This window comes from Coloeus monedula, assembly GCF_965178545.1.
Source record: "Coloeus monedula genome assembly, chromosome: 20".
In the NCBI taxonomy this organism is placed as follows: Eukaryota; Metazoa; Chordata; class Aves; order Passeriformes; family Corvidae; genus Coloeus; species Coloeus monedula.
In genome coordinates this window covers 3,786,492-4,072,978 of record NC_138800.1, presented here as the reverse complement: position 1 = coordinate 4,072,978, position 286,487 = coordinate 3,786,492, and the positions used below count along the sequence as shown (strand labels likewise).

The 286,487-nt window shown below is 45.7% G+C and overlaps 7 protein-coding genes across 18 annotated transcripts; 2 read left to right on the top strand and 5 right to left on the bottom strand.

The window, feature by feature from the left end:
- Window positions 1–24,932: 24,932 nt before the first annotated feature.
- On the bottom strand, window positions 24,933–36,314 carry P2RX1 (purinergic receptor P2X 1; the record flags this gene model as incomplete). The annotated part of the gene is made up of 13 exons (XM_082294537.1): window positions 24,933–25,247; window positions 25,567–25,614; window positions 26,128–26,220; window positions 26,852–26,917; window positions 27,589–27,679; window positions 28,281–28,411; window positions 29,497–29,638; window positions 30,858–30,938; window positions 31,181–31,277; window positions 31,781–31,850; window positions 32,279–32,350; window positions 32,756–32,903; window positions 36,178–36,314. 12 exons carry the CDS (start codon window positions 36,312–36,314, stop codon window positions 25,570–25,572), a joined length of 1,173 nt encoding a protein of 390 aa, XP_082150663.1. The 3' UTR covers window positions 24,933–25,247; window positions 25,567–25,569.
- Window positions 36,315–41,691: 5,377 nt separating this feature from the next.
- Window positions 41,692–93,934, bottom strand: ATP2A3 (ATPase sarcoplasmic/endoplasmic reticulum Ca2+ transporting 3). Of its 3 annotated transcripts, XM_082294565.1 has the most exons (22): window positions 93,792–93,934; window positions 74,862–74,879; window positions 74,345–74,427; window positions 73,075–73,179; window positions 72,202–72,340; window positions 69,471–69,551; window positions 68,993–69,078; window positions 67,997–68,461; window positions 62,052–62,140; window positions 59,347–59,449; window positions 59,006–59,137; window positions 58,068–58,193; window positions 56,676–56,894; window positions 55,882–56,217; window positions 55,572–55,792; window positions 54,696–54,898; window positions 54,507–54,592; window positions 53,806–53,939; window positions 53,274–53,391; window positions 52,531–52,648; window positions 50,513–50,574; window positions 41,692–46,415 (listed from the first exon to the last, which is right to left on the bottom strand). In XM_082294565.1, exons 1-22 carry the CDS (start codon window positions 93,907–93,909, stop codon window positions 46,392–46,394), a joined length of 3,066 nt encoding a protein of 1,021 aa, XP_082150691.1. In that variant the 5' UTR covers window positions 93,910–93,934; the 3' UTR covers window positions 41,692–46,391. The 3 variants fall into 3 exon arrangements, with proteins under 3 accessions (XP_082150691.1, XP_082150692.1, XP_082150693.1); XM_082294566.1 differs by lacking the exon at window positions 50,513–50,574; XM_082294567.1 differs by lacking the exon at window positions 50,513–50,574 and having other exon boundaries at window positions 41,692–46,412.
- A 26,689-nt stretch (window positions 93,935–120,623) lies between these two features.
- On the bottom strand, window positions 120,624–176,826 carry ZZEF1 (zinc finger ZZ-type and EF-hand domain containing 1). 5 transcript variants are annotated; one of them, XR_014226985.1, is made up of 56 exons: window positions 176,400–176,826; window positions 172,100–172,244; window positions 170,876–171,070; window positions 169,824–169,995; window positions 168,212–168,411; window positions 166,956–167,166; window positions 165,344–165,460; window positions 164,951–165,129; window positions 163,832–163,930; window positions 162,671–162,762; window positions 161,548–161,696; window positions 160,896–161,007; window positions 159,568–159,783; window positions 158,980–159,080; window positions 158,479–158,648; window positions 157,587–157,720; window positions 157,219–157,289; window positions 156,656–156,770; window positions 155,871–156,030; window positions 154,790–154,911; window positions 154,594–154,704; window positions 153,764–153,930; window positions 153,116–153,197; window positions 152,307–152,508; window positions 151,119–151,267; window positions 150,492–150,732; window positions 148,872–148,951; window positions 147,900–147,993; window positions 146,824–147,340; window positions 146,055–146,219; window positions 145,284–145,403; window positions 144,271–144,432; window positions 143,500–143,629; window positions 143,112–143,250; window positions 142,753–142,918; window positions 142,020–142,282; window positions 140,881–141,053; window positions 140,176–140,323; window positions 139,479–139,618; window positions 138,781–139,058; window positions 137,553–137,727; window positions 136,907–137,039; window positions 135,716–135,912; window positions 135,043–135,162; window positions 133,928–134,116; window positions 133,474–133,574; window positions 132,832–132,967; window positions 131,472–131,831; window positions 129,460–129,603; window positions 128,411–128,579; window positions 126,410–126,508; window positions 125,504–125,669; window positions 124,708–124,858; window positions 124,140–124,211; window positions 122,544–123,655; window positions 120,624–121,429 (listed from the first exon to the last, which is right to left on the bottom strand). XR_014226985.1 is itself a non-coding variant. In XM_082294417.1 (55 exons), the coding sequence occupies exons 1-55, from the start codon at window positions 176,733–176,735 to the stop codon at window positions 123,581–123,583; spliced, it is 8,910 nt and encodes a 2,969-aa protein (XP_082150543.1). In that variant the 5' UTR covers window positions 176,736–176,826; the 3' UTR covers window positions 120,624–123,580. The 5 variants fall into 5 exon arrangements, 4 of the variants coding, with proteins under 4 accessions (XP_082150543.1, XP_082150544.1, XP_082150545.1 ...); XM_082294417.1 differs by having other exon boundaries at window positions 120,624–123,655; XM_082294418.1 differs by having other exon boundaries at window positions 120,624–123,655; window positions 139,479–139,615.
- Window positions 176,827–177,014: 188 nt separating this feature from the next.
- On the top strand, window positions 177,015–182,236 carry CYB5D2 (cytochrome b5 domain containing 2). Its single transcript, XM_082294844.1, has 4 exons — window positions 177,015–177,978; window positions 178,352–178,492; window positions 179,127–179,313; window positions 180,947–182,236. The coding sequence occupies exons 1-4, from the start codon at window positions 177,756–177,758 to the stop codon at window positions 181,158–181,160; spliced, it is 765 nt and encodes a 254-aa protein (XP_082150970.1). The 5' UTR covers window positions 177,015–177,755; the 3' UTR covers window positions 181,161–182,236.
- ANKFY1 (ankyrin repeat and FYVE domain containing 1) lies at window positions 181,131–216,234 on the bottom strand. 4 transcript variants are annotated; one of them, XM_082294840.1, is made up of 26 exons: window positions 215,714–215,729; window positions 210,805–210,997; window positions 209,161–209,279; window positions 206,715–206,850; window positions 205,154–205,277; window positions 203,829–203,978; window positions 203,172–203,337; window positions 200,925–201,129; window positions 200,109–200,177; window positions 199,160–199,359; window positions 198,641–198,738; window positions 198,030–198,255; window positions 196,993–197,091; window positions 196,462–196,615; window positions 195,381–195,549; window positions 194,099–194,217; window positions 193,593–193,749; window positions 192,433–192,633; window positions 191,016–191,192; window positions 190,446–190,593; window positions 190,089–190,179; window positions 189,638–189,762; window positions 189,276–189,422; window positions 188,704–188,794; window positions 182,218–187,760; window positions 181,131–181,250 (listed from the first exon to the last, which is right to left on the bottom strand). In XM_082294840.1, exons 1-25 carry the CDS (start codon window positions 215,721–215,723, stop codon window positions 187,628–187,630), a joined length of 3,507 nt encoding a protein of 1,168 aa, XP_082150966.1. In that variant the 5' UTR covers window positions 215,724–215,729; the 3' UTR covers window positions 181,131–181,250; window positions 182,218–187,627. The 4 variants fall into 4 exon arrangements, with proteins under 4 accessions (XP_082150966.1, XP_082150967.1, XP_082150969.1 ...); XM_082294841.1 differs by lacking the exons at window positions 181,131–181,250; window positions 215,714–215,729 and adding an exon at window positions 216,162–216,234 and having other exon boundaries at window positions 183,293–187,760; XM_082294843.1 differs by lacking the exons at window positions 181,131–181,250; window positions 210,805–210,997; window positions 215,714–215,729 and adding an exon at window positions 208,816–208,897 and having other exon boundaries at window positions 183,295–187,760; window positions 209,161–209,206.
- A 2,948-nt stretch (window positions 216,235–219,182) lies between these two features.
- Window positions 219,183–245,643, bottom strand: UBE2G1 (ubiquitin conjugating enzyme E2 G1). 3 transcript variants are annotated; one of them, XR_014226986.1, is made up of 7 exons: window positions 245,326–245,643; window positions 230,475–230,577; window positions 227,035–227,132; window positions 225,792–225,970; window positions 222,486–222,609; window positions 220,485–220,520; window positions 219,183–220,365 (listed from the first exon to the last, which is right to left on the bottom strand). XR_014226986.1 is itself a non-coding variant. In XM_082294499.1 (6 exons), the coding sequence occupies exons 1-5, from the start codon at window positions 245,369–245,371 to the stop codon at window positions 222,523–222,525; spliced, it is 513 nt and encodes a 170-aa protein (XP_082150625.1). In that variant the 5' UTR covers window positions 245,372–245,642; the 3' UTR covers window positions 219,183–220,365; window positions 222,486–222,522. The 3 variants fall into 3 exon arrangements, 1 of the variants encoding a protein (XP_082150625.1); XR_014226987.1 differs by lacking the exon at window positions 245,326–245,643 and having other exon boundaries at window positions 227,035–227,127; XM_082294499.1 differs by lacking the exon at window positions 220,485–220,520 and having other exon boundaries at window positions 245,326–245,642.
- Window positions 245,644–260,359: 14,716 nt separating this feature from the next.
- On the top strand, window positions 260,360–284,296 carry LOC309580446 (protein spinster homolog 3-like; the record flags this gene model as incomplete). Its single annotated transcript, XM_082294416.1, has 11 exons — window positions 260,360–260,567; window positions 263,677–263,742; window positions 264,192–264,328; window positions 264,871–265,022; window positions 265,906–265,972; window positions 266,830–267,020; window positions 268,915–269,067; window positions 272,191–272,380; window positions 274,905–274,970; window positions 281,448–281,546; window positions 284,129–284,296. 11 exons carry the CDS (start codon window positions 260,360–260,362, stop codon window positions 284,294–284,296), a joined length of 1,497 nt encoding a protein of 498 aa, XP_082150542.1.
- Between the last annotated feature and the right edge of the window lie 2,191 nt (window positions 284,297–286,487).

The following is a 286,487-nucleotide window of genomic DNA, read 5'->3' as shown; positions in this document are numbered from 1 at the left end:
ATTTTGATTCCTAACTTGCTGCCTGCTCCACCCTCTTGAGCAATGGCTCAGGTTTTCATTAGTGCCAAGGACAAACACTGAAGCTTTGGGACTGCTTCCTAAACTCTTCAGCAGACCAGAGGGAAATTAATATTTTCCCTCTTGCTCATCGAGAAAGCAGGCTGGGGTGGGTCTGGAAAGACTTACAAAGCCCTGGGCACTCAAGGATAAGAAATTCCACTGTGGTGCTGCCTTCCCTGCTCCCCCAGCTCGCAGGGGGCTCTGCTGGCATCTCGCACCAGCTGCCTGAGCACTCAGTGCCTGCATCGTGCCAACACTGCTCTGCTGCCTGTGCCCTGGAAAGAGCTCTTCTAACAGCAATGTCAAGTGGCTGAACAAAGAAATATCAGAAAACGGGGCTGAAAGGAGAATGTCTGAAGATATCAGTGAGCAGGACATCACTGGGCACTTAGAAGAATGACAAAGGCAATTTTCACAAATGGAAGGGTGAAATAAAGGAGAAATGAGAGTGAAGATTGAAAACAATTTCCTACTGTTTGGCATGCTCTAAAATTAGTGCTGTAATAGATCTCATCAGCCAGCATTTATTTTCCATTCTGAAGACAAGAATTCAAATAAGCTGCAGCAAGAGAAGCGCTTGCTTAGCTGAACAGCCGACCTCAATCACAGGCAGCAACACAAACCAGGCTGTTCCAACCCTGCTGGATCTTGCTTGGGATTTTCAAAAGTGACAACTCAAGTTGGAGACCCACTTTCCTCAGCCACATTCCAACCCCACCAGTACAGAGGTGACAGAGCCTCTGGAGCAGGAAGGGACAGGCTGCCCATGGCAGATCTGCTCCAGAGATTTGCTGCATTCATACAACTGTAGGAGAGAACTGAGGGAATCCCAAAGTTACAAGGCCTGGACAGGACCTGAGGCAACAGGTTACACACCCTGCTTTGGGAAACCCCTGCTGTTAATTCTCCTGATGGCTCTCTCTCCTGCTGCCCCCAAGGAACAAGCCCCACTCACCTGGCTCTGCCTGGGTAGAGAGTCCCCAACAGCTCCAACATTTTGCTGTGACTGCCCAGGGGCACAGGGCCAGCTCTCACCTGGCTGGGCTCAAACTCTGTCCCCAGAACCTGCACATGGGTCACCAGACCCCAGGTGGAAATGCTGGCACACATCCACACCCCTCTTGCTGCTGTTCTGATCTGCATGTCTGGGGGACCAGGCCCACAAAGTCTGGCACAAACAAAAGCTGCGTGGTTTTGAATTCAAAAGGCAAACAGCAAATCTCTACAGGCTTCATCTTGCTGCTCCCGTAGCTACACTCCCTCCTTCAAGAACGCACATTTGTGTAAAGGTATTTTACACACACTGGGGCTGTGCAGTACCAGGGACACACAGCAGTGCCTGGGGAGCTCTGGAAAAGCCCCCAGACTCAGCTGGGAGCCGCAATGGAAGCACTGATGTGATGCACCCACTGCTCTTTCAAAGTTTGAGAACAAATCCCTGATGGTAGAGGAGAACTGGCAGCATCACTCAGCTATGAGGTGTCAGAGATATTTCAGGCAGCCAGATATTCCCATGCAGAAACCCAGAAAAAGTCACCCCCTCACTCCCCCAGCCGCCTCTCTTTGCATTACTGCTAGCATGGATGTGACTCACTAGAGCTGGGTTTATATTAAACTCCTGAAACAGATTGTTTGGCTGTTATGTAAATCCAGTAAATGTTAAAACACCAGAATAAATCAGTCAGGCAGTTACCACTGCCAGCTCTCCAGAGACATCCAAGGGACTGATTTTTTTTAAAAGATAGAGGTGGTAAGAGATGAGGGGGAAACAATAACAACAACAATGATAATAGTGACAGTAATAATAACAGTAATAATAATAGCAATAATAATAACAACAACAATAATATCACCACAGCCTTTCAGCACTTTTCAGGGGGAGCTGTGCCAGTGGCTGCAGAGCCCCCACCAGTACTGCTACCAGTCCATATACAGTCCTGCCCAGCCATATACAGGCAAATCCCCCAACTTCTGCTCTGCACTGGTTATGCAGCATCACCTGCACAAGACACAAACTCCATGGCAGCAGAAGTGCCTCCTTACCACGCCACCTGAAACAGCAATGTGACCTCAGGGGAGCTCAGTATGACAGTACTGATGCTGGGGTTAGGACTTCAGCCATATCATGCTTTAAAATAAAATAAGCCCCAAATGAGGCACGAACATTTTTCTTCCCATCCTGTCACTGGGAAGGAGGTTCTGCTTTAGGAGCTGCCCCATCCCATGGTGCAGAGGGCATTTGCCACTCAGAGAACAGTCTCCCACTCGCAGTGACATCAGCAAGCCAGCACAGGAACAGATTTTAAAATTTGCAAACACAAGTGTTTTTACCCGAAACCTGATTCCAGGTTTATAAACAGTCTATGGGCCAAAGGATTAGTCAGAAAAATTATCTGGCAAATAATCTGCAAGAATAAGCAAAACCAGAGCATATCACCATCTGCTCAGAGATACCTCCTAAGGCAGAAATGAGGAGCCTTCAAATTAAAGCTTTCACTTTGTATGTAATTGTTGATAACCAGGCCATTGCACTCAAAATACTCCCATAGCTACATCAGCAACCAAGAAACGAAGCAAGTAGAAATTGGGACCCCAAATCTTAGTTGTAGTGTAAAGCATGTTGGCTGAGTTGCCACTTGCATGGGCCACATGGCTCAGACCAAGCCCCTGCTCAGCTTCAAAAGCAGCTGGAGCCTGTGGGTCTGTACAGATGTGATTCCCACACCACTGGGCACATCTGGGCAGGTACCTCTGGGAAGGGGACAGTGACCTGCCCAGCCCATGCACTGGCAGAGCACAAGTTCCATTTCCAACTGCCCTGGAGATGAGACTGCAGAGCAACATCATCACAGCACTGAAATTAAGAGATCTCCGAGCTGTGTTTAATTAAACATAGTCTGGGAAAGTCTCTGCTTTTGTTAAACACCGCCTCAAAAGAAAAGGGCTGAGTAATCCACCAATAGGGAAAAATACACTCTTTAGCTACAAGGTGTTATTATTATAGGCTTAATATCAAAATGGCTTGTTCAGCTTATTATGCTGCAGCAAACACTCCCAGCCTTGGCAAGACTGATATTACAGCTCTGTATTTCACACTTACATAAGCACTCAAGGCTTGTATGGAGAGGAGTCTCCTGGCCAGAGAGGGAAGGTATTGATTTGCACCAGGTCTCCGTGGCCCAGTAAAACTGGCCAGACAGACAGCAGAGGAGTTGTGTCTGTACTGGGCACCAGCAGGGACGGGAGCCTGCGCTGCAGCAAGGCCAGTGAAACCAGCGGTGGGAATCGATGTCCCTGACTGGGGCCAGCAGCATCACAGGGGCTGCAGCAACTGCACACACGATGGCACAAGCACAGGCCAGCAGGGAAATGCTCCACAGGTCTCCTGAACACTGAGGACACCGTGACCAGCACCATACGTTTGACACTGACCTCACACCCTGCTTAACTCGGGAGTCCTGGCTTTCTCCTTCTGCAGAACAGAGGTGATCACCAACATGCAGGGAAAAGGTTTTGGAGCAGAGGGTTAAGCAGTGTTATTGCTTCTGAGCCTGCCCTTGGGGACAGCCCACACCAGCAGCCAGGGATTGCTCCGTGGCTCTGCAGCACTGCGGGGTTGGTGATGCATCGCTGCCTCCAGCACCCACTCACCTGCCTGCAGGTGCAGCCAGCCCCAGGCTGACCCCCCATCTCAAACACCCAAGTCATTGAAAATAATAAGTATAACTATCTAAGACTTTCAAGACACCATGACATTTGAGGGTCTTTTTGAGTATTTGGTGCAGTAGAAGGGCTCACTTCTCAAGTTGAAAAACAAACCCTTTCTCTTTTGTTTGTTAATTAAATGTGTTAATTGTATTCAGATCTCATTTTTTGTGCATAATGTTTTGCCCATCTGTTTGATTAAAAAAGAACCCAACCACCCAGCTTCATTAAGCTAATTAGATGCATTCAGCCATTGGTTAATATTCTGAAGTACTTTACAATTATTCTCCCCAGTTATTAAATCTCCTCTGAGGATCTTATTTTCTGTACTAGACTCTTTATTAGCCAGCACTCGAGTCAGACTGCATTTGCCCACTCCTTACCAACATGCAAACATCCCACCAACTGCTTCAATGGTTTGTGATCTAAGACATGGAGATAAATTTATGCCTTCATCTGGCACTCTTTGGTTCACCCTGACCTGAAAACACAGCAGCTTCCTCCCTCTGTGCAAGAGGGTTCAACACTGCAGGAGGATGATGAAGTGTTGAAGAGAGCACTACAAATTCTGTATCCTGTGGGAGCTCCCATGTGAACTTTTAAAGGGAAAAACAGTCTCAGAAAGCCTCAGGACCGCAGTCCCAGATGGGCCATCCTAGAGGATGAAAAGTGACACCAACTAAATTAGTGCAGCCATGGCTTGGCCATGTGGCATCATGTGAGTGAGCCGAGTGAGCCCTGCTGGCAGTGCAGTGAAGGGTTCTAAGCTCTCTTACGGTTCAGGTTTCTGTATAATTTGTGATCAGGCAACCTACCTGTATTCTGGACCTCCCAGGTGTCCCCAAGCTCTCTGCTCCACCACGGAGAGCACGCAGTAGCTCTGAGGCTTGTCTTCACACACCCCACCATCACTGTCCATTGCTTCTCCAAATAACCCAAATTTTGGCCAGCAGCCCAGCCCTGAAGCAGAGCAGTCCCTGCTCAGCCTCAGAAGTGGTCACAGGACAAGGATCCTCCAGGACCAAGCATCAAGGGCAGGAAAAGGGAAAGAATGGCACCAGAATGATGGCAGGAGAGAGCCATCAAGGTGAGAGAAGGTGAAGAGAAGCAGCATAAGCCACCTTGTCCTGGTACGAGCAGAAGTAATGACTGGAGCCCCTCACTTTTCCCTTACCATAACATCTTCCCCCTCTACCTGGACATCTGTTTCCTTGAAAACTTGTAACAAACCCTTGCAGCCCTAACCACAGCAAGGCACTTGAGTACAGGAGGACAAAAGCTCCAGAAGCAGATGGATGGCAGAGTGAGAGATGGAACTAACAGACAGAGATGCACAGCAGGTATCCAGCTTGTCTTTCACACAGGGTCTCATTTCAGAAGGAAAACAGATTAAATAAATTTATTTTTTTTACAGAAAGCTCTGATTTACACGGTTCTAGTCCTACCTGGTCCTGGCTGCCACCAAGACCTTCCATGCCGAGAGGGAGCTGCAAGAGATGAAACTCTCCCCACACGTGCATTATGGAACTGTGACTACTGTTCCTTCCTGAACCAGCCCCAAGTTTGAGATGTAGGTCAAGAGCTTCTAGAAAACAAGCCAGCAGACCATTTATAGGAAAAGCCATACTGAGTCAAGCCATGTATCCACCCTGCCCTGATTTCTGTCTCTAACAGTGGCCAGCAGTGGATGTTGGGAGGAGTGCTGCTGCAGAAACCAAGAGCTTAAAAATAGTTATGATAATGAGGAAAAGTTTAGCATTTGGCCTCCTGACAGCACCTCCTGGCTTCAAGCAGTCACTCAGGGAGCCTTGACAGAACATCTCTGAATTAGTCTACAACCAATTTGAAGCTATTCTTTCAGTCTCCACAACACTGTAGGGAATTGAGCTCCGCAGCATGACAAACCCTGTGCAGAAAGCACTATTTGTGCCACACCTGCCAGGCAAACAGGGGAGTTCAGGCATCCCAGCACCAATTCCACAGGGTGTCAGAGAGGATAAACCACACACACACCCACTGCCCCATGACCACAACCTGGGGTCAGCAGGAGCCAACACAGGCACTCTGCACAGCGCTACAGGGCCAGGGAAGAAACTGCCCTCCTCTATTTGCTTCTGCAGTCCCAGCCCAGCCTCTATTGTTTGTATGTAAAGAAAAGAGCCAGTTTTCATTCTCTTGTTATAAAAGGTGGTTACACTTGCAAGAAATCACTTGGTAGCAGTTTAACTGAAGGAGGAAGAAATTCAGAGTTTGAGGCAGCTGTGATTTGACATGGGCTGACCTGGCACCTGAGGAGAACCTTAATGACATTTCCTTCCAGCCAGCCTGTTCTCCCTGGTTCACACTGTAATTAGCTTTCCCTTTTTGACATCCAGGCGGAAAGCCCAGACCACACTTAAAAATTTGGCCACGTTATTACAACTTTTCAATAGCCTGGCAACAGCATCAATTAATAGAGAGCTCACTGCCCCACTGTGCTTAATGCTGTAAGAAAGGCAAGCTTTGGCTCAAAGAGCTTAGAATCAAAGCAGGCTTTAAAAATAGAGCTTAAAAGTTGTAGTTTAACTTGGCAGGCAGGTAAACACCACACAGCTGCTTGCTCACAGACCCCTCTCCAGGAATGGGGGAGAGAACTGAGGGGAAAGGAACGTAAAATTTGTGAGTTGAGATAAAAACAGTTTAATAGGACAGAAAAATAAGAGAAAATAATTAATAATAATTTAATTAGAATATACAAAACAAGTGATGCACAATGCAAGTGGTCACACCTGCAGACCAGTGGCCAGGCAGCTCTCCCTCCAGCTGATACACTGCAGGAGAGGTGGGATGATCCCCAGCTTTTGTGGAATCTTATCAGTTCGAGTGAACGGGTCTGCAGTCCTTCAGAGAGGGGAGGGGTGTGGGATCAGGCTTCATTCCCGACAAGCTCTGCCTCCCTCCCTAAGCACTGGCCTTCCCCTGGGGACACAGTCAAAATGAAAGAGGGAGCACCAAGAGCTGGGTCTGAGGTCCTGGGAAACATAAAACTAGCTGCTCTTCTGCATCTCCCATCACCAGCAACATTTCTTTACATCAGCCTTAAGGGGAAATTACACTTGCCAAGGACTAACTCAGACTGTTCCCTAAGTGCCACCAAGGAGTAGGTGAGCTCTGCTGCACATGGGCTGAGCTATGCCTAAATCAAGAGATAAGCAGGGCTAAAAAATTCATGTTGTTAGTCAAACTTGAGAGCAGTGCTGGCTTTCAGCCAGGGGTTACTCCAGATGTGCTCCATGTCCTGCATCCCGGGCTTTGACTGCTTACTCCTCACACAGGTCCCCAGCAGGGACAATGACCTTGTCCATCTGTGAAAGGGTCACAGGTCCCAACAGGAAAAACACAAGGCTGCAGATTTCCAAAGGGACAAACCCAGTGCTTCGATTCCCTGAATTCTTTTTTTTCCAGGCTGAATCCACCTCCTGCCACAGACTCCAGTCACACTCCTGAATGCCAGTTCAGAGAAACTGGTCAGTACCCATGGGAGTGGGATGCACCATCCCAGCTGCCCACCTGGGAAGAAGGCATCAGCCTCACAGGGAAAGCTGTCCCCCATTAACCCAAACAATGCAATGGGTGGTGGCTGGTCCCATCTCCCTTCCACCTGATGAACAGTGTGATCCAGGTGATCTGTGCCAAAGCTGGTAACAGCAGTAGCAGCCCCACAGCATTATGTGAACTATGGATTTCCATCCTCCAGTGAAGCCACTAACACCCACAAACCCCAAAATCCCTTCAGTGGTTTCTTCTTGGGATCAGCCAATGTACCAGACAGCCCAGAGCCAGGAGAAGGATGCACTTGCCTATGAGAGACTTGCAGCAGAACACTGCAGATGGGACATCTACCCTGATATTTGCTCCTCTCACTCCCAAGCTTCCTTGTTTTTCTTAAGATGATGTCTGCAGCTAAATGAACACATTACAGCAGAAATTTTTACTCTTAATTTGTCCCTTGGGTGTTTTGCTGACCCTACCAAGAACTATATTTAAATGTGCAATTTCCTGGCTAGACTCATTTGCAGTCCCTTCCCCCTGGCTGCCTGTGCAAGTCTGGCCCAGAATCCAATTAGCTACTACCACCCTTTAAATCAAAGGAATTACACTCAAACAAGAAAAATAAAATTAAGGATTTTAATTACATCATTCTTATTATATGTCTAAATACTTACAATTCCCATGCTCTCTGGGAGGTGGTCTTGAAAGGCTAGAAAATGACAAGTTTCCAAGCAGACAAAATTGTAGCCAGAACAAATTAATTTGACAGGAGACTCTGCCCAGCCCAATCACCAGAGCATGTTTGGTTTAACACACTGCAGAGCTGGATGTAGGACCTGCCTGGCACTATGGAAGGAGCAGCTGCTTCCCAGCACCTGTGAGAGGTATGGGGAACCCAAAGGCTTCCAGCTTCTCACATGAAGCAGCAGCTGCATTCCATCTGGTATTCATGTCAGGAATCTGCTTTCATCAGCATCAGCACCACCCTCCCCAATGCCTAGGAGGTGTTTCCATTGCAGCTTCCAAAGTAAAGTAACTCCTTTGCTTCTGAGAGTTTGCTGATTCACACTTAGTCCTTGACTGGCTTCAGCTGGTCCCAGTGACATCCAACAGTGTTCCCAGCTGTGCACAGGAACAAGGCAAGGAGGATGTGGATTCCCAAGGCCATAGAGCCCAGGGGCACGACAGAGGGTGTTTTGTTCCTTTCTCAGTCACATCCTTTAAGGCTCCACGTTTTGCAGTCAGGTTCCCAACTGTGTGATGCTGTGGCTGTTCAGACTTAACAGTGTCCTTCAGAGCTTCAGAGTCCCTTCTGGACAGGCTTTCCCACCCCCCTCCAGCTCACCGGCCTGTGTTCCAGCTCTTGGCTTCCTGCTAGCCTCCAGGAGCTACTCAGCAGATCCCCACAAATCCTTTGGCTCTGGTGAATCTCCACAGGACTGTCTAGCCAGGGGATGGGGCTGTGCAGGGCAGGAAGAGCCAGGTACTGTTAGGCTGGAAGGCATCAGGAGAGCTAATGTTATTTGGTTCAAACTTTCCAACTACCAGCACTGCTCAGCCTGGGAGATACCAGGGCCACAGAGCAGTTCAGAGGAGGTCAAGGACTTTGGAACAGCCAAGTTGCTGCTGGAAATGGTGTTTCTCAATGGCAGCAAATAAGGAGTGGCTGGGATGACTTTGCTTTAAGGTATCAACTGTCAGGTCCAAATAAGCTTCAGCTCAGTCCATCCCAAATAATGCAGTCAGCTGGACCTGCTCTGGGAAACCACAGGGGCTTCACTCAGGCCCCTGAGGAGCCACACCTGCCACCAATTCAGGTTACTGCAGCAATTCCACATAGGAACTAAACAACTCCTCTGTTGGATAGCTCAGCCTCCTGGGAAGTGGAGAAGGAGGGGGTTCAGTGTGAGGCATGGGCTCCTCGCCAAGAAAGTAGAACAAGAACTGCACAGGACATGACAGTGGAAGGGACAGTTCCAGAGAGGCTCAAGTCAGTACATGTGCATGGTGGGACAGGGATGTGATACAGGAGGGAGCATTGCCAAAATAAATGTACTAAAACACAATGATGCCCTTCCTTTTGAGGGGAACGGGTAGAGATGAGGACATGGATGGGGCTGTCAGACACTTTTAAAGAAAGCCATCAGCTAGGAAAACCAAATTCCCCAGAAGATGAGCAACTCTGAGCCATCTTCCCCTTCTTTTGCAGGCAGCTATGCTGACAACTTGCAAAAATACTCTGCAGAGCTCCCTAACCAGTTTGATGGTGAAGTGTCAGCACATTTCTAGGTTAATAAAAGCTGGGGCATGGGAGGAGAGAGGAAAGGAAGGAGATTGATTGTCTTAGACAAAGAGATTGGAATGGATTTCACAGCAGGAGAAGGTTTCAGGGCAAGGAAAAATTTATTCATACCTAAAGAGCATGGAATATTAAAGACTCTGGGTCTCATTTCCTCCACAAGACCTTAGTGGAATGAGACTCTCAGCACTTTGCAGTAACCACAAAACACCCTCAGTGAATCCAGGTGGTTTTTTCCAGCTCACAGCAAAACCTTGAAAATCCCTTGGCATTGCAGCCATGGCATCAGCAGGAGGTTGGTGCACCCACGGCATGGAGCAAGCAAGGGAGGGCAGTGAGGGCCAGGGATTGCCCTGGGGATGAGGGGAGGGGGCTTCCCCTGGGATACTGGGCAGGCACAGAACCAAAGGCAGCCCAGCAACATGCTGCTTTTGGAGTCAAAAAGAAGACTTCTCTTTAGATAACAAAATGTTCTGAGCATCCCCAGAGCATCTGCCATTTTTTTATTCAGATCTGGAGGCTTATTTTCCATTACTGTGGCACTTCAGACACTGCTATCACCTGGGCCTGATGCTGCACAGAGAAAATGCTGGTCCCTGCTGTGAAGTTTATGCTCTTAACACCATAAACAATGAGGCAAGCAAGCAGATATTTGGATGAGCACAAGGAAAGCTGTATTGGTTTTGCTATTTTATTCCTTTGGGTGGCTGAGAGGATGTGCCACAGAAGAACCAGTTCCCACAGGTGGGACAATCTCATATTGCCCTCTTGCATCTGTGATAATCATTCTGCATGGAAGACAGATCCAGTGGCATTCAGGTGGAGCAGAGACACTTTTCAGCTCCTTGGAAACAGCAAACTCCGAAAATTAACCAAAAATACAGGTTCCATTCTGCATTCAGACTTAAATCAATCTACCCAGCATTAAGGAATGGACTCCAAGCAATTGCTATGAATAAAGCATGCCTTTTCACTATTCGTCAAGGCAAATTACAAGCACTGCTCACATCAAACTGCATGAGAAAGGACAAAGCAGAAGCCTGATCAGAGTGTGGAAGCACCCTGGAAGAGATGCCTGATCTCTCTAACCTGGAAGTGCACATTAATAAAACAGCTAAGAACACCGAAATTCATGCCCACTACCACAGGACAAGCTGAGCCAGAGGACCTTGTTCTCCCTGTTATAACAAATCACACCCTGTTCATGCAGTAACCCCATACCCCAGCCCTGAGAGGACACGTTTCTGTTCCCCCTGCACTCAGCAAGGATTGGCCTAACAATCTACACTTGGACATCTTTCACTTTTCCAGCCCCATCTCTCAGCCTGGGGATGAGGTGCTGACACAGAAGGGCTAAAAGACTCATCTCAGGTCTGTTTTACACCGTGCCTGCTCGCCTCAGACATCACTGAACTTTGTCAGTCAAGCTGCCTGACAGCTACAGAAAGGTCAATCCAGATTTCAGCATCAAAGCACCTCATCAGTGAGAGGTCAGCAGATGAATTTCTGTCCTCATACTGCCACTTGAAGCAGGCACACCATTAGCAAGCAAACCCAAACCCTTGGTTCCAGCACAAATAATATCCCAGAACAGCACTACCCAGACAGCATTTCTAAAACCAGGTGTTAGGAAGTGTCCAAATTAAGACTTGACTAATTTAGGTGGTTGGCTTCCACATGTGTACTGTAATAGTTTGTCATAGGAACACTGCACCAGGTCCTACTGCCTTTCAAGTACCTCGATTTCTTTGGCACAGGGTTACCACCTTCTATATATCACCAGTATCCAAACCCAGTTCTCTCTCCTTCCCTCCCAGTTTCTCCACACTGATCTGTAAGCACTGACAAAAGACAGGGGAGGAAGCTCTGAAGCAGTAGAATACATTTTTCCAAGGCAGCACTCCACTCATGGAGAGGAAAATCCATCCTTTTTCTTTCATGCTACCATCAATCACTTCTCACACGCTGCAGGAAGGAAGCCTCCTTCCCCAATGGAGCTGTGGCTCATCCCCAGATCACATTCATGCCAGGCTCCTAATGAGGAGGCAGCTCACACATCTTCCAGCTTCTTGTCTGCAAACAGTCAAGGCTCCATGGGCTGGGCTGGAATGAGGGAGAGGGAAGATCTGGTTGCAGATACCCAGCATGAAGCAACAGCTACAGACCCTCTTCTAGGCAGGGTCCCTTTGAACATCCCAAATTCTCTCTGAGAATTAGAGCAGCAGAGCAGACTAAGGGCACCAGCTGCATCCAGCACATGAGGAGGTCCAGGGGCAGCAGAAAAGCTCTGGCAATGCCTGCGTGTTGCCAGTACCATGGTGAGGAAGCACAAAGGCAGGAGGTAGTTGAGAGTAACTTTGACAGAGCTAGATGCAACAGCAGGACAGCGTGGGAGCTGTGATAATTAGAGCCAGCCTCAGGTAGGTACACACATGCACACAGTACTCTGCAAAGCTGTGCTGGCTCATTTTTTTTCCTACTGCCACCCAATTCCTTCAGCTTTATCTACTGTGGATGTGACAGCCTCCAACTGTGGGCTTCAGAGGGCTGTGCCCATGTTATTTGTGTACAGCAAATCCATCCTCACCAGCTCTTTTTGGGGGTTTAGGACTCGCTTCTGTTCTATAGAATGGAAATCTGAACTACTGCCCAGAGCGGGAGAGGGGAAGAAGAGACAGACACCCCCGATAAAGTCTCCTATGACAGCAAAATAGTCTTTGAGTTAATAAATACACTCTACCAAAGCAAAGCAAAACCAAGACAAACTACAGAGTGGGTGGTGCGAGCTCTGCTGCACTCACAAGACTGCAAGACAAAATTGTGACCAATCTCTGCAGCAGAGGCACAGCTGAGGAACACCAGGAGGAGAACAGCAGCACCTGACTGGGAGCACTGCTCCAGCACAGCACTGAACTGTCACACACAGGGTACTGCAGTCCAGGTCACCAGGGTAGGATCATCTCATGCCTCTTGCTACCACTGATTTTAACACTCTCACCTCAGTCCCAATCAGTCACAAACACAACACTAACACATCCTCAGAAGGTGTTATTTAGCCTGGGTTTCCTCAGCACTTTATTCCTCCTTTTCACACCATAATGGAGCCCCTAGTTTAACACCCATGCTAAGAACTCAGTTTTTGGGTCTATCTGTGAACTGAAGGTCCAGTTTACCAAGGGAATCTGTAGCCAGAGGAAACAACTGAATGAGTCTTGTCTTAATTTAACATCCTACATATCAAATTTCTTCTCCAGTTGAAAGCCTCATGGGTCTGTAGGACTTGTTTCTATGCTTAGAGTTCAACAGCCATACCAGAATCTCTGTAAAGTGAGAATGCCAGTTAAGACTTTTTTCCTCTGAAGCTGAAGAAAATGTTACCTGCACAGCTGTGCAGACAGTCTTGCTCTGAAGTTTCCTCATGGCAACAGAGACTTAACATACATCCAAAATGTGTCATTAATGCTCTGTCCTCAGAAGGTCACAAAATCACAGTGTCACTTGGCTGAGAAAAACAATCAGCACACCCCTAAAATATTCATGGGATATTGCACAGGAACTGCAGCCTTCAGGGATCTGTTCTCTTCCACCCTGGCACAGAGCTCTGTGCTTAATACAAACCCCTCTGCCCCATCTCTGCTCTGCATACCAGCTCTAAAAAGGATGGGACATAGTCCTCACTTATACTGGTGTGAGTGGAAACTACTGGAGACAGAGAATTGCAGAAGGCAGCAAAAAAAAGGGGCCATGAATTTGGCTCCACTGCCCTCAAGGATGCAGTTGCCACTCAGCACCAGTACCAGCAGAAAGGAAAGCTGGACTTCCATGGCTTTCTTGCTTGTCCAAGGCACACACAGGGCTGCTCTGCAGAGACTACAGCACAGGACAGGGAAAAGGAGGAGCATGTCTGCATCCCAGAAAGACACATATTCAAGTGCTGCTCCAGCACATCACAGCCTTGCTGTTTACACTCGCACCAGAATAATTAGAGCAGTCACTGTTAACTAGCTAACAACTTCACCATCAACTCTCTGAACAATACTGAAGAATTCATCACAACATTTCACAGCCACCACTCTGCAGAAATACTGAAATCACCCCAGACACAAGCAGCCTAAATTAATCCCACACGGACTCTAGCAAAAAGAACTGCAACTATTTCAGTGGTACTCACCCAGAAATAATGCCTGCCCAGGGCAGCAACCCAAAAGAAACAAGTCCTCAACAAACCACACCTTATGCACAAAGCATGACTCAGCTCATGCACTGGGTGCCATCAAGAAATAAAACACAAGGGTTCATACTCAGCCAGGTTCACTCCCTAAACCAGCAGCTTTGTGGGATACCAGCTGCCATGGGACAGCCCTTCCTTTGAGCTGCCCACCGAGTAGCTGTGTCCTCAAAAGGGTTTTGGCTTTCAGGAGAACTTCCCCATCCAGGGACACCAGCACCTGAAAATAACAAACAAAATTTCTCCAGTGTCAGGTACTTGACAGATATGACATTTGTGCTTCTCCCTCTGTTTCTATCCATATCACTTGTGCCAAAAGTATAAAACAAACTGAATATCTAATATATAAAATAGGTATGAATATATAAAATATATAATAAAACTGAAGACTGCAATGGAATGGGAAAATCTTTCTAAAAACTTAAACCAGTAGAAAAAGTGAACAAGAAATGCAGTCTGCAAATTCCTAAGCAAGTTAGAACTGCAAGTTCTGCCATCCTTGACTGCACCTCAGCATTAATGACCAAGTCTATAAAATGTTTTTCTGTGATTAAGGACTCAATCCATAAAGTCACCACCTGTGGCCAAGTACACAAGCCTGAGAAACATCCCTGTTTCTGAAGAGCTGGAACACACGTACTCACACCTCACCCACCACCACAGATCAGCAGCCACCCTCCCACACATGGATGAAAATCACTGTCGTTCCTTCCCACCATCATCTTTCAGATTAGTATCCTTCTCCAATTTATCAGTTATTAGGATCTGTTCTCTTTAGAAGGTTTCAGTCACTTTTCTCCAACCATGCTAAGCTTAAGCACTCAATTAAAACAACATGCTTGACCACATGACATTTTTTGGTACCATTCATTCACTGGCTGTACCTGATACTTTATCCTTCACAGGCATCTCTAACCAATCTTCAAACCTGCCTCAATGACTGCATTATGTCAACAATTGCTTTGCACACTTCAATCATTCCCACAGCCAGCCACACACATTCCTTTTTTAACCACATATTTTTGGTGACTGGGTCACCCTCCTCCATGTTGGATGTTTGCTTCTTAAAGCAAGTGACATCCCACCCCCCCCCCCCCCCAAAAATCCCAAAAACCCAACCAACCAAACAACCCCCCCCCCCCAAAAAAAAACCCCAAAACAACTGAAAATCAGAGGTGAAACCATGAAGACAAACACCTAAGAAGAAGAACTTTCACAAAGTTGTTCTCAGAGGGGTCTGCTTTGCTACAGTTTAAGACACAAGCCAATAACATTTTATCTCATACCAACTTTGTACTTGGCTTTTACACTGATTGCTCAGGCCTTGCTTTCATCCCAAAGATGAAGGGGTACCTTGCTTCCTTGCTCCTTCTCAGCAAACGGATGGCTCAGCTTCCTGAGCCTCCCTCTCCACCTGCCAAGCTGCAGCAGTGGCAGGGCTGAGTAGCAGAAAGCATCTGCCAGAGGCTGTGCAGGAGAAGCTAGATGTAAAAACCCACCCAAAAGCCCTCCTTCCCCATCCTCCTTCCCACTCAGGAGAGCTCCTACTACAGCTGCCCAAAGCTGGGCTCTGCTGCTGAGTTCACACAAACCATTTCCCTCCCACCTTTCACCCACCTGTGTTGCTTAACTCAGCATCCCCACAGGGCCCTGGAGCCAAGGGAGATCTCCCACGTAGGCAGACCCTGCCTCCCCCTACACCCAGCATTTGTCAGGGCTTTGAGCAGCTGAACGGACCCATCGACACTGCACCTGCCCATCATCCACCTGTGCTTTAGGGCACTAAAGGGTATCCTCTCTCCAGGCACCTTCCCAAGGCAGGCTAATTGTACATATTGATTTCAGATCCTACCAAACTGCCTTCCACAGCTTCCACTGACAAAATCCTCACACCGAGCTCTTCACCAACACATCCCTTCTCCACTAGCTTGGTGCGCCTGGATTTATCCTCTCTGCCCCTCAGCCAGGCAGATACCTCCTCTGGAGATCCAAACCACCCTGCTAGAAGCCATGCAGCAACCTCAGCCTTTTCTTGAAGCCTCTTACAAATGAAGTTTCTCATTTCCCTGTCCCTAGGTAGCAATGACCCTATAAAGGCTCTTCTAAGGTCAGCATTGACACTGAACAGAAGACGTGGCTTTCAAACAGAACTGTTGTTTCCACAGTTCATGAGAAAGTGGCACAAATACAGGGTTAGTACATCCTTCAGTAACTTCAGGGGACAAATATCAGCAAAAAGAGATGCTGCACTCCACAAGCAGAGCCTTGGCTGAAGCACAGTGACACAGCACACTGCCACCTCTTCATGCCCAGCCAAGGTCTAAACCACAGAAGTTTGTGTGGTGACCACCACCTAAATAGTGCTTCTTGCTCCAGCAAACAGAGCACTGCAACACCATCCTTACAGACATCCCCTTTGCTGCAGGCTGAGGACATTCCTACTGCAGCCACCCCCATGAGCCCATAAGGGAAGGGAAATCCCACAACCCCTTCCCAGAAAAAGAAAAACTTTTGACCTTGAAAGTCTAGCTAGTGCAAGGACAATTAATTATATCAGGAAAAGACATTTAGGACTTAATGAACACATTCATTAGAGAGCACAGAGCAGCAAGTACAGGCTTTGAAAGCCATGGCAGAAGTACAGCACCTTCTGGCTGTGTGGAGGGATGGGGAAGCTTACTGCTCTTTGGGGCAATGCCTGGACAGGTGAGAGCCCCTTGCAGCTTTGCTCTAGAAGCACCTGGATGAGCAGCTCTGCCCACCTTCTCTGAGCTGTTCTGGGAGCACTCACACATAACCCACTCCAACCCACAAGAACCATCCCAAACCCAAGGAGAAATAGCTGGAGACAGCTTCAGACAGAAGGCACTTCATGCCAGCGGACACAGCTTCCCTCAAGGAAAGAAACCTGTTGGGACCTGGTGGCCTGGCACCTACTGTGACCTAAAGCCCAGATTCAGACCATACAAAACCATGACATGCCTGAACTCCTTGCTGGAACGATAAGAGCCTGGTGCTTATGCTCCTGGTTGCTAAGATCTGACCTTCTCCAGGCAAAAGCCAAGGGAGCAAGCCCAGGAAAGCAAATTTATTGCTCTGCCGGGAGTTTAATCCCATTCACACCAGGCACCCCAGCCCAAGCACAGGGCTCACACAGCCAACCATGCACAGGACATGTTGGAACACAGCCCCAGCACGCTGGCTTTGGTTTTTCTCTTCAAGCAACTGAGATAGCGGCTCTCTGCTTGCCTTATCCAGTTTCAAAAGGAACACTTCAAAGCCATCCCATGTCAAACTTCAGAACAAACTCAAGCTGCCAGAGATGCTTCACAGGGAGGAAGTTAACGAACGAAGGGAAGCTTAATGTGGAATCTCAGACTACTGTAAACAGAAAAGCAACAGTTTCCTATTAAACAAAACCTTTTCCATTAAGTCACAACTACAACAGAATGGTAATTTTACCTTCATCAGAGCAGCTGAAGAAAGTGATATCTCTGCAGGATCAGCAGTTTTTCTTGTTCACAGTACACAGGCCTTTGGGAGCTGCAGGTTATTGTCCCTCAGAGCCAAGGTAAGCAGAGAGGAAGATAAGCCCCCCTGTCACGCCAGCCTGGCTGCCAGGTGCGTGCTCTGACACGGCCAGGGCAGGGCCACGGACAGCTCAGGCCAAGGCACCGACCCACGAGAAAACCCAAACTTTGAGGAGCTCAGGCTGATCCCAAGGGCAGCAAGGAGGGTTAGGAAGCCGTGACAAACCTGCACGGAGCTCACCGCACTTCTTACCTTCTTCTCTAACCCCTAGAGAAAAGGGCGAGAGACGGCTGGCATGATGGTCAAACTGCTCAAAATCCCACCTTTCAGAAGGGTTTTATTTTTTTCTCCCATTTATCTTTAAGCCCGGTAAAACCATCACCTCCGGAGCTGCAGCTGCCGGGCGCACCCCCGGCCGCTCCGCGGCGGCGGCTCCCGCAGCTCGGGGGATGCGACGGCATCCCGGATCCCACCCGCGCCGACCACCCGGATCCCACCCGCGTCCCCTCCACCGCGGCCGGGACGCTGTCCGTGGACCGTCCCCATAGGCTGGTCCCCCCCCGCGCGCCACCTGTCGCTGGCTGCCGAGGGCCTCCCAGCCCCGCGGGGGCTCCGTTCCCGGTGGGGCGGGGGAGGCTCCGTCCCCGGGGGTCGCCCCGTTCCCGGGGGCCGCTCACCTGCGCGCGGCGCCGCCGCCGCTCCCGCCCGCCCCGCGGCGCCGCCGTTCGCGCCGCCCGCCCCGCATTGGCCGCGCCCCTCCCCGCCCCGCCCGCGCACGCGCCGCCCATTGGCTGGAGGCGGCCGCGCCTCCCGGGGCGCGCGCGCCTGTGGCCGTGAGGGGATTGCGGGGGGGGGGGGGGGGGGGGGGGGGCGAGGAGCGGAGAGGCGCCGGGGTTTGGGGCAAAAGGCAAACAAATAATCCCCAAAAACCCCCAACCTTTTTCTGTGGCGTGTGGTGTCCACCCAGAAGCGCGTGTGGGGTGCGGGCTCTTGGGTGAAAACACGGCCCTTTTTTGCTAGTCACAGGATCAGTTAAATTAGAAAAGACCTCTGAGATTGTCGAGTCCAGCCTGTGACAGAAGAGAACACCGAGAGCCGTGTTCAGAGACGGTGACTGCCCCACCTCCCTGGGCAGCTCGATCCAATGCCTAATCTGCTTTTCTGCGAATAAATTCTCTTTAAATATTCCCTGATGTATACGATCAGGAAAGGTGGGACTGACAGGGCAGGAGCGGAGGGCCCGCCGGACCCGGGCTGAGGGACCCAGCGTGAGGGACCCAGGATCCTGGCACACGGGTGTCCCCTCACCCAGGCTCTGCCTCTAGAGTAGTAACACCCAACCCTGACCATATACGCTTTCTGAAGTCTTAGAGCAACAAGAAGAAATGCCACACACCAACTTACCCCACTGCTGTTCTTCAAGGAATTCCTACAAGCAGATGCCCTCTTTGGTTTGACTCATATTTTGACTGTATTTTTCTCTCCTACTCTCTTTTACCTTCTTGACTCGTAGTTGACTGTAACCCTGGGTCGAGGGGTTCCCATTGCACCCAGCAGTGAAGTGTTTGCAGTAGGATTTGTGAAGATGTTGATTTTGTGACAAGTGACTCGTTGGGCTTTGCTGTGACTCCACTCACAGTCAGGGTCCCCCACCAGGAATCCTGGATTTAGCCAGAGAGCAAGAGTTGGATTAAATCCACATCCTGACTCAACTCACTGCAGACTGCTACTCCTTCCTGCTGTGACAACAAGCAGATAGAAATGCCTGTGCTTCCAGTGGGTCTCAAATAATCCTCTGCTTTGGAAACAAATTAATTTCTTACCATGGGTTTTATAACTTGAAATAACACATTAATAACGCATCTTGTGGTTTACTACAACTTTCTCATCTCAAAAAAGCTTCCCCTATTGTCACTGTGTTGAGAGACATATCAAAATGTAATTAAGAGTCACTATTCATTAAAACAGCAAAGTCATTGTAAGCCTAGCAAAGACCATGATTTTTTTCATTTACTCATTCTGTAGGTGTGTTTATTACAGTCAGACACACCCTGCTGCTATTTGCTATGTGCATCCAAGTCTTACTTTTCCTGCAGAAATGTGCTTTGTCACCCTGGCTGGTCACAGGCAGCTGAGCAATTTTCCACAGATGAACCGGTTTATTGAGGGCTAATGCCCTTTCACTTCCATCTAAAATATTCGTACATTCTCTTTGCCAATTTTCAGTCAAAACACTTAGAATTGAAATGTTATGTGGTTCAAAGCTCGACTACTAAAGAGTTGCTACATTCAGTGAGACGACCCCTATTAGAAATATACAAAGGGTTGTGTTTTCAGCTCATCACAGAGAAAATCCAGCAGAGATCTTCCGTGAAAAGGAAGCACTGGGGCAGTGAAGGGCTCTTGGAGCAGCTGAACAGCAGTGTGATAACCATTGAGAGGATGGCAGGGTCTGCTGCATTTTAGGACAACCAAAGCCATGTAGATGTGGCACTTAGGACATGGTTTAGTGGCAGTGTTAGGTTTGTGGCTGGACTTGATGATGTCAGAGGTCTTTTCCAACCAAAATGGTTCTATGATTGTAACAGCACAGCGGAGAGCCCCATGACCGTGAATGTGTGCTTCCAAAGCTGTTGTCTTCCAGCAGCTCTGGATATTAGCTAATGACACTGATTAGATGTCATCCCAAGGCAGCCAGCAGCCTGAGCTCCTGGGCTGTGTGTTTGCCATGCTGGACCCTCAGGAAAAGTAAGACAAGTTCATGAGCAAAAGCAAAGCCTCCTCCCAGCCCTGAGTGAAAGCCCCAGCAACCTCCTTCTCGGATGCCTGGAGTATGTGCCCAGGACCCAGGAACGTGCCTGTGTCTGTGCCTGTGGAGGGACTGGGCTCCTGTGGCTCCAGGACACAAGAGATGCTCTGAAAGACCAAAACATGTGAGCCAAGACACTGACCTGTTTCACAGAGGTTTTCAATTCAATCAAGGAGGGCCTTGCTCATGCAGGGCCAACTCAGCTTCTCTTGAGCAATGAGTGAACCTTCCAGCTTCCTGCTCCTCTTGCCTTAATTATTGCTGAGGAGGTTTTGCAAGGATTTCAGAAGTCTTTTGGACAGATTGAATTGGCTTTGAGATGCTGACGAGATGCTGGCTGTTTGGAAAGTGCTGGTATTTGTCCCCTAAAGATCTGCCTCCTTTAGCACCAGGCAGCTTAAATCACCAGTGATACCTGAAGCACAGTTTAGCACCAGTATCAAGGTTTGAAATGACCGACTCTGGCAAAGACTGCGAGCACTTGACTTAATGAAATAACCTGGTTGGCTCAGCTCAGTCAGAACCTGCTGTTTCTTTCAGAAAACAAAAAAAAAACCCAAAACAAATAATGTGGCTCAGTTTCCCTTTTCATCATACACAGGTGATTACACTGCAGAGCAGTTGTGGCCAGTGGAAAGAGAGTCAAAGACACTGTATCTCTGATGCTTAGACCATGATGGCTATAACAATGTTAAAATAAGACTTCAATACTTCTGTTCAATAATGATTGAGTGTGGTTTGTTGGTAACTGATTTTTCACATGTTTTTTGGGTGCAAGGACTGGGAATAAGTTTATTTAACCGGTTCTTGAGTTACAGTCAGGAGGGGGAGAGCTTACATTTCCCCGGGCATGTCACTAGTATGTTTAGATAAAAAAAGATTTAAAGCCATCATTTTTTTAGGAAATCCCTTTGTGGTGCCATAAAGCTGAGCAGGACCCGTGCTTGGTACTGGTAGGCAGAGCCCTGTTAACTGGAGCGATCCTGATTCACCCCTGCTGAAGAGCCCATCAGATGACCAAGCTGTTGCTATATTCATAACCCATTTGGACACTTTCGAATTTTACGCTTTCTAAAATAAGGCAATAAAGCAATTAGAAATAGATAACAGAAGGAGAGAGCACTTCACCAAAGACAGCCAAAAATTATAGTGTGGCATAATTAATACAGGGCTGGCCGCGGTGAAAATGGGCTGTAACAACCGCGCTGTCTCCAGGAGAGTGGCTGCAGGCTGAGCTGCAGATGTCAAGTGCTCGAATGGCCCAGAAGCTCCTTTTGCCACCCAGCACAGTCTGGCCTGAAAATGCCCAGCTGTGGGACAGAAGGAAATAAAAGCATCCTTCAGAGCTAGGAGGATATGCATGTTCCTGCCAGTCCTTCGCTGTCTGTCAGCCAGAGGATTTATCCAACTGAAAACATGCTCCCACAACAAAAGAGAAAGGGAAATAGTGTAACCAGAAAGGCAGGTGGTGCTTTTTTAGGGAAAAATCCAAGAATGTCCTAAGAGGAGGACTGGGTTAAAAATAACAGGGAGTCTGCTGTGCCAGAGAAAGAATGAGTGGGCTTAAAGATAGGAGAGGTTGCACAGGAAAGGAGTTATCTACTTCTTGAGTGTTACTCATTTTAATTTGCCATGTTACAGTGTCTGGAAGTGCCAGGTGGAAATCAGGGCCTCATTGTGCTGGGAATTGAGCACAAACATAATGATTAAATGTTGCCAGCTCTGCAGAGATTGAAATGTAATTCCTCATCTCTGCAGAATCACTAACCAGCATAATTATTGCCAAATAAGTTTTTCTGTAATTGCTCTTCTGGAATATCTGTGCTACTTGATTTTTTTCAAAATAATCCTGCCTGAGGGAGTGAAAAGATATATCTGTACAAGGTCCAACATAGTAGCCTTTACAGATAACAGAAGCTGGTCAGAAGCAGAAAATTCTCACTACATTTAAATCCATATTCAAAAATTATTTGCTTGTATCTTGGTTTCCATTTCTATAAAATGGGAATAATCACACTGCACTCATTGCTTGCTTTCATCATCTGACATCCATGATCAAGGCAAGAGTCCTCTGTTAGACCCTTGGAGCACTGACACCATCACATACAAGGGCTTGTTACTGCTGATTGCAATGATTAGGGATAAGCTGGATAATACCTATTCCTTCTTGTGTGTTTTCTGGGACAGTGTTTGAATTGCTGAAAGTTCCTTTTCTATTAGTATTTTTCTATTAGTTAATAACTATGCAATTAATCAAGGAGTTAAAAAAACCCACAAACAACCCAACCCTCAATTGATCACATCATGAATGGGAAGCAACACAGCAAACTGTCATTGACGGGGTCTTGACACGATGACCAAATCCCTTTAGGATTCTGTAACTCTTCATCTTGCTGCTCAGAGGCCAGAGAGCAGCAGGACACACTGGCCACATCTTAACAGCTTCAAATGCAGTTGTTTCCTGGCCATAGTGCAAAGAAATGGTTCTGCCTAAGAACAGTAAATTCTCCCCTGACCCTCAGAGCAAGATCAGGTCAAACCAGGAGGACAAGAATATGATCCTGCTGGTCACCCACACTTCCTCACTGGGACTTGGAACACCAGGTGTCTAAACCTGTCAGCATTTCCATTTGTGAGGCTCTAACTTTTAACTGTTGTGTCCTATCCTGAATTCAGTAACTTTGTGTAAGTTTGACAAAACTGGAAGGCACTGGGAGGTGGCTGGGAACTGCAAAGCTGAAGTAGAGCATCTGTGCCAAGGAAAGCTCCTCACGGGGCTGAACAGAGCAGCCCTTCCTCCTTGGTCTCCAATCCCTCAGCACCAGCTCCAGCCCCTCTGGCAAAAGAAGGCATGAAACAAGTGCCATGGGCTTTCCCTGCCTTTTCATACAGCAGAGGGGAACAGTGTATGTAAAAATCTGACACTTGTTCAGTTTCCTCCAGACAGCCATCGATCTGTTTGGCACCCACCTGGGAGCCACAGGGCCTGGGGCCCCTGGCTTTGAGGAGGAGCTTGTCTAGGGGGAAAGAATTAAAATTGCAATATCTCATTCTGCTGGTTGCAGAAATAATGAATGAAAAAAGAGCAAAGAAAAGGATCCCCAAAGACAGTGCATTTTAAAAAAGAAGTTAAAGAGATGAAAAGAAATCCTTCCATGATTTTTAAAGCAGCCTTGGGACTTTTAGGGATCCCAGCTCAGAAGTTTAGAATAGCAACTAGAGAGGATCATTAACATTTTTCCTGATTTTGTATTCTACCTTTTAATTCTTCCTAGGAAAGAATAGGGGCTTTGCATTACAAGCAGCTTGAAAGATTAAGCATGCAGAAACACCCTGCAGCTCTACCTGCAGCCTTGAGTTTGTTACGTTTTGACCGGAGACTGACCCGGTGTAAGTGGGTGCGAAAGGTTACCTGAACACTCTCGCTTCACTGTCTCTGGAAACTGGATTTTCCCCAGGCACGTCTGCGTGAAATGGTCTTGCAGTCCCCTCTGCTGGTGGCAGCTTGCTGGGGAGCTGCACCGCGGCACCACATGGGACCGTGCAGTGCTTGGGTGCTGCAGGAGAGTCCCCGGGGCTGGGGATCCCCCACCCCAGCTGAACAGGCACCAACTCCTCCAGAGACCAGGGAGCTTTCCCTAACCCTCTCTGCATCCTTAGGATAAGCACCTGGCACCTCTGACGCCGGATGGCAGCACAGGAAAGGGTGAAAGAGTTAACCGTGGATAACCTTACACAAACCCTCCCTGCCTGTGAAAGCTGAGGCATCCTGCTGAGAACAAATTATCTACCCCTGCAGAACCTATGGCTTGAAGGTATGGCTTGGAATGTTTGTTGAGCTTATGACCAAATATTATTTGCATCTGTTTATGGCACATTCTTGTGTCCCTTAGAGCCTGGAGCAGTGCTCATGCAGGCTCTGGCAGCATTACAGCCCTACAGCTTCTCCACTGACTTTTCCATGGCAGCTGGGATCCACTTTGAAGAAACCAAAGCAAAATTTTCCCTAGGGAGGTAAAAAAAAGACATTCAGAGAGAGACTATGCAGAAAGTCAGTGTTGATGTGTCCTGGAGAATGGAACAGACAGGGCCAGCAGCACAGGGCAGGGTCTGCTCACAGGGGTGTGGGGTTTGAGCACAGCCTGTGATGTCCAGCTGCACATGATGAGTAGTCCAAATCTTCTAGCAGAGAGGGGAAATTTAGTTCCTGGGTGCAAAGAGCTGGTTTGTGAGGCTGCTGCTCAGAAAGTCCGTTCTGACCAGCTGACTGGTGTGGGCAGTGGAGGCAGAGCTGGCACAGGACAGCAGATTGCCGTGGCCAGCAGTGCGCCAGCACTCCCTGCCAGCCAGCCTGTCAGAGGAGGAAACCCAAGTGACAACTCTGATAACAGCCCCGGCTCGTGGCAGGAGGCCCAGGGGCCCTGCACAGGAGGGCAGTTTCTGAAGGAATCATCACTGATGGGATTACTTTGCATGCATAGGCCCTCCAGAAACCACTGCAAACACCGTGCTCTGGGGCAAGCATAGGCACCACAAAGGGATGTAGTAGAAAAACTAAAGCTTTATTCTTTTTTAATAAAAGACATCCTTACAAAATAACCATTTTTTTCCAAGGCAGAGGGGCTGGGTATGGTTCCTGCCAGCACTCCTTCCCTTCCCTTCCCTTTTGAATTTGGAGCTGTCCAAGGGTGCTTCTGGGGAAGAAATGGCAGCTGTGCTCTCCCCAGGGTCTTCACGTGCAAGTGCCCTGGCACGACCCTGGCACACCAGGCAGGGTGCAGTGGGAGCCCTTCTGAAGGGCCTGCAATGCCAGCAAACCCAATGCCCTGCAGCAGGGCTGGCAGAGGGCCCCAAGATCCCTTAGTTTGACCCATCCACAGCATTGTGGCATGTCCCACCAGAGGCCATGTGCTGGGTCGGCCAGCCCCTGCCCTGGCTGCAGGGCACCACCTTCCCATGGGCTGGTGCTGGACACTGCTCCTGCTGGCCTGGGGCTAGCCCAGGGAAGTGACAGGGGATGGCGACTGAGTTTTATGAGAAGAGGAGGAGGAAAAGCGGTGCAGGTTTGTCAGTCAGTGTGGATTCTGCTGAGAGAGAGGTGCACAGTGATTTCTGGTGTCTTGCCCCCCACTGCCCTTCTTCAAGAGATGCTGCCATCGAAGATGTGATGTCAGCCCTACATCCTGTATCCATTGCTGCCCCATGCAATTGCTTATGCTGGGAAATGCTGACCCCACGTTAGACATTACAGCCCACAGCTCAGATCTCCTCCAAGCCTCCCTGGAGCCCTGCTGCCTTCCCTGAAATCCTCCTGCCTTCCCATGGGCCGTGGGATAGCCCCAAGACCTATAGTCCTCGTGCCTGCCAGATGTATGCTAGCAGGGCTGGGGAAACACCACTCACCTCTCACTGTGTGTTGTCTGTCTCCTTTTCCTTCTTATGCAGCTTCGACTGGGGGTTAAATGAGAGAAAACAAGGATTCTTTTACAGACCTGCTCCTTTCTAATGCCAGGGAAAAATGTGATTGGGGAACAACTCCTAACCCCCAGTGTATAAGCATATTTTCAGGTGAATTTGAGAGGAACTGTTTTTGTGTCCTGTTAAAGGCCATGAAACATTCCATGGTCATGGAGATGTTCTCAAAGAGCAGAAAAAGAAACATTTTCTAGTTTGCTAAAGCACTGATCTTCCGCTGCTTCCCTTAAAGCAATGCAAGTGCTACCAGATACCGGAATATCTGGGGTTAAAGGGAGAGAATAAAGTTATTAACAGTGAGTCACACAAGATTTCAGTAATTTTGGAGAGGAGATTCATGGATCCCAGTCTCCAACAGTCCCAAGGGCTCAGGAAGGCGCCTCGTTGCCCCTCAGCGTGGATGTTTGTGTTACAGCGTCATTACTCATGCACACATCCACACACACCCCCGCAAGAGCCTCTGCAGGGCAGGCACTCGCTGTTACTTACAGGCTCCTGTTCTGCATATTTGAATTTCTTCTGCTTGTAATAGTCTCGTCCATGGAGAAAATGCAGCAGGAGCAGGTCACAGAGGACAGAGGCCTTAAATCAAAGTGCAGTTAGGCTTGGAGCTGCCCTTCGAGCTCACCTGGACTACTGTGTACTTCCAGTTTGTCCCAGTTTGCCCCACAACTGAGGGTCACTTCTGCTTCATCCCACAACATGGTGGTTGCTGAAGTCTCCAAATGTCCATTTAGGACAGAAGTGAAGTGTGCTGTGTTCAATAGTGGGTGATTTAAGTCAACAGAAATGAAGTGTTTCTACTTTAGGTAAGTGCAGAACACAACACCCTTTGAGCCGTGCCCCAGTCTTTAACGATGATAACCAAATAGGATGTTGGGTTCCTGCCCTGCATGAAATACTGCCCATCACCTCCAGACCCCCTTCAATGCCAGCTCTAACTTGAAACTATCAGGATACCAAGACCTGCCAAGAGAGCCAGCCTTCCCTTCATCAGCAGGGCAGAATTCACATCAGCCAGGGACCAGCAGGAATCTATTTTCCTGAGCCAGCAAGGCAGGAGAGCACCTCATTTCCCCCCTTTGCCCATCCTCTGATTCCCTGAGCAGTAGCCAGCATTTCATTGCAGCTCAAGGACACTTCCCACGGATGTCACAGGCAAGAAGAATAATTTGAGAGTCTCCATATAGAGGCTGGAAATATCTGAACTTACCACTCCAAAAATACCAATTCCAGAGCCAATTGTGGTCATGGTCGGGATGATGTCAAATTTGCCTGCCTGGATAAAGTCAGAGAAAATAGGTGATAAGTTACAGTCAGACCAGGGGAAAATAAAAGGGTGCTCTAGCTGTAGGTGGGGCTCGGCAAAAGTGCCTCGCAGCAACCCAAACAGCAACCACAGCACACAGGGAAACAGGAGCTGGGAAAGAACTAGTCAAACAGAAAAATATTATAGGTTGTTTTTAGGCTGAAATAAATTGAAGTTACTTTTCTTCCTGTATTTTTAATATAAGAAACCCAACCAAAACCAAGCAACCAAACAAAAGTATACACTTTGAATATTCCCAGTGGGATCATAATGAGGAAAGCCTTCTCTCCCAGTGGGAAGAAAAAGACAAAATAGAGAAATGCAAATGTTCAGCTTCTGGAAATATCAGTAAAAGGTTTTGAGTTTCCACAGGTCCCCCCCACTCCCATCATGAAGTTTTTTTGACAAAACTATTGACCAAGCTGCAGCTGAAAGATGTGACATATGAAACACGGTTTCCTCCTCTCTTCCCTTCCCTTCCCCAGTACTTCCCAAGGGTTCCTGTGAGCGGGCCAGCACCCGAGGAAAGCACTCATACTAGTTTTCCTGATCCCATAGGATCCTGGTGCTGTGTTACAGAGCTGGTACCTTCCCAAGGACATGGCACTGCTGTCCCAGGGATCCAGGGGATCCACCCTTACCTTGCCATTCACCAAAATGTCGAGCCGGATCCCAAACACCTTGTAGAGTGTCCTCTTTTCCATCCCACCTTCTCTGTAGTATTTGGCATATCTGTGCAATTGGATGGTGAGTGTTAATGGTCTGCCAGAGTGTCTAACAGCCCCTGCAACCCTACAGCATCAGGATCTTGGACACAGATCTGGGAATGTGCTCCTGACCTTCTCCTTAGACCCCCTGAAGGAGCTGGGCTGTTGGCACCTCTCCTCTCTGTGTCTCAGTTTGCCTGCCTGCAGGTTGGATTTCACCTCCTGCTCGTGCTGTTTGATCTGATGTCCCCAAGTCCTGCACGCTGCAGATATTGATGCAGCACTAGTGACAGCGTCACACAGAGGAGAGGATAGAGACTGTGAGAACATGTGAGATGATCCTGCACCATCTCTAGTCTTTCAAGGGGCTTCCCAAAAGCTCAGCCAAGCAGGAGAGCCAGCAAGGGGGAGGAGATGGAAAGGAAATAGGGTAATTTTGAAGCCAAGGGGTGTATTACCACTTTTCTCATGCCATTTTAAAGAGCACTGGTACTGCTGTCTGGCCCTGCAAGGGTAGTGAGTATTTTGAAGAAGTCTCTGACCTTCCACCATCCCTTGAGCGCTGTGGGAACCTGAAAGCTGTCACCTCTGAATTATGCCTGGAGAATTAACCGATGTTTCCTTACCTGAAGTTGAACCCTGGTGAAACGTTACTGTCATCATTGTAAAGGCCATGGAACTGGTAAATGGGTTTGCAGTACCGCAGGGGCCAGTCGAAGTCACAGTTCCAGTCTATGGTGATGCCCACCACTCCGCCCTGCAGCCAAGAGTGGAGTCATGGGGTTGCCCCTCCTTGGACCTGGCCCACACAGAGAAATGTTTTCCCTCCTCATACATGTCCTCTCAATGCCATGAGGTGTCCTGGCTCGGGACTCTACTGCTGCCTCAGCCTTCCTGGGCAGCCTTGGCTTTGTGGCCTGTACATAACCCCTTGCAGAGGCTCTTGTTTCTGCCCTGAGTGCTGGATACACAAATAAATTCATGCCCTCTTGTTCCTGATCCAAATCCTGTGCCCAAGGCATGGTCCTGAGAAACAGTGCTCACCACAGATCCCTTCTGGTCCTCATAGGACAGCCTTCCCTTGCCTGATTTTGCCCAAGAGATTGCTCAGGAAATGCAGGAGTCCCTCCTGAGCTCACTCCAGATTGTAAATAGCTGTGCCCCAGAGGCTTGTATTTTTACACCTTTAACATACAGAATCTTAGAATGGTTTGGGTTGGAAGGGACCATAAAGACCATCCTGTTCCAAACACCTTCCACTTGGCCAGGTTTCTCCAGGTCCTGTCCAACCTGGCCAGGAATGGGGTGGCCACAGCTTCTCTGGGCCATCTGATCCAATCTATGCAATACATGTTCATATATGCAAGCCTCTGATTTTATTCAGTGCCTGGCAAAGCTATCACAAGGTTCTGCAGTGCAGAGGGAGCAGATAATCCCACACACCAGCCTGAGGAGTGTTGGACAAAGCTGCATTTTGGAGCCTGGGGAAAGGCTGCAGTTTGCACTGTGCAATGACCAATATTTTACCATCCAGCTGGGACTTCCAAGCTCAATCAGATGGGATTTGGCCACACAGATCTAGTTATTCATTGCTCAAATTAAAACAAACGGAACCCTGGGATTTACTGCCAGTGGGTGAAATCTTCTCAAGAGTTTCCAAGAAAGATGTAAATATTAGGCCATGTCCAAGGAGATTCATAATCTTTATGAGATAATTCTGACACTTTTGTTTTCTCAAGCATTCTTGAGAAAACAGAAAATCATCTCAACAGCTAGGGATGATTGCACTGCCAGTGTCCCTCTCCCATCAACAGCAAAGAACATCACTTGAAATTGAAGTACCTTAACAGCCAGAAAGGTAAAATTCTGACCCGATTCCTTCACTATGTATCCCAGTTCGAACACAGGACATAAGGAATCGGTGACTTTGTGATAGGTGCATTTCTTCAGGTACTGCTTGGTAATGCTCTCAACTAAGTTGCGCCTGTGAATGAAAAGAGAGTGAGAAAAATTCTCAATAATACAATAATTTGGGTAGGAAAGAACCTCTGGAAGTCCCTTGTCTAATCCATGTCCCTCTCCCATTCACCTGCCAGCTTGTCCATGGGCTCTGCTAGGCAATGCTTGGAGCACCAACAATTCTTATCTGGGACACCTCATGGATAGTGAGTGTATCCCACAGCTTTTACATTTAGCTGGAGCTTGCTATAGCAAGGGTTAAAAGGAAAGGAAAACTTCTTGCCTTCCATCCCACTCTGCTCTTTTGCCTAAAAACATCCTCTCTGTGAAGCCTATGGTTTTGTAAGACCTGTGCCTTGCTCAACCTCATCCCGTCACTGATGCTCAGCAGTTAATTGTCAGCAGTGATCAAAGGCAGGAAGTTTCCCCACAGCCCAGAGGGGTCTGCCACAGCCCCTGCCACAGCAGCCAGCCCCGCCACCCTCACTGCCAGGACCTGCTTCCTCTCCGTGTCCTCTCCAGCCTGCCCTTGCTTAGGGCACCTCTGCTTGCTGCTGGGGGGATCCCCTCTCCCAGCCACCTCTTGGGGTGCAGTGCGAGGTCAGCCCAAGACTTTGCCAAGAATGCCAGCTGCCAGGACATTTAACCTTGGCTGCAGCACGGGGACAAGATCAGCTTAGAGAGAAGAATCCGCTGTCTTCAGCACAAATAGCTTCTGTTAATTTGTTTCAAATCAGATATATAATTGGTGCCATCACAAATCCTCTTATGAGTATGCCTTCAGCCAGCAGCACTTCCCCCAGTGCTGCCAGGAAGGGGCCAACCCCACCCTTTGCTGAAACAGATCGAATCTGTGATGTTAAGAGGGACTCTGGGGCACCAAGCTTATCCTGGCCATGTAGTATTTTAATGTTGTCTTCGGAGAAGAAAAATGAAGAATCAGATAAACTATATTTTCATGTGCAACTTGTGAGGGTAACTCAGGAGAGGTTAATTCCAGAAATCTTTCCAGTAACTACAGCTACCAGGTGAAGTGGGACAGACTTGGGAGGGAAATGTCTCAGTTCCTATGAGGTAATCTGGGGTTCAGTGAAGCGGTTAGAGTAGTCCTGGGATCCCTGATGAGGTATGCAATCCTCTATACCAAGTATCCAGTTACATCCATCCAGCTAAACCCATGGTTTCCTCTGAGGGACACAGCTGGAGGAACTGACCAGGAGCCAACTCCCCGAACCTCTCCTTACCTGGACACCTTGAACTTGGGGAAGGTGATACTGTTCTTGATGAACAAGGTGAACTTCTCTGCTTCTGACAGTAGGGCAGGGCTGAAAAACACAAGTGTAGACATGTGTCCATCACTTGGCTCTCCAGGCTCTAGAGAAAGCCCCATTTGGTAGAAATTCACCCAAACTGGGACAAGCCACAGAAAAATGGTGGTCTCATCCCTTCCCTTTCTGGTCTTTCATGACTCAGGCTGTCCTAGCCACATCCCATAGAGCCCCAGCTTGGTCTGCCCCACACCAAGTGCAGCTGGGGTGGGAAAGAGGGCAACAACATCATTCCTTACCTGGGAACATGGTAATCGACTTCAACAGGACACCAGCCAAAGATCTCACAGGTCTTCACAGTGTTGTTGTAGTGTACACACTTGCCAGTCATGAGCCCTGTGGGAGAGATAGCTGCTTACACCCCTGGATCCTGTGAAATCTCAGCCTCACGCTGGGATGGATGGGATCTGGCTGGGGCTTCTGCTTCAAGGCACAAAATGCTCAAGGCTTTGGCACCTTTCTAAAACAGGAAATTAATTGTGGCCTCTCAGCTCAGGGCAGTGGTTTCTCTTACAATGCTGTACAGGGGAGCAGCTGGGGATTTTTCTTGTTAAAACACACCTAAGAAAATGCTGAGCTGATAAGAGGACAAGAGTTTGGGGGAAATGGCTTAGTCCTGATTAATCTTTTGTTGGCTGAGCTGTTTGCAGCTCAGGTATCCTTCAAAAGAGCAGAGCTGGACCAGCCCAGGTGGAAACTTCAACCAGCATGTCAGAGGCTTTTCCTAAACCCCTGTCCAAAGCATGTCCCCCAGTCAGGTGACACCCCAGCCAGGCAGCTTTTCTGGGTGTGTCTCACCAGAAACACCAAGGCCGGTGCCCCGGGGCCGAGTCCCGTACCTTGTCCCTGACGGCTGTATTTCCCTTTGCTGCAGTCGCTGTCCCGCGTGCACAGCCCGGCATCTGGCAGCTGTTTGGAGAAAGCAGCCACCTCTTAGCATCCCACCCTGCAGCTTCAATCCCTCTGTCCCTCCTGCCTCACCAGGCAGAATTTTCCTAGAGGGATACACTGCTCAGAGCCTTGTCCATACACTGCTTCCCAACCAAGGCTGTCCAGATAAAGCAGGAAAAAAGGGGCAATTTATTCACTCCAGGCAGATGTTTTCATTTAAGCCTCAAGTCTGCTCTGCCTGATCATCTCAAAGGGAAGAAAATTTAAATGGATGCTGCCTGTTTTTCAGCAGAATAAAAGTCTTCACATAGCACACAGGAGTCAGGAACAATAATATGGGGCCAGGCTCAGGCTTTTACTAAACCTCCCAATGTCAGGAAAGTCTTTCCCCACAGTCCCCCTGAATTACAGAAGCTCAGCCCACTGAAGGAAGCCAGTGCGTTTACCTCTGGGCAGGTTCCTTGTTTCTGTCCAGGAGTGACAATGAAGTTGGTCATCACCACGAACGAGTTGTCCCCCTGTGGAGAGACAGCCAACGAGCTCACAGCCAGCACAGGGTCTCCTCTGTGAGGAGCCTGTCCCTGGATGGGGACCTACAGTGCCACCAGCCCCAGGGACAGTGGAGGACCCTGCTCACTGCCTGAGATACTGCTCCGGAGGCACCGGAGGATCCTTGATCCTTTTGGAGGCAGCTTCAAATGGGCCTCCTCAGCCATAGTGGGTCCCAAGTACCAAATGCTCCCCAGGGAGAACCTGGGCAGAGGTTTGTGACGGGAGCAACCTCCTTTCCACCACAGGGACACCCTGTCATGGTTAGCCCCATGGAAAGCCTATGCTGAGGACCCATCTGCACCCCAGCACATGGGGAAAAGCAGCCACAGGGACAAAAGCAAATTCCTAACCCACCCACCCTGACTCCTTACCTGGGGTGGGAAAACATAATCCACCACATCCCAAATGTGAGGACCCAGGACGCTCTCATTGGTCAGCGTCAGCCCTTTCAACTTCACCGAGACCGAGCTTACGATGCTGTCCTGTGACTGGTAGCCCTTCTCGTAGAGGAACACCCACCTGGACAGGGAAAGGTGGCAGGGTGAGCATGGCCACCAGCACTCCTCCACTGGGCCCCAATTCTGAGGGCTCACTGGGGCTTTTTCTACCAAGTCTCACCTGAGGAATAATTTTCCAAGTTTCCTCCTGCTGGACGTGGGACATGTTGCTGAACTTTCCTACCCTTTGCCTGAGGCATGTGGTAGCTGCAGGACCCAATTTTCATGCCAGGATGGTGTGTTTTGGGGACTAGGACACATTTTGTGGCTGAGGGTGTGTGAAGGCAGGTGGAGCACAGTAGCCATCAGTGATTTGGGGTTAAAGCCTACAGTAGGTTTGCAGCTTGCTGGTCTCAGTGACCTACCCAGACACTCCCGATCTCCTGATCCACTGCAGAAGAACTCTCCAAAAATCAATGCCTCCAAGGCCAACACAGGGCTGAGTCTGGACATGGCTCACATCCAGAGCCACTGTTCCCCATCCAGCAAAGGGAATGTGGAGCCATGGCCCCGTGTGCAAGAGGGCTGTAGGAGCAGGGTTAGGGACACTGCTGTGGCCGGAACAGGGCTCTCTCTGCCTTTCTCAGCCCATCACACAGTCATTAGGGCAGGCTCCTGACACTATTTAACCTACAGCATAAACAAGCTGCCGCTGGATTAACTCAGACTCAGGGAGACTATAAACATGGGCGAGCAACCATTTCGGGTAGTGCTCCCGGCGGCGCGGAGCATTCTCGGCACTAAAAAAGGAGCGATCTGGATTTTGTCCCCACTGCCACGGGCATCAGTCCCGCTGGCTGTGACAGAGGCAGCAGGCTACCCGTGGGACGGCCCATGACACCAGCCTGGCGTGTTAACCTCGCCTCTGACACCTGGCTGACGGGCAGAGAAAAAAATGGAGAACCCCAGGTGCTGCCTGGAGGTTTTCCATTTGGTGCTGGACCTTGTGGGGACTTCTCAGGGAGGGAGCTTTTTAGCTTGCAGCCCCATCGGCATCCCAGGACTGAGGGCAAGAGGACCTCTGCCAGGGATGGCATCTGCTCCAGTGCCTGGGGATGGGAACAGAAATTCAGCACTGCTGCCACCCCAGCTGGGACACCCAGCTCCAACATCCTCCTCCAAGGCAGAACACCATAATGGGTTACACTGGTTACAGTGGGCATCTTCCCTGATGCCCTTGGAGCTGCAGGAGGTTGTGAGCTGGGCAGAACATTTTCCTAGATCAGCCTCCAGCACAGACTCTGCTGCTGACCTTATCCCCCTCTGGCAGAGCTGACTACGGGCACACAGGGCTGGGCAACCCCACCTCCCCTGCCACAAAGCCAAGGTCAAGACAAACAAAACACCATTTCCCCATGAGGCTGTAAATGCTGCAGTGAGTCCTGACCAGGTTGTAAAAGTCCCCTTGTGTCACTCCCCAAGCTCTCTTCCCTTACCAGCCTCATCCTGTGGCTCAGCCTGCAGCTCCTTGCATGCAAGGTTTCCGGAAGTGGGACCCAGAAGGCACCCAGCATTGCCTGCACAGCAGCGATACCGCCTTATCAGTTATCAGAGGAAAGAGGTACTGCTTCCCAGGGGTGACATGGGGTCTCGCAGGGGAGCTGGCCCCACTTGTGTGCACTGATGGCACTACCCATGTCCTTCCAGCAGTCATGCATTGGCACACATTTCCACGAGCATCCCATGCCTACTATGAAGGAGGGACAAAAGCTGGGAAAACGGTAAATAAATACACATTTGGCTACCAAATTGGCTTTCAAAGGACAGAAAATCTCAGGCCTTGGGGCTTGATGAGGGCAGCAAACTGGGAGACAGTGTTGTGGGCAGGGAACTGGGAGTAGTGCTGTGGGACGGGAGCTGGGGGCAGTGCTGTCAGCAGTGAGGGGATGCCAGGGGCTGGGGGGGCTGTGGGCAGCTGCAATCATAGGTAGCCTCTTGCTAGAGGAGCCTGATCCCCACAAGCCAGGAAAAACTTCATACCAGATTCCTCCCCTCTGCCACTGTTGCCCCTTGGCTGGTTCTCCTGCTCCCTTCTGGTTGCCTGTCTCAGTTTAGCCAAGTTGTTTAAGCGACCTTTCCTTAGCTGCTCTGCACAACCATCTGTGCCAGTTCCCCATCCACAGGAGTGGCTGGCCCTGGCCACATTTGGGACTGGAGCCCTGGGACTTCACAGGCTCAATCCTTAGGAAAAACAAAGCTGCTCCCAGTAACACAGGTGCAAAACTCTTTGCACCAAAGCATCCTTGAAACTTCAGCTGCAGTTTTGCATGAGGATTACCCTTGGGAGCCAAAGCACTGATGAGCAGGGTGGGACCAATGATCCTCTGGGAAGATTTTCACTCTTTCCAAGGAGTCTGTGCTAAAAGGAGGGATGGGCACCACTTCTCCCCACAGCAACTTGCTTGCACTGAGCCCTGGGAGCCACTGCCTTTCCTTTTCATGAGACACTCTGCACCACAAAAATTCCCAGATTTTCCAATTCATGGCCACATACCCCCTTTCCCTTCAAACCTCTTGCCCTGGGGCCCTTCCCCATGAAAGGGTGCTGGTCTCCTTGTAGGGCTGAGTCCACAGCAGCCATGGGGCTACAGCAAAGGCTTACCAATCATTGCATTGTATAGCATCATCTCACACTGAGGGGACAGGGACCGAGTCACTGTGGCAGGAGCAGCAGCCCCGGGGCACCTGAGGACACACACCCTCACTGGGTTCTGATTCTGCCTGCTCCACTCACTGCCTTTTTTAAGCAGTTGCCCTTGCACCGCGTTTGCTTTTGGAGCTGCCTCCCAGAAGCAAAGCAGACCAGGAATTTTGGAGCCAAGCTGCGTCTCAGCCGCAGCATCAGAGCAGTGAACAGGGAGATTTATGGCCCTGTCTTGAGCTGCTTGGGTCTCACAAATCACTGCAGTGGCCTCAGATGCCTCTTATTTAATACAAATGAAAATAAAAATAACAACAGATTCTTGGGCCACCATCCAGCAGCTGGAGCAGGATTTGGGTTCCCTTCAGTGAGAAGATGGGGCCCCGGTGTGCAGAGCAGGGCTGGGCAGGGATGAGCCTCCAGCCTGCACATACAGTAGCTTCTGGGGAGGATATGGGGACTAACTGCTATCTAAAAGAGCCATGGTGTGACACTGGGCTGCATGGGGGCAGCCACAACCAGAGGGATGTGAAGCCATCAGCAGTAACCCCCCTGCCCTGGGATATAGGGGTTATAGAAGCCTCTCTCTCTCCATTGCTTCTTAACCCGTGGCAGAGCATTAATTTTAGGAAAGGCAGGTGCTGGGGAGCCTTACCCGATGATGTACGCCAGGACGATGAGCTGGATCAGCCGGAAGGTCAGTCCCACCTTCTTGTTCCTCACCAGCACCATCCGAGGGGTGTCATACTCGAAGAGGAAGGAGGACACCTTGTCCATGCACTTCTGCCCCATGGCTGCGCCAGGGCTGTGCCGCAGCCTCCCGGCTCTTCACCGCGCCGTGGGTTGGGCCGTGCCCGCCGCCGCTTCGGCAGCTCCTCTGCTTGCAGAGGAAAAAAAAGAAAATAAGAATGCTATCGGCGTGGCTCTGTGCACATCTGGGCTGTCGGGTTTCCTCCTCTGCGCAGGGATGAGGCTTCCTCTTCCTATAAGCTCTGGGCTGGGAACAGCGGGTGCCCTACATGGTCTGGGGGTGGGACAGGGTGTGGGAGGGTGCAGGGCCACCCTGCTGCCAAGCCCACATGCCACCAGGACGAAGCCATCTGCCCGTGAGAGATGCTCCCTCGGCGTCAGGGTCCTTCCCTGGGGACAGAGGCAGGGCTCGGGATGAGCGGGGCCACGAGGCATCCCTGCGGACAGCAGTGGGATGGAAGGTGGGGGTCCCGGGGGAGATTTTAGGAATTAGGATTGGGGTATCATCTTTCCTGCCACAGCAGCCACCTCAGGCTGTGTGTCTCGAGCCCGTGTCCTGCTCTGTCTCCCAAAAGCTGCCCCAGAAAAAGGGTCGGGAAAGAGACAAGGGGCACAGAAAGCCCAGCTCAGCAATTCGGAGCTGGCCCACGGAGCAGAAAGGCGCCCAGCTTGGCCCCCTCCCGTGGTGAGGCCAGACAGCTGGGGCTTGGCTCGTTCCCAGCACTTGCACTGGGCTGGGCTGGGCGCATTTCGAAGCATTCCCAGCATTTCCTGAAAGGCCCGGCAGTGAGCGGGGCCGGGCGAGCCGGGGTCACGGCGAGGGATGCTCAGCAGGGTACAAATATCACTGAGAAAGGGACTGGATTTGAAAGTGCCAGACTGAAATTTGGGGGCAACAGCCGCAATGGGAGCTTTGAAGGGCGTTGGCTCATTGCTGGGGAAAGCACAGAGGCTGTGGGTGGGGGACCCTGTGCCCTCACTGCATCCCACCAGGCAGCTCCGGGCACAGCCCCTCAGGGGTGAGCTCTGTGCTGGGGAGCACTGGGGCTGAGGGAGGGCACTGGGGCTGTGTTTCTGGGGGAAAGAGAGGATGTTTTCCCTGGAAATTCCAGCGCCCAGCTGCTTCAGCACTCCAGGCAGGGACAGGCTCCATGAGCCCCAGTTCATCTGCTGCCTCCCTTGGCCTCAAAGGAGACACTGGCTCTCTGCAGCCACTGAGCCTGGGATAAAGGCCCTCTCTGCAGGAGGAAACATGGAAAAGCTTAACCTGCTGGGATAAAACTTTCCTTTCAGGAATATTTCTTTTAGCAACACCACCTCTCAAGTTCACTTGCTGATTGCTTACCGTCACATTAACCTTTCGACTCAATATACTACAGACATGACAACTGTGAAATAAATGGAACAAATCAATTATCTTTGCTGGGCAATAGGAAAAACTGGGGGAAAAGCAACTGAACCATTTATCCAAATCTTTTGGGCATGTCATGAAGCCTGGTAATCCAAATCAGATGATCCCACGTTGCAAGTGACGTGATGCGATCCCAATGCCCCAGTCCTCAACAACATGGAAAGCTGTCAGACAGGGAGCCAAAAGCAAATACAAAATGCTGATGTTAACCATACAGATTGAAGGCTGATACTGCTATTGAGCAGAGCAGACAAACCTTATAAGCTTAGATATCTGTCAGGAGAGAAGCAAATAACTTACTGTATGAAATGAGGCCTTTTAGGGAAGGCTGCTCACCCTTGCCAAGGCCATGGGGATAATGAAAATAGGACAGCTAAATTTAACAGCAAAATGACTTGTAAAAAGAGTCACTTCTAACCTCCTCTCTGGTACTTGGAGTCAATAAAATGGTTATAGCATGGATTTAGCGAAAATACTTTCCATTGGGGGATAATATGCATCCGCCATTTTATAATGTCTTGGAGCCATGTTGCAGCTGGTAAGTGGGGCCGGACCCTGTCTGGAGTGATGTGGAGAGCAACAGACCCCAGCCTGGAGCACCAACAGAACCTGAGTCTTCTCCTGGGCAGCACCCAGCATGGGTGAAAAAACCACAGCCTAAACACTTGTGGGCTCACATCTCTCCCGCACCCATGCCATCCCTGGAACTGCCACTCTTCACATTACTTTATCACAAGGAATTTAGTAGGTTTGCCAGGCATTGCTCACCTATGTGGCCCTGCAATGGTGCCATGGTGGTGGCATGGTGGTGCCAGGTGGCTGCCAACACACCTCCCTGCCTCTGCCACGTGGTTATCGAGGGACAGTGCCCTGCTCGGGCTGTTCAGTTGTTAATTGACCTGCCCAGACAGGGCGGTCGCTGGCCAGAGATGCTGGGATCATGGGGCTGTGATGCTTCCAGCTGTGGTGCAGGCACTGGACTGTCCTGACGCCAGGCTGGGATGTCTGTTTGCTGTGATAATAAATGCATTATTGTAACACCCAAATAAAAAATAAAAATACTATTAAGAGAAAGAGGTTTTTATCAGGCTGCTGTGTAGGGTGCAGCCTGGGGCTGTCCCATGACCCTCTGCACCAATACCCACACGTAGCTGGGACCTTGGGGATGGTTTTATCTTGGGTTCCCACAGACAGCAACTGGAATGGTGCTGTCAATGCATTCACAGTCATCTCCTCTGAATAACTTTCGTATCTCTTGGCCACTTCCAAGCAGAGCAGGTAGGAGGCACTGGGGGTGCTCTACCAGGACTGACGAGGTGTGGATGCTGCTGGAGGAGCAGTGGCAGCTTGAGTTCATCTGCAGCAGGTCCTGGGCACTGAGGATGGGTTTGCCCAGGGCACAGAAAGTGCTGAACTAGGCTTGACCTGAGCAGCATGAAAACAAAGGACCAAGTGGGACAGCACAGGGACACAGAGAGTAGAGCTGGAAGTGTTCAAGGCCAGGTTGGACGAGACCTTGAGCAATCTGGTCTAGTGGAAGGTGTCCCTGACCGTGGGAGGGGGTTTGAATGAGATGATCTTTAAGGCCCCTTCCAACCCAAACCATTCTGTGATTCTGTGACTCTAAAACCAGGTAGAGATAAGGAAAATGAGCCCATCTAGCTCCACTGCCCGTGGGAGGGGAAAATGGAAACAGAAACAGCAAACGAGGCTCTAAAGCCCCTATATTTGTGTCTGAGATTGCAAAGACCTAGGGCCAGATTTCCCAAACACTCTTCTGCATCAGCTGGCATTGACTGGTCCCCAGTGCCAGGCTTGGCCTCATCCAGCATCTCCAGCTCCAGCCAGGCCAGATGCCAAGGGCATTGAGGGCTGGTGACCCTCCAAGGGTATCCCTGGCAGTGCTGTGCAGCATTAGCACAGGAGTCCATCTACAGCTGCAAAGGGAACTCCTTCCCCCTGCCCGTTAAATACACTCAGCCTGTGCTTGGGGCTGAGAGAAAAATGCAAAATCTGGTATTTTTAAGGGACACATTTGGAAATGCAAGTGCATCCTTGCTTTGAGCTGGGACAGGAACTGCTGGAGCACAAAGAGGGTTCTAAAAACCTCTGCATGGGGTTCAAGCCCACCCACACCCAGAGAAGCACAACTGTGGAGGGCATAAAAGCTACCAGGTATTGCCAGGCTCTCAGACATTGATGGGGGGAAAGAAAATATAAAAATAATAGATTAAGCTCATTACACAGCCCAGACTCATGCTTGGCAGTGTCCAGCACAGAGCTCTGAACTTCAGCACAAAAATGTGTGGCACGCTGCAGATCTGTGGATGGGGAGGAGTAACACAGAGGCAAGATTTAAAATATGATGGTGGGTGCAGAGGGGCCCTGCTGTGGTCAAGGTTGCCAAGAAGAGCCTCTGAGAGCTGGTGGCTTTTCCCAGTAATTTTGGCTGCCACAGCCCCCTTGCCCTCACCAGTTGCAGGAGGTGCTTACACTGCACCACTGGCAATGGGAAGGGGAAAGTTGAAAAAAATTGGCAGATGAGAGCAAGCAAGGTCCTACAAAACAGCATGTTCAGTTTTCTTTCCAATTTTAACTTGTCCTTGACCTCTCTTCACTCCTTCCCAGCAGGGCTGGCTTGGCTCTGTACTTGTCCCGTGCTGCAACGCCCTGGCACAAGATGTTTTTGGTGGTACTCACCCCTCAGAAGTGGCATTTCCATCCCCAGTTGCTGTGTCAACATATCTCCCTGGAAATACTTCAGCAATAGTTTAGCTGATGCCAAAGCCAACATGAACCCAAGGTGCCGGGGGTGCCAAAATGTGTCAGTGGCCCTGTGGCCATTGTGGCCTCCAGAAATGTGGGTGCACATCCAACGTGGGGGCTGGACCTGTGCCATGGACCAGCCAATCACAGGGACAATGGGATTGTTTTGGTAGGGTAACACCTGTGTTCTGAATCATGCCTTCAAAGACAAGCATAGTCCCAGGTGATGGTCCCCAGGGATCCAGGGACTGACACAACATCAGGTGGGAAATTTGGGGTGTTTTTGCCTTCACCACTGTGTCCTGAGACAGCATTTCTGGTATGGGGGACTGGCTTGAGGTTCCCCTCCAGCCATGGCAGAGGTGCTCCTCTTGCTCTGCCATTAGTCTGCTCCTGCAAAGAGAAGGCCAAGCAATGGCCCTTTCCCAAAACCAGCACTTGCCAGGGTATCCCACGTCCCTCTTTGTAACCCCCTGCGGGTTACAAAGTTTTTGGCTTATCTTGTGCACCACCTTTGTCCTGCTCACAGCATCGGGAAGGAATATATGGGGCCACATCCCAGCAAAAAAGCACCAAGGGTAGATGTTGCCATGAGCACAGGTTTGCTCTAAAACACAACCTGCAGCTAGATCAGGATTTTCTGCTTGAAACATCACCATGGGCAGAGCTCCGGGTGATGCAGAGATGGCCCCAAGCACTATGCCATCCCCCCAGAGGAGGCCAAGTTATTTAATTATTATTTATTTCACAATTATTTCTTGTGGAGGTTATTTCAGGGCTTATTTAAACCTCCCCTCCCAGCTGGGGAAGATAAGGTGATGACTATTCTGGATACAGTCAAAATTAGCACTGTTATTTGTATTCTTGTGCCCTGAGAGTGAATGAAAACATTCCCAATAGTCACATCATGCCACTCCGCTCATTTTGCCTTTGTCATCCCATGCCAGGCACAAGCTCAGCTCCATTTCTAGTTTGGCTCCTCTGAAAACCCACAAGAAATCCTGATCTGGTGAGCACAACTCCTTTTACGGCTGAAGAATGCCCTCAGACACTCCCGTATGGCTCCATGGGCTCCCAAATGTCCCCCAAATCAGCCACAAATGGGACAAGAAAAGAGAAAAAAAAAAAAAAGAAAAGGTAAACCAACAACAAAATAGACCAAAAAACCCCCAGAGTCATCCAGTAAAATTGCTTTTATTTCTGTAATTTTCTAAGTATAAAACAAATCAGCCCAATATTGTGTGAACAGAGTGGATTGTATGGATGTGACCACAAGGAGCCTTCCCACATCTTCCTGGCACACCTGGCTATTTACAGTCAGACAAAGGACACGGTTTAGGAAGCGGTAATTTAGTGGAAAAATATCTCTCATATAATAAAATAGGAAACCTCATTTTTTTCAGTTCTATCCCTCAAATAACACCCTCCCACCCCCCAAGATATAACAATTTACCTTTTGCTATGAAGCACAATCTCAGAGATTTCTACATTTGGCTGTTCAGGCATCTCATATAAAAAAATCAGCATATTTCCAGACCAAAGCCACTGAGGGCACCCGCTGGCAGTTCAGTGGTCGCCCTCCTCTTGGTCCCAACTGCCCATCACTCCAGGTACACACAGATTTTGGCTCATTTAATGCCCCACTCACACCAAAAGCTGAATGGCACCACAAGAACATGTCCAGGGAGCACAGTTTACCCTGCGTCTCCACTGCAGCCCTGCAAATCCTAACCCCAACTGTGCCACACAAGATCTGCATGGGGTAAAGCCCTCTCCTTGGTCAGTACCAAAAACCTGAGTCCCAGGCTGTCTCCCCTGACAGAAAATGCCTCTGCAGAAGTGGGAGGAAAAAGAGCCCAGATGGGACTGAATCTGTCATCAAAGTGATGGCCATGCCAGGTATGGTCCAAAAATCACAGTAAGTCTTAAGAGTTGGTAGCGAGGCCTCAGGTGTGTTTGAGTTTCAGGAGTGACGTAATGCCAAGGTCACTGAACCTCATGAACATCTCCCAGCCAGAGTGCCTGCACAGCTCAAATCATTACTTCATGAGTTTTGGTGGAGCAGGACCCTGACTGGGAAGCAGTATTATCAACCTGATGTACAAAAGAAAGACCAAAAATCAATGCTGAGTTTTCCTATTGCTCCTCCTTCTGCCATGCACACCATGAGCAGAAACTCAAATTCAATCCCAGGTTTGATGCTCTTACAGGAACAAAGTCCCCCAGCCCCTCCATAGAGCCTGTCCCTCCTACTGCCCTCTCCAGTGCCTGGTGGTGCCATCCAGCCTTGGCTGAGCAGAGCATCACCAGAAACACACACACGGAATGTTCACAGTGCCAAAGCCCCAAACACACAAACACAAACCTCATGCAGGCCTGGGCCACATGACACAAATAAAACACAGGATGCAGTACTTTGCTCTTTTTCTTTTTCCAGCATGCCTCCCCATGGGATCACACACCACAGGGGGAAGAGCTCATCCAGCAACTGGCCACAATGACATAACATCCCAAAACAGTACAAAAGACTTGCCACAGCTGCTGCCCAAAGCTGATCCCCCTGGTGCTCGCCCCAGGGACACAGGACCTTCCCCTCCCACCTTGGCTGTACCCCAGCACAGTGCTTGGCCCCTGAGGAAGGAGTATAAAGTGCTCATAGATAATCCTATGCTGCCATCCCAGCACATCCTACACCCTGCATCTTGTGGAGGATCTGTCACAGCAGCCCACCAATGCTAAAGGTCTTGCTGGAAAGACCTGAGTTTTATTTATAGACTTAGAATATGCCAAGCAGCACCATCAAAATAAAACTAAAAAGGAAATAATTCCTAACCTCTGTTGCCAAGAAAAGCAAGGATCCCAGAGGTTTGCCCCTAAGCTACTTTCTTAATAAAGCTTTTGGGCAAAACAGCCACCCAGTGTCCCTCTCCCTTGTATTGCACAGTCAGATGCCTTGGTAAGACACAAGAGCCTATCCCAAAGTGATGGTCTTGGCTCTGGGATCTCCAAGTTTACATAAGAACATGTTCCAGCCTGTAAAAGCCCCCACCATGCTGCTGCTGGCACACATGCAATAAATAACTACTCTGTGATTTATCCTGACCCTTCACTGAAGAATAAAGGAAAAAATAATTACATCTATGGATGTTTTTCTACTTCATTAAGATGTTTGAAGTATAAGCCCCTGTAATCAAAAAGTATGGAGCGAAAACCTGTACTCCAAGTAATTAAAGGATGGGGGGAAAGACAAGAGACGCAGTCAACCATTCAGAAGGGGACATGGAGACGTGTCAAAATGGTCCCTCCCAGCAAAGGGGATGCCTGCTCCAGGCAGCTCTAGTGCAGATTACCTGGGCTACTTTCTAGATAGATCTGAAGGCTCACAACAGAATAAAATGCAATTTGTAGCTGCTGGAAAGAACAAGCTGGGACACAGCTCTGGTTTCCTGCCCACGATGGCTCAGCATTTGGTAACTCACAACTGTGACCCAACGACTGCATGAACAGACTGACACTGCCTGGGCTTTTACACAAGAAACTTCTCCACACCACATGTATTTGGGTTAAATTAATAATACACTACCAGACATTAAGTCCAGGGAAAACAGTGTAACTCAGGTGGTGGATGGACCAAGCAGGTTCCTGTAAGCACAAGGGACCAAGGCCACCACATCCCAGGGAGATGCCATTGGGCAGCTGAAAGCCCTGCTGGACCCTCCAAACAGGGCTGGGATGCTCTGAATCCAGCCCAGCCTCTCCCAGACTGGTTGTCAGCCTCAGAGAAGCTGCTGCTTCCTCTGATGACACCGAGCTGGAACTGGACTAAATTCCCACTGGTTGTTTTTCTGCACAGAGTAATGGAGATGGACTCAATCACCTTGGATGTCTTTCCCAACTTAAACTGTTCTTTAATTCTATGACCTGTACTAAAATAAGGTGAAATCCACCCTTCTGGGGAAGGGCAAATCAAATGTCTACAGCATTAGTCTTACTGAGGCTTTATTTTGAAAGCTTATGCAGTACCTGGGTCATGTCCTGATCCTCTACATCAGGGTGGGTCTCATCCATAGTGAAAACCTTTGAAGAGGAATTGGTTATCCCAGGGGATCAACTGATTAAATCATTTAGACAGAACACATTTGAAAAATAAAACTTCTTCAAGACAAAGTATAATAAGATTTTAAAAAATCAGCAACAATCTTCTACCACAGAGTATCTATAAAGATCTTTTTAAAGAGCTCCATATTAAAATTCCTTGAATACATTATATATTAAATACAGTAACAACATTTCATGCAAGGTTTTCTGTACAATAAATCAGCTCAGTAGTATAACAATTCTGTACATTCCCATTGGTCTGGGGGCTCTGCTCATCTTCAATGCTGGTGATGAAGAAAAGAAAGGAGGGATGATATTTGGCACCTACTGTACAGAAGGAGAGATGCTCTTGCCCAGGTGATACAGAAAAACATTGGAAGCTTTTAAGAGGCAAAAAGTAGAAGAGAAAACCCAACAGCAAAGGAGCAAATGCTACCCCAGACCGTGGCTCTAGTGCTGTTGCTGGAATGTAAGAGAAAGGAAAAATACAGGCTCTGGCTAACTAAATATCATCAGGATGGATCATAGGGGACTGTGAGGAAAACAGAAGGGAGGATCTGGAGAGCTGGAGAAGAAACCACCCACTATCAGCTTCTCAGCTGACACAGCTCAATGGAGAAAGATAAATTTAATGGATCCCAAAATCCACTCCTGATCTACAAACTCTCACTGCAGCCTGTCTCGCTCCTGCTGTGGAAAAATCCCCGAAGGGCAAGATAAAGTTGGTGCCTTACAAAAAGGGATGCCACAACAAACACCACTCACGGAGAAACACCACGTTATGTACAAGCATACATTCATTCCCATCCTGATCCCTTGGCAAGGATGCCCTGTGCAAGTCAGCGATGTTCTCCAAAGCAGAGGACGTGAAGTCATGGATGTGCTCCTGAACACTTAAGCTCTACTCCTGCTAGGGAAATAGTTAAAAATTCACTGAGGAAAGAAAGTGTGACTAGGAAGGAGTGATGGACATGAGGAATGCAAGGTGGGCATCCCCTTGCTTTTCTTTACATGGCTGCCCCTACAAGGAGAAGGACTGCAGCTTATATAGTGCAGATGGGATACAGAAGGATGCCAGATGGAGAAGAACAGACAGGACTTCATCGTGCTTTGGTGCTGGATGAGCCTGAGAAGGTGCTGGGCTTTCCAAAACGCAGGGATCAAACAGGACAGCGTGATAAATAGGGAGAATGTCACCTTCCGCCACATGCACCCGACCTCGACGCATAAACACACATCCATGAGGTCCATGCCAATGTTGGACACACTCTGAAGCTATTTCCAGCTGCTGCAGCCACTGGAGCAGAACACAGCAGCAGCAATGCACCCACCAACACTATGGACATCATCAAGGCTCAGCAACCCCAACATGTGGCCCCCTCTCCTCTCTCCCTGCCCTCACTCACTGCCAAGCCCTTCCTGGCCCCTGAAGCTGCCCTGTGCATCCCATCCCATTGGGGGATGTGGCCTCAAATCCCGACTTCCTGCCTTGATCTCTCATGAAGGCCACCTTGCCCGAGCTCACCCAGTCACGGTGAAAATTGGAAAGAGGGTCTAAAATTTGGCAACAACAAATCCCAAGGAACCACATGACAACGATTCAGATCCACACAGCTCCATCCCCAAAGCCTATGCCAGCTGTCCAGTAATTGCACTCGTATGTACAGGAAAAAGAAAGCTACAGAACAAAACAAAATCAGTATTTTTCTTTTCGACGATTCACCCGCATTTGTCTGATAGTCGGACACATGCATGTCCTGCTGGCTTTAGCGGTGGTCACGCATGCAAGACTTCAGTCCGAGTTACAAGTTAGGGATCCTCTAGGTTGGAGTGTCGCCCTCGTGTCATTCATTTCTTGTCCTCTTCTCCTGAAATGAAGGTCAAAAAAGAGAAGGAAAAGTATTGGTGAGGGTTCAAAAGCAAACCAGATCCATGTTTTTGTTACCAAGAGTGCCTGCTCCTGCGTTGATCCCAGAAGGAACCTGGAATCCTGTCTGCACAGAGCTGGCCTGACTGCAGCTGTGGCAGCTCAGGCTGTGTGAGGAGGAGGAGGATGCCCGTCCCTGGGTGAGGAAGGCCTCTGCAAGAGTTAGGAAAAGGGATGAGGTGGAGCCCTGTGGGAAGGTGAGTAGGCAGGATCCCTCCTTACTGCTCCTAATGAGGCATTACCCAGGGAAAAGCAGTGGCTCAGAGAGGAGGAAGCTCACTGCATCCTCCCACCCACCCCAGAGCCCCAGCCCTGCTGCAGCCAGAGACACGGGCACTGCTCCATGGGCTGACACCACTTACACACACTGCACATGTACTTACATCCATAAATACCTCCAAAACAATGAGCAAGGACCAACCTATTCATCACAGCCACTGTCCCAGGGCTGCCCTCCTCCCTTCACCCTCCCTCCGGATGGATGGGGTTGGACATGGAAGGTAACAGGCAACACATGGCCTGTAGGAAAGTGATGGTATCCAGCTTGAAATCCATGTGAGCAGCCTCAAAATCCCTGCCAGAACATGACTTACAGCAACTAGATCCCCAATTTTCAAGCAGCTGACAGGAGTGTCCCTGACCCCTGAGGCAGCAGCTGCCCAGAACAGATTTTTTTCCTTAAAAAAAACCCACCCAGAAGCAGCACTTGCTAAGGAGAGTTAGAAAAATCCCTTATCGTGAATCTTTTGACTGTATTTCTCTATCTTTCATCACTGCACACATCACCAAACACATCTCACTGGGGACCGCTGTTCCTGTGCTCTTGATAAATAGGGGTCCTGCCCGGGGTTACCCGCGGGGCTCCGTGCCTGCTGCCAACCCTGGTGCCGACAAGCTTTCAGGGGAATTAATAAATAACAGGCAAGAGAGGGAAAAGGCTTTTCTGCAACTTCTGCCAAATTTTTTTTCCAGGGCTGGCTGCAGAGCCCAGCTCTTGTGTCCTGGGATAAAATGGTTTGCTGTGATGGCAGCACCCCTCTGGATGACACTGCGGGCTTTGGTGTAAAGCAAGGATGCTGGCAACTGCACTGTATTAAATCTCATTGCAATAATCAAAATTCACCTCCTCCCCATTGCAGCAGCATCTCTTCTGTCTCCTCCAGCAGCTGAACAGTCCCCACCAGGTGACACACCAGTGGTAATTTGCCAGCCATGGCACTTCCCCTAAACACATCGCTTCATGGTTGTGCAAACAGGGAGGAGGATGCCATGGCATGTGACAGGCAGGGGCAGGAAGGGGACACAGCTGCAGTGTTTAACCACAGTGGATGCTCTTCAAAATGTTGCTCTCAGGCCTCTAAGTAACACAATCCTGGTGTGGAGCGAGTCAGGTGTTTCCATGAGCCCTGCAAACAGCCAAGGTCCAGTTCCAGGTCCCTGCATGCCAGTGTCCATCTGTCCTCCCCTCACGTTGGTGACAGGAGCAGGGGGAATGCAGGACCTGTTTGCAGGGATGATGGGATGGTCACACTCCCTCTGGGTGCTGCCTCACACCAGGGCTGTCGCAGCCCTTCAGCACTTGCAAACCAGCAGCTGAACAATGTGAGCTCAGCTCCTCCAAGGTCTGCTCCCCCCAGGACAGCTGAGGCTTCTGGGGAGGTTTTTCCTTACTGTTTTTGACTTTCCTCAACAGGTCCCTGTAAAAGGTGCTGCTGGAGGGATGCAGGCTCCCACTGCCAGCCCACATCACTTCCTTCACCAAGGAAACGCTGCAGCCCTCATAGCTCTGAAAACTGCGCATCTCCCCCATCACACCAGGGCATCCTGAGCTGCAGCCGAGACCCCAGACCTCAAGAGAAAACCAAAAGGGGAATTGTCCCCCCATCCCTTTGCAATACCAGAGCAGCTTCCCTCTGCTCTTCCATTTCTAAAGCAGGACACATGGACACGTATGAAAAAACAGGAGAGAGGGGGAAATAAAAACAAAAAGCGAGGCAGCAGAGCTGTAAAATCCCGTGTGGAGATTCCAGCACTGGAAGGTGCAGCACCACTCTCCTGCAGAGCATCCCACAGCTCAAGGGAATACTTGGCCCATAGGGACACATTCCTCTGCCAGCACCCAGCCAAGGTAGCTCCATGCACAGATTACCCTACAAGGGCAGGCCACGGCCGCAGGCGCTCGCTCCCGGCTCTGCCGTGCCAGGGAGAGGGATGCCTGCCTCCTCTGCAGGGAGCACAGGCAGCTGCAGCAGCTCCTGTGCTCCTGGGGAGTTTCGGGGGGGGGGGGGGTTCCCTCATACCCAGCTGCAGGCACATGGGGCAAAATGAGGGTGAACAGCTCCTTTTTGCTATATGCTGGAGGGGTTTTTGTGATGGGACATGGAGATTTTGGTCCCTGCAAATTTTGGGCTGTCTCAGATGCAGAGCTCCCTCCGCCCCTGGCAGGGAGTATGATGCTCTTGTCAGTGCACTGCCACCTCTGCCAGCCACTCTCCTCTGGGAGGATGCTGAGCCCTAAAGCTGATGCCAGCTTTGCAGAGAAATGGCCAAAGCTCCCTCAGTGGTGGAGACATTCACCCAAGGGAGCAACCTCACCCCCACATCAGCTGCAGTGGCAGGAGACTGCAGGGCACTGTGCTGCCCATGGGAGAGTGAACAGGATGGCGTGGGCACCGTCTTGAACCCCTGCAAAATGACTCCAGGGGCTGCTGTCCTCACTGGGCACAAGGAGAAACAGCTGCATAAATGCTGATCTGCCAAAAAACACACCAAGTGAATTCCTGTGCATCCAAACTCCTGATTTTCAGTGGCCCTGCTGCTGCCGGGGCAGGTGTGTAGCTGTGTTGCAGAAAACACCTGCTTTGTGATTTGCCCCTGCCTTTACCACAGCACAGGTGAGAAATGGTGATGCTCAGCGCCCAGGGAGGGCCTGCTGCTGAACGTGCTGAGAACAACCACAGCAGCAACTCCGACACCTGCAAGGGGTTTTCTTTGAGATGATGAACATGAGGAGGTCCAGGGACAGTGCAGGAGGAGAGCAGGGTGGCCTCAGCAGTGGGCTGATGGTGCACAGAGGAACATGAGCACTGGGGTTGTCTCAGTGTCCTCCCTAGATTTGGTACGTCTCGAGAACCACTCAGAAAAGACTTCTGCAAGGCTTTGGCACAGATGCCTGGAAACCTTCCTCCTGCATGCCACAGGATTCGGAAAGAACAAACACTTGAATTCATAGAGCACGGAAAATATTAAAGATACTACAGCAAGAGATCCCTGAGGGTGGTGAGCCCTTGTGAGCCTGCCAAGCGTGTGACAGACCCCTGAGAACATCTCCATGTTCCTGACCAGAACATCTGCAGCTCACACCAAGCCAACCTCAGCCTCTCACTCATTCTCTCACTCTCACAATCACATCACCTCCCAAAACTGAGACAGCAGAAACCTCAGAGGGGCCAGGGAGGAATGAAGGCAGTCAGATATGCAAAGCATGTGAGATGAAAGGCTGGACATGAGCAGGGCAATGGAGAGGAATGTAAAGCACTGAGACCACAGTGAGAACTGAAGAGTCTCAGCTTTCTGCCACTTCAAGGACAAGGAAAATCCAGCATAATGGAAACACAACTTATCTAAATCTCACCAAAGGAGAAAGTTTTCCATGCAAAACCTGAGTCAGCAGAACTCGCAGCTATACATTTGCATTCCTCAGCTGAACACCCTTGGCCCTCCCTTGGAAGGTCCCATGCTGGAGACCATCCCCAAGCACTGTCTTGCACAGACTAAGTGGTAGCCTGGCCCCTGGCCAAAACTGCCATCAAAGAGCTACTTTACAGACTTGTTAGGCCTTATTTTGAAGTAAAACACAGAGAGCACTGTGGGAAAGGAGATGCTGTCTGGGTAGAGACCCCCGGCTCTGTTACTGTATCTCTGTTCTAGGTCTAAGCCGTGTTCATGTTCCAAGCAGGTCCCCACCACACACGAGCAAGACTCTGCAGGAAGCACGGGGACACGGCATTCAGGGATGAGACACGTAAGGAAGCCAACCCTTGCTCTGGAGTCTTGCAGGTATTCAACTGGTGTTCCCCGCTCCACTGTCCTGAGAATACCTGGTAAAAAAAATCACAAGACCACATATAAAAGTGGCTTTTGGAGGTTTTTTCCTTTGCTTTTCAAAGCCCAGAGAAATGAGGAAGATGAAGAGTTTCAATTACTTCTTTCAAGTCTGATGATTTAAGAGTGGTGATTTTGCCACACAGCCATGATTGAAGAGCTGCATGGGAAACCCTGGATCCATGAGACAGAGCAACCCGTGAGCACCAGCAGCATCGTGACCGTGGGGATGAGGGAAGCTCAGAGGACCCGAAACATTGGGAGCATGGCATGGGAGGAGAAAACACTCTGAGCTGGTATGATGGCACTTGGGAGGATTGTGTGCCTACCAGAAACCTCGCTGTGCTTGGAGCTGTGCAGGCAGAGCCAAAGAAAAGCCCTTTGTCCAACAGTGCTGAGATTTTATAGAGAAATACGAAGTGTGGGAGAAAGACAGGCTCAGCCCCAGATCACAGATGGTGAAGTGAAGACTGAGGGCATGCATGGGATGCAACATTAACCAGCTCTCCTACACCCCAGCCCGGTGCCGTGCTGTAAAGTTGTTGCTACAGGCTCTTAATTGTGGGATAAAACAGACTTGGGTGTCCGGTGAGAGATGCAACAATTCAATAAAAATAGGCTAGAAACAATTTCTATCTGGTCTGTAAAAACAGGAGTCCCTGCACTTCTGTTTCTCTGAGCAATTGCTGAGTTTCTGCATCAGCTCAACACAGGAAGAAAGGCTGACATGAGCACCAGCTGCACACCAGGACACACTGGTGGGGAGGGAGACCTGTTTGTGACCATTTTCTGCCTGCAATACCTTCCCATCCCATATTTCCAGGTACTCACAAAGCTCTGCTCCACAAGAAACCAAACACAGCTGTTACAATGCCCAAATCCCTGCTCAACGGGGCTCGCCAGACCTGCCTTCAGCCCAGGAAGGCAAGAGTGGCTTTGCACAGATTTTCTGGGTTGTTATTACAGGGTGAAGGGAAAAAGAGGGGTTTACTATGACACAGGTTGCCTGAGGGGTGGAAAAATGGTTTGAGCAAGCTGATGGTGTGGAAGGACATCCAGTCCTCACACTCAGATTGTCCATCTGTCCCCAGAGCTTCCCTGAGCAAGGACAGTGCCTTTCCTGCCCTTCTTCTACCTGCTATCACTGTCAGGGTGAGCACGCCACAAAAAATGAATAAAACCTGTTTGCTGGAGAGGGGCCACCCCTGTGGCAGACACAGCACTGCTCGGCAGCCTGGGGCCCGCAGCCACCGCCAGGAAAACCCGTGGGCTTAAATCAGCACCGAGATATCCCCCAGAGCAACATCTTTTGCAAGAAATGAAAGACAAAAAATGATATCATCTCTTTGGAAGGCTGCCCAAAGATATGCTGTGATTTACATCATGGAGCCCAGAAGCACATGGGAACTGCTGCCCCAGTGTCACAGGAGCTGCTTCTCCTCCGGTTGTGCCAAGGGCTGCATCCTGAGAGGTGCTGGCCAAGGGCAACCCCATTAGAACCAGTTTATATGGTGTTCAGCTCTCAAATGATCTTATCATAGAGGTTGCCAACACAAAATAAGGATGGACAGAGAGGGGTGGAAATCTGAGAGGAAAAAAGAAAAGGTTCCTGTTACAAATCAGTGTTTGATTTGTTTTGCTTTATAAGCAAAGGGATCCAGTTCCTGGAGGTTCAAGAGTTGAATTAATAACCTGTGGCAGATTTATCTAATGCTCCAGCTCCAAAGGGAGCAGTTCAAGCAGATGTAAGTACCAACTGCTCTGCCAGGCATGGCACCAGGAAGGAAGGGAGTAGGAGAAAAAGCCCCTTTGCACAGCAGAGGTGGGTGAACATGCAGGTGCAGACATCACACAAGCAGAGGAGGTGAGCGAGGGGTCCACAAAGCCACCAGGAACCCCAAGCAAAGTGCCACGGAGCCACCCTAACCCAGGGTGGTGCAGACCATGCTCACCATCCAGGTGGTTGCGGGAAAGGTACTTGAGTCCTTCATCCAGCAGGATCACGGGCAGGGAGATCTTCATCACAACCACCCACTGCGGCCAGCTCAGGGGGGTCACCTGGAAGATGAGCTGCAGGGCAGAAAGGATTGGACATGTCAGCAGGGAAGCAGGTGGGATACTTTCTTGTTTTAAGGGTCCCATTGTTGTATGGCAAAGGTTGAGAGAGGGTCATCCCAGGTATAAGGAGGGAGGATCCAGACAGCCCAAACAGGAGGATTTCTTCAAGGTCTGTCATGATCTTGGCCAAGATGAGTAAAAAATTATGTCCTTCATCTCTCCTGCAAATGGGGAAAGTGAGGCACAAGGTAGGACTGTGTGTTTAGGTGCTCACAGGTGCTTAGCAAGTGACAAGGGACAGTGTAACCTCCTAGGTACAGAGACACACTTCATCTTAAGCATCTCTGGGCATCAACCGAGGCATCCCCAACCTTGCAAAGGAAGGAGACAACTCCAGAAAGGGCTGAACCACCTTCTGGAAATTATCTACATCCCTTTGCATTGCTTCTAGGGAGAGCTTCTGACTTCTGGCTCATGGGGCAGAATGACTCCTATATTCCATGCTGGGTTGAGTCATGGGACCTGGTCCTGAGGGCACCTGCTGGGAACAACCATCCCAGAAGTTTCCAGACCCAAAGACTGCTCCAGGGACGTCCTTGTCCACAGGAGGCATAGGGAGGTGACAGAGGGCACTCACAGGCATGGGCTTGACATAGAGGATGAGGAAGTGCAGAGCCATGGACATGATGATGGCCCCCAGCAGCCAGATGTTGAGCCACGGTGGCATCCGCAGCAGCGACTGGTTCTCAGAGACACTGTGAAAGGGAGGGGACAATGTCAGGCCCAGAAACCTCCCCACATCTGCCCACGCTGGGAATTTCATATATCCTTGCTATATCCTTGCTTTTCCAGGGGCTGTTCATCTTCAGGCTTTGCTGAGAACTGGATCTGGATGCCCAACACAACCAGCCATGCATGGATTAGGATCGATCATTAATGACCAGATTGCTAATGAATGCAGATCCAGTCCTTCCTTCCCTGCTCTCAGCCACAGCACACAGCCTTGGAGGAGCTTCTCTATGGAAAACCCAGCGGTCCCCTGTGAGGATGCTCTGAACGGCTCTGCTGAGCCAAAGCAAAGCCCTCAGCCCACCCACAGACGCTCAAAGAGACCCTGCACAAAATCAGTCATGCACAGAGCAAACAAGGCAGCCCTGTGGCCACCACACCTGTTCAGAGCATTGCACATTTCGATTGTCACCAGCACAGACAGAGCCATCGTCGTTGGGTATCGCGACTCGAAGATCTCACAGTCAATTCCTTCAAAGATGGGGTTGTCCTCAGTGCACCTCATGAAGTTCCTCTGTCGGCACAGGAAACCGCTGATAAATACACGGCAGAGCAGCAGGACAGGCAGGAGAGAGGAGGAAGAGTCGACTGGTTGGGGGCACGTGATGAACTGGGTTGCTGTTAAATATCCCACAGTTCAGAGCAACCAGTAAATTGCCTACAGTGACCCAGCTTCTGCTGGGGTTGGGGTAGGGGCTGGACAGTGGCTTTAAGACTCTCAGGTGCATTTAGGAAAGAGTTTGACCACACACGTGTCTCCATCAGAAATCCATCTTGCATGGCACATGCCATTGGGATGTGGTAACACCTGCTTCCCCCCCCACCCTGCCGTTTTCACATTAGCTACAGGAATGTAATGTGAGAACAGATCCCTTCCAATATGGGAGGTACTTTCAGCTTCTCTGAATCAAACTTTCACTACCACACTGGTGGCTAGCTGAAGCAAGGCTGGAAATGTGAGCCTTGGAACTGGGGAATGCTACAACCAACGCAGAGGAAAGGTGGATGAAGGACTCCAACACCTGAATGCACGCCCTCACCCATCTGCTCCAGCTGTCAGCCTGCTCCCCTCCTGACTCACCAGCTGATGGAAGGAGACCTGCGGTCCCTCGGCATCGTACAGGAACCACCAGGTCGCTGCGCCCACCGTGGCCAGGCCCACGTACACTGCAGCCAAGAGAGACACCCTTAGCCCAGCACCCAGAGAGGGCCCCTGCCCCAGAGCACCCTGGGCACATCCTAACTGCCCACCCACACCGACAGCACTCACCTCCCACAGCCAGGTAGCGGAAGAAGAGCCAGCCACTGATGAGGGGCTCCTTGGGGTTGCGGGGCTGCTTGTCCATGATGTCCAGGTCGGGGGGGTTGAAGCCCAGTGCGGTGGCTGGCAGCCCATCTGTCACCAGGTTCACCCACAGCAGCTGCACAGGGATGAGGGCCTCGGGCAAGCCCAGGATGGCTGTCAGGAAGATACTGCAGGGAAAAAACAAGAGATGTGAAATTAGACAAGCTCTGGGCAGGCAGAGAAAAGTTCTGTGTCATGCAAGGGGGAGAGAGCACCTGGATCCAAAGCCCCAAACTGAATATCAACCCAAAGTCCTGAAGATGAACCACAGCCCCTGATCGGGAACCTGAAGCCCAGCACTGAATTTTGCAGCTAAAATTTGTTCCTGTTGCAATTAAAATTTGCTTTGCAGTTGTAACCCAACTACCAACGTCCTCACAGCCACAAAGGTTCCCATTCCCAGCACAAACACCCATGCTGAAATGCAAGGGCAAAGGATGCTCAAGCGATCCCAAGGTTGTGCTGATGTTGCTGAGGACTGGGAGGGAGAGGCAGAGAGAGCTGTGACTGGGTGACAACAGCCTGTGCACAAACATCTGCACCCAGCTCAGGCACTCTCATGGCCTTAAAGAGGCAACACTTTAACAGAATAGGTCCTGTGGACTGGCAGGATCGGAAAACTACAAAAAAAAAATCTCCCTGCCCTTGGGGAATGAGACATGGTGCCTGGGATTACCAGTTTGGGCACTACATGCTGCCAGGGCCAGGAGACATGGACAGGTCTGCAGGTCACCTGTCCCAGGGGATGTGTCCCCACACTGCTGCTCCTGCAACATGGTGCCTGGTGTGGGAGGCTCTCACCAAACGACCTCCCCGACATTGGAGGAGATGAGATAGCGGATGAACTGCTTCATGTTGTTGTAGATGGCTCTGCCCTCCTCGACGGCCGACACGATGGTGGAGAAGTTGTCGTCAGAGAGCACCATCTCAGCAGCTGACTTGGCAACAGCTGTGCCCGACCCCATGGCGATGCCAATCTCTGCCTTCTTCAGGGCTGGAGCGTCATTGACGCCGTCACCTGTCTGCACGAAGCTGTGGTTAAGTGTGCAAGGGATTGGGCAGGGTGGGGAGGAAGGGACAGGAGAGTGGTGGGGTGTGCCTGAGGGCTCACCATGGCCGTGATCTCATTGAAGGACTGGAGGTACTCGACGATGCGGGACTTATGCGCCGGCTCCACGCGGGCGAAGCACCGGGCCTCGCGGCACGCCTGGCGCTGCTCCTCGGGGGACAGCTCATCAAACTCCCGGCCCGTGTAGGCCTTGCCAGACACGTCCTCAGTCTCTGAGAAGATGCTGATCCGGCGGCAGATGGCCACCGCCGTGCCCTTGTTGTCGCCGGTGATCATGATGACGCGGATGCCGGCCTTGCGGCACATCTCGATGGAGGAGGTGACCTCCTTGCGGGGAGGGTCCAGCATCCCCACACAGCCCACAAAGGTCAGGTCGTTCTGGGTGGGAGGAACACACCCCAGACCAACATTAACCCCTTGGGATGTATCCACTTCCCCCCCTGCTGTGACACCACCCTGGGCACAGGGATTTCCCTGGGGAGGAAACTTTCAGGAGGTTTCCTACCAACTGCCCCACGGATGCACTCTACAGCCCCAATCCAACAGGAGGCTCCCATCCCCTCTGCTCCTCCTCACACCTTTTCTCTTTGCTCCCCTCCTCCCCATCCCTCACAATGGTCTCCAAGGCCCTCTCAGCTGTTACCCCACAGGAACACATCCTCAGTGACATGGGGCTTGTTATCCTTCAGATTGGACCCTGAGGTTTGCAGAGGAGATGAGCCATTACACCGCCCACAGAGAAACCAGAGGGAAAATACTGCTGGGACAGCTGGGAGTGTGAGGGGAAACTTTGGGAATAAGGAAGAAAGCTCCTGGCCAAAGCTCCGGTGCCGTACCTCGTAGTGGACGAAGGCGGCGGAGTCGTGCAGCTGCATGGTCTCCCTGCGGACAGGCGAGTCGTGGGTGGCCAGCGCCAGGCAGCGCAGGGTGTCGATGCCCATGCCCCAGTCCCGGATCCTGCCCAGGATCTTATCCCGCACCGGGGCCGTCAGCGGGACCTTGGCAGGGCCCACGCGGACATGTGTGCAGCGCTCGATGACGCTTTCCGGGGCACCCTGCGGAGGAGCGGAGGGCTCAGGGGCTGCACTGAAGCTGCAGGATGGGCATCTCTTGCCAGCACCGCAGGAAGTGCCAGAGGGAGGGAAGGCGCCAAGTTTGGGCAGAGGAGAAGGAAATCTCCCCAAAGTGCAGCGGGCACACGCCGGCCCTGCGGCTCGGGGCACTAGATGGCAGCCTCCGACCGAGCGCACCGGGATCGCGCACCGGGATCGCGCACCGGGATCGCGCCCCGGGATCGCGCCCCGGGATCGCGCACCGGGATCGCGCACCGGGATCGCGCACCGGGATCGCGCCCCGGGATCGCGCCCCGGAGCGCGCACCCGCACCAGGTCACCAAGAGCAGGATCTGCTGGAGAGGAGCTGACTCCTGCCAAACCTACGTATCTGCCCCAGATACTGCCGCCCCACAGATCCCCGCTCCGGCCTGGAGGGGATGAGGGCTGTAAATCTGTGTGAAAAAAAATGTGGGATACTCAGCGGATGTTTGTGATGCCTTCTCAATTCAGGAAAACATGTCCTTCAGCACCCCAGCATCTCACCCCAGCCCTTCTGGCCTAACAAAAGACCCTGACATTGCTCTTTAATATGCAACTTGCAATCCTTCTATTGCATCTCTTAAAAAGCTTGCCCAGGACCACAGATCCAGAGGCTTCAGAGGGTCCCAGCCTGACCTGGAGGGCAGAGTTCACCTACCCAGATCATCTCCCAGTGGGAACAACAACATACAAACCTTCTCAGAGTCAGCAGGGAGAAATTCCACCACATCTCTTCTCTTGGGAAGAAAATGCCCTATGAAACACTACTTTATTTCTGGTTACAGTGGAAAACTGGACATCATCCTTTGGGCATTACTGGCATCTGGAGGGTCCAAGCCTTTAATAAAGGCAAGTGCCCAAATTTTGCACAGGGGCAGCTCTCCCTTGCCCCAGCACCAGCACACTCAGCACCTTTTCCTCCCTTTAAATCATCTCATCCCCATTTTTTCCTAATCCATATGGCGAAGACTCACCTCCTGTCTGACCCCACCAGCCCACCTGCTGGACCCTGGATCCACAGGCAGATAGAGTGGGAGAGGAACTGCAGAGCATCATCACTGCCCTGTGCAGCAAGGGCCAAGCCCTGCTGGGTGTGCAGAGGGGAGGAGGACCCTGCAGGTGCTTTGCCCCTACCTTGACAAACATCTTGCTGCCCGTGGAGTTGTTGCTGGGCCCGGTGGGAGTGCAGTACACGGACATGGACTTGCGGTCCCGGGAGAACTCGAGGGTGCACTCCTTCCTCATCAGCTGCTTGATCACCTGCAGGAGCAGTGCTGGGCTGAGCCTGGACGTGCCAGGGACACTGGTGCTCTGTGCCTTGGCTGATGGCCCTGCTGAGCCCCGGGGATGGGAGGAGAAAGGCAGCCACAGGAGCCAGGAAGGATGGGACAGGGCTAAAAGCTTACAAGCTTTCCATATCAGAAAGGAGTCAGGAGATTTATTACAACCTGCTCAGACCTATCCAGGGAAAAAATGCTGGAACAGAGAGCCCTTTGAGCAAGTAAAGACATTATAAGATCTAAAGCGGAGGAAATCCAGACCCAAATTAAAGTGTATTTCCACCCAGGAGGACAGGGAGACACTGGAGTAGGGGAATAGCCAGCACAAGATATTTTCATGTCAAAAATAGGTATTTCCAAGCAGCAAGTGTCACTGGGGCAGGCAAGGCTCTGGGGAAGAGGGTTTGGTTCATGCTGGAGGGTGGCTGCTCAGTGCAAACTGGGCACCTAAAGATAACTCCAAATTTCCTCATGTGCAGCCAGAATTCGGGCTATCACTGAGAGGGTCTCTCCTGGCTGAGCAGGGACTGGACTGAGCTGGAGCCTCAGGAATCACCTGCTCCAAAGCTCCATGTAGGCTGGTCCTCAAGGTCCTGGGATCAGCCCCTCGGGGCCATTGCACCATCTGTTCCAAAACCAGCTCACCCTGAGAGCCCAGAAATCGCATCCTTGTGCCAGATCAGTCCCTTGGATCATTGCAAGTGTTTATTGCCCAAGTACCAGACGTCCTAAATCCCTCCTCTCCCTCCAGTCCCCCAGTGCTGGAGTTCACAGGAGCTTCTCCCCACTCACCGAATTGCAGGCATTGGCTCTCTCCACCTTGGAGAGTTTGCTGAGGTCCGTGTTGAAGACGTTCATCTTCTCCACCAGGCACGTCAGGGCTGTTTCAGTGGCTTCCCCCACCTTCTCATAAACCTTTTTGGACTAGAGGGCAGGAAAAAAGAGCTTCAGCTTTAGAGCACATCCTCTACGTGCTGCTGCCACCAAGGCTGCTGTCACCCACCACACCAGAGCATCCCCTTGGGATGAGCTGAAGCCAGGGAAGGGGATCCCAAGGGACAAACTCTACTGGCTTTGCCCCGAAGCACAGCAAGAGCCTCCCCCCACCCCACCCGGCCCTGATGCCCCCGCACCTCGTTGTAGTCCAGCGAGGAGTCGTTGCAGAGGGCACAGATGGTGGCCAGCTCCACCAGCCCGTCGTACTGCCCGCACTGCACCGGCTGCTCGTCCTTCAGGCTGTGGGCAGAAAGCAACCCCAACAGCCTTACACCAGCTCACACCTTCAAATGCACTTAGCTCATCCTAAAGATCCCATCTAGGGGGATATATAGTCTGTATATCACTCTTGTAAATGTGGGAGAAAGAGCCCAGTTAAAGCCCCAGTGCTGGCAATAAATCCTTGGGTTCACGTTTTGTACTTTATGAAATGGGGCAGGACTAAATTGCAAATAAAATATCACAGGAGGCAAATGAATTCTGGAAGTGGCCCAGAATAAAGGGGGCTGCAGAGGAGTTCAAAGGAGCAAGCAGGGGCTGCTCACAGGCTGGTGATGAAGATGATGGACCAGAAAAGGGGCAAAGAAATTCACGTTAACATCCACCTCCTCAGGGGTTTCCATTTGCTGGGAATCCAGAGGAGCTGTGGAACCAACAGCAAGTCCCTTCTCCTCCCTGTGATGCTGCTTCATGCTCCATAGGGAGCCCAAGGGAGCCCTTAGGAGCAGCAGAGAACTTTCACAGCTGTACTGCTGTGACTGCTCCAAGCAAGCAGTGAACTGTGATCTTTGCTTCCTAAATAGCAGCTCTTTGCTACAGAAAGGAGCACAAACGTCCTGGAAAGGAGCAGCCCTGAACACTCCAGGCAAGCCAAATGCTTCTCCTTGCCTGGTGGTAGGAATGGCAGCAGTGGTTTTGAAGGGAAATAAAAAATTATCCTGGTTCCAGCAGAGGTAACTGCAGGTTAGAGCTGTATAAACCCAGCCGGTCATCTGCTTGCTGGAAAAATAATTTGTCAGGCATTTACTAGGATCAGCTTATTCCACTGTTGGTTCCCAATGGAAAGAACATTTTGGAGCCCTTGTTACAGCTCGGGAGCGGAAAACAGGGAGCAGCCAAGAAAATCTGAAAAATCTGTTTGCTGAGGGAGATGAAGCTGCACTGGGCTGTGAGTGGGAAGGGAGATCCACTGCTCCTGCCCAGAGATGCTGCCCAGCCCTGGGCTCATGGGAAGGGACACAGGGTGGAGGAGGGAGCTGTGGACACTCTGGATGGGTTTCAGTGTTTGGGAAGGTGGAAATACCAGGCATGGCTTTGCAGCATGTGATCCCCGGGATATTGCTGGGAAGGGATGGGAGGATACGGCCCCATCGTCAGTGGTCCCTGCATGCAGCCAGGTGAGACCCATGTGCTGGGAAAAACACCAGCAAAGGCACTGCTGGCTGGGTGCTGTGTGAGCAAACCCAAGATCCAGCATGAAATATCCCCCTGCCAAGGCCAGGCTAAAGCAAACAAGCATTTCAGTCCCAACCAGCCCTGGGGGAAAGGCGAGTTCTCTCTGTGACACCTCAGTGAGCCCACACATCCCCCTCGAGACACAATACAGGCACAGGGCTAAAGCAAAACTCAAGAGCAACACAAATTGTTGCAGACCAACACAGTGGCCCTGAATGCAGTGCCCAGAGGAAAGGGGACTCTGAGCAGACAACTTCAGCCCCCCAGTCCTCCTCAATTTTAATTGAAAAGCACTGATTGACACCAGCTTATGACCTGGCTCAGTTTTTAATGGAGATTCCCAGCCAAGGATCAAATTGGCTCTATAAATATTCATGAAATTAAGTCTGAGGCTGGGATGAATTACAGCTGCTCCACGGATAAGCAGAAGGGACCATGGTGACGAATGTGTCTGGGATCACAGAACAAAGCAAAGGAGAGCAGAGAGTGCTCCCACCACCAGCTGAGCTTCTCATCTGCCTTCTTCCTAGACTTTGCCACACTGGGGGCCACCATCTCCTTCCAAAGGAACAGGAATAAATAAATACAACAGCAGAAAACCCCATGTGTGTGATAACACTTCAGGGAAAATCCCCCAGCTTCCACTCCCTGCGCTCAGCTGCAGCTCTGCAAAGCCCATGTCTGCCCTGAGACACACCCTGCCATCAGCAGGATCGTGCCCTGGGCACACCAGCATGGGAGCCATCCCTGCCGTGGACACAGAGCTCGGGGAGCACTTTCCTGGTGGGGTTTCAGCCATTTGCAAGTCCTCTTGATCACTGCTGGTGGCTCCTGGACAAGCTGCCAGCCCTGCATTCTGCTCGGGGCAAGGGCAACAGCTGCCAGTCAACACCCAAACTGTGCAGGCTCCAGAAATTTGGAGAGTCATCGTCTACTGCAAAAAGCCTCATTCATCACCATTCCCACATTTGCCATCTTCTCTGGTTCACAGGTGGCCTTGTTTTACTGGGATTGCAAACGAAGGGAGAGCCAAGCTTGTGGGAGCCCCTCTGCTGAGCAGTGGGAAGGCAGAGCCAGGGTGAGCACCACCCAAACCAAGTGGGGCAGGAGCTGGATGTGAGGGACAGTGACACAACTGCCCTGGTCCCCACGACCAGCAGAGTACAGTCAATCACCCAACACTTGCAAGCCCAGCGTGGCCAAAAGACAGTGCACAGCGGGTATCCCCATGGACAGGGTTGCAAACAGCCTCAGAAAACTCCTTTCTCCCCAGCTCATGGGGACCCCCGGCCGTGGCCATGAACCCGACCCTCCCACCTTCCCCCAGCTGTGCTGCCAGCCCAGGGCCACCCTGTGTCTCTGTGAAGGGGGCGGGACCCTCACTCACATCTGTCCCTCGGGGGCGTAGGTGGAGCCGGTGATGCTGAACTCGTGCAGGCTGCACTGGGTGCCCTCCACCTTCTCCATGATGAACATCTGCCAGGGGGAGAGGTGGAAACGAGCATTAGACAGCAAATTTTTGGTACAACCCTCGTGCCCAGCATCTGGTACTGTCCCAGTGATAGCCCTGCTGGCACCAGGCTCAGCCCCCTCCCTGCTCAACCACCACTCCTGGCTGTCCCCAAACCCTTCCAGCTCTCCCCTGCCTTATTCATGTTCACCTCCTCCAGCTCTTTCTTTCCCTAGGGGAGGAGAGACACCGAGCCTGTTCCTAAGAAGGTGCCTGTGTTTTTCTTGGAGCAGAGAAGGAGCTGGGTCAAGGCTTCCACTCCTGCCCTGGCTGCCCTGGAAAGCCTCTGAAGGGCAGGATCAGAGCAGCTGCCTCTGCCACCCCTTCCCAGCCAGCTCAGGCACCAGCCTTGTGCCTTACTGGGATCACAGCTCAGCTCATTAATAAAGCCCCAGTGAGCCATTAAAGTCCCCCACACTCTATTTTTAGCGATTTTTGCCTTTCAAAATCCTTCTAGATTCTCTTTTGCTGCTATAATGAGACGAATCCTTCAAATTCTAAAATAAAATAAAAATTCCCCTCTCCCTAAGCTCTCCCAGCCTCCCCTTGTCCCCTCCCAGCATAGCCCACCTTTGAGGGCAGCATCCCCTAGGAACAAGAGCAGGGCCTGACCCCAGCCAAGGAGACAGTTCAGAGATGCCCATTTCTGCTTACTTGTTATTTATGACCCATACTGAAGGCAAAAAGCAACATAATAAATAAATAAATAAATAAATAAATAAATAATGTTTGTTTGGCAAATGCCTTTTCCTGGCTGCAGGGAGAAGCCAGGATGGAATTTGGCTGCAGGGAAGTGCTGCTCCCCTCAGCTCCATGAACTTGCTGAGTGCCTCCAGAAAGCAGGTGCAGGGAAAACTGTCCCCCTCCAACCTGTCTCAAAATAATTGGTTTTTCTCTATTTATTTTCCTCTGGTTATTTGAGTTGTTCCCCAGGAGAGGGAAGCAACAGATGCTGGAGAAATCAGGAGGCATCACTCAGCACCAGAGATGCAACAGCTCCGGGTACCACCCACTTCTCTGCCTTCCACGTTTCCTCTGGCAACAAACAGAGGTTAATTTGCTGTTGTTATTAATTACTGTTAATAATACAAGGAAACCTCGTCAGTGCAGCCACGTTGGCAGGTGTGAGCCTGCCCCACACAGAAGGTGTCCCAAGGTATGAGCTTAGGGCCAAGCCAGGCAATAAAGGGCACGTTCAGGGGAGCACACTCACGGCATGTCTAGCACCAGGACACCTCGGTGGGTTTTCTCACCTCCCTATTTTACAGGTTTAGGCAAATCAAAGGAGCAGCTTCAAAGCATACACCTCCTATGTGAGTAATTCTGAGCCCAAAACAACCTTGCCATGGCTTCCCAGCTTCCCAGCTATTTGCAGATATCCTGTTTATTGGGCTAATGCCCTCAGCTCCTTTCCCAGGGCCCATCCTGGAGGCCCATCAGCATTCCTGACAGGTTTTGAAGAAAGTAATGAGCCAAAGGGCTGCAGAAGAGATGTCCCAGGTCCTCTGGAGTCACTGGGCTCAGTGGGTGTAAACTCAATAAAGAAACCAAACACATCCTATCTCCTTTGGTGACAACACCCCCAGAGACAGACCCAGAACATGAGGTGAGGCACCCAGTCTGAGACAACATCAAAGGCTAAGCACCCTTCATCTCTTTTTGAGACATCCAATGCCATCGGCCTTGCAGAGAGCCAAATTCTCCCAGCCTCTTCAGAAAATAGACTCCTGAAACACCAACCAGACTCATTTATTAAAAAAGCTGAAAGCACCCACCCCAGCCACTGATGGTTTTGCCTGATATGGGTCTGTTTGTTTTCAAATGCTCATGGCTACAAAACAATTATTACTTTCACAATAGCGTCCGTCTTATTAAAAAAGGGAAAAGGGAAATAAAAAAAAACATTCCAAGCCCTTTATTTTTCCATGCCTTTTAAAAAAAGGTGCTACATAACCCACAGCAACCAGAGGTTATATCAAATTTCCTGCTGCTCCCAGCTTGCGTGACTGGCCGAGCATGGGGGTGGCCGGGGCACTGCAGAGGGGTTTGCAGGGCTTCTGTGTGAACAGAGAATCACTGAATGATTTGGGTTGGAAGGGACCTTAAAGCTCATCTTGTTCCACCCCCTGCCATGGGCAGGGACACCTTGCACTGTCCCAGGCTGCTCCAAGCCCTGACCAGTCTTGGACACTTCCAGGGATGGGGCAGCCACGGCTTCTCTGGGCACCCTGTGCCAGCCCCTCACCACCCTCAGAGGGAAGAATTTCTTCCTCATATCTAATCTAAATCTCTCCTCCTTCAGTGTGAGGCCATGCCCCCTTGTCCTGTTGCTCCAGGCCCCTGTCCAAAGTCCCTCTCCAGTTCTGTTGAAGCCCCTTTAGGCACTGGAAGGGGCTCTAGGGTCTTCCCGGAGCCTTCTCTTCTCCAGGCTGAGCAACCCCAGCTCTCTCAGCCTGTCGATGTCTCGGCAGATTTCCAGGCTGAGAAATGGGCAGGTTTGTGGGCAGTGGAAAGAGTCCAGAGGAAATAGCTGTGTCTTAAGCCGCTAAGAGGAGAGGCAAAGTTTCAATCACAAAAATAACATAAAAAATAACAGGAGCAATAGAAGGAGGTGGGAAAGGTGTGGGTGCAGCTCAGGTGGGGGCTGCTGACAAGTCAGGCTCACAGAGGGGCTGCCCAACCTCTTGTACTGCACAGTGAACAGCAGCTCCAGCACCCAGCCAGGGGAATGCAGCCAGCAGCACCCCAGGGCTGCCCCCTGCCCTGACCCTTTTAAAGCCATGCCAGTGATTTGGGGTTTTAGTGCAACAGAGAGGCTGGAAGAAAATGTTACTACATGCTCATGAAGAGTGCAGCCTTCTCCCAAAGGGTTCCAGCATCACTCCTCCTCCCATGTCCCATTGATCCTGCCTGGCCCTGGTGCTGTATCACGGCTGGATGCTGCTGGTGAGTATTTGTAGGGAGCAAAGGGCACGCGTGGATGCACCATCCCTGGAGCAGCACATGGCAGCAGCTGTGGGCTCGTGGGGAAGACAGGTGTGAAGGATTCATCTCCACTATTCTGTATTTTCTGTAGTGTCTTTAAAGGAACTACTCATCGAGAGGCAGACAAGGCAGGATTGCTGTGTGGAATTGTAAGAGCTGTAATCATCAGTCACTGTTCCATCAATCAACCCATGGATCAGCATCATTTTCCTCCTGCACTGGAAGCAGCTGAGCCAACAGGCACCCACTGGCAACTGGCACAGCCCCTGGGGACCCCCAGCCAGGTCTCCCAGTAATCAGTGACAGGTTTAGACAGACAACAGTGCTGAGGCAAACAGTGTCCTGGAGACTGCAAAGCAAACATTGCCCGCACAACTCCTGGGACCAGGAGTTTGCACGTCCAGGCTTTGCTACAAGCTTTGTAGAAAATAAACCCCTTTCTGCTCCTGTTCCCCAAAACACCAGCAGCCATCTCAAGGACAGCCAAATATCACCAACCTCCTCCTCCCAGACACGGGGTGCCAGCATCTTTTCCCCCCCAAGCCCACATCTCCACTTTGGGTCCTGACTTTCAAATGCCACCTTCCTGGAAAGTGAAGGTAGGATGCATAAAAGGGTGCTGCAAGTTTTAGGAGAGTGATTTAAACATGAGAGCAGAGAGAGCAGTGATGCTTCTATGTCCCTTCTCCTCCTGCCAGGCTCCCGTTGCTCCATGGTTATTTAATGGTTGGGAGAAGGCTGTTCCTGGTTCCTCCATGCCCTGGGCTGGGGGAGATGGTGATCTCAGAGAGCCCCAGCTGACCATAGAGTGACACGAACCACAGGTTTACTCTGATTTACTAAGTGGGTTTGTGGCTTTGTTACTGTAACCTTGAGTGGACTTGAGGTAAGAGCAAAAGCACCAAAGTCTCAGCCATCCTGGGTGGACAAGGTCCCCAGCACAAAGCACCTCATTTTGGGGGGCTTTAGGGGGCACAGCTCCACCCCTGCTGACCACCTGGGGTCGATGTGTGTCCTGCTGTGCTGACCCAGACACCACCCTGGCCACGAGACCCCAGCACTGGGTGGGACCCAGAGACACGGCACAGCCCTTAAAAACCCAGCTGAGGGTTTGAAACCAGACCTGAAGCCCTGCAAGAGCCACTTCACAGCTTGACAGACCCGATACCAGCAGTGAGACAGTGAGCAGGCCCCGCTCAGCAGCACGCCCTGCAGCCGAGCAGCTGCGCTCACCCAATTAATGGGCAAGTTAATGAAATCACACTCAATTAATACTTTTTCCCAGGTTATTGATAGGCTTGTCTGGCTGTTTGCTCCCATGGCTGAGCTGGCTGTTTGGCACAGGAGCATGTCCCAGACACGCCTACGGCTGCCCAGCACAAATATTGACGCACCTGCCGCTCACAGGGCCCCGTCCTGGCCACGTCAGCACGGGAATCCCTGTCCATTAAACATTAACACCCCTGGCTCTGCGTCCTGGGGCCAGCCCTGCTCCCAGTATCGTGCCCTGGGAGCCAGGATCCAGCTAAGTGAATAAACAGATATTGGAATGGGGCTGTGGGGAGATGGGCTGGAGGATACTTTGACTTTTTCACTGAATTTTTTTTTTTTTTTTTTTTTTTGCAAAGTTGCTGAGTTCATTCTGCAAATGACAGCTGATGCCAAAACTCTTGTATGCCACTGCCCCACTGTGTCGCTCTCCCTGCCTCAGTATCACCATCCTGGCTCTCCTGACTGTGCCACACTGCAGGGGATGGTGGCACTTCTTTCCAAGTTCAAGGAACAGACCCTCCAGTAGGAAGTGGTTTGGGAAGGCATGGTCACTCCTCCTTCTTCTCCTGCAATGTGCACAGCTCAGGAGACCCCAAGCACTGGGGTCACCCTGTCCTTGCTTTGCTGCATCACTGGCTCTGAAAATGGGGCTGGTGGGAAGCTCCTCGTCATGCGAGACATGGGCACTTTGGTCCTGCTTTGTTCAGGCCCTGTCTTGTTCTGTATCATTTACAGGGCAGAAATACCAGACATTTCCAGTCATCTGCAGTTTGTGCTGAGCTAACCAGTGGCCAAAGCCTGTGGCCAGTTTGCAGCACTGTCCCAGCTTCCCACCACCCTATCTGTGTGTCAGAGAGGAGGGACGTTGGCCAGGTCCTTTTTTTCCCACAGCAACACATTTTCCAAGGTTCTCCTATAAAACAACACGCCAAAGCCATGTAAAAAGCTTTCCCAACACTCATGGATTAATGGGGAAACTGAGAAGTACTCAGCTGGTCCAGGCTTTCCTAACAAGTCACCTCTCCACATGGTCAGGCTTGTGGGAGCAAAACTCTCTGGTAGATGAGGAACATTCAAACTCTTCACCAAACCACCCCAGGGCTCCCTCCATCAGAAATGCTTTTCACGGGTCCAGGCTTTGTAATTTTGCATGGTCCAGGATTTCTCACTGGTTTGGTTAAAAACAGGGGGGAAAGAGCAAGAGAGCAGAGGAGCCTGATTGCATCAGCATTTCCAGGAGCTCTATATCAATGTCACATCCCAGCAGGAAGAAACATCCCCTGGAAAGTGACCCCTGAAACGAGACTGCAACACAGCACCTCCACAATGGTGTGCTGATAAAATTGAGTTTTCTAATTACCCCCAAGCCAAGAGAAGCCCTGATCCTTATTGACCCTGTCCAGGGGAACCTCGGGGCTTCCTATAACCCCTCTTCCCTGCTCACACCCCCACATTCCTAACATGACACAACTGTGGTGAGGACACACAGACCCCAGCACCACAGGATGGGGTGCTCTTAAGCATCCCCCTTGCACCTCCAGACCCCAAGCCCAGCCGGCTCTCACCCGGCACACGGACATCTGGTTGGTGGTGAGGGTGCCGGTCTTGTCGGAGCAGATGACGGAGGTGCAGCCCAGGGTCTCCACTGAGGGCAGGCTCCGGACAATGGCGTTTTTCTTGGCCATGCGGCGCGTGCCCAGGGCCAGGCAGGTGGTGATGACGGCCGGGAGGCCCTCGGGAATGGCGGCCACCGCCAGCGCCACCGAAATCTTGAAATAGTAAATGGCCCCCCGAAACCAGGAGCCGCCGTGCACGGGGTCGCTGAAGTGGCTGATGTTGATGACCCAGACGGCGATGCACACCAGGAAGATCACTTTGGAGAGCTGCTGGCTGAACTCATCCAGCTTCTGCTGCAAGGGGGTCTTCTCGGGCTCCGTCTCCACCATCTGGTTTCGGATCTTTCCGATCTCGGTGTACACCCCTGTCGCAATAACGATCCCTACGGCCTTCCCAGCTGCAATGTTGGTGCCCTGGGAGGGGAGGAAAGGGGCAGAGTGGACATGTGAGCATGAAACCTCTTGGTTTGAGCAGGGAAATGGATTGCTTGTTGTGAAAGGAGAACATGAGATCTTGGTTAAGAGGAAAATGGGACATCCTGGGTTTTTATATAAACCCACCCTAAGGAGCAGGAGAGCCCTTCCTGAGAGCTGTAGCCCCTTGAGGACTTGACTTCTGCCTGAGAAGAGCATGAGAAAGGAGGAAACCCAAATTTGCAACAGCTCCAGGCTCAACCACAAACTTCTTCCCCATCCATAATGCATTCTACATGATGGAAAAAAAAGTGCTCTGAGATTGCCCAAGGTATTTAAAGGCCTTATGTGCCACAGCCCAAATGAAATCCAAATGAAGCAGGTTCTTATTTTTATGGATTTGGAGCTCTTTTTTATGGATTCAGGTCTTATGCATGCACTCCCTTTCTTTGCTCAGAGATCTCCCACATCCACCAGCCTCTGCACTTTGGAAAACCACAGGAGAGGTGGAGACAGGTGGAAGGGACTTACGGAGAAAAGCATGTTCTTCTTGTCCTGGTTGACAGCCCGGGGATCAGGGATGGGGTCAGCATGTTTGATCACCGACACAGACTCTCCTGCCAAGACAAGAGGGGAGAGATGGACTACCCATGTTCCCTCTCCAGCCTCAGCTTATTACTGTCCCTGCATCACACACCCCACAGTGCTCTAGAGCAGCACTTTGCCACTAAACTATCCAAACCAAACATCCACCATGGAGATGTCAAACCCCACACGTCACACAGGAAAGCCTCAGGCTTGTGTTCTGCAGGAGGGATACCCAAGCACCGGACACATCTCACCTATTCTGTGACTTTGAAGACCCAGGAAGATCCAAGCATCATCTAAATCTTGCTCTCCCACCCATTTCCCACCCCAGCAAAGCACTTATCCTGGCATCAGTTCCAAAATTTGCCTCCATGAAGATGGCAGAAGGAAGCTGCCCCTGCTCCGTGAGGCCCACACGCACCTGTGAGGATGGACTGGTCGACCCGCAGGGTGGTGGAGCGGATTTCGATGATCCGGATGTCTGCTGGCACCTTGTCACCAACTGCAAGGACAAGAGCAGAGCAGCTCTGTCAGGGGGGACTGGCAGTGCCCAACACCCCAAGCTGACACCAACCATGTGCAGATGCACAGCAGCACCCAGCCTGGAGCAATGAGGGGTCCAGCCCCTGGCAAAGAGCCCTGCACTGGGATACCTCATTTCTGCATTTAAAGCTTTGTTAAAGCTTAATTTTGTCTGTCTATAATTTACAAGTCTGCCCCCAGCCAAACCCTGGTGGTGTCCTGCCTGCTGTGCTCATCCCCTTCCCCACCACGTCCCTGTCTCTCCTCTTCCCTGCAAACTCCCTCTGCACCCCCATCTTGCCTCTTTCCTGCAAGAAAAACCAAAACATCCCCACGTTGGAGCAGTCCAAGCTTCCTAATGCCCGTCTTGACCCTGCTTCAGGTTTCTCTGGGCTGACTGGAGGCTGTTGACAGTGGAAAATCTTCTGTGTCCAAGACAAACAACCATCCCTGGCTCTCCTGGTATGGCACAGTGGGCACAGGTGAAAGCTGCCCATCCACTGCCAGCCACTCAACACCACCCTCCAAGGCACTAGGGCTTCTTTAAAACAAACCATTTAAAGCTGCTTTTCCTGCTGGGTTTCTTCCTCCTGGCTCTTCCTCCTGCTCCCTTATCAGCTGGACACAACCACGCTCCGACGCTTCGGAAATATTGAGGCCGAGGGAGCCCTGGCTCCCAGCCCTTCCCAGCCCTTACACAACACTGCTGGCCTGGCTGCTAACGATGCTCTCAAATCCCAGACTGTAACGAGGGCTTCCTCCCAGGGCTCATAAACCCCCCCAGCGCAGCGGGAGGGGGCTGGCGCCGCTCCACCACCCAGCCAGTTATTCCAACTGCAGATCCCAGCACTCCAGGATGCAGCAGCAATATCTGCCATCCAGCCACACCTCCCCTGCTCCCTGTCACACCTGTCTGGGGGACACTGAGCTGGGGGGTGCCAGCACAGACCTCCCCAAAACATCCACTTCATGCACAGACTCTGCATCTGTTCAAGGGGGCTGGAGCATCTTAGAGGGAGCAAAGAGCTCCTCTTCCCCCGGGAAAGGCAGGAGGGCTTGCAAACAAGAGCTAAACCTGCACAGAAAGACTCTTGCAGCAACCAGGGACAGAAAGAGCCCTGGTGCCACAGGGGTGGCACTTGCTCCAGGGTACACAGTGCCTTATTATCCCAGGGCACAGGACAGACCTGGCCCCGCCATTAGCCAGGTACTGAACACGTGCTGATTCCCCCAGCACCAAAGTCTGCCAAGGGAAAGAGAGGAAAACAGGAGGACACTGCCCGAGCACCACAGGGGTCACAGCAACTGCTGGAGCTCCAGAAGAGATGCTCTGCCTGCACTTTTTGGGAAAGGCAAAAGCTGCCTGCACCAGGACTCACCTCCACGACCTTGTCACAAACGGGCAAAACTCAGCTGGGTTTAAGCAGCCTGCCAACTTCCAACCACCCTCCCTCCTTGCCTCAGTGCAACAGGTTTCCTGCTCCCTGCTGCCAAATTTATTGCATTTGCACATGCAAACAGCAGCTAGTCCCTCCTGCCTGTGTTGTCACACTGTCCCCAGGGCATCACCTGGATGTCCACCGCAGGTTCAAAGCTTTTCCTCCTGGTGTGCTTTCCTACCAGGCGCCTGACAGCACCCTCACCACTTTCCATAAGCTCCTAAACCCACAATTTGCTAATAATTTGCAAACCCCTCCAGAGAGCTCAGCTCTTTCCATTCCAGTCACAGCGCTGATTGTGCCATTAAAAAGTAATATCGGGCTGCTGATGGGCAGGCAGTATGCACTCAATTTGGGGAAAGATGGCAGAATTTTATTAATAATTCATTAATTTAATTAAAGGCCAGGTCAGCAGCCGGACTGCATTGTCAGAGCTGGTTTGGGAGCGCCGCCAGCTTGCCCAGCTGAGGATCTGGCTGGCTTGATCCTCCCTGCATTATTTTTATGTTCATCTTCCAGCTGAAGCCCAACTGGAAGACATAAATAACAACGAGCTGGCTGGGCACGGGAGGTATTGCAGCATGTTTCCACCAGCAGGGCCACGAGGAGGAAAGGAGAGGATTAGTTTTGTGGCTCTGGGGGTTTATGGCATCATTTAAGGAGCAAACAAAATGGAATAATTGGAATGCATCCTCCTCAGCTCTGCTGGGGCAGGCAGCAGACCCCCAGGCATGCTCTGCTGAATGCACAGCCCCAACAGAAGGGCTGGGGGGTAAAACTCACCCAGAAGCAAAAGCACCCTGCAGCTGGTCCCCTCTGGCTCTCACCCTCCCTGGATAACCAGCCGCAATTCCCAGGGAAGCCTTCCCACACAGGCTGCCTGCAGCAGCACCCAGCACCAGCCCTTCACCCACGCCTCATCCAGGGATGCACGTGGGAGAGCCACTTCCAGAGAGAGGGAATCTTGGTGAAAGTTAAAAGTTCTTCTAGTTCTTCCAGAAAAAGGGGAAACCCTCCTGAGACACAGAACCTGCCTCAGAAATGGATACTTTTTTCTCTTTTCTGCTGTTGCCCTCTACTGCCTGATGCTCACGTGAAGCCTTGGCAGGGTGAAGAGCCTCAGCTTTGGGGCACCCCCAGCCAGTTCCACCTCCCCATCCGACCCCATGCCCTGGGGTGATGGCACCCTACCTGCCACCTCCACGATGTCCCCCGGGACGATGTCGCGGGCGCGGATGCGCTGCACCCCGCTGCGGTCGGCGCGAATCACCTTCCCCATCTCGGGCTCGTACTCCTTCAAGGCCTCGATGGCACTCTCAGCATTTCTCTCCTGCAAGCAGACAGGAGCAGAGCTGCTGGTGCTGGAGCTGCTGGTGCCAGCAGGCTCCTTCCCCACCCACTGCAAAGACGGGAAAACCCAAACCCCAGCCCTGGCTTTGGAATCCATTGACACCATGGATGGAACAAGCAGCACGTCTTCTTCAGCGTCTGCAAAATGATTCCTGCTGGTTTAAACCACGCCAGATCGTGGACATTGCCTGGACCTTTGGGGTTGATCATCTCATTCTTGGTATGGGAAGCAGCATATCCCAACCAGCTGTATTTTTCCCCATCCAGCAACCCCACCTGAAGCTGCAGATAAATAAATGGCCTGATAATGAATAGATACAAAAGAGGAGCATCACTGGCTGAGGTGTTTACTCATCCCCCAGGAGGGACAGAGTGAGGAGAGGGACAGCAGCCACTGTGGCTGTCTGGTGGACAGGGCAAAGAGCTTCCCTTGGAAAATGCATTTGGCCCTGGCCAGGAGACAAGCAGTTTTTGCCTGTATAACTACAAAATAAGCTCCAACCTGCAAAAATTGCCAAAGAAGGACTGAAGGAACGAGCCAAGAGGCAGCCAGCGACTGAACATCTGTGCAGGGGCATGAGGAAGCACAGCCAACGTGAAAATTGAACCTTTGGGAAATGAGTTACCAAGGGCATGAAGCAACCAGGCCTTAAGGTGAAGGATCTCAGCCACATGGAGCAGAGAGCCCAGGGGCAGGCGGGGGCTGTGCCTTACCTGCCACACACCCACCACAGCGTTGGCAATCAGGATCATGATAATGACAATGGGCTCCACAAACGCCGTCGTGGTCTCCTCTCCTTCTTCAAACCAGGCCAGGATCTGGTGGGAAGAGAAAAGAAGGAGCACAGTGTGGTTCAAACAAGAGCAACAACATTTTAAAAAGAATGATGGGAACAAGAGCCAAACAACAGGTGGTGTTTGCTGGAGAGAAAACAACCTGGAGGTGGCCAGAGCCACATGGCTTGGTCCAAGAGTGGAACTGCCATACCCCACTGCTGGAGCCTCCACTCCTCTGCTGGGATAACCTAATGCATTGAACAGGTGGGGCTGGAGCAAACAGCCATTAAATGCCTGGATGAGTGTTTGCACCAGGAAAGCCTCTCTATTTGTGTTTAGTGCACCTGTGGGGAGACCATGGCCATGAACTGATGAGTGGGGAGACCAGGCAGCACTGCAGCCCCAGGCAGCAGGCCAGTGATGCACCACGAGTAATCAGTGTAGTAAGAGCAGCTCTGCAGAGCAGGGACTGACCTTGTGGCTTCTACCACCCTGAGCCCCCTCTCCATCCCACAAAGGCCTCATACCATAGTATGAATGAAGCAAACACACAGATATTTCCACTCCATTTAACTGCTCATCGACCTGTGCTGTGTCAACACAGCAACACCCCTCTGCTCTGTCACAGAGGCACAAGGACCTCTGGCACAGGGCTTCACACCTGCTTTACCTGCATTCACTTCATTGCATGTTGTTTTGGGAATGTACTAAACCCCACAAGGGACCAGCTTTCCCCCTTATCTACCCATGAATCACATCCAAAAGGAAGAGACAGGAGTCTCAGCTTTGCCATCCCTGCCAAACACACTGACTACACTCTAAAAAATCAATCATTCTCCAGCAGCTTGATGGGAAACCTCCTCACGCAGAGTTGCTCCCAAGGCAGACTGTGGGCAAAGCAGAACTGACAGTTCAGCACTGGGGCACTGCAAACCAAGCTCAAATCATCAGCCTGGAACAGCCCCCTGTAAACAGAAAGCAGCCCAGGGAGTTGCTTGATATCACTTTTGGATGGATCAACATTACTGGAAAATCCTCCAATCCCATCTTTAAGCAGATGCAATGATATTGCCATTGTGCCCTAGAAACCACTGCTCTGCTGCTGCATCTCCTTCGTCCCACAGGCACCTGCCCACCCTTCCTCTTTGGATGTCACCTGAGGCCATATGTGCCCCAGAAGGTGCCACCCCAAGCTCCAGGTACTTACAAAGGACAGAAAAGCTGCCATCAAAAGGATGCGGACGAGTAGGTCTTCAAACTGCTCCAGTACCAACTCCCAGAGGGACTTCCCTGGTGGGAAAACATGAAGCCAAGCACAGTCAGTGCTCAAAAAAATCCCAGAGGACAGGTAATTTAGACCACTGAGGCCCTAAGACCCACAGAACCCCATCCCTGCTTGCTTCAGGCCTGCTCCAGTGCCCCTTGGCCATGGGCACTGGTGAGGACATGCAGCATTGCCATGGGGGGTTCTCTCTAAAATGAAATGCTTTCATTTGTGGCACTTCCCTGCTTTTACTGGCTCTGTTTTTAACTACTGGAATCAAATCCTCTGTGTTTCTATTCACAGAGGTAGCCTCCCCATCACAGGGAAGCTCTGCTGTCAGCCCAGCTTTCTCTGGGATTAAAACCAAGATTAAAAGACCCCAAAGATTCGCTCTTCCTTGTCCCCAGCACACTCCACCCAGACTCAAGGCATGTACTGCCACCTCCAGCCCACGACTTACCTTCTTCTGCTGGGAGCTCTGTGGGTTTTCATCAGCAGCCCAGGGAGTGCAATACAGCAAAAAATGATAAAAATAAAAAGATAATTAGTGATTTGGACCCAAACTAGCAATCCCTTCCTTTATGCCCAGCAGTTCACTTAGTACCCCAAAATGCAAATTTTTCTGCACATATTCCCACATCAAGGCAGCTTGTCCTCAAACTTCTCAGTCTAACACCAAGTAAGCAGCCCTGGAAACATCACTTCCCTGCTGCAAGTGGCTCCGGCAGCATTTATTCCTACACTCAGCCTGCCTAAAAAAATACTCCTCAGGAGCTGCCCTCTCCAAATCCAAGACACAGAAGTCCAACCATCCCATAAAATGCCCTGCCAGAAACCCAGTACAGCCCTACTGGGGACTGTAACTTTCAGACCACGTTTCCTGTTAATCTGTTGTACTTTACAGCCTGCAACACTCTAGGAAACAAATCCAAAGCCAACGCTCAGCTGCTCCAAGCTGTCCTCCTGAACCCACCCCAGTGGGAGCAGAGCCTCCATCCACAGTGCTCCCAGCCAAACCCAAGCCCAGTCACCTGCAGAACCTGAGAGAAGCCCAAGGGCTCCCAAACATCCATCACAGCTTCCCCAGGATTCCCACATCCCCAGGAGGTGACCGCTACCTTCGCATGCACCGACGGGTCCTGCTGGACAATGCACAAACCCTGGTACCCTGCAAGGGAATCCTCCTGCTCCTGGGCAGCAAGGGATGTGCTGGCCCTGCTGTGGGCAAGCTGGGTCCAGGACTGTAAGGTCCTGCACCCTGGGAGGGCTCAGGAGTGACCCCCCTGATTCTGGTGGCTCATGGGTGCTTGTCTCCATTTGCACCCATTAGAATCCCAGAGCAGTTTAGGTTGAAGAGGACCTCAAAAACCATCTTGTTCCACCCCCTGCCACGGGCAGGGACACCGTCCCCTGTCCCAGGTTGCTCCAAGCCCCATCCATCCTGGTCTTGAAAAATTCCAGGGATGGGGCAGCCACAACTTCTCGGGGCAACCTGTGCCAGCCCCTCACCACCCTCACAGGGAAGAATTTCTTCCAAATGTCCCATCCATCCCTGCCCTCTGGCAGTGGGAAGCCATTCCTCTTGTCCTGTCACTCCATCCCTTGTCCAAAGCCCCTCTCCAGCTCTCTTGCAACCCTTTTAGGCACTGGAAGGGACTCTAAGGCCTCCCCAGAGCCTTCTCCTCTCCCCAGATCTCTCAGCATATTTCTGCACCCCATGGGGGTGACAAGAGACAGGTGGCAACTCTGGGTTAATGGTTGGACTCAATGAATTTAGAGGTCTTTTCCACCCTTAACAATTCTATGATAAAACAAGATGTTTCTCCAACTCTTTGTGCTTCTGGGAGGGAATAAGGGACCAGATGAGTCCACGAGGAATCAGCCCGAGGCAGACACTGATGCCCCACCACCGTGGCTGTCTCCAAACACCCCCAGCGTGGAGCCCTAAGCGAGAGCAGGAAGTGAAACCTGCTCATCTGTTTTCCATCACCTATTTTCATTCAGAGGAATGAAAAAAAAACCCAAACCAAACCCACCTTCACTAAACCAACTGGTGAAAACAAGAAGCCTGAATGTGTTCATGCTTCAAACTGTACCAGCTCCTCAGTGCTCACAGACACACCCAATACAAGTTTTAAACCCACATTCCCCCTGGGTCAGGCTACTCTGATCCCCTGCCACTGTGAGACACAGACCAGGACATAATACCTATAATTATTTTTATAGCAAAAAAAAAAAATTAATCTTGGAGGACATTTCAAATCGCTCTACAGAGTGTGTCAGAGCAAAGTGGCTCTTGTCCTCTCACAGCCAGCTCCTCTCCACCCCCAGCTTCCTCTCCCCAACCCAAAGAGCCTCCAAAATTAAAAGTAGAAGAGATCTGCTGCTGCTATTTCTGTCCAGACTCCACTTTTAAGGGTGCAAGCGTGCAAGGTAAGAGGGCTAAGGGCAGGCAGATGTCCTGGGGGAGGCAGCTGGGAGTCCCACAGGTCTTGGCTCAGCCGGGGTGCCCAGGGGTGACTTTCCACCCTGAGCAGCCACCCGAAACACCACAGTGCTCTCAGTGCTTCTCCCACACCGTGTTTGCATGCAGACTGGCAGCAGTGCCGTTCACAGAGCTGGGACTTTGCATGAGATCTTGATTAAAGCACGAAAACGGGTTTCTGTGAACTCAGGAAACACGTGCCCTGGGGCAGGCAGCTGAAACACCGCAGTGGCACTGTGACACTGTGCCATCGCTGTCACCAAACCTCAAACGCAGCAATGCTGCTGCAGGCACCTCCCAAAACCCCAATTTTGAGTATGGTGATAACCAAGCAGCTTCCTGCTATCGGTGACTCCTTCCGCCACTGTTCATGTGGCGGCTCAGCACCAAACACCCAGAGACAAAGGGCAGAAAGTCATAAGCCCATATTTTTGGGTCTGAACTGATAAAAACACACTGGAAAATGGGAAGGTTTGGGGCTGGAGCTTCTTCCTGTCACATCCGAAGTCTCACCAGAAATAAGAGGGTTTGCTACTCACCAACACCCGAGTTCAACGTGAGTCAGCCCCATGGCACCAGCAGGGTTGCCGTGTCCCATCCGACTGGGAAACCCGCCACAGGCAGGGAGCCAGCAAAATCCCAAATCTGCCATTCCTTTGGGACAACAGGGTGAGTGCAAACAGGCTGCAATGGAAGCTCCTGGCTGGCACCCGAATATCCCCTTTCTTTGGAGAGTGGCTCAGCACGGAAATCCCACTCTGAGCACGAGCTCCCTGATACAGCCAGAACACAAATGCAGCGACACCATCAAGGGTGGAAAGTGGTAATGGTGGCTCAGGGAATCCCAAAATGGGTCACCCACGTGCACCATAAATACCCAGCTTCCCCCCAGCTGAGCAGTCCCATCACAGGACCTGCAGCTTGTGGACACATTTGCGGCTCCTCTGCTCCTGCTCTTTGGCATCGCAGCTTTCGAGAGCAGAGCCAAGAAAGTGGAGATATCCCAAGGGGCGATGAGAGCCTGGATGTCACAGGGCCATTCCCACCAGCAAAGAGCACCGTCCCCTCTGGGTTAAGGCACCCCCAGTCCCACCACCTCAGAGGGCTTTGCCTTGCAGGGACACATCCACAGCTCCTGGAACTGCTGAGCATTTGCAACTTGCTCTGAGCTTGTTGCATCACGGCGTCTTTCCTCGCTGCGCCATCACGTCATGTGGTGACATTGGCCCATACCAGGCTGCAAAATACCCATACTAGATGCTCTAAGGGCATACAAGGAGCCCGGCCACCCCGGGCAGACGTGGGGCTGGCGTCGGGCTATTTTAGCAGGAGGTTAATCTCCAGCTCCTGCCAACTCAAACAGGGCTGGCAGCCCACGGGCTGGCGCCTGCAACATGGCAGGGCACGGTAATCAGGTGATGAAAAGGTAAATAAACACTGGTGCCACCCACGAGCACAGGCACAGGCGGCTGCCCCGGGGCTCTGTCACAGCTTCCGTGTCCCCGGGGAGACCCGGCCCCGCTTCCCGGCCAAAGCAAACACAAACTGAGACAGGGTGGCGTTGGGGGTGCTTCAAGGAAACATTTGAGTTTCTCCTGCTGTAACAGGAGCAAAAATCCCTGGAGCACATCCCTACAGCAGCTGGTGTTTCTCCATCCTGCACTGAGGTATTGCATCCCACTCTGCTTTGGGGGAAAGTGAGGCACCAGGTGACACTCTCACTGGCCAGCACGTGGCAAAGCAACCCCTGGTGCACATTCAGGTCCAGGGTGCAATCCACAACAGCAAACATCCTGCAGGGTGAACACTGAAATTCCATTCTCCTTCACCATTTCAGGAGCTTCCCTTGGATAAAATCAGATTTCCCTCACGGGTAATACTTCTGCCCCCAAACGATGTGGGAAAAGCATGATGCCCTCTGGGGGAATAATGATGAGCATCACACGCAGGCCCAGCTTTCTTCTCTAAATAACTCAATTCAAGCTGTATTTCTATGTTGTAAACTCATTTGTTTTTTCCTGCCTTTAATATCTTTTCCCATATGCAGGGAAGGGGAAATGGATGCGCAAAAATAAGGGATGCATCCAATTTCTTTGGACTTTGCTGACAAGCAGTAAAATAGTAGTGAAAAGAGTAAGAAAACCCTAAACCAACCCCAGCTGGGAGAGCAGCTCCCGTCCTGTGACATAAAGCAGGAACCCGGGCAGGGCTGCTCTGGGATCCCTCCACCATCCCACAAGACACCAGGCAGGATAAACTGTTATTGTAACTGGCTGCCTTTCCCAGGGCCGGCTGCACGGGAAGGATCCCATCCTGGAGGGACATCTGCTCTGCCTCACCCCCGGTGACAGCCAGCACCGCACACCACCGCCCCCCAAAACTGCTGGATTGCACAACCAGGACAGGCTTTGCCGGGGTGTTTTAACGCACACTCAGCCCATAAATCCCACCCGAGGATGGAGCATGGGGCTGCTCCTCATCCTCGAGGTGAGAAGTGTGAAAACCAGCGTTTGCGAGCTAATCCCGGGTGTTTTAGCGTCATCTGCGATGACAAACACTCAAAGCCTAATGGTGCTAATGCTCCCTGATGCTCCCGGAGGACAAAACACAGTGATCCAAGTGCCTGGCTGAGTATGGCTTAAACTCACCCGCACCACTTCCCTTTTTGCACAGCTCCCTGCCGGAGCTTCCGAGCACCGCTGCATCCCTGGAGCCCGCCCTGCACCTCCCGTCTTGCCGGGACTCTGCCCCTGTGCCAGGGCAGGAGGGGGCTCTGCTCGGAAGGAGCGGCACCCTCAGGGTGCAGCTGAAGGGACTGTGCCCGCTTCAGCTCCCGCCCGGCCTCCCTCACCCTCCGCCCCTGGGAGCTGGAACTGGACCCACATCCCCACGGCTACCACACGCTGCTGCCCCCAGATCGGGGGCAAACACACCCCAAAGCTCACTTAGCCTTTCACCAGAAAAGCCCCAGACGTTAAACCCCAACAGCCAAGCAGCCATCCGAGACCCAGCACGGCAAGGGGCTGCCCCGGGGCACCCCCTTGGCAGAGGGTCACTGACCCCCGACCACCCACGCATGGAAATGCCACCCCTGGGCGGGCACAGCTGCAGCGGGAGCATGTGAGCCCACGGGGCTGCAGCAACCAACATCTCCCTCTGTGCCGAGCCTCTGCGACCCGAGGAACACAGGAACGAACCCTGTGTTAAAAGGCACCTCGTGGGTGCAGGCACAGCATTGGGAGCATAGAATCACGGAATGGTGTGGGTTGGAAGGGAGCTTAGAGACCATCCTGTTCCACCCCCCTGCCATGGTTAGAGACCATCCTGTTGCACCCCCCTGCCATGGTTAGAGACCATCCTGTTCCACTATCCCAGGTTGCTCCAAGCCCCGCCCAACCTGGCCTTGGACACTTCCCGGGATGGGGCATCCATCCCCATCCTTGTGCCCGGTGAACACAGCCAAGCTCTGCTTTGTACCACAGCCTGCTCCCAGAGGATTCAGCCCTTCCCCTGTCCTCCACCACCCCCAAGGAGCTGCTCCCAAAGCCACGGGTGCTCTCCTCCTGTGCCTTCCCCTCCAGAGCGAAAGCAGCGGTGGCTCTGGGTGTGCCGTGGGTGGGGAGGCCTTCCAGCCCCAGCACCTTATTTGCCTATCACCTCACAGCTGCTTTTTCCTGTGTGCCAGGTGAGGTTTGCTTACACCAGCGACAGCCGCTCGTTCGGGGCTGCTTCAAAAGGCATCAGGAAGATAAAGTAAACGAGATACAACCCCCCTCCCACGGCAAACACCAGCGGTTTGCTGTTCCTGTAATTCCCCAGCGCTCATCCCTGCTCCAACCATGCCCTGCACTTTGCAAAAGCCCAGAGCCCTTGTGGCTGGGGGATCCACCGCCCCAAAAATAAGCAAATTCAGGCCAGCTGGGGATGGCAGCAGCCCGGGGTGGGTGAGTAGCACATGAGGATGGACAGCAGAGGTTGAGGGGCCAGAAACACCCTTGCTGTTTTCCAGACGATGCTTTAGGGTAAAATGACCCAACCATTTTCCTCACTGGCACCCAGATGCTGTCAACGGCTGGCAAAAAATTCAGCCCCAAAAATTTCTGGTTTGGGTCACAAAGCCTCCTGTGGCAGACAGAGCTCCAGATCAGCTGCTCATCCCACCCTCACACTGCTCTTCCAAACTCACAGATACTGAACCCAGCCCCATCGATCTCCCCAGGACAGTGGCAGGGTCCCAGTGGAGAACTGGGAGCACCAGGCACCCACAGACCCACTGCTGCAGTTGGAGGGGGAAAGCTGAAAGGCTCATTTGTTCCTTTTTTGGTCAGCAGAGCTGATCTCAGCAGGTCAGGGACTAGGAAATGCAGCTGTCCTGCCCCGCTAAGAGCAGCAAAGAACCAAACAAACCCAGCCCAATATCTCCTTCTCCCCAGAAAATCAGACATGACATTTCTGTGCTGAAGGATAAGCCACCACCACCATGCCCCACTGTCCAGGGAGAGGGAAACAGGAATGGAGGAGGGAGTAGGGCATCAGACCAATGGTCCAAGAACTTGTGTGAAATAAATAAGGAAAGCCTCACCCATCCCACTCCAAACTTCCTTTCCTTCATTCTTGGAAATGGCTCATCCCCAAAATGTTGGGGGGCACAAGTTTCCCTTCACTGCAGTGCAGGGGGTGCTTGCACAGGGCCACAAACCTTGCCCAGCCCTGAGCATCCTCCTCCTATGCCACAGCAAAAAGCACATTGGTTCTCTGCCAATATCCCACCTCCTTTCCTTAATGCCAGGAAAATAAGGACAGAAGATTTTGCCCATTTCACTCTGAAAAATGAAGCTGCCACTTGGGTTTTCTGCTCCAGTGCCCATGTGACGTTTGCAAGAATAAAGCCGTGGAGAAATTGAAGGGAAAAACCTTAGGCAAATGGGACTTCAAGCAATGTCCCCTCACCCCTGTCCCCATCAGCACCCACAGCAGATCCTGGGATCGCTTTGGGAGTGGGAGGGAGCGGGAAGGAGGAAACCCGTGGCTCCAGCCAGGGATGGATTATTTGAGCAAGCTAAAAGCAGCGGTTTGTTCCCTCCTGCACCAACGCAGTGGAAAGAATTTCCAGCTCCAGCTCCCGGGTGGAAAAGCTAAAAATCTGCATTTAAATAGTAACGGTTTTGGAAAAAGAAGAAAACAAACCAAAAACCCCACAACCACTACAGGAGCTTGAATAAAATAAAGCTAAAAGTGTGGCGGGTTTTTTTAGTTTTGGGGTTGTGTTGGGTATTTTTTGCTTCTTCCTACCTCTGCTTCAGGCAGACCCTTTCCATAACTGCAGGGAAAGGCGAGGGAGTGACTCTGCCTCATCTGGGAACCTTCTGCCAAAGTTACCACAACCCCAAACAAGGGACATGGTGCAACTTCAATATATTCTCTTCTTCCACCCTAGAGACACCATTTTATTTCCTCCTTTGTCACCCTAAACCTTAGTTTTCAGCTAAGTGTTAAGTAAATTAGGAATTTTTGGCCAGTAATGTTTTCTCATTGTTTTGGGCTTTGCTGCAGCCTCCTGCCCTTGGTTGCTCCCCACATCCCTGAGATGCTCAGTTGCCACCCAGAGCCAGCCCCCAGACCCAGCACAGTGGCCAAAAAGCCCCAGCCAGGCCAGGGCACAGTGCAGTGGGGGATCTGTACCCTCTCCAGGCACACTGGACAAACTGGGCACTTGCAGCTACTCTAACACCCAGTGACAAAACTTAATAACTTTTTCCTGGCAGTGCTGGAAGCAGTTTAGGAAACCAAGCACAGGGATCTGTGGAGGCAGCAGTGCCAGGAGCCCCAGCGGTGCCCTCACTGCCAGGTCAGCTCAGAGAGTGCCCAGCCCCAGGAAGATTCAAATGCAGCAGGGGAGGAACTTCAGTACCAAAATTGGGCTGAGTCTTTCAGCTGAATTCTGCAAGGGCTGGGAAAGAGCAAGGTGGGACCATGTTTGGGATTTTATTTCTAAAAATCCTAAAGGATTTAAGAAAAATCCTATTCTTCCTAAAAATATTTGAGCTGAAAAGACTCCAGGTAAGAAAATGAGACTAGGATGCATTTTTCCAAAGGGATGTATTTGATTCTGGAGGAGAAATTCTGCTCAGAACACAGCAAATGCTGCTGTGTCCAACGGGGGAACAGCATCCCCCAAAAGTGCCTCTCCAAGGACCAGCTCCAATATCCCTTTACACTGAGACAAGCAACTTCCATGAGGCTGCAAGCAACCATCAAGGATATCACATTTGCATGTCTTGGAAAATAAACCAATAAATAATAAAAATAAGTGAGAAACAGAAATAATAAATTATATTACAAATGTAACTAAAGTTACTGAAACAAAGCCCCACACCTGCAGTGCCAATTTTAAAAAAGAAAAAAAACCCAAAAAGAACTACAGGATATTGCTTTTAAATCCAAAGTGCATCTTTTCCCCTTCCCTGCCAAGATGAGGAACCTGCTCACCCTGACCCCTCCAAAGGCTGATGTTTGTTCTAATTGCTATGTTTTAATCCATATGTTCTAACCAATCCTGCTGCAGCCGAGCCCCAGGGCACAAACTGGGCTGTGCATTTATGGATCATGAAAACCCAGAGTGGGCTGGAAGAGTTCCCTGCCCCAAGCTCGGGGCCAAAGGGATTCAACTCCATCCTCAGTGTGCTGTGGTCTGGAGGGAGTGGGGTTGGAGTATTTTTTCCATTTGTTTGTTTTCTGGAGGAAATGCTTCTGCCATGGCAAACCTGTGGGGAATATGAAAGTCTGAACATGGCATCCCATTCCAACCCACCTCCCATGGTAAATAAAATCAGGGTGATAAAATACATCCAGTGTATCTGCAGGGTGATGCATCCCCCGACCCACATGGGTGCTAATGAGCTGCTTTTTACCCAAACTGTTAATATCAATCATTAATTTATTTTGCAGAACTCCTTGCCCCAGCTGACCTGCCCCCACCCCTCCCTTGGCTTTTTCTGGTATCTGTTCTCAGAGCACAGTCTATTTTCAGCAATCCTCTTGGATGGGTTTTCATGGAAAATGAAGTCTACCCTGCCCTTAGTTTAGATTATATCAGAAGAAAAAAATTTCTGTAGGATAGAAAAGATCTGTTCTTCTGGATGGGAAAAAGGGGCAAGTTGAACAATTAATACTTTTCATGGATGAACTCTCTGAGGATCACACATTTCTATGTAGTTGAAACAGTTCCTTTCCTGGAGTGAGATACTCAGAGATCCCTGGAAATATGAGTCACTTCTAGGGTTTTTCATAATCTCCTTCCAAGTATGTATAATATCTGTGTGCATGACTATAAATACGAAATATTACACATATATGTATACATACATGATAGCGACATATATTTGTGCATAAGGATAAAATCTTTTTTATGTACCTAAATACAGGGATACCTAAATATATTTGTGTGAAAAAGGGAAGAATAATTTGAATTAGGCTTTTATAAATAGAAGAGGAACCCCAGAATGGGCCTGAGCCAGCACTGCAGAGCAGCCCCATCTCCTCCTGGCTCACTGCAGGACTCCCCTCCGGAGGGGAGCAGAGAAGATCCCTGGCTCTCAAAGCATGGAAAAGCCCAGAAAAACTGCAAAACCCCAAAGGACACCCCAAAGATGACCCGAGGGGAAGCCTCTGTGACGGCCAGAGCAGGCGGACCAGGAACAGAGCTCCATCACTTCCCCTCTCCCGCCCTTGCACTGCTGAGCCAGCCTTTCTCATTTTTACTTTTCCACTCACTCCCCACATATTCCTTAATTTAGCCCTTCTGTTGACTCGGGAGGTTGCAAAATGGAAAAAGGAAAGTGCAAACAGGCAGGTAAGGGGAGGGTTATCCCGACCTCGGCTGCCCGGCTCCCGGGAGCGGGCGGTTCCTGCTCGGCAGAGCCCAGCTGCGCTGATGTGTTACGGGGCAATCCTTGGGGATCCGGCCACCGCCAGAGAGCCCGGAGTCACCCTCGGCTCAGTTCCTCCTCGAGGATCTTTGAGCTTTCACTCCCCGTGCCGAAGGAAGCAGAAGAGAGAATCTCCCCCACCCACACAGCCTTCCCAAAAAAACAACCGATTTTTATCACCAACAAATGCAAGCAAAACTGTTTCCAAACCAGAAGAAGAAATATCTAAACAAACCCCCCCCCCCCCCCCTGTATAATAAATCAAATATCTAACACAAAAACCCCACAGTTTTGCATTTGCTCTGAGGACGGCTCTGCAAGCGCTCCAGGGGGGTTCTCCAGAAAGACAAGGAAAAAAACAAAGGAAAAAAGGCGTTTTGGCTATTCATCACCAAGGAGGACACGGAGCAGCTGTGGGGGCTGGTCCCAGCACAAGGGACAGCTTTCCCGGCCGGGCACAGCCGGCGGCTTTGGGGCCACACGGGCGCCCCGGAGGCGGTTCAGGCACGGAGAACGCCCGGGGCTGCCCCGGCACCGCGTCCCCGGCCCGGCCCGGATTAACTCACATCCCTTCCCCGCCTCCCCCCGCGCCGGTCTAAAATACACAGAGTGGTTAAATAGCAGGAAACACCCGAAGCAAAAATACCGCGGGCAGGAACCCAGGGGCACAGGGGACACGCAAAAGCAAGGAGCGGATTTCCTCCCCAAAACATCGCACCTCCGACGGGGACCGTGACCCTGCCGCGGGCTGGCCCGGGCCACCAGCGCCCTGTCACTCGTCCTCGAGTGCCTTCACCCTTCAGCACGGATCTCTGATAGGGAGAAACAGCTTTTTACTGTGCGTGGTTTGTTTTTTCCCCTCCATAAAGGGATCTTTTGTTCAAAGGTGTCCCACAGTGACGTGCAAATGTTAGTGTGGGGGAAAAGTTTTTAATATATATATAAAAGTTATCAGCGGGTTAATAAGTTATATTAGTTTTTTTAAATCAAATAATATATATATAATCTCAAATGGGAGACTATATACATATATAAAATCTCAAATGGCATATATATATATGGATATATATAAAAATCTCAAATAGGACATAGGTTACTCTCAAATGGAGCACATATGTATAATCTCAAATGGGACATACACATACAGTCTCAAATGAAAAACATATACATAAAATCTCAAACGGGATATAGAAGTATAAATATAATCTCAAATGGGTTCCTGTAGGACCAGAGGGTACAAAGCCAGGACCTGCATCAGCACATCCAGCAGATTCCTGAGCATTTAAATTCTAGGATGATTTTGATGATCAGAGCAGTGACACTTAGGTTTAGGACTACTATAGATCTAGACTTCAACAAGAGGTACAACATTTCAGATTTCAGCCACCACAGGTCACAAATTGATGCCATCACATGCCCTGAATGTCCAGGGATGTGTTGGACCAGGCAGCACATGGGTAGATGGGATCACCACCAAACCACAGCCTGACCGCAGCCTCGCCACCTCTGCGGGTGAGAATGAGAAAAGGTTTTTTACAGAGTGATAACGAGCAGCCAAACCTCAAAAACTGGGAGGTTCCCACAGCAAACCAGCAAATGCTTGTTATAGACATGAGTCTAATCTCTGGCAAGGATTAATGCAGCATTTCTTCAAGAGAGCAACACTCTGGACTCAAATGCGACCCTTTGGTCACGAGATGACCGCTCGACTAAGGCAAGTCACCCACGGAGCCCCAGCGTGGAGGAGACCCACCAGCGTTAATCCTGGTGGGAATAACGAGCCCCCTGGGCAGCTCTGCTCCTCACAGGCAGCGCTGGGATGCAGGGGGAGCAGGCAGCTGCCTGCAGCCCTGCCTGCCAGGGGTTAACCGCCCACGGAGGAGCCTCCGGCGCACGCTCACGTCATGGAAATACTGGAGTAACCACAATTTTCTCTATTGCTTTTCGGCTACGTTTTTTTCAACATTTCTACACTTCCACCCCAGATCTCTGCTACCTGTTTTCCAGTGAGGTAACTGGTACTGACAGCAGCTCCATTGAGCAGCCGGGGATTTTGTTTTTAAATACAGGTTATTGTCATACTTTCTACTTCCAATGCTACCAACACTGAAATACAAAAAAAGATCATGAGTAACAATACCACCAAAAAAAAAATTATCAGATGCAGAATAATAAACAAAGATGGGCTGTGGGTTGGTGCTTTCTGGGTTTTCTGAGTAGTAATATTGCACTGGGTTGGACTGAACCCACAGACAGCTCTGTCCTGCTGCCACTCACCCACGCAGAGTGGCCACAGGCCCCTTCTCCTCCATCCATCCCCTCTACCCATCCCAGTGCCCTCAGCCTCAGCTGTTTCTCCTGCCCAAGGTGCTCTGGCTGAGCAGAAGGGGCTGCCGGCACTGCCTTCACCCCATCTGAGATGCCATGGCAGATCATCCATGTGTGCTATGTGAGAACCAGGGGAAAGGGAGGGGAAAAAAAGGGGGGTGAAAAGGGAAAAAAAGAAAGAAAATATAAAAAAGCAAGCAGAAAACCCCAACACTCTCCTGATAATCACAACCTACCTCAGTATTTCCACCCTGTAACTGAGACCATGAGTGCCAGCAGTGCCAGAAAACATCAGCCTGGCAGCTCAGCTCCTGCTCCACATGCCAGTCCCAGTGCCTCCCCTCTGGAACACTCTTCCAGCCCATTACTGCACTAACCCACATCCCACCAGCCAGCCCAGGAGAAAACAGCCTCATCTCTGCAGCACCACTGGTTGAAATCAGCAGAGAGAACCAAGGGGCTGGGCAGGGAGCACTGCCTAAGTGCCCTGATGGGCTTTTCCCATTGAAAATAATGAGCAGGAATTGTAGAGCATCCTTGGGCAAGGTCAGCACCCACATGTCGGGTATTACCTCCCAAAGAGGTTTGTTATTCTGCTTTTACTGCCCTAATCCCCTGTGGAATACAGTTCAGCTGTTGCTCTTAACTTCTCAGTCCTTCTTTCAACAGCCTTGAAAACATTAACAGGGATGGAGCATCCACTGGCCCCCAGGTGAGCTTGATGGACCAAGAGAAGGGGTTTGTGGCTGGTCCAGCCATAGCAGTGCCTTGCAGGGAGGAGCCCCTTCCCCAGGAGTGGGGCAGCACCAGCTGGAAAAAGGGTGCAAACACTCAACATCTGGCTCATAGCTTACAAAAAATAACCTTAAAAAACCCCCCCAACAATACTTTGGAGGGGTATCAGCATCCCAACTGACTCTGCAAGAGCTGTGTGTGGGAGAAAAATCAAAGCCATCTCCTCCAGAGGTTTGAACGTATGAAAAAGCATCAAACCACCTCATTTTTCAGGACTGTGAAAATAGAAGCATTTCAGCGCTACCAGCAGCCCTGTGAGGTTTCTGATGCCTTTTGATGCCCAGTTCAGATCCCCGGTGCCAATCACAGGACAGCACCGGGAATGCTGCTCTCCAGGGAGGTTTTGTGCATCCAGGATCAGCCCAGATCTCGAGTGCTGCACAGGGCAGCTGTCAGCACCAGAAACAACAACCATCTGCTCTAAGTCACTTGAAGTCTCCCTTGCTCAGCCCTACTTTGTGCCAGCATCTGCAACCCTGGCCCTTGTCAGGGATGTTCCGTGGTATCCATGCCAGAGGCACCACCTGGGCTGTGGCTGTGCCAGGACAGACCCAACACTCAGCCAGGAGCCTCCTATTCTCACACCATCCCTTTTGCAGGAGCAGATCAAACGCAGAGCGAAAAGGCAGCAAGTTGGATGCTTCTCAAAAATTAAAATTCTCCTTGGGAGGAAGAAAGCAACAGCAACACCCAGCATCGAGTGATGCTTTCTACTCAAGAAAAATGGGTTTGAGGCAAGCTTTAGAGAGCAAAACTTACTTGCAACATCAGTATCAATAGGATTTTTCAGGGATTTACCCCGAAGGGAGATGACCACAAAAACGGAATGCTTCAGATCAGATCTGGAGATAAGAAAAGGCTTAAAACGTGCAGAAAGACCAATGCCACTGAAATGGCCAAGAGGAGAGGTGTGACTTTGTGGTGGTGGCAAGTATGGCTCTAGGATGGCCATAAACTCTTGACTGGAGCAGGGACTTCAAAAGAGACGCCTGAATTACTGGGGAAAAGGATTACCCTGGGAGAAAGGGGGTATTTTGCTACTAATGGTGTTTTTGGAGGACCCGCTCAAGCCCCTTACTGGAAGCAGCACATCCCAAGCCAGCATCTGGGCATCCACAGTGCGTCCAGCTCCTCTTAAATTAGTGTTTTGTAGCACCAGCTCTACCACCCCCAGCTTTAAAACCAGCAATGAAATAAAAATATTCATGAAACAACACTTGTGCCACAAGGCAGACCAACCCCAGGGGTAAACACAAGACCTGCAGGCACAATCCCTTCTCCCACAGCACAGTCTCTGCGTCTTCTTGCCCTGCAAATCTTCCTTCCCTGGTTCCTGCAGCATTTAGACAGCAGATGTCAGTTTTTCTGAACACTGCTCTTGATTCACAGTATTTTTTAAAGGTAGGTGTGAATGCAGGTAACCTCAGAGGACAGCGCAGAGATGAAAATCCCAAGTTTCCTTGTCAATTACGAAAACTTTGCGTAGTCTCTCCCCAAATTTGAAGGCACTCGCAAGGTTTGAATGCCTCAGCATTTCTCCTCAGGGAAAGGATTTGGAGGAGGAGAAAAAAAACCCCACAACCCGTAGCATGTTTATGAATCAGACTGTTAAGCGTGTGTTTCGGGGGTGGAAAAGGTGGGCGATGCGCAGAGGAACAGAGCGCAGAGTTCGATGAGTCAGAAAATGCTGCTTTTCCTCTTCTTGCTGCCACCTCAAATATTTCAGCGTGAAATAGAAATTTTATTTCTTCTTCTTTTTTTTTTTTTTTTTTTTTTTTAATTTTATTATTGTCAAGAGAGAGCTGGAGCATAACCTTGGCTCGTTAGCAACCGCCAGCAGCTAATCCAACGTCAAGCCCCGCTCCGCAGGCGGAGTACGCACAGACACGGGCACACGCGTGTGCTGACGGATGTACACACACATCCTGGGAAAAGCATGCAAAGAAATCATAGATCCCTGTTGCTCCTAGCAAAACAGGGGCTCGGATGTGTGCTCACATCAGCTCCTTGAGGATGAGCCTTGGTGGGTTTGCGGAGAGCAGCAGCACAGCCCAGGCTGGATTTGGGCTTGGGGATGTCTCCTCCTCCCGCCCAGGCAGGCTCAGCACGCACATGGGAAAATACACACAAGGGTTTGGGGATCCTGAATGAGGCTTACGGAGACACAGGGAGGTGTGTTGGAAAAAACAAGTAACTTTGCTCATGGGTTTTGAGCTGAGCCGGTGCTGAAGCTGGTTTGGATTACACTTAAACACGGTTACATTGCATCTTCAGCAAGGCGTGGGAGGGTCTGCAGAGCATCAGGTACCACGGTGGGGCCACCCCCGGAGCAGGGTGGGTAAAGAAGAGGATGGGTGAGCCCCCAAGGAGGGCAGATGGGCAGGATGATCCTGCCCGGCTGCGTTTCCAACTGCAGCAGGGCTTCTGCTTCAGAGTCAGAGGAGATAAAACACAAGATGAGATAAACACCCCTATGCTGCAGCCTCGAGTTTGACTCCACTGACATTCACAGCCCATTTAGGTTACCGATGGAGCAAATAAAATTATGCATATGCATTAACTCCAGCAATATCCTGCCTGAAATGTATGCTCATTTACACTCAGAAATCCATTTAGAAGAAATAAATCAGAGCTATATTTAAAACAGAAAAATCACTTGGCTGTCCACGAAGCAACTCCTGTTTACATCTGTCATTTCTTGGCAAAACTCAAATCATTTCGAGGGAAATTGTGCCCCTGGTTTTACATTTAGGAAGGCAAATGTTTGCACGCCTGTACCCTCCTGCTCAGTCTGTTATAAAATAACAGATGTGCATTTAGGTTTTTTCATTTGTTTGTGGTTTTTTTTAAAGTTCTGTGGTCTAAAAGCAACCTGTGGAGCTTGGAGCTGGTGGATGGGATGAGGTATAGGGAAGCGCCTGCCAGGCACATGTGAGACATCCAAAGCATTTATTAATTAAAATTGACTTGGGAGATTCAGAATTGCCGTGGTGAGACCTAAATGTTCTGCGGCTTCTCCAGTTTCCTTGGCAAATGAAAGGCCATGCTGACAGCACTGATGACAGAGCTGAAACAAGAACACAAGCTCTTCCTAATGGAGAAATATCTCCTTCCACTCCAGTAATCTGTACCACACTGCTTGGCTGCCCAGCCACAATCTGGAGATACCAAATAATCAGTATTGCTCTCTGTTTCCTCCTGCAAATGTGTTTGTGAGCACTGGATCTGAACAAACAATTTTAAGCTCCAAAAGAATACCGCCCCCAAAAATAAAATAATTTTATATAAATCACACCAATGACGGCTGCTTCTCACTTAACGTCAGAGCTCGTTGCAGCTCGTATTTTTTTAAATTCAATAAAAAAGCAGCAGCCAGCAGCTCTAGGAAGTATGTCAGGAGGCAGTTTTTCAGAAAGATGATGTATTTCAGATTGTGATTCACGACCACACTGGCAGTTTGGAGTTCAGGATTAGAAGGAAATGAATGAATGTGAGACAGGAGGGTGCAAAAATGAAAGTAGCTGGAGCTGAAGGCCTGCTCTGCACTTTGAGTCACACAAAATTTGAGTTTTCTTCCCCTTCTTTGCAAGCTCAAACGAGTCCCCAAACTGCCCCACACTTCTGCTGCCAGAGTTCAATTTAAACCTAAATTGAAATGCAATTTAATACAGCCCATCTCCAAGCCCAGCTCGTTGCCCCAAGCTGCTCCCTGCAGCACCCTCACCCCAAGCAGCTCTCCCAAACAGGATACCCAAGGGTACCCCAGCACAGCCGAGGAGGTTGGTGCCTGCTGCCACAAAACAACCTGCAAGTTCTCAGCATGCTGCAAGAAACCCCCACTCTTTGCTTAACATTAAGGTTTTAAACCAAGCAAACCACACAGATCCCTATCTGCATGGTTTTAAGCTGTTCTAACCTGTCTATGTCTCATTTGCACATGAGAAAAAATTTACTGCTCAGAAATTGCAGAAATTCAGAATTCTTAAAAACCTTCGACCACATTTCACTGAGGGTGTCACTGCTCTCATCCTCCAGGCACATCACTGCGAGCTGTGCAGTACAGGAGCTGCAGAGCTGTGCTTGGAAGGTGAAAGACACAGGACACCCCAAAGTCAGAAGCTCTTGTGAACCAACAGCCTGTGAGAAACCCAACGCTGGGGTGTGTGGGAAACAAAACTGCCGAGCGAGGAGAGCACAGAGCCACTGCTTGCAAGAGGAGGAAGCAAAAAGAAAAAATAAAAAGGCAAACTAATTGCCACCACTAATTCTTTGCTCTGCACCTACGTCACACCTTTGAGCTCCCCTTTCCAAGGCAGAGCCCGGTGCCACTGAGCAGCCAACGTGCCTGACTCAGTGATGATGATTCACTTGGGCAAACAGAAGGACAAAGCCACCAGGAGCCCCACAGTGGTGATGCCCATCGGTGACACCCTGCTGCCCAGCACGGACCACCCTTCAGCCACATGCTCCCATGGGGCCAGGAGATGGCACTGAAATTGGGTGCAATTATACCTTGAAATCAGACCAACCACCTGTTTGATAAGGATGTATTTTGCATTAAGGATGTATTTTGCCTTCAGCCCTCGAAGCAGAGGGGTCCCTCCCAGTTAACCAGACAGGTCCCCAGCTGCCCTTCTCCAAAATCAAGCCTAACAGGGGCAGATGTGATGCTCCATTGCTTGCAGCTTATGCAGATGCTCCATGGCAAGAGCTCCCAAGTCCAGCCCTGACCATACTGGCTTAGGTGATGGAGCTGAAGCTGCCTGGGTCAGGGAGCACTGGTGGGATGAGGACACTGAGCAGAGCTCAGCACAGGACGGCTGCTCACAGGGCTGGAGGAGTCACAGCCCTCTGATCCCACCTAACACAGCTCTCCCAACAAATAGAAATGCAGACAGCAATCCTGCCAGCATCTACTCAGGCTTTCCTTAGCCTCATCCATGAGGACCAAGCAAAAAGCAGATGCAACAAGCTCCAACCCAGGAGAGAGTGTACACGCTTATCTCCTTGCACAAGTTAAAGAAAGGACTTGCTACTCCAAAGCACTGGAGCAAACCACCCTAAACCCTCCTGTTTCCTATGCAGAGTTAACGACCGACCTTGGTCACAGGCTGAAAAAAGCCACCCTAAAATCACCTGGGTAGGTCCAAGACACCCCGGCCAGCCCCTCCTGGGCTGAACACTTACAAAACACAGGTTTAAAAAATCCCCTTCCCCATGCCGTGAAGATGCCCAGCTGCTCGCAGAGGGTCCCCCGGGTCAGTGTGACACACGGCAGGGCCGGTACAGGAACGGCCCCCCCAGCACCCCTCCCTCTTCCACAGCAGCACCCGCAGCCTGGGCTGCAGTAGTGGCGAGCGGGATCCCCCCCCCACTGCAACACCTCTCACAGCTTTTTTGGGGCTTCCCTCTGTCACCCACGGGCAATGAGACTTTCCCCTCCTTCCTTCCTGGTAACAACATATCGCTGTCCCTCCCCGCTTTCTGTCACTCCGCCAGCGGAATTAACACCCCGCTAATTGCCGACGCTCCCGGCCGCCCGTACCCGCAGTAATTAGCCTTTAATTAAAGCCAGCAAATACTGCCCTAATCAACAGGTGTCCCGCGGCACATCCCCGCCGATCCTCCGCACAGCCGGGGCCGGGGGGATGCTCTGGGAGGACCCAGGGCAGCACCCCGGACCTTCCCGGTGCCGGCGGCGAGGATCCCGGTCCACATCCCGATCCCGGTCGGGAGGGTCCCGGTAGGGAGGCTCCCGATGGAGGGCCCCAGCCGGGATGCCGGTGTCCCGTTAGCGCTGCCCCATCCCACCCCCGCCCCGCATCCCACGGCGGTCCCGTCCCGCCGCACTGACCATTGGGGCCGTACTTCTCCCGGTTGCGGCGGACCTGCTCCGGGCTGAGCCCGCAGCTCTCGCTGACCCCGAAGCGGCGGAGCACGTCGAGCACGGGGATGCTGTGCGCCGCCTCCATGCCCCGGCCCGGGGGTGCTGGCCGGGGGCGCAGGAGGCACACGGGGCGCCGCTCGCACGGCGATGCCTCGGCACCTCTCCGCCCGCCCGGCGCCGGGCCCGCCCCCCCGGCACCGCCCCGCTCCGCTCCCCGCCTCCCCCGGGGCCCCGGCCCAGCGCCGCCCCCTCGGCAGCCCCGGGACCGCGGAGAGCGGCAGAGCGGGGACCCCGGGGTGCGGCACCATCCCCGCTGCCGCCCGGGCGGGCCGTGGCAAGGGTTGGAAGGGACCTTAAAGCTCATCTCGTTCCACCCCCTGCCCTGCGCAGGAACACCTTGCACTGTCCCAGGCTGCTCCAAGCCCCGTCCAACCTGGCCTTGGACACTGCCAGGGATGGGGCAGCCACGGCTTCTCTGGGCACCCTGTGCCAGCCCCTCACCACCCTCAGAGGGAAGAATTTCTTCCTCATATCTAATCTAAATCTCTCCTCCTTCAGTGTGAGGCCACGCCCCCTTGTCCTGTTGCTCCAGGCCCCTGTCCAAAGTCCCTCTCCAGTTCTGTTGAAGCTCCTTTAGGCACTGGAAGGGGCTCTAGGGTCTTCCCGGAGCCTTCTCTTCTCCAGGCTGAGCAACCCCAGCTCTCTCAGCCTGTCGATGTCTCGGCAGATTTCCAGGCTGAGAAATGGGCAGGTTTGTGGGCAGTGGAAAGAGTCCAGAGGAAACAGCTGTGTCTTAAGCCGCTAAGAGGAGAGGTAAAGTTTCAATCACAAAAATAATATAAAAAATATCAGGAGCAATAGAAGGAGGTGGGAATGCTGCAGGGATGCAGCTCAGCTGTGGGGTCTAAGGGGGCTGCCCAAGAGTGATGCTCTCTGGGTCCCCTCCATCACCCTACTTCTAGCTAGAAGCCAAGCATGCCTCAATCCTGCTCCTACTCTGCTGGAAGCAGAGCAGTTCCATGTCCACAGACTTTGGTGGGATCAGGATTATCACTGTATGATAGCAGCACGAGCCCTGGAATCACAAATCCCTGCCTGACACTTCTGGAAACCACTGGCACTGTTCCCATCAAGGCACTGTACCCAGAGAGAGGCAGCAGTGCTGGGCTGCCTTTGTCTTTGGAAATGTGAGAAGTGAACTGTCACTGCAGGGAGACGGAGAAAGGACCCAAGGCACCTCCTGTGTGGTAAAACCTGAGCACCAGTCTCACTGCCTATGTCCCAGACATCCTCCTTCACACTCTTCAGCGCTCCTCGTCCCCACGCTGAAGGCAGAGCATCCGTATTTGAGGAACGGGCTTATCCTGGAGGCACCTGTGTCTTTGCAAGGATTCAGACAGCAGAACTGGCCTCGACCTGTCTCACTCTCCTGTTTAGCCAGGTTCCCTGTCCCTTTCCTGCCCGGCTCAGGAGGGGCCAGAGCTCCAGTTACACCACGCAAGGGTTTTACATCACTCTTTGCAACACTTGTTGCAACGGGCTACTTAAATGACTTCTTCCAGCAGCAAAATGGCTTTTTTTAGCAGCTCCCCCATGCAGCAGAGATCATCAGCAGCACCATGACGAGTTACCCTGATCTGGCCCCCAAAATCCACGGTACAAGCCAGCTAAGGGTAACCACCACCACCACATCTGCAGGACTTTTCAACGTAGTGTGCCTGACCCGGCTCCCTCACTCCAGCAATTTTTCCATGACCCGGCTCAAACCTGCTCCCCATGTGAACACCAGTTTCTGACTTTTCAGGTACTTCCAGTTTTCCCACTGTTGCTGGAAGAAGCCTGTAGCTGATGGTGACTGGCACTGCTCTCCAGCTGAGAGGGGAGAGGTGAGACAGCTGGAGGGTGACAAACCCAACTTCTACAGAAATGTACCCAAGGCAGAGGCGGAGACAGTGGCCAGTGTGAGGAAGTGACAGCAGACATCCCAGGGAGGAACTCTGGCTTATTTATTTCTATGTAAATTCATTTATAGAAAATGTTTTGTGGCTCCCACTGGAGTGGAGGTCATGAAGAAATGCAGGTTCAGTTTTCGAGTTTGATAAACTCAGTTTTTCGGTTCACCGCAGCTGAGGCGTGGGAGGCAGAGGGTGCTCCAGAGCTCAGCCCGGCATGCCACAGGCCCTCCTGCAAGATGCAGAGCTCCCAGCCCTGCGAGCTGGCCCTGCTTCAAGCTCTGTCATTGTATTCATCTGCCTCTCATGAGTGTTTTGGGACGAAAAGTGCTGTTTCTGCTGCTGAGCCCTCCAGGCAATAGTGCTGCCCTTGGCAAGAGGCTGCCCCAGGGCTCCCTGGCTCATGGGGCTGAGTAGTTCCAGAATTCCAGGATGGATCAGGCTGGAAAAGACTGCAGTAGCTCATCTGGTCCAGCCTTCCTGCTCCAGCGGGGTCATCCCAGAGCAAATGGCACAGAGTGTGTCCACAGGGTTCTGGAATATCTCCAGTGAGGGAAACTCCACACCCTCTCTGGGCAGATAGTTCAGTGCTTGGTCACTGTACATGAAAGAAGTTCTTCTTCATGTTGAGGTAGAACTTCCTGGGCATTAATTTCTGCCCATTGCCTCTTGTCCTATTTTTTGGCACCACTGGGAAGATCCTGGTCCATCTTCTTGACATCCTCCGTTCAGATAGTGACAGACATGGATGAGGTCTCCTCTCAGTCATCTCTTCTTGGGGCTGAATGGGCCCAGTTCCCTCAGCCTGTCCTCCTTAGAGAGATTTCCACCAGGTGCCTGGGAAGAATTGATGTGATGTGAAAATATTAACTCATAATGTGCTCCTGGCCAGGGGCACAGAGGACCTGATGCAATAGATCATCCCCAACACTTGGGAGCTGCCCTCAAAGCAGCTGCTGTGGCAGGGATGGGACAGGACCCCTCACCCCCCCAGCCTGCAACCCATGTGGGAGCCCATGATAGGCAGCTGCTCAGGCCTTGTTAGCCTATTTCACAGCAAACATGCTGCTCTTAGAGCAAGGCTTTTGGAAAGAGGGTTCTTGGTGTCCTCCTGGGTGTGATTTGGCGAGGTCCTACTCCACAAACTCCCTCACCTGCACAAGAGAAGGTGAGGGTCTGGTTTAATGCTCATTGTACAGATCGAGAACAGAGACAAAACACAGACAGCTCAAGCTGTGTGACTGTGCATGTACCACCTGGAGACCCTCATTGCTCTCCCCAGCGTCTCCTGACCCTTTTGTCACATTCTCCCACACTGGCAGTTCCTCCAGCCCAGCAGTGTCCCACCCCACACGTGAGTCCCTACCACTAGGTCAAGTGCAGGGTGTTGTTCCTTCTTCTCCCAGTTTCATCGGATGATGCCAGTCCTTGTACTGGAAAAGAGCACGAAGGTGATGTCCCTGCTGCAAAGGTTCAAGTTTGACATGGCTGGGAGTGATTGAGGTGGGAGTTACAAAGGGAACATCTGGCAGCCCTGGTAACAAGACAGCGCCATCCCCCCCACCTATAATTAAGCAATCCATAAAAACCATTAGCGACCGGAAGTGGTAAATTAGTCAGTGAGGGAAAATGGACTGAAAACACACTCAACATTGCAAGCAGACATCCCGGGCTGTGGAGGGAGCTGGGCTCCATCCCTGGCAGTCCCTCGAGTTTGGGGGATTCCCTTCTGTAGCAGGTCAGCCCTGAAACAAAGCGCAAACCTCCTTATTTATCTTGGCTTCCCCCTGGATAATAACTTTTGGAGGTACACACTTAAGAGAGCCATAAAAAGAAGAAAGGAATGGGTTTTACACCTCCCAGGCTACGGAGGAGTTTTTTTTTTGCCGTGGCCGCAGTGTGGGAGGAAGAGCAGGACCCAGCCAGGGCTGACTGAGCGCTGAACAAGACATGGAAGTCTACAGGCAGTTCTGATTTTAATCTTGCTTCTACAAAAGGAAATCAGGAGTAATTCTCCCCAAAGCTGTGGATTTGCACTGCTCTGCTCCCTGGCTGGGGGTGAGGGGAGTGGGATGGCTGGAGCCGCCCCAGAGTCTGTCGGAGCCAGCAGAGAGGCTGCCAGCGACGCTGAACCGACGCCACGCTCCTCACTCCAAGGATTTTACAATCCATGGAAGATGAATCTTTTGTCTCCACTTTGTTCCTCTGAGATGGGGAAAAAATTATGTTCGCTGGAAAGGCTGAGAGAGCAGCCTGTGTGCTGGGAACCAGCGCCAGGCTCCGGCTCGGCTCGGCATGCGAGGCAGCGATGGGCAGCAGGCGCTAGCGGAGCCCGAGCGCAGGCACGCCGCGGGTTTAAGGACTGTCAGCGGCAATTGAGGGGAAAGTACAGGGCTTTTAGCTGACTATTTCATCCTCTTTGTTTCTGCGCCAACGTGGTTTAGCGTCCACATCTCCCCACCTCGCTCAGGTCAAGTTCATCGTAATCCAGAGGGCGTTAGAAGTGGGCGGCAGATGCAGCAGCCAGCCCTCGGATGGGCATTTCGCATCTTTCCAGGGGTCTCATTGCCACCCCCTGAGCTCACCACAGCTGCACACCCGCAGGAGAGGAGCCGAGAGCCCAAGAAGAGCGAATTCAGGGTTAACCACCCCAAACAGAGCTCCAACTCTCTCCCCTGGCCCCAGGGCTGTCACACACAGGGGTATTAACTAATTAGAGGTGACAGTGCCACTGCCATTTGTCCTGCTCCAGGCTTCCTCTCACTGCATACCCCGGTTCACAGACAGCAAATGCCCATCCACAAGGGAGAATCAGGAACGGCTTTTTTTTTTCCACGGCAGCTTAGATATTTGCTTTTCCTATGGAGTAAAGAAAATAATACTCCTTTGAATAACAGTTTGAGGCTTTTCTAAATGTTACACACCAGGTGACCTTTCAGAGCCAGGCTTAGGGGTTTATTTCTAATCCCCCAGCTAGGACTTGCAGCAGCTCTGGGTCTGTCCTGCTCCCTGAGGGCTCAGACATCAATCCTCACCACCACGATGCCCAGGACTGGAGCTCGGTGCTCCCACCCTTCCTGGAAATATATTCCCGTGGCTGTGCATCCTGTGCTGCCCTGTGCACCTTAAGGTGCTGTGGGAGTGTGGTTACCAGCGGGATTTGGCTTCTTGGAGCACAAACACACCCACTGAAGGTGGCAGGGAAGCACCAGGCCTGCCATGCATCCCAGCAGGATGCAGGGGATGATGTGGATTTGCAGCACAGGGCTGCAGCAATCCCAGCTCTGCAGAGCCCACCTGGGGCCATGGATGAGAGAGATGGACATCCTGGGTACACCTGGCCAGCACAGGATTTTGAGGCAGGCAGGATGTTACATCTAGGGAAAACGAGGAGGAACAGTCTGTCTGGACAAGGATTTTCTGTGGGAGGCCATGGCTGCATGAAAACAGAGCAGTCACCCTGTTTCCCAGCTCTGATCCCACTGCAAATGGCTCTGAAAAATAGGATTCAGTAAAGTGTCAGACTTTTACAGCGGCAGCTCTAAAGCACATGTTTTGGGGTTTTCTTCCATGGCCCTGTCCACAGCTAAGCTGGAAGTGGAGCTTTCCCAAGTGCAATGCCCCATCTGGGGCATGTCTGGAATGGTTGCCCAAACTAGATTTGAGCTTGGATCCTGCGGTGTTTCCAAATTCCCTGGCATTTTCCCCCAGCAGCACACTTAGGAGCCTCTGTTTATGAATCCAGACCTGTATTGGCCCATTATTATTTTTTTTTAACTGTATTCCAGTTCCTTTCAAAGGCAGGAAAATACATTAATATCCATTAAAGGGGGAACACCATGACCCTCCCTCTGACACTCAAATGGGTTTTTTCCTGATGCGAAATGCATCCTGGAAAAAAATGTGCCTTTGTGGTGTGTCATTCCTGGGATTTTGCTGGAGTTAAGGAAACAGAGAAAACAAATAATACAACAGGAGGCTCCTGGGCAGCACCAGGAATCCCTCACATACCTGGGGCTGGGCTGATGGTTGAGGTGTTTAATTCAGCCCTCTCCCTGTGGGCAAAATTTCACTCCATGTTTCCTTCTAGCAAAAGCAGAAGCCAAAAGTGGAAAAAGGTCTGGTTTTCACCAGGCAGAAGGAACAATTCCTGCTCTCCATGGAGATGTGATGTTCACCAAGGGGAGGGTGAGGGTTGGAGACTTGCATGGCCCTGGACCAGCATCACCAGGCTTTGCCTCTCTCTTTCATATCCTCAGCACTTTCCTCTCCCCTGCCAAGCAGGAATTGCAGGATATCACTGCACCAGGAACTGGCCCCCTCCGACTGCTTGTGTCCATTGTCAGGGGACAAACATCACAGTGGCTTGGAAGCCAAAAATGCCCACAGGATGTGGGGATATAAACAGGGGTGCAAACCAGCCTCATCCCTCCTCATCCTGGCCCATGGAGGGTGGGTGCCCTGGGGCTGGCAGGAGGGTGCTCATCCCAGCACGGAGCTTTGGAATCCAAGGGGACATCAGCACCCAGCACGCTGCATGGGATAATGAGCTGGTTTTTTACCACGTAATTTCTTTTTAAGACTGAAGAGTGGGAAAAGGGGAAACAGAGGGGTTCTGACTGCATGAGTCCTCCCTGCAGTTTCCTAGGAGATTGGCTGCCCACACTGAGGCACGCTGAGGACAGGACTGGAGCTTGTCCCCTGCCCTGCACCTGTCTCCTGTTCCCCTGCAAGTCACCAGGGTCACCCTGCTGAGACCTGGGGCTGCCCTGACCCCAGCCAGTAGCTGACCTGCACAGCATAATAATAATAAATAAGTAAAATTTAAAAATACTTAATTTAAAAATCAAACTTAAAAATATTTTTAAGGAATAATTAAAATAACAAGATTTTAAAAACAAAAATTTAAAAAGTAATTTGAAAAATATTTTTTAAATATTAAAAACAGAAATGAAAAGCCACTGGGGGGCCAGGCCCTGGGCACCAGCCAGCGTGGGAGAAAGGGAGTCCGGATGTTCCAGCTTCATCTCTCCAGCTGCAGAGATCCCACCAGGGCTGTCACACCCTGACACCCAGGAGAGCACCCTGGATGTGTCACTAGGATGGAAAATTAACTCCACGCACAGCCTGGAGCCGAGCTGGGCAATGAGCATCCTGCCTTCCTCCAGGCTCTTTGCTGCCCCCGAACCCTCAGAAATGTGCCCAAACAGGTCATTTGTGACATATTTGCAGCAGTGGGGCTCAGGGAAGTGACCTTCAGCGAGGCTGGGAGCCCTGGCCCTGCTATTTTTAACAGAGCAGCAGGCGGGCAGCAGCGCCTTTCCTTCCTCTTTCTCCTTCATGAGCGCTGAACAAAGGGAAACCAGATAAACCTCCACAAGCCCTTGGCTTCGGGGCAGGGAAGCCCTCGAGAGACAAAAAAGGCAACCCAGCACATTGCTGTGCAGTGTCAGGATGCATGGTTCAGGCAGAGAATTGGGAAAACACGGCAGTGACTGTACAGATGTGTTTGTAGCCAAAAAAATACAACTGGGTGTAAAAGGGACTGGTTTGACTGAGGAATCGAGCTGGAAGAAGCAGGGAAAAATAAAAGCAGCAGCATTTTTTATTCCAAAAGTCCCAGGATTTTGTTCCAACACTTCTTAAGGAAAAAAAAGGGATTTCTTCTCGTTTTTTCCCATAGCTCTATATAAGAAGGGGAGGAATCCCAGAAGATAAAAATCATGGGACTGTTTGGGTTGGAGGGACCAAAAGGAAAGGTTTTATTCATTGTAGCTCCCTTTACCAAATTTTTTTACTGTATTTTTCATCTTGAAAGGAGAAGCCAAGTCACCACCACCCCAATTTGACACCCACACCAAGCAAAATTCTCAACCATCTGAAAATTTGCCATGAATTATCCAACACACTGCTACAGCTCCAAGACACTTTATTCCCCTGGGTGCATTGATACCCAAAACACAGAGGCCACATCCCTGCGCCATTACCCAGAAAACACAAAGGTGTTTTGCATCAAAACCTTGGAGGATGGGCTGTCAGTCAGTGTAATGACTGTACTTACAGCTTCAGAGGGTGTCTGTGTTTTGCAGGTAGTCTGCAAAAGAAGTGGAAACAATATGTGGAGGGAGGTATATAAGTGTGGGGCTATTTATAGCTCGTAAATATATCGAGTGCTACCTACACGCAACATAAAAGAAGTCCTTTGCCAGATACTTCACATGCTGCTGTCAGATTCTCCATTTCTCTTCCCTGGAAAAAAAATCTCCTATATTAATCAGAGAGCAAATATATAGCCTGACAGGAACAGCTTTTGGCTCCACAAGGAAAAAAATGTGTGTGATTGCTCAGTTGGTTTCGGTTTGGATTCTGAGCCTGGAATTGCTGACGGCTGTTCACACCAAGGCTTTTGTGGGAGATGTAAAGCCTTTTTTCCACCATTTTTTCCTTCCAGCTTGAGGAATTGGTGATGGTTTCCCGGCTCCAGACATCACTCCTGAGCATCCCTCCAAATCAAGTTGCTTTAGTTGTTCTTGCTGGGCTTGGGCCAAGCGGGTTCAGGCTGTGCCTGCGGCCAGAAACCAGGGATAAAGTAGGCAAAAATAAAGAAAACAACCTAGAAAAACCAACCTTTTGAAATTCTCCTCTTTACATTGCTCTGGGGACTGAGGCTTTGGGAGAAAACACATTCCTGAGATCAGAGAACCATGGAATGGTTTGGGTTAGAAGGGACCTTAAAGGCTGTCTGATTCCAACCCCCGTGCCACGGGCAGGGACACCTTCCACTAGGCCAAATTGCTCCAAACCCCATCAAACCTGGCCATGGACACCTCCAGGGATGGGGCAGCCACAGCTTCTCTAGGGGGAAGTGCCACATCTCATCCTTCTGAAACCAAGGGCCAGCTACTTGCCTTTATTTATTTCATATGTTTTTTTATAAAGGCACGGCTCGCTTCGCTCTCCTCACCTAAGTGCAGAGGCTTGTCCGGCTGCTCCATCCCAGTGGGCTCCTTCTATTCCCAGGTTTTCCCAGAGGAAATGTTCTTGCTTGCACACCATTCCATGCCATGGCAGGTGGCTCCCAGGGGCCTCTGAGGTGCCACAACTCCTGAGCCATGCATGGATGAAAGGGAAGAGCTGGCAGCCAAGGAGAAGATGTGTCCACCTTCCCCATGGTGATCAAGGGGCTGAAAAGCACATTCTCAGCTGAAATTTGCCCCCAGTCCCCAGCTTGTGGGGCAGGGGTGAGGAGAGCTCTGGGATGGATGGGATGGAGCCAGGCTTCGCTCACCAGCCCTGGCACCAGCACACCGGGGCTGCCCTCGGCATGGCGTCACTGCGGTCGGGACGTCAGGAACAACCTTCCCACAAAAATTGAAGCCGGGAATCTGGAAATAAAAATATCACAGATGATTTCAGGCTTGCTGAAAGCATGATTGACTGTTTAATTCCCCCCCACACACACTCCTTTCCTCACGACCAGGGTGACTCAGCCCTGGCATGGACGCGGAGGCTTCTCCTGGCTCCTGCCCTCACCGCGGGAGCGGAAAAGGTCCCCTCACAGGCGCCGGCAGCGAGGATGGATCCCGGCACCCGGGGGCCCAGCGGCCACTGCCAATCCAAACAGAGCCAGCGGCTTTCTCCCACACTTGGCCTGGGTGGCAGAGACACCCACTGCCAACAACACCTTCTCCATCGCCCCGGGATGCCACTGCTCCCACTCAACCCCAAATCACCAGGGGACTGAGGCTGCTGAGCAGCTCTGCTGCTGGGCACAGGACGTGGTGGGGTGGGAAAGCCAAACACAACGGTGTTTAGAATGTCACTGGGCTAGAGTGCTGGTGCCAGGGGATAGCCTCTAATTCCAGTAGTGGCCATGGGAAATGCTGCCCGTAAACCCATGCCTGTGCTGGGCTCAGCAGGTCCAGGCACGTGGAGGAAAATAAACCCCACAGCTCAAGGGAGAAAGAAGAGCCCCTCGGGATAACTCATCTCCAAAAGCCACTTCTCGTATTCCTGGACAAAGCTGTGAAGAGGAATGGCAGGAAAAGCAGTCCAGTGGGGACCAGCATTGGTCCTGCATTGGGGTATGAGAAAAGACACTGTCAAAGGAAAATGGGCTCCTTTGGGGCTGGCTTGATATAGGGCTGCCTGCTCGAGGGCCACCGGGGCCAGCATGGTTTTGGTCCACATGGATTATTTTTAGTATCTGCACCATGCACTAAGTACAAGCAGCCCTACTAGAGGTAGGGAAATCCTCCCTTGGCTGGCCCAGCTTCCCTTCCTGGCAGCAGGGATCAGGCAGCAATTTTCAGGCTCACCTTGTGCCAGTGGTGCTGCAGTGACTGAGCACAACCCCAGAGATTAAACAGAGCTGACCCCAACCTCCCCTCTCACTGCTTCATTCCCCACTCCCAGCTGGTTTTTGCTGTTTCTGTCCCCTTGTCTGCAGCCCCCAGTGCAGGATCCTCGTGGCACCTGCAGCCCCACAGCATTTTGGGGCTGCACCCTGTCCCCTGTGTGGGGGACGAGTGGTTTCATGTGAGTTGGCGTGTGCTGTGCCTGCCTCTTCTCCTGGAGTCTCTCATGCCAATCTTGGCTTTTATGCTATTTTTACACTCCAAGTTTCAAGCTGTAGACATGCAGCAAGTGCTCTCCAAATGTAAACCCCAGGATGCATATATTTAGAATCCAGCATTTCTTTAAAAGCAAGGTTTGGTTGAATTTTTCTTTAAGGTCTAAATTCACAGCTCTGGAGGAAGGACCACGCAGGGCATCTCCTGGTACTGGTGGGATGCAACTGTAGGACTTGGCTTCCTTCCTCCCACCCTGTGAAATGACACGTGCCTGTTTTCCAGCTTCCCTGTGAAGCCAGAAGCTCTCTCCCCTCAGCCAACCTGATCACACAAGCTCATGAGTCCCCAAGTGCACTTTAAGCAAACTAAAAGAGCCAAATCAACATTTAAAATACAAGAATCCCCAGGTGCATAAAGACTAAGAGGGTTTGCAAGCCACGCAGCTGCATCTCCTGAAGATGCAGCAGAGCTGAGCCCTTGTCTCCTACATCAGAAACAGCCTAGGATAAAAAGATTTTTTAAAAAATCAAATCAAATCAAAAAAAATCACAAGAACATTTGCTGCTGGAACTGTTCATGGGGAGGGCGGGATGTCTGGAAGGAGCCTGTGTGCACAACGTGTGCCAAGGAAAGGGACGAGATGTGACGTCTCTGCATCCATGCCCAGAGAGATGCAAGGAGCACCCCCTGCATCTGGGGCCACCCCGGGCTCCTGGCCAGGCACTGTGGTGCCCACCACGAGCACCCTGAATGCTGGCCCTGGGGAAGCACAAACCAAACAGTTCAGAAAATTTGATTTGAAGCTGGTGTGGAGGCGGCTCTCTGCAGATGGCATCAATCCCGGCTCCACTGCCAGCTCCACGGTGTGTCATCGCTTCTGCTCAGCCTTAAGAGATGCAAATATAGAAAACAATGTCATTGTTGCTAGGATTTTCATGCTCCGACTGCCTGGCCAGGCTGAGAGCCCCGGGCTAGGCTGGGGAAGGACAGCCACCAGGAATGGTGTTATTTCAGCTGAAGAGGAACATGAGTAACTTTTCCAAAGGTTGAGTCCCTTCAGAGCACAAATGAATTTTTTAAATGGCTCAGATGATCAGTAACACTTTTGGCTCCTGTAGGTCTCCAGGACATCAAAGTGTGTCCGCTCTGGGGCTTGGGATGGTGGCAAGAGTCACCTCGAGTGACCCAATGCCCTGGGTTTGCTCAGCCCTGAGCTCTGAACTCATGGAAACATCTCAACCTCAGTGCACAAACTGACCAGAAATTGGCATTTATAGAACACCAGACATTCTTATTTACCTCTGAAACTCTCCCTCAGTGTCACACTGGCCACAATGCTGGGACAGCAATGAGGGGCAAAGCCCTGTTAAACCCTTCTACACCTTCCCACTGCATCTCACCACGCGGCTGACACACAAGACAGGGCACAAGGCCATGCACAAGTTCCTGTGGCAGTGACTCCATCTCAGCTTTTCTGCCCTGGCAGCAGCAAGGACACAGGACAGTGGCTTTGCCATCTTCTGCCCATGCAGCTGGCCCAGTGTTGCCTCCTAGTCCCTGTTTTTCAGGGGGAGTTCCTGAAAACTCCCTGAGTTCACTCCACTCAAAACCAAGGTTTTTCTTTTGAAAGCTCTGTGCCCAATGCATTTGTGTGCCCAAGAAGGGCAGTGGAGCTGGGGAAAAGTCTGGAGCGCAAGTCTGATGAGGAGCAGCTGAGGGAGAAAAGGAGGTTCCAGGGGGGACCTTCTCACTCCCCACAACTCCCTGACAGGAGGGAGCAGCCAACGCGGGGTCAGGCTCTGCTCCCAGGGAACAGGGACAGGACAAGAGAAAAGGGCCTCAAGTTGTGCCAGGGGAGGTTTAAGTTGGATGTTAGGGAAAATATCTTCAGCCACTGGGTTGTCCAGCCCTGGCACAGGCTGCCCAGGGCAGTGGTGGAGTCACCAACCCTGGAGGGATTTAAAAGATTGTAGATGTGGCACTTGGGAACATGGGTCAGTGGCAGCCTTGGCAGTGCAGGGGGAACAGTTGGACTCCATGATCTCAGAGGGCTTTTCCAGCCTTCATAAGTCTGGGAATCTATGATTCTAGGACTACCCACTCCAAAACCCCTCAGGGAGGCACACAGCTCCCAGGGCTGATGCACCCTCCTTGCACACCCCATGCTGCCTGCAGCAGAGCCCTGCTGCAGGGACACACCAGGAAAATTCATTTCCACCTAATGAATTGCTGATCTGCTGTGCAGCCAGAGGCTGCTTCAGCTGGGAACTTCCAAGCCTCTCGCTCCATCCAGCAGCAGCAGGACACAGGGTGTCCCTGGCGTGGGGCCGAGGGGACAGGGATGGGGAGGGAGAGGGGAAAGGCCTCGCACAGGAAAGCCTGGGGTGCTCCATCATCCATCATCTGACATCCAGCCTCAGCCTAACCAGCTTCTCATCCCTGGAAATACACAACCCTGACCTATTTCCAGGGAACATGAGCGCCCTTTTAAACAAATCCCTGACAAATGAAGGCAAGAAACCATTTCCTCCCTATTTCCTTCCATTAGAAACGAAACACTGCCATTAATCACCAATAAAGAAATAAAACTCCTAAATGATTTGCTAGTGACTGGTTGAGTCAGGTCCCTCTCCTCGAGCTCACCACGGACCCAACCCCAGGCACAACTGGAATCATTCTGGCCGTGCTGAGCCAAACCATTGCTCTCTCCCACATTCACTGCATTAAAAAAACCAGAGCTGCTGTTGGAGGACATGCTGGGCTTGCTGATGCTCAGCCCTATGTGCACCCCCACTTTATTACTCCAATTATTTTCTTTTTATTCTGATTACTTTTTTTTCCTCCCTCCAGGAAAAGCTTGTGTGCAAGAACCCTTTAGGAAAAAATCACACCCTGCACCGGGTACAAGTTATTCCTGGGGAGATTCCAGTTGGAAACAAGAGGAAAATTTTTCACAATGAGAACAATCAGCCATTGGAATAATTTCCCCAGGGAAGTGGTGGTTTCCCCAACATTGGGCTCTTAAGATTTGGCTGGATGTGGTGCTGGGCCATCTCGTCTAGACTGTGCATTTGCCAAGAAAGGTTGGACCAGATGATCCTTAAGGTTCCTTCCAGCCCGGGATTCTAGGATTCTATAAAATATCAGGGTCTCTTAGCAAGAGCTGTTGTTTTGCAAACCCTCCAGCAGCCTCCAGCCCCAGCGACTGATCCCACTCCCTGCCTGCCCTGCTCCAAAGGTAAATCCCAGGACACAGCAGGCAGCAAACACCTGGTGGCTGTGCCAGCACTCACAGCCCCAGGGAAGCAGCCGGTCCCGGGGACACCATGTCCCAGCCAAGCACTGCCAGGAGCAGCTTGCTGGTAGATGGAGCAATTATCCCTGGCAAGGAGGAGGGCAGACGCTATTGGCAGAGGGTGCAGGAATTCTTCCTGCATTTCTAGGCTTGGTTTGTGAAGATAACTTTGGGTCGATTTGCTTTTTTGGATCTGGATTGGAACCCTCCTTTTGCACCACGGGCAGGGCTGTTTACTGATTGCCGTTGGCAAAGCACAGCCCACCACAAACCTCAGTGGCCGTGCTGGCTGCAGCTCCCAACATGTCCTGCAGCATCCTTCTCTGGCACAATCACTGGGGCAAAGGGGTTTTCTGTGCCCCACATTTCGGAGATCCCTGAATACTGGTGCACAGCACGCAAAAATCTCTCTTTCCGCAGGCAGGTTGGCTCTCACAGTGATGCTGTGGGTGTCAAGCATATGGAGATGTCCTTGTTTCTGTGTCTGGTCAGAGCGATGCTCCATTCCCCTGGGAAATGAGGAGACGTCATACAGGCATGGAATGATTTGGGTTGGAATGCACCTTAAAGATCATCTCATTCCAACTCTCCCTTCCAAGTGCGGGGACACCTTCCACTATCCCAGGCTGCTCCAAGTCCCATCCAGCCTGGCCTTGGACACTTCCAGGGATCCAGGGGCAGCCACAGCTTCTTTGGGCACTCTGTGCCGGGGCCTCCCCACCCTCACAGAGAAGAATTTATTCCTAATATCCAATCTAAATATCTCCTTTTCCAGTTTAAACTCATTCCCCCTTATCACCTCCAACTTGCCTTGCTGGGGTGAGTGTGGACCCGACCCTGGAGTACTCGTGCTACAATGCTTGTGTTACCTGAGTGGTCACAGCCAGGATGGTTACATGGCTGCAGAACGGGGATGTTGGCAGGTGCTGCCCCACCTCCTGCTGCCTCCTGCACCCTCTAATCCCACCACAGCCACACTGGGACTGTTCCCAGTGGGGGATCTCAAAGGAAAGAAGGAAACACACCCCAGGGATGTCCCCACCACTGCTGAGGGACTCAGGTGCTGCCCTTCAGCTCCCAGCCCAAGCCAAAGCTCCTCCATCCCAGCATGGAGTGAGACACTTCCTGCTCTGGTGCTTATCTCCATGGCCAGGCGGCTTGAGGAAGCCCAACACCCTCGTGCTGCTGCTCGGTGGCTGCTGGCCAAGGGTGCACTTGTGTTCTGCAGAAACACTGCAGGGCTGGTCCCTCCTGCTCTGGGCACAGCCCCCAGCGTTCAGCTGGCAGCAACCAAGGGTGGCAGCGTGTCCTGCAACCAGCACAGACTGAAAATAAACATTTCTGACCTGATTTCACTCTTACATCACCACATGGACACGTTCTTGCCATGAATCCCAGCTCTGTGGACAAGATGGGATATTTGAGGTCCCAGGATACTGTGATGCACCCCAAGGTGCTGCTGCAAAGCCTTCAGAAACCAACCATCAGCTGCAAGTAAGCTTGAGCCCCTCAGCAAACCTTGGCTGACAACTCATGAACAGAACAACAGGGAATTTACTAAATAAATTGTGCTGGGAGTCATTTATCTTCCTTAAAATACCTTCACACTGGCAACGCATCCCTACAAGGGGCTGGAGGCACCTCGGGGTGAGGTGCCTGGTGCCTTCGGTGTTTTGCACCCTGCAAGTGCATGAAGAAATGCCAAAAACATGCAGAACCTCGATAAGGTCAGCGGGTAGGAAATGTAGCTGAAATCCTTGAGTTTCATAAGGGGCCATGACAATAGGCCGGAGAGCTGCCAACTTTCCTTTCACGCACTGAGCGACAAGTGCGCTTGGAAACTTCAGGCTCTCTGCAAAAAAAAAGAGATGGAAGAAGAAGAAATGTTGGAGGAGAAAGTTTTGGAATGGTTTTCTGAATTTCAGCTAGTTTTGCTGTAAGATGGTGAGAAAGGTCCCCTCCAGTATGGCTAAGCTGAGGCAGCCTTTGCTCACCCCCAGCCCAGGATGGAGCAAAGGAAATAAATATGGAATTCATGAGCAGAGGAAAAACACAATGTTTCTAAATAAGTATTTAGGCTTTGCTGTAAACTCCCTGCTGCAGCTGCTTCCATCACATCACTTTTTGCATTTCAAAGTTGGGATTTTCAGTGCAAATGCTGCTGAGCAGCCAAACCTGGCCTCTGGTAGGTTCCAGGGGATCATAGGGGTAAGGGCACCCTCTGCTCTGCTGGGATCTGCCACAGGTTTGGCTCCTGGGGAAATCCTCAGTCCAGCTGGAGAGTTGGATGGAGGTGAAAACCCTCTGAGGAATTTGCTCCAGGAGGTGTTCAGATGAAGCTGCTTCTCATCCCTAGTGGAGATGGGGAGCTACGAGGGCTGCAGAGGTGATCACACCACCCTGCTGGGGAAAAGGCAGCTGGAAGCCAAGAGTCCTCATGCAGCAACAGAAATGGGAGGAAAAGCAGCATATTTGGGAGCTGAGCTCTGCAGTGGGTTTGTGCCCTAATTGTGGCTGCAGAGATCCAGCTTCAAAGTCCCAGTGAGCGTTTGGGCCCTGGGGGGATGCACAGGTCACAAAATCCTCCCTGAGCTCCCTTCCTGGGGCTGGAGACTCTGTGTGTCCTCGATGTTGGGCAGAGCCAGGAATGGCCATGGGGCCACCCCTCCCCACCACTCCCAGCAGGGACAGAGGGCCTTCCCAGGGCAGCAAACAGCATCCCCAGCCAGAGCAATTGACATCTGCACAGGTCACCAGCTTTCCAAAGTGTTCAGGATTTGCATTTGATTAAAATTAAGTGTTAGGAAAATAAAGGCAGCCAGCTCCTTATTGCAGCTGGGCCAGGGCGAAGTCCAATGGTGGGACCTGTATGAGGGAAAGAGAGGGGATAGGGAGGACAAAACCCCCAAACCCGGTCTAAAAGGGGCTGGAGGAGGGCTGGGACCAGGGGATGCTGAATGTGGCCAAAGCAAACACGCCCCGGACACCTCACAGAGATAGTTGGGATTTGTCGCCTCCGCTCTGACACAGAATTTGTATATGGAAAAAACATGCCAGGCGCATGACACCGGAGCTGCTCCATCTGGATAAATAGTTAACTGAGTAGTCAAAATAGCCGGTGCTACAAAACAGCTGCTGGGACAGGAGACAGCAACAGAAGCACCGCTGGAAAAACGGGATGGGAGGAAGGAAGTGATTGAGTGAGAGGATGTGCCAGAGGAGAACAGGCAACAGGCAGCAGCATAGAGCCCTGTGTGAGCCAAGACCCTCCAGCACTGCCAAGGCACAGCAGTGACCCACACCAGCCTCCCCAGGGCTTTGCTGAGCCTCTTCCCTGGAGCATCCCAAAAAACAGTGCTGAAGAGGGTGCCCATGATCCTGTCTCAAGCACTGGTACCCAGCCCATGCCACGGGACGAGGACAAGAGGGTGTCTCACAGCACCCAAGGGGGACACAGCAGAAAGCCTGGTCTAGGGGTCCAGCAAACCTGCTCACCAGGAGAGCTGAAAGCAGGAGATGCAGGGTGGGAGGCGGTTCTGGACCTGCTGGAAACAGAGGAAGATCTCACACAAGAAATGCAGCACACCCCACTGTGGGCAGGACATCGCACATCACCAGGGCTGTGGGCTCCCTGCAGAGGGCTTTAAAGGAGGGACTGGACCTTTTCCATTCTGACTGACTAAGCAGATCTTAGCCCTGTTGACACACCTGAACCAGCTCCCTACACCTGCAAGCCTGGACTAACTTTCCCCACTGCTGCACAGGGCGTGGTGTCACCAAAAGGGAAGGTTTCCAGCAGAAAGCTCATGGATACTGAGGTGTTTGTCCCACAGTCCATCCCCTGCACCCCATGCAAACCCTCCAGCCCTGGGTGAGGAATGAGCTGGGAGCCAGGGATGCCATCAGGACCAGTTTCCCCGGCCAGAACTCCCAGCTGTGCTCATTGCTCACCGTGGGATGGGCTCAGCACCTCAGCATCAGCTCTTCCCAAGCACATCCCTGAAAACAGGGATGCTCATGCTGCTGAGGAGGGGCTGGCATAGCTCCCCCATCCCCAGACCCCTGCAGCAAAGCTCCCGATGAGAAGAGCTCTGCAGGATGAAAGGGATGGAACCTCTCCACATCCACGGGTGCTGGGATGCATCGCAGCAGGCTCTGACTGCAGCAGGAGAGTGGTTGGGGTTGGAGGAGTTCGTGCAAGAGCCAAAGGAGATTTGGGAAGGAAAGGGATTACAAGCATTGTGACCCTAGAGCTACTGCCCTGGGGACACGTGTGGTGTCACCAACTTTGGGATGCAAAATGCTTGTGTCCACCTTGCTGCAACCCACAGAAGAGCTATGGGGACAGCAGTGCTTCAGTGCGTCTGTAATCCCAAAGGAAAACCCCAAGGTAAGACTGGGTTTGGCCATGACATGATGCCACATGGTGGATTAACAGACACTTCTGAGCCTGAAGCCTTCCCAGGACCTCTCCCATCCCTCACCTCTTATCTGTTTCTCCCACCATGGGCCGGGATGTGACACCCCAGCCCTCCCCTGGCCCCGTTAGCTGTGGTTGTATTCCCAGCACCGCTCCATCCCCTCCGGCGCAGGGAAAACACCTGGAGCGATGCACATGCCTGGAGGGATGTTACAGGGAGAAAACACACCTGTGCTCACCCAGCCAGAGGTGGGTTTGCCATAGGAGAAGATTTTCTTTTCAAATGCTATTTGCATGGTCTCTAGGTGTGACCTGCAGTGCTCATTTGTTAATGATTTCTAATTGATTTACTCAATCCTAGCAGTGCCACTGGTGGGAGCAGCAGATGCTCCGGGTGGGTTTGAGCACAGTGATAGGAAGTGCTGCAGATGGCTCCAGTCCCCAGAACCAGGCAGTGCAGGATGGATTAAAAAAAATATAAGATTTATTAACCCTTCAAGAATAATTTTTCTATGGTACAGCTGGAGAAACAGGGACGAGAGCTCACGCTGAAATTTCCAAGCTGGAAAAGGCCCCAAAATGTCAATGCTCCCAGGAAAAATTAGGGGGGAAAAAAGTTGTTCTTCTTTAGCCAAAACATCATATTTCTGCAAAGTCACTTTGTTTTCTTTGTGATTTGTCAAAGCTGGTAACAGAGTGCAAAATAAAACAAATTATTTCCAAACAAGAGTAACTTTACAATAAAAAAATGTAAATATTTGTCCTGACGGAGTGAAAAGGGCTGCTCCAACATTTTCAAGACCTTCCCCAATCCCGACTTCCCCACCCAGCATGTTTTGCTTTAGTTTTTACAAGAAATCAACAGCTGGAGAAAGCTTTTGGATTTTCCAATGGAAAAGAGCTGGAGGGACACTCTTCCTACAAGTTCCGCCAATTAGCGCCTGGCTCCCCAACACGCGGCTGCGGTGAATTTTCCACTGCTGGAAATCCTAAATATCAAAACTGGCTGTTTTCCTCCAAGACAAATGGGACTGTGTGCAGGGCAGCTGCTGCCACACGCTGCTCCCTGCAGCCCTCTGGGCTACAGGAATGTCCAGCTGACCGTGACCCACTTCTCCTGAAAAAGCTCATTTTCCACCCAACAGCAGCTTGGTTTTGTCTGCCTGTGGGCAGGGGGACAGCCAGGACATCCCTGAAATCCTCCAGCTGTTCCCCTGCCCTTCCTCCTTGTGCACACAAGCACTGCTCCGTCCCTCCCGGAGCAGCTGCCCAGATGTGCCTGTGCTCCAGATGTGCAGCATCACTGCAAACCTGCAGCAGTGCATCCCCACAGAGCTGCAATTGGGGACATGAGTCATGTTACATCTTGAATTTCAGGCAAGACCTGACAGCTGGAACACGGTGCCAGGGGTCAGAGCGTGCATGGGGGCTGCCCAGCACAGGGGCAGATGAGGTGCAAGGCCTTAGCGGTGTTGCCAATCCCAGCTTTGTTTTATTAAGAGCATTAAAGGTCATCTTTTTTTCCCTTTTAAGACTATGACCCACACAACACACACCAAATACATCCCATTAATCAGAACTACAATTTCCAGCACATTAAATATTTAGAAGCGATGCCAAAGCAGCAGGACAATAAAGAGCAATAACATTTGGGTGGGATAAAGAGGTCGCATTTAAATATTTTGTTGCACAAAGTAGGGCCACATCCTAGGAACTGCTCCTTGCCCCAGCCCATCCTTTTCACCAAGACCATCAGGTGTCCGTGCCTGGCTGGAGTTGTGCATCCCGAGGTGTCTCCCTGCTCTTTGTCAGCATCACTTTGGGTGCCAGGAGGAAGCGCTGGGGCTCTGGCCCAGGGGGATTGAGCCTTGCAGCCCGGGGGTGGCTTTCTCTGCCTGCCTGCAGAGGCTTCCCGGAGACGTCCCGGTGATGCCGGTGCAGCGGTGAGTCAGCGGCAGCGGAGAGCATGAATCAGCCGTGCTCAGGAGCAGAGCAGGGAGGCAAAAACAGTGGATCCTACGGCCTTAGTGATGGGATCAAACCTCAGCTACATCTGGAAGGGGAAGAAATGAAACATGGGAAGACAAAAGCAAGGACTCCTGTGGTTAAGTCACCCCTTAAAGGTCACAGTAATCCCTCTGCTCATAGAATTGCTGTTGAAACTCATCGCCATCCAAACCTGGTGCAGGAGAAACACCTTGCAAGTGAAGGGCAACTTCCCCAGGATAGCTTCCATCTCTGGGTGTTTTTCTCTGAGAACACAACAACCACAGCTCATGAATGCGGAATATTTTCCTTTTTTAAGTGTCTCTAAAAAGCAACGCAAACCCTTGGGAAGACTCTAGGTGCCAGGGAAAGCCGAGTCCTACAAGGGAAAAGCCTTTCTCCATGCTGTGCTGAACCCAGGGGCTGGGCACTTCCAGCCGCCCAAGTGGACACATGAGGTTGATATTCAAAAAGCAGTAATTTGGGGGAATTTTATGCATGAGGAGAGGAGCATTCAGTGAGAAAACCCCATGATTTATCTGCAAAATCTCTGCTAAGGGGCCATGGGGACATCACCACTCCTGACCCTTCCCAAGGAATCTGCTTCACCTGGGGACCTGGCTGCAAACACCATCATCCCCAGCCCTGCTCCACACCGTAATTTTAAGGGTAATAACCAGTAAACAAAGCCATACCAAGGGTCCCTGGCTGAGCAGGCTGCTTTGAGCCCACTGCCTGCAGAAAACTGATCCCAGGGAAGCAAGGAGTTTCCTTAATCGGGAAGGGCGAGGAGGGCGCAGGACCAGGGCAGGGCTTTTCTCAGCATTTTTATTTAGGTGGCAGAGAAATCTGACGGCAACAGAAAGGAGCTGGAAAAACAAACAGGTGTGTCCGGCAGTAAAGGGGCCGTAGCTATAGCAATGGGACAGGCCCTGTTGACAAAAGGCTGCACAAAGGACCTTCTTGAGAGATTAAAAGTGGTTTATGAGCTGGCAGGGTTTCCCGGGAAGGCGTCGGGGCTGGATCATGGCCGTGGGAGGCAATTGCTGAAAAAGCAGGATGGGGGTACAAGCACTGAGCACAAATCTGCCTCCTGCAGCATCCCCCAGAGCCAGAGCCAGGGTAGGGTTTCTCAGCAGCCCATGGAAATGTGTGGGTGTGCACAGGGCTGCTATATTGCTCCCAGGGCATGGTGGGGTCCCTGCTCTGCAGCAGGCACCCCAAAGGGATGGGTTATTTTGGGCATCACCCAGCTCTGCTTGCCAGATGCTGCTTTTCTGGTGTCACCCTTTGCAGCTGCAGCCTGGGGCTGCTGCTCTCGGGCTTGTAGCGGTGTCCAGTGTTTGGCTGGGGAGTACAGGTGCCCTGCTCAAAGCTTTAGCTGGACACCACCCTCAAGCCTCCCTTGCTCCCATCCCAGGCACCTGCAGTGGGAGAGGTGAAATGCTGCTGCTGGGTTGTGCAGCTCTTCCAAGAGGCCTGAGGGCAGCACCCAGAGCAAAACAATGAACAACAGCAGGTCAACCCAATACCCCTCACACGGTGTCTGGTGGTGCAGCACCCCCAAACAGCCCCAGGCTCCTGTCTTGTCTTGTTTCTTCTACAACCCCTGCAGAAAGTGGGGCTCTGGTGCAGCAAAAACCTGCTGGGAGATCCAGGGGCCAGAAGAGACGTGTTTGAGACAGGAGTTTGGCTGTGCCACCAAGGAGAAACTCAGAGGGTCAAATTGCAGAGCCAGGCTTGGGAGCCAGGGACTGTCGGGGATGAGTGGTGGGACACCAACAGCAGCCTTTGCCCAGAGAGATTCACACTCGGGTCGAGTTCTGCCACAGACAGGGGCTCCTGAGTGCCCAAGTGAACCAACTGCTCACCAGCTGGGGTTGGGCTGCAATTGTCTGGTTTAATTTATCCGAGGCTTTCCAAAGGACTAGTTTGTAACTAAAGCCAAGGGTCAGATGCAGACAACTGTGTGACCTCATGTACAGCCACTCCACTCCACATCAAGGAGAAAAAGTCTTAAAAGGAAAAAGCCAGAGGTTGCCTTGGGCAGATGATGGACCACTGGCACCGGCAGCCCATGCTGGCATCGTTGCTGTGTCCATCAAGGTCATAAAGGGCTGGTGGGTCACTCGTGTGCCACAAGGCGCATCCTGAGGAGGGAACAAACTGGACACAAACCAGGGGTTGCCAGGGCTGCCCCCGAGTGCTGGCCCAGGGTGAGGTGAGGGGTAGGGTGCTGCTTTCTGCGGGAAATCCAGAATGCCCCCGGCGAATGCAAACTCCTCGTTCGCAGGAGCCCAGGAATAAAACACAGGTTGCAAAAGGCAGAGCTGTCCCAGCAGTGTCCCACACGGGGTTTGCAGCTCGCAGAAGCCTCAGAGCTGCTTTTGGCCAGGGATGCGGTGCCTCTCCAGCTGCCCCGGGCCCGCAGAGCCGCCGCTCCCCGAGCCGGGGCCCTGTGGCGGTGCCGGCTCCAGACCCGGCGCTTGCCGGGCCCCGGGCGGGACACGGTGTTCCCGGCTGGCGAAGCTCCGTGCTCGGCTGCCTGGAGAGGGCTCGGGGTGCGCTTGAGGCAACGAGCCAGGGAGGAAACGTGATTTTAGTGCGTGAAAAACTCCCTAAGAGCAGCAGCCCCTCAGCCTGGAGAGCACCGGCACCGCGGCTGCCCTGAGCCTTCGCTGGCCCCCACAAAGGGGCATGAGGCATTGGAAAAAAGCAGGCGAAAAAACCCAGGGAGCTGGAGGGATCTTTCTTGCGCCCTTCCAACACTGGTTTTAGCTGTGTGGAAGCCTCGTGGAGCAGAGTAATTCCTACAGTGCACGGCAAGCACAAGCACAGGGGACAGGCCCCGAGACCTCCTGGATATCAGGCCATGCTCCTCAGCCATGGATATCCCCCCTCAATTCTATGTCGGCTTAATTAAAGACAAGCTGTAAGCTCCCAGCAGCATCTCTGCTGCTGGTGCTAAGCATTATTAGTGCAAAAGGGAGGAGAGATTTGCTTTACCATCAGAGAGGCTTTGAGTTTCTGGTAAATAAAGCAACTATTTTCAGCTCCCCAGGTTTGCCCCCATAGGATTGCCTTCCTCGACCTAAGGGAAAGGCAGGAGCCAGAGCAGTGAGCACTGAGCACACCTTCCCAGATGCCATCATCTCTGAAGAGGCTGAGCCATCTTCTGCAGAAAAATAAGGTGGCAAAAGATCAAACACATTACACTGTATTTTGAAAGTGGCAATTGAGTGGGGGGAAAAGAATGATGTCATTTAAAATCCAGTAGTGTATCCAATACTGATCCCACAGAGGATGAAATGTTCTTCTTAAATATTAACAGTCACAATATGAAGGAACAAAACCAAAAACCAAAACAAGCGAACAAACAACCCCACGCCTCACTCCCCCACCGCTCCCCCCCAAAAAAACATTGGTGGGGAGAAAAGAGCCCAACCTGCTACTCAGAGGAATAAAAACCCCAAAGTGTAAGTGAAGGAATTTCCGAGAAACCATTGACATTTTTGATGAATGAGCTTTCTGTGGGTGGTTGATGTAGAAAAGAAGGTTAAGAAACGCAGACGTGATTTATTCTCAAGCAAGATGATGAGACTAAAGGTCTCCTGACTCAACACTTCTCCTGACTCAAGAATTCATCTTTTTGTTTTGTGCCTTTGCAGATTCTGCTGGATGCAAGGGAAAGCCACACGATTTGTGCACCTCCCATCAACAGCACAGGCTGTTTAGGCTCCAAGGCAACAAAACCAATTTAAAGCCTACCTTTAAAAGCTGAACTAGATGTGCTTAAGATTACACCTTAATTCCATATTTAACTTGATCCAAGACAAGCACAGTGATGAACTGAAGCCCCAGTAAATGTCTACCTACACACGCACATTGAAGTCCTATCATAGATGACTTACTGGAGAGGAAAATCTGCACAGGATGCTTTTGCTGATTAGAAAGTATAAAATCATAAGGAAAAGCATTTCCTGTGATTCCTCCGGTGTTTTGTTGAGTCTTAGAAATGTTATGTGATTGAGGAAGTTAAAACCTTTGGGTGCCTGAAAGGCAGCAAGGTGAGAACGGAGGTCCAGCCCACAACACAAAGGTGTGTAAAAGATCAGAGAATCATGGAATGGGATTGGAAAGGACCTTAAAATCCATCTTCTTCCACACCCTGCCATGGACAGGGACACCTTCCACTGTCCCAGGTTGCTCCAAGCCCCATCCAACCTGGCCTTGGATGCTTCCAGGAATGGGGCAGCCACAGCTTCTCTGGGCACCCTGTGCAAGTGTAAGGGGAATGACTCATTATACAGAGCTAAACAGAATTTAGTGTGGCCTTACCAACACCTCCTGGATGTGATGATCCAGCTGTGAGGAGGTGCCAACAAAGTGTTTTAAAAATTAGCCTCTAAGAGACGATACCACTGACAAACATTTGTAGGCACTTCAATTCACATTTCCTTAGGTTTCATAAAACTGACTTTTCCATGCAACACAAGTTTAAATATTTGTTATTTGCACTGCAAATGTTAAGAAAAAAATTCCAAAATGCAATAAGATTTATGCAGTAAGATTATGGAAAGTCAGACAGTAAAGCGGGGAATGGAAAGAAGAAACCAGCTGAAAAAAAATTCATTGCAGTTGTCAGAAAAGGATTAGTAGGAAAAACTCCCTTGCTCAGCACTTGCAGGGAAAGACCCCATCTTCGACACAGACCAGTTATCCCTTCTCCCCTTCTTTTCCCATGCTCCCTAAACCCAAACATTGATTATTTTTATATTCAAGGAATGGGAAACTCTAAATGCTAAGTACCAGTACAAAACTGCCCAAGATTTCCATCTATTTATCAGGAATGCTTGTGGATGCTTCCAGTTGGAGGAAAAAAGAGTTTGGTTTTTTTTTTTTTTTCTTGAAGTGTTTATTCCTGCATACCCACGTGTGAAGCTGACTGCAGTCTGGACTGGAGCTGGGTACCAGCTTTTTATTATTTGTTCTTTCTTAGGTAAAAATCAGGAAAGATTTTACTGCAGAATAGACCTGATTACATTAGACCTGACCGTCATGGAAAGAATGAGCTTTAATCTTACTTCCTTCACCTCTTACTTAATTTCTTCCTTATTCACAGTGGATTTCTCTCTTATTCACTTGAATCAGGGTTGACTACTTTGCTTTAAATGCAGAGGTGAGGTGGGCCAGACTTCAGTTTCCCCCTACAAATCCCAGTACAGTTCCTGTTTTTCCAGGCCATTTTACCAACAGCCATTCTTTGTTCCAGTTATTATCCAGCCTGACCTCCTGGTCCAGTGCTGAAAACCAACCTCTTTACTTATACCAATGTATTTTCCAACATTTTAGAGCTTTCCTTAAAGGCCAGATCATGCTTTTAGAGGCTCCCCTGGTTGTGGTTTGTCCCCTGGAAACAGGAATGATGCTTGTGCTGGTGCCTCCCCAGCAGACCCAACACAATTCACTTCAGGGGGATTCACCATTGAAAAGGAGAAGAATGAAATAAATTATTGGGCCTTGCTCTGCCCCAGGGTGCCCAGATTTTACAGCAGGGTACTCCAGGGATTTGCAGTCATTCCAGGTTTAAAATGGTAAAAACAGGCAGGTCTTGCCCTCACGTTTGTGAAGGTACAAAACCCACTGGAAACACCAGACCTGAGCTGGGCTGTGAAAATGCAGGGATTGGGCCAGTTCTGTTTTAAACACAGCTCAGCCTTCTCCTAGAAGTAGATTTTTAAAGTCACCCACTTCTAAGCTAACTTGCAGCCTACCTTTGATCTCTTGGAAGAAAAACAGTCTTAATGAACTTGATCTGAAAAGCAGATCCAAAGTGCTATGGATGTGCCCTGTTACATTCCAATGCCTGGCACCACACTGCCTTTCAGAGCAATTACACTGAATTTTTTCACATTTATCAGCTGAAACCTCAAACCTCAGGGAACAATCCTCGCTCTTCCACACCCTCAAATCCCATTATTTATTTGTGTTTAATAAAATTACCTAATTAGACCATTCTCCAAGGAAACAACGTGCAGCTTTAGGCAAATACAGAAAGATGTTGACTTCGACACAGCCCTTTCCTTGAGCCAAACCCAAGGCAAACAACCTTTTCAATTAAACCCACTGGACCAGGTAGGCACAAGCACTTCTGCTAATAAATATCAGTAATTAGAATCAACACCTACCAACACAATCCCAGCTTTACTGGAGACATCTGGGGTCTCCAGATGTGCTTTTCAGGTCCCAAAGTAAATACACACAGGCATTGAAACCACTGGATATCCACGGGAAAACTGAATTTTTAGGGTAAGGCCACTGGAATGTAAACAGCAGGGCCAGAATTTAAGAGATGACTCCAGAAGTCTGGTTCCTGCATAGCTCGATGCAGTATCAGATATTTACCAACCACATGGGGACAGGCAGGTTTGCTTACAGGCATGGAAAATAAGGATTCCTAAGAAAACCCTGGATCTCACTGCAAACTCCAGCATTAAACATTCAGTGAGGAGAGGAGAAAAACAAACAAGAAACAGACACCGTGTTGTACTTTTTTTGATTTTATAGAATTTTTACAATATATTTCTCTTCATTTGCATATTTTACCCACATCTGTAGCTTTCTTTTTACATGTTGAACTGAACTGGAATAAATCTAAAGGTCTGATATATTTTAAACAACTGATAAAAATTGCAAAGTAGTAAACCCGTAAGAAAAGAAATTATAAAACTCTCGTTTTTAAGTGTTTAATGAAAGCAAGTCAAATGTATCATTAGGAACAATATGGTTTGTTTTAAATACATCATAGGTGATTCAGGCAGGACAACTTTTTTAGTTTTTCTTATATTAGGCACATTTTTTTTTCAGCATACCTGTTTTCCAGACAGTTTTATACAATTCAATAGCATCATTCACATCCGCTTGGAACTTCTGCATAATTTTCAAAATGTGATGGATCATGAATATTCATTATTGGTATTCTATTCCTCTTTCTTTAGAGCTACCAGAAGAAAAAAAAAATCAGTGTTTCTTGTCTGTTAAAAAATCCATAATTAATGATTTGAGTTATAAGGCAGCAACAGATTCAGTGTCAACTCAGGTCACAGTCCTTCAGTTCCATCTAGTGGGTAGAAATTATATTTAGTGGACACTGTTCCTAGACAGTTCCTTCAGGGCAAGACGACTGACTCACGAGGCCAGTCACTGCTGGTAGAGTAAGTTGAGTGGTAATGCCTAGCAAGGAATTCTGGCCACTCCTGTGTCATCCTTGCAGCCTTATGTCTTCATCCAGAAAGCAAAAGGACAGTCCAACAGAAAAAAACGTGACTATGACAGAGCTGTGACAGGTTCTATGAATGGTTTATTTACAGTCTTCATCCCTGATGTGAAAAAAGAAAAAGCCTTCTTTGACTGAACAGGCAGATCTCAGCAGCTGCACGGCCCAGCACAGCAGCCCATTGCATATCCCTGATTCCCCAGCCACGGATGCCCACGGAGGCAGTGAATAGGAAGTCCTACTGCTCCAGAAAAGCAATTTCCAAGTGCTCACCTGCCCCACCCATACAACTCCCTGGCATCAGTTTAGGAACGTCTCCTTTTGGTAGAGCAACTCCCGTGGCCAGAATCTGCTCAATTACAAGGTGTGAAGCAGTTGGCTCCCCAGGGATCTCTGACTCCCCTGCAGGGAGGCTGCAAACTCCAACACCTTGCTTGGATGTGGGAACAGAATGATTCGTGCGTTAAAGGTACACCACAACCTTGAAAATTCCCTTCCCATCATGATGTCTTTAAGGAAATCAACTCAGGATGCTCAAGAAGGGCTTTCAGAGCAGCATCTCTCTGCTTCCTTTCAGTCTTTGACAAATACTACACTTTTCCTGAATCCTGGCATTCTCATTTGCTAAGAGAGCCACTCCATTCCTGAAGGCAATGGCTTCAGCATGGTGCTTCTCGTCTTCATTTTTAAGTCTTTCAGGCAGAATACTCATATTCTGATTCAAGCACTTGTTGTGCACTCACCTGGCTGAACAGAAGTCAAAACAAAACTCTACAGCACTAGAGGCCATCAAAAAAAAATCCAAGGGATGTATTACTGCATGTTTCCCTCTCAGAGGGAGATTGGGCCACCCTTAAACTCCAGCCCCACAGCTGACAAGACCATCAGTTCAGAGGACACCCCCCAAAGCAGGGCTCCTGTGCACTGGTATTTAGGCACCACTCAAATTTAAGACAAACAGGGTCAATAAATACATTCCCTCCTGACAAAGCCACTGCTTTATACAACTTGCATTCTCTTACTACTAGAGCTTTTGGCTGCCTTTTTTTTCCATAGTCCAACGTTGGGGCAAAGAAGGGAAGAAGAAAATAATTAGCATTAAAAGTAATCTGAATTAATATTTTACAAGACCAGCTCTACAAACTGTGCAATGGTATACAAAATACACCCCCAAATCTTTCAGTGTTAACTCTTTGGAAAGGGAATAACCAATGTACCTGTGCAGGAAGAAAGCCAATTTATTTCAGCATAGAAAGTCTGCCATTTATTCCATGTTCACTAGGAGGAATGTGGTTATTGCTCTGTAAGATAAGAGTGGATTGATCATTAACCCTACCCTGAGTGCTGGGAGTCTGGGTTCCCAACATTGCCAAGAAGGACCTCCTAAGCCACTAATATTGAAATAACTAAAGGAAAAAAAGCCTTGTGAATAATTTCTTGTAAAGATGCGGTTTTTGAGAAACATGTAAGTTCCCCACGTCTTCATATCACCACTGCCTTGTGACTGAGAGCCAGCCTTTGCTCTCTGCACTACAATAATGGGCTATTTGGAATAATACAATGGAGATAAAGCAAGGTGAGAACAGGTGACCCAGATGGATGAATCAAAGAACAGGAGAAACAAAGCTCTTGCACGAGGATGCTCTGAAACTGGAATCCTTCAACTGCTTTGCAAATCACCCACAATTTCTTTTACAACCTGTAGTTTAGTAAGAATTGAAATCCTTTTCCTTGGGTAGTAGCCTCCAAAGCAAAAATGACAGGATTCAAGTGTGGACCATTTCTGCAGCAGCCTCCAGATTCTGGTTTGCCTGTTTCACTTTGAAGATGTACAACAGATGCTGCTGATGGCATCACCCCGAGTTCAGCAGTACTTTCTGAAGCTGACGCATTCCACGGATCAAGTTTCCTCGGGAGCAGATGATACCAACATGGGGGCCTTCCATTCTCATACTTCAGCTACCTTCTTTCCTTTGCTTCCTCTGAATAAAAAACAATATTGTTCTGTTTACTCTAACATGCTACAATATGTGCATACATAACTGTAGGCGACGCGTGAGTTACTTCAGGATGTGCTTTTTCATTGAAGTGCGCTGTTACTTTTACAAATTCTACATCAAGGTGGAAGGAAGGAAGGCTGCAGAGTGCTCATACACTGAAGCTGAAGGAACTTTTCCTGAACGAAGTTAAGATGTTTGTTCCAATGTCCTATGGACAAACTACTCTATCCCATGCACTCCGGCCTGAGCCAGTATTAAACATTCCAGAAACTTGTTGATTTGTTTGGATAGTTAATGGCAAGGCTGATAGCAGCAATGTTTTTCAGGGCCTAGAAGAGAAAAGGAACAACAAAGTCACACCGAATATTCTCCTCAATCCCAAAGTGTAAAGAAATGCTTGTATGAAACTGAACAGAAATAGAAACCCAGAATCATAGAATGGTTTGGGTTGGGAGGGACCTTAAAGATCATCTCATTCCACTCCCTGCCATGGACAGGGACACCTTCCACCAGACCACATTCCCCCAAACCCCATCCAACCTGGCCTTGGACACTTCCAGGGATGGGGCAACCAGAGATGCTTTGGGCAGCCTGTGCCAGGGCATCACTACCCTCACGGGAAGAATTTCTTTCCAATATCCCAGAAAAGCTTTTGTGCACAGTTCACTCACAACTTTCAGAGGCCTGTCAAGGTACTGTAATGCCCAAGTACATTAATATCTCTTTTATAAACTCCACTGGGCAATGAGAAATTATTCAGTGTCTGCCACAAAGATCACAGACCCACCCAGCCCTGCGGCTGTGCAGTCCTACCTGTGCTGTGCAGCGATGAAGATGATCTTCAGTATTTAAGGCAAGCAAATACTCCTGTAGAGATCCAAGCTCCTGCAGCCAGAAAATATGCAATGAACACCAGTGGTTCTGCCAAAGGTGATATTCTACTAATTAACATGAAAATGCTGATCATTAGAGCAGTCCCTGAGAACCAAAGGTATCAGAACTGCACACCAGACTCTCCTGGACTAGAGCAGTTTGTGATCACAGAAATGAGCTCACAACACTGCTCATATTTAAAGTTCAAAATCAACTCAATGAAAACCACATGCAAATACCTTTAAATTAATTATTAAACCAGCATTCCTCTCAGAATAAACAGTGACTTTAGGGCCTTAATAGTCATGACTATTACTTAAAGTCCCATGATAGATAAGGCAACAGAATTCCCCTCTAATTAGAACTTGCTGCCACACTCCTTAAGAGAAAGTTGTTAATGTTTCTGTAGCTCTGAGGGATAAAGGAAAACTGCAATTAGTGTAACACTGAATTCTCTGTCAATCCCAGCACTGAGGAAAAGAGGGATACAAATACAGGAACTGCTTACAGTAACTCTGTTTTCTGTCACAAAGAAGAGTTCTGCCAGTGCACGATGAAGAGGAAGGAGAATACCAGGCTTGGCTGTATCGTGACATGAATTGTTTTCCATATGGGTGAAAAGCTGCCAAAGTGGCTTCAATAAGGTGAGGTCACAGTCTCTGAAAAAAAAGTAATTTAAATGAAATCGTGATGCAATGGTGAGTAACCACCATGCCCGTTTCTGGGAATGGGGAGGTGGGACAGAAACCAAAACCAAATCAAATTTAAGAGAACAAAACCATGCATTTGTGACAGTTAAAAATAAAAAATAACCACTTTGATAAATACTCTTGCATCTAGAGATACTCATGCCATACATACATAAGCTTAAGGACACATATCCCCTCTAAAACTCAATTACAGGCTTAGTGGTACAACTAAAAACAATAATTTAAAATCTATTTACTTTACAGAGAATCAGAACATCACCAGGTTATTATTTCATCCTTACCTTAATTCTGCAGTGTAACTAATACAAAGAGAATAATTTCTAGAAAATTAATTGAAATCTACCTTCATCCTGTTTTGGGGTGATTTTTCTGTCCTTACAACATTTGAATTCATTGGACTTTTTTAAAGGTCAGGAAAGAAGAGAAAGTAATAAATTTCTGCTACCAAAGCACTGTAAATTGTATCCATCAGGCAAATTAAGAATACCTGCTTCAAATCACAAGGGGTTTTTTGCTTCAAAATAGTATCAGTTTAGTGCCTTTTTGTTGCCCTGCCCTTTGCCATTGGTGCAGGGTGTGGAGCAGTGCACTCACCCCTGGGTGCTGCACTGCACTATCTTCAGGAGCAGGTGGATGGCCTTCAGACGCTGGTGACCCGTCTGGCGACACGCCACCCCCACCTGCCACTCCCAGATTTTGGCCAGTGGGAGGTGAGGAATTACCCTTTCTTCAGACAGCATCTGCTTTAGAATTTCAAACCCTGGAAAAAAGAAAATTCAAACAGCTGTTACATTTTGTAGGGGGACATTCTGTTCACATAGTCAGTTTTCTCCGTACACCAAGTATTGCTCTGGCAAGCCAGAAATATTGAATTAAAATACCAACAAAAATCTGAGACAATTCTGGATTACATCCTGACATGGCAACTCTTTTCTGAGGCAAAACATACATAAAAATTAGAATCATATCCAACATTAATTTTTTGCCCAAATAAGGCAAACAAAACACATATTATGTGATGTGCAATAGAGTTTTGCTGATAGCAAATTATCCACCAGCCTCAATTTCATTCAAAATATTTAAACTCTAAAATAAACTAACAAAACATCTTATGCTAGAAATTAGACCCAGAACCATCCTTTTTTAATGGATAAACACTTTTGAAAAATGCAATTACCATTATTTCTGTTTCCAATTACGGAATCCCAGAGTGTTTACTAAATACTCTTTGTAATTACTATCATATAATGAGATTTTGGATGCAAATTACATTATTATAATTGTAATCTCCAAGTCTCTGTGAAGATTTGTATTTCTGCCCCAAAGCCACAGGAAGTAAGAGACATCAGTTGAGTTTCAACTTGAACAAACCTGATCGTGTTATTTCTAAGACATTGAATGCAAATTCTAAGTCAAGAAAAAGGGATAACCACGAGTTTCTCAAAGCTCAGCAAAATGACTAAAAAAGGCCTTTTTCAAAACATTCTGAGCATCTCTTACCTGTCTGAAACCTTCCCAGATGACCTGCTGTCACCGTAAACTTATAACCCCACTCAGTGTTGCTCATGTCAGAAGTAAATCGGTAGTAGAGTGTGTCTCCTATGTGCAGGGAAGGAAGAAAGCCCACATTACTACCTTCTGAGTTAGTTTTGCCATCTCAAACACAATTTAAATGAAAACTCTGAAATTAATTAATCCTAGATGTCTTCATTCAACAGAGGTGGTCTTTTATTTTTTGGTAACTATGAAACACACAGAATAGGGTGACAAAGAGGAAGCTGAAGCAAAACCCACAATGGTTTCCCCTGTCTAAAGATACTGGATAGGAAGGATAATGTCTTTTAGGAAGAATAATGTCTTTTACATTTTTGACAACTAAATAGAGGAAATTAAAGAAATTCCATATTCTGCACATGTAACTTCACTTTTCCAATTGTGTTATTGGATCAGTTATGATTGATGAAAAAAGAAAAAATTTATGAAAAAAGAACCCCTATATAGGCAGCCAAGTTCTTTACAACAACACTCGAATTCATTGGACAAAAGGTTTAAAATATTTGAAAGTAAAATTTTTTACACATTAGAAAATTAAATTGAACATTTTTACTCTAGGGAAGAAAACTGTTAAACTTAATCACTTAAAACCAGAAGGACTATCAGAACATTTGACCACTTAACAATCAGGCAAAAAAGATTCAAAAGGTTTTTGTCATTGTAGCATCTACACCTTCAGAGATAAATCCTGGTAGTTGGCTGTAATGCTGCACAAAACATCTTCTTACCTACTGTGCTATGTAATATTAGAGCTGTTAAAACTAAAAATACCTTTCTGCCCCATGAAAAAGCCTGTCACCCTGGGACAAGCAGGCTAGTTTTCACTGGGAAGCAGAATTTTCAAAGTTTCATGAACAACAAAAATTTTGAAGACATTTTTTAGGATTTAGAAGGAAATATCTAAAAAAGAATTTCCCTTTTTATCATGAAATGGAGACAATGTTCTCTCCTACTCATAGGAGAAAGCCCTGCAATCAAATTAAAAGCCCAGAAGCCTTTAAATGTCTGTTTTCAGCTAAAACCTGCGGAAATCAAGAGCCTTAACGCAGACAGCCTAGGCTGGAAATGAACTTTCAGAAGGTGAAATTCAAGTTTCACAGCCAAAGCTGCTTTAAACAATGAGCCTCGAAGTTCAGCTCCTTGGCAAACCTCCACAACTATTTGGGGGGAAAAGGAAGACAGAAGTTCACAAAAATCTAAAATATTTCTACAGAACACACATTTGCTTCTAACTAGGACCTTGTAACTCAAAACCAGCACCTTGTAACCCAAACTGGTTTGCTAAGAAAGTTCCTAAATCTCTTTACAGGTGCTGACAGTACTCGAAGTCAAGAGTTTCCTGCAGTGCCCCAGCGCTCAGGGGTTAAAACACTTTAAAATCAGAAGCAGGGGACTGTGCAGTCCTCGAGCTCCCTGGCATTTGCACTGTGCTCTCCCAAATGTGCTCAGAGAATCCAGAGTGCAGCTGGCAGTCAAATCCTGGGTTTTTTCCAGCTGTGCTCTGTGGCACCAGCTGCAGCCAAGGCGTTGGCACTGGTTCTCTCTGCTCAGAGCAGCAGCAGAGCACGGAGACAGAGATAAGCCTATCTTTTTTTTTTTTATTAAAAAATGTGCTTCCTGTGGAAAGTAAGACAAGGCATAAACAATGTAAGTGAGTATCGTGCAGAACAAGGACTGTGCTGGAACAGAACCAAGATCAAATTTGTTTCCAGTGGCTGAGTGCATGCTTTGACTGAGGGCTGGAAAGAAAAGGTCACAGCACAACAACAGATAAGCCACTTTTGAGAAACAAATGCGAGAGTAGCACGTGAGGGCAAACGGAGTGGGACAAGGAAAGGATTGGCTTTTTTCCTACACATCTCAGGAACATCGACATTTAACTCATCAGGAGTTTCTCTCAGGAGTCCCAGCAATATCCTATATAACCTTGAATCAGGGCATATTCACCTGGAAGCTCAAAATCAGTCCATTTCTGTGGAGACCCACTGAAGCTGTGCCGATCCTGCTGGAAATCACTGCTGCTGGACATGAGCAGCTCATCACAGCCCTCCTCTGTGTTACACTGAGAGTCAAACTTGATGGAGAGGTAGATAGCACCAGGAATGTGAACTTTATCCTGAGAAATAAACACAGCAGCTGTGTGTCCTGTCACACTGTACCACCCAGAACCCGCTTAACTTTCACCATACAAACAAGCGAGATATAAAAAAATATTACAGCATCTCCATGAGTAAAAAACTGTTTGATATTTTTACCCAGAGCTAATTTAACAAATGTAAAGCATGGCCTATTGTTCACATTAGCTGTTAAGCATGTAAAATTAATTGCCAGCAATGCTTTCCTTTTTCAAAAGCAGCAATTGTTGCTGATATTGATCTCACTGCCAGAACCTACGGGGTTATACGCATTTTAAAAATAAAAATCAGAAGAGTCAGAGCAGCAGGGAAAATTAAAATTAAAAATCCCAAGACTGCCCAGAGGCAATAATTACTTATGAAACTATATCAGAAAAATGCTTTCAAACAGTATCAAGAAAAGAAAATCAGAAAATCCCCTGTTTGTATCAGAGGAAGAGTCTCAAATGAGAAATACAAGAAAAGACACCACTCCTACTTTCATCTAACAGCACAAGGGAGTAACAGGCCAACTGAAACAAATCTTTGGATGGAAGGATAGATATATCTGATCATTAAGGCCTTGAAACCATTTACAAATCTGATCTACTTCAAATACATGCACAGTAAAACCATGTAAGTTATGCACTTTTCATATGATTGAATTACAACAAATTGAACACGTGATTGAACACGTTTCTTTGCAGGGCAAGGCCTCAGCTATCTGACATCAGCCTTTCTCAAGCAAGACTGAACAGACTTCACAGCTGCTTCAAGCACAGGAGTCCCATAGATACCCATGTGGAACTCTGAGAGGCTTCTGCTCCAACTCCTTGGTGATTTCAGCTTCAAGTCATGCACTGTAATCCATGCCTGCCTTACCTCAAAGTTCGTGTTGTTGTTGTAAGGATGCTGAGATTCCCGCATCTGCACTGCCATCCCTGGCTCCTCCATGAACTGACAGGCTGTCAGGGCCATGGTCCCCAGCATATTCTCCTTACACCCGTGCAGCACTTTCTGGAGAATCTGGGGAGAAGCAACGTCATGTAAATACAATTTACTGTCAAAAGAACATTTACAGCTGTACATGCCGATGGCTGACACGAGTCATGTCCAGCCACACAGTATTTTGCAAGAGGGAATCAATGTACCAGCAAGAAACAAGATAAATTCACAAATGATGCCTATCAAGTGTCATCTCTATAAGCACAGAAGATTTCATTCTGTCCTCTGTTCTGGATCTTTCATTCTTTATTTGATAAAAACATGGCAGATATTGGCTACATCTCTTCCCACAACTGCTAGAATCAAGGCTAATCCATAAAGTAATTAACAGCAAACTAAAGCTGTAATCAAGTAAGATAGACAACTTTGTTAACATACTAAACAGGCACCTTTGCCTTCTGTACCTACAGGTTTTGATTTGAATAGAATATGTCATACATTTTAGCCTTCAAAAATGTACAACTCTGTGCCTAAGAAGAAATGATTAAGTATCGATTAGGTGGCTGAAGTTTTGAAAGCAGCAGATGCACGTTTTCTGCCCTTAAAACCTCCCAAAAATGCCCTTTAATCTGTATCAGGACACACTAAATATAATTCAGAACCACCTGTGTCTCCCCTTTCCTTACTTTTTCAAAGTGCACAAAAGCCCTGAATGGAGAGTTCTGTTACTTGAGGCCCTTTCAGGTCATCAGAGCAACTCATTACATCTCTTCACCTGCCATCTCCTAACTCCTCCTATAAAATCTAATACACCAGCTCAGACCAGCAGGTTCATCTCCAAATCAGCCAAAAACTGATTTCTTGGGAGAAGGAATTTGAAAACCAAAGGCAGCATATAGCAGTTCCCTGAATGCACTCCTTGCCTTGCACTTGCAGAACAGCCTAACACAAAGGCTACACTTTTGCATTTAATATGTCTTAATAGATTTTATTCTATCAGTTCATCCTGCCCTTTTCTGAACCCATTAAAACACCCTGGGGCAACAATTTCCATGACATACTGGGTCAAGAACCTGTTCTTTTGGTTTGTTTTGGACCTGCCACTTATTACCTTAATCTGACACTCCTTTGTTTTCTTACTGGGAGGGCCAGTGAATAATCCTTGCTCTTAGCTTTTGCATGCTATTTACTGCTTTAAATCTACAGAGAAAGAGGAACAGACTTTTCCATTACTCCTTCTCCCTCAATGCCCCACAGGGGAAAGATCCAGAATGAAGAAAATGAGTTGGTTCCTCATACTGAAATTATTCCATGGCTGTAATAACCCCTGCCATTCTTCTCTAGGCCTCTTCCAGTTGTACTGCATCTGTATTTTTTAATGAGATGAGGGAGTCACTGCAGTCCAAAAGACTGCACAGTATTGGTTCAGTGGCATATCAATGCCTTCTGCTTTATTTTTCATTCCTTCTTCAAAGATTCCCAGCACCTGATTTGCTTTGACTGCTGTGAAGCCTTGAGCTGACACTTTCATTACAATATTCTATTGTAATTCCAAGATCACTTCCACCACCAGCTCATCAGTGGAGTAGCAGGTATTACAATATACACATTGAGATCTAAGTAAAAGCAGCTTTTAAAAGGCACTGCCTATTTTACCAATTTCTCTAGATTACCATCTAGATTGCCTATTTTCAAAACAGACTGCCTATTTTACCAATTTCTCTTTCATAACTGAAAGAGCTCTCTCCACAGAGCTAGTTTTTCCATTTTCTGTTAACAAGATCAGCACATCAAGACACTGACAGATTCCAACTGGTTTTTCAGAACTAATTTAAATTTTGGAGTTTCAATTTAGTTAAAAAAAAGGAACTTCAAGTATTTTTGTTAGTCAGAGTCTCATGGCATGTAGGCACAGGTTTTGCTCACATGTCTAAGTGAAATCCACTTACTCTTTCCCACAGCTGCTTCTCCTCTAGCTGCATCAGCATGTCCAGGATGTATGTCATATGGGCTGGGCCACTGAGGTCTAGGATTTCCTCATTTATTGCCACATCATCAGGCCACTCAGCTAACAAGGATGCCAGCACATGCCTGGCATACAGAACTGCAATTGCCTCATTCACACGATACAGGTAGTCCCTCACAGCCTTTTTACTCCTGGAGTCCAGCTCCTTGTGCAGGAGAATGGAACTCTTGGTGCGTCGCTGCTTGGCATAGCTGAGCTGCAGGTCACTCTCTGTGTTGGTGATGAGTTTCTGGGCAACAGGATTGGTTTCTTCTGTTGCTTTATCACAGAGTACAGGCTTTGACTGCAAGAAGAGAAATGCAAGTTTGAAAACAGGCTGTCAATAATTTACTGCCTTATGTTTGGATATCTGACCAGTCAAACTGCGAGCTGAATTTACAGATGGATTTTCCAAAAAACCCACAAAAGTGGGATCTCTCACACAGCTAGAGGGACATATTTCCTGAGAAACACTGTTTATGTCAGCAGACCTCACTATACACTGATGCATTTGTGGAAACAGCAGTTAGAATTCTAACCAGAAGTGTTAGCTGAAGCTGACCTACAGAGGCAAAGCTAACCACTTGCCATGAAATGAGGCAAGTTGGGAGGGACTTTTGGAGATCACTTGGTCCAAATTTGACTTAAGGCTGAGATAACTTCAAAATCAGGGTATTGTCCAGTTAAGTTTGGATTATTTCCAGGAGTGCGTATTTCACAGCCTGTGCAGAAGCTGTTGAAAGGCCTATTTTTTTTTCTTATAATTATGTGAAACTGCTTCAGGAAGCTCCTTGCCCTTAGCTGTACAACTGATAAACAGCTGTGCTGGTGACACCACACGGCCAGGAACGAGCCCCCAAAATAAAGCAGAGCTGTGGGACCCTGCTATTGAATGCAAAACCTAAAGCTTGTGAGTGTAGTGTCTGTCTGCAAGAAAAATTCATTGCTTCCTTGTTCTGCTGAACTTACTGTAAGATAACAATGATATGCTGAAACAGTAGCATGGCATAAGCTTACAGCAATGAGATACAATCTCTCTTGTGTAAGGGGAGGAAATTACAGCCTGCAATCACAATTTGTTCTTCTGACCTGGGAATCAAGTTCTTTCTCTTCCTTAAGGAAGGAATAACAAGGAAGAAATACTTGCTTCTTGTACCTGCTCACTCATTTTGACATAAAACATTGGTAACAGATTATTTCAGATGTTTAAAAAGATTTCTCAGGTTTGAAGTTACTAAACAGAAGCTACTCAATGCCAAAAGTCATTATTTCCCAATTGCTCCTGTTTGTAGAGATGTCCATACCAAACAGGGTAAGATGATCATATCTGTATCCACTGCCTTGGAACTCTGTTCCTCCAGCCTCAAGCGTTTGCTGGGCTGCCACTTCTGAGCCAACGTCCGGATCCTCTCATCCGTTGTGATTACATCCCCATCAAACCTTAACAGAGGCAAAAGAAAATCAAAAATACACAAATGTGTTTCCAAAGTAATGCAAACTCAATTAGGGCAATTAAATGCAAATTAAATCTTCCCACCTTCTGTTTTGGAAGGATTAAACTCTACCTATTTTTATCAAGTTAACTTGTTCTAACAAGCCAAAGGATTTAAATGTTACAAAATCACTCATTTCTGTGAGGACATGGTGTCTCTGTGAGATGCTTTGAGTACTAGAAGCCACATGTGAGCTCTTGACTCTTCCTCAGTTCACAGAACTCAGAGCCATAGCAGCTCTTGATATGGGAGCTACCACATAAAGAAGAGCATGTGATGTGTTTCAGAAGATGCTGAGTTGCTTCCATAAATACAACTTAGCAGGAGTTTATTTCCTTACTTTTTTAAACATGAAAACCAAATCTTATCCTTGGAAGAATTCCTATTCAACACCTAGAGGATTTTAGATTTTCACCCACCACTGTTCCTCTGCAGCACCCAGACTCTCCATACCTCTTTTGAACTTCCAGGAAAAAAGAATCTGTTCTTTTCATCTGCAACTCATACATGGCTCGAAGAATATGGAGAGGTGCATTAAGTGCATCGTGTGTCATCTGAGCAAGGAGCAAAAAGAAATGAAAAAAAAAACCAAACCGCATTAGATGGGGAAAAGAAAGATGAGTTTCTTTAAGGATGACCTAGGCATTATTCTCCACTTTGTAGGTAGAGAATTAATGAATTTAATATCTGCATTAGCAATAATGAGAAGCAATTTAGCAACATACTGTATAATGATTTTGTAGCATTCATTAGTAGTTCTATTTTATTTTCTTTAAAGAACGATGCATTGAAATCATAGACCCATATTCTGTAAATCTAGAAGAAAAACAACCATATGAACTACCAAATGTTTTATGTAACTAGCAAATGCTCATTTACCCACAAGGAGGTAAAGTAATTTAAATACCAAGAAGCATATTTTGGTGGCTTCGTCCAGGCCCTCCAGAGGATCAAGTTTATTCTGCTCTAAATCAACAGGACCAACAACAGGCTGCTCCACATCTTGATCTTGTTCCCTGTCTTCCAGTTCAGTATCCTCCTGTTCAGCCAGGGAACTGATATCTTGCTTTGAGGAATACAGCATTATTGACAAAATCTACACAGAAAAAAAGGTAGCATATGGTGTGAGACCTGTAGGTATGATTAGTTTATTTGCAATCAGCATTTTAGAAGAACGTTATCAGAACTGGACAGTGGTTAACACATGCTATTTTACAAAGAAGCAACACCTAAAAAGAGAAAACAACCCCCAAAACACAAACCAAAACCATTTCCCACTTCACTAATGAGTTACACCTTCCATGCTGCTGCAAAGACAACTTCAGTGATTAGCTGAAAGTGCAGAGAAAGTTGAGAAAATAATTTTTTAACCATTTCAGTACATCAAAGATTTGAAGATTCCCAGACAAAACCAGAGCAAAGGTAACCATCACCAAAATGCCACTAATGCCCCTACATACCCTTCTCCTTTGAAAACAGCCCTTTGGCTTCAGCATAGTCCTAAATATGAATTAACACAACTCCTGCCTAAGATAAAACACAGCTAATAGTTGAACCACACTTACCTTTCAGCAATTAACAACTACTGTGAAAGAATATGCCCACATGTGCATTGATCTCCCCACCTGCACTGCAGCAAAACCTTGTGCAAATCATGCTTTTCATTGATATTTTCTAAATTGAAGAATGGAATTTTCAAGAACAATCTAAATAAAATCCATAAAACAATCTGAGTAGGTGAGTAATGTCTCATCTGCAAATTTTTTTCCAAATAAAATCAGATTAGTGGAAAACCAGTTCCTGTTTCAAAGAATTTAGACTATTATCTACATGATTATGATGGGCAGAAGGAGGCAGATTCAGGGACACAGTTAAGTGAACATTTTTTAAATTAGAGATAATTAATTAATTAATTAATTAGATATAATATTGAGTGTTTCTTCCCAGGAGGGCAGTGCACTGCTATAACCTTTCAGGCCACTGTGTGAAGCCTGATTTTTTACAAAATGTCACTTTTCTTACCTCCAAGTCTCGGAGAAGCCAAGTCTTACTGAAGCCAGTTCCTTTGCTACACTTCTTCACTAGAAGTTTGAGTAAACCAGACTGCAGAAAGGCAGCTTGGATCTCCTTAAATCCATGAATCTGCACACATAGACACACACACAAATAAAGAACTAAGTAAGGAACAATGCATCACAGTGCCTGCAAGGCACACAGCCTCGGGTGAATTTCCTGCCCAGATGAACTACACGGGGAATCTTTTTCTTTCATTTCCCTAAAATAAAAATCCCCACTTCAAATCCCTTAGGGGTATCATCTATGACATGCACAGAGTGGTAACTATCTGTTCTGATCTGACAGTCCAAAAAAAAAAAACAAAACAAAAACTTCAGGAGTGAGAGAAGTGAACTTCACTCCATAAAACGTTACCTCTACAAATTTCTTCCTGCACTCTCCTGAATGGCTGGCCCCCATAGAGGAGAAGCAAAACAGCTTCCAGCTCAGACTCACAAAAGCTATTTAAAGCCCAACAACAACATTTTCAGCTCCCTAAAGACTGGGCAGAAAGGGATCCAGCTGTGAGAGAAATACCCTTGTGGTAATTCCCCAGTGTGCTCAGTCAATACCCAAGCTCCTGTAGCACAGGGTAGAACATCAGTTTTTATTTCTCTATCATATTTTATGTGCCAGGTACCTTCAGAGTTCTGTAAAGGCCCTTCAGAGCGAGAGACAAGACCCAAGTTGTTTCCACTGCCTCAGCATAGCTACTGTCCATGCTGGTCTGCAGGAGGTGGGTGGAGATGAGGACAAAGTGCTGCAGGTACTGTCTCAGCTGGGTCTGGGAGTCACTGCCTTCTTGCCCACATTTCTGAATCAACTGATAGTCTTTCACTACAAGAGAGAGAAAATACAATTCACTTGGTTGACTTCAAAATGTTGTGGAGTCATCTCTTAGATATGAGTAGGTTGAGACATGAGACATCCTTACATCAATTATGTTCTAATAAAGGTCTTATACAAAAATTATCTCAGATTCCCTGAACAGTCAAGAAAGTATCTCATTTTTCAGTACAAGTTTCTTAACATCTATTCCCATGTCACTTCTGGCAACAACACATATTTGCAGGTTAGCAGTACAGCATGCAAAGCAGCCCATGTTGTATTTTACCATTCAAATGGGGAAAATTCTGACCTGCAATTGATATGATGAAATAAATATTGCTGACCTTACTGTTTAAAATGTCAACAGTTAAACAAAAAGAAAAGCTTTTATATTCAAATCTTCCTTCAATATCAAAAAGCAGTTTAGTCTGTTGATTTTTCCAAATGTCTTTTACACAACTTCAGTAGTCAAATCTTAGGACAACCTTTGCTTTGTTAACTTCACAATATTAGGTCATACAAAACAAAAAGCCCTTGCTCCTAAAAATCCAACTGATTTGTTTTATATTAAATATTTCACTTGGTCTCAAATTTTAGGGATAGCCATACTGTTTTTAAACTAGCAATTATTTTACAACATTAAGCACACGTTTGTAAAGGGTAAGACACAAGCAGTACATAAATATTGAAACAGAAACAACTGCTTCATCAAAAGCCTATTTCTGAGATTTCTCAGTTACCAGAATGGTCTCAACAGTTTTCTAAATCCTTTTCTGAATAAAGATAATTGAAATAATTACTGCAGAAGCTTCGCAATTTGGCAGTGACTTGCAAGCAGAATTTGGTAACCTATGAGCAGAAAGTCAGGCAACTTACTAATAATGGAATTCAAACTCTGCAGACCTGCACAGAGTGGTCTAGTTAACATTTGCTTTTGAGTATCCATAACAAACTGTAAGGAAATACTCTGTGATTCTCTGATAAAACAAAAATGTCACAGAACCTGTTTTTCTCTTTCGGGTTTTGATGTCTACAACCACTGCCCTGTTTTTCTCAGTGAAGTGCTTCAGGATGATCACGTTATGAGGCTCATTAGCATTATCCATGTACACAGAACGAGTGCCCATACACAGCACCTGAAATGGCAGCAGAACTTCAGTTAGGATTTGGAACACTTACTTACAAATACACAGCCATGTCTTATATTGGTTATATTTGCTTATTTTTGGTATTGTATTTTTTAGCTGAACCATTGCTTGCTGCCAGGTATTTGCTGATCTTTAGAAAATGGCAGTTCGAGTCTATAGAAGAAAGGCCTACAACAACCAACTTAATGTTACATAGGCAATGTATCAGTTATGAACATCAAGATGGAGAATGGATTGTTTTGCTTGTACAAAAGTCCTTTTTGATACTCAAAGCTGGTTTGCTTGTAGCAGTTATAAAGAAATGCCAGGCAAAACCAGCTCATTATTCCTCATTAGAGCGACGTTAATTGTGCACAAGCGAAAAGATGCAAACTCTGACACACACCAGGTTTTGAGAGTTTATACAGGGTGTCCCCAATTGATGGAATCTGTAGTATTTAGAAAGAGACACCTAAAAGCTTTAACCAATTTCGTTTCCTTTAAGACTGACAGGCCACTTACCTCAGGAAAGCCAACCAGCACCAACAAAGTGAAGATGTTGGTGTGCTTTAGCTGGAAGGGCAGCTGCTTAATGCAGTGGTCAGTGAAAGCAGCGATCACATCGTGCCACTGCGCAGAGGCGTTCAGAGAGCGAAGGATGTCAGCCATGGAGCTCGCCCAGTCCAGACCTACACGACTGCAAAGCAAGAGTAGGCTGCATTAGGAGGGCTGACTGCAGACTTACCTGAAGCCATTTTTCCTCAAGACAGCATATCACTGGTAATCTGGCTCAGCTGCAGCTTTCAAATCATTAGGGAACTGTTTTTCTAAATACTTGAAGCTTTCATGCCAGCTGACACATGAATTCTGCTTTGTTTGCCATAGAGCATAAATACTATTCTGTTTTCTGAGAGCACTTACAGTCCCAAATCAAAGTGTGCCTGAACATTGCCACTGTTAATTCTCAGTTTTAGTTTAGAATTCAGAAGTTTCTGTTTGCATGGCAGCAAGAGGTTTATTTCCCATGTATGTGACTACCTGCTTACTCTGTGGATCACACAAATAACCTACAGGGACTGGTCTCCTCACACTAAAGTTAGTTTTTGAGAAAATCCTTTCCCTCAGCTTATGATCTGGATATTCTGCCTTTAAATTTCATATGCTTTTCTATTTGTTTATGAACCCCCCCCGTAAAACACAGCTACAATAAAAAATAAGTCACATTTAATGGGCATGACATTAATCTCAGAATGCTCGAGTGCTTTCTCAGGATCTTCAAAATCTGTCCCTCCCTGATGTTTCCAGTGCTATTTTGCTATAAAAAACCCTTTCTCTCAAATACTCTCAGACAGAAGGGCCACATCCAGAACTCAGCACTGGTGATAGTTACGTGACACACCCTCGTCCTTTCCCAAGTTACACAAGGGATTTGTAACTATGTGAGAGAAATAATGTCACACAAAAAATAAAGGACTGTATTTTTGGTTTTCCTCGTAGTTTTCAAATCTCACTTCCTCCTCCATGACATGCTGTGTAGGTAAGCACTGGAAATCAGGCCACTCTTCAGCAGCCAGCCTTCTTCTGGAAGGAAATTAAGATTCCCACTGCAACAAGGGCTGCAGATGGTAAGCTCCTCCATGACCAGGGTACAGGTTTAATTACCTTTCTATTAAAAAGCCTCTATGCACAAGGCACACATGAAAACAACTGTTCAGCAGAGATTAACTAATTGGGTTAAGGTAAGAAGCACCTGTCTAAACACACAGCTCCCAGACTGAACAGAAGATGAGTTGTCTTCCATCCTTCTGGCACTGTAGACCCATCTCCTGGTACAAACAAATTATGTTTGGCTGAAAGGATTTTAGTCACAGCAGCATCCACTTCTGCAGGCATAAGCCTGAGGATTAACTGGCCCAGAAGTCCCAAGGTTAAATGATAAGTTTCATTCAGGTGGCCAGCATTTGAGATTACAACATGAAACATCAGTGGAAGTATTTGCTCCAGGTTGATCAGAGACATTGTGGAGCCCTGTGGAGAGAGAAAAATCTCAGTGAGGCAGGGAAAGAAAACAAGATTTTTAGTCAAAGTCAGCACATGCAAAAGCTTCTGTTCTAAAGGTCTTTCAAATGGGACAAAAGGAATGAGAGACTATGTTCCTGCTTTGGTTACTGGCCTGTTAGTGTGACCTGACATGTGAAGCTAAACTGAAGATTTAAACTCTGCTGAACAGTTAGGACACTACCTCACAGATAGAAAAATTCCCTTCCCTCTCCTCCACCCAGAAACAAGCCCTTACACTCCTTAGTGATGTCAGTGTCTGATGACATTCTAATTCACAGTTCCTAACATGTAAACAAGGGCCCATATCCCACATTTAATTCCTATGAATTTTATTCATGTTATTTGTGCACCTAGAAAACTACCCAGATGGAAGTAAAAAGAACTAACTGATTTGAAAGGTGGTAACATAGCTGCCAGCAATCCCAGAATCCTCTTCTGAGAGCATTCAGCAAAAACTTGTTCCTGGCTCTGTATTAAAACCTTCTCTGTTGGCTTTTGGGCCAAATCCTCTGAGAGGGAGTCACCTGCTTTTAAATAAAAACAAAAGAAGAAAATCCCCTAAGTGACATCAAAAATAAAAGAAATAAGTGATAGCTTAATTTTTATAATCCAAATCTAGAAATAAATAGAAATTATCAAAAGAAATATTACAACTTGAAAATAAAGTCTTTATAAAAGTGTAGGGAAGACAGAAGGCAAAGAAATTTATACCATCTAGTAAAAACATATAAAAGACAGTGCTACAGACAGATCCATTTAACTATCATAATTCTTACAATCCCAGTCTTTAACAGGATAACACAATTTCTGCTTCCAAGTGCATCAGAACACACAAATGCTATGTTAGCCCAACAAGAATGATAATCTCTGTAGATGGATAAATATTTGTGGAAATCTACTCCGATTCCCAGACTCCTCCAAACCAACTGCAAGGCAGTTGTTCAAAGCAATGTCTGGCAGGTTTTCACAAAGCAGACAGACATTTGAAAATACACAAAACTGGATTAGGAATAAAAAGGACAGCTGTTTGTTTGCAGATGAATGGATATTTCTGTAACAGGGAAAATGAAAAATCATTTTTTACCTGTTGGAGGAACATTCCTATCCACAGACAAGTCTGACTCTTGTCTCACAACAGCTTTCTTTGCAGAGATAGCTTTGATTTCAATTTCTTGTTTTCCTACTTTATCTTCTGGAGGAGACTGGATTTCCTTGTGAGTATCTCCTTTCCCCTAAAAATAAAACAAAAATACTAAAAGATTAAAACAAAATTTAATACCTGCAGGAACAAACACAGAAAGAAGTCAGTCATCTGCACTTGACAAACATTTTCCTTTGAGTATCAAAACATTTTACTGAAGAATTTATTGATGTATTCATGTCTTAAGCTTCCATACAATTAAATTATGGTTTTATATTTTGCTCATATCTCTCTGCATAAAATTATTACACTACAATAGTTTTGAACACTGTATATAAGTGTAGGAAAGTCATTCTCCTACTTAACAGTGCTAACAACCAGGGGAAATGACAGCTCTTTCACAAAGAATGAGACATGCTCCTCTCCCCCAACACTTTTTTGAATCAGTTCAGAACAAGAAGTTTTTGATCAGCCAGATCTAATGAAAAAGACAACTGTCCCTTGCCCCTCAACTTTTACCCATAAATGAAATCATTACTATTCCTTATTTCAGTCCCCCATTCAGAATAGGCTGCTTGAACATCTGAAGATGCCTAATACCAGATCACATATCTGATATCAGTGGTTCTGGAAATAACAGGTACTTACACCACGATGCACCAAAGAGCCTGTGCTGGGTTTCTCATCTCTTCCCTTCCCTGCTTCATCACCAGGATGACTTTTTGGAGCACTGTCTGTGGGAGGACTGCCTGAAACAGTGTCATTCTCTGAGAAAGTCTCATCTTCTGGTAACATGCAGAGGAGAGCTAAGTTTTTCAGTCCTGGGAGCATGAAAGTTGTAAAAGTTATTTAGCTGTTGAGTGGTAAGACAGACAAAAAGCAGAACTGAAACACTTTAAAAGAGAACTGCAAACTTCTCACACACTTCTTTTGAACATTAACTCCATCAAAAACATGTTTTCCATTAGGCTCATATAATTATGTAGTTCCATTAAATACTAGTCATGGACAGGTGGTGACATCTTCCATCTCAAAGATGCCATTGGGGTAGAGGTCTTAATTTAAGAAAGGAGTAGAGTGTAAATTATGAATAGCAAATGAAATTTGTCTTATTTTTCAATCTTCTGACCTCTTGCACAATAGAACTGTATACTGTAAACAGATTAATTAATGAGTGTGCACAAATATTTGGTGGTGGTATTATTTCAGCTGTATTACAGCTGCTCACAAAAACTACCAGCAAACTTATTTTAATTTTGGTCTAGAATTTTTGATACATTCACCATAGGTCCCAATTGTATCACCCTATTTTCTGTAGCAGATTTTTGTTCACAGAAACCTCCATTTCCAGACAAATGAACACCACTGCCAGAAATTTATACCACACACACAGTTAAAAATCTCTTCGTAAGAGATGCAGAACAAAAAGGTTTTCCACCAAGTTATTTGTTGTCCTTCAGCTGTCAGTGATACATTAGTAACAGAACATGAAGCTGTATTGACTGATCCCTTTACAACAGCTAAGATGGAAAAAAAAACAACCACAGACTTGCCAAGTTGTCTCCAATGTTTATGTAAGCATAAAATTAATTTTCTCAAGCACTCGATTTTCCATGTTCCAATGACCCTGAACGACACTTGTTCTACATTTGCTTTCTACATAAACAGTTATTCTCAGTGAAGTACACAGCAGCTTCCCCTTTCCTTTGGAAACTTTAAAGTGAGTAACCACAGACATTTCTGACACTGGTAGAAGGCATTGTTCAGAGCAGGAGGAGCTGACTCACCTTTTCCGTGCTGTGCTTTCATCAGGCAGTCCCCAATGAGCTGAATGCACTGATGCTGCAGAACTCTGGCATGACTGAGGACCTGGGGATCCAGTTTCTCTCCTTCTACTTCCTCCCCATTTGCCAGATCTGCACTGTAGAGAGTCAAGGCAGCAAACAGCAGCCAGGAATAATTGTGGACATAGGGCTGGATGAGGCGCTGCCGGTCGCTGATTCGGATGGTCACCATGGGATACACCGTGATGCTGTGGGTGGGCAAGTGGCTGCAAGGAGAAGGGACAACATTTAGGAATGCAAGCTGGTGTTTTGCTAACCAACATAGTCAGTCAGTCAACACAAAACATCTTCAACAGGAAACCACTTAAAACCCAACACTTCCCAGAGGTTCAAACTGTGCACCTGGTTTTTATGACCTCTGGTGTCAAGCACTGAAATTGTTTTCCACAGCAGTGATCATCTCTTCTATCCTGTCATACAGGACTGGTAACTCCCTCTGCAGCTTTCCTAGCCACATCCAGAAAACAATTGCTACCAAGTGACTTCAGAGGTTGAGGCAGGTTTCCAGACATTTTTGCTGAACTGGTCCTATCTTTGTTTCCCCAAAGGACACCAAAGAGATGTTCTGATGTCAGACACGGCTTTATAGGAAGCACCATGAGAATGACTGATTGTATTTAGCTACTAAATATTGTCTTACTGCCACGTGGGGGAAAGCAAATCACGTTTTTAATACCTGTCAGAGTATTTCTTTGCATGATAGCATCCATAGCAAAGGTCAAAGTCATCACACACATTGCAGTTCATTCTCCGACCTATGATAACTCCTTGGCAGTGATCACAGGCATATTCCATGTTCACCATTTCATGGTCATCCTCATGTCCTTCAGGTTTAACTCCACCTGTAAAGAAAGATTTCCCTGTAAAATCTTTTTGGGAAAGGACCTTTCCTAATTTCAAGTTCACATACATATTAGGGAAAGAAAAGTCAAACATTTCCAAAGAAAAGTGTTTGACTTTATTTTGTGTATAATTTACAAGATGCTACTTTGGTTTCAAACACAGGGTTTTGAGGGGTTATTTAATGGTTCTTACCAAGGAAACAAGTTTTACACAGATCCATGTCATTGCACTGCAGACAGCGGTAGCGATGCCACGGCGCAATTTCATCACAGCCATCACAGGATATGTCCACGTTTAACAGGTCACAGTAACGAGCAACAAACATGTGCATCTACAGCAAAAAAATCAACACAGTTACTTGAGTATTATTTTCTGACTTTGAGAAAGCCTCAGACAGAAAGCAGAACACTTCCCCTGCCAAAAATGAAGGGGGATCTTTTAATCATTTTAGACTCTTGAAAGTCTACAGAGATCCAACTCATAAAAATTCATTATAAAACAGATTCCTTTCTCCCCTTTTGGCTTTTAGAGGTCTCTTATTTATCCCTTCTGCAGATAAATATACAAAACATGAGGTCACCTTTCTCTGCTTCTCTGGCTCAGCTTGAGCTATCTTTTCATACCAGGTCTCAAACATTACATCCTGACATTCATCCATCCATTCACAGTTTTGCTTGTAGTCTGCAATTTCATCTTCTTCACTCCACTGACTAAAAGAAAAGCAAGCTTAAAATTAAGTTTGAATGCACTCAGAATTCCCTTTAATAAAGCTTTACGTTTTAATGAAGAACAAAGTGCTACACCATGCTAATAAAACCAGAATTGTGAGAGATCCCATTCACTTGGTTAATAAATGACCATACAGACACCTGCTTCTTGCCTCTGTGACATGCTTTTAAATACATATGGGGACCATAATGCAAAAATCAGGAAAACCTACTCTAACAAAACAGCTTTTGGAATGCTGGCAGATCAGATTAGATGCTTTCAGGTTTTTTGGCCTTCACATTTGCTCATGTGCAAGTACAACTACTATAAAATTGCCACATGAAGGTGTTAAAAACATTTAACATTCATCAAGGCAAGAAACAGCATTATCTACCTCCTGCTACACTGCCAAACAAGCAAAGTGTTCCAGTAGTAATCAGGTTAAAGATAAAATTTCCATGGTTTTTGCACTAGCAAAAAAAATTCAAATACTTCAGTTAAGCCACTGGATACTGGTCAAAACTGTGCCATACTTGTTAACAGCACTCTTACTGCTTGTTCCAGCACGAAGTTCAGGAGCCTTTCTGGGTAAAATGGAATCAGTATTTAGTAGCATGTGAAAGCTGCACTCTTCCTGACTCACCTAATGACACTGTCATGGATACTGATGTTCTCCTGTGATGTCGTCATGAGGAGGTGTGGCAGCTGGATCTCAACAAAGAAGGAAAGATCACTGGGCTCCCAGCTCATATCCAAGAGGTGGAGAAGAGCTGTCTGCACACAGGATAAGGCAGGAAGCAACGACCTAAATAAAAACAAAAGACATTAAAACATGACAGCTCTAAAGCTGACCTAAAGTTGACAGACCTAGAGCTGGAATTATGTATGGGGAGGAGGGGCAGAAAAACCACTACACACTGATTTCAGGCTTTACTATGCATTAAAGTAATCCTGTGGCAGGAACTCAGGTTTATCAAAGTATTCAACTTACACAATTTAGCAAGTACAGACTACAGAATTCGAAATAAAGATGGTTTTCCTTCTGGATTCAGTTAAGATCAAGCTAATGCTGTTGCCTGAGCATTAGCAAGAGGGTTTGTCTCTGCAGTACAGCTTTTTTTTTTGTATTTGCAGGAATTTGTTCTCTTTGAAACCTTTTCGACAATTTCACGAAACTGAACAAAGGACTTGAAAGTTATTGTCAGAGAGACTGACATTATAGCCATAAAATTCTCATTTCTCTAGGACACCTGGCTGTAAATCCTCCAAACTCTAACCAGAATGTTGCCAAAACATGAGTTTTAACATTAAAGCATGGCTGCAGAATTGCCATGTTTCTTGTGGCATTAGTCTTGCCCAAGTACTCCATGGCAAATTTGGTATTTCTAGTATTTTACTACTAAGCTTCAGCGATACACTGCAGAATTGTAACTACAAAATGCAATAAATTTATTGTGCTTTCCTTTATTCCTTTAGTAATAAAAAGCTAACTTGGCACTTTTGATCACAAGATCAAGGTTCCTTATTTAGTTCTGTAAATAACGGAAAGGATAGTCAAAATTAATTAAGGCTTTAGATGACAACAAATGACAAGGGAAGAGGAGTGGAGGAATGCAAAAAAAATTTCACATAAATAAAGCAAGCAATGTACTGTACCTGTCATTAATTGTACTAAATCCCTTCACAGAATTTACCAGGAACAAAACAAGCTGATAGTAGGACTCTCGAATCTCTTTGTGTAGCTCAGCACCACAGCCTTCCAAGTTTCCAAAGTAGCTGCAAATTAAAGAGTCGGCTTAGTAGCCTAGAATTCACTGGGATGTTTTAGGTAGCATGATTTGTGCAAATTTTACAAACAGGCCCTTTTTAACCCCTCCCCAAAAGTGGGAAAGATGTTAGTTTTATTTAAGAACACAGTCTAGAAGTTTCAAACAAAACCAAAAGAATCCCGTACTAGGAATCAGAAGTGAAGAAACAAAACAGGCAAAGAGAATATTCTCATAGCACTAAGAAGAGAACATTCCTTTAAATTAAAAAGTTGCTTTATGAAAATCTAATCAAGATCTTAAAGGAAATCAGTGCATTGCAAGATGACCACAAAAGCTCCTGACAAGTGAAAAGCCAAGTGACAGAGTTCTGACAACACTGGCCAGACACAACATAGAAATCAGACCTAAACATGCTCATGGCATGAACAGCTGTGCAACTAAGTCCCACTTGAAAATAATTATTAATTTTGGGGTTTTTTTTTAATGAAGTACACAAGATATGCCTACTAGCCTGAAAACTAAACCTCAAGTCATATTTTCATTATCCACGTGGATTAAAAAGCAGAACTTTCTACTCTTGTCAATACACATGCCTGGAGGAACACAAGAACTCAGACAGTAAATCACATGGCTGAGATTTGCCTAAATAATTACTTACTTTGTAAAATCTTTCTGACAGGCCAGAAGTTCCAGGAGAAAAAGTACACAGGGTGGGTGAAAGCAGTGTGGCTGCCCAAGCGAGTCGAGGCACTGGCGGATAGTCTTGAGCACTTCCATAATATTCTGTCCTTGGGATTTTCTCAAAGCAAGAACCTTTAAAACACTGAAAGGAAAAAATATAAGTGAAAACTTCAAAACACTGTGTTTAAAACAACACAAATAAATGACAATTCAAGAAGTGCTTGACTAATTACACAATTGCTTTGTATCTGAATTTCCAACTGCATTTCAGTGTATTAGTTGGAGTGAGTGATAAAGCTTTGAACAGAATCCAGCTCTTCCTGCACCACTCCATGTTTTAGAGCCCAAAACAGACAAGATGAGAATTGGAAATCCCTCTTTTGATTTCCATTTCAGAAGACCAGGTAATTTAATCAGAGATGCAACTCCTTTCTATTTGGTACCAAGGATTGGTAAGAGTGGTACACCACATCTTTGCTGTTCGTAGATAAAAAGCAAAACACATCTCGGGAAGCAAGACAATAAATTGCCAAGTGACTGGTTTTTATACTCTATGTGATGGAAGCAAATGAAATGAAATAGTACTCTCTGAGCCCCTACATGCTCGTGAATAACTGAAGTTTGATACATTCATATACAAAATATTCCACAATATTATCTTGCTGCTAAAATGCTTTAGCCCACCTGCAGAGGTGTGAAGACAACCTTCTGCATAGTATAACTGACAATATTTTCAATTTGTTTACCTTTCATGCGAAAGTGATTGATCCTTAATAAAGTCTAGTATGTTCTTCAAAATAGGATATTTTTCCTTCACAGTAGGCACAGCTCTTGGCTCTTCCATTGATCTGAACGACAGCAGCCTCAGTCTTCCCCGGCCGAGCTGAGACTTCCGTGTAGGAGTGGAAGGAGGGGATGACACATCCTCTTGCTGTGAAACTGTACTTTCACCAGGCTTACTATGAAATGCAGATACAGCTTCTGCTTGGTGGAGGTCTGGAATTTGTTTAACTTTCAGATCAGACTGTGATGTTTGACCCCCCTCTTTTGAAACAAGGTGAGTTCCTGCACTGGATGACACCGACTGTGCTGCCTGGAAGTCCATGTCCACAGCTGATCCTCGTCTTTGGCATTTATCACTCACATACTGCTGGGGATCATCCAGGTCTTGGGCTTCCAAACTGTCTGAGGCAGAATCTTTCGTCTTTGCTCTTATGGGCAAAAAATTCAGTAACAAAAGGCTCTTCTGCATACAGAGTTTTGCTGCAGCATAAAAATTGGAAGAGTTAAAATCATGACAATAGAACAACAAATTTGCTGTCTTATGCTTAGGAAGAAAGGGATTTATTTCTTCTCAGTCAAGACAGCTAGAAAATACTGTTTTTCTTATTATATTGATCATGATGCTATCAGTTGCTCAAGTTCAGATTTCCAAATGCTAAATCTGAATAATCACACTAAACCATATGAAGTACAGAGTAGTCAATGAGAACACATTTTGTTCTAAAAACCATCAGCTGCTGTTCTAACATCAGTTAAATGTGGTAAGAAGTATCTACAAAAACAGATGAACGTAAGTTCAGAACCAGGCGACCCAAGTGAGAGGTCACACCCTGAGGAATTTGCTCACTGTTTTCTGCAAAGAATAGCAGAACACAATCCCAGATAGTTAATCCAATGTACACTAGGTTATCTCTTAAGGTATGAAAAAGTAACCCCAGTTGCTAACTTACCTTTCATGGCAAAAATAATGTCTTCAGCTTTACAAGGCAATGCTTTCCTAAGCTACCTGCAATGCTCCTACATACAAGGCAACACTCACCGAGAGTTTCTGGGTTCACCTCACTTGCTTCTGTGTTCTGCTTCTCCTCAGCATCATTTCCCCTCCCCATCAGGGATTTCTGCTTCATTTCCAACTGTAAACAGGATGTTAATATAGTTAAAATATGATTCTCTCTGTATATCTATGCAGCAAGGCAGGATGAAGACTGTAATGACTAAAAGGAATTTAATCTCAGGGATAGATGACAGTAGTTACTATTCCCAACCTCAGAGCAAACTGCCCAGGAGCCTAAAAGAGCAGTACCTGAACTGTCAGAGCAGGAACAGCCTCACCCCAAGCTGCTTGAGCTTTGTAGGCTGAAACCATTGCCTGTCTCGTGACTTGATGTGCATCAGTCCTCCAAGGAAAAGAAGGCTTCTCCTTTACCCTCAGCACTCAGGAAAATATATACATCTAGTTATGAGATAGAGTTCTCCAAAAACATGTCACCTCACTAGCGAGCTCTGCCAGATGCAAACACCTGTCCTGCAATGGGTAAAGGCAATTACTCATCTTAACATGCATCTGAACCCATTGTAACTCTAGTATATCAACCTGCCAGGAATTCTTAGGCAGAAAAGAGAAGGGAGAAAGTCACAAGACAATAGAATGATGTTTAAGACACACTTCTTTCTACGATATACCTCAAAAGAACTTCAAATGCAATGTAAAAATCTTTCTAATTTACAACATATGCTCTTACTGAAACATACCACAAATTTAATTGATTTTCAGTCAAATTCAGTCCTAACTACTCATGATAACACATCTGGGGCTGAGGGGAGGAGGGGAGTGTAAGTATGCATTAAAACATTTAAGTCCAAAGTTTCAAAGTAAACCTATGTTCTTTCTAAGTGAAAACAGCTGATGTAGAATAACTGAAGGAAAAGTTGTTCCACCCTACTCCTTAACATTGCATTGTAAAGTACTAAATTAAATGACATTAACAGAGATCCTCCTGAGTGTTCTTACCATCCATATTCTAATGGAATCAGCCAGGGAATACACTTGTGCAAACTCATCACTCAAAGGCACCTTGCCTCCACTGTTGACTGGAAATGAGAGAAAGAAGAGAGTCCTGTTTATTTACAGCTCCATTTTTATACAACTATTTAACTAAAATTATGCTACAGCCTTCTCTTCATCTCTTAGTCAATACTTGGAATTATACCTGTATGAAAAATAGAGAATAAGCCTGCCAACTTTCATACGTCCTAAATACATGAACTGCACCTTGACTGATTTATTTACAAAGTTAATTTACAAAGTTTATTTACAAAGTTAATCTTTCCCATCTCTTCCCAAAATTGATGCCTAAAGCCATGGAAAATAAAATCCTTCCCTATTCTTGCAATAACACTGATGTAAACTTATCAGAAAAATCAACAAATGCTTAGTATTAACCTAAAGCTCTATAGATGTATTTGTTTTCTCTACTGTTTTACACTATGAATTTCTGGAATGGACTTTCAATACCAATTTGCAAAAATTAAAAATCTGACAAATCAGTTTCTATTCAAACTGGCCTGACAATGACTATGGAGAAAAAGATATTCGGTCTTCCCTCTTCCATTCTCCCTTTCTAATTTTTTTCCTGTATTTTTTTCAGCATCCCTTCTCCAAACTTCCCATAGCACAGGTGAACACGGGTCCTGAAATGAGTCTGCCCCAGCACAACCAGCAGATGAAGACACTGACAGAACAGTGGGATGGATTTCTTTAACACTCATTAATACTTGTCCAGTTTTCAATGTCACTCAGAAAATTAGCTCAATTGTCAGACATACACAAAATGACTAAAGGCAGTAACCACATTAGTCATCAAGTCAGTCTTTGTGTCAGTCATTTTTACTCATAACTTTAGAGCTCAAAAAATAGTTCAATCATTCTATGAAAATGTAAAATGTTTAGTGTCAAAATTCTGACAAAAAGTGAAAAGCCTAAAATGAAATCCTTCAAAACCAAGTAACATCTTATTACCCAATACTTCAAACATATCAATAGTGGAAAGACGCTGTAAGTCAAAAAGTTGTTCATTTTACCTACTGAAAAATACATAAACTATAATACAATGGCTAGTAAGTTAAAAGCAAAACATTACCTTCTATTAGAAAAAAATGAAATATATATTTTGAGGATGGCAAGGTTGGTTTCCACTGAATGGTATTTTGGAAGATAATTCACACCTCCTCCAACACCAACAGTTAATAACAGAAGTTGTTGTTGGCTTTTTAGAAAAGGTACAATGTAGAAAATGATCCAAGAACCTCTAAAAACTGGAGCCACATAGTTCTGAATTAAAGCCCCAGAGGACATCACTACTCTCTTTAGGTATAGCCTTACAGAATTAGTAGCTTCTGATAGTTATTAATATTTTGCCAGTGCTCTGAAGACAAAAATATATGTTAATAAAAAATAATTACTCTAGAGAAAAAGCTCACCTAGTCTGACTAAATGATACCTTTTTACAGAACATCTTCTTTAAATTGCCCCACTAAACTGATTTTTAAATGCTATAAACTCAGCTGTAAGAGAGCCTTTTACAAACTTTAAGTCTTCATTATTAAGATAGTCTAATAATATTAGAGTTACCATATTTTTGAAGCTTCTCAAATAAATCTGGAGTGAGATACACCAAAGCAGCAAATGTTGAGTTCACAGCTTGATCAACAGTAGAACCAGCAACTATATCTGTCTTTGGGGTCTGTTTTTTACATGCCTGTATAAGTCCTTTGAAAAGTTCAGATTTTTGCCCACTGAAGTCCTGGGCAGGATCTGATTTTGCAAAGTCGATAAGAAAGTTACGGCAGACCTCGTGGGGAGAGCTCCGAGCCTGCAGAGAAGGATACAACACATTAACTTCAACATTGGCTGAGAAAAAATGTAGCAATGAGCTGCAACCATCAGTCAACTTGCAGTTTATCCACTGCAGCTGAGCAAACTGATCAATGAAAGACATCCCTGCACAAGGTGGGGAGTGAATTAGATGATCTTTGAAGGTCCCTCCAAACCATTTTATGATTCCATGAAAATGGAAACTCATAAAGGGCACAGAACAACAGTTTCTTTCCTCCTCGATATTTGAATCTAACAGCACAAATGATAACAAAGATGACACAGCAGCACGTGCTTAAGGGCATTCACACTCCCTAAAGCCAAATGAACCCGTGTGATACACAGGGATTTCATGCCAAGGGAACACAGGCAGGGGGTAAGTACCTCTTTTTTGTCTTGGTGCTTGGTAGTGTTTTGCCTGGTTCCCAGGAGTGCCTCAGGACACATCTGATGCCTGAAGACAGGTTTCCATAGAGGAGAATTAAGAACTGATGTTACTTTCAAAGGAGGCAAGTCTGCTTCACTACCTAATTCTGCAAGAAATTCAGAACAGACCCTTCAGTTACTAAAGAATTTTCTTCATTTTTACAGATTATTGAAAATAATAAATGTTAAACATCCAGTAGGGAAAAAAACTGAAACACAGCAGAAAGTTAAAGCAAATAGACTGAACAAGTAATTTAACAATGTTCTCTGTTTTTCTAACATGGTACAGAAAATTGATGTACCCTTTCATTAATGGCAGCATCAACATCTTAGAGTGACAGTGTTACAATATGGAAGGATTTTAAACTGAACATTTTCACTGTATTACAATTACAGGAATTTTCTAATTTAAAAGAGTTTAAAAGCTTTCTCTCCTACTAAAGACCTAAATTGTTATATGCAAGCATGCTCATATTAAGAAAGGAAGACAATATTCTCAAACACTTCAATTAGTTCCTTGAATTCACAGGTAAATAGCTGTCTAATTTTCCATGGTAAACATGGACCACCTGATTGGAGCAAGAACTCTTTAGCTTTATTTACTTTCTCTAAAGTGGTGGATGGATTTGGATTTAGGAAGCTAGAGAGAAGTGGTCTTGTTTTTAAATTAAAGAATAAACTTTTTTTTTTAAATTTCTTTTTTAAACTTTATTTTACTTATCTTCACAGGCCCAGATCCTAAGTGTACTTAACTACTGGAACTAACTGAACTTAATTTGTGAATTCAAATTTCATTCAATACCAAATGCTCATGTGGAATTTTTAGAATCACTTGTGTCCTAAGCTCTGTAATTTTTTCAGTTTGTTGGCCCCATATTCACACTCCCAATGTGAGGCGGATGACAGCACCAGGGAACAATTTTAGAAGGAAAAAAAGCAGCACATACTACTTCATAAACGTAATTTAGCTGAGTAGGATTACTTCCACGAGTCCACATCTTCCACGGACTCACAACACAGCAAGCGTTCCATGTTCACGTGAGAGAAACACAAAAGAAACTTCATTTTCCCAGGGGATTCTCAACATAAAGTCCTTGTAGCTCCTGTTTGCATGGATCCCAGCTGTGGGCTGTGGGAGGCACTCACCTCGCAGGGATTTGAGGGCCATGCTTCGGGAAGCCAAGCGCCCCATCAGCCGGGAGACAAGCAGCTGTAAATCCAAGCCCCAAGACACAGCAACGTCTGGGAGGCCGTAAGCAGTGACAGAGAACTTGTAGCCCCACTCATTATTACTGCTGTCAGAGTGAAAGAGAAACTGCAGCCGTGGGCCAGCCTTAAAGGTCACTTTCTACAGAGCAACAAAACAGTCATTTTGCCAAATGTACATGACAGGAAAACATTTCAGGGTAATGAATTCCCTTCAGCAACTCTGGGGTTTCATTATTATGTTCTGGCCATAACAGATCTAATTTCCCCCACCATCTCAATGAGAAACCCACAGTACTAAGCAGGTAAAATTTCTATCCAAGAGCTTAATGAGCAATTTCATATATGATTGAGCTTTAAAAATCAGAGCCACAAACAGAAGAGCAGATCCCATTTGAGGACAGAGCACAGGCCCAGAAAGGGCCACACTTGTCTTATGATATAAAAACTTGCAAGGGCAGAGCAAGTTTTGCCCATGTATTTTGGCAGTTAAACATGATTATTCCTTTTCACTTTAACTGATTGTTCTTTTGATAACAGGAGCAAAGAGGGATTCTTTACCCATTCACTCCTTTTATTTGCAGCATTTCAGACTTTCTTCCCCATCTCCTCCCCTCCACCTAAGAAACCTAATAAACACACCCATGCACAAAAGCACACATCCTTTTACATAAAACGTTTCCAAAGGAATCATAAGGACTTCCTAAGACTGGATAAATAATTTGGTTCAGAATTTTAAAGGTGCTCACCTTAGGCCACTTCTCAGTGCCAACCTTTGTATCGTAACGAGTTTTTGCCCCTCTGGCATCAGTAAACTCCAGGTAATCATACCTGTGAAAATTGCAATTCATTACTTCCAAATTTACTTTTCAAGTTTTGGGGGAGAATGTTTTTGCTTTTGGATTTTCACAAGTGCACCCTGTCACTTCTTTCTGAACCACACCTTCATGTGACTGCTAAGGAATTTATTTCATGTTTCAATGCAGAAGTCCCAGCAAACACAGATCTGCTGTCCTGCAGGATTTTGGAATTGGTAATGTGTGCCAAATCCAACATCTGGCAAATGCTTCAACTAAGCAGTAGCCTGATGTGTTACCAAGAGAAACCAAGCCAATAGAAAGAGGGCAAAAAAAAAATACCACGAGCACAAACTGTGGTGGTCACAGTGCAATTATAAAACAGATCAAGGCCAAAGGAAGCAAAATTCATATGGAACAGCATGTCTGTAAATTTGCCAGGAGAGGTAGCTTTCAGCACAAGGTCATTCAAAAATACATATTGTGTACTGCTCTGGACAATGAAGAAACTGAAATGGCATGTGTGGAGAGCACATTGAAACATGAATTGCCCCTCTGCAAACAGACACTGGAATTCAACACAGCACAAGATTAAATTACCTCCTTTCAGTTTCACATTTTTCATCAAATTCCACCTCAAAGTAAGTTGCCCCATGACACAGGAAGACTGAGACCTCATGGCAATTATTTTCATAGTTATGAGGTGATTCCATTGTCCAGGTTCGCAATACTACAGGCTGCTCCTGCTGCCAGCTTTCCATGTCCATCTGTACAACAAAAATGCATTCTTAGATACAAAGGCAAGAAAAAAATAAATTGCCACACTAGATTTTTGTGTCTATAATTTCAAGTAGCCAGATGTGCATACAAATGGCATTTAAAAGGCTACAGCATTGATTTACTCTGAAACTAGTTCTGAAGACATCCTTTGTAATCATAATTAGGAAGCACTTCTAAAGCAAAACCCACCCAGTCTACTGCAGGAGGAGACTCAGGAGGAGACTGTCTCACCCACAAGTGAGTACAAGTCTCCAGTCATGACAAAAAGAGAGTCTGGATGACTAATGCAGATTTAAACATCTACCCTACAGACATACAGACTTATTTGCATCACCACAAGCAGTGAAGCTAAAAATGTTAAGCATATACTATTTTTAATTTGTTTTCCTCTTCACCCTCAGAATCCCCTCCTTCCTATCTACCTTCCAGGCTGCTCATTCCAGTTGCACTGTCTGATCACTTTGCCCATCTCCCATATCAGTAGATATGTTTCTAGTACTTCACTCAACATTTCACTACACATCCCACACTTTTAGAAGCTTTCCAGCTCTTTTCCAATGCTCACCAACAGAATCACCCGAGTTTTCTATGTCTTTCTTGCAATTTTGCTTTTGTTTCACTGTGTTTAATGTGCCCGTGCCTTTAGTTACCTTATGAGGTTCACTACAAAGGCTTTTCAGTGGTTCTATCAAAGTGCTGAATCCCTGTAGCAGAGTACAGTATGGAATGTCTAAAGTGCAAAAATCCAACAAGAAGATGACCTAGGAGCAAACACAGGTGTCATGAAAATGCCAGAGTCACAGCCATGCCACCCAGGAATAGGAGAAAATCCCACTGCTCTCTTACCAGCTGACGAGTTGCCATAGCAAAGACAGAGCTACTTATTTTTTCTACTATCGTTTTGCCACTATATTGAGATAAGAGTGATTGCAAAATTGTTCTGATATTTGACAGGAACTGGCCCACATCTAAAGAGAAAAAAAAAAAAAAAATCCTTAATAGCCACCTTAAGGATTTGCTCCCACAACCATGACTTCATGAAACATCAGGTGCATGATGATGTGCACAAGGACAAATACAGCAGGAAAGGATCTGCTGCCCCCAAGGCAGCAACACCCAACACTTCAGAGGAAGTTTTCTGTGATACTTCTCTTGTGGAAACAAATCGTGCTTATCAACAATATCACAGAAAAAATGAGTGATGAGTAATTTCATCAAACACCCCAGGATTGTTTCAACAAGCTCCATGTATCCAGCAGCCTCCATACACAGCTAAGAAAGGCAGCTGAAGTAACAAGCGAGGGTAGGAATTTTTAGCTACAGCCGTACTCAATTTTTAAATGTAAGACAGGAACACAGCAATGTATTTATATACAAATAACATAAATATGATGTCATTTTACATAAAATTACACCTTTGTTAAGTATTTGGCCCAATTAACTACTCAACACTGAGCTGCTGCATTAAAGAAAACTAACAATCCCCCCCACAAAAAACCCGACAAAACCCCTTAGGTCTACCTGGCTTCTTAAGCAAGTTCCTTTCTTCTTGCTATTACAACCATCTAGGAAAACACAGGTCACCACACAGGAGTTTACCAAAATAAGGGATGCAAAGACATTAAAATATTCAAATGGAAGTCTGTAACAATTTGTTGTTTGGGTTTTTTTTCAGTATCTGGCCCCCAAAACTTACTGAAATGCTTTCTGAAGATTGTCCCAGTATAAGATTATCAGTACAACTAAAACTCCAAGTTGCTTAATATGCCTACTAATTACTTCCTAGCGAGATCAGAAAAGCTATGACATTTCTGAGTATGCCTCAGGCAACCTTTGGTGATCCCTAATTATACGGCAATTTGCAAAATCACATTTTAAAGTCCTGTATTGCACCATATTGAATTCTGTATTCAATCCCAGCACTTACAGTTTTTAAGTATTTCTACTGCAAGATCCTTGGCTGAATTATCAGTGCCTTTAAGCTGCAGATAGCACCAGGAAAGGAGGCTGCCCTGAACAGACCAGAATAAGGAGGACAAGACTGTGCCACTCTCTTGCTGTGCAACATCCAGCATCATCATTTCACACTGAAAAATAAGGAACACTTATGAATGCAATGGAGCCTCTGCTGCTGCAGCATGACACACAGTATGCACCAAGTAAACTGGGATGGACACAATCATCCCACTCACCCCAGAAAAAGATGAAATGCAAATGACAAGCAGTATGTAACACCATGTAGCAAGTGATGTGCTTTGTTTTGATATATCACAATTTTAAATAGGAACAGCTACATATGAGTCACTCAATGTTCTCAGCAGAGTTTTTCTGCATATGTAAATAACCCTCCTCCATTTCCACCTCCCTTAGTGACATGCCCAATCCTATCCTCTCAAAATGGAATGATTCCTTCTGTAGCCCAGTGTCTCTCCATAGAGTCTTTTCAATGCTATGGAAAAACACCACATCTTACACATTTCCTACTGGAAAAATATTATTCATTTCCTACTCTACTATTATGAAATGTTAATGCTTAAAGGAAAACACTCAACTGATTGGAAAAGCTAATCCTACTGACTCACACAGCCATGAGCAATTGCATCCAGAAGGACAGGGAAGCTGATTCCTTAGCATCCATGGGCAGGCAAGCAGCTTGTTTGAGTGCCTACAAAACTCATGACAAAGAAGCAGGAGCAGTGCAAAGCCAGTTACCTCTCTTGCTGCCACAAGCAGAAGGGTGTCCATGACTGATAACACTTCACTTATGTCAAAATTTGCAGAAACTCCTTTCTCTGGTAATAGTAAGAGTCCACCTGGATCTTGATCACTACAAAACAAAGATATTCTTACTAACCAACAACAAGAAGTTCCAAACAGTTCCCAACCAGAAATTTAGTATTTTTTGTGTCAAATCTGTAGAGATCCTACTGTATAATTACTATGAAAATCAAAAGTTTGTGTTCTGATGACTCCAGACTAATTAAATCAGTACCAACCATCAGCATTGGCAACAATCACTTAAAAAACTGGAAGACAGCCTAGGAGAAGCCTAAGAGCAATACACTGTGATTTCAGCACCAACCTTGGCCAGTGCTTTATAGAGCTATTCAGTTAATAAAAATATTGAGCAGCAGTATGTCCTTTCTAAACAACATTAGTTGATTACTTCAGATAATTATTGTTTAGGGGAATAACATTTCTAAAAATGATTAAATACATGCTTACTAACAAATGTGGGGTATCAGACAAACATTTTCAATTTCAGGACCCCTTACCTGAAGTGGGTACACAAGGATCTGAAGGCAAGATGTACAGATTGCTTATGTTCTTGCTCTGTGATGTTTTTCTAGAAAAGGAAAAAGATTTAGTTTTATGATACATTCTGTTTTCCTCCTCTGTGACAAAGAATTCTAATTTCTGTGTTCTATTATTCATTTTTGGTAAGAAAGGCAGGGTTAGTTCCTCTTTCTTTGGATAAGCTGCAGAGAGAAAAGGGGAAGGGTAAAAAGAAGCAAAGAAAAAAAAGGGTTTTTACTTGAATGGGACAAAGCATGTATTATTTGAGAATAACAACTCAGATTTGTCCTCTTTTCTGCATAAAGAAAGCAGGTACTAAACAAACAATTTCTCATTTAATGTTTACCATCATGGTGAAGAGCTGGTGTCGCCTGGTCTGTCTATCTGGGAAAAAAACTGCTGCTCCACTGAGTAAGGTGTTCTTAACTTCCTCTTTCAGCATTTTCATTGGCATGAAGTTACTGTCCCCCATATCCACTACTGCTCATACAAAAAGGAAACAAAATTACAAGTTCTAATTAATACCCCATCTAATATGTTAGAGGCATAACTGAATTAAATGTTATTCTGCACAACTTCAAGCCCTTGCAATCCCATTATACACACAGAAAATGAGGGGAAACTTTTTAACTTATAGCAAGAAAGATTTATATTAAGAAAGAATACATTTATTCACCAAGTAAATGAATTCTAGCAAGATTATAACTTGACACCCAACAAAGCTAATAAAATTTTCAAGATGTGACAGATTCTATATAAAGTGTTTTCCCTCTAGCTCACTTTGCAGGAGACTCTTTAAATTACACTTGAACAGAGAGTGCCACCCTACTTCCAAAGAAATCTAATGTGTAATTCCCATTCCCTTCACTGGCTCCAGAATCTTCCCTGTGTTCCTGTAAACGTCACAGTCTACTCATGAGCTCATTTATACTGATATGCAGTGTCAGAAATAAATTAACCCCAGTAATGTTATAGTCAAAGGGTCACATTCCCTGATGGTACAAGCAGGTGACATGTTCAAAAGTTTTCTACTGCAGCTGTTTCCAGACCACATTGCCAGAAAGTCTATAAAACCTTCCTTTGAGCCAAGGAAAGTTTCTAGTGATGGACTAATTAGCACACACTGACCTGAAGGAGAAACAAAGGAACAGGAGGGAGCTGACTTGGCCTCTAGGAATGAATATCTTTTCCCAAACTTTAACAGACAAAACAGTCAATATACATTGACTAAAAATTACCTTCACACAAATGTCTATAAAGCTCTTCTGCAGCTTCTGTGTGACCAGCTGTTTTGCTCTGAGGAGTTTCTTGAGGTTTAGCAGTTTTATTATCTCCAGTAAGTACAGAGAAGCAGCTCTGGAGAAGCTGCAACAGCAGTGTTTGAGCAAAGATACATTCTTCCCTTGGGCTGTAACAAGATATATAACAAACAGAAGCAAAAACTAGAAAAGCAGCTCTTTTGCACCAAATAAATATTGCTATGAAAGTCACCATTTCAGATAGATAAAAACCACTGAGTGGAGAGACATAGCCAAAGGAAGTGTAGCTACCAGCTAAATTAATCTACAGCTCGAGCTTCTACATAACTTTATAGTTAAAAGTCCATATGGCAGCAGCAGGGAAATGTTATTTATGTAAATGATGTAGTTTAGGAAGAAAAAACTGCTGTAACTAAACAAAGCATATTTTATTTATACACACTGATTAGTGCCTCAGCAGACACGAAAGAAGTAACTTACTTTTGGTGCAGTTTATTGTAAAAATTCCAGAAAAGCTGCAAATCAAGGCCTGTGAAATCTAAAAATGACTTGTATTTTAATCCACTCTCCTTCTGCTGAACCTTAAAAAGACAAAGAAAATGCAGGATTGGAAAATTAACTCTATACAGAACACATTTATAAAACATAAATCCCTGAGCACTGGGCTTAAAGGAAAGCACAGCCAGCTTTCCCATAAATTTGCAGCTAACATGAATTCCAGTTTCTTTCATGGATATTCTGGTGTCTAAATGTGACAGTTCATGCTGAAACCTTCTCCTCCACAGAACTCTCCCCTCTTTCCAGATTTCTAGGATCCCATCCCTTTTCTCCACCACCAGAAGACTTCATAACCTCTACCTCTCCATCTAATTTGATTGAAAGTAATAAACTGTCAGCAAACATACACAGAATTCTATTTTTCAGAATTTTTTTTTTTCTCCACAGCATGGTTTCTAACTTTGTTAAAAGCACCCCAGCTGTTCTTTGCCCACTCACAACTGCTGTTTGCACAGACTTATTCTTCTGAGGCTGGAGAACAGAGGCTTAAAAAACCCTAAGTAAAAATACCAGGTCCTGTGCCAGCTGCTGGATGAAATGAAGTGTCTTCAGGAGCAGAGTTGTGCCACAAACTGTGTCATCCTCAGTTTTCCTGCACTGCAGGCAGCTCATGGCCCTGCAGGGCTCGTCTCGCAGGGGCCGCAGATAGCCCAGAACACTCAGCCCTTGGACCCCGAGCCGTTCTGCTGAGTCTTGTCTTGTGCACAAGAACTTTATCATCAAGTACTAGAAGGATATAAAAACAGCACAAGATTTGGGTTTAAAAGCTGGTACAAACTGGCCTTTTAAAAGGCATGAGTGGATGTAGGTGAGGAGACTGCAGCCGGGGTTGAGGGGGGAAGCCTTAGTCCCTCGTCTATCACCTCCAGAGGTTTAAAATACTGAGGCTAAGTTTGATCTCTCCCTATTTCCAAAAAGTCACAGGGACAGTTCTATGACCTCTGCAGGCGCCTGCAAAGTTCGTTAGTTCATTATCAGTGCATTCATTCTGCACACACTGTTCCTCACTTCCACAGTCACAGTACTCTTGCAGGTTACAGAATTATTAGCTGCATTTAAAAGCAAGCAGAGGATCAATAAGTAATATTTAAAACATAGTCTGCTCTCAGTGAGGTGCAGAACACAAAACTGAAGGAACAGCAAGTCCTGCCATCCACACGTACTCAGTTACTCCGCAGCAGCAGTGGCTTAGCAAGCAGCAACAGAGTTTGAAAAAATCCCAGTTGATACAACAATGCCACCAATTCTCTTAATTCCCACAGTGCAAATGGACTGGGGGAACTACAACAGCTGATTCCAGAACAAGGATCTGAAATGCAACATTCCCTACAAAGGCCCTAAGCACTACAAATCAAAGCCATCTTCTGCCATTCTTGAAACGGAAGAGTCTCCATTCCACAGGGACAGCAGCCTAACTGATGGAAACTCTTAGTAATTGTTTGCCCACTAAAACATGGATTGAAGAACCTGGCTCTGAAAGAATAAATGCTATGACTACACAGTAGTTAAATGGTCTAGATACTAAAATAAAGCAACAATCATATTAAAACCAGTAATCCTCACATTATCACATAACTTTGCGTTAAATGGATCATGAAGCACCACTTAACTTCAAATATACAGATATATATATATATATATATATATGTGCATACAGAGAAAAAGAATAAAATTCAGAGGACAAAAATTTAATCATTCATTTAAGTAGAAGCCTATTAATTTTTTTTTCTGTCCAGCAGAGTTCTCCCTCACGAAATAGAATTAGGTTTACTTCAGTTGGCACAGAGAAGAGCCCCTGCTCATTTTGACTGGGCCAAGGGGTTTTTGTGGGTTCTTACTTGGGAAACTCTGCATTGCTGCATTTTGACATCAACTTCATCCCATTCTTCTTCTACTTCAAACCAGCCAATAGGATCATCATCTCCCAAATCATCACATGAGCAATTGCTTCTGTGTATAAAAGAATGTAAGACACTTTGTAAAGAAAACGTTTAGAGACATTGCAAAGCTGTTGATATCCTACCAAAATACTTAAATTTAGCATGTTATGGCTATAATGATGAGAAGAGAGAAAAGTTTCACATACCCAAAACTCTACCACATGCAAAGTAAAAAAAAAAAAAAATATCAAGAAAATCTTTTTAGTCGTGGCCCCTTAACCTCCCCTTACTCCTAAGCAACAGTTCTGAAAACTGATTTAATAAAACTTAATTCAAAAATTTCTCATTGATCTGCACTCCAAGTAAAAGGTTTGTTTTGCTATATCACTTTCATAACAGGCCTTTAAATCAAGAAGCTGAAAACAACAACTATATACATATTTCCTCCAACACATCAAACTGATGGTCATTAAAATCAAACAAATAACAATTAAATGATGCACCATTTTTAAGTCACTTGGAATAATTCTCAGTAATTCCAGCAGCACTGCAAAAATATCAAATATAACATTTATTTTCCAGGTATGCATTACAAAAAGTCCATTTATACCTGGTTTTTAGAAATTGTTTGAATTCCCTCAGCTTCCATTTGTCGTAGCTCTCAAACCTTTTGAAGTGTTCCTCGGCATGGAACTTTTCTGAGGCACCATTGTAAGCAAACACCAGGCCACACTGTGCCCCAATGGCACCTCTCCGGACCTGAAGGGGTAAATCCACAGCAGTGCAGTCAGAAAAAAGAAGAACTTATGGAAAGCAACCGAATCCTGACAATCCTGGTCTCGGGAATTGCACGGGAAAATGAAACACATTTAGAGAAATGTTATGAAAACTTCTGTAACCCACTGAACTGAGATCATGTACACAGGTATTATTTACTGTATTTATCACCCTGCCAGCACCTTGACATTAACTAGAATTCCACATATTAATTCCCATTGTAATTTTGTCATCTTTTTACATTTAAAAAAATTAACAAAACTAAAATCATGTCTCCTTATTAATATCACTACACTGCAAAATGACTCACCTGCCTCTCCAGCTCCAGTTAGAATTCACTTGCCAGAAGTTCATTCATGTTTAAGTCTCTTTGACATAAATATATGCATTGTTGCTCTGGGAATTAAACTATTGCTTTGCCTTAAGTAAATAAATCAATTCAGCTGCAGAAACTTCCCTGAAGTTTTGTCTTGGCCATGAGATTTAATCACAAGACCTTCCTTTGAAACCAGATAAAAGTCACAACGAATGTTCAAATGACACTGGTGTCTCTAAATAGAATTTGAAATAGCTTCATTTAATCTGAACTCACATGCTTAGTATCTTGAAACAGAGTCATAAAGTTATTTAAAGCACAAGATAAAAGATCTTGCATATAAATCCACACACTTTAGAGAGAAACCATAAACCACAGAGTCTCTGGCTTGAGATATATATCGCAAGATACAGATAAAATAAATATAAAATAAATGTCTTTACTACATGCTTGTGGCTCCCTGGAACAATTAAGGGCCTCCTTTTTCTGAAGTTCCCTGACCTACCCTGAAGAAAAATTCTAATAACAGTATTTCATAATGAATTTAAATTTCAGTTAATTTAAAAAATATCCCAATTCAATTCCACCACTAGGGAAAAAAATAAGTCTTCTACTTCAAAAGCTCACAGGAACTACATACCTTTATTCTAATTTGTGTCACTTGAAACGAAGATTCAGTTCCAGTAGAAAGAATGATACTTGCTCTGGTTTTCCCAGTTTCAGTAAGAAAACCTAAAGCAGCAGTGGGAATAGAATGAGGTTGGAATGAGTGCTAGTGCAACATGTTTGAAAGAGAATATTGGGACTGTGGGCTGAAGGGGGGAAACAAAACCACAACGCTTTTCCAGTGAAATGCTCATTAGCAAATGTTCCCAAATAAAAGGGACAACTTAAGATTGTATTTTACCAGTATATACACAGAACTCTCCAGGCAGTGTCTCTTTGGGCACTGCAATATCTACAGCAGTTTCAAAAATATTTTCTCATTGAAGTTTATTAGTAATTCCCAAATATTACTTTGGTTTGTGGCTCTATTCACTGAACTCAGTGACTAGTCCCCCAAACTATGACCCACAAAACAACAGAAGACAAGTCACAAAATAACTAAAGAATGAACTCAAATAATACACATGAACAAACAGAGGGGTAAAAAAAGCATTTAGAATGTGCCTGATTTTCTGTCACAATGGCTTTCATTTACCAGTAGCACTGCACAAGACAATAAACCATTTAAAAAAAAAAAGATTAGGTGGCATTTCACTTAAAAAAGAGGTCAAGAAACACGAATCTCTTTGTTTAGGTAGTATCCAGTACATAAAAGCATTGCATTAACAAAGAGGGGCTTTAAGGGAGAATTAATAGGCATGTGCAGTGAGAATTTCAATGATTTCTACAAACCCTCTCCTCAACAATATTTGGGAAACTAACAGTGATTCAGGACTTCAGCCCACAAAGTGTGCTCTTGTAGAATATTCTCATTGCTGACTTCCACGTAGAATATCAATAATTCTCTCCAAAATCCAATCTTTTTGTTTGGTTAGCTTATTTTGACAATAAACTGGTTTATGAGAAATCCACAGTGCTGCAAAATCGAATTTATATAATGTCTTGGTTTTGTTTGTTAGTTTGCCTTTTTTTAATTACAGATCTTCTACAGCATAGAACTATAAAGAACCAAATATATATAAGTAGATATGGAACAGCACCACAGCATTTTTAACAATCACTATGTTTGGTGGAATTGTCTAACTTAAACGATTTTATGATTCTAATATTATGGATTTTAAGTCCAGGTTCTTACCATCCCCAGTCCACGGCTCTACAAGGAGGTTTTCAGGCCCTGATTTATCCTCTTTTCCCTTTACATCACATGCTTGCAGAGTGAGTCGTAAAGGCTTTCCTAAGTAAAAAAATCCACAGGTTTATCAAAGTCATTTAAAATGGTAAAATACATTTTCCAAACCTCTTCATACAGGAAAAAAAATGCAAAAAATTATGATATTATGAGATTTTTTACCACTGTCAGACCCAAAATAGGGGAGGGAAACTGGAATATGAGAAATACATTCTTCTAAAGTAGTTAGAGTTCTAGATACAGACAGAAGGACAATGAAAATCATGACAATTCACGTTCCTTCAACTGTTGCCACACTTTGGAACTCCCAGTCCATGAAATACCACTTGTCTTACAAAAGGCATTAGCTACTCTGGGGAAAATGAACTAATATTCAAAACTTTCAAAAGTAAACACTGATAATTATAAAGTAATTCATGTGCTCTTTGGCACAAGACAAGAAGTACTGACAAAACATACTAAAAGGCAATAAAGGGTAAAATTCTTCATGAGAGACTAATGAGAATCTCAGAAGTTGATACTGAGAAAATACAGCTAATACAGCAAAATCACCACCTGGTGCCAGACCATGAACAGCTCTACACTCATGACACTCAGATTACAAAAACTTAATTTTAACTCATCTTATAACAGTGAAAAAAAAAAAACCATAAAGAGATGCTATTGACATTACATTTAAAATGCATCTTAAATTTCTACATGCCTGCAAGAGAGAGCACTCACTGAGGATCACTCACACAAACAAATGTCTTCTGGAAGAATAAAAATATTTGCAGTCATTTGCCTTTTAAGCAACACAAACACCATCATCACCATCCTGATTCAGGTGCCATGATCTACAAAGTTCATGTTTTTTCTCTTGAGAAGATCTCACTTGGTTTAACTCTTTGATCATGGAAAGCTGATCAATCACCAGCTTTTTGGGCAGTTCAGCTGCTAGCTTGTGATTTCAGTGACAGTTTTTAATTTAGATTTGGATAATTCTAAATCCCAACAAGTGGAAGAACTCAAAGCTGTGTATTTTCTTAAGCATGTACAGTAAAGGATCCAGGATTGTTCCATTACCGTATTTATAGAGCAGGTTCTGTCTGACTGCTGCCATGGAAGAGATAAGAGAGGAAGCCTTGTATGGAGTGTCCAGATGATCAGTGATGGCACAAAGGGAACTCAGCACTTTGGCAACACTCCCCCGGGCTAAGGCAAAGGCCAGGAGTGTCAGCTCCACCTCTGGAGTAGTACAACAACTGTGAAGGAAAACAACAACAGCATGAAAAGAAAATTTGGGACATTTTGTTTTTCAGTAAAGACAAGCTGCCACAGAATCTCTCGGGTGCCTGTTTCTTGAAGTATTTGTATTTTTCAAGATACTTAAAAAAGAGCATGTGGGTAAAGATGTAAAAGCTTTGATTTACAGACTCTTCTAAACCACTTCCCACTGCATCAACCACATAAGCTCACCTTGTTATTCTGATAAGGAAGCTATCTACTTCTTCCAAAACATTCGGTGATAAGAAGCTTGAAAAATCTGTGGAGCCTGGTGTTAGGGATAGAGGTGGCATGTGCTGCAGTGCTTTCCTAGGAAAAAACGAAACATAATGTCAGGAAGCCAGGCAGAATTGGAGAAAACAGCTTCCTAAAGTGAATTAGACGTTTGAATCTTCATGCTTTGTGTGGGCAGGTCTCTGCAAATTGCTTCTGAGTGCACAAAATCTATTTACACTGAGAATCTCTTCAAAGGGGAACAACAGTATTGCATTCTAGGCAGGGAAAGTTTAATGACTGCTGGGTAATCTTGAATCTAGTCTCAGTCACAGATTTAATGAGACAAACGTATCAAGGAGTTTTGAATTAAATCTGTGACAGCATTAGAAATAGCTTAGTGTCCAAGCACTGTGCCATTTTAATTTGGTCTCGAATTGAGCAAGAGCCTATGAATAAAGGGAAAATTGATTTGAAATTCCCTCAGAAGAATTAGAGAAACTAAGAGAGACACTTGTTAGCTCTAATCAGAATTTTTCTGGATTTCCAAAGATAATGTGATAACCCCTGAAATTAGGAATTCTTAAGCAGTTTCACCGAAGTTATTCTATCCAATACTAAAGTTATCCCATCCAGTACTAAAGTTTGGGGGTTTTGCTTTATAATTCTAAACACTGAATCTAATTCCTGAAAGCATGATTTTAGTCAGGATTTCTCCTTCATAATTTTTTAATGCTTTATTAGCTCAGTGTTCATTTTATATTTCTAAAAAATATCTAAACTTGACCAAAACTGAAGGTTCTCAGTTTCAGCAAAGCCTGCAACTATGGGCCTGTCTCAGGTGTAAGCACGCATGACGTTATCTAAACTTTAAAGAGATTTCACAGATGACATAAATTAAAAGATAGGCTTAGTGGACTTTAGCCTACAGGATTCATCAACCTAATGACAGCCCTGCTCTTCAGTGTGGTGACATCGTGCTAACTGAGCTCTATAAAAGCTGATGTGGGTGTGGAGAGGTTTTATTAGGATTCCAATCCTTCAAGTCATCGAGCAGAAGTGTTTGGCAATCAAACAAGGAAACGTTACACAGAAAATGGTCAATCACAAGCAAACATTTGCACGGAGATGGTGCATATACTCAACTATATCCCCATAAAATGCATGACAAGGCATCACATGAGCAGAACTCTGCTAAAAATTAAGCTAAATTAAGCTTCAGTCCTAAGGGGAAGATGTTAATTTTATTGGTTATTAATACTGGACAAGAAAAATTAATTAATTTTAGGCTGCTCAAAGTCATTACAAATGCATAGGTGAAAAATCTATATTCCAGTGTCCATTCAGTCATGGTTTAACAACTAGATTAGATGAAACAGCCAGGAGAATTACAGTTGTCCTAGTACATGCAAATGGATAGAAGAAAAACATCAAAAATCTGAACAATGAGATAGAAAAAGATGTTTAAACACCTTAACGGCAGGAGTGGAAACCAGTTACAGACAGCAGACTGCCCACTAAAGCCAGAAGTGCTTTTTTTAAAAAATTAAGAAGTAGATAAAATCACCCCCCATGTAAGTTTGGTACTTACTGAGTATTTTGTAAAATGGTGTGAACGAATGCTGGGTTTGTTTCCATGGAAGCTGTCACCAGAGAGGTCAGCAGGGACCAGTACCAGATGGCCGAGGCGTCGCACACGGACACTCCCACCTTCTTCACTCGCTGGTAGCCCACAGCCCGCAGCCCGTGGATTCTGGTGTCACATCCATCGCTAAGGCAACGCTTGATGTTTATCTGTACATCTGTCAAAACACAAAATAGAATTTTCTTCCCATTTCTTCTGCTAGATTAGAGCTAGAAGGATCCAGATATTCCAAACATTAAATTAGTGCAGGACCTCTTAGAAAAGTAACGGCAGATATGGAACAGCACTGCCTGATACAGACAACCACACACGCTGTGCACCGTCTGATCTGGAAAATTTAGCCTTTGCATAAATAGCCTGTGGATCCATTACAGATGCTATGGCTAGAAACTAGGAAAAATTGTAATAAAATATCCTCAAAGTAGAAAATACATTGTAGATTGTTTGACCAGTACCTTCCTACCTACATACATAAGAAATGCCTTCAAAGCAAGTGGCTGTGGACATAATAGGGAAAAGGAGCAAAGCCTAAAAGCAAAGTTTAAAGTTACATAAAAATTTTCACACAAATTCTTGACCATTTTGCACAGATGGTATTATCCTGACTACTTTTGAGGAACAACATTCTTCCTGCCCACTTCTGTGGCACTGAAACCTCCCCTCAGAGAAAAGCATCTTTTGGAACTGAAGGGACAAAATTCCTGAAGCTGCAGAAACCATCTTAGGAAGGAGCAGCTTTTCTTGATTGATTCCAGTATAGCACCCACAGAGCTACCAGACTCAAAAATAACACTATTTAAAAGCGTAAAACCTGCCTTACATTGGATGAACTTCAGAGTTCCAGCACCAAAAAAGCAGATTTTTTTGCTAGATACTATCAGCCAACATATGCTTTCACTCCTCAAGTAAGGATATTTTAAAACTGCCCCATGTCTTCACATTGAGAGGCTAAAACTGTGTCTTTAGTTATTTTTCTCTTCAACCCTTAGCCCACGTTACAGAGGCCACGAGAAAGGCTCGGAAGACTCTCTTACAGGCTAGAAATTAAACTAGAATCAAAACAATTTCTCTGACCCAAGGACAAGGTCCAAAGTGTCACCCCTGGTGACTGACACTGCAGCACATCTCTCCATCATCTACCCAAGCTTTCACCTTCCAAAAAGCACCAAACCAGTATCCCAATGGTATCTTTATTGACTCACACATCTGACTAATGTTAGCGTTTTCCAACAGTGTTACGTAGCCAGTGATATTGCTTGGAATGTGAACATCTCGGACCTCCTGGAGACTGCTGGCATTCCTTCCCACTGCCACTGTGACTTGCTGTGGCATGTAACTCTGGTCATTAGCTGCCACTGCAATGGACAGGTGTCTCAAAACCACATCTGGTTTCATCTTTAAACTGCAAAGCAAAGAGGATAAAACAGTTCTTGCAAAGAGAAGGTAAGACAAGCACTGTGCTTTTATTATATATTATATGTATGTATATATAATAGGTATTATATTATTGTTCACTCATTTTCCACCTCTACAAACACAAATACATCCTCTGAAATTTACCTAATGCTTCACAGGTGTTCTTAACCCCATACCATGGTGAACAAGTTAAAAAATTTTGATTTAGAAAACAGTTGCTTCTGAGAGACTGTAGAATTTTCTATTTATATTTTCAACTGAGAATTCGTTCCACAGGAATAAAAATGCAGCATCAATAATGGTCAAAATGAGATTTTTTTTTTTTTTTTTTTTTTTTTTTAAGCACACATTCTTAGACGCTAAACATTTCTGTTTCATTGAGCATTTCTGTTTCATGGAACTTCTTGGACAGTGGCAAAGTGTTTCTATTCAAGTACCAACCACTGCATCTCTATTACAGCTTGGAAAGTTTCACCACACCACAAGGCTGTGTGTCACCACAGCAGATAAAGGCACTTCACAGGTGACCTTTTATTTGGTGGTCAGGCTTTTATATTTTAAGCAGCCATTAGTGACTTCTGCTTTTACCTGTATTCATACGTCACTCACTAATTCCAGTTGTTTTCAATTAAACCTGTATTGGGTTTGTGTGACAAGGTTTTAGCAGTGGGGGGCTACAGGGTGTGAGAAGTTGCTGGAGGCTGGACCTGTGGGGAGAGCAGCCTGCACTGGAGGAGGTCTGCTGGCAGGATTTGTGATCCCATGGAGGACCTATGCTGGAGCAGCCTCTTCCTGAAGGACTGATCCCCACAGGGGCCATTCACTTAAGGTCTGGACTTGATGATCCTTCCAACTCAGAATATTCTGATTCTGTAACTGCACGCCATGGGAAGGACCCACACTGGAGCAGTTTGAGGGGGAATGTCTCCCATGGAAGGGACCCCACGCTGGTGTGGGGGAAGGGTGTGAGCAGTCCTGCCCCTGAGGAGGAAGGAGTGGCAGAGCTGGCATGTGATGAAGGGACTGCAGCCCACATTCCCCATCCCCCTGCGCCTCTGGAGGGGAGGAGATAACTTCTCTTCCGTTTTTCTCTAAGCCTGGGAAGAAAGTGGGGGGGAAGGGGGAAGATCTGGTTTTGTTTCTCCTTACTCCACTCTGTTTTACTAAATTGAACTAAATTCTCCAAGTCGAGTCTGTTTTGCCTGTGATGGAGCTGCTGAGAGAGCTCTCCCTGCCCTTGACCCAAGAGCCTTTTGTCACATTTTCTCTCCCCTGCCCAGCTGAGGAGGGGAGTCATGGAGCAGCCTTGGGGACACCTGGCATCCAGCCAGGATCAATCCACCACAACACCCCACTGGCTGTCAATCTCAGGACTCACAGCCCCAGCCCTAAGCTCACCGTATCCAGTGGGATCGAGCACTCCCATCTGACTGCCAGAAGGAGGAAGTTTCTCCATTTGTCATCTTGTCGATATCGGCGGAATTGGAGGAGGTTTCGATGTGTGTGTAGCACTTTGTGACAGATTTCAGTTTGTCTGACTCCTGATTACCATTCAGATCACCGGGGTATTCTGCAAAGAAATCACTCAGAACATTCTTCTTTGGCCTGTTTTGAGAATTGTTATACCTTTGTAAGAACTATCTCACACAAATTAACTTGTTGGCACAGAACACAGCCCCTGAAGGACTGTTTCTGACAGAAACCAGGAGATAGCAAAGTTTCATTTCAGATGAAATTGCAATAATCTCCACCTATCACTCTCAGTATAAAAACACCTCCATTCCCTTGAGTTCAATAGCCTTTATCTATCCCTTTCATTACTTGCCTCACCAGTGCTTTATTATTCTTATACCCAAAAACAAACAAATGAAAGGGAAAAGTAAATTATGGTGGAGAAAACTTCAATTCATGTATTCTAGGGAAGGGACAAAGCAGTCTCTTTCCCAAGTAACTTGATCTATTTCAATAGAAGTACAGAAATCCGAAAATATCTAATCAAGCTGTGAAGAAAAGGAGCCCTCGCTGCAGAGACCAGGCCAGTCCCATCAGAGATACAGTAAAAGATTCACCACCTCCAGTCCAAAATGATAAAGTATCTTTTAATACTGAACAGTCAACTTCAGAAAACATTCCCCTTCACATGGAAACTAAGTTTCCAGCAACTAGTAGAGACTGAATAAAGAATACCACAAATGAGTAACCATCGATTGTGAAACAGGCCAGGAGAAAGATAAGAACATTCCAGAGTGTTACTCAGATTGCTGTGTAGTTCAGAAATTAATTTATGTGTTTCAAAAACCAACAAAAATCCATAGAAGCATGCAGATCAACTTTATAAAACATCAGGCCTGTTGGAGGTAACATAGCAAAGAAAGCTTTTTATCCCTAATCTCTTTTTCAAAGCCATGGTTACACTACCCTCCTGAAAAAAAAGGGAAGACATCGCCTACCTCTCTCTTTCAGGAGAAGTCGATCCAAAGAATCCTTCAGCACAGACGAGCGCATGGTGCAGATGTTGTTGAAGTATTCCAGCACTGGGTAAGGGATGGCAGTACTGGAAATGCGGTTCCGGTGCAAGAATCTCAGGATCATTGAGGCATGAAGGCCCAGGCGCTCCTTCGATTCAGAAAATATATCAATAAACCCTAGAAAGAGACATTATTTCCTTGGGACCACAATGCAAGAAGGATATAAAACTATGAGAGAGTGTAGCTCAAGTCTGCAAACCTCTACAGCAGGGAAAAGTGCAGGCAAATATTGTTGCCAGTGACCTGACATGCCTGAAGGAGTTGAAAACAATTACCAAAAATCTTATGTTTACTTTGCTGCCCCAAACCCTTACCTTCAAAATCTAAGGGAAACAGATGCTACTTGGTTAACGAGCTCAGGTGTTTGCATCACTCACCCTGAGCTACACTGAGCCTCTCCCTTTGGCACTGTGGATTATTCCCAAAGAGGTGCCTAATGCTCTCCATCAACGTGGTGAGAAACGTCAGCTTCCTGAACAGTGGTACTCTGAATCCCAGAGCATTTACATGCATAGAACAGTACTCTCTAAGTGCTCTCCTCTGACTTATCTGTAGCCAATTCTAGTGTTTCTTGTCTGATCCTTTAAGGCAAATCCCCTTTAGCCACTTATCATCAAAAGCTTGAAAGGAAAGCCAGTAACTGATACTTATCCCAGAAATCAAATTCTGCAAACTGACACTTTCTGAACTATAAACCATAAAACCTGAATTACGTTTTATCAGGATTTCAAACACTGAATAACAGTGTAATAATAATAATACTAAAATATGTGACTCATGCCCTGGAACAGACTCCATGGAGGATTTATTCCTCCAGTTACCAAGTGCATTAGCTGGGTACTCACAAAAATTCTGCAAAGAACACTTTTCTGTCTGTGAAATAAACCAAACAGGGATAAGACACTTCCCCAGTGACACAGAGAAGGAAACAGAGGCCATTTGTGAATGAAGTTCTGCATGTAATGCTGGGAAATTTTTAATTTACAGCAACTCCACTTGCTTGACACTAGAGAACCAAGAACCTTCTGGAGGATGGTTTTGATAAGATTAGGATAAGCAATGCTATTAAAGCAATTTATTGAAGCAGCACCCCTTCTATAGGGCAGGGCTTGGGAAACCCTTTCCTCCACCACTCTGCCCTCATACCTGGCACCAGTGAACAAGCTTGCAGTTGCCTGATTACATGGCTCAGCTCCCCCTGAAGATTTGCTCCACTAGAATTCTTGAGAGCCTCCAGCATATTCTCCACATCTACAGTGCCATCTCCTTCAGCATCAAATTGTGCAAAGGCCTGAAGGGCAACAAAAAAGGAAATTTATTTCAGCATATTTCCTTAAAGCAGAAATTCAAGGTATTTCACAGAAACCAGAGCAATAAACATTGTAACACTATTGAAACAAAATCAAAAGACTCCACTTTCCAAAGTACTGAATTCACGGTAACAGGAAGCAGCCTGGCTGGAAATCTGCAGTGTTTAGCAAGTTTGAAGGTATTTGCACTGCCTTCCTATAAAAGTCAACTGGAGTCATGCTTAGGTGGAGACAGCCCATCATATATGCCAGTGAATCAGCAGGATCCATCCACGGACAGCTGGGACTGTGAGGAAGGTGCTCACAAAACACCAAAAAGCTCCTCAGTTTAAGGGTGGTTTGGTTCCAGAAGCCACACCTTCGATTACTCATCACTGCTGCATCCCTCTCTCACTGCATCCACTCAAATTCCTTCAGGGTTTACATATTTTCTTTATTTAAGAAATAGTCCTAAGAACAGTAATATTTTTTCAATTGGATTTTCCTTCCATAAACTGTTCTCCTACACAAAATACCAGTTTAATATAGTTTGTCTAAGTATCTGTGAAAACAGTGGAGAGAGTTAGAATTTTTTTTATTGAAGAGAACCACTGGCAGTTTTATTAACTTTGACCTTAATAAAATTTTTAATATAAAAAGTTATGTTGAGCATGTACAAAAAGTAACTCACACAGCATTTCAAACTTCGAACTAACAAAAGTACAAGGTATTTTTATTCAGCTGAGCCTATAAAACAGAACTAAGCTCATAAATGTCACTTGCTTTAACTAGCCAATGCAGAGAACTCATGATCCAGTGACACACTACTATTAAAAATCTGGCTATATTTTCACAATCAGATTTAATTTTGAAACAAACTTCTGTTTAATTGCTAAAAAAATGGAACTTGTTCCAAGAGAGAAATGCAGTATTTCAGGAGCATCCATCTTTTCATATAAATTAGGAATGCACTTACAAAAGATATTTCCTTACAAGCAGGACTTGAGTCTCACAGCCCTGAACTTTGTATTTCAAGTTCAGCCACACAAGCCAAGTAAATTTGGTCTCTAACAACAGATGATCTCACAAGTGTCTGAGTCAAGGGATCTCTGCTGCTCAGGAGGAAGTTCCTGCTTCAATTTCTTGGTTTGTTACCTGATTATCAAACTTGATGGACCATTAACAGTGCTATCCTAAAGACCAGTAACCCGAAATGATCAGCTCAAAATAACCTGCCAATTAACCATGACATAATTACACCAGTAAAATGAGAGCAAAGGCCTCAGAAGACAACAGAATTGAAACACAGCGTTTTAGCTGACTAAAGCTCTCATGGCACTTCTGTGGCACAGAGCTGAATTTCAGCTTGGAAGCTTTATAAAGACGTCTTATACACACAGCTGAACCCAAGCTAATAATGATCACCCTTAAAAAGTTATTTTGAGTGGCAAAACTGGTGCTGAACATCCAGCAGGCACCACAGCCAGTCCAGCCCGGACACTGGGCTGATCCCGAAACAAAAAGCCACCACCTCTGCTTGAGGACAACAAGCCAGAGGGAATTAATTCTAACAGACATAACTCAGTTGCCAAAACAATTCAATGTACAGTTTCACACCACACCATTCTCACCATTTTTCTTCAGATTTGAAGTCGAACTGCACAATTACTAAACTACAAATTGAACAAGTTTTGTGATGTTACTGGTGACAATAAAACACAAGGCAACAAGGCTGGATCTGCTGACACCTACTTTAAACCAATTTTTTATACTCTCAGGTAAGAAGGGATTACTACATATATGCTTTTCTTCACATCTTAATGCAGTATTTTGTTATTTTATTTTTAAGCTCTTCCTATGATCTCAGGAGATTGCACCAAACCTAGAACTCTAAAATTATTTTTGACTGTTCAGTATAACTTAAACTCTGTATTTGACAAAAAACATACACAATTTCCACTGCTGTCCTGTGTAATGGGGGAAAAAAAATAAAGTGGGGGGAAAAAACTGGAGCATCAACCTGTACTCAAAGAATTTTTGAGTTTGTGTGCAGGACTGGGACATGATACAAATTCAGCAGCTCATCCTACTCCTAAATAAAAGCAGTAACTCCACACAGTTCAACCCTGAACGTGAAGAAGCATGTAAGAAACATCTTTCTTAGGAAATGATGGGTGAGAGGATTGCTTGGAAATATGGCACATGGAAAAATCAGCCCCTCATCTCACAGCTCAGGAGCTGGATGGCACAACAAAGTATCTGAAAGGTGACTTGGGAGAACTTTGTATCTCGCCCTCTGCTCTCAGTAGAACTGCAGCATTAATGTTGCCAGCCAAAGCTGGATACATGACATGACAACTACTGAAGCAGTACTCAGAAGGATTCAAAGGTTCAGTTTATCTAGAGAACAGATTTTGCGTTTAAACATTGCTCATAAAGCATTTGAAGCCTGTGCTCAATGCCCTGCACTGAGAACAGAGAAACTGAAAGGGCAGATCAAATCCTGGGCTGTTCCAGACAGGGTTCTATAAACATTAAAAAGTGAAACCTATTGACCTGCCAGCCCCAAACTGACTCCTCATCAGTGTAAAACACACCCAGGAAAGCTCAAATACCACAGCTCATGGGTTAGTGCCAGCTACAGAAACTATGACACCAAGGTTTTCCACAGAACTCTCAACATCTCGACTTTGCGGGACAGACCAGATGTGACCACATATCCGCGCCATGGTAAATCCTGTGACAAGCATTTTCCCCACTCCCTAGAGCAGGAAATGAAACCAAAACAAATAGATTCTTCATGCAGAGGAGGACGTGACATACAGACAACCCTCAAAATATTTCTGCAGCCCGCAAAGCTCAGCTGTTTGTGCCAACAGAAAGAACCCCAATGGACTAATTTCATCCTTGCTGTTGTTACAAATGAAGATGTGTTTGTTACCGGCTCTTCTTGAAAAGGACTGGAAGTGGAGGCAGTAGTTTACCAAGCTGCTTAAACCAGTCTGGTAGAAACACACCTATCTGTACAGGAAAATGAATCTCCTCCCAGTTTCCAGGAGCCTTGTTCACCTGTCAGCACTGATTTGAGGCGCGTGTGAGTGATTTAACAGTTTACACAGTTATTCTGCTACTCGGGAGCAAAACAAAGACAGCAGGAAGTGACTGCTGAGCCTCAGGAACTGCTTGCACTAAGGAATTCAGACACAGCCACTTTCTCAAGTGAGTGTGGAATTCCCAGCAGGGTATTCTGCTGCATTTTGGACTGCTACAGAGCAAAGCTAAAGCTTAAGTGTTCTAGATATTAAATTCTCCATATCCTTTCCCACAGAAGGGGAAAACTGGAAATCCCACCGGAGAGGAAACTACTCTCTTCTACCCTTAAAAGCTGCCCTTAACACCTTCTGGCTGTGGAAGGGGATCTCTGTTACACTACTTTCTTGCAAGTTTCCCAAAAGTTCTACTTTACAATAAAAGAGATACTTGACAATTTCACTGCTAGTTTTAAAAAGCTCCAGTAAAATTAAGCGTGGTAAACTTTGACTTGCTGATAACGCTAGTAAGTATCAAGAGGAATTACTCAGGCAGAATTTCCTACCTGTGTTCTCACCACACCTGTGCTCTCAGCTCCTTCAGCAGTAGCAACAGCAGAAATACTGCTGTAAACACCAATTTTATTCATAAGTGGCTGCTCAGCATGATCACTGATAAGTCACATAAGTTTTAAAGGGATATCTGGTAGCTGACAGGCTGCATATCAACTGCAGCAGCCGCTTTTCCAACCTTGTGCAGAACCCTCTGGCCTGGCCTCTCCCCAGGTACCAGGACGGGGTCTCCAGGGTCGTGTGGATGGCCACGGAGCCGGTGCCACCGCCCACACCGAGGGTTCGGGGAGACCGACCCCCAGCAGCACCCCGGCGCTTTCCCTGCCTCCCTTCCCCCGATCCCGACCACCCTCCCGGCCCGGACAGGCGGATCCCTGTAGGGGAATCCCATCCCTGGAAGTGTCCTCGGCTAGGCTGGACGGCGCTCTGAGCAACCCGGTCTACTGGAAGGTGTCCCTGCCCGAGAGAGGGGGTGGAAGGAGATGGTCTTCAAGGTCCCTCCCTGCCCAAGCCATTCCACGCTCCCTGCGGACGGCGCTTCCTGCCGGCTCTCACCTCCTCGCTCTCCCCGCGGGACCCGGCCGCCAGCCGGGACACGCTCTCCAGCACCTCGCAGAACTGCTCCAGGCTCACGGCCTCGTCGCCGCGGCTCAGCCGCTCCTCCAGCCATCGCACCAGCGCGCTGTGGTGCCGCGACACGAGCGGCTCGGGCAGGGCCGCCTCCCGCAGCCGCGCCGTGGCCTCCCGCAGCCGGGCCTGCTCCAGCAGCACCTCGGCCGGCGGCAGCGCCGGCACGGCCGCGCCGGGTTGGGGCGCGCCGGCCGCCCCCTCCATGCCCTCTTCGGCACCCTCCTCCTCCTCCTCGCTGCTGTGGCTCACCGCCGTCCCCATGAGCCGCTCGGGAGCCCCTCGCAGCCGCCGCCGGTGCCGGTGCCGCCGCTCCCGCCGGTCCCCGCCCGGCCCGGCCCGCCTTAGTCAGCAACTTCCCGCCCGCCGCACCTGTCAGCGCGGGGCCGCCACACCGCCGTAAAGCGGCACCCGCGCCACACCGCCGCAAAGCGCCACACCGCCGCAAAGCGCCGCCCCGGTGCCGCAAAGCGCCGCCCCGCCAGCCGCTGTGGCCGCACGGGGAGCGAGGGAGCGGCTGCGGAGGAACCGGCGGGGGCGGCCAGGAGAGACTGCGGGACATGGGCCTGGCTGCGTGGAGGAGACGTAGAGGGGGTTTCATTAATTCATAGAAATATTTCCAAGGGGTGCCAAGAGGGCGGTGCCAAACTCTCTTCAGTGGTGCGCAGTGACCGGATAAAGAGTAACGGCCGTGAACACATTTCACCTCAACTCGAGAAAAACTTCTTTACGTGAGTGTGGCAGAGCACTGGGACCGACTTGCCCAGGGAGGGCATGAGAGTCTCCCTCTTTGGAGAAATTCCAAACCCACTCGGACCTTCCTGTGTCACCTGCTCCAGGTGACCCTGCCTTATCAGGGGTTTCGACCGGGTGATTTCCAGAGGGCACCAACAACCCTAAAGATTCTGTGATTCTGAGAAGGTCTTTAGGAATGACATCATTAAGAAGAAACTTTTCCTTGTCAGGGTGCTGAGGCCCTGGCCCAGGTTGCCCAGAGAAGCTGTGGCTGCCCCATCCCTGGAAGTGTTCGAGGCCGGGTTGGACGGGGCTTGGAGCAACCCGGGATCGTGGCAGGTGTCCCTGCGCAGGGCAGGGGCTGGAAGGAAGGAAGGAGATGAGCTTTATGGGCCCTTCCAGCCCGAACCGTTCCATGGCCGCTGCCACGCTGCCGTAAAGTGCGCCCTCGGGCCGGCCATCCTGCGCACGCGGCGCCGGCCGTGGTTGGCCGCCACGCTGCCGTGCGGCGAGAAAACGGTCGTGCAAGCGTCGTGGTGTCGCGGCGCGATGTGGCGGGGCGCGGCCGCGGGACTGCTGTGCCTGGCCGCCGCCTGCCTCTTGCGCCACGGGTTCGAGCCCCGCGCCCGCCTGCTCAGCGCGGCGGAGCTGCGCCGCTACCGGGGGGCACCGGGCGAGCCCGGGCTCTACCTCGCCCTGTTGGGACGGGTCTTCGATGTGGAGCGGGGCCGCAAGCACTATGGGCCCGGCGGCGCGTACAGCAGGCTCGCAGGTACCTCTGGTGGGGCGGGGAGGGGCTGGGTGTGGGCCTGGCATGGCGTGGCTGGGGAGGGGATCCTCCCCGGGCTGGGGAATTCAGCCCGTGGCTGGGGTGTGTCTGTGTGTGTGTGATCGGGTCTCACCCCTGACTAGGGGGTTCACTCCGTGCCTGGCGGTCGCACCCCCGGCTGGGAGGAGGGAGGGCTCACCCCGTGTTTGGGGAGCCCACTGCATGGCTGGGGTCGCACCCCGGGCTGCGGGATTCACTCCATGCCTGGGGGCTCATTCTGTGGCCGGGAGGGTTCGTCCCCTGGCTGTGGAATTCACTCTGTGACTGAGGAATTCACCCTGTGGCTGGGGGGGTCTCGCCACCCCCTGCCCCGCAGGCAGAGATGCCACCAGAGCGTTTGCCAGCGGCGACTTCACCCCGTCGGGGCTGGTGGACAACGTGTCAGGGCTGTCGCCCCCGGAGCTGCTCTCCATCCACAGCTGGTTGAGCTTCTACCGCGACAACTACGACCCCGTGGGTGCGTGTCGCGGTGGGTGCGTGTCGCGGGGTGGGCTCACACAAGGGACACACAGGTGGATGGTGGGAGGTCCAGGGCAGGTTTCACCTACAGGGTGCCACCACGGTAAGGGGCTCCCAGCTGTGCCCAGCGTCCTGAACCTTGTGGGGCCCAGCTGGAGCTGCAGCCACACCAGATCTTCGAGGTCTGCTTCCCTCCAAGGGAAAGTTTAATAGTTTTCCCACCTGGCTGTTGCCCTGCTTTGATTGTCTCTGCCGAGCAAAAAGCATGGAGCCAGCCAGAAAGCACCAGGACTTGGGAGACTATAGGAGCAGCAGTGCAAGGAAACTGCTTTGGGGAAGGAGGTGCATGGGTGGGAAAGGCTTCTGGGTTGTGCAGCTGAAACTGGCTTTGGTTTGCAGATCTTTAATGAGACTGTGCTTAAGCTTACCCTGCATGAATTTATTAATATGGGTAAATTGCTGTGTGCTCCATGGGGTTGAAGGGATGTAAGCTCAGCTGGGTTCTAAAATTGGGCCATGGTGACATCTCATTTTATTTTTGTCTTAAAATAACAAATTAAAAATAAAACCCCACCAGAATGATGCATTTTCCTTGCCTAGAAACACTGGTCTTAATTGATCTCCTCTCCCAGGGAAGCTGGTGGGCAGATTCTACGATGAAAATGGGGCACCAACAGAAGCCCTGAGGGAGGTTGAGGCTGCCATTGAGGAAGCTCTCAAATTCCAAGCAGAAACTGAGCAGAAGAAGCAGCAGTTCCCACCCTGCAACTCTGAATGGAGCTCCACTAAAGGCACCCGGTTCTGGTGCTCCAGACAGAGGTAAACTTGTACCCGTTGGAGGAGAGCATTCCTGTCCTTTTTGGGTGCCCTGTGCTTTGTTCATGCCTCTCCTGGCAGGAGGGGTGTGGGAAGCTGTCCTGGCTCCTGCAGCCACTGCACTCCATAGGTAGCTGAGGTCTGTGACCTGGCACAGTGCACAGTGGTGCTGCCAGGGCTGGAATATGCCAGGCATGGACTTTGTCCCTGTCTAAATTCATAGGGTTGTTCAGGTGGGAAGAGCCCTCTGAGACCACCAAGTCCAACCATTCCCTCAGCACTGCCAAGGCCAGCACTAACCTGTGTCCCCAAGTGCCACATCCACACAGCTTTTAAATCCCTGCAGGGATGAGGACTTCACCACTGCCCTGAGCAGCTGTGCCAGTGCCTGACCACCCTTTCCATAAAGACATTTTCCCCAATATCCAATCTAAACCTCCCCTGGCACAACTTGAGGCTGTTTCCTCTTACCCTGTCCCTTGTTCCCTGGGAGTAGAGCTTAACCTTCACCTGGCTCTAAACTCCTGTCATGGAGTTGTAGAGAGTGAGAAGGTCCCCCCTGAACCTCCTTTTCTCCAGGCTGAACCTCTTCTGTAACACTGGAATCAAAGAATTTGCCACATGTGCACGTGATCCTCCTGTTCTCAGCAAAACAGGACAGAATTCCCAGTAGGACTGGGATTCAAACAGGTTCTGTCACCTATCAGAAATACAAGCATTAACTTGTATTTTTCAGACAGTTTCAGAGCCTGATACCACAACATTTTCACTTAAACCACATAAAAATGAGGTTAAGCTTTGGATAGTCATTTCCTACTTACTTTCCTGTTAGTAGTTATCTCTCAGCTCAGGGACTATTTTGCTTGAAGGTGAAATCATTTCACAGACCACACTGCAAAATGCTTGGGTTTCATGTCAGCCCACCAGCAGCACTGTGTACCCCAGGGATCTGCTTCTCTGTGTGACTGAGCTTGGGGACAGCCTTGGGACCAGGTGTCATGTGGCAGTGACTTGTGTAAGAGGCTTAAAAGCTGCAGTGGTTGGGGAACAGGCAGGATTTGGCCCCCAGAGAGACACTTAGACATTAAGAGACATGATGAATTAGCTGGGGAAGTACTTTTTCTTTTGCCCCAGTTCTCAAAATCACTGTGTTTAGTCAAGGCACAGAAGGCCTAGAAGAGCCTGGTCTAGTGGAAGGTGTCCCTGCCTATGCATGGGGTGGACTGGATGATCTTTAAGGTCCCTTCCAACCCAAGCCCCTGTGATTCTGTGAAGATGTGTGGTCATCTGTGAGCAATTCGGTACCTCCAGAAAAGGCATTTTGCTGTGCTACAGAAGGCTGTGATTCCTTTTCCAGCAATGGATGCATGGAATGCAGAAGCTGGTCACTCTCAAAATGGCAGAGCCTGTAGCAGCAGTGATGAAACCAGGTTCAGGCCACAGGTTTCTGAAGCACAGCCAATAAGAAGGTTATCAGCTGTGGGATGGTGGCTGCTGGGAGCAAAGTCTACCTCAGTGAGTGTATTGTTAGTTCTAGTTTTCCCATATTGTCTTAGTTGTTTTCTAAGGATTCTCTATTGCCTGGAAGCATTGTCATGGGTTTGAATTGTAATTTATTTTCATTTTCCATTCCTAGTGGGGGAGTGCACAGAGACTGGGCCGGAGTCCCTCGGAAGCTGTACCGCCCTGGCTCGCAGGGGCATCGCTGTGTGTGTGTGAGGAGCACAGGTCCCCCCTGGGGCCAGCCAGACTCCTCCCAGCACAGCGACAGAGGGGACCTGGATAACCCTCACCTGGAGCAGTATGAGGGCTGCCATCCCCTGGCTGAGCAGTGTGTCCTCACGGGCTGATTGCAGGCGCTGCATTCCAGGGCAGGGAGAGTCCTGCGGTGAAACGTTGCACTTTGGGAGAGCAGCTCCAGTTCCATCCCTTCCACCTGTCTGTGCAAAGGGAGCAATAACAATCTCATGTTATTTGTGATGCTTTTTAAAGTATGGAGATGGAGTTGAGAGAAGGGGGAAACACTTCAGCCAGGTTAGCGGCTAAAAATTCAAGTAACAGGATGCTTGCTTTATTTCTATGGTATTTTTACACCTGGCAACAAACTGTAAGATGCAGAGCCTGAATTGTATTTTAGAACTGCTTTCTTGTGCAGTCAGGAGATGGATGTTTGTGTGCACAGTGGTGGCACAATGTGCTGTGGTTTAAGGCAGCGAGGTCAGTGAGCACAGGAGCTGCTGCAGCATCACTGCCCACAGTTCATGCACAGTCCTCAGGTCCTGCTGCAGGGCAGTGCTGATGCTCCTTTCCCAGGCACCTGACTCACTCCAAAGAGTTTAAAGGTAGCAGGGAGAACCCTGAATTTCTTCTGCAATTAAGATACACAGTATCTAGGAACTTGTGCAGTTTAGTTATACACAAGCTTTATCAAATTCTTGGAGTAGAGAAGGCAAAGGCCAGAGCTGTATTTCCTCATTCAGTGTTTGCATTAGATACTGTGCCAAGATATTGAAGCCACCTGTGAGGATTGCTGTTTGATACTGACCTCGCCCCCCTGGTCTGTGATTCACCACTTTCAAACTGCTCTCATCAGGAATGAGTAGTTCTAAATAGCTTTTTTTGTTGTTGTTGCCTGGGTGGCAACACAACCATCCTACTGTAATCTGGCTCCTGTTTCCATTCTGGTATAAGACTTGCTGCCATCTGGTCTGTGCCTGTCAGATTATAACCTGAGCTGAATGTGCCCTCACAAGACCCAGCTCCTTTAAAATCCATATTTACTGTATCAGAGCTGGCAGAATTCAGCAATATGAGTGACTCCCAGAAATGCAGGGCAGATTATTACCATTTCTGGGTGGGGCTAAAAGGGAGGAAGGAATACCTGCACAGGGTTCAGGCACTACAAACCTCAAGCTGCAGGGAAGCAGTTGCTGGTTTTAATGGAATCTGCTGTTAAAATCAGTTTTGGTGTAGCCAAGCTTTGAAAGAGACACGCAGATCATGGTCCAGTGGTGGCACAGGTCCCTGCTGAGCTGTGGTCAGCTCTTCTCCTTAAGGCAGTTGTCACCTATGTATAAGCAGCTGGAAAGAGTATATAAACTGATTTTTAGCTACCATCACCTCTAAAGAGACGCCCAGAATCTAAGTGATTAGTTAGTTAATTGGCAAGTTTACACGAGGTACCATTCACTCCCTTGCAATAGGACAGGTGACAGCACTTCTCTCTGATAAAAGCTTAGAGGATGCTACAGCTGCCAGGGCCGAAGCCATACAGCAGTTTAAATGTACATGTTTGCACATGCTTGTTGTAACATTGCAGGGGGGTTGTGGTTTTGGTTTGGGGGTTTTTTACCTAATCATCATCCTGAAGAGAAGCTCTTCCAGACACTGCCCTGCTGTGCCAGCTCTTAGCACTCACAGGGAGAGTAGGATGTGTGGCAGAACCGAACCTCATTCCTGGGCTTGAGCCATCTTTGGGGGTGGAGTGAGCAACTCATTTCACACAATGCTGAAGATCAAGCTGTGTAAAAGGTGCAGGAAAGAGCCCCAAAGCAGCACTTCACTGCCTCCACAACTTTGGCCTTGACCACATTTAAAAAGACATCACCACTTTAACAAGAAATTGTAACCATCCCCCCAAATGATTGGCAAGTGCCTTTAAAAGAACTTTTAAGAGCTATTTAAAAGTTGCAGCAAATTCCAGACTATTAAATGCTGTAAGAAGTAGTTTGTGAGGGCAAACCAGTTCTAGTGAAGGTGGACCAGCTTGACCTTCTAAGCAAGTTTCATCTAGCTGTAATACTCAATCACTATGCAAATAGTGCTGAGGGGATGGTTTTGAGTGCAAGAGCTACACAAAAAAAATCAAATTAACTGCTGCAAAAAGGCAGGGCAGGAAGGTGGTGGTTTAAGTTAAAGTTGGTTGAAAACCACAAATATTCCTGGTTAGTGTTTGAAAATATGGGGGGGGGGAAGTGGGGGAAGAGTTTGTCTTGCACTTGGGAATGAGATATCCATTAAAGCAAACAAGGAGACACCCTCACTGACCTGAAGTGCTCCAAGACTACTGTACTTGTAACTCCAATTCAGCAGCTCAGCTGGATTCTCCCAAGGTGGAAAAGGGTGGGAAGAAAACAGTGACAGCTACAGAGGGCTCAGGTCACCACAGACAGTGCTCTAATAAAGCTTGCCATTCATCTGTACTTTAGTAAGTTTTATTAACAAAAGACTAATGCATCACAATCTCACCCAGAAGTCTTGGCTGGGTTTGCTGTTGCACTGAAGCTTTCCTTTTCCTCAACTGAAGCTGCAGGAGCTCTCTGCTCTCCCAGGGGGCTGAGCTGCCTCCAGAACACAACTGAGTGCACCAAGTGTTAATAACTTGAACTGATGAACTGCATGAACCAGCTCTGGCCCATGAGGAGCTCGGATTTGTTTCACAAGACTGATTATAGGTAAGTCTAGTATAAGGCATTTGAGATGACTACATGGTACAAACTAGAACACCAGACCTTGACAGCCAAAAGAACAGTTGTAGCAGTTCCACAACATGAAAATGAATACCTGGACTCATTTCAGAACAAAGAATAAAGTTGTTATGTCCAGTTGGATGTTGGATCCCTGGTTTTCTTCGTGGGTTGTAAGGATAGCTTGCAGAGGGGCAGCTGTCTCTACAGGAGCAGATACTTCCTTAGCAAGGTTTCACCTCACAATGCATCATCTAGTTCTGCATTTTATTACAAGTAGAATCATTACACAACAAAGTAATGCATATTGGAAAAATACATTTTTACAACGACTCCGGACAAACATTGCAGATAAAATGCCATTGTTCTAAGACTTCCTTTTCTACTTCACAGAGGGTATTAGAAGGTTCAGTTACTTCTGTCACTCATACAAGCTTTGATTTTTCTAAAGACAAGTTTGCTGCAGTGACCACCTCTGCTGGTTACAGAAAAAAAGAGGACTTGCCTATTAACATTTGATCTACAAAACAATCCAGCCTTGGCCTCCCATACTGTTACATGTTAGTTTATGAGCAGTTGGACAAGCTGTTATCTCCAGCAAGGGAAGTCATTAAGGCATCTGTCAGCTTGTAGCCAGCAACTTACTCTGCTCTGTTACCTTCAACAGCAACATTCTCACTCCACTCAGTGGTGTGAAACAGTGACTGCAACTTTTACAGACACAAAATTTCAGCCAGACCCCAGTTTGTGCTTGTGTAAGAGTGCTGGATGACTGCAATCAAAAGGAATCCAGTCTCAGAACAAAAAGCTACAGCATGAACCACCCAACTTCCCATGCGTCCCTGCTGAAGTGCCTGAAGCCTCGTGTGACAGCAGCACTTCCAGGGACACAGACTGATTTTCCATTTAACCTTTTGTTCAGTGCTTGGCAGACTTGAGTCTCGAGTTAATAGATACCACTAAAAAACAGCAGGGGTAAGAGGGGTGGGGGGTTTGGTCACAACTGTGTTATGCTACAGAAAGGGAAGAGCAGTTTGTTTAGAGTTAGAAATGTGATGACCACCACTACATTACCAATTGCTTCATTCACATTTGTACCCTGTAGTGGAGCATTGCCAGCAAAACTCCCAAAAAAGTCTCAGTGGTCTGAGAGTTCAGACCAACACTAGGCAGAGTGTGTGAGGAATTGAGTCCCACCAGTTGTCTGGCGGGGTCAGCTCAGCTCCTCAGCTGAACTAGAAAAGAACTAACTTGGGTTTTGGTTCAAGTTGTGAGCTTTTCCCCTTTAGCTCTGGCAGAAAGCTATTTAGAGTTAACTGGAAGGAAACTATCTCAAAGGCACTTTAAAAGGATCGAATTTGCTGAACTTAGTTGCTTTAAATTTAATGAACACCTCAGGCTGTACATTTAACAATAACCTTAACTTTCCTTTCAGACTTCAGTAAGAAAGCTGGGACAGTACTGGCTGTAAACAGCAAAGTGGGAGCACTACCAATGGTTTCCCAGATCTTTCCCAGAGTTTTACAGTTATAATCAACATCCTACTTTTCAGAAGACCAACTACCCAGCCTTAAACTTGCCATTCAGTTAAGCTGAATTTTCACCAGATCCACATTTTCCATCATTAAAAAACTTGCTTCATCTGTTAGAGCTGAGCTCCCTGTTCCTTTGCCCCTTCCATCAGAGAAGCCACTGAAAAAGTGATGTTTAAATGCTTTGGCAATTACATGCTGTGCAGTTTTCCAATCAGTTTGAAGCCCATAGGCTGTGGCCTTGGAAAACCCCTCCTCTGCACTGTCTTTCAGCATTCTGAGCACACTCTTACCCCTCTACATCCCTGCAGCTCCAAACCAAGAAGGAAAAACAACATGTTAGCATGGGACTACAGTCAAGACTTCATTCACCAAATGCACTTTCTCTCCATCGTTATCTTTCACTGCTAGAGAAGTGCAACCAGTGACACCCTGAAATATCAGAAGGCAATGGACCAGAAGTACAATGTTTCCATCATCTATTTCACTCAAAACCCCACAAACTGTAAATTGCAGTTAACTGACACCATTAATTACTGTAGCTAACATTACCTGACACCACTACTTTCCCTCATTCACCTGCAATATTATGCCAGAGATTCACCATTTGCTTTAGTAACTGTGTTAGAGACCAGCTGTGTTACCCAGAGCATTCTGTTGGAACATGACAGCAGCAGACATCAAACAGTGAGGCAAGCTTGTATTGTCATCCATTGTTCTTCCCTAGTGGTACAGGGGTGATTCCAGTTACAATATATGCATAGTGGAAGATGAAAGTGCAGATCAAGTGAGACTTGATGTGAAATTAATCATGCAAATGTCAGCAATTACACCCTCTCCTATCCTCTCCTTGTACAAGCTTGAGAAAAACTGAGCAAGTCTCCCATACCAGCAGCAGTCTGGTTCATCATCTCATCTTACTCTTTAAGATGAACAAGTCACTGCTCCAAACAGGGCAACACATCATCACCTGTCCATCCTGTTCACTGGAAGTAACAGTCATTAAAAAACGCACACCAATTCATGTAGTAAAGATGAGGAATGCTGAATTGAGTCTATACTAGCTTTATCTCTTAGAATAAAAACAGCCTTAACATGGCATGTAGTTTTGCTTAAGTACCCATTTTTTCTAGCTGAAGCCTTTGCCCACCAAAGCTGGTCTACCAGCCAAGTACTTTCGTGTTTACCTAGACAATGTGGTGGTAGGTTTCTACAGATTCAGCATGTTTAAGAGAGCACAACCAGCCTAGATTAAAATACTGCAGCTTAGTCCTAATAGGAAGCCTCCACATAACACTTCCATTCACCAGCAATCCTGCTGAAAATGGACCCAAGTTTAGTGTCTAGAGGTGCAGCACATTCTACACTGGTAAGGTTACTGACTCTCCCACAGCAGTTCAGGCTCCTTAAACCCAAGGAAAGTGCTACTCTCCCTCCTGGGATTCCTAATGCACTTCAGCATTTATTGCTGTACTGTGAGTTAGACTTCACCAGTTTTAGTGTTTCTCCTTTAGCACATGCTCAGGCCTCTCAGCAAACTCACGGTCATTTATACAAGTTCCATGAACTGGAAGGACCAACAACGTAAATATGAAAGTGCAACGAAGACTGACAGTTCCAGCAGGTATGAGCAAGAGCATTTCCTAAAACAATCTTGCACTTCTCTTGAACATGCTAAAGCTAATGAGTCGTTTGCTGAGGAGGTATCAAGACGTGGATCTGCAATTCTGACTGCTTCGCATCAGATGTTGTAAAGCTTTCTGTTACTGTAAGGCCACAATTCTTGAGCTATACTTAGAACTACCCCTGGGTCTGAAGAGTTTCTTGAACAGTGGTTGCAACAGCTCAGTTTAGCTTCACAAGAAGTCTTCTCTAGAGAAGGGGAACGTTTAAGACAAAGCAAAGAAAGATACCTGGTTACCCTGAAACTTAATGCCATCTCTACTAAGCAGCCTGAAAGCCACAGGACTTAATAGAGTTGCTCAGTGCAAAGCACCATGTCGAGGACAGACCTGTTTTATGCCGATTCAATCAGTATAAATTTCAGCTTCCATACCCCACTGCAACTAGAAGAGGGTCTAAATTCTTTTGTCACTTGGTTTCAACAATCCACTCTGATTCCTAGTGAAGTCTATCGCAGCCTGATACATTTACAGTCATACAAAATCATTTATACCAGAGTATATCATAACAGGGTCCTTAATTTGTTCAGTCTATTGCAGAAGACATGTATAGGCCTCCTCTTCCCTATCCCGAGGGCTTGTAAGCAGAGCTGCTGTCAGGTGCACTGACTGGGAATCCCTTTACTTCCAGAGCATACTAGGAGACTCCTCCCAGAGTCAGGACATCAAAGCAGATGTTGCAAACTCGAACTGGCTTGTTCAGATCAAATTTTATGATAGGAATCTCCTTTGTTGAGCACTTATGGCAGAGCAGGCGTCCACAGTGTCGGCTGTAGATAGAAGAGGGGTGGGAGAAAAGTGAATTCCCTCCTAGTGAACACCAGGATGTTACTGTTTGACATTCTTTATCAATGATAGCATCATTAAATACACACTAGCAATTGAAATGCTATGATTGTCTTGTATCTTCTGGTATTTGTCATGGAATAATTTACTCATGCCGACAGCACATGCTGGTTCTGTACTAGTGAGTCACCTGTTACTGCTTCAGCTGATGCACGTGGAGTTTCTCTGGCATACTGAGCTAAGAAGAATCTTAGCTTAACACCCCTCCAACCCAGCATGTTTTGTACAACTTCAGACTAGTTAAAAAAGGCAACTCTTATCTACACAAGAGCAGCTCATGTTCATCTTCAGCCATTTCCACACTACAAACAGCATCCCAAACCTGAGCTGTCAACACCTGCCCAAATCTGCCACCTGTTTTGGAGCAGGTCTTCCCACCACTGTGGTGGTGGTGTGCTCCCTCCTGCCTTTCCTGGGTAAGCCACAGCCCCAGCTGTTGCCCTCTGAACCTCATGCCTCCACAGGAAGCTCTCCCAGACCCCATCCTCTACGAAGGAAATAATCAAGTGCACCTTTGCCATCAAGTTCTGATAAACCATTGCCACATTTACCACTAAACTTCTGTTATTGTTGCTCCTCTGTGGAGTGAAGTGCATCACTTTCTTTCCCTGACAACTGGGTATTTAAATCCTGTTTCACTGGAATGTGGACATGATTCCTCATTTACAACCAATCAGAATATTAAATGCACAAGCTGCTTAAAATATGATTTCAGTCAGACTACAAGCTTCTGATCTAAGACAGGATGGAATGTTTCAGCTGGGTTAGTGGTTATACACCTACGTTAAACTACTGGAAGGAACAAGCCTAGCTACATTTGGGGAGGAATCCATTTCCCGGTAAGCACAGCAAGGTGGCTCATATTACCAGTGATGCTTTCTTGTTGTGACTCCAAATTTGGCAGCACATTCATAGCAGTTGGAGCCATCACACCAGGGAGGTTCTTTTGTCAGCATATCTGTTAGAGGTAAAAATGTGAAGGCAAAATGAGCTCAGACACGTCTTGAGTACACTAAACATGAAGGTTTTTTCCAGTTCTAGGTTGCACCCAGTATAATGGATTTAACTACTCTTGCAGGAGCTGGAGTCTTGTTTGCAGGCAATCTGTAGTTGCTTTCAATCACATTGTCCACAGCAACAGTACAGCACCAGTTAAAAAGCAGTGTGTGTTTTGGACCATTGGACTACACAACCAGCCAGGAGTTTCCATGTCTATCCTTCCAGAAAAAGTAGTATCTGACAATCTGCATTGTACAACTTTTCAGCTAATCACAAGAAAAACTAGTATTCCTACCCCCCACTGACAGCAGTATAAAATTCACAAGTTCCACCTCTCTGGAATTACTGTCATCTAAGTCAGATGTCCAGAGTTCTTTCCTCCAAAGTATCCTGGAAGCATAAGCCAGAAGCACTTTCCCACTGCAGCAAGAGGTACTTACCCAGCAGTCTGAAGAGAAGCTGTTTTGTAGCAACTTGATAGTTGAAGATATTGACTCCCTGGTTGTTGTTAACTCCCAGGCGAGCCCCAGCCCTCACTATTGCACGACACAAGTTCGCATTTCCCTTCATGTAAGCCAAGAGGAGCACTGAAAAACAAAAGCCAAACAGCTCCTTGCTAACAGAGTGGCAGATTGTGTTATATTCAGTCTGGACCAGGATTTTTAGTTTTTAAGTTTCTGTGGATTGTGTGCCTCCTACTGTATTTAACATACTACTGCCAATTATTCCAGCTTTAAAAGTGACGTACCACGAATACAACTTGAGTGACTTCCAAATTTAGTAGTTGTTGAGTCTCACCTACCTGTGTTTCCTTCAGCATCAGGTTTGTCTAGAGGGTATTCTGGCATACACTCCAAGAAGAGGTCACAGATGGCTGCTGCGTTATCTTTCCCATATTGTCCCAAAATATGCATTGGTGACTGGCCTCTGGGGAAAAGAGTTTGTTATCCTGATCAAAGTCTGCTTGCTACTGCAGTTACTCATCCAACTCTCCTTGCTTTCAAGTTTGGTTCAGACTTGAACAATGCTACATCTCTGCAACTCAGCACATCATACACAACTCCCCACTTTAACTTTCCTTTCTTGGTGCATATGTATAATTTGCACAGAATTTAGACACAGAATCATTTGCACACTTCCAAATTTGTGTATAAATAATATAATACGAGCCAAATATATTTTTTAAGCAGCATATCAGCACATTTTAAAATATAAAGCGGTTCTTTTAGTCTGTTAAGACTGTAAGTAATTACCTGATATTAAAGGCTTCTGCATCTACATTGCACTCTGTGAGGAGGACCCGGATATTGTTCAGACGGCCATGCATCACTGCCAGATGCAGAGCTGAACAGTAAAAAAAAAAAAAGAAAAAAGAAGGTTCAAGACTCTGAGCATCAGCAATAATTACAGCCTAATAACTAAATGAAACACCCTCCTTCCACTTTCCCAACCTTCCTTCTCAAACAACTCCTTCTGTTTTGATTTCCTGCACTTTTATTCTTTCACCTTTGCAGAGCAAGCCCATTCACAGTGAGCTCTCTAGCACTAGGAGACACCATTAACAGACCTACTCAAGTGTTTTGCATTTACTTGTGTAACTTAAAGTTTACCGTTATTTCCATTTTCATCTACAGCTGCAAAGTCTACTCCATTCTCCAGAAGGACTGAACAAATGGTGGGCAGGTCTTGCTGGGCTGCTAAGTGAAGAGCAGTCTGACGGTGCTTGGTCAGTTCATTCACCTGGGCACCTGCAAGCAGCTGTCAAGATGCAAAAAAGAATATGTTCAAAGATGGTTTCAGGGCTATTTTAGCCAACAGCTCATTTCTGTGAATGAAGCACACAAGACTCTAGTGTACAGAAGTACTTCTAGGCCTCCAGCGTGTATAAAATGGTATCGTGACTGACTGGCTACAACTTGTGTTTGTGTTCAAATGTGCAGAAAGCACAAGGAAAGATTCTTTAAATTGAGCCACACTACCTAGTGATTGCCACAAACCCAACATGCTCAAGTGAAGGCTTTGCTTAAGTGAAGGCTTCTGCAACAGCTCAGCTAACAGTACAGGCTACTTTTCAGAAAAAGTGGTGTCACTCCCACGGGATTGATCAGCCTGCAGGCACTGTGCAGTTAAGGCAGAATGCACATTTTGAAGCAGGGGAATGGTGACTCTCTAGCACACACCAGATTGCGCACAATGATCTCCGAGCCAGCCTGCACTGCCAGGTGCAGAGGGGTCAGTTTGGAGGCATCCTGGACCCGGGAGTTGACATTGGCCTGCACACTGATCAGGAACAGCACGCTCTCGATGTCCGAGTTCTGAACAGCCACATGCAGGAAATTCCGACCTTTATTATCAACCTGTGGCAGAAAGGGCATGTGAAATTAATCCATTAATCCTGCAGAATAAGGTGTTTTATGCAGTAGGACATGTTTTCACTAAGAGACACTTGCTCCCTCTACTTGAACTGTAGAATCTCGTTCTTTTCCCTCGTTGACATTAGAGACTTACCTGATAGATGTGACTATCAAATAACCAAACTGAGAAATTATCTGCTGCAACTGCTCGGTCCAATCTGCCTCACACTACTTTATTTCTATATTATAACCTTGTCATTTCTTGACCCCACACTGGAGAGTATTGTTAGACAGACAAAAGATTAACAGCTGTTGTAGTTAAGTACTGAGCAGCAGTTAATGATAGACTCAAGCTTGTGTCATTTAACTGAGTTTATCTGGCAATTAATCCAGGAGAAGGAAGCAACATGGAATCCTGCCACGCTGATGCAAAGTGTATTCACAGAACCACAGAATGGCTGGAAGGGACCTTCCAAGGTGATCCCATCCACCCCCTGCCATGGGCAGGGACACCTTCTGCTATCCCATGTTGCTCCAAATCCTGTCCAACCTGGCCCTGGACACTTCCAGGGATGGGGCAGCCCCAGCTGCTCTGGGCAACCTGAGAATTCGGTTTTTTTGCTTAATACCAAGTACATGTTGTTCAACTTCACCTTGCAGCTGACCTTAAAGCATATTTAAACTGGCTGTATTTGTAACCATGTTTTACATATATTACAAGAGCTCACTAAGTACTCAAATATTTTACTAGTAATTAAACTTACACAGGATAGGAAGAACCTCCTGAACAGCTGCCTGAAGTGTCACACCAGAAGCTGAAGATACAGTTGGAGGTTTTATAGTTCAGCAGGGCAGCATAGCATCTATTATTCAGTTATTTTAGGTCACGTTTTCTGTTTTGGATAGCTTTAGGAGAGCTGGGTAATAGATTATTTCTGTACTAGTCCAGCACAAGACAAGAGTAGAGTTAGAATTTCCTCCTTATACACACATATGCCTGTTTCTCAGTTCAGTATTGACAAGATAAGAAGATTTGACAAGATACTAACCCTTAATGTTCTTACTCACACATACCACATACACACCTAGTTTCCTAATAAATCCTGCTAAAGAGAATTGGCACCTGGCAAACGGATTGCATGTAAAGCCACAAAAGGATAAAACAGAACCAGCTTGTGGAACAGCTGTTACCACAAACTAGTGCAGTAACAAAACCAGCATGGTTTGAACACTCCCAGCTTACCTGTTCGGCAGCTCCTGGTTCCCTCTTCAAAATTGCTTCAGCTGCTTTATTATTTTTATACGTCATAGCACAAGCAAAGGGAGTCATTCCTTGCCTGTCACGTACATTCAGCTTAATATCTGGATGTGAAATCATCAGCTGAATGATAACGTTATGTTGGTTGCTAATGGCAACATGGATTGGAGTTCTTCCTTCTGCATCCTAGAAGGAAACCAGGAAGTTTGTTATATATAGACTCAGTAGTACACAAATCCTTCCCTAATTTTCAAGGGTCAAAGCAACTTAGTAGTTTAGTCCTGTGACCTACCCAGCTTCCTTCAGCATGGTCACCAAACAGCTGCAGGGTGAGCTCAAACCCACAGTGTAAGAAAAGCAAATTGAGATTTGTTTCTCCAAACAGGCTGACCTCAATCCTGTGCTACATGGCCTTTTAAATAGCTCACCATAACATTTCCCATGTAGTCAGTCATTCTGGGAGCAGAGATTAGCACTCAAATTTAATAGCAAAGTCAGCTGAGGTGTTTAAACATTTGTTTGCATCAAGCAGAAGTTTACAGCCAAGGCTGCTTTGTGACTGTGTTCTGTGATTCATTTTAATGTCACTTTCAACAGCACCAGGACCTAGAAATGTTATCCATTCATCTCTTTTGTTGTTATTTATAAAGCTTCTGTTTAAGGATTACTGTGTAATCGAAAATGAAATGTAACTCAAATCACCTCAGTTTACTCAATAACAGAAGACATTTCCCAAACATACTAACAAAGTAGAGTACTCTGGAGTTTTACACTATAGCTGATTTAATGATTAATTGCAGCACAATACAGCCCTGCTCCTGGCTTTAATTCACACTAGGGACAGAAGACACTGAATCCCATAGTTATATGAGAAAACTAACACTGCAAGAAGTTTTCTGTATCATTATTTTCCTTCAGCATAGCTTCCTGAATTAACCACCATATGGGCAGACAAGCACCAGGGCTGGTAAAAAGGGACAGGAGAGAAAGCAGAGCTTCAGCCAGTCATTGCACTGGCTCAGCTCTAAGAGCAGGATTTTCTTTTCTCTATCAAGCAAAATACACAGCTGAGAGGAAAGTTTGTTTTCACTACGTTAGAGGCAAAGAATCTACTTTAAAAAACTGTGCATGATTTGTTCACACACCTGAGCATTGACATTGGCACCAAACTCCAAAAGGCACTGGATCACCTCCTCTAGTCCCCAGCAGGCTGCCAAGTGTAGGGGTGTCTGTCCATCATGGGCTTCCTCTTCTCCTTCTCCATTTGGGCCTGGCTTTCTGGGACTATTCACATCACACCCACTAAAACAAACACAGTGCGGTCAATTTATTATGTTTAATCCAGATTTAAACTGCTTGAAAAAAGGTCACAGAAAAGATTACAAGAGCTGATCCAGCAACTGCTGACACGTTCTACAGAAGCACAAGTTCCTGGTTTTAGTTTGACTCTTGTCATCAAGAACATGATGCTATTATAGGTAACAGAATGTGTATTTAGGATTGGTCAGAATCCCAAGTGTCACCCACCCAACGCAGCAAAAGCCTAAGGAAGCACATAGCTGTTACTGACTCAAGATAGCATTCAATTAATTTATGCCAGGGGCATCCCTACATGTGTGTTAGAAGGTTTGTATCTTGGAAGGGGTCTGACCTGCGGATCAGGAAGCAAGCAATCTGTTCACTGTTCTCATCAATAGCTCTGTGGAGAAGGGTTTGTGAGCAGCCACTTGGTCCTGACCCCCAACACGTTGCATCACAGCCATGCCTAACCTGGAAGGAGAAGCACAATGACACAGTGAAGGTTTTTTTCAACAGGCTCCTACTATAGTCCCTGACTAATGCTTCTGGAACATTATCCCCTAGAGGTAAAACTTGAGATGCCTTGTCTATTCCTGTGACAGTCACTGAATTTCAGGAAGCTACTTTAAGGTCTTCCAGACCAATATTTTATTGTTTACTGTGTAATCCTTAATTAGACGGTATTTATTAACAATTCAAATATTCATCTATATACTTTGATAGATCTTAAGCAGGATGGACTAGTTACCTCACTTTCAGCAATGACAAGCACCTACAGTAAATCAAGCAGCATCAGCAGACATTGCCTTTGAAGGTCTGGCCCATTTACCTGCTTTCTTACACAATCAACTAAATAGAGAGAGTTTTTTTCCAGGAATTGTTTGCTAATATTTGTATCCTTCTACTAGAGAACTACATACTTGAGCAATGTGGCACTTAAGACTTGTTCCACTCCACTTTACAAACTATTTACACGGTTTAAACATGAGTAGTTAAGAGTGTTGACTCCATAAATGTTCTTATCCAATACCAGCACAGTCAAGAACAGTAACAAGATGTATTTCTCAGGTCACAAGCAGAGTTTTTAAATAGTTGTCTCTAGCAGACAACTGGACAAAGCAAAGTAACTTCCCTTATGAAAAAGACACAAGGAGGTCTACTTGTGTCTCCTAGGAAATCTCTGGCTGTATCACCCATGCCTGAAAGTAAACAGTCTTTAAAGTAAATATAAGCTTTTAAAGGCCTTCTTGGTTCAACTTTAAGATGCAATAAAAAGCAACATATACACTAAAGCATAAAATGAGTATTCAGTTTTATTCAGAAAGCTGATCATTACACAAGTCGTGTATGCTACAGACTGATCTAAGCAGATACCTACTCCTTCCAGATCAAGAATCCAGACAGCATTTTCTATGTTTTTATTAAAGTGGCTGCAAGATATTTGGTTATGCAGACTACAGTATTTATAAGATTCCTGCAGTAAAGAGGAATTTGTGGTGAAGAAAAAGACCTCCAAAAATTAGTAATATTGGACAAGTCTGTTCTCTTCATGCATTGAGTTTGTTTTTGCTGATGAAGCCTTTTGTTGCTAGCAAGATGAAAAAAAGTGAGACTAAACCAACTGACAGTCTTACCAGAGTTGATGCAATATCTTCCAGGTTGTTTTCCAAGGCAAGCCATAAGGGAGGATTTCCTTTCTCATCCGGCACAGACATGTCTGCTCCCCTGGTACAAATGGCATCCACCACGAGTGGGAGCTGGTTTTGGATGGCCAGCTGTAGGGCTGTCTCTCCATCCTGGGTCCTGCAGCAGGGACACTTGCAAGTGTTACAGGTGCATTATAAAGTTCAGCTACAGCACTTTATTGGGAAAGCCAAGAATTATCTCCTCTTGTATGTATTTTTGCTGTGGTAAGACCATCACAAACACACCATGTATTTCATCACAGCTCTGTAGTCTACCTTTCTTCCTCCCTTCACTTTTAGCAAGTGATTGATTTCTAAAGTTGGAAAAACAAGTTAGTGTTCTCAGCTCAGAGACACTCAATTCCTTCAGTGCAGCCATTATTTGTACAGAGTTCCTTCCAAGCCAGCCTGCTGCCACAGAAGCAAACAGCTTTGTCTGCAACGTGGCAACACTTCAAGCAACAGTCAAATACCAACTGTTAAAAAGTTGAGTTAGCACAGCAGCATTAGGCAGTTTGTACCCATGACATTCATTACAGTACAGCTTGCCAAATTTAACAGACAGCCTGTCAGTCATGTAAGCAGACAAATGTTCTGTTAAGTCTAATATCAAGTTGTCTAGGAGATACTGAGGAGGGAAGTTTCTCAGACTCCTGTTGCTGGATCTATATCTAATATATTTTAGATAGTAGCAAACATGCAGCTCTAACAAGCTGGCAAATGGATGAGACAAGAGAAGTTCAGTGCCTCTAGGTCTGTCTCTAGGACTTCAGTCTCCTACAGAGGATGCTGTTTTACCTAGAATTAAGTAGCACCTCCCTCTGCAGCCTCAAGAGGAGGTACTGACCAGTGGAGCTATACATAGGTCCAAGTTAACATATGTAATCCCTCAGCCATAACTAGTGCCACAGAACAGTGCCAAACTGTGTAAATCACAAACTGAAACAAATCTCAAGCCATTATACAAAGGCAGTCACCACCTGCTCCTAGATACATATGCAGGTAAGTGCTGTATCAGTTAGGATCTTACCTGACATTTATATCTGCCTGATGCTCCAGCAGGAAGAGGGCACTCTTACTGTCCTGTCTCTGGATTGCCATGTGTAGGAGCGTCTGTCCGTCTGACATGGTGTCGTTGATGGATGCCCCAGATCCAAGCAGCTGAGCTGCTATTGTGTGCATGCCTGAACAGTTCAAACTCATTAGTATTTTACCTTCCATTCTATAAAACGGAAACACTGAGCCTAATAGAACCCAGTTAACATGCACAGACAATACAGTGATCTGATATGAAAACTGCTAGGGAGTTCACACAAGAAGAATTCCACAGAACTGCAAGTACAGTTCTGGGCAGAAGCTGTAGGACTAGAAATCTTTCACTAAGTCATATGTGAACATGAATTTTAAAAGATGAAGAACCATCTAAAGCTCTTCTTGACAACTCCTCCCTAGCAGCACAAGCCAGAACATGAACACACACCTGCTGTTTTATCTTTAAGAAAATCTTGTTCACATCATAGCTTCCCTATCATTGTAAATTCTCATCTTGAAGGGCACATACCTGTCCAAAGAGCCAATCCCAGCACAGTCTGGTCTCTTGAGTCCTTTAGACTAAAGTCAGGAATAATTTGCAAGTTGTTGGTAGCATGAAGAGCATTAGCTACAAAAAAGCATAAGGAATTAGGGCATTCCTGTACTTGACCTGCAGTCACAAACTGAAAGCTGCAGCAGTAATGTCACATTTTGTAGAAGGTTGTTCCTTTAGCAGTCAGTTTTTAAGATCTGACAAAGTACCTTCAGCTTCCCTGATGTGACACTGCTTAGCATTCAGACAATATTGCCACTACTGCCTAATCTTAACACACGTACTAAGAAAAATTCAATTTTCTAGCTAAGAGGCTTAACCTGTCCCTTTCTACCTGCAATTACAAATATACAAAGCATATACAAAGCTCTGAGAATGAAGAACGGAGGCTCCACAATAGAGCGGCAGCATCTCTCCTTCTCCATTTCCTGGGATGGACAATATCTACCCCAGTTCACCTAACTCCTTCTAAATCCCACTTATGGTAGGAGACAAAATTGGCCCTGCTTTGGCTGTCAAACTCCCATCCTGCTGCTAGAAAGAAGCTGACTAGTAGGATTAAATGAACTCATCTGCTGATATTTAAGCACTCACGTTTCAATTCTGCTATCATTACCAGCATTGCTCTGTATAAAGTCCTCTTACTAAGGACTTGAGGTAGGCAGAAGTCTCACCACAGAAAGATGCCTTTATCCAAAATTGATTCCAGCATTCACCTGAGGCAAATGCTTTAAAGCGATCTCAGTTGTACAGCTAGAACAGAACCTGAGACTAACTGTTCAAGCACATTATCTGCAGTGGAGAATTTACAAACACAGACAAAATAATTTTCTAGTTTTAACAAGCAGATGATTGGAGTTTAAGACTACTTAGCCAGTCTTATTAATTGCTATGCTTAAATACTGTTTACAGGAAGACATGCTTTCTCAGTAGTTTGTCAAAACACAACTTGGATCCCATCCTGACACACCAATTCACAGCAGCATCAACAGTCTGGACCAACAAACACCTACCTTTTTGTTCTAGGATGACTGACACCACATCTGGGTGATTGTAAGCAATAGCCATGTGAAGGGGGGTTTGCAGGTGAACATTCTCTGCTGATGGAGGAGCAGATGCATCCTTCTGCCCAAGAGCCGCTTCTGCCGTCTGGATGTTGGGATTGGCTCCTTGCTGCAGGAGCTCTGCTGTCAGATTTGCTAGGCCGTGCCTGCAAGCTGTGTGTAGTGGGGTTTCTCCCTTTAATAAACAGGATGCTGGGTTAACAGCTTGAGACATGAAGAGAAGCAGCTTTTAAATTATTAAAACTACAAGAGCTGGTGTGAAGAGTTTCACTCTTAGAAGCTGAAGCTCATTAGGAGTTCCAAACTACATGAGTTAGCTTTTACTAAGGATTTTATTACACCAGGCATTGCAGTAAGTGCTAAAAGCATGTTAACAACTGGTGATTCTCCAAGAACAGTGCCACGAGAATGCAAGCGGTCGCTAGTAAATACCTGAAAATATGCAAAGGTTCACAAAGTGCTCCAACTTGCTTTAAGCTATGGTTTAGCTACAAGAGATCTCTGCTATCTTATTTCTGAAGAGAAGTAAGGAAACTTTCAGACTAAGTGTCTGCTTTTACCCATTTGTTTTGGTGGTTGACTTTTGCTCCATGAGTTGCTAGGAAGAGAGAAGCTGCCTCATTTCCTGCACCAGCTGCTCTCTGAAGTAAGCAGTTTCCTACAGAAAAACCATGAACACTGTTAAGAGTGCTACTCCAACCACACTTTGATAATAAGTCTGCTAACACCTTCCCCACTACCTTACAACATTACACTTTGAAGCCAACAAGGAAAACCCTAGGTACTAGCAGTCCCCTTCCAACACTGGACTGTCACATGCACTTTAATTTAGTGATTACACATCTTGAAAGTGTAAAGAGGATATTAGAATCTGGCAATGACTCCATATGTTCTGTCACTTCCTGCAAGTCCAGCTCAGCTTGGGACTGTCAGTGTGCCAGCTGTGGGTAAAGCAACTACCACCTACCATTTATTATGGAGAAAATGCTGCTGAAACCTCATCCAGCTCCTCCAAGTGCAGTCAGCATCAAGCAATTAACTTACAAGCCTTCCACCTACAAAGAAATACTCTGTTTTACCTGTTACTGTGTCTGGAGCATCTGTATTGCTGCCTCGCTGGATCAACCTTGCTGCAAAACTGTTCTCATCAAATGAGGTTCCATTCACAACAGGGGCATCCTCGAAAGGGTTCACAGACTGATCAGACGATACAGTGATATACTGGACTGCAAGCCACAGAGCTGTGCTTCCTTCATGATCCTTCAGCTCCAAGTCTAGTCTAAAAATAAAGAGTTAGAGTCCCCAGTTTATACCTTAAAAAGTGGTTCCCCAACACAGCTTAAGTTTCAAGTGTCTGAACAGCTGTACTAGTTCATCTCATACATCTCTGACAACTTTTGCTTGCCAAGAAGCCTACTGTAGCTCCAGTTACTTCAGAGAATTTGTGAATACTCTAAAACAAGCACAGCACCTTTCAATGACTACTAGATTCAAGCTCACTGCTCCTAGGGAAGTGTAGAATCCCTGGTAGATTTGGGCTCCCACTAAGTGTAACGAAGAGGCAAATCCCCTTGAGTAAGCTGTGTACAAGAACTGCAAATTCAGCTGCAATCAGACAGAGTCAAAGGAAGTGTTCTGCTTCACCACCCTAAGAAGTCACCGGTGTCAGCTTTAAGCAGAACCCAAGCTGAACTCAAGAACATACTGAGATATTTCAAGAGTCTTACTACTTCTTTTAACTCCACTACAAATCAAGCTTCCTACATTACCTCACCTTTGAAATTATTTCAGTCTCTTTGAAAAGCACAGAGATGCAATTTGCTGCTTCTTTACAGTAGAGCAAAATCTTACATGGCTTCTGACATGGTTTTAGCATCTTCACTTATGCACAGCCTTTACACTTCTGCATCCAAAGTTATTACTAGTCTTATTGTAAGGCAAAAAGGCACAGAAGAGTTGTTAAAACCAATTTTCGTATCTTCACTATACAGGTAACCTCAGTGTATTTTACATTCAAGTGAGACTTACTGCTTGCATTGCAGGAGCTGACTGAACACAGGCTCATTCCTGACCACAATGGACACATGTAACGGGGTCCTGTAATTGCAGCAAAGAACAGTTACAGCAGGAATAAGCAAGGCACTTCAGACTTTGGCCCCAGTCACCAACACACCCCTAGGGAACCATGGGCTTAACTTTCATTTCTGCTTAAAGGAGAAAGGCACAAGCACTTCTTTTAAGAAAGAGAAATCTAAACTTTTAGTGAACATGATTCCAGTTAATTTGGTAGTAAGGAACTCATTAATGTAAGAAGTAACTTTACAGGAAGAAGTACAATAGCCTCACCTGTCAGAACTCTGCAGCTGATATATCTCAAGTCTTCTATATTATTTTATGAACTTGCTTGCCAGCCCAACCTAACCTGTGAAAAAGCTTACAGGCCCTACACTTCAGATAAACAAACTGCAGAAATTGGCAGTTTTTGAGAACATTTTAGTTTCCCTGACAGCTTCAGGTATATTATTTGTCATCTTAGTTAGCTTTTACCATTCGATGATTCAATAAAGGCAATTTAACTGTGTACCATGTGTTCTAACACTATCAACTCACCCCAGCTTTCTGTAGATGGGCTACATTTAACTGGCCGTGAAGGGTACCATTCAGCCTGCACAACTTTCTACTTGGAGTGCTACCAACTGGTCTCAAACCAGGTAAATGAATTCCTGGTTCCAGTATCAGCTGTACTTTGCTGAAAGACCTGAAGAGGTTCTTAGGAGGCTGCATCTGATCACCACAGCATTGTCTGTTACACTTGTAGCAGACTTTACATCCCACAGCATTTACCTGCCTTTGTTGTCCTGCATGTTTGGATTGGCTCCTGCCTGCAGGAGGGACTGTGCGATCTGTGCCATCTCTGCCATGACATCCGGCGAGTGCTTCTTGGGGCTGTACGATGCCACAAGGTGCAGAGGAGTCTCCTGGTCTCCCAGTGTAGCAGCATTCACACGGGCACCATTTTTAATGAGAAAGTTTGCAGCAAATTTATCTCCTTTTGTGAAACAAAACCAAGTTATTAATGGATATATGTACCCTATATATTTTATACTCCAGGAAACGGATACATATGACTTCAATCCATACCATACACTCATTCCAACACAAGTGTCTGCTCCTAAAATGCCCCAGCAACAGGCAACTTCAACTGCTTCACTGCAAAGTCAGGATTAAAACACTTCACAGCAAACCCTTTGAAGAAGTGTTTTGCCCACAGATTACCTGTGACTCAAGTTCTCACACCAGCTTATTGTTATAGTGATACTGACTTTGCTCATTCCTCTATCAAGATAAATCCATTGTGCCTTTAATAAAACATTGGACAAACTGTGATACTAAACATACAAGTATTTTTTGAACAAAAGGTACTATTCCAAGGCATTAGTCAAAAGTTTCCAGTTCAAGTTAGCCTGTTGAGTCTTACTACATAAACAGGAATAACACAGCCTTTGCTCTTGGAAATTCAGGCCCTCATATATATATATATACAGGGTAAGGGCTCCAGCAGTGCAGACCCACCATGCACAGCATTCCCAAGAACTCCTTGAGAGCTTCTCAGGAGTCAGAACTTAGACCCACTTTCACATATGAAACCTTGTACTTGAAACCAATATGCAAAGAATAACTTCAGGAAAATACTGGCTGCCCTTGCTTCAAAGGCTATTTTGCATAGACATATTCACATTTTGCTTGGCCTGAATGCAAGAGTGGAGAACAAAGAACACTGTTTTAAATCCATATTGCTGGATTATCTCTATCAACAAAAACAAAAGTCCCATTCTGATCTCCATATATGACATTCCCCCACTTTTCAGTGATTGTAAGTAGTAAGAATCATGTGGCAAGTGCAGACAATTTGCTTTAGCTCCATTTCCAGAACATGTGATTGTTGACTGTGATTAATTCACTGAAGTTGTGGTTACTGAAAAGCAAGTGTTCATTCTCAGAGCTCTAGATCAGACTGAAAGCAGACATTAGAACTAGGGACAAATGCCAGTATTAAGTATGAAGAACAGCCTGCTGCAATTTTCCAGTGTTTTATATGGCTGCAGCCATCACAACACTGACCTATGCCTACAATGTCTCCCAGTCCCGTGGCTGAAGTCTCACTCACAGGATCAGAAGCCAGCATTACCCTGTTTAGACATGTAGGAGATGAATTTAAATTTTTTGAGTTTAAAATTCAGCTCCCAACTTCTTCCTTTACTTCTAGGGGTCCGAGACAGTTTGCTGGTAAAAATAAACTTATGCTTGGCTTTCTGGAAGAGAGCTGCCAAAGACATTGCAGAAATAACAAGCAGCACAAGGTGTTCGCTGCAGATTTTTACCACACTTTGACCACAGGCCAAGATGCTGCTGATCCAAAGCCTTCAGAGTACTGTGTCCATGGCAACCAGAACCTGCTGTGCTCCAATTCTCATAAGATGCATCTTCCACTCTAAGGTGGGGAACAGCTCAATATAATCATGTAGTTGTACTCAGACACCACTCTGGTAACTGCACTGGAGCTTTGGAAATATTCAGACTGGACAGTCCAGGTACCACCACCTGCTCCTCATCTTCTTTCAGTCAGATTTTCCTGTTCTGAAACTGCTATGCAGTGGCAAGGACCCTTACTGTTAACCATATTTCAAAGAAGCATATGCTGCATTCAACCCAAGTCTAGGAAAGGACTTCTTCTTTGTGACCTTTATTTTGTCATGCTCAATTCAACTATTTGTCAGAAAGAATACTGTTAAATTAGAATATTCCCAGTGTCTCCCTAGATTTCTTCCTTTAGCAGGCAATGTTCTACTAGATTGCACCTGGATGTCACAGCATAAGTTTGCCCAGCCAGCAAATTGGCTCTCACATTTCAAATAATAGTCTGTTTGCTCTTATGTCTTAAAAAAAAAGAAACAGGACAAAGTTCATACTTCACTACAATTTTTTAACTGCAGTGTCAACTACAACATGACACAGGAACAGACTTTGAAATATGTATTCCACACTGGGAACAACTGGAAGTTAACAAAGCTTCATATCACATCTCCTTACCTCTCTGGATGGCTTTATGGAGCAGACTCCAGCCTGTCTTGTCTGCCCTATCTACGTCAGCCTTGTGGTTGACCAGTGTAGTTGCAATACTCTCCAATCTTTGGGCCAGGGCTAGATCCAAAGCAAGATCTCCATTGTGATCCAATTCATTGAGCTTCCCAGGAAGCTACAACACAAATACAGCCAACTGACATTACAAGTACTTGAATAATTCTTCCTTGCCTCTTGTTGGGAGACAACTTGTTTGCTAGTTATTTAGAGTTTTCATCCAAGCAGAACAAATACCTGTTACTTCAGCTTTCAACAGAAAAGTTGTCCAAGGAAATGATTCTTACTGAACAGCCACGAAGCAGCAAAGTTGGCTATTATAACCATTCGGCTTTAAATGTACATAGCAATATCAGGTAATGGATTTTATTAGATATATTCTGTTGCATGAAGATGTTTTTAAGTGTTACAAATCACTTCTAAATTATGCCTTCATGGAGCTACTGCTAGATAGACCTCCATTACCTACACAGAAGTAGCTGTGGCAATGCTGAACATGCAAATAAGAATTAGTGAGAAAAATCACTAACGTGGCTCAGACTGGTACTTAGGAACTAGTTACTTGAAACACCAAATTCTAGAAGATAGATCAAGTCAGTCTCACTATACCTGTGAATCCATTTCAATAAGATACAAGAAGACTACATCTTCTCTCTCAACTTTAATGGCCTTATGCAAAGGATATTCTGTCTTTGACTTGAACATTTTATACAATAGCTGAGCACTCATGCTGCTGAAGTCTTCTTTACGCAAGTCATCCTAGAAGCAATAAAAAAAGAGAAGGGTAAGCAATACTCCTGTTATATTTATAGACAAGGCATTGTACAATGTAATTCTCAAGTTCACAAAACAAGTTCAGTTAGAAGTTCCATTTTGATAACATTTTGGCAGGAAAAATCCCAGATAGTCTTTTAAGATTAGGAAGAAACAATCAGGAAGCTTTACATCTTACATTTTAATTTCAAGATCAGTTAGTGAAATTTTTCTTCCTTTTTGTCTACAGACATGGAAAACTAGCATTTTACCAGACACTATAGTGGATTAACATCTAGTCTTTAAAATAATCCTCTACTGACTTATTCTTAACTTTGCCAAAAAGTCCTACAACTACTGAAGACTGATTCATAAAATTATGAATAAAAGTAAACAGAATCTTCGGAATAAGAAGGCCTTAGGTCTCAGTTAGTGCTCATTTGACTAAACAGAAGCAATTTCATTTCCATGTAGAGCTAAGCATCAGAAGTTAGGAGTCAAGAAGAAAGTTGAGTTAAAACTGCTGACCCAAAGGCTCAGACATAATAATCTTTTTTTATGTATTAACATATCAAAACACTTCCCTTTGCCTTAGCATTAGCCAGAGAAAGAAACATCCACATCTAGAGTATGCATTTTAGATTTAGAATAATCTGAAGCCCCCACCCTGCCCCAAGTTTACTGTTGACAAGTCTTATTTTAAAGGCTAACTCATTACTCAGTTAATCAAACTTTCTTCAAAATAAGAGATCAGAGCAAGTGAAACTTCCAAGCTGGTTGCAAGACTGGCTGCCTCTCCCTCCATCACAGAAGATAAATTTCCCTAGCTTCCATGAATTATTTTTAGAAGTAAAAGCAGGCCTGGGATTTGTGATCTGTATAGACAGAGACCAACTATGGATGAACTTCTAAACACTTTGGAGTCCAGATTTAATAAACAACCTTCTTGCTTATTAGAACACAGTCCCTTCTATTTGGGTCATGTTTAGGAAACTAAGACACTTTGTACAGTGAAGTATTTCCAATGAACAGAACAAGTTACTCCCCCCTACCAAGACATTCTCAAGACAATTGACCAACTAACTGAGGTTAGACAGTGTGGTAAGGTAAGCAAAATTCTATTATTACGTTCCTATAACGTCCGAACATTTTTTGTCTTGCCTCCTTGTGCCAGAACTCACCCAGTGGCTAGCAATAATCTCAGCACAGTAGTTGAGGAGTGTGCTGGCACTGAGCTCCTCGGCAGTCTGATAGAACCGGATGCAGTTCCTGACATTAACGAGTGACATAACTCCTTTTTCACATCTGTCAAAACAGGAAAGCCAGTGTCAATAACCAAAAAGCTTCACTTAATCACTCTCCCACGCTATAAGAGAGTCCTAAGACTCCTTTCTACAGATACCAGTAGAATATAGCAGGGACTTGCTTTAATAAGGCTAAACTGCATAAACAAACTTTTGTCAGAAGTCCTAGAAGACTTCTTCCATAAGAGCAGACTTCTATCAGAGCCCACCTAGCCAAGGTCCATAATAACATCACACTGCAGCAGTCTGCAAGTAGAGATCCATCCCAGTTCTCCCAAGGGCACAAACTGCAGTTCATTCACTACTATGAAGTAGGGAAGATGTGTATCTCTACGAGTACAACAGTGATCACAAGAAGGGGTTGTAGAGGTTGGATATTAGGAAAAATGTCTTCACTGAAAGGGTGGTCAGGCACTGGCACAGCTGCCCCAAGCAGTGGTGGAGTCACCATCCGTGCAGGGATTTAACAGGTGTGTAGATGTGGCACCTGGGGACATGGTTAATGATGGACTTGGCAGTGCTGGGCTGTTGGCCACTCTATCTTAGTGGTCTTCTCCAGCTTAAACAATTCCATTATTCAATGATTCTGTAACTACAAAAACGTCTCATAATTATGAATGGCATCCTAAACATTAACCAGCCAACTGCTAAGTTCACACTACAGCATGAGGGCAGCTTTTGGGCTGGTACAAGGCTTGAAGCAGTTTTAGCACTGGCCTTACAGATTTCAGCTTCTCTGGTCAGAACACTTGACAGCAATTTAGTTGCTTCATGTTGAAGGCATACAAATCATAGATTATGAATGTACTGCTACAGATACCCCTTGGGCAAAGGATTCATCAATTAAAGGGTACTTTGACTAAATTCAAGGCTTTGAAGTTGTACAAACTTGACGAGGTTTCAATTTGTACATTCAGGCTTCTCACTAACTCCAAATGGTTTAGAACACTCTGTAATTCAATATAACAACCTAGCCCCTAATACCATGGTGTAATCACAGTCTCAGAACATGAAAGCATTGTACATTAACCCTATTTCTGAAGAAAGGTTGCACAAGATGCACAGAAGTTACAAAACTTTCACCTGTGCCACTTTAATACCAAGCTAATTGCCATTGACTTCCTAGCATTCTCTAACAATTCCTTTCTTGCAACTCTCCTGAACCTGATGCTATTCTACTATCTCCTCTCAACACCAGATTAGGGTTATTAGTTTGACTGGGAGAAGAACTGCAAAGTAAACATAAAACTTATGAGAAATCTGCTACAGTTTAACTGTAGCACAATGCTTCATTTCCCCCGATAAACTGAATGTCATGTTGTATTATTAAAAGCTCAAGACTTTGAGAAAAATATAATTTTATCCAATTGCCAGCAGCTATCATCTTATTTCTGTTCAAACAAGGTTTAAGAGTTCAGGTATATTTACCAAGACTCACCTTTCCCTAAGCAGCTGGAGCTGAAATTTATTAGCTAATTTCATAAGCTCTGTCAAGAAGATATCATCTTCTCTTAGCTCAAGTTCATCTGTGTAGATCCACCGCAGCATTGCCATGGTTACCTCTGGGTCAGCATCTGGTACAGGGAGCAACAGGATTAATAAAATACCTAAAAGCAATCACCTATCCTAGTAGTTGCTCTTCCTTTGACTTCTGAAAGTCACAGCTACCATGGTCTTGTTTTGAAACTGTACTTAGTTCAAAATGTTGAAACTGGTCAGAAGTTGAAATGAATAACAATGCTGGCACCAAGCAGGAAAACCTTCTTACACTGGGACACTGCAGAATGCAGGGAGCTACCTGCTACACCCACATTGCATATTTAGGGACCAGTGATGCCCCTTATGCTCCTTGGTCCCTCACATATGGCCAAATGCACACGCACATCTGACAAGAACAAACTCCCTTTTTGATTTAACAGCCATATGTTATGAACTGCTGCATTCCAACAAAGGTATTTACACCTTGTTACACTTTGGTAGTGACTACAAAGCACTTCAAACTGCTGGTAGCCACTTCTAGGAAAAGTGTAGAAGAGCCAGTTTAAGGAGCTGGTTATATTTCAGGTGTTTACAAGACTGATCACAAACTGATGTTTTTATGCAGTGGGAATAAAACAGAAAATCACACCATGGGACACTACTCAAGCCCAGTGGCCAAGGACCTTTATCACCTACTCACAATTAAAATGACAATCCATCTTACAAGGATGTAGGTAAGAATAACTTCAGGAGATCAGATCAACAACAGAAATACCATTCATTTAAAAAATTAACCTTAGTCCTTTGAGCTGTTTTGTTTTTCTAAAAAAAATTTTAATTAAAAACCTTAAAGACACCAAAATACCCATCCTAAAACATCTCCTTTAGATGGAGGGTTGGGCCAGATTATCTGCAGAGTAGCAGCAGTACTTCGCATGCAGACTGCCTCCTAGGAATCACAAGGTTTTAGTAAGACAAGTATTTTTTGCCAAATTTGAAGCAATCAGAAAACCTACTTGAGATGTACTATCAGCTCTGCCTTGGCAGAGGTAAGAGTGCAGTTTCTCCCTCTCAGTAAGAGAACATGTGTTCATCTCTTTCTACTCTTTTAAAGATTAGAAAATTCTACAGATTACGTGAACTCTAAAAACACTCAATCTCAAATGCTGCCTGCATTCTGAAGATAAGATTCAGGCAATCTTAGCTTGCAAGTTCTTAAGAGAACCTCTTAAGAAAACCATTTCCAGGGAACAGCTTGTTGCTTGCTCCAGCTACTTCATAAGGTGATCCTTGTGCCATTTATCAAATTTATTAAAAAATCAGTAATTCAATTTTACAGTGGAAAGTATCATTTACTAGCACACATTCAAGTAGTGTTTGCATTGTTAAACATGTAAGACGGCAGTTACATTTGAGATTCTCAGACTAGCTTAGACGTGGAGCTAGAAATGCTTCGGACTGCCACTTGGAATGACACTCCAAGTAACATAAGAGCTTTTTAGTAATAGCTTTTGTTAGCATAGCAGTTTCAAAACTCCTTGGCATCTGTTTTCTTGTGCCTGCAGAAAGATCCACAAATCATGTTGCACGGAAGCCCACGCTGTCTCATAAAACCAGCTTGCTGTGACTTGCTACTTTCCAGTTTGTTTGTACTTAGAATTCATGATAAGATTAAGTGCAGAAAGTGAAGCCAGTGCTTAATATTCAACATGCCAGTCAGCAAGCCTGCTTAACTTCATACCTGGTTTTATTGCTCACAAATTAATTGTATAAGGCTGTCCTACACTGTTAAGTACAGAAAAGCCTGTTGAGAGTTCAATCTGCAGAAACACTGCTCAGTGTAAGTACATGCAAGAAATAGCTACAGCAAAACAAAATGCTCATGTAGAAGACGATCTTTTAGAAAACTTCTCTTCCTCACCTGTTTTACAAAGGTATCGAAGTGCCAAAGCAAACAATTTCAATAACACATCAGTACTTGCATTCACTTCCCACACACACTGTGTTAACAAGCAGCAAGGTATTTCCATGACACGCTTCAGAGAAATTATGCACACTACCTCAAAAAGCCCTGTCCTTCCTCACAAAGGAAGAAGTCAAGCTCCTCCATATAGATTTGTTTTTCATTACGTTTAGTTGACTCTAGAAAAGACAAACAGGCCACCAATCTCAACCCCTGTTTGTTAAAGAGAAAGAAGGCAGGTTATTGATTTAACTACCCCTAGCACACAGTTCACAAGCTCACTACCACTTTTCAGAACGAGAGCTCCATAATCAACAGATTAAGCACCACTTTGAGTGGACAGCACTAGACTGAAAGGCACTTAAGCAACCTTCTCCCAACAGGCCCTTTCACAAGTCACTCTAAAGACAATGAGGCATCACATTACTCAGCAGTGACTGACCTGACAGATCCAGCTCCTCTGTTGAGGCAAGGTTGGCAAGACTCCATGTATCACTGCGTGCAGCCAAGACAAATTTGTGAGCTCTGATGTGCCTGTCCCCAACCTTGATCTTCAGATCACTGATAGGAGAAAAAGCACAAACACATATTATGCAGACTTTCCCTGCACTTAGGTATGTATAGATTCAGCATCTCCACAGTATCTATGTCGCGATATCCACGATTTTGGTTCAAGTTGTTTGAGACGTTAAAACACAATTAGTTAAGTAAAACATGTTGTCAAATGGCAATCCATATTTTTCTAGGGAGAAATGCAGTGAGTCATTAATACTTCAAGTACTTGGTTGGGCTTGGGTTTTTTTACCATTTCAGAATAAACAGCAAGAGAATTATTGTGGAAGTTAGGAAAAGCCACCAATCTTGAAGTTAAATATTTATGTCACAGTGTCCATACTAATACTGTCAGCTAAGCACCAACGCTTTCAGGCAAGACCAGCAAGAGAACACCACTGTTTGACAGCAGTCTGAGTGCAAGGCAGAATCCCCAGTTCCCCAGAGACCAGCTGTCAACAACACCCATTTCATCCTGACCGTTTATACCAGGTTATCCACTGCAGTTAGAAAATACCTGACCTGCTCTTTTTGAAGTCCCATGGCTTGCAAATGTTCTGACTGTGTAGGTGTACTTTCCAGACCATTTTCCAAATCAAAGTACTGCTATAAACTACAGCACAACACCGAGATGTTACTTAATGAAACCTGCACTGGGACCTGCTACCTTTCTCATTCTGTGATGTGGAGGCCCTTTTAGACAACTATTCTATGCATTTAAAGCTAAGAAGCTGAACAGAAATAAAGTGCTGCAACTCTTCTGACATACACTACCTATCAAATCTTTTACCCAGCAGGCTACAGTAAATTCTTGCAGGCACAGAGCCTTTTCTCAGGGAGGCTCATGAAGAGATGCTAGTGCAAGGAAAGTTTAACTAAAATAGATTTTCTCTTACATGACTAAACTTCTTTACTATATTGGCATTGCTTTCAGCAACAGCAAAGAAATTGATAAATATCACAACAGTCTCAGAACTGAATCAGCTCAGGGATCTAGAATACGGAAGGGATCCTTAGTATGCCTACAGAAAAGAAAACATTAACCATAACTTTCTGTTGAGATTCAAAAATACAGTGCATCACTAAGTCACATACATCACCAATACAACCAGACGAGCCAAATTAATCAGGCTTCTACACACACCACTGGAATACAGAACTGAAAATGTTTTAAGGACAAAGACTTTCAAGAAAGGAACAGTTTTTCAGACACACTGTGTAATTAATCCATCAACTAAGTATGGTCCAGGTCAAAACCCCTTCTGTTCAAAGGGAGCTTTGCTGCTGACAGTGACCATTGGTCAGTTTTCTCTGAACTTGTCTGAGAAACAAACTTCTGCTTAAAGCTCTCGATTCAAGAACTGGATACAGTATGTCACTTGATTTTAGCATGCTCTTCCATCTACAGCTACAACTCAGGACGCTATTCACACCAGGCAGTGAAGAATTTTCCTCGTCTAAGACCAGGACCTAGTGCAGTCAATAAAATCAAAGTTTCCTGTAAATTCCCTTTCCCCAGAGGGGGATTCCTTACCTGTACTGCTCCTGCTGATAGAGTTCAGCTACAATGGTGAGAAGACGACTGATGAAGGTGTCGCTGGCATTGCCCTGGTTGGACTCCACAGCCAGAAGGTTGCACCTCCTTTCTGTGTCAACAAGTTTCTTCTGCAGCTTCACATACTCCTGGCGGAGGAGCATCAGATGCTTTTCCAGCTTGGCCACCTCCTCTGCAAGGCACACAGTGTTACTACAAGGTTGAGACATGCACACCTTTTTTTGGCATCTGAGGGTAACTTAAACCCTCAGATTGCACATGTAGTTTAATTACACAACATTCCAAGGACAGCCTCTCCTCTTCCACATACTAGAGCATCTCAACCCCTGTATTAAACCTTCTATTTTATATCATTTTCATAAACACATTGAAAAATCATAACACAGTCACAGAAGCCACTTACAAAGAAAGTTCTGAATTTTGTAAATTTACAGGAATGCCGTAAAGCTCCTAAAGCCATGGGAGTCCATTTCTGTGGAAATTGTGGTTGGGGTAGAGGACTAAGTCTCTGGTTCTTACCCATATTTTCAGCATTAGGTAAGATGCTGTTTGACTTGACAGCTGATACTTAAACCACAAGTGAGCAAGTTGCTGATGTACCATATCTACCTCAGAGTATTTAACTGACTGTTTAGAACTCCTCAACCTGTCAGCTAAGAAACTCCCCAAAAAATGGCCACAGTGGAAAACAGATTGTCCCCAGAATCTACGTGCTAAAGGCCAGTCAAAAATATATAAAACTACTTCCTGCTGACACACACACTCCTCCATTGGAGGCCCTCCACTGACAAGGCATCACATATGGAGTCAAGTCCATGGTGGCTATTTCAGTTCAGAAGCAGCAAAGCAACAGCACCTGGCAATCTGAGCCTTGAACAGGTACTTCCATCCCATTGCAGAACTCACTTTTCCACCACACTTAACTGGTTACTCCATAACATGCTGGGGTAAGTTGTTCACTGAACTCAACCCAGGCTACCTCAAAGAAAAACCTCTACACTTCACTGCTGGAAGGAAACATCTGTACAGCTGTTTAAAACCAATCCAACTTATGGGTCCTTATTTGTGGAATAGTTGCAAAAACTATATGTTTGCTATTAATCACAGTTCTTTATTATTTTCCCCCCATCACTAAGTTGATTTTTCAAGTAAGGCCAAATCCCAAACCAGTCCTAAAATAAGAGGGGGCAGGGAGGATAAATTTGTAAGCTAACCAGTGATTTTAGGTGGGAAAGTTCCTACAAGATTACTCCCTACCAGCTAAGAATTCATACTTCAACGACTTTTCTCAAATATTTACTAAATGTCACTAGTACAAACAATGAGAAACTGAGCTCTGTTGATCAGTGTTTTCTTCTCGCTTCTGTAGAAAGTTCAACAGCACAGCTGACCTTGGCTTTGCTCTGACACAGGTCCCCAGGGCAGAGCATCAGTCTCTGGCTCTGCTGCAGACAGAACACCTTGTTTAGCCTGTCCTCTACAGACCTGGCAGCAAATGCTTCCTCATAAGTCTTTTAACTTAACAACTATTGTAATGGATAAACAAAAGGCAACATATCCCATTTTATTTTTCAGTTAATACTACTTAAGCACGTTTGGCAGGTACTTCCTTCAACAGCCTTTTCATTAGCTTCATCCTTTGAAATTTCATAGATACCCTCTCCTTTGGGATACCTGTCTTTTTCTACTGAAATATACTCTGATTTCAGAATTGTGCCATCAGCATCACAGCAAGCATCAAGGAGGGTTTGAAATCCTGCTGTGGTCAGTCTATCTGAAGATGAATGCAGTTTTGGTGTTCCCAGAACTAGAAGGACATGTCCCTTGAACAACTACTCCTTCCTCATTTCTCCATGAGGAGAGTGTTGGGAGGGCACAAAGCAAATCCTACTGTTACAGCAGGGAGAGCAGGAGTCTGACAGGAGCCCAGAGTGAAAGACACTGAGAACTGCACCTAAAATTAGTGTATGAACAGCACCACTGTTCATCCAGTGAGATTTTTAGAGGCCATACAAATTCAAATGCTAGGATTAAGCAGCTGCCTAACGAAGCTCATTGCATGCACCACCTAACAGAAATACTGCATCTTCCAGTCAAACCATGGGAGCGTGAAGGTGGGAATAAAGAATCCGTACCAGAGGTAACATCGTAAATACTGTCATTTTACCAAAGTCAGCTCATTGGCTCCAAATTAGCCTGAAATCACTAGGATACAATGCAGAACTACCTTAAACTCCCGAACAGCAGTAGCTGAAGCTTTGTGCATGACCCACAATCCAGCTTGTTACTGTTGCTTTCAGGGCAATCCCAGACAATCCCTACCAGCAGTGAAAGTACCTCAAAGAACTGAAGCCTTGAGAACTCTTGTTTTCAGATTGACACCATATGCTTCCTGCAAATTCAGTGAGAAGGACTGATGGGTACTTGCTTACTGTGCCAGTTACAAGAATTGTGAAAGAAAGTTTCTCTTATTCTACACGACAACCTGCACAGATGTTGGGTAGCAGCTAAACTTGACGACGGTATTTGATCTTACAGCACATTTCAAATGCACATTCAAGAGAGTTCTCAATGTCCAGTTAATAAACATCTACAGCACAAGGGCAAAGCCACAGTTTTCCCTGTAAAGTGCTCACTTAAAGAGTGAGCAAATAAAATGCACAATTACTGCAGGCACACACACACACACTTAATGCACACACTTAATGACCATCCTTGCCTCAAGACACTGAAAGTACAGGCTTAGTAAGATACCAGTAAGCCTCTGGCTAAACATCAATCCAAATGCCTCAGCCGGGTTCAGCAGAGAGGAAAATACAAAATGCCTCTCCTTCTAAGCCACAGTCCAGGTAAGTAAGAGCAGTGTTTGTTAACAGCTTTCTGGCAGGTCGATCAGCATCTCACAAACAGCCAGAAGTTTATACTCCATATCAAAGACATTGAAGAGGATTTCAGGAAAAGCTACTGCTATTTTCTTACAGGAGAAGGCACAGAAGTACTTGAGAGCAAACAGATAGCTGAATGCAAATAGGGAGGCAACAGGCAATGAGAGACAGATAACACACACCAAACACCAGAAGGTCTAGGGAAACCCATCACACAGCCCATCCCACCCATCCAAAGCAGTCCCAGAAACCATACAGACAGACTTTTTTTACTTATGAAGTGGACCTGAGTGAAGTATTTCAGAAAACCAAATTACTTCCTTATCCCCTCCACTGCTCCACACTCTGACCCTTATCACCCCAAGGCTGTACAAGTCACTGCTTTCTTGTTCCTTCTCACTTTTGATCTTTACCCTGACACCACCCCAAAATTCTACAGCTACTGCTTTTTTACACTCAAGCATTGATCCAACAATTCTTACCCATGCCTGCTTGTAAACCTCTGGAATTAGCGGTACACAACCCAGAAATTAGAAATGCCAACTTGGCTCTTGTCTTACTAAGCTGTTCAGTCAATTTGCAGGTAGTAATTGCAATAAATCTGATTCAGGATTTTTGTATAAGAGGCAACACTTCCTTATGAGAAAAAGCACTTGGCTTCTGAGCAAATAACCACAATTTGACAAGCTCCCTTCCCTAATAGGCCTTCACTTTTTAGCTGACTCAACCGTGGCTCTTAACTAGAGAAGTGAGGCTGCAGGTTGGTACCTTGTTTGCAGGGACAAAATGAGCCCCTCTTCCAAGACATCCTAAGGAACCGAGAAGGGTGACAACAACTCCAGCTTGTTATTCCTGTTCACACAGGATCATTCACTGGTCATGTGCTTTCTTCAGCCAAAAGATCAGAGAATTACTTAAGCTGGGGAAGAATCTCTGAGAAGTATAGATTGTATGAAACAGGGCTTGTATTAACTGCTGGTTAATTCTGCAGAGGAGGACCCTGAGCCAGAGCCTCACATCCTTGAGGGTCTAACTGGGGAAAGTTTCACTGCCTGAAGCCAACCTGGACATCTAAAGCCCTCCAGAACCGGGTCACCAAGGCTTAAAAGCAAGCATAAGAGGCTGCTCAGCTAAATATGAAGCAGTGGTATTTCAGCACACAAGAAGTCAGACATTGCTCTAGGGATTGATCAATCCAGCTTGACTGCAGCATCCTCTGAGCTGATGCATGCCAGTCCATCAGCATCTGCTCCATCTTAAGTCAATATTCTACAAGTGTTCCTAAAACTTCACCACTGTCCAAGAGCTGGACTTCAAGAGTTGAAGGCTGTGCTTTCGCAACTCTAACTTTATTTCCTTTGTAACTTTAAGCATTTAGCTCCGTTTGCCGACTCAGTTTTCTCCGAGAAGAAAAAGAGGAAGCTTGTCCTGCAGAAATGAGTAGAACTGTAAAAATCCAAGCGTCCTTTCATATCGCATTAGGTTAAATGGTGTCACGTACAGTCTTCAAGCAACACAGCAGCACTCCAGGAACTCTGCAGATCTCACCTGAGCCTGACAAAAGGACTCGGCACAAGTGACCGGGAGGCTGCAGCACAGGCTCCCCGCCCCGCTCCAGGGAATGCCGCGGCCCGCGGCGACTCGGGCAGGGCAGGCCGGGATGAGCCCCACGGGACGGGCGGGAGCCCCCTGCGGTCCCGCCTGACCCACGGCCTGCGGGGAGAGGTCGGCGGGACGTCCTGGCCGGCTCCCACCGCCCACAGCAACCCCAAGCCCCCTCCTGAGGGGCAAAGCCGCCCGCGCCAGGCCGGCCCCACCCGGGGGTGTCCGCCCGCGGCCCCCGCCATCTCCCGCTCACCTCGGGGGCGACCTGCCCCACCCACCGCGAGCAGGGCCGAGCCCGTCCCGCACGGAGGAGCGGCGGGAGCCGCACACTGCAGTGCCCCGGGAGCGGCGGACTCCCCCGGCCCCGCCCGGCCCCTCACCCGGGCTCCCCCCCTCACCTTCCGCCATGTTGGCTCCGGCACCGCAGCTCTCGCGAGACCGCCGCGCTCTGGTGCTGGGGCGGGCGGCGGCTCTCGCGAGAGCAGCGCGACAGCGCCCACACCGGCTGCGGCGCTGGGACGGCCCGTCTCGCTCCGCGTTATCCCGCTTTATCCCGCCTTCTCCCGCTTTATCCCGCCTTCTCCCGCTTTATCCCGCCTTCTCCCGCTTTATCCCCGGCTCCTCCCCGCCTCTCCGCTGGCACCGACAGCCGGCTGGCGGCACGGCACAGCCCCGCCCCCCGGCAGTGGGCAGCCGGGTGTAGCCGCCCCCGGGATGCGCTTCCCACGTGGAGGACTCGCCCGGTGATCCCGTCCGGAGCGCTGGGCTTGCGGTGAACAGCAAGGCGCCGACTGGCACGGCTGGGAAACGCTGGAAAAAAACCGCCCAGCACCGGGGGAAACGCACCTGTGCATCACCTCCGTTCTCCTGCCCCAGGAGCGCCGTCCCGCGCCGCCCTGAGCCCGGAAAGCACCTTCTGCCCGGCCAGTGCCCGCACGGCTGCAGAGCCACAGCGACGGTGCTCGGGGCATGGGCGCTCCTCCGCGCGCTGTGCTCGCTGTAGCATCGTCACTTCAATTCCTGCTTTTGTTTCAGAGCCAACAATCCTGGACACTGGATCTGTGCCCCCTGGACACTGGATTGGTGCCCGGTGGGTGACAAGTGGTTGCGAGTCGACAGGCAATGGCCAAGTACCAGTAACAGGATCGTTTTCGCAGCCATGTGTACAACACAGCTGCCCCCTCGGCTGCTGTCGTTGCTCATCATCGCTCCTGCTTAAGGTGCAACAGAAATGCCAAATACTCGATGCTGGTCCAACAGCAAATGTTTTGCTTGCTTTAAGGAGCAACTTTCAATTAAATGTTTGAAGACTTCATGTACAGTATTGTTTTACAGACATAATTTTTTCTGGACTCTGCCATGAAGTGACCTTTGAGAAGTTGCTCTGCATCATATTTATTTTGGTGTTGGATAAAACAGCAAATACAGAGCTAGGCCCGGGAGAGCCACAGACTGTAGTTTTCTAGACATACCATGAAACAACCTGTCTCATTTTGCACAGCTCGATGACAGCGGTGTAATGGCTTTGCTGCGTAGCAAATTACCCCACTGCTCATGGTGCTATTGATCCTCTTGAGGAACTGCGAGGAAACAGTTACTGCTCCCTGATCAGATTTAGTTTAATTTCTCACTAACAACAGAGATCAGATTTCAAACTACTGCTATGTTTTGTATCAAGGGAATTGTAGTCTCTGAGGAATTGCCTGGGCAGGAAGCTGTTGTATGACAGTCTCTCTAAACCCCAACCAGCCTCTGATTTGGTTTAGAATCACTCGTGCTGCTTCTGAAGGGCCTTGTGTTGCTGCTCTGTGTGCAGTGATGGCACTGCACCAAGAGCAGTGCACCAGATGGTACAGGCGCAGTGGAGTCCACCCCCCATCAGCCTACCAAAGCCCAAAATACACTTCTAATCACTTCAGAATTTATGTGCTCTGCTTATTGATCATCCAGTTTCAGTGTTTCCAGGCACTGCAGCAGAAGGAATTTTAGAGTGACAGCTGACAGCCTTTCTGAGTTTTAGGGATCTTCTCTGGTGCAGCATGGAGAAATAGAAAAAATGAATTGGGATGGCCACACTAGTTAGACATCATTCATGTTTGATGCTTTTTCCTTTTCCCCCAGTGATACAGTGATATCTGGAATGCAGGGCAAACCGTGTTGGGGCAAAAATCAGCTCAAACCCTCAGCCAGGGTAACAAACGCCTGGAGAAGCTACAGTGTTAACTGAGCATCCAGAATGCCAACAGCCTGCACAAATCAAACCAGATATAAGGCCTTGCTACAAGGAAAACTGAGGAATGCTAGTTTACTGCCTTGTTCACCAAGAATCCTCATACTACTTGTCAATACTGCAGCTCCTCTGTGGTGTTCCCATCTGATTGTATCAGTAACAGCTTTCCACCAGTGCCCCTTTCAGTGTGGGGCAGGAACAAACAAAAAGCCAACTGTAAGCACAGAAAGTGAAACAGGCCATTTCCTTGCCTGCCAGAGGATTCCTATAACCTGGACACTTGGCTTCAGACCCTGAGCTGCCTCTTTCATTCAGTCACTGGGCATTAGCATACCTGCAGCTTGTAGATCTTAACAGTATCCCATGGTAACGCTCCTCCGTGGGAAATATCTGGGTCAGGTGGGATCACAAACCATCTTGGGTAAGCCAAATATATATTTGAATTTACAAAGAGGGGAATGAGTAGTGCTGTGGAATTCTCATTTCTTCCATAGCACTGAGGCAAGACAAACAGTTCCAGGCCTACCCCCTAAAGAAAAACAAGCAGCAATTCTGGAGAGCAGAGAAGTAAAACTTTTAACTATTTTGTGAAGTTACAGGTGAGTCTGTGGTGAACTGTGTGTTATTTAGGAAGACAAAAGAAGAGACCACTGTTGAACTTGCTGAAAACAGCAAGTACCTTGAATTGCTTCAGTTCTAGATACACTTGTGGAAATCAAAAAGGAAGCGCAGCCTGTGGGGGAATAAGTCCACTGCTAGATTGAGGAAGAACAGCTTTTTTCCAGTGTTTTCTTTAATGGAAAGAATGACACCATGCCACTGAAATTCTGCACAGTCCCAACTTTTAAGTGGCAGTCAGCTGGTGGGATAGAAACCTGCTCTGAAGACCTTTTGGACAAGTGCTCCAACAGGAACTCAAATCAGCTCTGGTGTCTGCGGACCGAAGTACTGCATGCACCTGCCTGGCTGCCGGAGCAGCCTAGTCATTTAAAAGCAAATTTAACTAATGATTTCACAAAATAATTCATGTCCAAATATGTCAATGTGGATATCAAACATACCTGTTTATGTAAAGCACCTGTAGGAGGAAGTAGTACCTTTCCTTGTAAGTCCCCTTATACGAAATGCCTTTTTGTCTCCAAGGGCTGCCCTACCTCGAACAACTGTCACCTCCTCCCACTCCAGCCCCCCTCACAAAACCTGCAATATGTGCCTTTCAGCACATCCATGTTGCACAGCAACATGAAATGAAGTCCAGCCAGCAAATCAGGACTGAAGGCTTCTTAAAAGCTGACTCTTTGACACTGGAACTTTTGATTTATCAGTGGGTTATGCTGTGCTGTGAAGAGTCAAGTAGTTTCAAGTTCTTCTATAAAGTTTCTTTGGTCAAAGACTTTATACCTCTTGCGAGCAGATACTCTGAGACTTGTATTTGCTCACTAGAGGGCCAAAGATGGTTACAATAAGGAGAAAAGTTGTGTGTTGTGTTTGCTCTTTCATTATTCAAGATGAAGCAAAGCATGTCCAATTCCTCAAGTGTTTGCTGGCGTTGTATAGTTGATGATGTTCAGGTAAAGTTGTGCTCCAACTATAGGTACCCTTCCTATTGTGATACTCAAGACACCCAGTTTGACACATTATTATTGGAAAAAATTATATTTTGGAAGAACTCACTACAGAAGGTGACAGAATTCCAAAAATCAAATTACATGAAAATATACATCGCAATTTTCTTTGTACATTAGGTGAGGAAAACTCTGAAGTAGAAGGCAAAGCAGATGAAGGGCCACAGAAGAGAGTAAAGGAGAGAAACTATTTTTGATACCAAACCCAGAAGTTAGTCATTTGAAAGCCTACAGATGTGCATGCTTGAACTCAACCTTGAGAAAAAACAAGCCTCCCCCACACACACCCCACCCCACAAACAGGCAATGAAAAAGGCAAACCAAAAATTTCACCCATAAGAAGCAGCTCATTCCTATCTTGGACTAACTTAAGTCAACCAAACTTCCAAGTGAAAGCACTCAAGTCCTTGGAAGTTAAAAATCCATCAGGCTGCTCAGGGGTGCTCCATGGCCAGTTTTATTGCTATACCAAATTCAAGAAGGATGAGTAATTGGGTTTAAAAAAGGGGTGGGAGGGAAAAAAAGCACCTTTGAGACTACAAAGGTCATCATAAAAGAAGACACAAGTAATTGATAGCAAATCCTTTCAGGGTTTAATTAGGAAAATTTTAAGTTTTGATGGGGGAAATAAAAGGGAGCACATTTCCAAAAACCAAAAAAAGAGATACTAAACTTTAATAAGCAAGAAATTTTAATTAAGCCTCAGTGGGTCAAAGGAAAATTAAACTGGGAGGAAAAAAAACCAAAACCAAAAAACCAACTTAGTATCCTAATTGGTTTTGACATGCTTCACAAGTTGTTGTTGTTTTTTTTAACTCAGGAAACAATGACAGGGAGAGAAAAAACCTGCTAAAATCTTTAGAATTTACACAATTCTATCCCTAACTACAGACAGCATTATTTGGTACAATGTGTATTTGTGGATGTACATGAACAGTATATATATTATCCGGATCATGTTGTGCTATGTACACATCTTTACAATTCTTCCTGAAGGTTAAAGCAGTTCATTAGATTTCAAAATGCGTAATCATCTTGTGTTGGCACTTGTTAGGCTCTTGTCAGCATTGATAACTGGCATGTTTTATTGCAGCCCAGTTCCAGCCAGTGTTTGCCAACTTGTAACAACAGAAGTCCAGCAATAGGTGGGTAGAGTGCAGGAAAAAAAACAGTGCCATGTTTCTCAATTGGAGACCTGCAAAGAAATCACAGGTATTAAAATAAAACCCCTCCTCACCCTCAATTATTTTCAATATGTTAATTACTTTTTCAAGCTTAAGAAATAACTATTACTTGTTCAAGAACTTCACATACCTCTGGACAGAAGATGGATAAATCCAAACTCATCACCTGAGAAAGACTGGAGTTAGTTCAGCACACCGCATGTGTATCCAAGCTCAATTATCAGACTTTCTGGCTCCTATTACTCATGTTGCTTGTGGAGTGCATAGTGTGTAAAGCTTTGATTATTCACACATAGGGCTAAACACTGCAGATTTATCACTGGAAAGTCTGTGCATTACTTACTGTGAATGGTAGGTACAAATGGCACAGCAGTGCTCAGCAAGCACTGACACCACGGCCCCCAATCACCCTGGGCTGGTTTGAAACCAGCTGTGGCCCCTTCTCATCCAATTCCCTGCCCATCGCTCACTTGGGAGGAGTCACCAGGACTTAGAAAAGCTTTCGCCTTCCAAAAAAGCAACACAGCCAATTACTTAAAATATTTGTCAAGAGCATTGTTTCACTATAGCTAAGTTCAACATGGCAACAGAGCTGAGGTTAGTTAAGGATACTCTGGAGTGTTACTCACAGTTACTCCCTTTCTCCAAGACAGGAAAAAAAGAGTCAGCTGCATTAACAGTTCTTGCACTCCAGTTATAGGCAGTTGTACAAGACCTTCTGTTCCTTTGCTTAGTCTTTTGATCAATATTAAGCATTTTTCATGCTTAATCTGTACTGGAAAAAGTTCCTTTCAATCAAAGCATTTCTGCAAAGAGAGACTGCAGAACGAATTTGTCACAGATGGAGCCTTCCCCCAACCCCCCCAGTGCTAACAAAAGGGTAAGAAAGGAACTCTCTCCTGTACAACTGTGATGAAAAAAAGCTACCTAGCAGAAGAATGTAGTATGCTGCTCTGGTTCAGTCAGCACAACCCCTCTGAACTACATACAGCGCCATATTTCTGTCCCTGTGAATTATGTATGCTGTAGATAACCAGTAAATATGGATTTGGAGTTTTCTAGCAAAATGGATCAGAGCAGTTTATTTGCCAAACCAACCATTAAGAAAAGGCAGCTTCAACATGAAGCTCTGTTTTGCTTTGAAAAGCAAGAGCAGGAAATTATTAGCTCATGGATGAAGTTTTCCCTTGGCATACCCAAGATAAAGTGACCAAAGGCCAAGGATTTAAGAGCCCTGCTTTAATACAGAGCTTTCTATGAGAGGCTATTAAAAAAAAAAAAAAAAAAAAAAAGGTCCCATTAAAACTGAGATGGGATTGTGTAAATTAGAGTTAAGTATCTTGAGTCAGAAGCTCTTTAACAAGGTGGCATAAAACACAAATATCACGTCAGCTACTCTCAGGTCAAAACTTGTCCAAGCTGTCAGATATGCCACAGTTCAGTCTCCAAGCAGAACACAGCTGTTTTTATGACGTTATTCCCAAGCCTTCCTCACTAAAAATGTTTTTTGGGCTGCTGAAGAGACCACTACCTTTCTTGATATTATTGACAGGTAATATCTTAACTTGATGCTTTCTGCTGTACCAGGAGACTTTCTATGAAAACTCCCATAGATACCTGAAGCAAACCCTTCTCAGTGGTTCCTGACAACCTCACTGAAGTCTCATTTAATACCTAAGTGCAACATGCCACCAACATCTGCAAGATAATCTGCAACTCCTGAGATAACAAGACTTTTAAGATGCTTTTAAGATTCTAGCAAGTGTTCTTCAAAATAATGAATCTCAAAGAATTATCACCCCCTTCTATCACAGCTCCAAGTAACCTTTAAGTGCCATTAATAAAGCAGGATGAATTCTGATAAAGAGAAGTTCAACTTCTGAACAGCATAAAATGCAAGAATACAAGAGAAGTTCCCCAATTTTGGCAGAACGGGCTGTCTAGTGCACTTAAATTATTTTAGTCTTTAGTACTATATACAGCCAAAGAGCTCCACTGAGATCATGCAGCTGAGAAGAAAGGTTTGCGTGTTTCTTTTGCTTTTGAGGGGCGCAAAAAAAAATAGTTCAGCAACACTTAAGCAGGAAATCCTCAACTCAGGTAACTGACTTGTCTTGAGAAGGATACTTACCCTGAAAAAAGTGAAGCTACTAGCTGCTGAATAAGTGTCACTCAAAAGCAGTTTCTTGGCTTTTTCTTACACAGCGGGCAACTTTTCTTTTAAATTCTCCATTTCTGTCTTCTCTCCATTCTTTCTGTAATTGAATAGACAGCTTTCAGATGTCAGTCCTGCAACAGTGTACAAGCTCTAGGAAGACTCTTGGTGTTTATGTTTTCAGACATTAGCCATCTAGTCAACACCTATATTTGCTTACAATCATTGAGATACTCACTGAAAATCTGAGCTATTCAGGACTTTTGAAAGTTTACTCTGGGTTTCTGTGCCCGCTGCTCACAAGACAGTGAGGATGTAATTTTCCCCCTGGATTTTAGGCATACTCCAAGACTAGCCTGGTGGCTTACCAGTATTTCACACTGTGCTAAAATCTATTTGCTTCAGCCTGCAAAGTAGCAGCAAACTCAACCTGTAGACCACAAGCTGTTATGTGTTAATGTCTTTAACTGCAGCGGTGAAAAAGGTACACAGGTACTGTGGAGCCAGTAGTTACTCTATTTTTTTTTTTTTTAGGACAGTTTTAGTTCCCTTCAATCTAGCCAGGACACTCCAGGACAGAACTACAGAAGTCACAGTATCCAGAAGAGGGACAGCAGTGTCCTTCAAAAGCAAACACTTCCTAGTTAGATATGGCTATAAGACACTGGCTCTGTGAGAAAGACCTTAGGAGAATACTCAGCTCATCTACAGGGCTGGTGTGTGTGACAGGGATCTGATTTCAGAACTGCAGAGATGAAGAGCAAAGAAAAAGATAAGCAGGAAGATAGGTAAGAGGGTAGTCTGAACCCAGAGATGCACACATCAAGGTACCACAAAAACCTCCATGAAAAAGTGCAGCCAGGTTGTTTTGTGCCATGCTCACAATGAGCTCAGATGAAAGCACAGGAGCATCGTGTTAACTGACATGCTGGGTACTACCTTCCAGTCAGAAGTGGTGGGGAAAATACAAAGAACCCCTCATTTCATGAAGTTCTAAAGTTCTTAGTTTCTGATATAAGCAATATATTCTTACTGCAGGGGTGAGGGAAGGGGTTAAAAACCCCCACATTGTTTTACCTGATGCAATCTAGCACACAACACCTTTTCACCCCCACTTGGAGTGAAGGTTGTAGTACACTTGAGTGAAAAATGGCATACCCTAACATTCATCACCTCCAAGATCACTTCAACAATCAGCACACTGGAGAGCCCAGCATGTCTTAAGTCTCCTATGAAAGCACAAATAAGGCTACTAATTAATTTGTTCTTTTTCAGCAATTCATGCAGCAAACATTTGGTTCCTTGGATTGGGACACAGGACAGCTTACACAAGATGGCTTAAGGCCAAGAAAAGCATTGAATTTGTGCCCTCGGAGCTTCAGAGTCTTAGTTTTGGTTTCTACTCTTTATATTTGCAGTTCTATGAATTGTTCAGATTTCAGTAGCAAGGAAAGTTTCCTATTTGACAGCTGAATCTCCAAATATGTAATTTTAGGTCATGAACTGTTCTATTTGCTTTTTCAAAATGTATGTTCAGGTTCCTGATCCTCATTTTTCTCCCACTCCAAGAGACAGTACTCCAACACGCATAGTTCATTTTTCCAGAAAGCTATCCCCTGCTCCTATAATTCTGTGAACTGCCTGTAACACCTTATTCACTAGACTCACTTAAAAGCAGAAATTAATGACAGCAGACAAAGTATCTTATAGTTACTGCCAAATTTTATTGCTGTAGTAAACACAGGAGCTGCTGATTCTTCATTACCCTGATCAGTATGTTTTTGCTAATATGAAGAGGTCTCTGATCCAACAGGAGAAGCCAACTGCTCAAGCAGCACTTTAAAAGTTCCTTGAAACATGTCATGCCACAGTCAGAAATATAGTCTCTAGCATCCAAAGTGATGACTCACTACTATCTTCACAGGCAAATTTGGATTTTCTTGTTCTTTCATGCTGGGCTAAAAAAAGCTGTTTTCATTTTTGACCTTTACCCTAAGGCAAATTCATTTTGTGTCTAACTTTCCTAAGGAAAAAAATAAAAACCCCACTCCTGAAGTAGGTGTCAGAGTGGGGCACAATACAAAAAGTCTGATGTCAGAAAGGTGACAAGCACAGCTAAAAGCATGTGCTTTCTCCAGGGTTAGGCCAACTACATTCAACATACATGAGTTTGTGAACTGAGGAATTCTAATTGCACTTTTAGCATTTCATTAATTACTTGCTCCTCTCGGTGCTCTCAGGTTTGCCAGCAGGAAATGTCCATGTTTCCTGGGTGTCTGTTTCCACCAGTAAAATGACACAAAAAAGGGGAGGTCCAACACTTAAAAAGGTTGAATGAGGAAATTGTTCGCTACAACTTTTTATTTGTTTTCTGTCTTTTTTCCATTAAATTTGTTCCACATGAGTCTGTTCCCATGATGACTTTTCAGCAGAACTCAACCACCTTTGAAAATACTCACAACATAGTAAATCAAAGGCTCCAGGAAACTACTAAACTTCACCCGCTTTGGGAAGGCATAGCTCGGCTAACAGAGCAGGTTAACATTCCTTTACAAAAAAAACTCTGCATCTCACAATTCCCATCTCCTTTTTCCTCACTCCCACAGTTAAAAGAGCTAGAACATGTCTTTTGTGAGAGGACAACACTCACTGCTGAACTGCAATTCAACAGCACGTTAGTGTACGTCAGATGAGTGGGGCCTGGAGTCTGTTCCCCTATGCCCTTCCAGAACTGAGACTTTTTTCCTCTCCCCACCACAAACAGTTCTCAGCTTCACTGTTATTCTGCTCTAAACACAGCTCTTCAAGAGAGCTGACAGCTGTGTTCACACGTGCACACAGCACAGGCCATGCTCCAGAACACTGTGCTGCAAACGCTTGCATCTCACTTATGCCTGCAGATTCACCCTGGTCTTTGACTATAAATCAGACCATTTTTCCTCACTCCTCAGCCACTCAGACTAGTCTGGGACAACCCTTCCTGCTGAGTTGAAGGCCAGATGCCCAGTGAAGGCTTTGAGCACCTTCTCAGAGCACAGACCTACACAGTCAAACCTACTGCTCTAATCCATGGGACAAGAAGACTTTCTAGAGAGGTGAAAAAAGTTCCCAAGGGTAATTAGTAGTTCTGTCCAACATCATCACTGCTTTTCCCGATAAAAAGGTAGCCTTAGCCTGTGATAGAAAAGGTTCTTCCCAAAGTTACTGTCTGCTAAACTAGAAACAGAACTCCATGGCAAGGTTTCTACATTGAAGACAATTGGCAGACCAAGGAAGTCTTACCGCTGCGTCAACATTAGCGGGAGAATCACCATTGGGATCTGCCAGCATAGAAATAACACTAATCATTATAGTTTCCACTGTGTGAATGGGAAGCCAGCGTTCCTCAGGTTTTTCATAGCCATATTTGTCTTCTCCAGGCTCATGAAGAATTGAAATGCAGACATCGCCGTTCTTGTCAACTACAAAATAGAACAAGGCATATTTCAGTAATGAACAACATGCTGGCATTTCTTCAGGACAGTCATGGAACTGTTCATCTTCATTCCAGCTAGTCTGAAACACGTTAGCAAAAACACTTTATAAAGAAGGAAAGTAATTAACTATTGCAGAACTTAAACTGTAATAAACAGGGCTTGGTGGAAGTCTGAATGTGCCTGAACTCCTGACAGAGGGTACATGGGGAGGAAGGACTCAGTCTAGCATCATGCTGCAACTCTCAAGACTATTTATTTAGACAGGCTTCCACTACAGCTTTTTCTGTTAAGTTCAGCAAACTAGAGAGTGACTTTTTTCCACAGCAACAGCAGCAGCTGGATATTACTGGAACATACTGAAATATGATTTAAACTGCTGGAATTAGAAAGAGCCTGACAAGTACTCTGATATTTCCAGAGCTGAAACTGACACAGCATTAAAATATTCCCTGTCCTTTTGATGGGAGCACTGTCTCCTCCCACCTTTCAACATCTACAGTTTCTGAAGCTGAAGAGCATTTCTCTTTCCCAGTAAAACCATCTTCCATTTTATTTTACCTTCCCATCTAATCTCCAACAGCCTATAAGTAAATGAGACATTAGGAGAAGTCTCCTTTGGAGGAACTGAAAGATTTCTTTTCATGCTTCACTAGATGAGGACAACCTTGGGCCTTCTATAGTGAACTGCCAAGTCAGTAACAGCAAGATGAAATATTTGAAGGTATAACAAAAGGCAGCTATAGAACTCAAGTTTCTCCTCAGACTAGAATTTTGCACTTAGGAAAAAAAATTAAGAAAAAATCCCTTAACAATTACCAAGAATACAAGAACCTACTCTGACTAGCTTCTGAAAATACTTTAAGAGTATTTTATGCTCTCAGAGCAGCACTATTAAAAACTCTGCCATTGCTATTAGTTCTCTATTAAGTGAGGATGGCAAAGTAAAAGCAGGGTTTCATATTTCTAACACGAACAGAAATGTATCTATTTGTCTTCCCTGCTTTTAGTTCTGAACTGCAAAAAGAAATTGAAACTTTGACATTTCTTACCATTCGGATGCCAGATTTCTGTGATGAATTTCATTTTTGGCGGCCTCAGTGGGTAGTCTTTTGGAAAAGTAAGATGAGCCTTGAAAACACCACCTTCACTGGGGAATCAAAAATATCTTAGTAGAGTTTCTTGTAAGCTTAAGCTGAAGATCAGAACTTATTGATGTATCAAAACCTCTAAGTTTACACCTCACACAACATCATGTTGGTAATTAACAGTACCAACACTTCCATATGCAATGTAAAGCATTTCTACATTGAGAAGATCCTTTCACAAGATACTGCCAGTTCTCCAACATGATTTTTTTTAGAACTAGGATGATATTCCAGAGGGGAAAAACCACAGGGAAAAAAAAATCATCAAAAAACTGCCAAGGAATTTCCCATCTGGAATCACAACTTACATTTTTTCCCTCCCAGTAAATTTATTAACAGGAAAAAAAAAGGTATTGCCAATAACTGCCTTTCTCATGTTCAGCCCAGAAGACACCCATTTTCCTCTGTTAGAGACCTCAGTCCTAATTTTGTGGTCTCAGTCTGCAGCAGTGAGCCCCAGGGAAAAACTGCAGAAAGCTCTGCCTGTGTCTACAGCATTAAATGTAAAAAGACTTCCAATGCTACCTTTTCAACACTAAGTTAAAGGGACTCAGGCATGACAGTGAGGTGTTCTACATTAGTTACCCACTCAACTGGAAAACAACAATAAACAAGAGACATCCAGGTTTTATGTGGAGTTATAAGCCAGGAATAGTCCCTTTTGAAAAAGGTGAAGGCCTGTATTAGATGGAAAGGTTTACAGATGGAATACTTTGCTAATGTCAATAATACAACATTTGTCCTGCTACTGTCATTTCCTCTAACTGAAGGTTGTAACAAAATTTGGAATTGCAAAGGCAGAACAAAAAGAGGAACATAAACCTCCAAAGAAGATGGCAGGAGTTGTACAGTGTGGCAAGCTACTCTTCAGCAGCCACTCAGACAAAAGAATTGCTGTAGAAAACTGCTCAGTGCAGTATTTTTCCTGTATTTGTAAAGGAGTAGGAACCTCTGAAGTGCACCGGCTACGGAGAAAATAACATGTTTTACCACCACTAACCAAAGGTGTGAAGTTACAGCAACTGTCTCAAAAAACCCCCCCAAACAAACAAAAAACCAACCTCAAAAAGCACTGCATTTAAGTAACTTGGCTCTTTGAAGCAGCTGAGGGGATCTGAACCCACGGCACTCATTTTTCACAAGTTTTAGAAAAGGCAGGCAGTTTCCAAAGAATCCTTCATCCCGGGAAAGGTAAGAAGTCCAGAATTTTAACACCCATAATGTCAAGACAAAGGAGAGATAGACTGCATTTGTTGATTTGTTGAGAGCCCCAAACTGGTCAAACCCTTTCTTTGTAACTGAGAAAGTCCTTCTTTCCCTTTTTAAAGAAGCAGATCCTAAAGCTACTAGACTGCAGGGCATCCCTGGTTGCCCTTTATCAACTGCATATAAATAAAACTTTTAAACTGGATATACATTAGAAATCAGTTAATGAAATACAGCTGTCAATTAAGGGAGATCAATGCCATTTTTAGCAATATTCCTGATAAAAGGGTTTCTCTCAGTAGACTAATGCACTATGTCTAAAGTATTTTCAAGTAAACTCAGAATAAATGAAGTGGGACCAGGAATGAGACTGAAGCTTGACAGTTGGCTAACTTAAACTATTATGCAAGACCATCCTTATCAAACAGCCCAGGGAAGAAGGATTCAGTGTAATACTACCCTGAAAAAACAGCAACTGGGGACTGGAACAGAAGAGAGTTTCTTATCTAAAAAGCCTCAAAAAAAACCTTGGGACCTGTCTTGAGGTGACTTTATGTTGCATCCCATATCACTGCCCATATATATGCCTTTCTATGCCTTTAAACTGAGCCTGAGAGGGGGGAAGGAGAAACTGAGCAAAACTTCTTCAAAGCAGTTTTGCAGCTTTGTTTTCATGTTTCGAGGACACAGAGACACAGACTCCTCTGGCTTCTAACAGCAACGGCAGGAGTGAGAGGAAGCAGTTTTGTTTTCCAGCCAGCTTTCGGCCAGTTTTTCAGCTTCTTTTTCTCCAGAGAGAGATGGAGAGTTGAATTTTTGGTTTTTTTCTGGAATTTCAGATTTTTTTTCCCTTTTTCTGCTGGACTGCTTCAATATCAGAACACATCGGGAGGACTTTCCACTGAGCACAGAGGGCCTGGCCCTGGGCCAAGTCCCAGCTCCAAGGAGGAGGAAGACCAAAGGGAGGACTCTAACACTTTCCCAGGTTTTTCTCCACAGTGAGAGGTTTTATTATTTAGCAGTATTATCCTTTTCCCATGTGTTTGTTAAATAAATAATTTTTATCTCTTTCACTTTCCTTCGAGGAAAAAGTTTTTTTCCCCGAACCTGGTGGGGGAGGGGTGGTTATAACCTGCCTTCTCTCAGAGGATATATTTCTAAATTTGGCCAAACTGGTACAGGACCCTATAAAAGTGGAGCAAAAAAAACCACTACTGCAACTTTTAACACCTAAGATGATGAACAATTAGAGGCAGCATTTCTTTACTGACAGTATTTATAAAATAGCCATGAGAATATAACAGAACCACAAGACTGTTCAGAAAAGGTCAATAGAAGCTGGAGGAAACATCTCATGCAAAACATGAGAACTACAGTGTAGTGAGCTTGAGGAAAAGCCAAGCAATTTGATTGCTGGGTTTAAGTACTTATTCAAAGTCTGCCGACAGACATACACAACTTCATGCTGCAACCAAAACTGACCTCAAGTAAATGTCACCAGGCTTTTTGTATCAGTAATTTACTACTGCAACATCTTAAAGAAGATAACAGAGTTCATCTTCAGGAGTACACTTCAAACTGACCTCTCCTGAGCATAGAACCTTTTCCCAGAAACTGGAGTAGATGATCACCCCAAAGTACTCCAGGTGACACTTGGAAGTTCCCCCATCTCAAACTGACAGGATTTGAAGCTAATTCGATGGACTGCTTCGGCTTCCTCCAACTACATCCCTACATCCCGATTGAGTTCAGTATTCTCCTACCATCACAAACATGAAGTGGTAATGGTTTAACACAGGCACTATCAGCTGAACTACAGCCTCCCAGCAGCAACAGCAAATAGTGGATTTTATCTACCTTACTTACATGTGAAAGAAAACAGAAGCCGCCTCTAAGTGTACCTATTCTCTTTCTTTTCCATTCAAGTACAAAGAGATCAGTGTTGCCTTTTCCCAGGGGAGCAAAGCAGTTTAGAACTTCTACATAGCAAATCCAGCTATTTACACATATTCTGCTAGCAACAGAAGAGCACTACCTAATTTAGCACAAAGGTTTTGGTTAGCTTCTGTTCACTAGGAACAAACTAGAACTAGTAAATCTGAGTTCACTTAAGTTTCTGTATAAGTATCAGTACTTACTATAGTGTATCTGGAGGACCAATAATAAGGACTTCCCATCGATAAAGATCATTGTCATCTATTAAGCCCGCTGAAAAGCCTTCCACTGGATTTTTGTTGAGCTCTGTGAAGGGAAAAAAAAAATTAAGAGTAACTTTAAGTGTTTATAATACACATTTGCTGGTTTCGCTCATGTGTCCATACATGACCAAAAAACCCCGTGACATTTAGTGCTTGCTTATGGACTTATGGCCTGGGTGAGTACCCTCAGCTCCCCCACTGCAAACACTTCTGCCAGTGCTGGGACCATGTCTGACCCTAAAACTCTCTGAGTACACCATGACCAGAAGGGCCAGAACAACACACAACTATGGGACATGGTCTCCTAAACTAGATACCAATGAGTGTTCAAGTCAGGAAACAGGCTTTCTAATAATAAAGCTTTCCAAGAACCCCAATGAGTCATCTTAAACTAGAGTCTGCCTTTAACTCTAGAAAATGTTAACAGCAGACCAAAGTCACACAATGTTTTTATTTTAAAGTAACATTCTACTTCATTTAAATGATTTTTTTTTTCCCCCACAATCTGAAAGCATTTGAGACCTGTGCCAGTAGATTCTGGAGATAATGATTTACTATACTTTGAACTAGTAGAAGAAAACATAGAAGATAAGCTGCTATGCTGTTCCGGTATGGGGTTGTGTGTTTTTATTTCTTCCTTTTACTTCACAGTTTTTTCCTTCAGTGATAAGCAACACAGCATTCTAAGTGTATAGGCTACTTCACACAGTTACTGCCAGATAGAGGCTTCTCTGGAAATAGCTACACACAAGTCACAGCTAGGTCTAGACTCCACTGAACTTCTGTTTTCAGCCTGCTCCAGGAAAAAGACCTGTAAGATTTGGAATTAAACACTTCAAATGAGTTTTGCCTATAATCCAGTGGTGAGAGTAGGAAGGTAAGAACATCTGTTAACTGACAGCTTAAGGTCAGAAATTACATTAAATGCCATATTTATGCCAAATTCAAATTCTTCATCCAGCATTTCCAACAGTACAGATAAAACCCTGATAGATCTTGGGTACTTAGAATATGGGAAAGGGGGAAAAACATTATTCTTTCAATTGGTCAGTAATTTCCAGATTAAATTAAGAATGGTAGTTATTGGGGAAAAAACCCCCCATATTTATTTTACAACCTGTCAGACACCATGCAGCTCTCATTGTTCTGTTCCACAGCACAGTTTGTCTATATATTCCCATTTTTTAAACCCAAAAGCTGTACTTTGTGTTGTTTTCTCAGCATTACACAGACTTAAGTTCAGAGGGCCTTATAATGCCCTCAGGTACATGCAGCAGAACTTCAAGTGAGAACCTTGTATCTTTCTGGAGAAAAAGCTGCCAGTAAGTTCAAACTGATTTGCCCATAAGCTTGCAATCACTGGTGGCTAGTTAAGTTCTGAACTATTTAAAGTGTGGTTGAAAAAGGCAAGAAGAATCAATTCAAACCCTACACAGAGGAGTCCAAGTCCACATGGGGAAAACAAAGCACTCAGTTCACATGAAAGATCAAGGTCCTGAAGAGGGAGATAGCAGGAATATCAGTTTTGGTCATTGCTAATTTAGTCAAACTTATCCACAAAGATGACACAATTCTAAAATCCCAAGGAACATATATTGGAAGGGGTTTTCCTAGGAGCTACTCAGAGGGGTGTAATCAGGAGGTGAGGTCAGCCACCCAGTCCCAAAGGTGCAGGACAAAGATTTGGGTATTGAGCCCAACCACGTTTTTTCCAGACAACGCCTGAAAAAAAAAAAGGCAATGCCACAGGCTCTCTAACCAAGATGCCAACTTCAAACCCAAAAGCTACAGCATGGCCATGCCTCCTCCAAGCAAATCAGTTTTCAGACTCTGGCATCTATGAAACTTTGTGGAAACAGTTGCACAAGCCAGAGTAACTATTTAATTTTAGCTGAAAGGACAGATAGCTTGGTGAGCATCTCACATTAAGAGAGCACTTCACCAATCCCTTACCTCCTTAATACAAACATTTCTTCAGCATGGTCTATTAAAGGTTCCACCACATCAGCAGTTGAATATAACCTGCTTTTTCACACAGGATTTCATTTTAAAAATTGCCTATTGCTTATGAAAAAAGCCATCTCTGCTCAGGACACTTACACCATCCTTTCAGATATTATCAGTACTGTAATACAGAATATCCACCATAGTAACTACAGAAGTCAGAATGCAAACACTAGGTTTGAGTATCTCACCTAAGACTTTCCAACATAAATTTAAGCCTGTGAAACACAAGTCCCATCATTTCTCCATTTCCGCTGAGAAAAAAGGATTTGTGTGAATTTTGTGTGAACTGCTGTAACTCAAACTGTTCATATTTAGCTTCTTTATTGTTTGCAAGTTATCACTGCTCACTGGTAAGACTTTAAAGACTGCCAGAACTTAAGACTGAAAAAATTCAGAATGTTTCTCTCTATTTAAATATGCCACACTATTTCCGAAGCCAATATACACATTTTGTTCTCTATTTCTTAATGTGTGCCGTTTCAATTTCTTTCTACATCTGCCTCAGCATCAAACAACTTTATCCCTAAGTAGTTCAAAACATTTTTCATGTATTTATTCCCAAAGAAAGACAGCGCTTACACTCCGACTCACACCTAGGACCATGTACCACTATATTGCAAGAGAATTTGAGAGAAGGAGTTAAGAGTCCTGGATGCCAACTCCTTTAAAGTGGAACATCTGTAAACTGTATGAAAGGGATAAATCATTAACAAAAATTTTCAGTTTAAACAGTTAAAGAAGTTTGCTTAGTAGACGTTGCCTATAAACGCAATGCACACACTACTTCTTTTACAAGAGGTGGCATCAGTGTCTGCTTGTGAAAAGGTTATTTTCCTTCCATGACAGCAATATTGAAGCACAGCTGAAACAGCTGCTGATTGCAGAAATACTCTGAGGAAAAACAGTGAACATAAGCTCATACACCTTCTCCACAAGAGGTATGCAGAATTACCAACAACTTAAAAATGAGCTTTTCCATCCAGATTATTTAAGCTAAACTAAACAACATGGCTGGTAGGCAGACAAAAAAGGAAGTCTCAGGAAAGTTCTGCACTGAGATATGAAAAGCATCATCCTTGGCTGCTTTACCATGGATAGCCAATAGCTGCTACTCATTAAAACTTGACAACGCAGAGGCCCAAGGTTTGTTTGGCTTTGTTTTTTTCCCTGGATATAGTCAGTGCTGTGTATCAGGAAAGTTAACTGGTAATACCACCTGTCTCTTGCCTCTCTCTTCACTAGTTGAGCCTCACACAGTAGTGAAATCCATGCACCAAAATCCCAGAGGAATGGTGATGCAGGCAGGGCACAAAAGGAATACACACAAACACAGGGCTCAGTCGCACAGGGCTGGTGCCAGGCTGGTGTCACTGCCCACCGACCGAGCGACTCTGACACTGCACCCAGAGCAGGGGACACCTGCTCCCTGCGCCTGTCAGTCCCCACCAACCACAGCACTGAACTGCTTGCAGCCTGAACAGGAGCTTCCCTAGACAAACATGTGGATAAAGCAAAGGATTCAGTTCCCTTCTCCAGGTAGGGAGAGGGGAACAAACTCTTAGTGCAGGTCCTCTACAAAGCCCTGATGAAGAACTGCCCTACAGGTCCTAGAAAAGCAGAGGAACCAGACACCTACAAAGAACTGGATCCTTCCACATTGTTTTTCCAACAGCTTTACTTTCAGATTTCTTGTTCAGCTAAAGACATGCTGTACTTTTTAAAAATAAATTAGTACATTAATATATTTCCATCATGTCCATGCCTAACTAAATGCCACTTACTTGCAACTACTATATATTACAATCTGTGGTTTAGTATTTTTGACAACATTTTTTGCATTTCTGATTATTTAATATAATAGGCATTTTTCTACCCAGTAAAAGAAAAAAAACCCCGAAACATTCTTACACTCAGTCTAGAAGCAGTTTCAGGCAGAGCCCTTTGCAAACCAAGCAGCAGCTGACAGCCAAAGCAGCACACACCTGGACAGCTGCCAGGCAGCAACATACTTGGAACGGAATCCAGTGTCTGCTTATAAATTAGACATTCAGTTCCTTTAATCCCAGTCCTGAACCTGGGATTAAATCCAATACCTGATTTGGGAGGTGAGGAAGACTAAAGGCCCATAATCCAGTGGAGTTGTTTAAATCCAGAACAGACTTTAAAGCCCTATGTCTCCCTTTTCACATGATCTGCCACACTGTCTGCCCCTTTAGCTCTTACTAAAACAGAACTAAATTACCACTGCCTTAAACTTGAGCCAACACAGTACCATAGGCTGCACTTCCAGTTTCAGTGTTTAGTTTACATCAAGCTACCGATGTTCCCACACTCACTGAAACTGCCTTTATATAAGCCAAGAGACTTCACCAATCCCAAAGCAAAACAGCATCAACAAAAATGACTAAGCAGAATGAGCCCCATAGTTCCATGGAACAGCTATTTACGGCATCCAAACTTTTCAGCCTGACGTCTCACTCAGCCAGCCACTGCATATGAACTCTGAGTATTTAAAGCTCCATTACAGTACAAAGCTTTCAAAAATATGAACTCCAGGATTTTTTAACAGCAGCCTTTTTAGTAAGTTACACAGTGTTGGAGTTTTGTGCAGCCAGTGGATAGAGTACAGCACAAAAAAAGAGACTAGGGAGCCCAAGTCCCGGCTAAGGCTTCTGGATAAACCATCTAGCTGGCTTACACAGCTCTCAGAGCAAGCAGGCCATATCAGCACTTTAGATCTGCTGCACCTTAAGCTCATGTTGTCTTCGTTGCTTTCTGTGAGGCTCAGAACTAGTTCAGGAGATTCTAACAGCTGTTCACACCGAAAATCCTCATTTTAGACTCTTCTTTCTGTACCCCACCCTGTGACTTCTATATAGTCCTATTACTTCATTAAGGCCAGTTACAATTTCCAAAACTTGGTTGCCTCTAGACCCTGCTGTAGAATCTCGCCTTTTAGAGAACTCAGGCTGAGATTATGACAAAGTAACATGATCTCTATGTGGAGATGTATTTCCCAAGCTCTCCATACTATCTGCTTTCATCATGTTCTGTCTTGCTCACAAGCTCATCCAAGAAGTTCAGACAAAACGTAGCACAAAATATGCGCACGCTCCTGATAGCCACTGTGGGAGTAACAAATAGACAACATTTAAGACAGAACAGATTAAGTCTCTGAAGGACATTGAAATTATTTTGAAGGGAGACTAAAGTGGTAAAGACAAACCTGTCTTAAGCAGAGATTCTACCAACCATTTCAGTAGCAGCTTTAGATTTGACTTTAGCCTGGCAACTAACTAATTTCCAGTGCTCCACAAATCACTCCCTCCTAATAAGGGAAGCATTTCAGACTTCTACAAATCAAATTCTCTGAGTTCAGAAAATATGTAAGAAAGCTTGCACAACTAGCATTAACAGGCAAGTTGCATCTCAGTGCAGTGCTGCGCACCTTCGCATACTGCTTCAGTTGCCATCTCCTCAGCGATACCTGTGAAGTCTTCCATAGATTTGCACAGTGAAGCAGATTTTGAAAGGACAGAGGACAAGGTTGGAGGTTTCTTGTTTGATTTTTGGTTTTATTCCCAGTCAAATTCCTAGCCATGGCCACAGTTCAGCTTTGCAAACAAGTAGAGAGCAGCACTAGCCCAAAGTTCCTAAAACTGACACTACAGGTATGAGGATTAAGGTACCAGAGAAACTTGAGTAAATAGAGATTGGAACTCTTTTATGAGTAAGGTGTCACTTTATTCTAGAATTAAGCTAAAAATTGAGTTTCTTGATTCTGTATATTCTGTAGCTCCACAGTCATAGGAGTCACGGCATACCTCGAGACAGACAATTGGAAGTTCAGGTTAGTTATTTAGTGGAAAACTGAGTCTTAACACACCAACCAGGAGCTTGCAGGTCTTTGGTACTGACTTGGTTCTTAAGGAGTTCCCTGTAATCCCTTAAACCCATGGAGGTGGGCACCAGTAGACATTGTCAATGCTCCTTTAGATTTCTCTCTCATGGGTCTCAAAACCAGCTCTTAGACAGTCTCAACTAGAGCACAGATTACCAGCAACCCAGTTTACCCAGCCCACAGTCTGTTCCTGTGCACCGTTTCACCTGAGAGTCCTAAAGACAGGCAAGAACAGTCACAACCTATTTTGAGGCATTTCCTTTCTGCAGCACTCTTCATACATGGACCCTTCTGTGTACACAAACTCAAACCAGTCCTTTCCCAACATCCCACACTACAGAAGGAAGGTCTGTTTCCCCCTCCCTCAACGCATTTGCCATTAAGCAAATATCTAAACTCAGTAACTTAAGTTACTGTAGACCACATTGTGCCTACTAAGCCCACAAATATTTTCTTTGAAAACAAACATGGTGTTCAAATTACTTTCCTGTCCAAATCACTGGAAATACAAAACATACTCATCTGATGAAAACCTTTAAATGTCATAGTATTGTCTGAAGTTTTGAAAGTTATGCTTCCAGAATTAAGGTTCTCAGCAGTAAGTTCAAGAATATATGTTCAAATCACTATCAGTCACGTGATTTTGGTAGAAATCAAGATAAAATGTTTCCTGAAGAGCCTTCTTTGACTAGACTGCTAGAAGCATGCTGTGTATCCCATCAGACCAGAATCCAGCACCGTTATACCACCCAGGTTAAAATGGACATTGAATAAGGTCTCCTAAAAGACCACAACAAAATCATCCCCAGTAAATTCTGAATTTTGAGAGGAAGGGAAAAACAAGGACAGTAAAAAGAATTGGAAGAACCATGATTCTGAAACGCACATGTAAAAGGAAGCAATTATGTCACCAGGGAATATTCAGTACTTTGCCCCTAGAGTCAACTGCAGCACAGGGCCACATTCATCCCTCACACTCAGTGTAACAGAAATGCCACCTCCACTTTGTCCTCCATGTTTGATGCCTGTTTCCACTCTTAAGAGTTAGACAAGCATTCAATGGCCATCTGCATCTGTCTGTACTTGAGATGGTCACCCTCAGCAGCATTCAAGACATCTTATCAGGCTAAGTAGTTTCGGAGACACCATAATTATCCCAAAGCAGCTGTTGAAAACAGGTCAGATGAATCACACTCTACACATACTTATTTCTCTCACCTACAAAGGAGACTACAAGTTTCAGATGCTTACTGCATGCAACTGCTGGAATTCGGGAAGACCAAATTGTGCCATTCTAGGCACCATTAATGTAGCCGAGTTTATCATGGACAGGAGAAGTTCATTAACTTCTTGCAAGTTATTTGCAAATTACCAACAGACCAAAGCTAAGAAAAAAAATTCCATCCGAGTATCTTCTGAGCAGTCATATAGACGTTAGTCATGAAACAGCACTGCTGCACAGAGCCAAGGATTCTAGGATGTATATGGTTCACAGATAAGAACAGAACACCACTAGAAATCCACTGAAAAGTCTTTATGGCATGCCTATGCCACACGGAGATGTTAACATCTGAGGAGTTCATCAGTAGCTTTCCTTGTCATACGTGTAAGTTCTTGTGCAAGTCAAGGACAATTTTTCAGCTTGTTTTCTCTCCTGCTTATAATATGAATAACAGGTTTGCATACCCTAACTTGAACCACATTGTAATTCAGAATTGTTGTAAGACATTCCTTTAAATGACTCTTGACAGCACCATCTTCTGGATCAGCACCAAATGCCAGCCAGCTAAAAAAACAGCCAGCTTGACCTATGAGGTGTGTGATGACAGCACAGAAATAGGTTTCCCTTAACAATCCACACAGAGACTGTATGTGAAAACCTTGACGGAGGATTTCTACCAAAAGTCTTTACTATTATTCTAAACCTGGGCAAAACCTGCTAACATTTCTGTCCAGGAAAGTAATTTTTATGGAACCCTATTTCAATTAGATTGCTATACTTAGTGTTCTTACAAGGTCTGGATATCTGATCTCTGCTCCAGCTGACACACCTTGAACTTGAGAGTAGGAAAGAAAAGTAAATATGAACATTTACACTTGCACAGTGGCCTAAAGCTCAAGCCTGCTAGAGACTGTAAGTGAAAGATCTCACCAAGACCAGACACTGACAGATATCCACACACCACTGAAAACTGAAGCACAGAGCAGGCACAGCTTGGTGCGGGCAAAGGCCTGCATGTGAAATGTTGCCCTGATTCCATTCCCATGCACTGGAACAAAAAGTGGACAGGAGAGTTTCAGGAGTCACATGTCCTCTTCCTCACGGAAGCCACCTGCTCTCCTTTTTCCAGGCACCCAAGTCTGCACACTCATTTCAGTATTTGGTTAGTTCTTGATTTCAGAACAGCAGCCATCTTTCAGTTCAGTTCCACTTCATTAGAACCCCATCTCTATGCTGGGAACAAACTGTTTGGTGTATTTTAGATCAAAACAGAGGTTGATTAAACACACTACAGGAAGAGAATTTAGCAGAATGCCTATTTAAGGCAAACAGGTTTCATCTACAAAGGTCATTTATTTCCAAAATGTTTAACATAGGGCTTTGAGGGAACTAAAAACCAACTTTACCAACCACAGAAGGGACCAAGTAATCCTATGTTAGTTGAATATGCACGTATTGTTCCAAGTCTGTCCTGCATTAAAAGAAACCTCAACAGCATAAAGAAAAGTCAAAGCAGAATCAGTTCTAATTACACATGGTTTCACCTGAAGACCATTCACTCTACATCAGTTTATCTTAAACAAAAAAACCACAATATATAGCAAATCAACAAATCCTTAGTTAGCAGTTCTGGAGCAAATAACCCCAATACTGGATTGGAATCAGTATCAATCACACAAGGCAAGACATCTTAGTTGGTTTTGCATGATTTAACATCTCCAAATGAAGCTCTTATCAACAAAGCAGGAATTCTTCTGATGAAAGTATTTTCTCAAATGGTATTAATTGTGCTCCTCTCAGAGGATCTCCAGCAACATTCTCCCATTGCACTATTCTCCAACAAAACAGGAATAAATCACTCTACTGCCAGATCCTGATATGCCCTTACTTTGGTGTAACTTACAACGCCTTGTTTGGGGCAAGCAGAGAAGGAAAAGAACTCAGAGTTCATGGTAAGTTTGGTTCTTTCCCTGAAAGATTAGTAAGCTGACCTAGGCAGAGCCAAGGCAGTGACTCCTTGATGAGGCAGCTATAGTAAGTTTATGAAGCAGCTTATTGCTTCATCCTGTTCAAGCAACTGGTTGAGTCATCAAGCCCTTCCATTCTGAGGTTTAGCTAAACCTCACTTTCCAAAACTGCCAGCACCCCTGAAATTTTGCTGGTGGCTGCTGTTATAAATATTCTTTTCTTTGAAGATGCAAAGTTCAGATAATTTCTGCAAGAGAAGCATTTGGAAAACTAACACGTAGCAGGCAAAGTTTGCCATTAGTCACATTTATCATGTTATTTACAGTGCAACAGAAATTCAGGCTGCTTGTGCTGTTGTAGTGACTGGAGTCCGAGCAAGATCTGCGTTTTAGCAATGATATTGTCTATAAAGCCATCTTGAGCAAGGGAGCTTTGATAATTCTGTCAGCACAACCTCACAAGAAACGGGATTATCTCATTTGCTGAAACAGGGCCCTACACTGCCAGGGGATTAAGGCGAGTGCTACACACATGCTGTACCTAAGTACCCCAAAAAGCATCAGACCAAAAAAATGATGGTTATCTAAAAACATGAAAGAATCTTCTAAAAAAAATATGCAGGGCTGCTTTTAATTTCAGGAGCACTTCAAATGCTAAGTTTGACATCTGCAGAACCTTGGAGTCTTAATTGTTGGGGATAATACAGAATATTACTGTCCATATGAACAGACCTTCACAATGGAGGTAACACGCAATCTAGTACCAAATTAATACTTTACATCAGTGCCACTCAAATGACTATCTTATAGACAAACTTACTGTAAGCCAGTGCTCAACTGTAAACAAAAGTTTCTTATACACCAGCCACCCCAGAAATACACATCTCAGCTTTGATGTATTAAGCTATCTTCACTCCACAATTCCCTCTCCATTCACTACTCAAACAGATTTTTTAGAAAGTAAGTCCTATCTAACTGCCAAAAATTCAACTAGCTCAACATTACATGGCAAGATTCTTCCACAGAAGAAAGTAAAAATTGTTCTACTGTAACATTAAGTATTTAATACAGTTTTCCAACTTGTTAATTTTTAATTAGACATTTCTGCTTTGAAATAGAAGCTGCATACACTTTAAACTGAAATAAAGCCATGTTTCTCATGTTTAAGAAAAGCATTAGTGTGGCTTTTTCTGTATCCTAAATTGGAGATTATTTACAACCTAGCACAACGTCAGCCAACAAAGGCATGGTTATTCCCATTTCCAATGCTCTATGTTTATGTTAAAGAGAACTTGCACTTCTAGTTCCACTGTGCGCTACTGATTTAACTGCATCCTCCCTATGTGATTTTGCTGGTTGAACGAGACATGTCTGCCTACTCTAAAGTCTCTGTGTCAGCAAGAATTTGGCAGAAAGATGAAATAAAAGTATTCAGAGAAATACTTCAGTCTGTAAAACCTTTGGGCTTGACAGCTCTGGAGACTGGAAGAGAAGTTTTACACCCTGTTGTCTCCATCTCCTTTTAAAGAACATAAAGTTTTGGGGCTGTAAAAAGAACAGTTTATCCTCCACCAGCTCCCCTGGGGGGTGAACTCTGCTAACCCAGTGCTACACCAATCTACATACTTGCTGAAGACTTTTTTTTTTTTTTTTTTAAGTTCAGAGGCACTTTTTTTTCTTTTAGTTTTTCCTGCACCTTGCCTGGAAGAAATGGACAGGTCATGGCTTCTATTTCACGTTGTTACCAACCCACAAAGTGCCCCTCTCCCTAAGAAACAAAAAAAAAAAGTAAGAACAAATATGTTTGAATTTTAAGATATTTCCAGAAGCTGCTACAACTTACAATTAAGTTGATTTGAGATGGAACAGCATTTAGTTTTACAGATATCCATAGATACTGCTGATCCTCCAGCTCTAGTTAGACTACCCTTTTTAAATGGCTTTGGTATTAAAGAGATCCAAACCCATTCACTTCCTTATCACTTAAAAAAACCAAAACAAAAACCATAAAAACTACCTGAAGTTCTTACTACCTTGAATTGTTCTTGTGCCTAAATGGGGGCAAGCACATGTCAATATAAAAACAGCTACTACACTAAGTCCCTCGGGATCCAGCTCAATATTTCATTAGCAAAGGCACTGTGAAGCCACATAGAATTTGGGAGATTAAAAAAACAACCCACATCTAACTTGAAGTTGTATTTTGTGACTGTCATTGAATGTCCCTTCTCTCAGAGCACTATCAGCATCCAGAACATGCCACTGAAGCACACAAGCATGTTGTACATGGTGCTGCGGTACCAGCTCCCTGCTCAAGTTACAAGCCAGCTTGCTTTAGGAAAAAAAAAAAAAATATAGGAGCCTGTCTTCATACACTTATTGGAGCAACTTACTTCAGGTTGTGTTCTGAAGTTTTGCTCTGATAAGACCCATTGTTTTACATCTCACTGACAACCAGCAGCTTAATTGCTTGACCTGTACTTTGACAAAGTACTCAGGAATTAAAACAGCTCATTAAAGTGCTCTGTGTCAGACACCTTCTTTCCCCATAATTAAGAACCAAAGCATATGGGGGACCAAACAGGTAGCCACTCTGAGAACTACTGTTTAACATTCCTCCCTCCTCCTGCCATTGTTTTTTCTTCTCAGCATCAAAAAGAGACATCCAGGGTCCTACCATTAAAGACTTTTTATATTCCTCAACTGCTCCACCATTATACAGGTTTCAGATTCCCACTTCAACCTCCCTCCATTTCTGGATGTCTTGCTTCAACTTCAGATCTCTTGTCATTACTGAAGCACAAGTGAATGATCTAAAGCAATTTAAACTAGCTTAGATCACATGACTCATATCAACTGTTTACTGTCCTCCAAAACCCAACTACCAGGTACAACCCCATAATTCACCACACTGGATATAGGCAAAACCTGCATGGGAGCAGAGAAACTGAGTATCAGTCCCACCAGGGCAAATACCAGTGGTGACTCTTGGTTTGAGGTAGAAAAAAACAGTATAGGTATAAACAAAGGGACACACTGGAGCAGCTGAGACTTGGAAGAAGCTAAGTCAGCAGTAGGGAAGGAAGATCATGAAGCTCAGTCTCTGCACTGTGACTTCAAGCAGCCTGACACCAGAAAAACCAGTGTCAGTCCAGTGCCAGCTCAGTTCAGATGTCACATAGAAAATAGTTTCTTCCATATGTGATAACTTTCTCGGCTCAGTTATTCCACGTAGGATTTTTGAAGAGTTCAAGGCTCTTCTTCAATGCTCACCACACTTCATGCATGCTCAAAGTCACTTTTAATACCGTTTCAATTTCTTTTGATACATGTAAAGGGATACCAAAGGTATTGATATTACTTAAAACACCATCCCCCCACAATAGCTGCATGGTTCAAGCAAATGGCTGCAGTCAGTACAGCTGAATCAGTAACAGGGGCAACTGGAAAAGCTCACCAGTTTTTACCAGTACACGAGAAACATTAAGAGTGAGCAGAAAGTTAAACAGAAGTTAACACCTAGATCTAGATAGAAGTCTACAAATCTACTTACATATCCAACCAGTGTGTGCTTACACAACATCTTAAGACTTCACAAGACAAAAAAAAAAAAAAAACAAACAAACAAAAAAAACAACAAACCAAACAAAAAAAAACAAAAACACCACAGAAGCTAAATACTTACTATCAAAAGAGACTTCAGCTAAACTTTCAACTTTCTTTTGCAGAGCACAACTAGTAGATTAAAAGAGAAATTTCAGACAGCTGAACAACTATTCTGGATTACCAAATGCTTGTTTTTATCAAGGGAGAGAGCAACTATCCTACACTATTGTTTCCCTTAAGGGATCATATATAGGAGAGAGAAGCTTCACGTCACATCCAGTCTGCAGCTCCTGCAGTTAAGCTCATACCGAGGCGGTATGAGCTTATCTGAACGTGCAGACACCTCACTGAGTGTCACTAATAACTTCAGCAGTTACCAGGGAGGGCATTAACAGGTGCATGCTGATGTTCAGGACTAAGGCCACAGTATGAGATTTTTAGCCACGGTATTAGGTTTTTTGTTTTGTTTTTAAAGAGCTTCACCTTAAAGCGGTAAAACACTCTCTGCTAGTAGTTAACGATATTGAAGTTTCTCAAACTGGTCATCAGCCAAACCCAGAAAACAGTGCTGGAGATGCAGAAACACACCATCCAGCTTGCTATGCCCGGTTATGCAACCTCATCTCCTTACTGCTAACAATGCTGCTTTCCACCTTTAGGCTTTCAACGACATTAACTGAAGTCTCGGGCCAAAATCTTCCTCCGGGAATTCCCGTGCCACTCAGTGACCCTGTCCCTTTGTATGGCTAGTCGGCCAACTCCAGCCAGCGCTGTAATTGCCCGAGTTTAGGTACACCTAGCACACATTTCCTTATCTGGGTACGAACCAGTTTTTACGTAAGGGGCGAAAAAGGCGACCCGATTCTCATAAGGTACCGGGCGGACCCGTGCGCTTCCTCGAGTGGACCGCCGTACCCCGGCCCAAGAGGCAGAGGATGCGGCGAACATGTGCGAGTGGGGGAGGGAGGAAGGCAGCGCTGCCGGCTCGTTTCCCTTTAAGTGTGGCAGCGCACACATGGAGCCGCATTGTGCGGCCCCGCGCATGCGGGTCCCCTCGGCGGGGCCGGGCCGGGCCAGCTCGGCCGCCCGCCCGCCCGGGGACAAAGGGAGGGGGCGCGGCGACACCGAGCCCGGCTGACACCCCGCTGACACCCCGCTCCCCTCCGCCGCCGGCTCGGGCCCAGCACCCCGGCCCTGTCCGTCCCCCAGCCCGGTCCCCAACTCCTCCTCCCCCGCGCCCGTCCCGCCCTCTCGCCCCCGGCGGACCCCCCCGCCCCTCCCCGCGGATCCCCCCGCAGCGGTCCCACCCGCCGCCCCCCGCTGCTGCCCGGTCCTCTCCCCCCTGCCGGTGCCTGCGGAGCCCCCGGCGCTTCTCCTGACAACAAAGGGGGCAGCGGCCTCCCCCTCCCGGGCACGGGAGGTGAGGGGGAGCCGGCGAGGGGAGGCGGGACGAGGGCACCGCAGGTCCCCGCGGGAAAGGGTGCGAGTGCGGGGAGTCAGCCTGGGCCCGGAGTGCCTCGTCGGGAGGTGGGGGAACAATCCTCCTTCCTCCCCTTCTTTCCGGCGCCTCACAAACACCCCCAAACATCATCCCGCATCCCCCGCGCTGCGGGACGAGCTCCGGCTCGGTTCTCCCCCCGCCCCAGGGAGACGGGGCCGCAAGGGGAGGGGACGAGGAGTCCTCCAGGCTTGGCACCGGGGGGGTGGTGGGGGTGGGGGCCGACGAGCGCGGCTGGTGCCACCCCGCGCTCCCCCGGCGGGACGGGGGCAGCCGAGGGGACGCTCCCCCGCCGTGCCGGCCCCGCTCCCCTCCCCCGGCTCCCCTGGCAGCAATCGCCGGCCGGGCTCCCCCTCCCCCGCTCGGCCTAGTTCCCTCGGCTCCCGACTGGGCACAGCACGGCGAGGGGGGGCCGTAATCTCCCCTTCCCCCTCACACACACACGCACTCCCGCCCGCCCCCTCCCCGAGCCGGCGCCCCTTCCTTCCCCCGCTGCGGGCCGCGGCCCCTCCGAGGCCGCCCGGCCGCTGCTCCCCCGCGGCGGATCACCCGCCGCCCTCCCTTCCTTCCTCTGCCGCCAGCCCAGGTACCTGCTAGTTGTCTCCGCAGTAGCAAGGCGGACTGGAGCTCCGTCATTCTCCCCCGCTCTGCCCGGGGAGGGAGTCCCAGCGGCGGCGGGGACGGCGCGGCTCCTGGCGCTGCAAGAGGCGGCGGCGAGCGTCCCTCAGCCCGTCCGCTCCGCGCCCGCCGGGGGTCTGGCTCGGCGCCGGCCGCCACAGCACGCAGGGTCCCGGGCAGGGCAGCGCGGCCGTGGCTCCGAGCCGCCCTCCGCCTCCTGCTCCGAGCCCTCAGCGCCGCCACCTCCTGCTCCCCCCGCCAGGAATTTCACCGCACTCGGGCCCGCGCAGGCGCACCCGGGCCGGCCGCCGGCCCTTCCGCGCCGCCATCTTGAGAGCGGCTGAGGGGCGGGGAGGAGGGAGTCGTGCTTGGCCGCCATGTTGGGAAGGTCGCTGCCTCCCCTTCCCGAGTCAAGCCTGAGTTAGCGGGGAGAAAGGGAGAGCGCTTCGTGAGGGGAATCTCCTCACGAAGGACATTTAGGGCCATAAACTAAAGCACAACACGTTCCACCCCAACTTGAGGAAGAACTTCTTTACCTGAGTGTGGCAGAGCACTGGGACAGACTTGTCCAGGGAGAAATGCCGACCTCACCTGGACCTTCTTGTGTCACCTGCTCCACGTGACTCTGCCCTGGCAAGGGGTTAGACTGGGCGATCTCCAGAGAGCCCTTTCAAACCTAACAATTCTGTGATCTGCAAAGGCCCTCATGAAAGACATTATTAAGAAGGAATGCTTTCTTCTTCAAGTGGTGATGCCCTGGCCCAGGTTGCCCAGAGAAGCTGTGGCTGTCCCATTCCTGGAAGTGTTTGAGGCCAGGTTGGACGGGGTTTGGAGCAACTTGGGATAGTGAAAGGAGTCCCTGCCCATTGCAGGGGGTGGAATGAGATTCTGCTGAGATACAGCAGCCCCCGAGACACATCTGCCCTCATCACCAGGCTGCACAGGACTGTCAGATGCAGGCAGTATGTAACAACAGTGTCTGTGCCCAGAGCTCTGCTGGCCCTCAGGCTGCTGCCATCTTCCAACCCACTAAAAACGGGAGGTTTTGAGGAGCAGCTAAAAAGAACAGCTAAACAGAACAGGTAAAAAGAGTTACCAGCTGCTGGGTAAATGTTGCTCACACAGGATTGCTGCAAAATGTACATTTTTGTCTGTGTGTGTGGTGGGCATGCTTAGAGTTGTGTGCCACTGCACTGAGGATGTGCCAAGGGAAGAAGAAGGGAGATAAAAGGCCTAAATCAACCCTTACACTTATGAGGCAAAGGGACTTTCCTGCATTAGTGTATCCCTGAAGGGCAACCTAGGCTTGGGTTTGGATCTCCAGCAAAAACCTTCAGAAAAAGGGCTTTTAAAGGATGACTACAAGTCTGAAGACAGGCACTGCAGAGGAAAAGAGCTAAAAATTAAGATAATTTATCCCAAGGAACTAAATAAATGGCCAGGAGAAGCCTGACAAAAGTATGAGTTGTCTGTAGGCTCACGTGTTGACTGTGAAAAATATACTGTGATAAATAGGTGTATGCAACTCTAAAGTAAAAGGTATGGGCTGCTCTGCTCCTCTGGCTTTAAGCATTTCATTGGATTCCCTAATTTTACATTTCAATTCACAAGTAAACGCAGTTTCTGGCTAATTGGATGAACCGTTATTACCAGTAGTAGAAAGCAGGAAACTCCCTGCTCTATTGCAGAAATAAATTACTACAAAGGGATTTATCCTGTATCAGTTTGCCAAAATGTTCAAATCCTTTCGAAAAAGGAATTGTTTTAATTTATTTTTTCTACTACAGGGGCTTTATTTTGTGAACACCAAAACTGGCTTGCAACAAAAGGAAAGAGAATGAGCAATGGTAACGTCATTTCCTGTGCTCCAACTTGGAAAGCCCAGTATAGTCTGAGAGTTTCATTACTGTGCTAGTACAATTAATCAGAATACTATTCCCAGATATTCTTGCAGTTCTGATTAATTATGTGTCCTTTTCAATGATTAAACTGAGATGACAGAAGACATCCCATAGTGTATGATACCATTACTGAAATTCATCTCATAAGGGTGTCCTTAGCCAAAGAAAGTCTTTGTGAAAGCCTTTCTCCTTTGTAGGTTTACTCGCATTCCTAAATGTATTTTGTATTTGTATTTTGTATTGCTTCAGTCAGGTTCATTCAATCTTAAAAAATAAGCTATCCATTTAAACATAGGAGGCTATCATGTGCAAGTGCATTTTGTAAACTTATTATGCTAAGAGACAGTCACCCAGATTGGAATTCAGGCGTGTTGATGGGAAGTGACACTATTGTGGATGGTATTTCTCTTTCAGGAATAAAAAGTAGGCTTTGTTCACAATGTCAGTTAAGCCAGCACTAAATTCACTCACTCAACTTTCTGTACCTGATGTCAGTTCAGGCATGAGCACACTTTCTGACAGTTCTATTAATAGAGGACCTAACTACAGCACTGAAGACTGAAAGGTTATATGAAACAACTCTATTTCTGTTACATTCTGTTAATCAAAATCATTCTGTATTGTTCACGATTAGGTCACTCAGTGGCAATTACCTGACTTAAGAAAGGAAGTTTTCTGTGGTCTCCTATACTTTGTGTATTATTTTCCTTGTCAGGCACATAGGAGACTGTAGGTTGGAAAATAAAGTATTCGGTTTATGCTGGCACAAATGGCCTGGATTCCTTTATTCTGGCGACAAATTCAACCCTAGTTTATAAAAGTAGTATGACTCATTATGGGAAGCATTGACAGTTTGAAGTGCTCTAACCCTGCTCTGTGAAATCACCTTGTGTGTAGCTGCAAAATGTCCAGCATGGTGGTGAGGGCAGGTGTGTGACTGAGGCATAAACTAGTTTAGTGTTTCCTTGCAGCAGTAAAGACTCCGTGGAATCCCATCATGAAAATGGAGCTGTCATGCCACAGCAGAGGGGAGCTCTGTTGGCTTGCATCTCATGTTGCCTGTCCTTAAACACACCAGACTGTCTGAAAAGAGGGAGAAGCCTTTCCCTGCTAGATGAAGTGATCTTTGTTCTGTTAATATCTACTTTCTGTACTGCTTATGCACAAACACCTTGTCCTACTGTTTGTTGAGGCAACATGCACCACATTTGAGGAAAAGATTTCAAGATAGGAGAGATTGTTTTTTTGAATTTGTTTTACTGTCCCTGGCATGCAGCCTCTCTGCAGCCATGTCTCCCATTTCTGCATTGAGTGGAAGGGCAATAAGAATTTAGATTATCTTTTCTGAGACCATTTCTGGTATAATGACTGTTCAGTTCTGACAGCCATTTGCTGTGGTCCTTACTGCATTAATCTTTCCCTTGGCAAGGGTATATTATCATCATAATTCATCTCATGATTAGAATAGGAAATCCTGGCACTTTTTCTGTCACCTTAAAAAGGATCAAGGCTTCACATTCAGCATCTTACTTTTCTTGAATATGATGTCTTTCGTTTGACTTTCTCTCCAGTTCCTCCTTCACAACACAAATCACAGATTACACTAGTAGATAGTTTCTGTTCTGTGGAGTCTTCCAGCTGGATTCACACTGTTAACATCATCTGCTCCCCTACTTCAGCTTCTTGGCAAATGCAAAAAGCTGATGGTAAGATAGACACAGCTCCCTGTAACATGTTCTGCAAGGTTCCTCTAATTTTACAAGCTAAAGTCAGTGAAGAGACATTTTAAATGGTAGCATTGTGAAGTGTCAGGTTTTAGGCTTATAAACAGTTCCTGTTAGGCAAAAAGGGACCATTTATATGCCCTTTATAGCATTTGCAGGCTTGGGTTTCTTGCAGTTTATATCTAGCAAACAGTAAAGGCTAAGTGTTTAAAAGGCTTATGTTCTGGATCCAAGTTGTCACCAGGAAATAATATCAGTTTGCTGAACAGTTCTGTGTTCCTGTCTACCCCCTAGCACTTGGTTTTGCTGTGCTTTTGTCAATACATAAGTAGTTTGCTCTAAGGAATCTCTTTTTTTGAATAAGCCTTGACTGAGTTTACTTGGGAGTAGTAAAATCTAAATTATTTCTTCTTGTATTGTATGTAGAGGTAACAGTTGGCCATTACCATGGATATGCATCATAAAGAAAAACGCTCTGAAAACTCCTTGTGAAGAGAGAAATTGGGGAAAAGGAGATAGCAATTCATTGTACTTTTTGTTTGATTCACAGCTCCTTGCTGGCTTGCATAAGAGCATAGCAAGGTCTAAAAGCTGTTTTGTTCCCAATCCGGTGTGACCTATAAATAAAGCAGGGACTAAACCTGGGCTGAACACATCAGTCTGGCCTCAAGTATTTGTGCTGAGTTCAAGGCTACTCCTACAGAACAGGTTCAAAAGTTTAACTGTTACTCAAATGTTGTCGGGCTCACGTTTCACTGGAAGTGGGTGTGTGTGTGAAGAAATGTGATTTCCTGGAAAAATATGGACCAGTGAATCAGTAGCATGGCAAACAGAGAGAAGCCTGGTACAGGAATTGCTGCAGCTGCTACAATACATCTCTTCAGAACTTGTCTCCGAGCAGGGCATGATGAAAATATTTACATTGACTTGTATTGCAGCAGTGCTCAGCTTCTCCAGCTCAGATCAGGGTCCTGCTGGGTTAACACTAATCCTTGAGGATCTCTTGTAGAGGTAAGAATCTCCATTCTTCCCTACCAGTCCACATAGTCAGGATGGACATGTATGGCAGTCCATGGCGCTAAATTGTCTTGCCCAAGATACCAGAGCAAGCCCTGGAGCCAGAAATAGGAGCTAATCTTGACTTACATTCCCTGATAAACGAAACCACAATGACCCTAATGTTCAAACCTCACCATATGTCTGTCTGTCACTCCTTAATAAATCTAGCAGTATTCCCTCTAGGTCACTGACCAGAGATAAAGGCTTTAGTTGTGGCATGAAGTGTGGACAATGATTACTTGAGCCAAGGAGAGCAGATGTACATGTAGACAAAGTTGTTCATTGAAGGGTGACACCTAAACAAAGTGTTTTCACCTGACTTTTGGGTAAGATTTCTGGTATGATCAGGCTTGACAGGAATGGTTGTGGTAAAACAGTCTCTGGAACTGCAGGAAATCCTTATGGATTCTTATGGTGGTGTTGATTCAGGCTTTTGGCAGAAAGGTGCTGTTTAAGACCTGGGTAAACCAGAATGACCTTGTTCCAAACTTTATTTGTATAAGCTTAAACTATTACTTAAACTGATAACGTTCTCAGCTGGGAAGCAGACATGCCTAGCCATTAGTGGTAGGAGAGTGTAAAATGACCCCTGAGAGGTGTTCACTTTACACAGCATGGACATAATTTATTCAGAATTGGATGTCTTTCCTGATTATTAGTAAAAAACAACATCAAAATAAATCTGCAAACAAAATCAGTAGTTAATGATGAAAGACTGTCTTAAATCCAAAGTAGTTATGGGGAGGGTTAAAGTAAAATGAAAACTGCAATTTTCTAACCCATATTTCTAAAGAATTGAGTGTGAGAAATCTTTGCTCTGCAACCTGAAAGCCTGACCTGATTGACAATCAGTTTAATATACCTGATGGAAAGCAGTCATGAGATCCACTGCTGTGTCAGTGTTCGATCCTTGGAACAAACACAAGGATGTGAAATATGAAGGAGGTCATAATTGATTTGCCTTTTCTGAAATGCTGGCATGTTACTGGAAGAAAATAAACATAAGAATTCTTTCTCGAAGAAACAAGGACATATACTCGAGAATGGTTATTTGTATGTAAATTTGGTGCTAGAAGTTAAAATACTGGTTTCACTGCTTCCTTTTTCTATTGTTGGCTTAAACAAGATATTTAAATAATTGATTCATGGTTTAAAATGGCAAGCTGGAAATACTAATTTACATAATTTATTTTATATTTAAAATTTTAAATTATGTTTTAAAATAGTGGATTCCAGGTGCTTGGCACAACGCTACTTTTTGACAGTCAGTAGGACTGGAGTAGTCATTGATTTAAGGTACATGAACATATATCTTTTCAAACTTCTGATTTTGTTCTTTAATCCATCAAGTACTATTTTGTTTATTAGATGCTGTGAGCTTTTAACTGATTCTTTCTGTTAAGTAACATTTGATGGGATTCAGTTAAAATGCACAAAGGAATCATTAAAAATGAGAAATGAGAATTTGTTTTTATCTCCCCCCACTTCCAAGATATTCATACTACCAGATCTCATCCTCCCACAAGTTAGATCTAAGCATCCCACAGCTTGATTTTGCACAAAGTTTGGAAAAGGGAAAATCAAACTGGCTGCTTTTTTCAAATCATGTTTGGTTCCCATCTCTTAATGAACCAGGCATCAAAATGAACTTGTTGAATAAACTCAGATGAAGAAATTTCTTTCTGCACTTGCAGATGAAGCTCTGCTACAAGGAGCTGGTTCAGCACTCCACATGCTATTTCCAGCCACTTACTCAATAACACCCACCAGTTCGGTGTTTTGACTTTCTCTGAAATTTCTGCAGCAAGCCTGAACTACTGGTATATTCTGTACTTTGTGATGCTGGATTTCATGGCGTGTGGGCTGCCCTTATTTCACATTTTATTTTAGATAGGGCTGTTTTTAAAAGAACATACACACTTGGTTTAAAATAAAGAATTACACTTTAAAAATTGTTCTTCCTTTTAACCTGCTAAATTCTTTTGCTCACATTTTATAAAATATATCCCAAAAATTCGTTTTGCAAAATCTATCCCAGTTGATGCCTCTTACCTCAAATTGTGGCCAGAAATTGTTGATTATGAGGGATATAAAATGCTTGGCAACAAAGTTAATTTTTCCCTGGAACAGTAAATTTGCAGAACTTTGAGATATGCTCATATTTGTACCTGACACATTCTGGTGCCTTTGCGAGTACAAAATTAGTGCAGTGCACAAAAGGGAAAGAAATATGTCTGCAGCCAGGAAGGTATTGAATAGAAATTGCCCAGAGATGAACGGAGCAGTGAATACAAATATAACCTGCACAAGGGCTCTGTGAGAGCACGAGCAACACGACCTGTACTGCACAGCTCAAGTGCCAAATCCCTTAATGTGGATGCACTTAGACATGTTACGTGAGGATTAGTCCCCTCAAGGAAGCAAAATAGGTTAAGATAGTGTAAGTCCAGCCATCAGTGGGCTAGAGTGTTACCATATAATACAATATTTGCCTCTACTAGAAAATTATACAACCACAATTCTTGTATTACACACAGGAACTGTGGAACTGAATTTAATTTCAACAGAAGCCCGAAGGAAAATCTGGGCTTTGGAGCACCAAGCAGGTCTGCTGTGCAAACAGGTGGACAAAAGGGATGAACGGCTTGGACCTGTGGAGTCTGGTGATCTCAGTGTGTGGCCGTGTAGGACTGCTTTGGTTTTCTGTCAGGACTGAGAACTTGCTGGAGGAGGAGAAAAGCGGGAGGGGGAATGGAGGCAGTGAAAACACAGGTGGCTTCAGTTATGTTTGGCTTTTTGAATGGATTAATCACTTTGCTGATTTACACTGCCCTTATTCTGTACTTCTAAATCATTTCTTAAGGAAGCATTTTAATGAACTAAGCCAGAAGATATTCTATTGACATAAGCCTTGTTGGAAGGTACAGATTTTTTTGATTTTTTTTTGGATAGTTTTGAAAATCGAGTGATTGCAGTTCTTCCATGACTGCCAGTTAAACTCCTGCAACCATTCTGGACTTTGAAACAAAGCCTCTTCTTAGCTTCATTTAAATTCAGGATTTACAATAATAAATCTCATAACACTTTTTTTTCAAGCAAATGTACCAGCTGAAGTTGGTATTAATGCTCTATTATGAAAAGTATTCAAAAAGCTACTTTGAAGTATGGGAAAGAGCCTTTGCTGGATGGTGGCTGGTAAGAATAAAGAGAGAATAGTTCTTCCACTTGTACTGAACTTGTCTTAAGCAAAAGTAGCTTCTAAAATTGTGAGAATAAAATTCTTTTTTATTAGCAGCCTGAGAGTCTTATACTTTATCAAAAGTGTGTAAAGTGTGCAAATGCCAGCATGACTCCAGGAAAGAAAGAAAGGCCAGAGTTTATTCATATACCTTATAATTTTATATGTAAGACATTTTGAGAGCATCTTCAGAACAGGTAAAATTTCTGGTATAAAGAGTGAATAGAAGGAGGTTGTGAATGAAATGAATAGAAAGAAGTTTAATTTCTATCTTTTTACTTTAATATTGCTAAGTGATTCATATAGTAATTTTTTTACTGTGGTTTTAAATTTTGTAATGAATACTGTATGCAAACCAGAGCTTTAAGAACCAAGTGCTGAAGCCTGAAAACATCTTGTATGTGTTAACAAGAATCAGATGTTAAGTAGAACTGTGTAAGTGTTTCAAAGTTTTAGTGTTTATTGTTTTCTTTCTCCCTTTAAATTATGATGGTACCATTTGCTTTAGGACTGCAGGCTTGGCCTCCCTTTGCTTTAGCAAAGGAAGTTAAGTAGCAGAGCAAGGAGTTCTTCCCAACTCTTCTCCCAGGTTACCAATGTAACTGATAGACAATCCTTTCCACACTTCACTTTTTTTTTTTGTTTGGTTGGTGGTTTTGGTGGTTTTTTTTTGTTTGTTTCATTAAAAGTAGATGTTTGACTGGCCAAGATTTTTACAGACTTTTTTATCTCTAGTGGATTAATATCAAACAGAAGATGCCCAGGAAAAGAGTGACTCTGGCCACTTCCTCCATTTGTTCTCTTGTTGGACTGGGAGCTGCCCTCTGCCTAAGGTGGCTACCTATCAGTGATTGTATAGATATATTTTAATCCCAATGTCCTATCTAAATTGCATTATAACTTTAAGAACTTCCAAATATTTGCATAATAACTGTCATAAAAATCAGCATCCAGGGGTTAGTGCTTTAGAATGACCAAGATTTTCTTTTGTTGCTGGCAGAATTTGTTTCACAGTGCTATCAATTAAGCATGGCTATAGTGAGTTCACATACTTACCCTTCCCAAAAGGATGCATACAGCCTCACTTTGCCTTACTGGAAGCATTGAGAGTGACAGTAAATCTCTTGGTGCAGGACTTATTTCTGGGAAATAAAGGCATTCTCAATACTTAATTAGAATATTTTTAATTTAAATCAATTTTTAGTTAACCCTGACCTTAACATTCTCTGTAGTGATTAAAATACTGTGTTCACTGCAGAATAGTCTTCCCTTTCAGTCTGGAGGTAGTGAGGCTGGAAAGAGAGAGGCCTCATAGGGAAAGGCCTCCATTTTTGTTCTGTCAGTGCTTGTCTGTTTATCATTACTCATAATAAATGACTCTTACCTGCTTTGCTGTCGTCTTAATTAAGAGGACTCTGGTGTATCACAGTGAAGACTGCAGTGGTCAACTAATAGTTCCTCTGGGGCTGAATGTTTCACTGTGGTAGAAAGGTCAAAACATAGGTTAAATAGACATTTAATTCCAGAGTTTTCTTCCAAAATCCAAGCAGATGTCACAGCCCTTTTCTGCTCTAATTGTGTCAGAAGCATCCAGAATCCCAAAATGCGAGAAATTCACTTATCAGCTACACCAATAAAAATAAGCTTGAGCTAAAAAATGGTCAAGGCCAAAGCAGATAAACTGGTTGGTGAAATAGTATCTTTGGTGCACATTAACTATAATTCCTCACTTCTCTTGACATCCACGAGCTGCTCTGTGCTTGAATAAATCTCAGCTATAAGAGGAAGCTCTGTTCCAGCGATGTGCAGCTTCCTCCTTTGTCTGATGTTAATGCAAAATGTTCTCATTTGCAAAGGAGGTTTTTGCTTTTCTTTTTGTTTTCCCAAAGAAGAAGGGAGCAGCTAATAGAATTGGAGTGTGTTCATCTTTTGCTGCTCTGTGATTATGTGCTGGAACTGTAATTTCTTCTGCTATACCTTTTGGGAAAGAATTATATGGATACAACCAAGGAGAATGTTACCTGTGAGATAAGTTATCTAGGTAAGTACCCTAAGAAATTTTTTGTAAAGCTTCAGTTTGTTTCCTAATTTAAAAGGTGTAGGAGAAGAGTCTAAACTAGCTTCCCTGCCCAACCAAAAGCATGATCTGCATTCCAAGAAGTAGGAAGTTATATAGAGCTAATTGTCAGTAATAATGAAATAGTAGATTTTATACTTCAGTTTGTGTAAATTTTATTTACTGCTGTCACAGCACTAGAGTATGTTCCAGTGAATCCTCACTGGGTTTTGTGCTATTACTCAGGCAACAAGAAGGAAAGCATTTTAGATGGAAATTTAGGGTGAGGAGGTAAAAAGGATGTGGTGACTAAAAATGTAGCATTTATTGAAACTCGCAGAATGAGAATCTTCCTAGCAGATATTTTCTAATTAAGTGTACAGTGGATCAGGTGGTCCAGCTGGTTTTCTTGAAGTTTTTAGTAGTAGTGGACTACTATAAAGATGATTAGTCTGGATGGTTGAGGCTGTTGCAGCATATTTGTTCCACAAGATATGGACAGAAACTCAAATTAAATAATGGTTCACACATCTAGTTCTGCCTGCAAAGGTGAAGAAAAACTGTTGGCAATCTAGTTTTGATTATTCAGGTATTAAATTTCATGTTAAAATACAAAATATTTCCTAACAGCTTTTGAAGTCATTAGCAATTGCTACCTGAGTGTTAATCATGGCTAATGTAGCTGCAAGCACCACATACAGATAGAGCAGATTCAACAAAGTACAGGTGCAGAGTTTCTCAAACTTCCCTCTGAAGGAGAGTGCTCGGGCTCCCTCCCTCTCAGCTGTGTATTCCATGGCAATAACAGCTTGGCAAATGTACATCAGTCTGGAGGGCTGAAAGGCAAGAAAAATATACACGTTAGTAGATGAGTCATCTCTGGAGTTTTGTAATATGGTCTTGTATGAGAACAGGATCAAGCGTTGATTCTATAATAGATCTGTAACTGAAAATTATGCTGCTTTTATACGTGGTTACATTTCTTGAGTCGCCTGCCCTCCTGTCAGGCTGGTCACTGCTTGGTTTAAACTGTCAAACTGCTGCCCCTGCAGACGTGCAGCCCAGGTGTTCGTGTCTCAGTCCAAGTCTGTCTTTATGTTTTAGCACTGCAGACTGGGTTCAAAACCAAAGTGAGTTATTGTGCAGCCTTGGTACAAGTAGTGACAAACCTTAACCCCCCCCCCCCACCTCTTACCTGAATCTCTGTCATTCTGCAGCTTTTTTGCAGTCACTATAATTGTCTTTGAATCTCCTTGGAGTGGAATATTTCAGGTGGGTCTGGACATGCATTTATTGAGCTGTCTGTCCACTAGAATGATGTTAAATTTCACTTTTCTGATCTTGTCAGACACTAAAATTATTAAGTTTTGCGCCAATCCAAATTTCAATTATTTGCAGAATCTCATGATTTATGAATTTGCTTCCATCACAGCAGGCTTAAAATACATACACCTCAAAATGCAGACCAGTCTTATGTTTTGCATTAAATGCATGCTTGTTGGTCTAACCTTATTGAAGCAATTAAATATATACTTGCAAATACACAAGTATGTATTTTCTTTTGGTTACTTTATGTTCTCTGTCTGGGTAATGCATGAGAGAGATACCAAAAGCAGCTTATTTCTTTCTTCCTAAAATCAGTATTGTTAGATTTAGTCAACAATTAATATTATTTTCATATTTAGTTTTCATAGATTTTGTTGCTGTTTCCTGTTAAGTGGCTTAATAAGCTTCTTTTTGTTACATGTATGGAAATGGTTTGGAGTTAATCAGGATAATAAAATATTTTCAATGTATATCTGTGTGACATCTTGGTTCACTATTAATGCCCCTTCTGATGTAGCTTTCTGGGAAAGCTCTGGCAAACCTCCAAAGCTGTTCACGGATGTGGCAGCATCCACCATTAGAGGTTATTTGGATAAATAAATACATTCAAAGGCATTTTGTAGTAAATACTTGGAAATCCTTTCAGAGAAAGCTGGAAGCTCTCACATCAGTTGTGTGTAAGCAGTCCTGTCACGATTCAGGCATGGCACATTTCTTGGCCTGCTGAGGATCAGCCAGCCAGTTTAACTATCACCAAACGTTTGTGTCCATCTGGGGGATCTCAGTTGCCTCTGTCAGGTTCAGCCATCAAAACAACTTTTGGTACCACAGCCAGATTCCAAATGGTGTAAGAAAATATGTTGCTCTGTGTGTGGGCTGGTGCCAAACATGAGAATAAAGAGGTTCTGACTTGCTGCTCTCATGGGAGAGTTTAACTGCATGGCACAGCTATGAGATCTCATGCTCAAATGAACCACCAAGAGAACAGAGCTTCTGAAGGAGTATGACAGGGATAAAAAGCTGCCTTTTATATTGCATGGGCACCTGGCACCGCCAGGGTAAGCTGTGGAAGCAAACACTGCGCTTCGTTCCAAGAAAGGAGCTGCCTGACTGACAGAACAAATAAAGAAAAAATTTAATTTTCTATAAAGAAATGAGCTGTGATCTTGCCTAACAAAAGTTGGCTTACATTGTATAGTGGCATTCCATATGCCCACAATGCAAAAGTGAATTGCCATGAACTTTCGCTGGAAGTTTTTGGTGCAGTGTGGTCTGGATAAACATGAAAATTGTGATTGGAGAACAGCACAAGCATGCAGTTAAGGCAGGGTGGCTATCAAGGAATGATGGTTGTCAAGGAATGATGGCTATAGGAGCTGACAGAGGAAGGCAAAGTCACAGGGGGCCTTTTAAAAACTGCTGCGGACTTGTACCCAGCAATGAAACCCGGAATGGGTGGAAGGAGGTGGCTTGTGACACTGAGGGAAAGGAGAAGGGGGATGTGTACGCAGACGCGATGCCACCAGTGGCCAGGTAGTACAGCAACAAAAAGCATGAAGTGGAAGTGATATCTGGAAACTAATGAAGGGCAAAAATGGAATCAAAAGAAGTGTTTAGAACTGATGGGTTTGTGTTTGTGAGGAACATCTTGTTTAATCTGACTCTGTCTTTGGAAAATTTGGAATTTGGAAATTTTGGGTTATAAAAGCAGAATTGTGTTCTTGCCACAGCAGTTATAGTTAGAAACCTGCCTTTGGCTGTCTCAAAACATCAGGTCCAGCATTAAATGTCAGGAGTTGAGAGCAATATAGGATGTGCCCTGGGTACTCCGAGGACGCTTGGATCAAGAGACATTTAAACTATCCAAAGTGAGAGTTAAACCATGATGAGCTGCCCCGTGAGGCCTTCTCCTTACAAGGTCTGAGCGGCGGCTGGGCATCAAACACGGAAAATATTCCTGGGGAAGGATACGGAGGCCAGACGGGAGCGGGCGGGGCGGCGGCGCCGCGCCGGGCTTGGGGCGCCACCCAGCGGCGCAGCGCCCGGGCGCCGCCACAGCCCGCTCGAATCGTCAGAGGCATTGAACCGGGAATGGGAATAGGTGCTCCTGATTTTCCTTTGTCCTCGGCTGGGGTTGGAGGGAAAACTTCTAATTGCTACAAAATTGTGTTGATTCTTTATTGCTTCCAAGAACTTCCAAGGAACTCTTGGCTTCGCCGGTTTAGTTAAGCGCTGGGATGGTGCGGATAACGTGACGTTGCTCAGAGAACATTCTGTGGTCTATAGCAGCGAAAAAGGGAGAGAGATAAAAAAAAGGGAAGATAGAATGAGCACGTGGAAGCAAAGGAGTCTGGATTTTACAAAAGGGCCAAGAGTGGTAGGTGCTATTTTGTTTTTTAGTTAGTCTAAAGTGTGAAATACACAGTTCTTTAAAAAAAGCCCAACCACAGGCTGGTGTTTTCATGCATGAGTCATAAACCATAAGCAGTCCTCATTCAAATTAGCTGCCTCACTCTTAAACTCTTAGAGTTTGCTGGTAATTTTCACTTTAAATTTTCTTAACAGGCTGCAAAAAATAAATTAGCTTCTGAAGTTGGTAATCCACAAAGTGGCTCAAAAGACAGGTGACTGAATACTTCTAAAAATGTGAGTGGGCAGAAGAAAGAAGGCAGATAAAGGTGTCTTCATGTGCCAAAAGAACAAGAACGCCTTCCTATACCCTCTGCTCCTCCCCTTTCAGACCTGTTTTTTGAGGGAGAAAGGGAAAAAATCCCTTTGAACAACTCAAAACTGTGGAATGTGCACTGTTCCAGCAGCAGTGGGGAAGAGTGGTTTTGTTTCCATTTCCCTTTCTCTGCTCAGTGTAGCGTTCTGGGTTGTTGGTTGGTTGGTTTTGTTTCATATTCCTTCCCTAAAACACCAAATGAAAGCCAGCATGTAGTGTGGAGTATGAGTCTTCTACTGATTTGACCTAAAAACTCTGGAACTTAGGGGGAAGGATTTTGTTCTGGGAGTATATCTGGCCAAACAGGTGGGCGATAGCAAGGAGCAGGGAATGCTTAGGTGGCAGGACAAGGCTATACAGCCCTGTTTTAAAGGACACAGTTTGTGTGTGGTGAGAACCTGAGGTGCAGAGAAAGCAAATGACTTGTCACAGAGTTGCACAAGAAATCTGTGGTAAAGGAGGGCTCAAGTAAAAAAAATAGGTACTGGTCTAGAAAATTAGCCTCTCTTTCTCTCTTTCTCTCTTTCTCTCTTTCTCTCTTTCTCTCTTTCTCTCTTTCTCTCTTTCTCTCTTTCTCTCTTTCTCTCTTTCTCTCTTTCTCCTGTAGAAAGACTATTTTTAGCTCTGGCAACTCACTGACAACAACGAATATTGTTATTTTGGCATTTGTAGTTTCTGTGATATCACTGCAGAGTTGTGCACTTTTATTTCTTGGGTGCACAATGGATTACTTTGCTTTTGTTTACATTTACTTTTCCTAGTCTTCAAGGCCATGGTCTTCAGCACTTTTGCAAAACACTGCAGCTTTTTTTGTTTGCAAGTTCTTCTGACTGCAAGGAACATTTCATTTCAGTTCTTAGTGGCTGGGCTTCAGTGCCGGAAATGACCGTAGTGATTGAAGTTCCTCATAGCCCCAACACATCAATTTTGTGTGAGGAAATGCTTTATCATCCCTGCTGAGTGTCTGCACTGGAAACATGCAACCCCCCTGCGAACATGAAGACACAGGCTTGCTGCTCCAGCCACTGCTTGAGGGACAGAATTATGGAGCTGCTGCAGCAGATGGGACACAATGTCCATCAGTGTCCGTGTCAAGGAACAATCCAGCAAAGAGGGATTGCCTGGTAGTTGCCGTGCTGTGCTTTGGGAATTTAATAAATTTCATTGATTGGTTCATTGTGCCAGGTGAGAGCCCATTTTCCTCTTCTAAAGAAAAAGAAATGTAAGTTCTTAGCAGCTCTGAAAATGTTTCTAAACTCTACAAATGTTTCTAAAGTAAGGATATTTATGTCTTTTTACTATTTCTCATTTATCTGCTTTAGCCTGTTGATCATACTCTTAATGAAACTTCCAATTATAAATCTGGAAAGACTTAGAAGTGATTTATTGGATATTAATAGTTAGTGGAATGCTTATAAAAATAATATAATATTTTAAAATCTAGGTCTCTTATAAACAGACTTTAGCATACGGAGCAACTGGTCCATTTTTGTGGCTGGGTTCTACAGAGGTTTGACTAAGGAGCTTCTCTTTACTGTACCCAGCAGTTTCAAGGCCTTCTTTTCATCTAGTAGATTCTACATGGTATTCCTTTATCTGAAGAATACTGATGCTATTCCCTCCCTTAAAAGTACAAAAACTATGTCATCTTTGTGATAACTTTGTTATCTGTGTTAGTTTGCTTGGGGGAGGCTTAACTTCCTTGTGAGCTGCTGGCAGTTTTGTGACTTCTGCAATGAAGAGTGGAACGTGATTGTGAAAAAAGAATAGAGACCCACTTCCTTAAGCCTTCCCCTACCCAAGTTATGACTTGTTGTCTAATAAATAATATCCTTCCTCCAAAATGTGATTTTTAAACTATTTTTTTCCCTAGCTGAAAACAACCAAGAGTTGCTTATAGTAAACTGGAGGGAAACCTATGGGTTTTTTCTCCCATGTAAATTGTGGTCTGTGTAAATTCTTCTATTTAGTAACACTCCTAAGCATCTACCATGCTTCCAGGCATGTGATTTAGAAAATAGGGGAAACACTTGTTGTGACCTTGCCATATTTTACTTCTGAGTGGCCTGGGAAACAGCAATGTTTTATAACCTTGAAAAAACCCAAAGGATGGACTATTGAATTTGGAATTAATACCTAGTTACTGTACACAAAGGAGTTATTTTGCTACTTAGACCTTTCAGAAATTTAGGACATTCAGTCAGTGTCTTTAATAATGGAGAGCATAGTGGGTTTAGGAGGTTGAGCTTGGTTTTTTGAGTACTTTTAAACAACACAAGAGGGAAGGAAGCAAGTAGGAGTGCAGTAGGAGTGCCTGCTTAATGACACTGCAAGGCTGTTGGTGAAAAACTTCTGTGTATGTGTTCTGTTGTCAAGTAACTTTCCTTGGAGAAGGGCAGAGGACAGAAGAGAAAGAAAATATCTTCAAGGGAGAGCTTGGATGCTAGAAGGGTAACCCCTTTGGGGGGTTAAGTTCAAGAAGCCATTTGGCTCATTCTAGGCTTTGAACTATTCAGGGGCTCCTGTACCTGCTAAGAGCTTAAAATTTCCCCAGCATGCTCCTGTGAGTGAGGTACCTTCAGGGACACGTAAGAATTCAAGAGCAGAGGTTGGGATAGTTCCCAGGCCTTTGAAAGATCTCCTTTAATTACACTGTATGACTAAACCACTTTTTACTTAATCCTATGTCTCCTGGGCCATGGAGAAAGTCTGTAAGCTGAAGTTTATACCACAGCAATATACTGTTCAGCTGCTATAATTCCGTGCCACTGCAGAATTCTTGCAACACTTTTGCTTAGCATTTGAGTTTGGCTGTCCAAGTGTATGACCATGTTGTTAGGTATCAGCTAACAGGAAAGAGAGGAAGGGGAGGTGTGAGTATCTGCTTAGAAGTAAACTAGCAGTAAACTGGTAGCAGTTACAAAGCTGTGGTTTCCGGATAGTTTTGCTCACAGGCTTTGACAGCATTTGCATCACAGAAAACAAGCTCTTCCTCTTAATTGTCTGCTGACTTAAATTTGTTAAAACTAGTGACCATGCAGACCTTTCCCCTCTTTTTTGTCACCAAGCTGTTCAAATCAGTGCTTTGTAATTTGCCAGGAACGAGTAGGATCAGTTATTTTAGTTATGTGGAGGGGATGACATTTTAATTGTGTTCAGTGTGAGTGTTAGTTTGAGGTGAAGTTGTGGTTCTGTTCAAGTCTTGTTAGCTGTGATTTGTTCTAAATAATCCATGAGACCAAACCTGAATTCATGTAATACAGTATTTCTGTGCGTTGATCCCTGGCTGCCAGAAAGATACAATTGGTTGTCCTGTTTTAATGATGCAAAATATTTGAATTAAATCACCCATTTAAACTTTTGAAAACATTAGGAAATCCCTAAATGTAAACTATGTTCAAGAGTCATTGAGAAACAACTGTAAATCTCTGGAGCTGCTGTTAGGCTGGACCTTGATCTACACTGACTTGAAGTCACATCAGTAAATAGTGAGTGGACTGATGCTGCAGCCATGGGGACTGTAGGAGAACACGGATTTAGCTTTAAATTAGCTGGTCCCACACTGCTTTTAACTGGCTGGAGCAGTATAGTTCATGGCATGTAAAACACACTGTGGGAGAAGGGGTGCCTCTTGCTGACCTCAGCCAGCTCCCTTCTGCTGCAGACGAGCTCCTGTGAGCACAGCAGGCAAATTACACAGAACTTGTTCTCTTAAGTGGTGGTGGTTTCATCCTCTCAACAATGTTATGACTTTATCTATTTTGACAAAACTAAAGTGGTATGAGAATAAATGTCTTTTTTAATTGATATCTTTCAATACTGGAGTACAGGTATGCTTTTTCAAAGCAGTACCTTCTATTTTTGATTGTTTTTCAGCAATGTAAATTGGAAATACAGTATAGGTGAGATGGAAGATCTGTAGCCCTGGCATAGTATAGAGAAGAAAATGACCTTTTTGTCTTAACATCCAGTGTTTTGTTCCACATTGTGTCCATTAAACTTTGAACTCTAAATTGTTCATGTACTTAGGTGCTAATGGTGCAAAAGAAACAGAACAGTTGTGGTTGAAACAGTGGGTAAACTGACTCTCATAAGACCCTTATAGTGGAAGATCATTAATTTTATTTATAGTGATAAGAATTTTTAATTCTCAGTGCATCTTGTGCTTGTGGCAGAGTAATGGCTTACATCTAAACTAGAAAATGTGCTGCAGTTCTTGCAAGCCCTGTTTTAGAGCTGACAGCAGGATTGAGCAGGATACTCTGCTGTCGTTCAATGTCTGCCTCTGTTGCAGGGATCCTTTTGGATATACAGAAATACTTTGGGCTTAGTGATGGGAAGACAGGTCTACTGCAAACAGGTAATAAAATTTCCTTATTTCAGATGGTTGACTTTGCCTTGCCCCTTTGTGGTCTGCTCCTAAAACACAGTCCAGTTACCTACCTCTCCTAGTTCCTCCTCGTATGTGGTATTGCTCACTTCCACTTGTGGGCAGGCTGACTATAATGCAAAACTGGAAGTCAGACTGGAGTTGAGTCCTTCAAAAATCCCACAGTATGGAAACCACAAAAGATGTAATGTTTCTCAAGAAATAAAGAAGTTAAGTAATTCACATACATTTTATTTTTGTATAAGTATTTTGAGTCTGCATTTGTCTTTTTCCAAATATCAGTCCCCCTCCTAGTCCTACAAACTCAGTCTGCCTTTAACCCCACTCTAAAAATAACCTGAGTTTATCTGAGGGGTGAGCAGCACATATGACAAAAATAATTGGACAAATATTGTCTTTGTTGATTGTTGGATTTTCAGTCTTCACCTTGTGTTACATGCTGGCTGCCCCCATCTTTGGATACCTCGGAGATCGCTACAACAGGAAAATCATCCTTGGGGCTGGTATTTTCTTCTGGTCTGGTGTGACCTTAGGGAGCTCATTCATCACTGAGTCGGTATGTTGCTTTTTTATAGGGTGCTTTGAAAACAACCTGAATACATCTTGCAGGACTTGATAGAGTCCTTCTCTAATCACATTTGCAAAAGCATCAGTGACCACTCCTTTCCCGAGCCTTAAGCCTGGACTAAATGTACTCCATGCAGGAATGCCTTATAGGACACTGGAGTCCAACCCAGCCAATAGAGAACCTCCACATTATTGTTGCAATTGATGGGATTTTATTTTTGTCCTGCATAAAAGGTTGTTTATGACCTTACGGTGTGGCAGCTTGTTGGACAAGCTTGTGTGCTATCCACCCTATCCTGAAATGCCCTCTGGGTGTCACTCTGAGAAGTCACTGCTGTGCAGAAAGAGAAAGCCCAGCAGTGAGATGTGATGGGAGGAGGTGTGAGTAGAGGGAATACAGACATAGGCAAAAGGCAGTTCAATTCTGATTTCCTCTGGTAGATTTGATCCACTAAAATGCCCCTCTTTAACAGTAAGAGTTTTCTTTCTTGCATGGCCTTTTTTTGACTATAATATGTCTTTTCCCTGCAGCATTACAGGGTATTTGTTCTTTCACGAGGACTGGTTGGCATTGGCTCTGCCAGTTACTCCACTATAGCACCTACCATCATTGCAGACCTGTTTGAGGAAGGAAAAAGGACCACAGTGTTATCTATCTTCTACATCTTTATTCCAGTGGGAAGGTTGGTTTTCTTGCTAGTGGCCTTTTGAAATTCTGTCTGACCACACCTGCAATTCAATATACCCTGAGCCCTAATCAGATTTATTTTGATGTATTTCTGCATTGACTCTTGCAAAGGGATTTGTCACTTCCTTAGCAAGTTTGAATAGAGTTGATTAGGTCTATTTCTCTATTTACCTTGAAAAAAATTTTCTTTTTCTCCCCAACATTTTTAGGGAGAAACAAACTCTGGAAACTCTGGCTTTGAATAAAATATTGAATCAATTCTAAAAGAAATATGTGCATGAGAGTATGTAATTTATTTCTGTGTTTTGGAAGACAAAAGCTTTTAGGTATTAGTTTATTTGACAGATTTTTCAAGGACCCTCCATTAAATATCTCCCAAGGAAGAAGTGGTACTTCCCTCTCCTCTTTTAGTTAAATTGACATTGTGTCTGAAGAAAAGGAGGAGAAGGGCTTTTCAAGTGGTTTAGAGGCATACTCTGTATCAGAGCAGGCAGCCAAGGCTGGGCCCAGAAGGCAGATTAAAACTAAAGAAATACCTGCAGGGCATAATTCCTGTGACTAGCACAGAAGGGAGTAGGTAATAAACTGTTTTATGGGCTCTTTGACCAGGGTTTGCAGGGTCATTCTACAGAATATGTATTCCAAGGGGAATCTGGGACGTTACTGTCATTGTCTCAAGTCTGCTCTGAGGAGGTTAGACTCTCTTTTTAATACTGGCTGGCAAGTAGAGTAGCACAAACCATGAGGGTTATTTCTGTTTATCCCTTTGGAAAACTGACAGAACACTTCTGTGTGCTCTCCTCAGCTGGCAAGACATGTCATTTCAGCCATCCAGAATTCATTGGTGCTTACTGATCATTCCTTTCTGTTGTTTACAGTGGCTGTGGTTACATGCTGGCAGCTGGCATGGCAAAAAGCACAGGTGACTGGCACTGGGCGTTCAGGGTGAGTCACTCATTTTCATTCACCGTAACATCAAAATCATCACTGGGGTTTGGATTCTTTAAGTTCATTGTGTTAAAGGTGAGCAGTGGAAGGACTTTCTACCCTCTGGCAGGTCAGGAACATTGTGTTTAGGAGAAATTTTCCTGCAGGACAAGTGGCAAATTTCTGCCTAGAAACGTCTTAGGTGTAGGTGAAATTGTACAGCAACCAGGGCAGGTGCTGATGTTCCTCTTACCTGAGGGCACATTTGGAATGGTTGCTACTGCACCAAAACCTCCTCAAACAGAAAATTTGAAGGTAAAATGATCATATACTGGTAGCACCAGTTTTCTGGAATGCTGTTGGGAACAACTTCTATTATTTGAGGGTTTCAAGAAAATAACCTCTTCTGTTCTGGTCATGTCATTGTGATGTCTCTCATTGCGCGTGCTTTGGAAGCACTTTGTCAGAGCCTCATGCCTTGTATACAGAATCAGCTAGCATATGCAGAGTGGGGCAGAATATTTACTGGAGTAACACTGATGTTACTCAGGTAACACTGGTGACTGCATCAGTGATTCTTGTGTTTGTGGCTGGAGTACTACAGTACAGTTTTCTTTCTTCACATGTTTTTTCTTTAAAATCAGAGGGAGAAGTGATCATGTATCTGTATGATGGGGAGGGAGGATCTATTATCTTTCCTCCAAAGTCACCAAAGTCACCGTTTTTCTTTACAAATATGACCTAAACCAGCACACATCTATTTCTGAACATATTTGCAATTTTCTGATATGTGGTTCTAACACAATTTGAATTGCTGTGGAGTTCTCTCTATAAGAAAACAGGTGTCTTTGATCTAACCAGCCTTGTGTGTACAGGTAACTCCTTGCATGGGAGGACTGGCACTGCTTCTCCTGATTCTACTGGTCCCTCACAGGATCCAGAGAAAGACAGCAGCACACAGAGCACTGAGCATCTCCGGCACGATACAAAGAGCAGATGAGAAGCCAGATGTACATAGAACTGCCAAGACTACTTGGTGTCAAGATGTGGGATCACTTGCCAAGAAGTAAGTGGTTTGAGCTACAAAGGTTCCCTCTGTTGAGGAGTCACCAGTCCATTTTAAGAAATACGTCTATTGAATCCCCTTCATGCCTTTGAGCCACATGCTCCATGCAAGAGGATGGAAACACCATTAGTAAAAATCTTCCTTCCACTTTTTTACAGAAATTTTACACAAGAGATAAAAAATTTATTTGCTTCTTCTATCCTCCCGTTTTGAGGAGGGGGAAAGGGGCAAAGTTATGATGGCAATTTGCTCCTATTTAAATCCAACTCTATTTTCTACTAAATTTTCACTTCCCTAAGGAAGCTAGGTTGGTAAAAGTGCATAATTTTCTGGTGTAAATTTATTTGTAACTCTTAGTGCCTGAGGAAGGTTGGATCAGCATGTTTCAGGCAGTCTCTGTAGTATTTGGGAATCTGCTATGCATGAGGTCAGAGTTTGTAGGACCCCAATATGGTTTGTAAAGTAATTGTCCATGTGTTTTGGTGGGCTGAGCTGTGGCTGGCAGGTGACATCTTCCTTTTAACCACACAAAAACTAAAGATGCAGCTGACCTGCAGGACGAAGCAGGGCTGGAGCAGGTTCCTCGCTCCGGTGACCCCGCAGTCAGGCGGTGACCGGCCCTGCCAGGACAGGACGAGGAGCTGGAGCCGGTTCGGGAACAGCAGGTGCCGCTGTGCAGCTGCGCCAGACCCGGCTCCGCACTGCCCGCAGGCTGCTTTCCCGAGCCAACGCTTTTCGTGTAAAGACTTGCATTCCTGGGACCTTGTCTATCTTGGACTGTTCTTCCACACGATCCAGCGTTTTCTAACCGCCCACTAAATCTGCATCCTCGTTACATCCTGAACGGCAAGTACACTAGCGATCAGTTTTGTTGGATCACAATTTGTAGGCACTACATCCTGAAGTGAATAAAAAAATCATTTTTCCTGAGTCAAAAATGAACCTTTCTGACATATCAGCAACTAGACTATCTCCAGAGTTGCTTTCCTACAGAGATTTTCCAATGAAAAAATATTTTTTAATCTTCTTTTCCTTTAGCAATTAAGTCCCATTTTCTTTTCCTTGGGCAATTGATTTCCAAAGCATAAAGACATACTGCCAAAAAACTATGTGGTTCCACTTTTAATCAAATCCAAGAGCACTTTATCTTTAGAAGATGGAGAATTGGGTTAATTTCTTAACAAATCCTCTGGTCTGGTGGTCACCTGGTCATTTGCAGCAGTCTTAAGATTTTGTATGTCCCTATTGACCTCAAAGGGGGTTTTCTCCTGAACTATTAATGACAAAGAGTCTGGCAAAATTTTAATTTTCTCCTAGAATAGGGCAGGAAGGAGACAAGGTTTGGACAGTTTTCAAAAATGCTTCTCCTTTTGTCCGAAACTTACTGTGGAGATTGAGAATCTATTTTTACTCAGGTGGAGTTAAGGAGTGCTTCAGCCACTGCAACTTCACAGTTTGGAAGACCCAGATGTTACTCTCATTTATACTGGTTACAGTATCAACTTAAAAACGGAGGCATTTAGACTTGCAGATAGTACCCTTTCCTTTAGCTGCAAAGCCTTTAAATTCTTTCTCACTCTATTGTTGTATTTCTGCTATCAAAAATTCACAGCAATTGTTTTGGCAGAAGTTGGTGATGAAATCTGCAAGAGACCAGGATTTAACATGAAATCAGTAGGTCATACCCTTTGCTCTAATTAGTACTTTATTGTTGAATTTCATGATAAAGCCTGATCAGAGTTCAGATATTCAAGGGAGTGGATTTTGATTCTAAGACATCTGAATGAATTGTTTTGCTATTGCTTGGAATCCTGGGTGTTGCAGGTAGGTTTTCCATTTTTCCTCACACACCATTCTTTCTAATATTTCTCAGTTGTTTTCTTTTGACTTTCAGCGGTAGTTTTGTCTGTTCCTCTCTCGGTCTGACTGCCATGGCCTTTGTCACTGGAGCCCTGGGGATGTGGATGCCACTGTTTCTGTACAGGGCTCAGGTTGTCCAGGGCATTGTCCCACCATGCCTCCAAGAATCGTGCAATTCATCTAACAGGTGAGCTGTGGGAGCATACCTGGAAACACTGCACGGTGCTCAATCACAGCTTGTTTCCAAAGGCAGAAGGGAGGATGTGACTGAGCACTTTTTGTGAAGGCAATGGGGTGTGAATGTTAAACTAAATTGCTTCCAGGTATCTGAGACACTCCCCTTTGTTTGTTTGTTTACAATCACTTAGTTAACTGGAAAGATGCTGCCAGCCCTATTGCAGTAAATTGGGAGGAAGCAGTAATAGGAACACCTGTGGGGAAAAAGGAGCAGCTTTAGCAAGGAGTTTTTAGTTGACAAATGACTGTGCATCCCAAGCTACTTAAATACCCATTTAAGTATATTTAAATCCAGTGTTTTAGTAACTTGTCTATTATCTTCTTGTTAGTCTGGTTTTGTAATCCCTGCCATGTTGGTGAGTTCATTGTGGCTCCCACCTTGAAGAAAATGTGATGATTTTGATGTAGTATTATATCATCATGTCAAACTAGGATCTTGTGAATAGCTGCCAGCAGAGCTCTGCTTACAGAGCATGTCCAGACCAACGAAGATTCATTAATAGTATCAAATATTGTATAAGAAGGGGAATTTACACTAGTAGAATGCTTTGAAGTAGTCATAACACACCTTTTTGTAGACCTCTTTTCCCCATATAGGAAGGGAAGTTTTTCTTCACAGTGTGTTGTCCAGAATACAAATATGTATTAAATGTTCCTCTTGAGTCTTCATGGCTTCCCTCAGTAACAGAGTGAGCACTGGGACTGACTCCCTACCAGTGGTCTCCATACAAGTGTCCCTTTCTCTGGGAGGTATCCCAGATCTCGTTTCAGTCTCTGCTTTTGTAATGGATTTCAAAGAACTAAGTGCTTACTGCGTGGCCTTTCCAGGTAAAGAAAATTACAGGGAAAAGCAGTAATCACATCTTGAATATGTCCTCTGCTAATGGGATTCTTCTGTTTTTCTGCAGTGGAATAACTGAGTCAACTCAAAAGTGATTTCTAAGTTGTAGCATAACCACATGGATTGAAGAGTCATCCCAAAATCCTTCAAGGGGAAATGAATTGTCCTTCCATGGATGCCACCATTGGCACATTATTTATCAATGAACAGTACTGGGAAGGGAGTGAAACACAGGAGTCTGGCTCAGGGTAGGCAGATAAGGGAAGCTGAACAGTTTAAGATGCTTGGCTGTATCTATTCACAGATGCAGTTTAAGTATTTCCTTTGTGAAGTTGAAGGTGTTGGCCTCTAGTTTGTTTTTTAATCCACTTCTGAATTATTATTCCACAGTAGTATTGTGAGAGCAGACATGGTTTTCAGGGGAGTGAAACAGAGCATCTGATAGTTTAACCTCATGTACTGCTTCTTATAGGATGCTTTAAATATAACCTTGGCATAAGCTCATGCCAGAAGCAGCATAAGGCTGGTTTTGGATTGTTATTCCAAGGGGATGTAAAGAAACAGAATATAAACTACTATGTCAGACCTGATGGTGCTGGAGGAACTGCACATTACCAGACCTGCACAGGGATACTTTAAAGATGTTTTCCCCTCTGGCTGTTGAGCAGTTTCAGACTTTGTTTAAGGATCAAGACTGTGTGACTTAGACTCCTTGGAAACACAAACTCAAATGGCACCACAACTGACTCAAGTCTCAATCCTTTCAAGGTAGATAAATAGGTTTTGTTCAGGTCTTTGTGCAAACACTTTTGAACAGTTCAGAGAGATAAGTGAGCATTCTCAGACCCTTAAAGATCCCATAGGAGCCTTTCCCCAGGACTAGGCTTTTGTACTTTCCTACTCTCTGTTGACTGCACTGTGCTTGGATTTAGTTTTGGCTGTTTCTCTTTTATTCCAGCTGCAGGTTTATTTCAACTACAGTTTACAATACATGAATATTCTAAACACAATTCCATGAATGCTTCAATCAACTAATGTCACCTTGGAACTTGCCTCTCCTGAACAAATCTTTGAGATTACTCTGCCTAGTGACAATCTATAATGCCACTATTGAGCTATAGACAGTGATGGATCAGAATCCTGAAGAACTTGCAGGAAGAGTACAAATTTGCTTAAAGTTTGTTATCTTGCATAGCAATACCTTTTTTTTTCCTTTCAGAATTATTGAATTCTTCTTAATTAGCCAGAAAAAAATTAAGAAGTAGATCTGCTGTAGTTTAAAGGAACAGATCATATCCCAGCTGGTTACTTTGCTTTGCAGTTAGAGAAAGCTCAGGAAAATGTACAGAACTCACCATGTAGCACTATAAAATATTCAGAAGCACTTGTGCTCAGAATACATTTGTCCTGTCCCTGTTTGCCTTCAGAGAATGACGATGCACTAAACAATCAGTGGCACCACTGATCTTGTGCAAGAGACTTGCTTTGTCATCGAGGGGTCTCATTTGGGACAGAGATGAAAGCACACATGGAAGTCCCTTTGCAAGCTGAATCTTCTAAGCTATTCAGACATATTCTTTTAGAACATGAACTTGTGGTTCCCGAAGGACACATTTGCATTTGCAGACACTCAAAGCTGAATGGTATTGGAAATTCTGTGTTCAGAAAATGCTACGTGGACCTGGCAGTAGTTACCTATTCAGTACTCTTTGAACTCTTCTGGGAAGTGGTAGGTGTTTCCCCTAGTCAGAGAAGTGACTCATCTCAGCTGTGCTAACCAGAGGGTTATAATTTAGATGTATATCATTCCACGTGCTAGGATCTCTTCCAAGACAGCAGATTGTGATACAGAGTTACTCCATCTGTGTTTCAGGGATGACTGGGTAGATTGATTCTCAGGGTAACCAGGATGACTGTGTCTCCTCTAAATCACAGCATGTCCAGGCCAGATCATACTGAGCAGAGCCCTCCTTGAGCCTGGGTGCATAACACCTGCTCTGTAAATGGGAAAATATCTTCTCCACAGGATACAGCCGCCGTTGCAAAGCCATAGCTTCAGCTGAGGCTTGGGATTACATCCATTTAGAAGGAGTGGGAGGGTTACATCAAGTGGAATAAAATTCAACTTCCCCATTAAAGATTCCTCTGAAACTGCAGGTGCAAGCTAACACCATTTATTTTTCCACAGTACAGTCTTACTATGCTCTGCTGAATCCTTTGCTTTGTCACCAGCCTAATATTTGGAGGCATCACCATTGGGACAGGAATCTTGGGTGTTATTGCCGGGGCAGAAGCCGCAAGACAATTAAGGAAGATAAACAACAAAGCTGATCCTCTGATCTGTGCCACAAGCATGTTCATTTCTGCCCTGTGCCTCTACACAGCTCTGATGGTGGCCCAGATGAACATCCTTTCCACTTTTGTAAGTGACAATTAGCAAAATGTCTTCTGGCATCCTAGGGAGAATGGGAAAGGGGAGGAGGAGGTGAGGGGTGGCTTTTGTAGAATTTTCTGCAGTCTTCTAGACCATTAAGAGGTTTCAGTGGCTTGTGACAAGGTATCCAGGTAAGCTCAGCTCTCCCTTAGCTGAGGTCTGTCCTGTGAGAGCCACACTGGGCAGTCCTTGGTCCAGTATAAAGGGCAGACAGAACACAAAAGCTGGGCCTCAGGACCTGCAGAGTGCCCACACTGAAGAAGAGAATAGTAACTATGCTTTTAGCTGCATGAAACTTGTCCCTTATGCAGAAATGTAGTTAAAGCAAGTCTCAATCTTATGTTAATGCTTTGTGGCTAATATAGTATTCTTATTTATTTTTGCTCTCTGAATACTTAAAGATTGGTGTCATTGGGACTGTACAATACACACAGTTCTTGCTAAGAATAATTTAGCCCTTACCTTCAAAGTCCCAGATCGCTACCTGATCTTTGAAGTCAAGCTTTTGGCCATGCAAACTGAAGTATAAATCACTTAAATTCTGTTCTCAGTAAAGGGGAAGACAGAAATGTACTTGGAATGGCAAAAAATCCCTGTAAGAGGGAACCGAGTGTAAACCCCATTTCAACTATAATCTGGTAACAGCTAGGGGAAGACTCCTGTGCTTTTTTCCTGTGACTCCCAGCCAAAATCACCATGATTAACACAAATAAGAGGATCCAAGTAAAGTTAATTACAGTAATCAACAGTTCTCTGCAAAAGGGCACTTTTGCAGGTTTTTAGCTTCTAAGAATAACACTTGTTCAAAGAGGTTTTCCTTCTGACTCCTCAGGACTGTGTATTCCTGTGGAAAAACACCTTTACACCAAGAGAAAACACAAGTGGATTTGCCTGAGTGTGTGTACCCAAAGCAAAATGTGAAATTGAAGATTATTTTTAGATCTAAGAGTAGAGATCTGTGTGCCCAGAAGAATTAGCCATTTTCTTTTTCTGCTTCTCAGTCCCCCATAGCTCCACTCTGAGCGTGTTCCTCAGGGGATTTTTTGTCATTAAAGGTAGAGAGCAACAGTTTACTTTGCCAGTCTCTGTGATATGAGTGAATCAATAATATATTTGGTTGGAACTACCAAAATGTACCTTTTGTTAGAATCAGAGAATCAGAGGTTTGGGTTGGAAGGGACCTAAAAGCTCATCCAGTTCCATTCCCCTGCCATGGGCGAGGGCATCTTCCACTAGACCAGGTTTCTCCAGGCCCTGTTCAACCTGGCCTTGGACACTTCCAGGGATGGGGCAGTCCCAGCTTCTCTGGGCATCCTGTGCCATGGCCTCACCACCCTCAGAGAGAAGAATTTCTTCTTTATATCTAATCTAAAGCACTGTGAAGGAAAAGATGTCTGGATAATGGTCTATACTAAGTATCTCAGTGCTTCAAGGAACTTTTTCTCCAAACTGGTTTGGAGAAGAAAACAAATGAACAGAACAGACAAGAACCACAGAGGAGCTATGGATATCCTAGGTCTATGATCTTTATCTATTACCTCTGGGATAGCTATAGATATCCTAGGTATACTAGGTCTAGTTCTCCTTAGGAGAATGTAAGCCATCCCTCCAAAAACATCTGACAGTCTGTCACTATGCCTTTCCTAGACTGTGTTTTCATCAACCAGGGACAACAGCTTGGCCAAGACCTTACCAAACACGATGCTGGCACCTGTTGTAACAATGTGCCATCAGTGTGATTAGTAGATAAGAATAATGTTCCAGGTGCCATGTGACTTTGTGGCCTGTGTTTCTGAAGAGATTCTGCTTTCTAGCACTGCTCCACCTCAGTGGTGTAACTTTAATGCTTTCCTCAAGTCTCACTTAGTCTGGGCAGGCTGCTTCAATCTGTGTCCAGGACTGGCTGAAAGGGTTAATATTTCCTGAGACCACAGCTGTAAGAACTGTTCGGTGCCCTACCCCTTTTCCTCATGGCTGGGTCTCCATCTGTGATGGATTAGGGATTTCCCACAGGACACCAAGGTTTTGAGACTGCCTGTTCCTTGGAGTCCATTCCATTTTGGAAGTTCTCTCTCCGAAGGAGCCCTCAAGAGTACTTGCACTGGCACAGAGGTGTTCAGTTGGCTTCATATGCATCCCTGTGCACTTTCTAAACTTGCGCTGAATGTTTCTCTTCCATGGATCTTGCTTTTCTCTTCTTGGGTTCAGTAGTTCACAGCAGTTAATTTGGGAGGGTGGTATGTTTCCTATTTTGGCCCTTCTGCTGAGGATTTGTGATTCAAATACCTTCTTTGGTTCATTTCCCCACCTTTAAGATGAAGTTAGTGTTTGTAAGCATAGACAGAGGTGTTTAATTTAGAAGTAATGGGTATGTGGGACAACTCTTACATAGATAAGCACAGTCAGTGAGCTTGTCTTACCTTCACAGCATAGAAGGGCAATTCAGTGTATAGTAACAGTAATAGTAACAGTAATAGTAATAGTATAGTCACTGCTTTCTTCTGTTTTGCAGATTTTTATTGCATTTGGAGAATTATTTTTGTCTGTAAACTGGGCTGTTGTGACAGACATACTGCTGGTAAGTGTTTGTGAAACTATTTCCTTATTTCAAGTTTTTTTGTCAGTGTAATATTGTTCCTAAGCCTGCATCTTGGTGGCTTTCTGGGGACAGATGAACGAACTCCTACTAAGAATCCCCTTATTGGTATTCTGCTTGGAATCACTGCCACAATGTACTGCTGGGTAAGGATGCCAGTGGCAATAAGGATGTGATGGTGCAGTAGTCCAAGTTATTATAATCCCAGGAAGATGTCCTGATTTGGATGGAACTCGTGCACGTGGGACTCTCTAGTGCTGCCTGTATCCAGAGTATTTTGGGCTTCTGTACAGCTCTGTGTTGTCAGATGTCTGCCAGAAAATGGTCTGCACCAGAAACAAGGTCATTGTGTGTCTATAATCAGGTTTTCTATTTGTTTTCCAGAGGTTTGAGAGCATGATGCAAATGAGGCAAAGTTGATAGTGCATGATGTATTAGCAAGTTCCCTTAGTCCAGAATACAGTGCAGATGAATTCCAGTGCTTGCAAGTCCAGTTCAGAAGTGGTGCTACACTGCCAAAGCATCAGGCCAGCAGTGATGCTTAAGGGGCTCTTGGGGATTGCAGGACTGACACCACAAGCCCGACGAATAGCAGTGCATGATTTCATTTGGATTCTGTTGTCAGTAATTTCTTTAGAAAGGAGTGATGTGAAAAGCACACATCTTGTAGCACAGTTTGTCTAGATTGCGATGAGCAGCTTCTTTTTATCATTTCAAAGGTTTTTAGATTTAATTTTACTTGAGTTTTTACTCTAAATAAAAATTTGGCAACCTTTCATCTAGGTTGTAGCTCCACAGTCACTAATAGATGTCTGTGTAAACCATGGGACAGATACTATGGTCACTAAACTACCCAGGTCATCAGAGTCTTATCAAGTAGTTTATATTACCTTTTTTTAATTATTAATTCATAATATGAACAAGTGAATATGGTTTATCAGTGCAATAAGCAAAGAAATGCTCATAACTGATAGTCAGACTGCAAAAAGCTGATTTAAATACCAAAGTTATTTATATGATTGACAGTTCTTTTGTTGCTACCCATGGGCATAAGACAAAATATTTAAATTGACACTACAGTTTTCTATGAGGAGTAGAGTACTGTGTCACACAAGGGACCCAAACTCTCCACTTTGGGATCCCTGTGCTGAAAAACTGTGGATGTGATGGTAACCTAAATATTTCAAGCAGGAAGCTCCTTGAGAGACAGGGACTGTTCAGGCAAGTGTGGTGCAGGCACAGTGCTGCTGCAGTTGGTACTGAAAGTGGGAAAATTGTGTAAAGCCATCAGGACAAGTGAGAGAAGGCACAAAGTTAAGGGACAGCAGAACAGAGATGTTTGACTGTTTCTTCCGAAGCAAGAGTCAGGTGAGCATTTCTCATTTTATGTAATAGTGTTTCATTCTAAGGGAGCTGAAATCTATTTGGAGATTGCTGCTGCAAACTCCATAGTCATAATAAATCTTTCATTTTAAGAACCACAGTGAGTGCATTCATGTATAGTACAACATGCAGTGATGCACAATACCAGTTCACAAGAGGGACAGTAAAAAACCTTGCAGGCTGTGGCTCCAGTGGAGCACAGGTCACTGTCCTTTGTTATCACAGGAACTGGAAGTTTACCCCTGAGGTCACTGTCACTGGTCTGAGTTGCTCAGATATACAGCTTGCTTGGTATCTCTGCTGGCTAACTAAACCCAAGTAGGGGACAATCTGAGCAGAGATAGGAGTATGCCTATTACAGAGTCTGTGTAAAAGGATGAGAAAGTATATTACCAAATGCTGAGCGCTGTCTAGTGACCAAAGGGACCAGCTGTGAAGCACTACAGAACTCTCCTTCCACTGCCTGACCTTGCCTTGACATGTCTGTTTATCTTTTTATTTCATGTTGAAGAACCTTTCTTTACATTCTGATTGAGATGAAGGAATGGAACTACTTACATTTCATGGGTCTTCAGCAAAGTCCTGCTGACACTGACTGTGCATTATGTTCTCTTTCACGGTGCTGCTCTCTACATGTCAGTTTTCTGCACTCTGGAATTTTAATAAAGTAGTAAATAATGCAGTCAGCATTAGTGAATTGGCTGCTTGCTTAAAATCTCAGCCAGCAGCCAAGAGGGTTTTGATTCTTATTCGACTCTCGCAGAATGATCAGAAATGATTATCCTACGAGAAAAGAGCTGAAGCCTTACAGCAGTGAACAGGTGCAGAAAAACTATCACTGGTCCAGACTGACATTTTTACTTAGATTCTGTTTCAGTTTATTTTGAAATAATTGGGGTTTTTTGCACCAGAACCAAGTGTTAATATCATTGCCATTGTTTTTATATCAGTTGAGGCACCAACTTTTTTAAGTTTCTCAATTTACTTTTCTTTGAACTCCTACATCTGCATTTTAATTCTGTCTTCTGTCACTGTTGAAGAGGGAGGTGACATCACTGAGTTAGGTTGTGGTGATACATGGTGAGGAGAGTGAGGCAGATGGTTGCTGTCAGCTCTTTCCTTCAATTCTTCCCTGAACCCAAACTGCAAAGCCTGCGGGGGCAGGGCTTTTGTTCAGTTCCATCACTGCAGTCTCAGGGAACGCTGTTCTTAGGGAATGCTGCATCACATTGCAGCCTGCAGAAGTCTGTGGGGAGCATCATTGCCATATCCTTCATCCATGTAAATCCAGAAGAGGAGGAAGTTCTTGTCTCCCAGGTGACCAACACCCCTAATTTCCATTTCTTTTAATGGGATTAGTTACCAGCAATATTGTATCAATTGGCAACAAGTGGAGAGGTGAAAAGCTTGGCATAGCAGAGCTCTGTGGTGCTGTGTTCCCCTGGGGACAGACATCCAGTTTATTACCACAAATGTGCTTTGGGTTGGATCTCTTGAATTCTTGATGCTACTAATTATTTTATCAGAAAAATGATGGAATTGAGCTGAATTTGTAGATGTCTGCTCATTCAGTGGTAATCTTACTTGGGAGTTGTGTTTCATCCTGTTGAAATCCCATGAGTTCAGTGTATCACTGCTGTTATACTGACTGAAGGGTGCCATAGATAACAGCAGTAATTTCTCTTTTTGCCTTGTTTCCCATGTGAACTGGTAGAATTTCTGATAATGTAGCTGGATTTGCTAATGCATGTTCTTATTTTGCCATGAAAATTACTTTTCTTTCTTCCCACATGGCACTACTAGCCAGACAATGTAGCTAGGAATTAATTTCTCCTGCGACCTGTGGAGCTGAAGACAAAGGAAGATGCTGACTGAATGATAAGGACTTCCTCCCTTTGTGGCTGGTGCATCAAGAGGCATTGCATATAGCCACCTTTGTGCCTCCTATTCAGTGTAAACACGAAGGTATCTGCTGTACAACTACAGTCCTAATGTGCAAGTGGAGATGTGTTGTAGCTGCCTTGCTGGTTTACTGGGAGGCTGTACTTGGAGTGTTCCTTATGAAATATGTTTGCCATCTGTGAGGTTATGGAACTCTGTCTTTTAGGTTTTTGGCAGCTAATAGCGTAGGAGATGCTGGAACTTGAAGCCTGTATGGGGTTTGGGAAGGCTACCAACGTGTCCCTGTCTTTGGAAGTGCCCTCAGAGGTACAGAAGTGTTCACCAGCGTGTGTGTTCCATCTGCTTATTTAGCTGACAGCTCTGTGGCAGAGTCTTCGGGGGGATCTCTGAAGCCTCCAGAGGCAGCTCGAGGGGTCTGCAAACTGTACCTGTTTGGGGCACCTACTTCTCTGTCCAGGCATCTGGGCTGGATCTCCTCGGAGGGGGAGTTCCCAGGACGTTACCTGCACTCCTGCCATGGTGGGGGGTCCTGGGCAGTCACTGTGGCCAGGCAGGACCCCATGGCTACTTCAGAGTCTCTGTGCGAGGGTGTCTTTTGTTTCTTCTTTTCCTAGTGAATCCCACAGTGCCTTGAGCTCTTGAGTACTGTAGAGGGATTCCTTGTGGAATATAGGATACCCCAGGAGAGCTTGGGCATCCCAGGGCTGTTGCAGAAGTACCCCTGATGGGCCTCAGGCTGAAAACAGGCTTGCAAGGCACCTGCTAGCTGGCAGCCTTGAACAGCCTTGGGAAAAGGTATACACTGGTCAGCTCCCCCCCTGCTTAGAGGCTTTCTCATGGGAAAGGGGCGTGAACTTTGGAAAAAGTATAACTTGGGGTAACCGAACAATAAAACTGGAGCACGATTCTCAAATCGTATCGGTGTTCGTATCGTGACTCTGGCTGGATTCCCCTGCTCCCGGGACCCCCCGTGCTACAGAGTACAGTTTCTGTTGTGCAAAACCTGAGTAATAGCACAGGCAGAGTTTGTATGAGCCCTGAAACTATAGGAAACATCCTATTCTTCTCTTGTATTTTTCTTGTTACAGCTTTGTTCCATCTGTCTCTTGTAGTTAGAGATATGGGATATTAAATAAAGGTAGTAAGGTGCAGGGCACTGGGAGAACCAAAGTACATTTAGCTTTTCTCATGCTTTCAATGCCCACAATATACTAAGTGCATAACAATATTTGATTTGCATTTCTCAAACACAGCCTGTCATTATCCATAAAAGAAATTTTGAGTCTGGGACAGATGACATGAAATCCTCAGAGAGCCAAGAGCTGACAGTCTCCAGTCTAGTACAGTCTGTCATAGCCAGGTCTGCTTCCCAAGCTCAGAGTTTTATACTGTAGTTTTTTAGTCTCTGTGCAAGAAAGCCTGTTCACAAAGTGTGCATGCTCATCATCCAGGCAGGTTCTGAGAGGGAAAAAAAACCATGGGTAGACTGCACACCCTCAGTCTAGGCCATAGTGTGCTGTGGCCTCAGTGAGAAGGAGCTGTTGGATTGTTCCTTCATCCCATGGGTGACAAGGATTTCAGAGCAGCCAATCTCACATAACTCTGCTCTTACACTGTCATGGGGCTGGATGCAGTGTCGTGGCAACATGACATCACAGTGGTTTTCTGTAACTTTGGAGCGATCTCCAAAGCATCCATGGTTTAATATTTACTATTGTTGAAGCATTCTACCTAAATATTCCTAATGAAAAATAAATCTTATATCCATGCTCAGAAATATCTGCTTTGGAGGGACTAGGAATGGAGCAGGGTATGCGTTAGCTGCACATGTGCAGAGGAAGGAAGGAGGTTGTCTGCTCTAATCCAGCTGCTCAGAGCTCTCTTTCTGGGTGCAGACATGCTGGTTTAAAAGTGATTTGTGTATCCAAGGTTGAGTGGAGTGCCTAAGAGGGGCACTGCCAGTGTTGTCTGGTTCTTTACTGAAAATGGTGGCAGTATATGGTAAGCAGTACCAAAACTCTAAATTAAATGTGAGAGCAGGGTCTTTTTTAGTTTTAAATCCATCTTACTATGCATGTTAATGTTTCCTTGAAGGCAGTGATAGAGCCACAGTATAGGTCATACACGTTGAGTTTGTCCCTTGGTAAAAACCACCAGTCACTCTGTTAACTAATGTGTGAGACATACTTAGTGACATTTAGATGAGTTTCAAGAAAGCCCCCCAAATTGTGGAATAGAGGACTTAGAAAATATTAAGCATTTTGTTTCTGATACAAACAAGTGGTTGGAAAATGAAGGTATGAAGGTTTGAAATTGCTTCTGAAGCATTCTGACTGTGAATGCCTTTTGCATAAATGTATTATTGAAAGACTTCATCAGGCACAGTTATCTTCAGTAGCACAGGCAAAGAGCTCTTATTACCCCCAAATTCATATATTTCGTTTGACAAAACAGTTCTAATCTATGCAATACTTTGCTGTGTTCTGGATGTACACCACATCTTCTTCTCCAACTCGTTATTTAAACTGTGTGCACTGAAAAACAAAATCAGTGTGAGGTGTTGTTACTACAGTATCTTGTGTCTCAGGTGGTTCCCAGTTACAGGCAGTGCCATCAAAGCATCACCAGCCACCTTTTGGTCTGGCAGATTGGGTCCTCACCCTCAGTCTTCAAGGGGTCTGCAAGGCCTCAGCTGACATGCTTTACATCTCCTCCAGGTTCCAGGTACCCCACTTTCCACCAGCAGTCTAGAGCAGGCCTGCTGACACAGGTCATAAGATATTTTTCTGAGGGACCATCAGTGCTGAATCCTTATAAGCAAATCATTGTGACTGCAAGGGATACTGGCTGGAGGCTTCTGTTGGTTGCATGGCCAAATGGATCTGTACAAGCTGCTCTGAGTCTGTATGGAAGCAGAGGAGTCACAGATTAGCTATTTTATTGTTATTTTCTCCTGTGTCTTCCTTTCTTGAATGTTTTTTTCCTCAACAAAACATGCAATGTACTCTTTTGCTCAGAATAACTTCCCTGTCTCCGAAATTGTAAACAGTGTTTGAATATGAAATACATAAAAGTTGCTATATCAGTGTCTCTGGGATATTCTAGAAGCAGCTGGTCACTGATGAAGTTCTCTGTGTTGATGTTTCCTCTCCTGTGGGCTGTACTTTGTTTCAGTATGTGGTGGCACCGAGGCGACAGTCCACAGCCATCGCCCTGCAGATTTTGGTGAGCCATTTGCTGGGAGATGCAGGCAGCCCATACCTCATTGGAGCTGTAAGTGAATTCTCTCCTTATTGAGCTTTCCTTAGGGTAAAACTTATAGAAACTGAAAGACAGAAACTCACAGAATCATAGGCACTACCTGGTCCAAAACCAGAAATTACTCAAATTGCTGGTCCTGAGTCTAGGACACAGAGACATTTTTCTAAATGTTTTTACTTGCATGAAGCACCTGGTCCTGTGACACTGCTTTTAGGTGTGAGTACTTCTATGCAGTGTGTAGAAATTTACTTTTATTTTAAATTTGCAGATTCATACATTTTTGAAGGCACACATTTTTGCAAAGACAGTGTAATGGGATTTAAGCACTTTCTGCTAGGTTTGTGAGGAGTTTCATGGAAATTAATTAAATGTGTTAAAACCCAAGACTTAGTTCAAATCTCGAAGTTTGAAATCTTGCAATTAGTCAGTGGTCTCTTAAAAATCAGAACAAAAGTGGTGCAATGGTTGTCTTTACTTGACCTTTAAAACTCTGGTCTCAAATCACCTTAACCTTGAATTCCCATGTTCCTTGGGACCTGATTTCTCTGCCCTTCCTACATTTACTTGATCTTAGGTGCTTCTGGGCAAATCAGCCTCATACTGCTTTCTCCATGAAGTTCATTATTTTAGTTTCAGTGGACTATTATCTGTCAGTCTCATTTCCTTCCTTCATTCATTTTAAGACACAGTAGCTAACAAAGCACCCATTTGACTTTTCTGCTTTACTTGACATGGGAGATTGAGTCCTTGTTGTTGCTTTGAAGTTGTGTTTGTATGAAAGTTTATTTAAAGAAGTTCACCTCATGTTAACAGTGTCAGGGTTAGACAGGGCCAGCAATGCCCAAGTGAGCTGTGCCTGCACAGCTGCTGCTGGCCCAGCCACACAGGAGGTTCCCCTTGCCCTCAGCCAGATGAAACCCAGAGTCTCAGCTGTGTAATCTGTCTGGCAGAGAAGACAACCTCTCTCCCTGAGGGATTCCCCCTGCTGACTTCCTTTTTACTTGTTGATGTTAGGAAACTCCTGCTCTCACACTTATCTGACTGTATGTGTGTGGGAACACAACCAAATCACTGTGGAAAATGGCTGAAATGGGATGCAAAAATGGGATGTACCCCAAAAGCTGAAATATGTCTTGTTCATTCTCTCTCTTACCAATCTATCCATTTAAGCTTTCTACCTGAAAGATAAAACTGTGCCTCTTGCCCGCTGTCCTTTGCCCTCTTTGGGGCACGGGCAGAACTGAGGCTTTGTGCTGCATCCTGCCTGTCACTGTGTGCAGGACCTGCAGAAGTCACCTTGGAGAGCAGCTCATCAAAAAGAGTGAAGACAAAAAAAAGGCTTATCCAGATGAGATTAACATCAGGTAACCTTGTAACTTCACAGAGAACAGAGGCAATAAACCCAGGAATAAAACTGCCGTGTGTCCAACTGTGTTCCTGCGCACTGAGCACCCACATTGTCCTCTGGAATGTTCTGTGAAGCCATACACCAGCACTTCCCGTGACTGTTGTTGGTTAAACACCAAATCTGCTTTCATATCCTGATAGTGTTTCCTAACCTGCTTCAGCCAACATTTTAGCTTAAAATCTGGCTCAGGAATCAGGGAGTTTTCTTTCTCAGAGCCTGTTTTTCTTCCCTCTGCACTCCAGAGATTTTTTCACTAAGCATTTTAAAATTAAATGCATTGGGTTTGTATTGCAGCCATTATGCTTGCTGTAGTCCCTAGGTGCCCATTTAGAGTTGATCTTGCTCTTATCTTTCTAAACTGTCATAAATAATCATAGAAACCCAGCAAAGGTTGAAGAGTCTTGTATTTATGCATTTCAAGTCACACAGTGTATTCTAACCATCAAGAACAAATGTGGAAATAAAAATGACAGCTTTCAACATTTATCTTTTTGTTTATGCTAAGAAAAGATTTCAGGTTCCTGAGTTAAGTGTTGAATCTTACTGAGTTTCTGGAAATCAGATTTTCCTTCTGTCTTCAAAATTAAATTCATGTGTATCATTTATATCCTTTACAACCTCATTCTCCCTCCAGTGCACAAAGCACCTGCCTGGTATTTTCTTCCTCCCACTTACTCACAGTGTCACTCCATAACTCCTCAAAAGCCTTTTGGCTCTAAAGCAGACCCCACTCTTGTCTCAGGTTAATTTTCATCTCTTCCCTGTCTTATGAGTCTTGCTGCTTGTGCCTGTATTGCTGCTTGACCCCCTGTTTCTATCCACTGGATGCCAATAAGGGAGGCAGAAATTTACTGAATAGGATCAAGAAATGCTAAAGGTCACTGCCAAATGCCCATCCTGTGCTGGCAGTCTGGAGATGGGCTAGGAAATGGTGAAATGTATTTCCTGCCCTTGTGACTGGAGGCACTGAAGGTGTAAAACGACATGAGATTCCTTGGCCAGTTGGCAGCTGGAGAGCAGCGGAGTACAGGTGTGCTGGGTACTGGGTTTGACAGACTTTGGGAGCAGGCTCTCATCCCTGTCTGACTCTTATTCTTTTCAAGGCCCACACTGTAAACAGGCTGTTTAAAGCAGGAGAGGATGGAGGTGTTATCCCAGATTAATGGCAGCCTTGTTCACTCCCCAGATCTCCAATGCTATCCAGGCCAAGAACATCCCGTCGTTGCAGTGGAGTTTCCGGAGCATGCAGTACAGCTTTATCATCTGTGCTTTTGTTGGGGTCTTTGGAGGAGGCTTTTTCCTCCTGACGTCTTTCTACATCGAGGAAGATCGGAAAGAAGCACAAAGGCTCTGAGGTGTCTGTGTGTCTTTATAACTGTTAAACCTGGATGTGGTGACGTGTTTGGACACCAGCCACAGAATCGTCTCTGTAACCTTAAACCATGTTAATGTCTGCCTTATGGTAATGCCATGTCAATCTCTACAAAAAAGATAAGGGCAAATCCCAGCAAAGTCTCAGATTAAAGAAACCTTCCACATTGAGTAAAACAAATGACAGAGCTCACAAGCAAAATTGCTGTTAGTGCAGAATGCTGCAGTACATGGAAATAACATTGTTTACTGTAATGCACCCTTGCAAACTTCATGGAACATGAGGTTCTTTGTCTACTCTGATCTTTCTCAGCCCTGTAGAACCAGTCCTGTCTCTCTGTAGCACTTCCCTCTTCCCTGAAAGAAATTGCGTTCAAAGTGTAAAAGACTTGGGGAAAAAAACTTTTGAATTGGACAGAGCTCTGTCCTCAAGCCCCTGGGTTCTTACAGCCTCCTTCTGCTCTGACTTGTTTTTCCAGGTACCAGCAATGAACTGTCCCTCAAAGGAAGATGAACTCTGGGGTGAGATTTGCACTGAAGAAAAGAATGTCCTCCCTTTTTTCTTTCCTTTTTGCTTAATCAGATACAGCTGGGGAGAAGGCCAAATCACAATTCCTCCATATGGCAGAAAATCCTGCATACTGAGTTTTTTGGATGCTTTTGACTGCAAGTCAAAAATTGCTCATGCACTGGCATATGGCAACCCTCCTCCCCCATCCATAACCAGGCCCTTGTCCTCTGTGGGGCTGGAGAGCTCCAGAGGGTGTTCTACAGAGCTGTCACCAGCACAACTGCTGACCTCAACAAGGCAGGAGCTTTTGAGGCACAACATCTCTTGGAGATTAGGGAGGTCTCTAAGTTCTTAGCAGGATGAGATTTGCCTGTAGAATTTGGAAAATGTAGATAGTACAAAGAGTGTTTTAAATTGTCTGAAATGGCCAAGAGAAGCAAAAACTATCAAAGTCATGTCAGATTCAAGACTGGAGGCTTGTGGTAATTTTATATGTAACATGTTAATGGCCTCTCCCTAATACTTTGAGGCTCTTCAGTGTATCCTCAGGCCTTGGGTAAGTATCTCCTCTCACGAGTGAGCAGTAGCACCACTAAAATATAACTGTTATATTTTAAGTAAAACCACTTAAATATAACTGTCCATTTGAACTCTTATCTCCAAAGTGAAGGGCATTTGGGATGTGATATCTGTTGTCACAGTATCATGCCAGGTGCCAAACAGGACATGACCAGTGTGGCCAACTTCCATTGTTTGTCATGGTGTAGTTCCCAGTAGCACCTTAAAGCCAAAGCCTGAGGAAGATATTGGCAAGTGAATTGTAAAGTGTTGTGAATCTTGCCTGATTCTCCCAGTAAATAACAAGTATCATAAAGCACAATATTCCTGTAATGACTGTGAATGTCTAATGTCACTGTAAATAGCATAATTCAGCTATTGCGGGCTTTTGTTCTTCCCTCTGTCTACCTCATTTTTAAAAAATCTGTTCTGAAGTCTGACTTAAACCCAGGTAGTGAAATGTGACCATTGTGGGAAATAATAGAGAAACTTTGTGATACTCAGTGTAATAATTGTCCTTAAAATAAAGGTTTGTATTCTGAAAGACTGAGCAACTTTTTCTGGTTGCAAAAACTAGCCATGGCCATTGTAACACTGACCTTTGGGAAACTCCTGTGGTGCCAGAGAGCCCATGTCCAAAAAGAGATTTTTGCTATTGGATATGAATGCATAAGCTTGCAGAAGTCCTAAGTGCTTCAGCCATGGCAGGATTTCAGCAGCTCCATGTGCTTCTCTATCAGTACATTCAGGACTTGCCCTGCAAACAGCTGAGCAATTTATCACTTTTGTTATGTCAGCATTAAATTCCTTTTTAAAAAATTCACTAGAAGGTGCATCTGGCTCACTGTGCAGGCATGTATTTGGCATATGAGCAAGAGATGCCAAATGCTGTTCTGTAAATGGTACAAGCAGTCCGTGACAAGCTCCTTCCTACTCCTACTCCAATCTCCTCTGTGAAAGTCAGTGCCTAGAAATGAGCAGGATCACACTGACTAGTCATTCCATCTTTTCAAATACCTCTCTCTTTTCGTTGCAGTTTGTGGGCAAAGGATGTGTATTTTTGTTCTTTTTTCCTGCATTTAGCAGGACTAACACTCCCACCAAG

Bases quoted from the DNA above. Each gene is read 5' to 3' on its own strand.
- ATP2A3 (XM_082294565.1), bottom strand. From the start codon at position 93,909: ATGGAGGCGGCGCACAGCATCCCCGTGCTCGACGTGCTCCGCCGCTTC. The intron at 68,462-68,992 runs GTAAGTCCCTTC...CTCCCCTCCCAG, and splicing joins AGAAGAACATGCTTTTCTCC to GGCACCAACATTGCAGCTGG. The intron at 53,392-53,805 runs GTGTGGTGGCCA...TCCCTTTCACAG, and splicing joins ATGTGCAATGCTCTGAACAG to TGTCTCTGAGAACCAGTCGC.
- ZZEF1 (XM_082294417.1), bottom strand. From the start codon at position 176,735: ATGGGGACGGCGGTGAGCCACAGCAGCGAGGAGGAGGAGGAGGGTGCC. The intron at 156,031-156,655 runs GTAACTGGCTTT...CTTATTTTTCAG, and splicing joins TGCTTGTGGCAGCAAGAGAG to TGTGAAATGATGATGCTGGA. The intron at 147,341-147,899 runs GTGAGTGTTGCC...TTTATGCTGCAG, and splicing joins GGTGAACCCAGAAACTCTCG to CAAAACTCTGTATGCAGAAG.
- CYB5D2 (XM_082294844.1), top strand. From the start codon at position 177,756: ATGTGGCGGGGCGCGGCCGCGGGACTGCTGTGCCTGGCCGCCGCCTGC. The intron at 178,493-179,126 runs GTGCGTGTCGCG...CTCCTCTCCCAG, and splicing joins CGACAACTACGACCCCGTGG to GGAAGCTGGTGGGCAGATTC. The intron at 179,314-180,946 runs GTAAACTTGTAC...TTCCATTCCTAG, and splicing joins TTCTGGTGCTCCAGACAGAG to TGGGGGAGTGCACAGAGACT.
- ANKFY1 (XM_082294840.1), bottom strand. The intron at 198,739-199,159 runs GTAAAACAGAGT...GTTTTTCTGTAG, and splicing joins TGCTCCAGACACAGTAACAG to GAAACTGCTTACTTCAGAGA. The intron at 189,423-189,637 runs GTAGGTGAGACT...TTTGTTTTTCAG, and splicing joins TGATGCTGAAGGAAACACAG to TGCTCCTCTTGGCTTACATG.
- UBE2G1 (XM_082294499.1), bottom strand. From the start codon at position 245,371: ATGACGGAGCTCCAGTCCGCCTTGCTACTGCGGAGACAACTAGCAG. The intron at 230,578-245,325 runs GTACCTGGGCTG...TTCCCTTCACAG, and splicing joins ACTGCGGAGACAACTAGCAG to AGCTCAACAAAAATCCAGTG. The intron at 222,610-225,791 runs GTAAGACTTCCT...ATTCAATTACAG, and splicing joins CCGCTAATGTTGACGCAGCG to AAAGAATGGAGAGAAGACAG.